The sequence below is a fragment of the Typopeltis vanoorti genome, chromosome 8 (genome assembly GCF_054136105.1).
Source record: "Typopeltis vanoorti isolate ZY-2024b chromosome 8, IOZ_Tvanoo_1.0, whole genome shotgun sequence".
Taxonomy (NCBI): domain Eukaryota; kingdom Metazoa; phylum Arthropoda; class Arachnida; order Uropygi; family Thelyphonidae; genus Typopeltis; species Typopeltis vanoorti.
In genome coordinates, this window is record NC_143556.1 from 112,947,822 (window position 1) to 113,236,179 (window position 288,358).

The window sequence follows — 288,358 nt, forward strand, 5'->3', positions numbered from 1 at the left end:
TTTAATAGTGTTGCTCGATAAAACACAAAAATTATTTCCTCACTCCGAGCACCGCACAAACGGCAATTGATAATCGATCTCTTCCACTTATCAAGTCATTATAAGAATATTGAAGGAGAATTCAATTTCCATTAGTGCCACCTAATGGCAATATAAAGAAGCATTAGCGTTATAATATTTTTCATAGTCTTTAGAAATTGATCTGCACATTAATTATAAAAGTATTGAATTTCTTCCTGCATATCAAATGACTAATGTTACAGTAGAATTTAAAAAAACGCAAAAGTGAATGTTTCTCTTTGATAAAATTTCAGTTATAAATGAAGAAACATTTCATAAAGTTTACGTTAACATTCAGTATTCAGTTTAAATTATTGCTTTTTGATAGTTTTTGTCTGATCGATGCAATAGGCAAATTAGGACAGAAATATCAGCATTGAGGGTAGTCATTCGTGTGAGAATTAAATATGGATATAAAGTCCAATTTAGGACCAAATATTTGTCCAGCTGGATAACTAAATGCACCAAACAAATATTGAATTATGCTGCGTACTGTACTTAATAATATAATTCTTACCTATAATCGAAACCTATAATTTAAAATACCTACTTTTCAAAACTTCTTATTTTTTAAAAATATTCAGTATTATAATTTTTCATTAGTTTAGAACACAGTAGCTTTTGCCAAATATTCTTCCTCCTAAATTATACCTAGAATGTCACGTAATATTTATTTTCCCTGAACCTTCGAATAAACCGATATGTTTACGTATCCAGTGAAGCATATACCGAAAGTTAAGAATATTCGTAGCTCAGCAGCAAAATTTACCTTTTGGTTGGAAAGACTTGGGTTGGAATCTTCTCGATGAAACGAGGAATCTTTACATAGTGCCATGAATGTGAGGTAGCTAGTCTTATACGGTGGTAGGATTTTTATTTCAGTGCGTGTGTTTTTTACACAAGCAAGCAAGGAAACTTTCCATGTGATCACACATAACTGCAGTCATAATACATTCTCTTTTAGTAGATGCAGCAGAGGAGTAACACGTGAGCTGCATTAAATTCCTGTAAATCCCTATCCAGGAAACTCAACCCTTCTTGTTTTACAGAAGAAGAAAAAGGAAGATAATCCAAGAGTCCTTACATATATTCCAGTCTACAAAATATTATATATGATTAGAAATTTGTGGAGAAATACGATCAGATCACATGAACTGGAGTTATATAAACTTCGGATGGTCCTCTCTCCTCATCATAAATGAATAACTCACCATATCTTGAAACAATAGGGAATACTATACCTAATTTCTTATACATATAGTTAAATGGCTAATAACCATTTTCCGATTGTAATATCTCCAAACATATTTAATATGTACAAATAAAGTACATCAAAATCTTTAAAATTCTCTTCTTGTAGACCAAAAACACATTTTTTTTTAATGTTAGCACAAGGAATAAAGTAATAAATTTTATTTACTACTTTATTCCTTGCGCAGTTTGTAAACTAATGTCCGTGTTTCATATAATCCTCTTCAAACGGTTGGGATTTTTCTTAGCTCAGGATGAGGGAAAGGTTGGAATAACCTAGGCCACACACTTTTTGAAGAAACGCTTTAAAAATCATATTCATCCGGTGCGTTGGTTGGCACTTCATTTTTTTCCCCCATACTTTTCATTTGAAAGTGAGGGAATGCAATTTATAACTATTATAAAGGCAGAATTGATCGCATCTGGGAATAGAAGAGGGAGAAAAAAAACATGCTATGAAAATTCAGATATTACACCAAAAAAAAAAAACTCTTCTTGACAGGCACGAAAAATGAATGCCAATTTAAAATAAAAATCAGTATAATATAAACCGGAGCGGGAGCTTCAAAAATTTTCAGCGGTTGCAGAAATTGAGTGAAGTATTTGATAGTAATTATTTTTTTCCAAAGCCATTCGTTTCTGTTATAAAACTACTGCTGCCTGGTTGTCTAAATCAAAAAAATCTACTAACGATATATTGTTTCAAAACGATATTTTTAAACAGATTAAATTTGTATTTTTTACGTCATGTTTTTATTGAATACATAAATTTAAGTTAATTACAATGAAGTAGTTTTAACAAAACTATTTCATGTATTAACCAGTCTGTGACTGCATATTTTTAACATGTACTCCGATTCGGTGTATTATTCGCTTAATTATATTTGCTGCTTTATAGTGTGGTGCTACTCCAACAAGCCCGCTCTCGAATGAAGCGTTTAATTATAAATTGGGTTCGTTAGATTGGAAGGAAATATGCTCATCATTTGAATGGTTTGCATTTATTGATTCTTCTTGTTCAGTCATATGACTGGTTGAGTCACTATGAAAAAAAAAAAAAAAAACGTTTCCTTCTGTCTTTCTATCTTTGAAAATTTCTGTCATCTCTCGATAATTAAACTCGATAATTGTGACATTTGCCTTCAAAGACTGTAAAGACTTTTTTTTTTTTTTTTGGTCTACCTCTTGATCGTCTTTCTCCAATGATTCTATTCAAGGCTATATTTGGTAATCTCTGAGAGGGCATTCTCTTGGGAGGTTTCCAAACTATCTTAATGTTGTTTACGAATTATATCTATGATATCTTCACTGTGGAAATATTGGCGTGTGACTTGCACATTTGAGGTTAAAATTCAATTTTATCAAGTTTATTCTGTCTCCTTAACTTTCTGCCCGTCAAGAGTATCCAATGTACTGTGAGTGGAATAATCATTCGTGAAAAGAATTACCTTGAAAAGAGGCACTTTATAAGAAAAGACTATTGTGTACTTTAAAATCTTTAGACAGAAGAGGAGTAACATAGAAGAACTTGATTTATAAGCTTAGCTTTTTGAAGAAATTGAAAATTTAAAGTATAACAATATTATACTTTAAATTTATCCTTTTTTTAAAATTATCATTTTTTCCTCAATAATTGCATACTCGTAAATATAGTTTAAAATTAATGAAGAGTCACCAGAAATATTATAAAGCTGGATATCTTGAACAAATCAAGAAGTCCCTGAATAAGAATTAAAAGGATGCTAATATAACTGGAAACATTTCTGCTTGAAAATGAATGGATGACGATTCTGCTTTTGTTTTGACACCACTGATGTATAAACTCTGCTTTCTTGTATATCGGATTGAATAATAGAAAGGATGAAAAACTTCGAAGTATAAAAGTCAGTGACTGCAGTTTTGATACGGACGAAATGCGTTAACATTCATCTCATCTCTCTCTCTCTCTCTCTCTCTCTCGAGAAAAAAAAATTAAATGTTTTATTATTACAAACCCATTATCATATTTTATGCAGTAAGCATCCTCCTTTATCGTGTCTAAGACTCCATTTTTTCTTCTGATTAAAAGTTTATTGCCTTAAAGATTATTATTATTATTTTTTTTTTTTACTTGACCCTATTAAAATTCTTTGGGCAGCTTTCCTGTCTCTCGAGTTGAATCGAATTCATTTCTTTGGCTGCCTTGAGATGAATGAAGTTATTCATTTGACCCTAGTACCACCTAAGTGCACACGCTTTAACTTCACTATCATGCAGAGGACAAGTGAAGTTGACCTAACACCCCGCCACATCAGTCATGTTTTGACATGGGTCCTAGCATGTCGCCCCAAAAGGCACGTCTTTAGTCATTAGTGACTCTTTTCATGTGTGCCGCTGTCTCTGTAGAAAGAGATCCACATGGCCCGTAACTGTTTTGTTTCAACACTCTGTCAGTGCCAGAGGTTCTCAGCATGGCCTCTAGAAGCCATTACCCCCGATGACGGAGTAAGAGGGAGAAGGGGTGAGAGTAATGAAGGTTTTGAAAAATTTATATGTTCCACTGCAGCAATTTAATGCTATTACAGAACAGAAATAATCCTTTTAGATGCACATAGTGTACTTACTTCGGCATAAGAACGTTTTAAGTTACTGTGCATGCGCAAATGTAGTTTCTAAAAGACTTCGTTTTTGCTGAAGATTTTTACATTTATAAATAGAAACGCTGAAATTTCGCAGTTTCGGTTAAATAAAAAATAAATATATCCATGAAAATTATAACTCTCTTGACTTAGATATCTCTCATTCAGTTGACTCGTTTTAAAGCAGAAAAATTTATTGGATATGTGTGTGTGTGTGTGTGTGAGAGAGAGAGAGAGAGAGAGAGAGAGAGAGAGAGAGAGAGAGAGAGAGAGAGAGAGAGAGAGAGAGATTGTAAACATGCAAATTATAAAACTACACACTCAATGATATTTACGGTTTGTCGTGGCACTTGATTTCATCGTCATTACTAACATCACCATGATTGGTGGAGACCAGCAGCAGCATAACTTTTTTTTTTGGTCCCCAGAGCAGGATTTTCAGTTTCCCCATTAAAGTACTAGTGTTTTCTTGGTCTTCAACCTTTAGTAGCAAGGTTGATATAATAATAATAATAATAATAATAATAATAATAATAATAATATATTAAAAGAATTATTAAAACTATCCTTAACATTTTAAAACATTGAAAAAAATCACAGAGGATATGAAATAAGCAGTGACCACTTCCTTGTTAAAATAAAATTAAGATTACTGCACCTAAATGGCTACAAGTAACAAGAACAGAAAGAAAAATTGAAACATTTGTTTATAAAACTAGACTATTGAATGACACAAATGTACAATAGCTATATGAACAAAGAATTAACCAGTATCTAGATAAAATAAAACAAAATGAAGAAATAGAAATACAATGGCTTAATATAAAAACGATACTAAATGCAGCAGCAAATGAAAGCTTAGGAAAGACCAAAAAATTCAATAAAAGAAAAAAACCTGAAGATATGGGATGATACAATCAAAGAAATAATCAAAAAGAAAAAAGAAGCCTATCACAAATGGTTAAGCAGTAAAAGATTAGAAGATGAAATAGAATATAAAAGAATAACAGCCATAGCTAAAAGAGAAGTCATTGGAATAAATTTGTTTCTAATTTAGAACATGATTTATATAAAATAAGACCCAATGTATATAAGATTTTGAAACACTAAAATGCAGATACCAAAGAAAACATAAAATTAAACACTGAATTGAAATTAGAAGAATTTCTAAATTACTACACAGAACTGTGGACAGACAAATATTTTAAAAAAGACAACTGGCAAACAATTAACGAAAATGAAAAGGAAATAACTGAAGAAGAATTAGAAATCAGCCTGAAAGAAACAAGAAACGGAAAATCACCTGGAGAAGATAAGCTAGGTTCAGAACTATATAAATACGCAGGAACAAGATTCAAAGGAAGACTCTTATTATTTTTAAATAAAATTTACTCAACTGGTATCCCCCCAATAGAATGGAAAAAAGCAATTCTGATTCCTATCTTTAAGAAAGGTAATAGAGATGACCCTAAAAATTATAGAGGTATCAGTATACTAAATTCCTGTTACAAAATATATAGCAGAATCTTAAATAACAAACTAATGAAATATTCCGAAAACTTTATTCTAGAGGTACAAAATGGATTTAGAAAAGGACGATCATGTATAGACCCAGCCTTCTGCCTAAAATTAATAATTGAGAAAAGAAGAGAATATAATTTAGAAACACATATTGCATTTATTGACTTTGAAAAAGCATTTGACAAAGTTAAAAGAAACATATTATTTAACATATTAAAAGAAAGACAAATACCAAATAATATCCTAAAAGCTGTCACAAGTATATATGAAAATAATCAAATACAAATAAGATTAAATCATGAGCTATCATATACAAGAGAGATAAACCAAGGGGTCCGACAGGGATGTCCCCTCAGCAACTCTTTTTAATATCTACTTAAATGAAATAATAATAAAATGGAGTAAAAATTTACATCAAGGAATTAAACTTTCACCTACAGTTAACTTAAACATTCTCCTCTTTGCAGACGACCATATAATAATTACAAATTCTGAAGATAACTTACAGAAAGCTATTTTAAATCTAAATGAGATATCCACAGATTATGATATGATAATATCAATGGAAAAATCAAAAACTATGGCCTTTAAAGGACAAGATCCAGCAAGAACTAAAATAGTATTAGATAACAAGATCTTAGAACAGGTGAATTCATTTAACTACCTAGGATGTATGACTTATGAAAATGAAAAATATATAAACATAAAAACTGCAAAATATTTAAAAATAACAGGAGTAATTAACTCTATATTTAAACCAAACCTAGTTCAAAAACAAACTAGGCTAAAAGTATACAATACATTAGCCCTACCGGTCTTAATGTATGGAAGCGAAATCTGGACAATAAAACAAAAAGACAAACAAAGATTAAGATATTATGAAAGAATTAAACCAAGAACCAGTAATTGAAAAAATTAAAAAATATAAACATAGATTGATGGAACACGTTCAAAGAATGAAAACAGAAAGATTACCAAAACAAGCCTTAAAGTACAAGCCATTAGGAAAAAGAAAACCAGGACGTCCTCTTAAACGATTCGACGATGACTTCTAAGGCCGGAACAGGCCATGCTAGGCCTAAATCCTTGATATGTATGATGATGATGAAAAAAAAAATAGACTTATAAAAGTACAAAATAACATTAATAAGTACAACTCAACGCCCAGATTTTTATTAACATGTACACAAAAGCTGACGTAACTCGGGCCCGCATATTCACATGTCAATATGGCAAGAGAAAAAGCATGAAGAAAGTACATGTTCTGCTGTTTCGTGAATCCAGATTTGCGGGCGCTTATTCAGAAAGAGCCTCGAAGGGAGCTTAATATAGAACCGTCATCTATACCAGCAATAGTAGTTCTCAACCAAATGGTTGAACATTAGAATACACCTGCGCATGAAATCGAACCCTTCCCATGAAACATCGTCAATCACACGTTTATTTAGTAGTCAATAGGCTATTCGTCAAATAATCCTGTTTTCCTGCTCAACAGACCAAACATAGTACTTTTCAAACCATTTCATATTTTCAAAAAAAATAAATAAATAATATAAATAAATAAATAAATAAATAAAATGGTGGTCTCACACCAGTCGATAAAAAACAAAAATTATCCATGCCAAAATAGGATTTGAACCTACACTCTTGTTGGTTCGAGGATTGAGACGCTAACCATTCTTTCCGGGAGCCAGGCCGCAATAGTGCCAATATTCATATTAAATTATCGCACACCAAAGTTAATAAATTTTAATAAGTGAAAAACTAATGAAGAAAATATATGTCTAACCGAGGAAAAAAAATCATAGTGATTCACGAATAGAAGATATCACTTTTTTCCATTTCATCTGCAGAACGACCGATACATCTGACATTAAATATATGTAAATCCAGCTTTGAAGGGATGTTTTTTAAACTTGTGTTGTTTTCAGTTCTTCAAGTCTGTTTTCTTTTTCTTAAAAAATGTTTCAGAAGATGATTATCAAAAATAAAATTAAGCAAAACTGCAAAAAAAAAAAAACTAATAAAATATCAGTAGATTTATTTGCATGTTCTCTCCCCTCCCCCTCAATACTATGTTGTTGTATCTCTCAGTATATTCTCTTTCTTCTTCTCTGTCAAGGTCAACTAAAAGGGTGTTGGTTCAGAAGATAAAAATATGGATGATACTCTGCTCCTTATACCTTATGAATTTTTGGTCGAACATTTAAAAACAATCAGCTATAGATGGAAAAGTGTATGTCGCCAAAGTAATTAATCATATCCTATTTTAAACAATAATAATAGTGTCTTCTCCTTATGACTCAGTGTGTTAATAGAAATGTTCAAATCAGCATTTTATTATTATTTTTTCTTTTAGTGATCAGCAGTGTAGTATGGTCGTTAGAGAAAAGTGCTAAAAAGGTTCGGACCACAAGGCCGTATATTTATGTGCAATGTCAGCACCCTACTGTGACGACCGCGGTGGAAGTGGCAAGTACGACACGAACTCTCCGTCAAAAGGTACTATAGTAGTCGTATTTTTCATCAACACAGCAAGGATGGTCTTCTTCTGTCATCACTGCACTGAAGCTAATCAGTAGAAGTTGAGCCGTAACTGCTGCACTTTTATAGCGTTGCTGACAGATGCAGAACACACAGTCTGTGTTTACCTTGGCTGTAGGTATCACCTCCCCCCCCCATTACCAGTACATTTCCAAATCTGCACTATCTTATCCAGTTTAACCTTGAGGGACAAAATACATTTCCTACCGGTAAGCGTCAGAATGAAATGATTCCTTCGAACGTTCCTTCCTTGATATTTCGCAATAGCAAGAAAGTGCAAAATACTTTTAGATATGTCAAGAGATACTGCTTATAAATGAACTACCGGCCACAAGTATTGTTGCACTTATTTGCAGGAAAATTAGCTACTTTTAGGTCTGAAGTGCATTACCAGTGAAAATATAACCTTTCTTTTACATTAAGAGTAATTACTCTTGTATGATAGTTGCATACCTCTTGTCCGATAACAATATCATTGTTGTGTGACAGAGGCATGCCTCTTGTCAGATAACTGCGTTATTGTTGTGAGCAGTCGCGTGTTTCTTTTGTAAACTTAAAATTATAACTGTTGCGTAATATAACCATTTGATTCTAAGTCAGTCCCATTGTTGACTGGAAATTGTATGCCATTTCCTTTTACACTACATGAATAGAATGAAAAGAAGACAAGTGAAATGAGGGAAAAAAAAAACCTGAAAAATTTTGTTTCTAATAGTCTAAAATTAGAAAAATATTTCAAATAAATTGTAAAATTGTCCTTCCCTTGGTAACAAACGCTTCTTCATAAGAGATTTATCTTTAGTCATATGATTATCAATAGATAGACTTAATAAATATAATTATATATATATAAACCAGTAGTCACCAAATATCTATCGTTTACGATCAAAGAAAAATATTTTACCATATCATTTGAAAAAAATCTCAAAGAAAATTAAAAAAAATAATAATCCCTCTAAAAGCATTTTTTCTAAACAAAGGGCAGTTTTCACTCTTCCTTCAAGTAGTCCTGTCTCGGAATTCATTTTCTGACCAAATAAGTAACTCCAGTATTATTTGGATTTCTCCAATATGAAGTATTTTCCAAATTCCCAAATAACAAGATTAGGTAAGTGCTTACATATAGTAGCGCGGCTACCTTACCGAAAAACAACCCAACATATCCTCGCAGTGAGAAAGGACACTGGGTCTGAAATAATAATATATAAAAAAAGCTGAATCTATGTAAACTGTAAAAAGTCCATATAAAGCTTTCCAGAGAACCCCTTGAGAATATTGCAGATTAAAAAAAAGAGCTCAATAATTAATTTCAATTTAATTATTGATATATTTATTTGGAAATTAATAATTAATAAAATGAATTAATTGTTTTTGTCTTGTTAACACTGGCATTATTTTCGGACGAATCATTTATGTTTTTCTATTTATAGAAGCACTCTACACAGAATGACGTATCCATATGGATTCCCAACGTCCATCTAGGCAGAAATTTGGTATCATCGAAATTCGTGCTCATTGTGCCCATACCATTTGTTGTAATGAATATCACATGAAGCATGAATATGACAGCATTTGGGCCAACCTCGGCTACTGAATAATTCTTTGTCTTAAATAAATATGGGTGTTGCCGAAGTAATGCATATTCTACAAAACCTTTAGTTTCCATTTTATTCTCTTCTTTTCGGAAACCGCCGACTTTTTTTCTTCTTCTGGATACAAATCCTTGTTCATATAGTCATAGCGTCCAGGTTAGACGTGAAGAACGTATAGATTTCATTCGTTCCGAAAACTTGAAATGGACAGAGACATGGCATAACCACTGACCATCGTGTCAAACTGGCAAGAAATGGGGTTATTTATTTCATTTATTTTAATTGAGAGATTATTCAAACGGTCCTGTTAGGACTAATGCACAAACCCAATCTGAGTACGAAAGAGGTTATTTATTTTTACGTGACTCCCCGCAAAATGTTGTTCACCTACCATACTTGAGTACGGCGAGCTGGCTAAGTTTTAATATCTTTTTTTTTTTTTTTTTTTACAAAATCCAGAAATCTTGTGTACAAAATCTTGAGACCAGACATGCAACTTTTCGAGCAACTAAGGTCCGTTCCATAGGTGGGGTTGTGGTTACATAAACCAGGCAAAAATTCACCTCTCACCTAAAAGACCGTCACACCCATCCAAGTCCATGGCGGGATTCGAACCAGCAGCATTGGAGAGCAAATACATTATTTATCCGCCAACTCGAGGGGTGAAGAGGGGTTGCTTTTCATTCCAACATAAATGTCATTTTAATATTCGTTTAAATGTTTCCTGCGGTCACTCTGACGATGTACGTGTTACACTACAGAAAGTGAGTTTTTATCCGTTTTTTTATTAATAAAAAAAATCGTAGTTTCACCCTTAATCGCTCATATTTATATGTGATAATCCTGACTTCGAAAGGTTGCAGACATAACAGTATATTAGTAAACATATAGTACGGATCCTATTCTAGGAACAACACATGGAAGTTTTTTAAAGACTTCAAATTCTACAAAAAGATTGTGGTTTTTCAAACGGTGGACGAAATCCACCTTCCACAATAAATGTGTCTGCTGGGTAAAAACAAGTAACTCCAAAACTTTAATCCTGTGGTACACATTCATAACCACTTCTACAGCAAACGATGATGTGACTCGTAATGTATATCGCTGTGTATGCGTGTGTTACATAAACGTATCTGGAAATAGTTACACCCAGGGAATAAAGAGTTGAATTAAGAAGTGGTCTGCATATTTAGTTAATTTTGAACCAGGAAAGAATTTTAATTTATGTTCGTTTAAAAAGAGATTTAATTTGCTATTGCTATTTTATGTGAATGACTAGTATAGGATAGCTAAATGGGTTTTGGTATTATCGTTGACCTGTTTTGACCGATTTCCATTAGAAATGATAAGCAGTTGGAAATACATTACTGTGATGATGGAGTAGATCACTTTTCGCGTTCACATTTATTCACTTATCATCAGAATCACGCGTTAATTCATCACTGACAAGCGGTAGTTTGACGTTTCGTTAACAGGGATGAACTGGTTTTCTGAGAAATTGCATTTTTTTATTTTTTTCATTTTACGCTGAACAGCAAATTTGAAGGGGAAAAAAAGATTTTAGCAGAGTTATCATTATCTATTTCTCTGTTTACAAGAAGTAAGTTTCAATTTTTTTTACTCAGTGGTTCAGAGGGGGGGGGGAGGGTTAGTCATCTCAGTAACAGAAACGGTGATCGAAAATATTTTGCAGGCCGATTAAAACCTTATACCCTTCGCTCCTACGTTCGTTAGGTCTCTCTCTTAATATAAGGATTTAACTAAATTATCAGAGGCAGGTAAAAACTACTACGTACTGTACGTAATATTGTCTTTCTAGGCACCGTAAAATCACTAAACATGAATATTTGGCAAATTTCAAAGTTCACCTTAAAATAACATGAATTTTCAATCCGCAACAATTTAAATATGAAATCCCTTAAATATACGTTATTAAGTGTAATGGTTTTCTGCTAGAAGCTTTTCGATTAAAAGGCTATTTTTTTTTTTTTTTTTTTTTTTTTTTTCTGAGCACCACGACTACTGGTGGGTCAGTGCCGTGTCGGAATCTATGCTTTGGTAGATCCATTACACACACACACACACACACACACACACACACACACACACACACACACACACACACACACACACACACACACACACACACACACACACCAGAATATATAGTGGAAAATATCTGTGGAAAAGATAATAATATATATTTTTTCTGCACATCTCATGATGACTGCTCAGTTCTTTAAAAGAATTATTGCCTTTTCTTTTTATCCATCTCTTCGTTTATGGAAAATATAATTCTCAGATTAATTTTTCCCCGATAAAACTTATTTCATGTGTGGATGGCAGCTACTCTCCTTCTTTGCCAAGATTCTGTTTACATGACACAGCGGTATATTTATGACTAATCACCAAGATGAAAAAAAAATTATCCACACTCCAAGTTAGAAGGGAAAAATCTTACTGTCTGTGATATTGGATAAAGTCAAAAGTGACACCAATCGTATGTGCACGCCATTATAATCGTTTTAGAGTGGCTCGAAGAAATCTTATTTACATATTAACACGCATTTGATACCTGCCTTCATAAAGAATTAAATTGCAACTGTCATTTTCTTTCTCATTTTCACATAAATTCATTGTTCCTTTGCCATTTACATTATTATAAATGATAATCACATGACAAATTGATACCATCCGTTCTTTAGAGATAATCTCTACTGTCGTGATCCTCCTTGTCTTCCGTAGCCATATATGTACGTCCACACCCTTATATTTTTTTCTCAGAAAATAAAAAAGTAAATATGTACTCCCCCCCCCCTCGTTTCTCTGTATCTCTCTTTTTACATGGCCATTAATTTTTCTTAAGCCTTCAGCATTACTTTAAGCGATTTATTCCTGTCAATCTTTCTTCCATTAAATAAATAATATGAAAACTTAGCCTCCCATCTATTGGGCATCGGGTTTTCTTAATCCTCTCGCCTATGGTACTCTGAATCTCATTATTACTTCCGATCTCCTGTTCTGCTTTTGCAAATTATCCGCTAATTAATCAGCCTGCTGTACTGACAAAAAGACATCCGCTTCGCTCTGCTTGAAGCGGATTATTTTACGCTTATGCAGAATTGCTATAAAAATATCGATCTGGTTTGTTGCTTGAATTTTTTTTTTTTAGAATTTTATTTAAAATAACCACAGACAGAATTTGCTGACAGAAAAACTATCCTAAATATATTCTTTCAATAACGATCAATTTAAACCCGATTAATTTTCTAACTTTGAAGAAGAAATTTTCTTCATTTTTTAGTTCATAAAATGTATTAATTCTCAAGGATGCCTTTAGACACACTTCTTGTATTATTCGCTTTCAACAAATAAATAAAGACAGGCGATCAACAATATTCTATTTCGTTTTATTCGAACTTAGAAATCTGCTGATCAAGAAATTATTAAGATTGTTCTCAGTAAAGATAAAAGTTTCTGCTTTTGTCTTTATATGAGATTTTTCAGTGCACACATAGCGTGCATATTGCTCTTAAATGTTATTCATCAAGCGTATATCGTGTTCTTCTAGACCCCGTGATTCACTTTAAATATGCTGAGAATATCTTTGTCAAAAGCAGAAACATTAGTGATTGCTCTGCTCAAGTAGAAAACCTTTATGTTACCATAAAAAAAACAGAATCATAAGTTGTCTAAATTGGCAACAAGATACAATTATTAGTAGTAATATTATTCAATAGGGCGACATATAACCCTATCGAATAAAAATAATTAAATATAAGTTTAAAAATATTATTTATAGTATATTTAAAAATTATTTATATTTACATATATTTTAAATTTTGTGAAAGTTTTGAAATATAATATATATTTTTTTTTTGGGGGGGGGGCAAGTTTCATAGTGTTTAAGGAAGATTTTAGCCCGCGGGCTGTCAATTGAGCATACCTGCTATAGACGGTACTTAAGGTTTCTAAACATTCTTCTAAACGCCTCAAGCTGAAATCTTGATATCTTTGTGAGACAGGTGCTCTATCAAAAATTTCAGCTGGTCAAGTGTGTTTTCTTTTTTCAAGTGGCTCCCACTTACGAAAGGTTTTTGAAAACTTTAGTACAACTAATACATTCGCACAGTGAAGCGGAAGGCCAATTAAATGCCAGACAATAAATTGCAAGGGAAAAAAACATCCTGTAAATTGTAATTTAGATGTTTATTTCCTTTGTTTAGGAAGTAGCGTAGCTAATGTTGCTTATCGGAACCTATCATGCACTATTTATAACTAAAACTTTGTATTTTCACAATGACTACGGTGACGTCACCAGAAGAAAGCCGTGGGAAGGATTCATGTACATTTATCAGGTTATCGTAACATGACTATCATAACAGTGATTTTATTACATATAAAGAGCGATGAATATATATTATTCTGTATATACTACGACTGAGTCAGCAAACTGTTCTATGTTATTATTGTTGTTATATGGTACCAACACTGAAATTAAAATTTTTCCTCATTCTCAAAGTCGTAGTAATTGTCATGCAGAAAATCCCTTTGATTTCTATGGTGAAAAGAATGTAGAAAAAATAATACTCTGGCTCAAAGGTCCTTTGGAAGTTTAATATGGGGGGAAGAGGGGAGTAAACAAATCATAGTTCGCTAATTTACTATGTATTTTACTATGAGAACATCCTTATTATACTATCGATATCGTACATCGCATGGAGTAATTTCTTTTAAGCTTGATCAACGGATTAAGAATAAAACGACAGCTCTTCGGATTTCTCTTCACCCCCGGAATTTCGGGTTCTAAGAAATTCTTGAATAATCTCTTAATTCTTTTCATCAAAGTAAGAATTATTCCGTCTATTTTCCTAGAATTTCTTCGTCAGCTTAACTCAAGTTTATTTAATATGGTATTTTATTTATTTCTGTATTTATTAAGAAACATTACAATAATATCTATTACACATACACATTAAAAGATTATTGTCATGTATCGTATTCTTTGCATGTTTTATAGTTTTTTTCAACACAAGTTGCATTTTTTCCCTTTAGACCTAAACGGGTGGCTTTTTCGTTTGCAAACGAAATATGTTGCGACCAACATACGAAATATGTTGTAACAACATTCTATAGGTGTGTGTGTGTGTTATACACTTAATTTACTTTTAATTAATGCATTTTTTTTTTAAATTGGAATTCTCCATAATGCCCAACGCCAGTACCGAAAATGCACTAAAGATTAAACCATATAATTCAGTAGAATCAGCGATGCATTTCCGTTACAGTGGATATAATTCTAATACTCTTTTGAAGGATGAACTAAGCATTTCCCAGAGGCGCAATTGGTTAGCAGATGGTATTTACGAGTTAAGCCGATGTTGTTGGCTTGATTCTAATCTGGGAAACTTTTTTTTAAAGTAAAAATTATTTTCATTGTAATAGAAACACTAACTCTTAACCAAAAGAAGAAACAGTTACAAGATTTTTTTATTCTTAAACACTATGCCCTTTTTCAACTTATGTGGAATGACTGTAATCAGGTGACTGATTTTTGCTTGTCTCTGGCCAGAGCTATGAATGGAATATTTCTTTGTGTTAATTGTGCATTCGTCTGAGCTGGTTTGTCTCCATTTTGCTGACGGAAGAAGTCTTCCATTTCGGGTGGCAAAGACTGATTAACGTCGCGATGCCTAAGAAAGATACTTCTGTCATTTTCTGTCTGAATGTGCTCATCCGTTACACATTTAAATAGTAATATTTATCATATTAGTTTATTCAGAAAGCTTATACAATCTGATATCGATAAGTCAATCTGCGAAAATATGTCGGAAATATATTTCATGTTCTTACAGAAAAATTAATCTCTTTTGGAGGGAGAATACTGTCATTCTGCTTAAATATCTGTATATCATGCACCTTTTATGTCGTAACTTACGTTACGACATAAAAGGTGCATGATTTACATCAAACGTCCTGAAAGTGTATAGATTTGATATTAGAATTGTTTCTGATATGTGTAAATTCTATTTAAATAAACAGAAAACACTATATCAACTAAAGCAACTTTAATAGTAGAACAAAAATTCAGTACTCGGATCTAGCCTGGTTTTAGTATATGTTAATGACCTTTGTAGATGTAACTTATTTAATAAAATGATGTCGTTTATTGAAGAGAACACTGAAGCTTTAGAAAATCGTTTTTAACCAATATAATATGATGAAACTAAATAACCGTTTTAATAATAATGGTATGAAAAACTAAATAGTATGCAACTCAACTATAGATAATATTGAGCTCAGTATATCAATGAAATTACTTGATACTAACTGCAGTGACCTGCAAAACTCAAAACTCAATCAAGTATTTGGGCATAGCATATCGCATTTCTGAAACTATTTCAGCATAGCATTCTTTTTTTTTTTCTTCTTCTTTTATTTAAGTTTTAAATATTTTGCAAATACGTAATAGTACGTATATTATGGAGGGAGTCCGAATTAGTTTCGGCAAAATGGTGTAAAAGTAATTTTTTGAAGAATCAATTGCAAGATTTTTGTTATAAAAATATTTACATAAGAGTTAAGTTTTTTCCATCATTTTTGAAAGGCTGAATATTTTAGTGCCTTAGCAAGAGAAACACTGAAACAACAATAACCCAAGCTTCAGAGTAACGTAATTTTCTGTGTGGCAATTTTCTGAATTCAGGGATTTTTTTTTTTTTTTGCATTTTTTTTGACTTCCACATTAATTCTAATTCTTTCGACGACGCTTGCTCCTAAACTGTTAGCTAAGATAAAGCCGAATATATAAAATAAGACTTTGTAATACGCCAGCCTGGTGGGCCGAGTGGTTAGCGTATCCCCTCTTCAGCTAAGAGGCTGCGGGTTCGAATCCCGCCTAGGCATGGATGTTTGTGATTGTCTTCTACATACATACATTCACTCATCCAAGTATATATATACACACACACTCTCCCAAGATGGATTGGGTCATCATGGGAGAAGTAGACCCAACATTCCCGCAATGCGAGAGGCCTTCACCCTCTAGTGCGAGAAAATCAGGCTGATCTTCATCTTATATAATACAAGTCACGAACATAGCAGAATTCTTTGGCAAAAAAAAAAAAAAAAAGTTTATTTAACCAAGTAGTCGAATCCTACTCCTCCAGCAGTCCATAATGATAAACTCCGAGATTGGCTAACCGAATGTAAAACGTATCCCCCCCCCCATTAAATGCCGCCATGGAGCATGGATGGTACGAAAGCCTTTAATTTTCAGCAGGCTATTGTAACAAAAATAATCATATTTACCCAATTGTCATCTCTGTTGAGTGCCCATTCATTGCTTTATTTCAATATTATGTATCCCCTATTTTTTTTTTTTTTTAATCTAGGATGCAAACTTTCGAAGACAATTAAAGATCATGGAGCGATCAATCGGCAAGTCGCAACATTTTCGCTGTTTCTAATCCTTGTTTTGTATTGGACTAAACTATAACCATGCAATGACGAAGATCCCTCGTAAAGAAATCCTATTTGTCTTATCGAGTCTCTTTCTCCATATATGCCATCCACAGTGCTAACTAGACGATTCTCTATGGACTCCGAAGAAAACAAACAAGCAGCACGAAAAAGAAAAAAAAATTGTTATCGAAGCGTAGGTCAGCAGTGAAAAATCATATCTCAACTAGAGTCTCTTAATCTGTTGTCTATTCTGAATTTAGCAACGATATATTGGTAAGAGGCAGGCAACGGAAATCACTTCCTAATGGTTCTAGAGAAGGGAGTCCCTGTCAACGATATGTCAACATGTCTGACAGCCTGCAGCGAAACCCTGGCCAGCGGCATCTTTGTGAAGCGCCTACCCAGTGATCGGACGGCTGACAGTGGATGGTTTATGAGAGACCCGTAGGATGTGACCTCCACGTCTAGAGTATAATATATAGGTCTACTTGTAATATAAGTCTGTCACTGCCTAGCGAGAGCTAAGCTCGTGTGGGAGTGGTGCGCTCGCACAGAACAGTTTCCAGAGATCGTGTCACTCATTGAAGTTGATAATTACTTTGTATGTATCTGCAGGCGAGGGAGGGAGGGTTGAAAACTGTCATTAGGTAAACACGAATACCTTCATGTTGCTAAACATGTGATGCCTAAGTCGTATTTGTTTACAGCTCGGTACAAACAACACATCAGTGATCGCAGTTGTATTATTTTAAACGAGAACATCGCACTGCAATAGATTTGCAAGCAAAGAAACAGATTTTAATTCAATTTCGAATATAAGACAGCATTTTCATGGGTTTATTAACGGATATAAGAGGAAAGAACTTTATTATTTGCAATGGTGCTGATAGATAAACTGTGCAATATTTCCGAAGCCTGACTTAAGAAAGATATTCGAAATTATACAAAAACGAGTAATTATTATTGAAAATTGCCTATTGAATGTATGAGAGGTTGGGAATACTAAGATCTAGTAGATGCGTTCACTTTCGAAACATTCTTCCCTCTCGCTCAGTAAACATTGAAACACCGCGATTCGTATTCTCAAGGATACAAGGAATTTTAAAGTGCTTTTCCACTAAAAGTGAAAATGTTATCCTCTTTCATAGGAGGATGATAGGGTTTCTCGCAACTTGGGCTCTTCCAAAAGTAAACTAGTTGGAAAACTCATTCAGTAAACAGGCGCAAAAGAATTAACTCTTGGAATTAGCTGTCTCTTTGCAATCTTAAACAACTCACCACCCAGTGTCTGCAGAGATGTTGGATTCAAAGCATGGCTGGTACAGTAGGTCATTTACTCTAAGTTCTTTCAAGCAACTCTGCAAAAGCTTGCTCTAAATAAATATCTTCAAAAGATTCGATATGAAATTTTTTCTGCCCCCCCCCCCCCACTCCGATAATAGCATTAGGGTGAGATGTAAGAAGCTTGCCAGCCTGGATTGGCCTAGTGGTATCGTACCGTGTCATCAATCCGTAGTCTTCAGATTTGAAGTCCCCGGTGGGTGTCTGTGATTGTATTTTAGTTTGAAGATAACGTTCATTGTCCAATGTAAGCTAACAGCTCAGCTTATTAAAAGCTATCTCGAAAAAATGTGCCATGTTTGGATCTAGAACAAGTTTTCCAGACATTTAAAAAAATACGTAATATGAATAAAATATTTTTTTTTGAAAATGATTAAAACTTCCTTAACCCGTCCACAGTACTGATGCACTATAGGTTTATAACGTTCGTGTACGAGTCACATTAAAAAAAAAAATTAAAAAAATATCAGAACAAGGAATGTAATTTCTTGGTAAGCGCCGTCCCATAAACGTTTCAAATTGCTTGATTATTTTTTTGTCATCAGTTTATTATGCGGAAACCTCTTCCAAATCTACGTAAATACTGTAGTGGTAATGAAATATTCTGCGGTTATCTGCAGAGCTACATTTTCAGGAATTTGGATTTGGTTAAAATAAAATCGAGGTGAAAAAATGTTATGAAGTGGTGGATGTCTGCTTGTTGTGTGAACCCTTCGGAAGTTTTTTTTTTTTGGGGGGGGGGGGGGAAGAGTGCGGGGCCGATCCACATTTCTGGAGAAACAACCCCGAGATTGGGATTTTTCGCCATATAAATAAGACATGTGTTAAGTCACTTTAATGCATCGATAAGTTACTATTGCTCCTGAAATCTGATAATAAATAAAAAAAACATGGTAAGATGTTTATTTCATAATAGAAGGCATCATATTCAGGTTTGTAGTCCTGAAAGTATAAAAAAGAAATATTCCATAAATATTACACTTTTATCATCCCGAAGATATTGAATAATCTTTCCTCAATCATAAAACATCCGCAGATTGCAACTTAATCAGAGAGTACGAGAAATACAATAAGAATACTGACAGTTTATTCAGAATGTATAGATCCTAAATCAGGCAATGGTTATTTATTGTGTCCCTGTTTGTATACATATCTTGCAGCGTTTTTTATGCATGGTGGACTGGTGTTTATCACTAATGCTATTTCTTGTTACTGTACCAGTTTGTTGTCTATGAATGTTTGTGTTGCCTTTTATAATCAGTTTTGTAACCTGGATGATGGCTAAATTAACTATTATAGTAAAAACAGCAATTCTTCGACAATTCTCAAACTTTTTCTAATAATTACGCGCTGCATCGCTTGTTACTGTTTGTCGTAATCGCGGAAACGAGGTGGCCTAATCTTGAAGTCCCACGATCTTGAAATAATCATCTTTCTCTTGAACTAGGGAATCGCACGTGCTGCCTCGACCCTATTTCATGCCAGAACCATCCAAAAGGGAATTCGTCTTTCCCTTCGTGAGCTACTTCTTTATCTAGTTAATGTATTTTTAACTTTCTCAACTTGCCTTACGCAACGTTTCTATTGCGTGCCAACAAAGGTCCCTTTTATTGCTTTTCTAGTAAGCATAACGGGCAAAGATTATTCTCGTAGAAGCACTTTCTGTTTATACCAGTTCCCTCCCCCTTTTCCCTGCAAGCCTTCTGACCTTAAGGCATAAGTGTGGGTAGTTGTGAAGTATTCTCGAATGCTGGGAAGACGTGTCAGATGAGAGCTATGCAGGTCAGTGTCTGTCTGCGTAGAGAGATTTGTTGCCACACAACTGTCATCTGCCCATTAAGTTTTTCTACGGCGCAGCCTTTGTATCACCTCCAGCAGACGGCTGCCGACGAGATACACATGTCTCCGGGTGGCTCCTTCAGCTATCAAGCCTGACTTAAAGAAGACGCCAAGCTACTGATGAGACTTACTGCTGTCCGTGTTGAATACTGCGATGTCTGCTTGCTTGCCATTTATCTCTGCATACAGGGACACATCTCCACTCATTACCGCCTACTCCCTTGGTACTGTGTAGGTGGAAGGAACAGTTAACATTGGTACTCTTATGATACTTCTGCATAACTGCTTGCCATTACTTTTTGGCTACTTTAATCTGCTCTTCAAAAGCACTCTCACCCTCCAGCTGTAATTCGGATTAATTCCTTGCTGGCATTAACAGTTTCCGCTGATTAGACTCAGTCTGCGTTATAGTAACTGCCATTAACATATATGGAAAATTAATTTTTGTTAGTTTATTTCTATTATTCCATTCATCTGAATATTAAATATATAACTGAGAGTGAAAATGAAAATTTAAATACTGTAATCCGATTCCTAACACCATTACATGTGACACCATTACCAGTATTTTATTATCAATAAATCAACTTTAAAAATAATGCATTGAAACTATCCTTAAATATCTCCGATCACATGACATTTTAGAGCAGTGACAAGTTTTATAAGTAACGGGATATTCAAAGGTCAAGCGATGACGTAAATGAGAAACTAAACATTATAATAAGTTTTTTTTTTTTTTTCAAAAAATGGCGAGTAGACATTTTGGAATCTCATGAAAGGCGAGTTTCATTTTTTTATTAGGGTTAAAGGATGAAAGACTGTTAAAAACAAACATTTATGTAGACTTCTGATTGCGAGTTTAGCGAAAGGCGCGCTCCATAGAAGAGGTCACAGGCTATGAATCAAGTAGTTAGAAAAGTCGTCAGATATAGGTTAGAACAGTTTGAAAGAATGGCTTCATTTGTTCGATGACCTATAAATTTACTGCAGAGGTGCATTTTTTACTATTTCATATTTCTAAGGTCAGTAATATGACCTTAGAACTCACAAGTCCACATAATGCGAAAAATGTAGTTTAGGGATCGAATCCCAACAATGGTAACGAAGTCATTGTACTCCAATAAATCCGTACAACTGCTCCAATTGTTTTTGGTATACAAAGTTCATTTCTAAAGTTCTGCATACCGCTGATCAGTGACTAGTAACGCTGTAATATTTTCACGGCAGCTAAAAGCCACACTATGAGTAAAATAAAAACGTCGTTCGCACGTTTTCTGTTTCTGGTATTCTCGTTCCGCCAAATAAGACTTCGAAACAGAGCGGGAATCTGACTCAAGTCAGACAACCAGCATTTTTCATGACAATACGAAATCCATGTGTTTCACATGAAATATCTGATCTTGTTGGAAATTATGGATAACAAGTGCTTTTCCCCCACTCCACCCGAACCCTCCAGACTTCGATCTGTTCCATAAGTTGAAAGAACCAGTCGTGAGCATTGCCTCATTACCCTGATGAGCGTTTCTGCTGAATGACCCGACATTGGGCAGTGATAAGTGAAAAGCAGAGCGAAGATTATATTGAAGGCCAGTTAATATATTTTATTTAAATAAATGCTTGGTTTAGCAACAGGAGTACAGAATGCAGAACCTATGAAGTTTAATACCACATAATTGCTTTCAAAGTAGCCATATAGTTCTTCGCCAGGAATCGCCATCAGGAAAACCAAAATAAAAACACAAAACTAATTCGGGGAGTTGCAAATTATTACCTGTTATTAAGAAAATTAAAGTATAACATTAAAATGTCAAAATGTTATTTTTCTTCATAATTAATAATTTTTCGTGATTACTTATATTTCATATAACTTATGTAATTATATAGTCGTATGATTATCTACTAATATACTTTTATAATTATAAATAATTACATAACTGTATAATTTTAATTAATAAACATTGAAATTTTATAAAAATTAATAATTTAAATTGGCTTTTACAATTTTTTTTTTCTTTACTTGAGCTCATGATACTTGAGCCAGGGAACCAGGGCGAACAGCGAAAAGTCAGCTACTGGAACAAATCTGAAAACAAACCCCAACTCAACATCACCAGAGTTAAAGATCGGTACTATCAACGTAAGAAGCCTGAATGGCAAAGAAATGGAGCTAGCTGAGGAATTAGATAAGTACCAGATCGACATAATAGGGGTGACTGAAACAAAAAAGACCAAAACTGGTGAGATCTTTCTGAGCAATAAATACAAAATGTTATATTCAGGCAATGACAAACAATGAAAAGGAGTAGCCATAGTATTCAACACAAAATACGAGGCTAATCTTCTTGAATGGCAGGCAGTCTCAAGTAGAGTGATGTGGGCAAATATCAGAATGGGGAACTGGACAATGAGACTTATTTGTGCCTATGGTCCCACAGAAGGTTCTACTAACGTAGAAGTGGAGGAATTTTTTGAGGCTTTAGAAAAAGCAACTGACACACAAAAAAAAAAAAATGAAAAGTTGGTCCTTGTTGGGGATCTAAATAGCAGAATAGGAAATGACTGTGAGACATACAAAAATATTTTGGGAAAATTTGGAGAAAAGAGCAAAGCTAATAATAATGGAAAATATCTGTTGGATTTCTGCTCAGGACATGGACTGGTTATTACTAACACCATGTTCCAACATAAAAATGTGCACAAATTCACATGGAGAGAAGAGGCTAGGAATAAGAAAAGTCTCGTTGACTATGTTATTGTTGATAGTGATGTTTTCTCCCTGGTGCAGGACACCAGAGTGTACAGAGGATTTGAAATTGGAAGTGATCACTATTTAGTCTTGAGCAGGATAAAATTAAATTTCACATTGAAAAGAATAACATGTAAGAAAGTTTTAAAGCGAATAAAAGTTGAGCAGCTCTCAGAGGTGAACTGTAGACTAAAATACACAAAGATTATTGAAGAAAAAATGAAAGAGTTTGAGAACAGGAATCAAACCTTGGAGATTCAGTGGCAAACTCTGAAGAAAACATTGATTGATTCTGCCAGAGAGGCATGTGGTGAGGTTTTCTGTAAGGATAAAAAAATCAGAACTCCCTGGTGGACAGAAGAAGTTAAAGAGGCAGTGAAGGAAAAGAAGAAAGCATATCAAAAGTTCCTGTCAAATAAGTCAGCTTGTGCTCTTAGAGAATATAGAGACAAATGCAAGAATGCTAAACACTGTGTAAAACTAGCTAAACAAAAGTCATGGGAGGACTTTGGCAAGAATATAGAAAATAAATATCAAGAAGGTGGCAAAATATTCTGGAGGTTGTTCAAGAAGCTTAAGAATGGAGGAAAGAGTGCTGTAAAAGGAATTAGAGATGATAAAGGTGACATGAAAACAGGAAAAAAAAGATATCCTTGAAGTATGGAGTAATTACTTTGAAAAACTGCTAAATGAAACAAGCAGTGATGACAGCACAGTGGTAAAAAACACTGACCAGGCATACAGTCAGGAATACATATCCATACTTGAAGTAGAAAAAGCCATCAAAGGCTTGAAATGTTGAAAGGCAGCAGGAGTAGATGATATTCGACCAGAAATGCTGAAGTATGGTGGTATAAGAGTCTTATAGTGGATGCACTGCATAGTTCAGAAAGCCTGGACAGAGGGACGAATTCCCGATGATTGGAGTAGAGCTCTCATAGTACCCATATATAAAAAGGGAAATAAAACTGCATGTGAGAATTACAGAGGTATTTCCCTACTGAGTGTTCCTGGCAAGATCAATGCAAGTATACTTGAGAAACGGTTGAGAAGAATTGTGGAAGAAAAAGCTTGGTGAAGAACAAGCTAGATTCAGGCCAAATAGAGGCTGTCAGGATCAAATCTTCACTTTACGACAAATAGTCCAGAAAGCATGGGAATATAACAAAGATCTGTATTTAAGTTTTGTCGATCTCGAAAAGGCATATGACAAGGTGCCAAGAGAGAAGCTATTCAATACGCTGCAGTTATATGGTGTCAATGGGGCATTATATCAAGCAATACTTAGTCTTTATTTGAGTTGTAAGTCAGCAGTTAGAATTGAAGGAAGTACAGGAAGATGGTTTAATGTTAAATCTGGTGTGAGACAAAGATGTACATTATCCCCTCTGTTATTCATTATCTATATGGATCACATTATGAAGGAAAGTGGTATTAAACTTGATATCAAAATTGGAGATCTTAATGTCAGCTCTTTGCTTTATGCGGATGATGTTATACTTCTAAATAAATCCGCTACAAGTCTGCAAGATTCCCTGACTAAATTGAATAACTGTTGTGATAGATATGGTATGAAGGTCAGCAATAAAAAGACAAAGACAATGAAAATAGGCAGAATCATTGAAAATGTCAACTGTGTTGTGAATGGAGAACCTGTGTAACAAGTAAAACATTTCAGCTATTTAGGCACGATTTTTACTGAAGATGGTAAATTAAATATAGAAATAGACAACAGAATCAGCAAAGCAGGTATGGTGGGAAGTCAATTGAATAAATTCATATGGAATAAGAGAGAAATTAATCGGAACACTAAATTAGCTGTATACAAGACAGTGTTCAAGCCAGTTTTAACTTATGGATCTGAGAGCTGGGTCAGAAATAAAACACTTGACCAAAGACTAGAGACCACAGATATGAGAGTCCTGAGAAAGATTATAGGCGTGAACAGATGGCATCAATGGCAATATCATATTAAAAACGAGGATATTAGGAAAGAACTTGACATTGTCAGCATCCAGGAATGCGTTAGCAGAGCTAATCTCAGGTGGTATGGTCACCTAAACAGAATGGGCGAGGAAAGATTAGCAAAACAAGTGTTCTCTGCCAGGTTGGCAGCAAAACGACCCAGAGGAAGACCAAGATATAGGTTGATTGATACGGTACAAAGTGCCTTAGACGATAGAAATATAAGATCTGATAATGTTGGAGTCTTGACAAGTAACAGACTGATTTGGAGGAAAATTGTAGATAGGAAATTAATAATGATGTAATTTTTTTTCATGTAGTACTATCATATCCTGTACACCCCTTGAGGGTACATGGCAGGAATTTGATGATGATGATGATGAGCTCATGATAAATAATTTCATGCATATTTGTCTGGAACTCAGCAGAAAAAAAAAAAATTGTGTATCTTATAGCGAGGGCAGGTTCTTAAATCCATTCAGTTTCTCAATGTTATCCTACTGTGCACAAAACAAGAGCTAAGGTGTCAGCACTGATTATACAATTGCAGAAAAATGCATTCAATGGACACTTTTGCAGCTTGGAAGAACTGATCAGAGAGTCAGTGTTCTCCGTAGGCTGATAAACGTCGCCAGTGCTATTCAGTTTTTCCTGCACTCGAAATACTTTTCCAAGTAGAATTTTTTTTAATGGACAAATCTCAGAATGGGAAGGTCCCGGATTGGATGCTTCCTTTTACATACAGAAATGAATGAAATACAGTATAAAAATACAGGGTTAGAAACCTAACGTTCAAAAGCAATTTAAACGAACAATTCGTTTCAGATTAGTTTGTATGGACATTTCATTAATTTCAATATTGAAATTCCGTTAACTTGTCCATGCAATTTATTTTATCATCTTCACCAGACTTTATTGTTACCTAAATGAAGTTGTAATTTTTATCCACCACCTCACTGGTACTTCATTAGCATGTAGTAAAATAACAGGTGCAAATTATAAGCTTTTTTTTTTTCTGATTTCGACAACCGTTTCCGTACGGGATCAGTTCGTCCAATGTCACCTTCCACTCATTAGCATGTAGTTAAATAACAGGTGCAAATTATAAGCTTTTTTTTTTTTTCTGATTTCGACAACCGTTTCCGTACGGGATCAGTTCGTCCAATATCACCTTCCACTCATAGCTGAATAATTATGTGAATTGTTCGGTGGACCAATTTCAGACGCAATATAAGTATTTCACAGGATGCATGGTCGAGTGGTCAGATTTTTCGTTAGATGTTTAGTGTAGCGTTCTGTGTTTATTTTTCTTTGTTGTTTTATAATTTAGTGCACATCATGTATAACACTATCAGAAATGAATATTTATCATTATTTGCGTATTAATATAAGTTAATATATGAGAGAAAATTTCAGTTTTTTTTAACTCTCCAGTTTTACTCCATATTTAAAATGAGCCTTTCAGACACTTCTAAAGTCTTAGGATACTTATTCCAAACTAAAAATTTCAGAAGAAAGCAATGCATCTATTCGAAACTACTTTCTCCCTTGTTCCTTTAGGTTTGTGAAACACGCCCAGTTCCTTATCTAAATGAAATAGAAGTTCTTATAAAATGCATAGCATGTTGTTGTTATCATATGGGAATGATAACCGTAATTTCGGTGTAGTAACTCTCCACTTCTTATGAGACCGGCTAATTCATTTAGTCAAAAAGACCTGCTAATGGTTCCTAGCCTTTGTTTACCCGATGAAGATGATTCAAACTCGGCCGAGCCAACGAATATCTACGTCTCAAGACAAAATCGTCACTTCCTAAGAAGACAATGAAGGATCTGTTATTACATCAACACTTCTACTTAAAAAATTTCTCTCCCGCAGGGAAAATTTCATGACTTTCAGCGAAATATCCATTTTAGTTCATGATGATGAAATAAAACGCTTGTTCTTTCGATCAAGCTTTCAATACGAATTCAGAATTTATATATAATTCGTAATCAGAATTTAGAATATATATATATAAAAGTGACTGATATCAATGATAATAAATCTAATCTACATCTAACATGTTTTTCTGTATAATGTATTTAGAAATGCGCTAATACTAAAAGATATTTTACAACATCGTCCAAATAAACATAAGAAAGGAAGGCAGAAACAAAAATACTGCAAATTCTATTAAAGACGCCTTCCTTTATTATTATATGGTGGTACACCACCATATATATATATGGTGGTGTACTCGCAAGGGCGCTGTTTTGCCCTTTCCTACATTCTGGAAATTCTTGCTTTCCTTCTGCATTTGTCCTATCAAGTTGGGGCTGCAGGGTTGTTCTGGAGAAGATCAAGGCAACTGAGGTTGTAATGCAAGGTTATGTCTGTTAGTGCAACTGTGCAGGTGTGTTTACTTTCAGGAGGCCACGTGATTCCAAAATTCGGAGACAAGAATTGCATTAATATTAAGCACACATCAGTGAATAAAACCGAAATGTAAATTAGTCCACGAAAACAATAAATGGGAATGCAATAGAATTAATTGACTCTTAGAAATATCAGAACAGTTAGTTACGTATTCTAAAATTCAACTCGTTCTGAAAGTCAGAACTATTACGCACAAGAAGCTAACTCAAGTAAAAACTTGAATGAGAGTGACTTTAGGAGAAATTCCGTCCTATTAAAATTATTAAAATACAGAACATCAAACCAATTTTGAATTTAGATATTCGAGATTTATAACTGTTTCTTTGGAAGCAATAATTAACAGCTGGAGCTTGGCTATCTTCCGCTAAACATCTAGATTGAGACCGTGTTAGAAAGATGTACTCGAGTGATGGCTCGGGGGGAGGGGGGTATAAAGCGAAATAAGAAAGAAAGAGACAGTGCGGAATAGAATAAAAGAGGATGGATGCTTCTGCACTGCATTCAGAGCAAACAGGAAAAATATAACTAAATACAATAAAGAACGAAAAAATAATAAAATACACTGTGTAAAACTAGCTAAACAAAAGTCATGGGAGGACTTTGGCAAGAATATAGAAAATAAATATCAAGAAGGTGGCAAAATATTCTGGAGGTTGTTCAAGAAGCTTAAGAATGGAGGAAAGAGTGCTGTAAAAGGAATTAGAGATGATAAAGGTGACATGAAAACAGGAAAAAAAAGATATCCTTGAAGTATGGAGTAATTACTTTGAAAAACTGCTAAATGAAACAAGCAGTGATGACAGCACAGTGGTAAAAAACACTGACCAGGCATACAGTCAGGAATACATATCCATACTTGAAGTAGAAAAAGCCATCAAAGGCTTGAAATGTTGAAAGGCAGCAGGAGTAGATGATATTCGACCAGAAATGCTGAAGTATGGTGGTATAAGAGTCTTATAGTGGATGCACTGCATAGTTCAGAAAGCCTGGACAGAGGGACGAATTCCCGATGATTGGAGTAGAGCTCTCATAGTACCCATATATAAAAAGGGAAATAAAACTGCATGTGAGAATTACAGAGGTATTTCCCTACTGAGTGTTCCTGGCAAGATCAATGCAAGTATACTTGAGAAACGGTTGAGAAGAATTGTGGAAGAAAAAGCTTGGTGAAGAACAAGCTAGATTCAGGCCAAATAGAGGCTGTCAGGATCAAATCTTCACTTTACGACAAATAGTCCAGAAAGCATGGGAATATAACAAAGATCTGTATTTAAGTTTTGTCGATCTCGAAAAGGCATATGACAAGGTGCCAAGAGAGAAGCTATTCAATACGCTGCAGTTATATGGTGTCAATGGGGCATTATATCAAGCAATACTTAGTCTTTATTTGAGTTGTAAGTCAGCAGTTAGAATTGAAGGAAGTACAGGAAGATGGTTTAATGTTAAATCTGGTGTGAGACAAAGATGTACATTATCCCCTCTGTTATTCATTATCTATATGGATCACATTATGAAGGAAAGTGGTATTAAACTTGATATCAAAATTGGAGATCTTAATGTCAGCTCTTTGCTTTATGCGGATGATGTTATACTTCTAAATAAATCCGCTACAAGTCTGCAAGATTCCCTGACTAAATTGAATAACTGTTGTGATAGATATGGTATGAAGGTCAGCAATAAAAAGACAAAGACAATGAAAATAGGCAGAATCATTGAAAATGTCAACTGTGTTGTGAATGGAGAACCTGTGTAACAAGTAAAACATTTCAGCTATTTAGGCACGATTTTTACTGAAGATGGTAAATTAAATATAGAAATAGACAACAGAATCAGCAAAGCAGGTATGGTGGGAAGTCAATTGAATAAATTCATATGGAATAAGAGAGAAATTAATCGGAACACTAAATTAGCTGTATACAAGACAGTGTTCAAGCCAGTTTTAACTTATGGATCTGAGAGCTGGGTCAGAAATAAAACACTTGACCAAAGACTAGAGACCACAGATATGAGAGTCCTGAGAAAGATTATAGGCGTGAACAGATGGCATCAATGGCAATATCATATTAAAAACGAGGATATTAGGAAAGAACTTGACATTGTCAGCATCCAGGAATGCGTTAGCAGAGCTAATCTCAGGTGGTATGGTCACCTAAACAGAATGGGCGAGGAAAGATTAGCAAAACAAGTGTTCTCTGCCAGGTTGGCAGCAAAACGACCCAGAGGAAGACCAAGATATAGGTTGATTGATACGGTACAAAGTGCCTTAGACGATAGAAATATAAGATCTGATAATGTTGGAGTCTTGACAAGTAACAGACTGATTTGGAGGAAAATTGTAGATAGGAAATTAATAATGATGTAATTTTTTTTCATGTAGTACTATCATATCCTGTACACCCCTTGAGGGTACATGGCAGGAATTTGATGATGATGATGATGAGCTCATGATAAATAATTTCATGCATATTTGTCTGGAACTCAGCAGAAAAAAAAAAAATTGTGTATCTTATAGCGAGGGCAGGTTCTTAAATCCATTCAGTTTCTCAATGTTATCCTACTGTGCACAAAACAAGAGCTAAGGTGTCAGCACTGATTATACAATTGCAGAAAAATGCATTCAATGGACACTTTTGCAGCTTGGAAGAACTGATCAGAGAGTCAGTGTTCTCCGTAGGCTGATAAACGTCGCCAGTGCTATTCAGTTTTTCCTGCACTCGAAATACTTTTCCAAGTAGAATTTTTTTTAATGGACAAATCTCAGAATGGGAAGGTCCCGGATTGGATGCTTCCTTTTACATACAGAAATGAATGAAATACAGTATAAAAATACAGGGTTAGAAACCTAACGTTCAAAAGCAATTTAAACGAACAATTCGTTTCAGATTAGTTTGTATGGACATTTCATTAATTTCAATATTGAAATTCCGTTAACTTGTCCATGCAATTTATTTTATCATCTTCACCAGACTTTATTGTTACCTAAATGAAGTTGTAATTTTTATCCACCACCTCACTGGTACTTCATTAGCATGTAGTAAAATAACAGGTGCAAATTATAAGCTTTTTTTTTTTCTGATTTCGACAACCGTTTCCGTACGGGATCAGTTCGTCCAATGTCACCTTCCACTCATTAGCATGTAGTTAAATAACAGGTGCAAATTATAAGCTTTTTTTTTTTTTCTGATTTCGACAACCGTTTCCGTACGGGATCAGTTCGTCCAATATCACCTTCCACTCATAGCTGAATAATTATGTGAATTGTTCGGTGGACCAATTTCAGACGCAATATAAGTATTTCACAGGATGCATGGTCGAGTGGTCAGATTTTTCGTTAGATGTTTAGTGTAGCGTTCTGTGTTTATTTTTCTTTGTTGTTTTATAATTTAGTGCACATCATGTATAACACTATCAGAAATGAATATTTATCATTATTTGCGTATTAATATAAGTTAATATATGAGAGAAAATTTCAGTTTTTTTTAACTCTCCAGTTTTACTCCATATTTAAAATGAGCCTTTCAGACACTTCTAAAGTCTTAGGATACTTATTCCAAACTAAAAATTTCAGAAGAAAGCAATGCATCTATTCGAAACTACTTTCTCCCTTGTTCCTTTAGGTTTGTGAAACACGCCCAGTTCCTTATCTAAATGAAATAGAAGTTCTTATAAAATGCATAGCATGTTGTTGTTATCATATGGGAATGATAACCGTAATTTCGGTGTAGTAACTCTCCACTTCTTATGAGACCGGCTAATTCATTTAGTCAAAAAGACCTGCTAATGGTTCCTAGCCTTTGTTTACCCGATGAAGATGATTCAAACTCGGCCGAGCCAACGAATATCTACGTCTCAAGACAAAATCGTCACTTCCTAAGAAGACAATGAAGGATCTGTTATTACATCAACACTTCTACTTAAAAAATTTCTCTCCCGCAGGGAAAATTTCATGACTTTCAGCGAAATATCCATTTTAGTTCATGATGATGAAATAAAACGCTTGTTCTTTCGATCAAGCTTTCAATACGAATTCAGAATTTATATATAATTCGTAATCAGAATTTAGAATATATATATATAAAAGTGACTGATATCAATGATAATAAATCTAATCTACATCTAACATGTTTTTCTGTATAATGTATTTAGAAATGCGCTAATACTAAAAGATATTTTACAACATCGTCCAAATAAACATAAGAAAGGAAGGCAGAAACAAAAATACTGCAAATTCTATTAAAGACGCCTTCCTTTATTATTATATGGTGGTACACCACCATATATATATATGGTGGTGTACTCGCAAGGGCGCTGTTTTGCCCTTTCCTACATTCTGGAAATTCTTGCTTTCCTTCTGCATTTGTCCTATCAAGTTGGGGCTGCAGGGTTGTTCTGGAGAAGATCAAGGCAACTGAGGTTGTAATGCAAGGTTATGTCTGTTAGTGCAACTGTGCAGGTGTGTTTACTTTCAGGAGGCCACGTGATTCCAAAATTCGGAGACAAGAATTGCATTAATATTAAGCACACATCAGTGAATAAAACCGAAATGTAAATTAGTCCACGAAAACAATAAATGGGAATGCAATAGAATTAATTGACTCTTAGAAATATCAGAACAGTTAGTTACGTATTCTAAAATTCAACTCGTTCTGAAAGTCAGAACTATTACGCACAAGAAGCTAACTCAAGTAAAAACTTGAATGAGAGTGACTTTAGGAGAAATTCCGTCCTATTAAAATTATTAAAATACAGAACATCAAACCAATTTTGAATTTAGATATTCGAGATTTATAACTGTTTCTTTGGAAGCAATAATTAACAGCTGGAGCTTGGCTATCTTCCGCTAAACATCTAGATTGAGACCGTGTTAGAAAGATGTACTCGAGTGATGGCTCGGGGGGAGGGGGGTATAAAGCGAAATAAGAAAGAAAGAGACAGTGCGGAATAGAATAAAAGAGGATGGATGCTTCTGCACTGCATTCAGAGCAAACAGGAAAAATATAACTAAATACAATAAAGAACGAAAAAATAATAAAATAGTTGTTTTTAAAGGACAGATGAAGTCATCTTGTGACTACGATAAACAAGTTCAAACTGCTACGATCCGTTTTCATTTTACGAAATGACGAAGTGGTTCGGTGCACAATTACGTAGTTCTTTGCAATAAATCTCCACAGTCGGACATATCGAATATATTATGTTATCACTTGAAATTGTCCGGATTTTAGTTCTTATTTCTTTCCTCCGCAAAAGAAGCACGGACGAGGAAAACGAACTCAATAACAACCGAGTAACCAATTTTCTTTCCATTTTTACGCTCAACTTACAACTGATAGCTCCAGATGTTCGACGGTGTTTTTCTCGTATCCTTCCAGATTGCAGAGCGATAACAAGTAATACCAGTTTGTCGAAAGTTGTTTTTTCTATCACTCTAAAGATCAAACACGCATTTTCGCTTCTCATGTGGACTACCTACAATACCAGAAATTAATGATCGCCAACAAACGACCCGCCTATTTCCTTTTTTTTTCTTTTTTTCTTCACCGTCGACGTTAAGTAAGTACGTATTTATTGTGGTCCACGGGAGGAAGAAGCGGAGCGTACTGCTCCCATTGTAACATAAACAGACCGTCAAATCGCTGCGGGATACGATACATTGCGTAAGGACAATTGAGGTCGGCAAGGAATCAAGACGGAAGCCGTGTTTTACAATATAGCGGCGAGGCGATGCGTTTGGAGCAGGGGTCGCCGTCAAAGGAGTTGCGGCCAGCCACCCACAGCACCGAGGACAAAGCGTGGCTTTACGGTGCGTTGCCGCAGACTTGTGGAACTGACAGGCCATCAGCACAAATGACATGTCTGGCTGACATCTGGTCAATGGTAGAGTGACAGGGCGGCAAACTACAGACAGCCCGAAAGAAAGGCGGCTGTGAAAAATGAATGTTGGACCATGGATGCTTCAGTCGTTGGTCAACAGGGAACATTTGAATGGGGGCGCCGATGTGTCAGTCACCCGCAGAGGCATTTTCACTGGGCGGACGGATTCCATCGGGGATGACGGCAGATGACGGAGGAAATGGTGCATTGGCGTGATGACGTCTGAAGAAAGGAGACACCCTTGGGGCACGACGATTTATGAAGTAAAATGTGTTCTTTCTCCTCGGTTTTAATCATCGGGTGTTTCCTGGTGAAACAGAGAGAGAGAGAAAGCGACAGGAGGCATTTTCATTGCAGTTATGGAAGCACTCCAGAACAGTGCGAAATACATAATCTCAATGAAATACAACCCTCTTTGTATATTTATCCAGATATCGCCTATTAAACAGATATGACTGCAGCCAAGCATTGTATGACAGCGTCGTACAATATTAGCTTATGTATTAGATTAAAATGAATTAGTATTTGTGAAAGAAACTTTAAAAAACAAATTATTCCGAAATTATCCATGTAATAATGTTACATATAAGACTAGACATTGATCATATTTTAATCCCTAGTGGAGTGAAAATCATTTAGCTCCGACAATTAATGTGCCTTTTCATAAGATTTTCGAGTTTATTGCATTACTCGGTAATCTTTACCGTATTCACATATGACAACGTTCAATTACATTAACAGACAGCAGACAACAATTATCATAGTTTGTGAGAGAATAACTGCTAATCTGCATATCTGGGGAAAAAAAAAAATTCACAAATGAAATATACTTAGAGCAAAAGAGACCAGCCTTTCATTTTTAAATATATTTCTTCTCATGAAATATTGATTCATGAAGGATAATTTTCGGGAGAATTCTGAAGAAAAACGCCACAAAAGTTATAATGAGAACATGCAGAGTCTTTCAAGTGTAGCTTTCAAATAGCAATTCCAAGCAACTTATCTCGTAGGTCCTAAGATTCATAAACTGTGATATGCCAACACAGTTGCTAAAAATGGATTTATAAAAAGCAATATTCAATATTGGTCATTACTACTTTGTTTTTCTTTCTTTTTATGATGCCAATCCCACACACTAATTGTTGTGAATATATTGGATATTAGTGCTATGGGTTAGCCGAGGTCACAAACCGGTTTCCTGAATTGTAGACGGAACTTTTCAAGCAACTTCAGCTTCAAATAAGCAATTCCTTTAGTAGCCTCACTCCCCGTGACGAAAATCGTTTATTACCTGAAAATGAACTTTTATTTTAGCGTTCAGGTAATAGCAAAATCACTGGCGGCCGGTGAAAATTTTAATACAAGCAGCGGTAAGTAAGTGGGGGGGGGGGGGGGGTGCTGCATATACAAAATAAAAAATAAATAAAAAATAAACAAATAAAAATTGTTTTTTCCTAATCAGTAACGAATTTATTAATAAATAAATTTACATATTAAAAATTGCTTTATTAAAAATATTTCATCCTCACTACGAACAAACACCAATAATAAATGTTTCGCAACTCACAGAAATAACGCGCGCAAGCATACGATACACTGCCCAAACGAGCAGTGTCAGAATCACTGGTAACGTGCAATGAGAAGCGCAAACGAATATCGGCGAGACCAGCTGTAATTGGCCTAACGTGATAATTCTGACACTGCGTTAGATCGCAGTACAATCTAAAGCGTTAATCTAACAATTCCAATTATTAAATATTCGTGTTCCTGGTAAGATTTATGCCAGTATACTTGAGAAACGGTTGAGAAGGATTTTGGAAGAGAAGTTTGGTGCTGGTTTCAGGCCAAATAGAGGCTGTCAGGATCAGATTTTCACTTTACGACAAATAGTTGAAAAGTCATGGGAATATAACAAAGATCTGTATTTAAGTTTTGTCGATTTGGAAAAGGCATATGACACGGTGCCAAGAGAGAAGCTATTCAAAACGCTACAGTTGTATAGTGTCAGTGGATCATTATATCAAGCAATATTTAGTCTTTATTTGAGTTGTAAGTCAGCAGTTAGAATTGAAGGAAGTACAGGAAGATGGTTTAATGTTAAATCTGGTGTGAGACAAGGATGTACATTATCCCCTCTGTTATTCATTATCTATATGGATCACATTATGAAGGAAAGTGGCATTAAACATGATATCAGAATTGGAGATGTTAATGTCAGCTCCTTGCTTTACGCGGATGATGTTATACTTCCAAATAAATCCGCTACAAGTTTGCAAGATTCCCTGACTAAATTGAATAACTGTTGTGATAGATATGGTATGAAGGTCAGCAATAACAAGACAAAGATAATGAAAATGGGCAGAAGCATTGAAAATATCAGCTGCATTGTGAATGGAGAACCTATAGAACAAGTAAACATTTTAGCTACTTTGGCACGATTTTTAATGAAGATGGTAAATTAAATATGGAAATAGACAACAGAATCAACAAAACTGGTATGGTAGGAAGTCAACTGAATAAATTTATATGGAATAAAAGATATGAGATATGAGAGTCCTGAGAAAGATTAGAGGCGTGAACAGATGGCATCAATGGCAATATCATATTAAAAACGAGGATATTAGGAAAGAACTTGACATTATCAGCATCCAGGAATGCGTTAGCAGAGCTAATCTCAGGTGGTATGGTCACTTAAACAGAATGGGCAAGGAAAGATTAGCTAAACAAGTGTTCTCTGCCAGGTTGGCAGGAAAACGATCCAGAGGAAGACCAAGATATAGGTGGATTGATACGGTAAAAGTGCCTTAGAAGATAGATATATAAATATAAGATCTGACAATGTTGTAGCTTTGACAGGTAACAGATTGATTTGGCAGAAAATTGTAGGTAGGAAGTTAGTAATGATGTAAATTTTTCATGCAGTACTATCATATCCTGTACACCTCTTGAGAGTAAATGTCAGGAATTTGATGATGATGATGAACTATTCAATCAATGTCAAAACTTAAGCTGTAACCTTTAACATATTGTATTGCATTTATATAATGTTAGAAGCATTGTTATTATTTATAAAAACAAACAAAATTTAATTTTTTCATTTTTTCCTTGGGGGTGCTGCAGTGTCGCAGTGCTTATGTACGAGCCGCCACTGAACAAAATACTGTATTATAGTAGAATATTATATTCCTCCCAATTTCGTATTTTTATGTGCATAGTACTTCATTTTCTCCATTACTGCATTTAGAATATCGAAGTATTCTCTTAAAAATCGAGACGTAAGAGAAAGAATTCATCATAAAATATTATTATTGGACTGCATCCAATAGTGCATATAATATCACGTGCTTTCAATAGAACTGTTGTTTTCTTTTTTTGTGTTTTCCTATAATTGTATTGACAATGGCTATGAAAATGAAATTTGGCCGAAAATTTTACAATTAAGGACATTTAAATTAAACGTGATTCCGATAATAATATTTTATGAATATGGAAGTCTATTTTTTTATCAGCATTCTTTTCAAAATAAATATTAATCTATATGTTTAACTTATTTGATTCATGAAAAGTTGGTTGGGGATTGGATGGTTACATTGAAGCTGCTTTATTTCCAGTAAACTTCCGTTATAGATTTAACATCAGTTTTAGGAAATTACACCAAACTTAGTTTCAGAAATCGATCTTCACCATTATTTTATTAAGTCCAATATAATAAAATAAAACGGATAATTTCACTGCACGTTAGAAGAAGAGTCGTAGTTACGCCAGAAAGCTACTAATACAAAAAAATAAATAAAATAAATAAATAAAGCGGCCAATGGAAGTGCAGATATTTAATGAGACAATGGATAAGCGGATATGTTGATAAGGAGGGGGAGGGGATTAACTCTTCTTTTTTTTCATATCTTTACTGCTGTGTAAATAATAAAGAAATTATATTTCTGTTTAAAATCATATTGGTAGTTATACAGCGAGCATCAAATATCAAACAAAACAAAGATTGTACAGTTCTAAACTCGGAACGAAAGAGAGAGAGAGAGAGGGAAAAAAAAAAGGAATTAGAACACTAAAAGGATGATTACGGGTACTTAGCTGACAAGGTTGTGACAAGTGGGCGGCTTTGCATTTTTGATTAATGATCCCTACAAATACCCGGAAGTTGATATACGAGTAAGTAAAAATAGTCTAAAGCTGTGGGATAGGTTAAAGATAATTTACTGAAGTACGTCAAAAATATGTTGTTGGCAAGTTGTAATGGGTAATTAAATCTTAAAAAAAAAGGAATTTGAGATTATTTTGATAACGTTAGTGCTACATTTATGATAACCAAAAATCAAACTGATTCTTAGAGAAGAAAGAAAGGCGTGATGGAATGAAAGTTTGCAGAGAAAATATGCTAAGAATTGAAACGTGGCATTGTGTTGCAAAAGAATTCTATATTATAATTCATAGAAGGAAGAGCTATCTGTTCGTCCGTTAATCCAGTTATTAGGTATGTCCTTCTGAAAAATCAGGAATTACTTTAAAAAAAATTAAATTATTTTTGATACTGCAAAATTCTTGCATTTAAATTATTATTTAACAAAATGTCTTTTTTTTTTTTTTTTTTTTTTCGAGATAATGGATTTAAACAGAAGAAAAGTTAGAAGTTCAGAAGGCATGGGAACATTATTCTAACTTAGCATCTTTTCGCCAAATTTGCATATTTGGCGAAAAAGACGCACGCAGTATCGTAAATCGAAAGAAAAATTGACAATAGAAAAGAGAAAGCATTTCAATCGAAATGCGAAAATGAGTGCAAAAAGAAGCGGATGAAATCGATGATCATAGAAAAGAGACAGTTCGCCAAATGCAGTGTCGAAATATTCGGTAACTTCTAATCGAGGAAAAATAACAGCCCTTCGATTAGCATATAATCGGGGAGAAACTGGCGAAACCAAAGAAAGAACCGTGAAAGTAAGTTATTTCTTTAATGAATAATTCTCTAAAATAGTGTGGGTCGCAGATGTTTGTAAATTAATTTTTGCATCGAATTGTCGCGGTTGGCTCGGGTCGACTGATAAAATAATTCTGATTATTTCTTTTTTCAAAACACACGAAGGAAGAAAGAAACCGGAGATTTGTAATATGGTGCCGGTATATTTTAGGTTCAAGAAAATCTTCTGATGTAAAAAAATATATTACACAATTAATTCGCATCTAATCCTGGGACTAAGTCCATAGTCCAAAATGCATCGTTTAATTCGTATCTGTGGTTCTTGAAAAATGTCCGAATAAAAAAACCGAACGTTTTATATTCTCAGTCGGAATGTGAACATATTCGAGACGGAGGTATTTAACACCTGTCTCGGAAAATGCGAGCGTTGACTTAGTCTTCCCCCCCCCCCCCCTCATTCTCTCACGAGAATGAGTGTGTGTGTGGGGGGGGGGAGAATGATTTCGCTACAACGATAATAGAGGTCTTTAAAACATGAGTGTAGCAGGAAGGATTGAGATGTCTTATAACAAACACCAGGTCATGCCAGCTTGCCAAATTCCTCCTTATATAATAACACTCCAGTCTCAAAAGCGTCATCGCTATCACTTTGTGTGGAAGGTTCCAGTTAAGTCTCCGAACCACGTACATACTCCAGTCACGAACTGCTAGAACCTTGTCACTGGAGTAGAAAACACGCTGTCATTACTGAGAATCGTTTCAAGATATTTTGTCTGTCGATCTTAGAGAGCGCCTTACATGCTACATCAAACTAGTAAAGATGAGGTGACCATTTCTTTGTTCTCTCTCTCTCTCTCTCTCTTTTTCTCTGAGATGGTCAATCTCCATTAGACTGTATAAAAAAAAAAGGCACGAAGACAAATTAATTTTTATCGGAAATAAGTGAATTAAAAATAGATCTTTCCTGAAATAGTACGCATGAAAGTGGTGATTCTCCTTTATGAAAATAATAATTGAATGCAAATTCTTTTTCGAGTTTCTGAAAATGTTTGGTTTGCAAGTAAGGAGGAAAAAATCCTTACTTCTTTGACAAATGCAGCAGGATAAAATCGATTTTTTATGATTATGAATGTAAAAGCTTGAACTGTAAAATGTACAAACTTTTTTTTCTCCTCCCGACGTAGTTAGTTCTCTTGCTTTTCAGAATACTTGGTAATCGGTCCACAAGCTTCTTAATTCATTCTGAAAAGATTTTCTGTTATATTTATGCAGCTAAATATGCACTACTTTAACTTTTATCTTGCAAAAATGCTTGTTTGTAGAGAACCAAAAAACGTAATCACCACTTAGAGACGAGGTGCCAGTTGTAGATTTAAAAAAAAAAAAAAAAGGTGAATAATTTCGAATTGAAGTTATTGTTTTAACAACTGCATTGGCTGAATGAGGTTTTGCATCATTATTCCTGATGCAAAAAACACATCTTTGAACATAATCCTCTGCATTTATTGTAGAAAAGTTTCAGTTGAATCTTTCATTCATGTTGTACACTTTTTTGCTTATAAATGTGCCATATTATGCTAACATTACCTGTAAACATCGTTTACAGGTAAATTTATAAACTATGCTTGGTGATGATAGAATGTTAAGATTAACATGATGTATTTTTCTTATACGCAAACTGTTTCTACTTTATTTTTTAATTTTCCTTGGCAGATATTTTCATCCATGTCACATATTTTGAAGATACATTATATTATAGCTAATGTATTACTGAAATCAGTCTTTAAAATAAGTTGCAAACGTGTGCTATATTAGAATAACCTGTATCTAGTGGAACTTCCTTAGCAACCTTAACATGCATTGAAACATTCCAATACTCTGTTTTCTAACTTAATTTCGAGTTCGGGTTTTTCCATTGAAACAATTATCCGATGATGAATGACACAAACAGGTGTGTAGTTAATCTGTCCGCTTTGATCGATTGGTCCTGTGGAAGCCGTAAAATACCTGTAATGGCTACTCACACTTCGGTCTGTGCAAAGTAATGGACAGAACTGCTAATTAGTAGCACATGAGCTATTATATTACCGACTTTTCCCAGCTTTCTTTCTTATCGCTGTATTTGCAATCACAGGGTTGTCAAATATCTTCGTATCTTATAGCGATTCATGATATCTTCAGGAGATCATTAGACACTAATTATAGCACTGGATTGATACGTGCTGTCATATCCCGTAGAGAGTAATTACACAACTGCTGAGACTTATTACTTATAAGCCGAAAAGCAAAAAGTTTATTTTGAACTTTACGGTGGTGTCGCGATTTGTTATGCTGTTTTCCTAGTTCCACTCCCAGTCCCATCAATGCCAGTACGGGGAACAAAGGTGGAAGTTAACATTTAGGTTGGCATGAATTTCATTACTTGCAATTAAGTTGCAAAAGGCGTAGACTAACGGAAAAATTAGACGACGTGACCAATCAAAGTCATGCCCACAGATTGCTATTATTTTGATAGCCATGAGAAAGCTTTGCTTGATATGTGAGGGATTGCTTTTCAAATTAAAGAAGTGTAACAAATACTAGGTGATAGATATATATTGCCTTGAGCAATACGAATAAGAGATTCTGTGAAAAGGAAGTAAATGAGAGGCTTTCCTTTCTGTTCTATAATCGATTTAACTCTCCCTGTAGTCCATGCATATATTTTTATCATTGCATGCATGATGAAGCACAGATAATTTCAAGAGATGTCGCGTTTTTAATAATTTCATTTTCAAAAATAACATATTGACATAAAAACAGTAAAACACGTACAAAAAGTACCTTGTCGAGTTTGCGTTCTGAGCAGGAACTTGGCAAGTTTTGAAATAGGCTAGATTAAAACCTTGCAAACTGGCTTTGTCCTGAATCGTCTGAACAGAAGGACATTAATTCTTGTCTGTGGATCCTTGGCTAATTTTAGATAGACCCTCAAAATCATTAGATGAAAAATTAATTTAAAAACATTGAATCTTTGTTCTTTTATAATTACGGTTCTCATTAAATTTTGAATATTTTCGTTAAATAAATGTCAAATAGCCGAATTAGCTTTCTACATTGAAACAGTGAATTCTGATAAAAACGTGATGTCAAATATTATTTCTTTGTATCCCTAATCACGCATATCATTAGCGATTAAATTTATTCTACTGCGATTCTATATGAAATCACTTAGGTCAGTCACTTAATTTATAGTCACATTTTGCAAATAATGAAAATTAATAAGCTGTTTCTGCAAAAATACAAAAGTCACAAATGAGTAAGGATTCATGAGGCGGTCTTATGATGATGATTGTATTATCATTATGTGATACAATGTGTTTACCGAAGGTGGATGTACAAAATGATATTTTCTTTGATTTAAAAGTAAATTTAAAGATTGACAATATCTGAAAATAGCCATTAGACAATTTGCAACAATGTGCATTTTTGCAACATTGCTGCATTTTCTTAATAACATTTTTTCTCTGATTTCCTAATCGTAATTAAGACACCGAGCTTGATATAAATAATAATCTTAATATAAAGAAATAAAATAATCCTGGCAACAAGCAGAAATTAGGAAAAGAGCCAAAGTTAGCAAACTCACATATCTAGTACTTTTAATATCATTTACTTCAAAATAAGACGACAACGCAGAACACAAAATGAATAATTTAGAAAAGTAAATAGTATTAATTTTCGTTAGTACTATTTATTTATATTTTATATTTATTTATTTATATATAAATATATTAATAAATATATTAAATATTTATTTATATTATTCATATTTAAACGAAATTAAGTATACTTTGGTTTAGATATAAATTTTGAAGAACATTTTCCTATGTAATAGTCTGATATTTCTTAATGCGGGTATTCTTTGGTCGGTTTATTGGTTTTGTAGGAAGAAAAACTCGAGAAAAATATCTCGTCTCTGTTTGAGACAGGCAACTCACTTGAAATGAACGCTGTTATAAATGTTCCTTGCGTTCTAGAGGTTCGAATTCAGATTTTTCCAACTAAAGAACATTGAGAGTTACAGAGGCGTCTCAACTGTCTTTGGGATGGAAAGATCTAGAATCGAATCCCATCTGGGATAAGAATAACTTTCATAAGATGGTTTCAACTGAAGATGAGTAAATCGCTTTCATACAGATCTCACAGCGATTTTTATCCATCAAAGAGGACAAAATAACACACGCAGTTAATGGTTTTAATACAGTTGCCTCGCAACCTTATGTTCTTCAGACTATTATTCAAAAACAACAGCATAAGTCGTGGGTGCAAAGTAAACGTTAATATCATAATAGTCCGGAAAATGTGCGATAATGATCGAATCAGACTACAACTACATCACTGCTTATAGTAATTGCAATTTTTATCGACCACAAAAATGCCGAAGATCCACTTTTGATCAATGACTAATTTGGCCGGTGAAGTGATTTCCTGCAACCTGGGAATTGCAGTTTTTTATTTTGCATAAGAGAAAAATAAATTTTTAAAAACTGTCATCACAATAATCAAGACCAATCATCAGTTGAACTATCTGTGAACTAATTACCTGCCTATCAAATTTCAATATCTGTAACTTTTCACAAAAAACTGTTGGTACTCTTTCTTGTGTATGGAAGGAAATTGTTGATAATCTTCTCAATAATAGCCTTCATCCACCATTTAACTGCATTTATTGTGGATAAATATAATAGTCCGATGTAAAATCACTACTCCGCTTACTGGAGGCCCGAAATGGCTTCAAAACGTTCCATGTTCGGTCTCTAAGGAGAAGGAGGGATCTGGATTATTTAATCGTCAACACTACGGTGACAATATTACTTATGTACTAGAGGTTTACAACGTTTTTCAGGTGGGATTCACATTAAAAAAAAAAAAAAGCTATGTGAACACATCTTGTGTGTGTAGTAACATTTCTTCCCTTCCCAAGTCTTAGTGATCAAAGAAAAGTGGAAGTGTTCGAAGACAATAAGAGAAAAGTGCATCTATTCAAACATGAGATTCTGTTTATGTGCAAACTGAGAGCCATTATTTCTGTACACAAGTGAACGTAATCTGGTTTATACCTATTTAATTAACAGAAAAATATTCAGCCTCATGACTTAAATTTATTTCATAAATTCATTCAGCCACAGCCAATCTAAGCATAAGTATAGAGAAAGCTTGATTTGATTTTTCTTATATGGTAATCCAATTCGCAGATAGTCGCGAACTTGTACAGACCAAACATCGAACTTCTGTAAGTTACTTTATCTCCAAAAAGTAGGGTGATGGCTCACATAAGACGATAAAAATCATCTACCACATATATAATTTCTGGTTTTTTCATGAATTATAAGTTACTAGGGGGGGTATTCAACTTGACAACAGGCCAGAATTTGATTACATTATAAATCAAGTGGTCAGTTTCCATTGTGCTCTCAGAGCAGCTTCATCTGAAGAGTACCAACTTTGCAACGTTCCGGAAACACTCATCGAGTATCTCTGCATCAAGCACACACGATGAATTCCTAACGAGGTTTCATAAAACTTTCAGTTCATCACCAAAATGTCTAATTCCACTACATCCAAAAGATGTTCAGTGGGACTGAGATCCAGTGATTAATGAAAAAATTCATTACGCTACAATCATGTTGCCCCTTAATATGACACATTATCCTGCTGGAAGTATCCGTCACAATCATGGTAAATGTGCAACACAAATAGAAGTACTTCATTGGTAACGACGGTCATGTAATTCGCGGCATTCACTCCGTACTGCTAGTATCAAGAGGCATTAGAACTGCTTGGAAGACATCCGTAAACTGTGACTCCCCCTGTCACTTCTTTATGTTGTCGTAACCAAACATGTAGTCCTGTCCTTATGAAATAACAAGAAATTATTCTACATTGTGATATTTTTACAGTTTTTGGCGTATAATGCTGATGTTGCTTCTTGCAACTTGCTGTAGCTGCTTATTTTTGTTAAACGGGGTTGAAGCTTCAATGGTAGCCTACTGTTCAGTCTCACTCAGGAATACACTTTTTCAAAGTCATTTGACTAACTGTATCATGCTTATTGGACGTTATGATCGTCTCAGTTCTTGATCTCTCTCTCTCTCTCTCTCGTAAGCAACTGTTTCCGGCAATTTCCATTGCTGACTTGGCGTGCTTTGTTTATTATATCATTATCGATAGTACTGCACATGGCTATCGTAGGATGTCAACGATTTCAGAGATACTTTTACTATCCCGTCTAGCTTCCATCATCAATCACTGTCTGAAGTCATTGATATCACGAACTTCGTGTATTATTACAATCTTGAACATAGATACGACCTCCCACAGAAAATTTCCTGCCTACTTATAGTCATTGGCCTTTCGCATTCTGTAAGTCGAGTATTCCTGGTGGATTTCATTTGGCATAGAGGTTGTCTCTAATATTTTGGAGGCTGAATATATATATATATATATATATATATATGACACTTTTTTTTATAGAATGGGAAAAGAGGGGGAACTAATGTTTACAAATTCACAAAAAAAAAAATGATGCGATGTAATTTATTGATAATTTTATCATAATTCTGAGTTACCCCTTTTGAGAAATTCCTCTAAAAAAAGAGATATACGTAGAACTACAGGAAATGTTGCATTTTTTATATACATTTCAGTGTATACTATTTTTTATTGTTTAGATGAATAATAAACTCTTTAAGTGATAGCTCCAGTCTGATCTATTTCGTGGCTTAAAAAGCAGTAGTGTTATGAACAAGCTCCTTTAGAGATGCCAAAAAATAAATAATTTTGTTAGAACAAACTCTGCACAAATATGCACAAAAACATTCGGTCTGCAAGTACTGAATAATATTCACGGATATAAATTATTGATGTTTAGGACGGCCTACTGACCTCAACAATCCATTATAATAATATTGCACAAACCCTCTTTATCATCTATTATAAATGCTCCTATACTGCATTTTTTTATTAATAACTAATTAAAGTTAATGAGCGTCAAGTATTTTTAGACTCCCTTGACAACACAACACAAATTTCTAAGGTATATAAAGTTCATATACGTGGTTATTTCATTTATTCATCTCATCGAGGGGAAGGCATCTCAAATTGTTGAAATGAAATTCAGTAAACTTTCTAAACTCGTTTCTATGACCACAAACAACTTACATATCGTACTCAATGCAACACGTACACGACTTGCGTATACTACTAGTACTTTTAAAACCGTGCTGCACCAGGAATCACTAACCCACATAACAGCGATAGGCGGCGATTTTAGACGACGGATAAAAATACGATATTCGTTTTCTACATGGCTGCTGCCTCTTGTTTCCGTACACTAAAGCGAGTGACCAAGTGCACTATCCTGGTTTACAAACGTATACTTAAGGCCTATTTGAAAAGAAAGCACAGAGAAAGAACTAAAAACAGTGTTGTGGATAGTAACCGTATAAACTGTCCCTCACACTCCGGCAGACGCCGCCTCGGCGGCCTCCAGATTTATGACCCACGGAGCCAGTGCCAGATGAAAGGAAGCGGCGAACGAAGACCGCCTGATCCAAGTGCTGGCTTATATCGTGGTCCAGAAAACCCTCTCTACCTTCATCAAAGACGTCTTTGTCGGCGTGAAGACTCACACAGTTTAATGATCGCTGCCATACTACGAGACGACAGCTTAGCGCCCAGGAACTCAACTTTCCTGTGAATGTTTAGTGTCATTGTGGTTATGGCTTCTCCGCTGTAGACAGTAAAGTCAATTTACTCAACTTGACTGTCTAATAGCAGATCTTTTAGTGACTGTGAACGTGGATTTTCGCAATTTCTAACCCGTTTCTCCACGTGCGTGTCCTTCCTTGAAACTACGAAAACTATGTTACTTCTTGGCCTTAAGAGAACACTTCACCCTGCAGTACCAGCCAGACATATGTCAGCCAGAAAGATGTATGGTAGCAACTCTGCAATTAGCCTGTCAACCCTTATGGTAATGGATCATGGGATAATGATTAGCGTAACACATAGCAGACAGCTTCGGGACATTGTAGTTTTTATTTGTGATGTCCTTATTGATATGACTACCATACATTAGCCGACTAATATTTTCTTTTTAATATTTGCATGTCTAATGAAATTAATACTTCGCTTCAGCTACATTGCTTTTTTTTGTTTAATTTTTTGATAACCAGATTTTTTTATGCTACTTGTAAGTCGTGCCACGATACCAAATCATATGGTATAGTTAACGAAATCTCAATTGACAACAATAAATGTGGTCATTTAGTTACATATACAAAGGTGAAAAAAAATGAGGGGAAAAAAAGAAAAAAAGAGGAAAAAAATACTAATAATCAGTTAATTCTAACAATCAAGTTTTCCCAACGTTAAAAGAAACAAAACGAATCACGACTTTTCCTTGGGTGGGTACCAACCGAACCTTTGGAGCAACAAAACCATTCATTATCGCATTGCTTTTTTTTTTTTTTTTTTTTTTTTTTTAAAGGTAATACTGGACAGGTCGGAGAAATTTCTTAACAAACATTCCAGCGTCATGTATCCACCTTGTAATTGTTCTGTTTACAAGTAATTACAAAATTATCCAAACTTGTTTTAGAACGTTAGGAATCGGTGGTTCTACTTGACAAATATTAATGATGTTCTACGATCAAAGGTCAAACTTCTACAAGTTGTACTATAAGGTCCGCTTTCTTTTGGCATACTGTTGCGCGAATTAAATTATTTTCTGGAAACCAGTTATTGAAGCACTAAGAAAGTTGCTGCTGCGGTATATTTCTTTAAATCTTTCATAAGATCTAATGCAGACTCTTTTATTTAACTTACTCATTTGGGTTTACGAATTCAATGAATGCATGTAAACAAGGAAAAAAGAAGTCATTTAAATAGTTATTTTAAATTAATCAGATGTTTATATAGCTTTCTCAAGTTCTATATCATGAGTGACTGGTTAAGGAAGGGCCAAACCTGTCTCAAATTTGGCTTATGAACTACAAACAATAATATTAAACCATTTGTTTGTTTAAGCTAAAAAATAAAAATAAATAAAAATCTCCAAGTTAAACGGGGGCTTTCTCATTCTTGAACGGTTTCTAAAAGTTTATAGAATTTAGTAGTTCAGCAACACTGAGATTAAGTGTTTTCATAATCTCGCGATTCATTAGAAATAACGGTCTCATAGCTAAAAGTATCCTTAAAAAATAATATCAAATAAAATTAAAATAAAATAAAAACAAATTAAAATATAAATAAATAACTTTTCATTTGTGCTAGAGATGCATATTTACTATAATATCAAAACGTACATATTTACTTAAAAACAAACAAACAAAAAGAAAACCGAAGTATGAAAAATTCTGATCACAATACAGTTACTATTAATACAAAAATATACTTCGATTTATATAAGTTTCAATTCAAGTTGTTCCTTTCAAGTTTTAATAATATTAAGAAGCTTAGAATATTACGGTTTAATTAGGTACAATAAAAATCTATAATTCAATTCGCAGGACAGATATACTACACTATAACCAAGTTATACACCTTGGTTATAACTATTTTACTCATTCCCCAACTACCTGAGACATACTGGACTTATATGCGAATCCATAAGGACAGACTTATCCCATATTTGAATATGCTTTAATATCAACTCGTCTTGCCACAAAACCTGTAACACAACAGTGTCGTATTCAAAGAAAATATTAATTTCCCCGTAACCTTCCTTAAAATGACAAAATGATTTATTATCACAGCAACTTAAACTAGAGTTGTTTTTTGAATATGTACTCAAGAAAGTTTATTTATTAATTTTTAACAAATAATTTTGTACCATTGTGAATCGTTTTGCTTATTTTTTTTTTCGATAAATGTGGTCCTATTAAGACCAAAAATCAGAAAGAAAATCAAAAAAATTCTGAAGTGGACCGGATTAGCATTTCCGTGCTTCAATCAAAGCTGTGTTAGAATATATATGGTCTGGATGCTTTATGAATAATCTTTAGGTAGATGGTTTTTCCCTCGAGCAGTGTGTGGTAATCACAGGTATTTCTTCGATTCCTGACGTGGTTTGGAAGAGTTCCATGTTTGATCTCTGAGAAGGGATTCCCGGATAACGATTTTTTTTTTCTTTAGTTTACCCAGGGCACTAAATCTCTTATAAATGGTCCAATTGCAATCAAAACTGCGATGGCTCGATAACTTAATTAACAATCCTAAATTTCCACAAAATCCGTGTCCGAACAGAGTCAAGTTATTCACAGATTGATAAAGCAAATATGATTAATCATAAAACATAACATTTTATAATTATACAGAAATGCTTAGCAGCTATTATATTTCATTTATATAATGACCTACATGGAAAATCATGTAGGTCATTATATAAATATAATGAAACAAAAATAAACAATCTGATATACAGTATTTTATTAAATTATTAACAAAGACGTTTTTAGAGATATTTCTAGGAACATCGAGTGGTTGACCCTTTTACGTTCACTCTTTACCATAGGGACATCATTGCTGTTTCTGTTTGTTTTTTTCTGTCTAAAAACGATGACAGCGATGTTGAAAATGAAATCAGTGAATGTATAAAAACTAAATCATCGTAGAAAATTGAGGACTAACCCCCATCACGTGTAAAACAACTTTATTCTCGATAATTTACTTTTAAACCCCCCCAAAAAAACGTTCATAAATATTAAATGTATTGCTTGTGTACGGAAATATAACTCCTGCCATTAAGTTATCTCTTATCTTCACGAGTGTAGCTTTCACTGATGAGGTCGAAACCAATCTAGGAAGTCGTTCACCATAATGCGTTACATTATATACTCATAGAAGGGAGTGTACTCTGCGATACTAGAGCAACTTGATGCGAAGTCAACTGTCCTATATCCAACTAACGTAGTCATGAATGCATTTCACGCACAAACTTTTGTTTACTCAAGTTAGGGTAAAATCGGGATGAAAAATAAAAATATAATTTCTTGACCAGTATAATGTAGGTCCTTTCTCAGCTTAAAAACTTGCTATAATGTTAAAAAAATAGCATTTTCATCCTACACACGATAGTTTTTTTTTTAAAGTTAAATGACTTTGACAGCCTATTTTTCCCTCCAAAAAATAGTGTCTCACACCAAACGTTGTATGGCTTAGTACGATATTCTGGATGGAGGCAACATTCGTGGATTAATATGAATAAAACTTAGTTCAGCGAATTCCAAAGTTTCAGTTAAACTAACTATAGTATAATTAGTTTGAATGTGCAAACAGTGCCTGTATTTTAATAAATTCTGCAAAGAGTACGGAGCTGTAGACGAAAACATAATCCTAAATAGCAACTCATAACACAAACATGGTAGAAAATTTGTCCTGATATTTGTTACAACATTAAAAATACTCATTCTCTCTCTCTCTCACACACACATATACACACCGTGTGTTGCACCATTTCTGTCCTATTTTCCAAGTAATTCCCCCCCTCTCACTCGCCATTTTCATCGTAGCACAGATATATTACCTTAAAAAGACGAGTTTTGCATCTTCCATTGTAAGCACGCCTGCGTATCTATTCTAAGATACACGGAAACAAGGCAATGATTTATAGAAGGCTAACAGGAGGATTTATTGGCATTGTCGAACTTGTCGTCCATGTCACCTGTTACTGTTTGTAACCGAAAACTTACAACGTCTGTATATATTAAATTTCCTGCTCAAAAGAGAGGAGATAAATCTAAGTAATGCCACCATAAGGTACATCTCGCTTACTTTCCATTTTCTTCATTCTTTTATCCCACGGTGGGTCTCCAAACTTTACCGGATAACAGAAATATAACAATAAATTATTTTCATTGTGAAACGTTTAGAAATCCACTACGCGATATGAAAGTAGAAAAGTGTACCTCGTCGCTAATATGAAATGAAACAATTTCCCTTGACCGACTTAGGATCCCATTAAATAACAGTTGTTTTTATTATATCCTTCTGCAAGTTATCATTTTAATTAACTGCCGAAAGCAAGATTTTGAACATAAAACGCCATTCTTACATTATGTATACAGCAGAATACTCAACAAGAAGTCCAAATATACGGCTGGTGATTCTAAATGTTTCTTCATTTGAATTAAACGAAATATTAATGAAAAACCGCAATCATATGAATTCCTTTCAGAGATAAGACTGTAGTTGTAAACTAATTGAATATAGGATGACATGATAACGTCAACCTATATTCATTTAGCTTTTAAACTTATTGCAAAATAGACATAAACGTTTGAAATCTGACAAGCCGAACATCCTGAACGTTTACAAAATTTAGAATTCATTATAAGCACAGCACTATGTCAGAAGATTTTACGAACCCTGAATTCTTTCAAAATCTGCTAAGCAATGTCAGCATCACCCAATTGCTTTTTCAAGAAAGATGGATAAATGTTTAACTATAATTAATATTGATTATTATTTTAGTCTCACTTAATATTGTACGGATGATCTATTAATTATAGTGAAAAAAAAAGTAATACAGATAAAACATTTCTGAATGAGATGAATCAAATCCAAACAGATAAAAAAATTTTCTTTGTATTCATAGATAAAAAGGTCTTTGACTCTATAAATCACTCGCTTTTACTACAAAAGTTATATGCAAATAGTTCAAAAAAGTACCGATTTATTCTACAAAGCGATACCAAGCGATCTCTCCAGATCTCTGATCTGGAGAGAACTGCGGAGACGTTATCGTCCCCCTAATATCTGTGAAAGGGACACTTACAGTGGGGGCATCTTGTTAGGTGAACACACCCACCTGTATGTGCTTCCTAGTAAAACCACGAATGCTGCAACTTATGCAGACAGTTACTACAACATGGCTCGTCCTCATCGACCTAAGCTTGTGGTCCGATATCTTTAAGAAAAGACTGTCGTAAGTAGGACTGGCCAGCCAGGTCTCCTGACCTTAAATCCTATTTAGCATGTGTGGGATGCTCGGTAGACGTGTTGCTGCTCCCAACCCTCTCTCCAAAACCTTGAGGGACTTAGGAGAGCTTTGCAGGAGCAATGGTTGTTATTACCAATTGAGCTCCTGGGCATCATTATAAAGCAAGGGTGACCACAACGGCTAGCGATCCCCATGCGGCTTGCTTTCACGCATCACATGGCTCTTCACGATCTATCAGGAAAAAAATAAACAAACAGAAAAGAGGAGACAACAAAACAGAGGAACAAAATAAAAAAGAGAGAAGGAAAAAAAACAGGGTTAATGAGAATTACTGCAATAAAAGAATTTAATTCGAAACACAAGAATTTTAGTTACTTATTTACTAGTAGAGAGCTTGTATCCGTTTTCTTAGTAAACTCCTTAAAATTAGGTGTGTAATTAGTCAACGCAGTTCTTACAGGCTCGTTACAACCTCGCCATGCGCACACTAACTTAGTCCCGTACTATCGCATTGGTCAAAGGTGCCACTTTTCTATCTTACCGGAATTATTTTGGCTCCAAAAGGAAGCGTAGTTGGTCATCCCTGTTATAGACAGTATGAAACATCGTTATGAGCGCTGTATTGCTGTGAGGGGCGTCCACATTTCTTACTGAACCACTTTGACAATCTCACTTTGACGTCCCGCTTTTGACCATTGTCTTCATGTACCCATTTGTTACTGAATTGAACTATTTATTTAAAATTTTCGTGGGTGTTTCTTTCAGATCTCATACTGCTTTCAACAGAATTTAATAAAAACTCATCATACGGTTTTTTGTTTTTTAATTGGGATTTTTCTCTTTGTTCTTTGTGTTATGGAAAATAGCGTAATTTAACAATGAGGACCAGATATGCTTTGCACAGATTCTGTGATTTGAGACAAGCTATATCAAGTTAATTTATATTCATTTTACATTACTCGAGTCTTTATTGCAATATGGAATGTGCAGGTAGGGAAATGACTGCAAAATAAATACACAAATTAATTACTGACAAAAAAGATCAACCTTCAATGTTGACGTTCAAAGTTACTCAAGCACACTGTTTTTTTTTTTTCTTCAAACTAACTACTCTTACAACATGAAATAAGGATAGATACGCCAGCATAAAATACTGCTATCCCTTAATATAAGTAAATACAAACAGAGAACATTAATCTATAATATGTGAAAAGGAAACAGTTTGCTTAGTGTGCCGCCGCCACCATGTAAAATTGTCTCTTATTTAAAGAGACATTTCGCACAATTCATTCCCAAGATATGATACAACGTTGATTTCAGCATAGCACAGGAAAATAATCTTTCATGATTTAAGATTATGCTGAGGAAAGATGTAGGATCATTTTAGATTATAGGTAACATTTACTCGCTTGCTGCACGTTTCAAAGTAATGAAATACCCCCCCCCTACACACACACACACACACACACACACACACACACACACACACACACACACACAGAGGCGTGGTCATGAATTTATATCTGCCATCCTACCTTCAAATTTGGACATGAATAGCATTGGTTTGAACTAGAAATACAAAGAGATTTGTTTTCAAAGCTAATTGTATTCTGTTTGGTGTTGTACTGTGTTATGTTATTGTAGTTTGTTTCTTGTATTGTACTATCGTGTATGTGAAAAAGTTCGTGTAGCAATACGCTTGCGCATTTCCGTCTTTTATTTCTTTCTTTCTTTTTTTTTTTTCATGGAAGAAAATGTTCTTAAAACTTCTCCGTATTTATCTTGCTAGTATTTCAAATGGAGTGATCGCATCATTCCTGCACTGAGACTACAATTAATCATCACTCTCCTTCTTCTGTAGCCTCTTTCTATACGCTGATACAGACCACCCTTTATCTTTCCAGTTCTGTCTGTGTTTAGCCAATGTCCACCATCTCATGTCAAACCTTTGTAGATCCATCTTGTTCTTTAGCGACCATTTCTTCTCTTGGGTATCCACTCAGTGCTTAATTCTGTCCACCTTTCGCGGCCAGAATTAAGCTACTAATATGGCCAACTTATCTCCCTTTACATGCATTACAGCACTTCACAATATCTTCTGCTCCAGTAATCCCTCTAATTCTATTATCCCCCCCCCCCACTATTTTTGTGGAGCATTCTTCTTTCCAAGGCTTTAACCAGCCATCACTCTAACCCATATTAAATTTAAAGAATACCTAGAGGAAGGAAAATCATATTCCATATCAACCTATTCAGGAATTATAAAAAAACTTTACATGAGACCTATCCAAAAAAAAAAAAAAAAAGCGTTTGGTTTCACAAGCTATAAACAATATAACATTCAGAATTTCTGTTTCTTTCTTTTCTTTTTCTTTTTCAGCACATTAACAGCCGATCATTATAAATTATAAGCATATATAGGAATTCTTCCTCTTTGGGATTCCCGCTTCGTCACATCATTCCTTTACCCCCCCCCACCTTCATTTAACCCTGCCATTAAATCTGTGTGGTCTTTTATGTTTTTTTCCCCTTTTTTTGCTCCCAATCTCAAGAAACTAAATTAGAAAACCAAATTGTTGCAATTTTTGTGTGCAGTTTTAAAATTGCTGTATAGTTGAGATGTATAAACAAACTTTACTAAATACTGATGATGAGATCTGCGATTAAAATTGTGTTGCACAAACCTCTGGAAGTTTCAATCTTTAGTCTGATATTTCTCAACTCGCATTACATTTATGGACCGGTTATATGGATATATAATTTTAACGGATCCACGCACTGGCGGTCTTTGAATTTGTTAAATTATACACTGTAGACGTTGATGGTCGTCTAGAGAGCGGATCACTTTCGATTGGTGGGGGGAGGGGAAGAGTTCATCCCTATGTAAATTCCCTCTACCATGTTCTAGTAGCATTTTTATGTACTGTTTTATGTCATTCATGTGTTTTGTTAACAATTTAGTCAACGTTAAAACCGAATTTAACACAAACACGGTGCTCTACTCTTTCAGATAGGCATTACAAAAGGAGCTACAAAACAAAGCGCGTTTAACTGTACTGGCTCACCATAGCAGAATGAAGCTACAAAGCGACCAGCATTTATGACAATGTCTACCCAATGTTTTGTTCGCATAATATCGAAAGATTCTTTCTAAATAGATTTCGTCTCAGAAGAACCCCACGCCTTAGGTGGATTATAAACCCTTATCCCGGGGGATTTTATTCCACCTAAGGAATAGGATATATTTAATCAGTTCCATATGATTAATTATCAATAAACTGTCGAAGTATGCAAATCATTCACCTTTTAGTTGAGAGTTGTTAGAAATTTTGAACTTGCTTAAAGTTTTGTCGAACGAGTGATGTAACTAATGTGTGTGTTTCGCTATTAGTTGGTTCTATTTACAGACGACTGAATGTAGGATTATTTGTCTCATCTTAAAACAGGCCATCTGAATGCAAAGATTCCTGTTTTATCTGAAATTAAATATTTGGCATTCCATTAATAGTTTTAAGAAGCGGCTGAACCAAGGAATCGGTGTAATAGCCATCTGTCTAATGGCAGTCTTGAAGTGTACGGCAGTCCTCGGATCGCTTAAATTCCAAATAATCACAATTTCGATTAATAGTCCTCCTCGTCGAAAGAATCTCCAACTAGCTCTTTATTTTTGGAGCCGAGCTCTTTCCATAACTCGAAATTCCCCGGACGCTAATTAGGGAAGCAGTAAATCACTCTGCTGTTTGTTGCGCCTCGCTGTTTATTTGGCCTTAGGAGGTGTCTAATTTCTCAGTTCTGGAGTATGTGGCATTTGGGGTGAGAATGCAGTGCTCGAGTTGGCGCCTTAGAATCTCCTTAAAACACTGTCACAGCTGTGTGTCCAATTTGTGGGACAACTCCATAAATTTTGGAGGGTCGTCAACGTGAGCTGGTGTACTATGTACATTTGTCTGAGACAAAGCACACCATGGCGGCATCCGTCACTCAAACCGTCAGCACATGGTGCTGGATGGGCACGCGGTTGGTCGGACCCGACCGTACGAGCCCAGAAAACCACCAGGTCGACAACTAGGACCTAATGAAATATGCATAGTCGGCGAACGCTCTCTGCCGGCATGTCATAAGTTATGCACTGCAGGAGAGTTAATGGCTGCAACAAGCCACGGCACATTTGCTACCTTCCATTAAAGATGTCAAGGAGAAGACGGAACATACGGCGTTGACAGAAATACGACCACCTCACCGCTTCCTTTATAAAGGCCTGCATGTTGTAAATCTTTTAGCTGTTGCTTAGATGGAGACAGGCAGTTGTATTCTTTGTCACGATTTGTGGATGAGTTCGCCTGGAGACAACTGAGATTGTGTCCTCTCCCCCCCCCCCCCCCTGCCAGATCGTACGCACACAACGGACAACGAAGTAATGTATGGTCCCGTTGCCAAGCCGCAGTTGTGCTGAGCCAGGAAAGAAAGAAAAAAAACATCCATGTAAAGCACCGGTATAAATCACACCGACAGTGCGGGACGTTCACATGGCTTGCGCATTACACCTTCCCTGGCAAACATCACCTGGTACTTTTTTCTTTTTCTTAGCTTACAGTAAACGCTAAGAAATATACTCCTTAGCTTCCACGGTAGGCCTTTTATATCGCAGGACTAAGAAAATGCGCCTCTGAGGTTGTTTTAGTTACGAGGCTATATTTAGCACTTAGATATGAGGAAGATGCCTGGAATCTGGGTAAAGGATCAGCCATAGGAACACCACATGTCTCCTGCAAGCAGCGTTTACTTCCTTCCTCCTTTCGTTCATTCATGCGCTTTTACATGCATTAAGTCCTAAATCTAAAGAACATCCGCAGAGGCGTCAAAATAAACAGAGAACTGGCCGGCAGGCTTTAGTCGAAGGAGAAGCTTAGGAATATAAAATACTCTTCGTAGCCCATTTTAATTCACTCTGCTTTCAGTTTAGTGGCCAAACGTTTGCCAAAATCAGGTGTACAGACTTGTAGAAAGACGCTTTTAATGCTGTCCGTTTTTTTTTTTTTTAATTGGACTATTCTTTACACAAACTAGTCTTTCGTACCAACGGGAAAAAAAAAAAAAAAATATTAAGAGAAATATGGAATTTATCTGAAACGAAATAATCCCCTCCCTTCTTTAAAATAAATACGGAAACTACGATTAAAATTCAACTCTTTGTAACGTAAATAAAATGTCAACTTAATATTCGTATATGAACTAATCCCTTTATTTATTCTGCCAGTGACTCATAAAGGTGCCATTAAGTTGTTTTACGTCAACAGTGAGAAGGTCCTAAGACCCCCGTTCCCCCGTGATTGAATGCCATACGTCACTTCAAAAATATATTCGTAATAATGTGACTGCACAAAGAATATGAGACTCGGAGGATGTTTTTCCAAAGAAGACCTTCTTCAGCGAAATGCTAGATATGTTCAGTCACAGAAATGTGATGCTCAGATCTTTGGCTTAAATCGAATCTCATAAACATTTCAGCCGGGTTGGTGTAATATATGAAGACTGAGTGCTTTTTCAACAGACTTGGTATGCAATGGACTGCAAGCCTGCAGTCGTAAAAGTTTATCCCTTCCCTGCGAGGCATATCGTAATTTATTAATCATTCAGTAAATACAGCTTAAATGTTGGTCTCGAAAAACTTTCAAAAATAAAATGAAACAAATTATATGAAAAATGGTAAAGGAAAACAATGGCGATGATAAGAACAGATATTTATTATTGCTTTGCTAAACTGTTTATCTGCAGTTTTCAATAATATTCCTTCCATTCTTCTCTCTCTCTCACACACACGCACGCACGCACACACACACACACACACATGCATTCTTCCCGTCATTCTGCAGAAAAATGTTATGATCCGCGTTGTTCTGTAATAAAGAACTATTGATAAAATAGACTTAACTCCATTAATTGTCAAACGACAATTTTTTTTTCCCGTATAACGGTTTCTATTTTCTTTTCTTTTTTCGTGTGATTATTTAAGATGATTCTGTAATTTCCTCAATTTTGACACTTAGAGTTGTATATTATGAATATTGGAAAGACCAGCAGCATACATCACAGGTATTTCTAATTCATACATTCATTCTCTCAGAGTTTAAATTGTTCTATCTTTCTTGCATGGCCTTCTCCAAAATTTTGCTTGGACGAAACGACAAACGGAAACAATGGTATCATGTCCATAAAGAGAGAGGGTGTGTGTGTGTGTGTGTGTGTGTGTTCTACCTGGTTAATAGGATGAACAACCAGTTTCATGGAAGAAAACCTTGCCACCTCCATAGGCCAGCTCTTCTCTTTGTAAGACTTGCCTCTTTTAGAAAGAAAAACTTAGCCAGCAAGTGCAAAATTGTTTCGTTCTGATATTTATACAGCTAAATAAAAATTGTGTTAAAAGAAATGCCTGAATTAATTTCTCTCTAAAAATTCTAAATCATATGAATTAGGATTTCTAAACATGATGTTGTAAGTCTATTTAAGCATGTACAAAATACGGTATTAAAAACAAGCACGAGGTCTCTTAATAGAGTATTCCGATTCTAATCTCTTGTCGATGTCAACAACAGGGCCATTTTATGTCACTGAAGGTTGTAGGTATCTCAAACATGTAGGTGGATGATTGTAAACTTGCGTCAGACAATGAGACTTTTTTTAAAATAAATAAATAAATAAAATAATATATATTTGTTTGCTAATAGAATTCTTTGAATAAAAAAAGCAGTTCAACTATGTTAACATTATTTCGTTGTATTGGCAGGCAACTGTTCTGCAGAATAAAGGCCACGTTGTCAACATTCAGCAGTGGATTGCGCTGTAGTATATTAACTAAATATACAAGCATTAAATAGATACTGTAATTTTGGACTAGGGATGACATATCTTGTCATTAATTTTTGTTTACTCCTTAAAAATGGAAGAACTACGTACATCAAAGAGTGATACGCAATTTAAATGACAATAATAATAATAATAATAAAATAACAGGCTAAATTTCCCATTGGTCCATGTGATAGTTTTACTGCAGTTAATAATAATAATTACCTGGTTTCATTTATTATGTTATATGGAGTCTATTCTATCCGGGATGTTCAGTGATGGTAGTAATACTAATGTGTTCCCACTACATGGTAGTAATACATCGTGGTGGTCTAAGAATTCGATAATCGGGAAATGCATTTGGTCAAAACGGAATACAATAAGCGCAGCAGTTGCCATATTTGTCCGTTTTGGCTCCGTACGACACTGCTTCCTTCTGAAGCTCGAAACCATTTCAAAGTTCATCACAGATATTTCATAAAATTCGATAAAGAGACTTTTAGACATCTCTAAAATGGATTTCGATATATTTGTCCAACATTGCCACACGCAATTGGCCAAATGTTGCTCTAGAAAAGTACTTCGAAATGGTGTTTAAGATGTGGAGAATTATCATTGCTGTGTGTGAAACTAATCACCTAAATTCTAAAATAAAAAAGCGGCATGAAGTTTACAATCCTACCCGTGGCCAATAAGATTCACAAGAAATGAAAGCACAACAAAGAATAAATTCAGCATTATATTAAGTTTTTTTTTTTTTGGGGGGGGGGGTAAACTGCACGATATCAATATATCGTGCAATTTACATTCAGTGAAAAAGTTTTTAGATTGACGTAAAGAGCTCAACAAATACTGTGATATTGTATACTTGTTATTTAATACAATATTCCCATCTGGGGGTGCTACTGTCTCCGTACAGACTTTTAGCATGATTACAGCATGATTCTTTATTCTCTTCTGTTTTTACTATTCAACATTTCTCATCCATTTTCTTCTTTATAATAAAAAAAGATATACATTTTTATCTCTATGTTTTTTTTTCTTTAAAAGGCATAGTTGAAAGAAAAAAATTCTTTGGACGGCTGAAACAACTGGAAAAAGTAATATATTTGGTACCTAGAACACGGTTCAAAAACTGACTAACCTTTAATTCACTCGCAGCACTTACTATGTGTAACTTTCAGACTTAAAGTGAGTGTGACTGACTTGAAATAAAAAAAATAATAAAAATAAAAAAATAATAAAAAAAATATTTCATTACTCCGGTAATGAAAAAAACTTAATTATTGTAATATAACTACAATAAAAGGCCTTACACGTAAGATTTTTATAAAAAATAAGAAAGAAAAGAGTATTTGGAAAGGAATTGAGGTTAGAAAGGTTAATGTTCACAGAAGGAAAAAAGAAGGCGACCAATTTAACAACAGAAAATATTTTCTGTTGTTAAATTGGTCTATTTATTCGTTTATTTATGTGTGTATTTACGCATAAATAAACGTATTTGCACACAAATTTCAAGAAATCAGGAACATTTGTGAGGTTGTTATTAATTCCTATAACGTCCGGTTATATATGTCTTTCCCTACCTCAGTATATTTGACATGCAAGCAATAAAAAACACTCTTCTGACAACAGTTTCTAAAGATAGTTGTCTTGTATAGCAACGGGGAGTTGAGTTGAGACCAGCAACTTTTAACAGCTTGTAACCTCAAGCATTAAACCAACCCATGTATAAAAGAAGTGGTATCTCTTTATGGCATCTCACGATCATTACATTTATTTTATTATTAGTGTCATCTCGTTTAAACTGAAGCCAGCATTGAGTAAGAAAAACAAGTTTTCTAGTCCGTCGGCTGTTAGGTTTCTGTGAGGACTTGTGGCATTAGTCAACGTAGTGGACAAGAGGAAAATAAATCCCCATTTAACTGAATTCCTTATTCAAAATATCTTTATAAATCAACAGGGAGTATTCATTAATCCTGTAATGATACTTTTATGAAAACTTAATACGAAGGTAAAAGAAGGACCATAAATCCAAATGGTACGCCAGAATGAACACACACCGTAGGACAAAGGCAAAGAGCGTGTCATTGCGTGTTTCTTAGTCATAAATAAGTTGCAAGGAGCCCCGAATATTTTCCCCTATTTAAAAAAGCATCGTCCTTGTAGACATTAAAACAGGTGGCCATGATAAGCGTGACAGGGATTTCAGAACTGAAAAGTGCCTTCCTACAAGGTGCAATTCTTATCAGAGGTGATGAATTTTTAAGCGCCTTCGCCAGCGAACAGCACCTATTTAGTTTTCATGTCAGTCTGTCTGTCCATCCGTCCAACTGATCAACGAATTTTGATGAAATTTAATATTTAACACTTAGGGAACACGTTCGATGGTCTTATTTTCGTTAAATCCAGACAATTTTCCACACACTTCAAAATGCAAGTGTCATTGCGCAGTCGCACACATATTCGGTTCACTTTGAGTATCACTCTAGTAATACACTTTGACTAATCTTTTAGTCTTTTGGCTTATTAAATATAAATTAAGTAACGTCTTAATATCACGAACGCTACTATAACCATAGGGCGTATGTACATTTCCAGATTTGTCTTAACACCCCGCATAACCTCTTTGGTATCTCTTTAAGGAAGTTCAGCCGTAATTTAATTTATTTTTATTTTTTTATTTTTAATTATTGTTGTTAAACTAGATGAAGTTGTTAAAGAGAAATTGCTTTGAACTCCTAGTTGGGTTCTCGCAATTGGATTGCAATTTTTCGAAATTCCGTACACTAAGGCAATTAAAACCATAACTACAGTATATTCAGTTGCTGAATTGCATGTGGTGTTCTGCGTGTAAAATCCTAAGTTCCCGGAAAGAAATCCATCGGCAAATTCGCCTTCACGTGAAAAGTTGTTATAACATTTTCTTGTATCCCAGACAGGATTCAAAGTATTGTGTTCTGCCTTAAATTAAGGCGGAAGCGCATACTGCAAGTAAGACAGCTCATTTATTCAGGGTCAATGCTAATGTTGCTAAAATTTGGTTCATTTAACAGACATTACAATATTAGGTATTTTGATGGAATATTAAAGTATGCAAATCTGAACGTTGGGGGGGGGGGAATAGAATTGTTTACAAGGACAGAAAATATGACATTGTGACAAAACATTTCAAAATGAAAGCCATGCATACTAACACTTGCACAGGAATAACATAAAAAACTGTACAATCGAGTATCAAATATTTATCTGAAATGGTAGTGATTGTCGAAAGAATCAAGTTTCTTTTCAAGAATCTTATGGTCCTATAGTTGTTTCTTTCTTGTTGCAATTTCTTAACAAATTTATGGTGCTTTTACGTAATAGAGAACCATAACAGGATATGCATAGAAAAATGTAATTTGCTAAGAAGGAGGAATAAAACCAAATTAATATGTTACCTCTTGAATAACATTTTTTTGTTTCATAAAATGTTGGAACATATACACTTGTGTTTACACCCGCAAGAGAGCAAATCCTACTTCAGCAAGCTTGTGAATGATCTTAATAATAATATAAAATAACCTATTACTTTTAAAAATTGCCTTTGAGATGAGGACATTATAATTCATTTCGAATATTTTGCAGTTTATCTATTAGGGACCATTCCCAATTGTATGAATCGCTACTATCAGCTGGTCGGACCACTAACTGTAATCCGATTTAAAAGTTGTTTCGTTATGTATGCGCTGTGCCCGACTACCTAAATATCTGTGATCGTATGTTTATTATTTAGAACTGCAATGCTACAACTGTCTCATTTGTAGTTGCAGTATTAATCTTAATGCGATTTATTTTATTGAAACAAAAGTTGACTTCTAAAATCATTGTGAACAGAAAAGTTTTAATAATTGTAATTTATTTCAATAACAGATCTACTTAACATACCTGTTATATTCAGAACGGCAAGGCTCTGTAAATTTTGTCACGTGAATAAATAAACAATGGATCGCAAAAATTATTCACAGTACATATCAAAGCTGAAGCATAACTGAATATCAACCAGGACGACGCAAAAGGAAGTAGCATAAAGGAACGAAGCACAGCTGAAATATATTACGACATAATGTTCACATGTCCTAACAGTCGCTAAGTTTGTGATGTGAATATTAATATTTGAAATAATTAGAGATTAGTTATTTTATTTTATTTATTTATTTATTTTTGGTTAAGGATTCCATGAATACAGCTACGAATATTACAGTATATTTTCTGATATAATACTGTATACTAAAGATAATTATTATAAAATCGATGAAGCGGAAATGAGTTGAGATTTGCAGCAACTTTTAGTAATTTACACAGTCACTGTAATATCTGGAAATCATCCAAAAACAGAGTGATATTTTATTTCTTCAGTAAATTTCAAAATCGTAATTATGGACAGCATACAAAAAATACAATAATTAAGCAGCACAAGATGTATTTCTGTAGAGAGAAATAGTTTATTGATGAAGTAATACGGATGTTTGATACGATAAAAATATTACACCACAGTGCTACGCGAAACATCGAGTAGAGGAAAGAGTTGCAGACGGTATAACTGACGTTAACAGATGCAAATAAGATCTATCGTGCAGAACCTTTGGCTTTATCAGACATATATTATTCTTCAGGATATCCGATAGTTTAGTCAAGGGAGAAAAGGAAAAGGGGTGGGAATTGATATCATTTCCATAACGACTTTTATTTTTTATTTTGTGTGGGGTCCCCCCCCTTTCCTCAACCGTTCCCTAAGGACTGGTTGTGCCCTCCTAATGAAGGATTAAGCTTTTTTTTTTTTTTTTTAATGACGGTATTTCCGTGTATGTTCACGGGACGGTTTGAGTTCCAAAAGGACCAAGTAGTCGAATGTTATTATAAAATAAGTAAGTAGAACGCTGGTTTGCATCTGACGTGTGTTCTTAGGTGTGGAAGAAGCTGTGGATAATGAAATTGAATTCCTGAACAATATGTTAAGAAAAGTGATCAGATAAAGATTAATTATTGTATCATATAATAGCAGGAAAAAAAATCAGCCGATAACGATATCGTATTTCTTAAATTGCAATAATAGATAAATTACAATAATCCCTCTAAAATCAAATTATAAATATATCTTTGCTTGTATACATAATTTTATCATAATAAACAAGTATATGAATTACTGTTAACAATCCTTTACCAGCCATTCATCTTAAGAAAAAGGCATAAAAGTTCACACAATGAAGAGGTAGAACGTGACTCAAGGTCTACAATCAACCTTTTTTGTGTCCAAGCAACAGATTTTTTTAATCAATATTTTATTAAATTATTAATTTACAAAATTTTCTTTAATATGATAAATGTTTTGATTCGATTATAATTATAATTAAGGTCACTTTACAAAAAAAAGTTATATGTGTTAAGAAAGGAATTTTAAAATAATAATAATATGCAACTGAAATACTGTTACATCAATTAAATGCATCACTGGTATTATAATTAATACCACCAGCTGCAGTGGTATTCATTATAATCTGCACCGAACAATTTCACATATATATGTTGTTGTTGTCATGTTCCATCGAGTCGTTTTCGACTCCTGGTGACTCTATGAACATACGCTCTCTATTCAGATCTGTCCCTGGCCATATCTTTCAGAATTTCCAAGTGCATTCCAGTTGCTTCTTTAACTCCATCCACCCATCTAATTCTTGGTCTTCCTCTTCTCCTACTTCCATCAATTTTAGCAAGCATCATCATCTTCTCCAGACTGTCATTTGTTCACATAATATGTCCAAAGTCTGACAATTTTTGCTTGATGATCATAGCTTTGAGGGAGCAATCTGGCTTTATTCTTTGCAGTCCATGCATTCTTAGTAAGCGTCTCCAAACTCATAATTGAAATGCATCTATCGTCCTTCTTTCATTCTTTCTCAGGGTCCAACTTTCACATCCATACTGTACCACAGGGAATACCATTGCTTTCACGATTCTGATTTTTGTTGCGAGTCTAATATCTTTATATTTAAAGATCTTGCTAAAATTTGTCATTGCTTGCTTTCCGAATAATAATCTTCTTCTAACTTCTTCAGTACAATACCCATTTTTATCAATTCGGGATATCCTAGGAGCACAAAATTGTTAACTACTTCCGTTTTCTTCCCATCTACTTCAAAATCATTAAGATCACATGTTGCCATAACTTTTGAGGTTAAGTTTAATGCCACATTTAGCACTTTCTTCTTTAACTTTCATAATAAGTTCCTCCAAATCTTCTTTGCATTCTTCTATCAAGGTGGTATCATCTGCATACCTCAAATTATTAATATTTCTTCCACCAATTTTAATTCCAACTGAAGACTCCTCCAGCCCTGCCATTCTTAAAATGTATTCGCTGTACAAGTTAAACAGGCACGAAGATAAAATACATCCTTGTCGCACCCCTTTACCTATTGTGAAATACTCAGTTTCTGCAAGATCTGTTTGGACAGTAGCATCTTGTTCATAATAAAGATTCCTCAGAAGGATAATGAAATGCTCTGGGACTCCCATTGTATATATATATATATAGTTACGACTTAAAATCTTTCTTGGGTATAAAGAAGATTTTAAGTCGTAACTTAAATACTGACATTTATTTATTATTTTTGAACTACCCGGCATTTCTTGCTGCAGGTTAAAAAATGCAGTGCAAATTGTAACATGAACAATGTAATGGTTGATTCATATAAACGTAAATTTCACTGTAAATAATTGGTATAAGTATGTTTAATAATAATAATAATATATTGCTTATGATTTTAAATCAGTTAAATGAAATAAACTAGTTACAATGGCAACAATTGTAAATTCGACCTTTACCGCATAATAAAACATATTATTGTTTAAATTTTATGCATATAATTACTTGAATGCTAATAATAAACTGCTAAAATCATTATTGTTATTATTATTTATAAAAAACTCAATAAGAACTATTTTGGCAAAATAATGATAACAATAATGATTGCAGCTACTTTAATACTATGAACAATACATGGAATATGTGCACTATTATTTTCAAGAGAATTTTGATATGCCAAGCTTTGTCTATGATTAAGTTACACGCAAGTAAACTGAATATACGGATAAATTTGCATATCAACTCATTAGATTAGAAGGAATTATCGGTTAATATTTTCTTATCTGAAATGGGTTAAAAACATCTACGAGTATATTTATTAATTAACAAATCCCAAGCGCTGAAAGTACCTCAGGGACAGTCCACTTAGTGAAGTCTTTATTAATATGTGTTTTTCAATAATTTAATTATATTAAATTGATTGAACAGAATATCTTTACCTGTCCATTGGACTCGCTACGAAATATTGTCCAGAGACGCCACAGCACGAACAGATTTAACTGATTAATGGAGATAGGTTGGTGATCATGAATTAGCGACCTATTCAGAAAGAACATAACTTCCCTCACACCAATCCTTAAATAATAGTATGATCCTATTTAACAAAAATTTATCCCTCTCCAAGTACGGATTAGGGCATTTATTGTCCTTCAGGCAGGCATCAGTCAACAGACGTAGCTTAACTTTGAATACTATAATTGGCAGATAATTGTTTCTAATTCATTTCGAGTCATAAACAGTAAGTAATTTACATCTACATCATTAATTCAGGCTCTCGGAAAGGTAGGACCTACTACTTCACACTTTATATTTTTCTTTGATTTCAACTATGCATAGGTCCTTCACGAGCCAGTCTGACAGGACATGATGGCATTAATGGTCCAAGTTCATAGCTTGGGACCTTTGCACCATTCAAAACGTCGATGTTCAGCTAATGCAGTTAATGTTATAGCTGCTTACCCATAGCCTGAATAATGGAACTGTCGTGTACAGTTCAATAAGAACTCGTTTGTCTTGACCTGCATCACACTCTACACATACTTCAGTCGGTTTTTTTCCCTACATTTTCCAGTTCCCATGAGTTGTCTTTCGACCACTGTTAGTTATAAATACCGTGCTTTGGCTGGATAATTGCCATCCTGTCATCACTTGGTTACCGTTACTCTTGTCCCAAAGAATGGTTGCATTTAGAGCTATTGAAATCTTATTAATTGGACTTCAACTATTCTGATGTTTCTGAAAGGCGTCAGTAACTTTTTCATATAAAAGAAAGAATATTGGGATGAAGATTGGTGCCACATCAATGACATCTATGAACATATAAGTTTTGCACTGTATTTAACCGCTGAATAAGACTATTTCTTTCAGGCTCTTCAAGATGATTCTTTTATATTGAATTTTACACTCCTTGAAAGGTATTCAAGATACGTAAGCAACCGCTCCTAAATTATCTTTGACCGTGTTTATGCATTGTCATTAGTGAAGAGTTGAAAATCATTTGCTTCTTTCTTCAAGATATATTCAAGAGAATTAAGTCACCGATAAAGCGTTTTATTGCATTTTTTCTAATATTGTTTTTATACCATCCTATTTTCTTTTATACATTAGGATCCAATGAATTGTTAGAGGCAAATAACTTGGCTTTTTAGAAATCCAGTTTTTCTAACGAGGGCGTTATTCCTGTATAATAATAATAATAATAATAATAATAATAATAATAATAAGTCCGCCTACTCTGAATAAATAAGATAGCCAACTTACCTTCAGTATGAAGGTCTATATCTTCCTCACCACTCTCCAGAGAGGACTCCGCCTCAGTTATTTCCGCCAAAGAACCTTTGCTACTGGGAGTAGACTAATTTTTTTTATTTTTTTTTTATTTTAAATATTCTTTCTGTGTTATTCACTATCTTCGAATGAACTGTCGCAGCTTCAACACAATAATTTTCAAAGGAATCGAGCTATTGTGTATTCTAGGCTTTCTACTTACTTAATAAAAAAACTAATTAAACTTTATTCAACGTAGCGTAGGCTTCTTCATATTGTTTTAACAATCATGCAGCATGCGTCATTATTTTAATGGTGCGGGAAAATAAGAATTAAGTCGCATTTAAATTGGACTGTATGGACAATTTCAGAATCCTAGTACCATTCCCGCTTTCATCCCTCCCCCTTTACAAATTTGTGGCAAGGAAGGTCAGGTTTCTCGAGTCAGAAAAGGAAATGACTCTTTAATTGAACTTAATGATGTTTCGAGACATGTTAAACCACCATGCGAAAACATACGACGAAATGTGTTTGTCATCGCAAATGGATTGCTGCAGGGTAAGGATACACAGTCGTGCATTTGAAAATAACAGATATTTATTATGCTTGAAATAAAGCCATAAAGATATCCGTCACAATACCGATGGTCGCTAAACTTTATTGCCCATTGACATTTAACTCTAACTTGGGACGAACTGGTGTTGGAATGTAACTAATTCTTGGGTTCTTATGCTTGAGAAGATATATAAATCAAACCAATAATTTTGTGATGATAGTTCGGTTAATCCTAATCGGTTCGAGTATTCGTTAACGATTTCTCTGTTTCACGGGAAAAAAAAAATGTAAAAAAATTTTTTAAAAAATAATACACGCACACTCGTATAATAATCAAATACTAAATTGTAAACAAATCTAACATAGACGTCTCGTGTTTATCATGAAGCACAGCTGCAGCATTAGGATTTTCAATGTATAAAAATGATTACATGTAATTATTATTTTATAATAACGACTGATATCAGCAAAACGAAAATATGAATGCGTTCCTTTATATTTGCAGGCGATAGAATGCAAAAATCAAGTTTATAAAAGTGTTTTTTTTTTTTATTTGTACTTATCCGATTAATCTCTAATCAGCGTCTCCGATAAGAAAAAACTCGGAATATCCCAACTTCTCTTTTTTGCTAATTTATTCTTTAATTAAGGTTAACTGTGCGAGAGATAGCGCCAGGACCTCAAGTTTCCACCGTAATAACATTTCCTTTAGTTAATTTTGACTTCCAGGAGAGTGCTCCATAAGACAATCTAATGTTTAACTGTGAGCTCGCTGTATTTACACGAGCTGATCATTGAGGAGAAAGAGCCGAAATTATGCTCGAAGTGGGAGTCAGCAGCTGTTTGAAACGCTTCCTCCGTCTGCCTGATTTGCTTCTGCTTCGTCAGTGGGTCCTCCAGAGCCAGTGGTACGCCCCCTTGTCTCCTGAGAAGAGGTAGGATATTGGGATGGACTTCATCAGGCACAGAGTTCGTGTCAGGTTTTGCTTGCTTTGACAGTGTTACTCGCTCATCGATGTGCCTGACTTCCTTCCGAAGTAGACTGCTGTCAACAGAGAAAAGACAGCTCTCTCTCTCTCTCTCTCTCTCTCTCCAAAAGTAATTCTATCTCGGCTTGATTACGCAGGCTTCTGAAGCCTTGCCAGCACTTTGCAGTTAACCGAAAGAGTGTCGAAAGAAAACGAAAAGACACTCACACGGCTTCTTAATTTTTTCACAGTTGCGGTCTGCTTTTACTACCGCATGATTTGTTCGCTAACACGCCATCACGTCGACAAGATAGAAAGGATGTAATAATGACAGCTTTAGTATGGTTTCCTAGTTTCGTTCGTACAAATGACACCATAGCAACACGTCAGCTGACAGTAGATGATCATTGTTGGGTTTCCTTTTATATACTCTGTTATATATGCGTGTGTATATATCTCGTAGTTTGTATGAGAAGAAGGGAAAAGCCACCTACATAATCTGCAGTGAGATGTTACTTAGCGTTTGAAATAATGCTATTTTATCCTTCAGAATTGAATAACGCAACATAAACTTATAGCATTTTATAACACTGACATCTTACAAGACTAGAGTTAGCATAACAACTTTTAAAATAACAATGAATTTTAAAAAATATCTAAAAATATATAACAACAATATGAATTTCAGTAGACTGTTGCAATAATATGAAAGTGATTTAAATTTTGAAAAAATCAAAGCACGTAAAATAAACTGTATTTTTTATTGGAATTGTCTTTGTATACGTATGTTGTCCATGTGTATCTATAAAGAGAGTATGTCTCTGATGGAGAAATAGTGTTCCTTACAACAGGACGCAACTCTCTTAAATTCAAAATGTAGTGTGATGCGATCTGCAGCGAAGCAATAACAGTAAAATACAGTCTTCTGCCCTGAAGTCCATTAGTAGTTCATGCAGTGTGGTTATAATTATTATGATTACACATACAGATACAAGGAAGTATAAACCATTCCAAAGATTACAGATTATTAAAATGATTACCTGGAATTTTACTCTGAATACGATGTTAGCAAGTTCTGATTATAAGAGCTAAGGTTTTTATATCGACTGTTATTCTTGGAGTTAAGCAATGGTTTGCATATAAAGTATATTTACCGGTAAAGAACAGTTATTATTCTTCAGTTCGCAGTGCTGGTAAATGAGTAGCAACCAGTCCATCATTTACTAGCAGTCAAGAGGATTTTGAGACATTAACTTCTTTTTTTTTCTTTTTTTTTTTTTTTTAACTGTTCTATAATTTTCTCATTGAGTTTGAGAGCCCTGTTATACGGGCAAGTAGAAATAAGTGTCACACTTTCCTGGAGATACAAAGTATGACTATACTTCTAGTTATATTTTAACATGTTCATTGCCAATCACGCGATATCGCGCGATGCGAGTTCTCACCAAACAACCGATCACGCGTTATCGCGTTGACGTCGCTAACTAAATAAAAAAAAAAAAAAAAATTGGCCACCACACAAAATTCCAATTTTCAGCTTGGCAATGAACGATACGCGTGATGCGAGTTCTCACCAAACTGCCAATCACGCGTTATCGCGTGGATGTCGCTAACTAAATAGAAAAATAATAAATTTGGCCACCACGCGAAATTCCAATTTTCAGCTTGGCAATGAAAGTGTTAAAGACGGTTGTATGAGACATAAAATCCCAGTAACAGCAATTTTATCAGAATATCTATTGCGAGAAAGTTGAGAAAATTAATACTTCTTGTTTTATCTTTTGAATATTCGTTCCTTTAATATGAAAAAATGAAATAAAAGTATCCGCAATTTTTTTTTTTTTTTTAACTGCGTAAAAGTGATAAAATGGTCGTGGAAGGAAGAAGAAGAGGAACGTCCCAATAAGGATTTTCCCCGAATTCAACACCACACTGAAAATACATCGTTGGCTATTCTTTTGATCATCAGATGCGAACATCCAAGGTTAGACCAACAGCACGATTCTTAAGACACCAGTTGCGCCCCCAAGAGCTCTGTGTTCAGAATATAATTAAGGTTCGAATCTGGTCAATATCTTGTACAGCAGGTTTAACACTCTTTCAAGAGGTGGGTTTTTCAGTCTCAAGAGTTGCAATATTAGCGGCTGTGACTTAGTCGAAATTTTCTTCTGTGGCGCCGACTCGATTGTTTAGGGGTTGGCAGGAGGCGGCTTTTTTGTGTGGAGTATAGTGCAGACCCCTGGGTGACAGTTTGATTGCCGGTCTTCTTGAGGTTACACACGGTTTCCAACTAACGGTAATAAAACTAACGAGCCGGCGAGGCACTGCACTAAGTATGTTCTCGTAGGGCTTAACAACTGCTATCGGCTGAAGGAAGTCCCAGACCTAACATTTACAAATTACAGGGTAGCCCAGTGACAAGGGCACACAGGCGCCGTTTCCAGGAGGAGCCCTGCAGCCATGGACTCCCATTAGGTCGGCTGGTTTTGTCAGGCATGATTTGTCAACCAGCAAACTCTAGGGTGGCGTCGTGGGCTGCTTGAAATTGTAGTGAAGTCGGCGGAGGCGAGTCATAAATGTGTCTGTTGGCGTTGAAGTGCCAAAGTCCCATTCCCCACCCGCCCGGTTCAAAGATCAAGAGAACTAAACTCGGGCAATAGCAATCAGAGCTTCCATGGAGGTCCTCAGCAGAAGTAGGAGTCGGAGTGACAGCGTGAACAGGTAAATGCCATGTCTAACATCACCTAAGAGATAGTCCAACCGTTCAGGCGCCCCGTGTTCTACAACAGTGTTTCGTCATGTTCACAAGCAGAATACAGCTGTACTATTTGAAGAAGTTTCCCCACGTGGTGATTACCGAGGGTCTTAATTTACATCCTGAAACATTTCGGCGTTATCCAGCCGCTCTCTGCGTGAAGAGACAGACCAGTGACTACATATGTCACATTCTTTTCTGATGAAAAGGTATATGTGAATGAAATTACACTGAGAGTATCATTAAATTTGAAGGCGATTATATAAAAACTCATCTTCACGTTTTTATGGACAAAGCGTTTTCACAAAGCAAAAGTAATGTAATGAACGGGTCTCGATAATATTCAGGATGATAAAAAAAAATCCACAGCTTTGAACTAACTTGTGGTTGTTCAAAAATTTTTAAATCAGTACTTGAAATATTCATAAAGTAACAGATCACATACACTTATTGGTATAAAAATGCTAATAATCTTTTAAATAAACCGTATCAAAAGAAACGTGTCTACTCTAAAACCGTATGCTGATAAATAAATCTTGAGCGAACATGTCTGACACAAGCGTATGAAAAACATTGCGGCCATTCCAGCCATGACAGAGTCATTAAAGTACAGTAAAGAAACCTCCCTTCTCCCAATCCTAAAGTAAACTAATAAGTATCCTGAATTTTCTGCTCTGAAAGAAATAATATAATTTTGAGAGCAGACAAGATTTCTTCGTGGGCGCATTAATCTCGTTCTCCTCACAACTGTGATTTTCTTCTGTTCAGCATTTTTAACTTCCAAACTAACAATATAGAAACTTGATATTCAGCCATAAACACTTGAATGTAAGCGTATTATCTTAAATTAAAAAAGAATCATAAGTCACACTTTTAAAATTCAAAGTATCACAATGATATGAACGGTTGAAATCTGCATTTTCCAATTCAAACCGTACTGGAAAGTGCAAAATTAATAAATCGCAAAAGTATTACAAATCTTTTCAAATTTCATCACCAAAACAAAACCCAAATCTGCATTAAGAAGTTATAAATGTACTTTCTTAAGCATAATACATAAGCTTCATGTGCAATACCATGTAATTTATGATAAATAAATGAATGACTAGATGTATATATATGTAACACAGAAGAAGGTAATTGGCATGATTATTGCTCTTTTTTTCTCACTCACTAATATTTTTTTCTCCTTAGAATCAAAGACCACTCAATACGTAGAACTATATATATATATATATATATTTCCCATTCACGAAAGGCTACAAAAATATCGTACAATAGTATTAGTGTCGCGATCAGGTAACTTTTTTGAAAGCATTTAGCGATTAATTTATCACTTGAAGACATTCACACACCTGTGTCTGTGGTGGGATTCCAACCGGTAACTGTCCACTCGGTCAGTCAGGCCGGTGAAAGGATTTTTATAGTTAAGAAAGTATGTTAACATCTTGTTACAGAATAAGTTTGCAAATCGCCTTCGGAGGACTTGAGGCAACCACTGTCCGCGGAGTACCTTTTGAGAGAGATCGAATTTGAGGTATAATTCACCAGCCTAAACTGTCAAGAGTTAGTTTATAGGGTTTAGGAGATGATAAAGTTAATGCGATGTGCGGACAGATGAATATTTTCAGTAGACCTGTTTTAGTGAGAAGCACTGCTTTAATTTTAATGCATTGTGATTGTAATAACTCTAACCTCTGAAGATCTAATTCACAGTCTTCCTTTAACTTTTTCTTCTTACCTGAAAGGATAACTCTCAGGTTAGAACAAAAAAGATTTATTTTGCCTCATCATCTTTGTAATGACGTTTATTTTAAACCCAGATTTCATTTCATGTTTTTAGATAATCATATTACTTATTACAGTATTTAGTTCATAAATAGATATGTACAAGTATATAATATAACACCTTAATAAACAGTGGTGTTGTCTGCTTGTGCACTAATGCGCACAAGCAGACAACAACAACAAAATTGTAAGGAATTTTTGCTCATAAAAGAAATCGTCATACATGAACAGTTTACAGACAGACATATCCAGTTCGGAGCAACGCATGATAGAACTGAAGAAGAAGAAGAAGAAGAAGAAACGCTATTTGCTTGAAAGGCGATCTGAATTCGGATCCCCACTAAGAAGCAAGGAATCTGTGAAAGGAATCGTCAGTGCAGTGGTAGGTATTTCTCAAAATCGACTTGACGGAAAACATGCAACTGACAACCCTAATACCTGTGGTTTAGTTGTGTGCCTCAATATAGCAAATAAAAATATCCAGTCAGAGTAGTTTAAAAGCAATAATGATAATAATAATAAACTAACAGTACTATCCATTTCCTTACTGTAAAGATGTTTACGTGTTTAGAGAACTGTGACTGAATATTTTCGGATAAGGCAAGGCAAATAACTGCTTTATATCGAACTGCAAAAATCATTTTTTTTAGCTAATACCTTATTATTACACAAATTATAAACTGTATAAATTATCGAATACTTCATCGCTAAAACAAAAGGATTTATATAAAAACAGAAAAACGTGAGCCAGCGAACTATAACACTGCTACTTTATTTACATTTGTAAATAAAATAAAATAGCTGCTGTCTAATAATCCACACCAAGTTTAGATATTTTATTAAGTACGAAATATTTCAATTTACATATTTCACGAAATAAAAATTTCCAATAGCCACAGACCTTTCCGTTTTAATTATGAGCATAAAACTACATCTCGGTAATTTTAGAAGTGGCATCTTTTGCACAAAATTCAGGCTTTAATTCTGTAGTTTTATGAGAGCAATTAAATAGATCCTAAAATTTCCGAATTACAATCAATCTCTTTAAACTCTTTCTATTTGCGAAATACCCCATACGGACAGCGACTTGCTGCTAAGCTCTCGTAAAGCTCACTGCAGAGAAGTTGAGTAGCAATACCTAATAGAAATGAATTATCAAATTCACTGTGTCATTTAATACGCAATTCTTGGGTCGATAAGAGCCACCACAATCCAAGAATAATTTGCCGCGAATCGCCGTTTAATAGCTATCGCCAAACAGTATAAACACAGCGCCTACCAACGCCGACAAACAGGAAAATCCCTCACTAAATCTTACTTGCGGACAACCAGTTAATGATACTGATTCGCACAAAAGATAAATTTAAGTTCTTAGTTGAATTAAGAAATATCTTCTGGTAGGGGATTAGATTACTTAGGTAGGTGCATGTTTCTGGAACGCCACTTACTGGTAATCTAGCGAATAAACAAGCAAAAAAAAAAAAAAAACGAGCAAAATTGAGAAGTGACGAAACCTGCGCTATTATTTGTTAATACTGTTTTATCAGTCTGCTAATTGAAACCGATGAAATAAAATACGAGTATGAAGAAATGTTTTGGAAGAATTATTTGAAAAAGAGATCGTTCGAGTGATCCGCTACTCTGCTATTGGGTCATTTAAAACACATTCATGTGATTTTATTAAAATTTAAGTGACACTATTTAATTATACTTTTCAAATAATTAATCACTGATCAAGATGTTGAATCAAATCAACATTGGGCAACTGTCTGTTGTCACACACACACACACACACACACAGCTGTTACTTATTTTATAATTGTTCAACCTATAATGCCAACCTTGTTTGATGTTTAAAACTATGGATGTTACTTCATTCTTTTTATGGATTTTTTTTCATTTTTATCAATATGTTTTTGAATTTTTTTATTTATTTTACATAGTTCGGTAAAACCCTGCTTTGAAGACCAAACATTGAACTTTTTCAGGCCACGTTCATTCAAATTTCATTCTGGTTAAAGCAATTAGCAATTAAACTAACATATATCTCACCTCAACTGGAGAGAACAAGCATATTCAATCACTTATCATGGCCAAAAAAAAAAAAAAAAAGGACTTCGAACATCTAAGCGGAAAGTCCCCCACGAGCAGAATTCCAAGTATATGTTATCTTTTCTCTTAATAATTTTTCTTAGTTTTCTAATAACTAAGTTGTGTCAGTTGTAGATAAGTGAGATAAATGAGTTGTAAACAGAAATCAATTAAACGTAAATCTTGATAATAAGCAAAATCACAAAAAAAAAAAAAAATCAAATCATTTAGATGGGTGTGAAGCAATAGGATTCAGCCTACTTGAAGGTGGTAGATGTTTCTCATACGACAGAAGAGAAGTCTAAAATAATGATTTAAGTAAACTGTCTGTTTTGTAATAATAATAAGAAGAAAAAAAGCACTGTACATTGTCACCTAAATCAATTCCAATCGCCCACAGCAACAGACAGAGACGATAAAGACACTCTTTCTTTGGTTATCAGAGCTATTTAAGTAGTTGTTGTCAACAGGCGTTCACTTAGTCGCCGGGCTTTGCTCAACTCTGATCATTATGCAGGGCACATCTCGCAGTACAATTTTAACAACGCATCTGTCCTTCAGTTGTGACACCGCTAAACAGACGAGGCTGTTTTACGAATAACGTGATCATATTTTGAAACTGTTCTGTGCCACAAAGCAATTTAATATTCCAACTCGTTATTCAGTTCTGTAACCATTCTCTGGTGCGGAAGTGTTGTAAATAGGCTGAATACAAAACTTGACTTGCGCAATGCAAGATGACGAGATCTCAGGTCGTTCGCTGCCATTTTAAATCTCAAAACAGTACTGTTGCTTCGATTTAAGAGTTGAGCATTTCTGATGTACGTCGAAGTTGAATCTGACATAAATTGCCCCCCCCCTCACACACATGCGTGTGTGTGTATAACAGTGATGTTAATAGGCGACATATTTCAGCGCTATGTTAATATCTAGAAGAAAGCACCGATCCAAGGCTGATACAGTGATCAGATGCGAGTGATCCGCTACGTTTCTATTAGGTCATTTAAAAAAACACTCATATGATTATATTAAAATTTAAGAGACGACGAGAACACTGTTTAATTCTACTTTTCAATTAATTAATCACTGATCAACTTGGATTTATCTATATGCGGCTACTATTTTCCTAAAAGCCTGAAGTGGTATAAAAAAAAGTTTTTCATATTTGGTCTTTAGAGCTGAGTTTTCAGGTTAAGTAATCCTTAACATGCCCACACTACTGCACATAAATGAAAAGTGGCTTAGTCGCTCACATCTCTTTAGAACCAACTCTATTAGTATTGTGGAAAAATACGATATTTCGTGTTAATATATAACTTCTGGTTGGTTGGTCTTTCTAGTCAAGTTATCGTCCATACCGACTGACTTCTGAGACCGGCAGGTTTATTCAAATTCTAGAACAGGCCACGGCAGTCTTCTTTTGCTAAACACAAAGTCTGTTAAAAATAATATAAAAAAAAAGTAGATGGATAAGATTTATTCTTCAGTACCAACGGAGCCCATGTTATTATGGTGTTAAAAAGTAAGGACGTAGGACTTGTCTATACAGGGTTAGATTGCTGCTTGGAATGACTGCCGAAGCAGCTAAGACTATCATATCCACACTGCTATGTCTGTGAATTGTGTGTATTCTTCTGGTTGGTTGGCCTGTTTTGTGAGAATGAAAAAATTGATTTTCACGGAAGTCCTCCGGGCTTCGAACATTGGTCCTTCCAGCCAAGTTATCGTCCATACCGACTGACTTCTGAGACCGGCAGGTTTATTCAAATTCTAGAACAGACCACGGTAGTCTTCTCTGGTGAGCCAATAATGAATTACCGTGAACTTCGAGAAGAGACAAAGCTATCGCATTCTGCACAGTTCAGATCGAAATGGACGATCTACTGTGCGTGATACAGCAGGAGATGTTGGGATTTCCATAAGTCTGTCAAATTTACTTTTATTCAAAGCGACACAGTTCAGTAGGATTCATATTAAGTGGTGCACATTTTTAGAAAAAAAAATCAGGTCTCCGTATTCACTTCGTGAGATCATCCAATTTGCTATACCAAAAATGGATTACCGTAAATTCTCCCAACAGCAGCAGAAACAATTAGCAAATGTGCAGAACAGGCTGGGGACGCAATTTCTGAATACTGGTTTTTTTTTTTTTTTTTTCCTTTGCGATCACACCAGTAAAAATGATTATAACTTTAACCATATATTTAAATATTATTATAATTCATATAACATACTTGCTTGGATTTCTGTCGAAACTTACAGTTCTGACTCAGAGTGAAGCTGCTCTACACAGCTACATGTGTGATACGTTTCGCAATTTATAGTCCCAATAAAGGCCATAACTGTTGAGTCTAAAAATAACCTACACATCGGTGAATTGTGTTTCCAACAGGGGAAACCGGTCACTTCTGTCAGATCAGAAATTTTCTATCAATAATAATCCTATCGTGTGAGGGGATTATTACAACAGATGTTACTTTGATGTTGCTTAATACATTCGTATCATACTAGTAGCAACGCTTTTTTTAAAAATTAAAATGACTTAATTTGATAAATGGTCCTATTATTTCTTGTTTTTATTGATCTAAGCGGTAAATGTTGTGGTCCTTATATATTTTTGATTAAAATCAAAAAAGCTTTTTTCAAAATATTATTCTCGCTACATAGAATATTTGTCTCCCTTAATTATTTAAAACTTTATAACAAAGACAAGCCAACAAATAATTGTTTGTCTCCACGTGTAGTTTAAATGTCGTTAATAAAGTACGACCATTTGGACTCTGGAGAATATTTATAAACGCATGAATTTCATCGATTTCTTCTTACTGTGTCCGCACTAAAGCATTTTATAATCAGCGGTTAAACAATTTATGTAACTCAGACAGACCTTTCTAAGTTATTCCACTATAACTAGTTTAGAATTCAAATTGAACGTTTGATCCGTAGAATTTGCTTCGTTAAATGTAATCTACAACTGATTACATGAACAACCGTTGCAGTGTCCGAGATTACAATATGGTTTCCTGGCCAGATTCATGAACTCAGTACATGTGTTAAAGCGGAGAGACAGAATCTGCTATTAGGCTAGTTTTGTAACCGAAGCCGGGTACAACTGCCTCCATTAATTTGGCAATTAGCAGACAGTTTCGCTTCCATACAACATTAGCACACGTGATTTCGGTTGTAGCTTGCGATGGGAGCTTGCAGTGGCGTGATGTGCCATTCTCGCATTAATATTCTCATTTCTGTTCTTAGTTCCGTAGAAGAGTTACGATCCAGTTGTAATGCAAGGCGGTACAAGCACATAGAGACAGATACGAGAAATTTATTATGTACGATGCACAATAACGGAAGGAAGTGTTTAGCATAAGGTTATCGAATGATAATTCAATTTATTCACTCTTTCTCTCCTTTCTCACAGACGGGAAAAATAGACGTGTCACTTAAAATTGACTCCCCCCCTGCAGTTTTCACAATAGCGTAGAGGGGCAATTGTTTTATGCAGAAAATATGTTTGTGTAGAGAATCAGCTCTTCTTGGTGCAGTAACCTTTTTATCTTAATTATTTCATCATGCAAAAACATTTCTGCAGTCATTATTGATGTACCTGAACAGCTCTTGGTGAAATTTTTCATCTTTATGGTTTCACAATCGTTTTTATTATTGGCTAATCCATAGAAAGAAAACGTTTCTGTAGCATAATATTAATTCATTCGTCTCATTTTTCAATGGTCTTTGAAAAACAAAATTTGTTTCGTCATTGTTTTGCACATATCGTTTTCTGCATTCCTTTCCTCCCTCAATTATTCTAAATTTATTAGAATTTGTTCTTGCTATATCCCATTTTATGTCTTGTTCTAATATATTCCCTTTATACTGTATATATAATTTCTCCTTAAAACATTCATTTTTCATAAGCTTTCAGTATCATTTATTTCGGGTTCACCTTCTTAAATCATAATTACTTATTAATTAAATATTAATAAGTAATTATGATTATTTTCTTGTTGCGTTGACAATCACTGCGGATTACTGATTCATAACCGCGTCCTATTTTCTCTTCAATTGAAATATTTTTGCGTATTGCTGTTACGAAAAAAAAAAAAAATCCATTTATATGTAAATTAAAAATGTTTTCTCGTTTACCTTCTTTGTAGACCTCTGCTACAAGTGCGTACACAACAAACTTCCATAAATAAATTTCACACGCGTGAGAAAAGTAGCTCACGGAACAATATTTGTTAGCCGAGACCATCGAAATACTCAATAGAAATTCTATATCCGGAATGTTTACAGCATTATCGCGTCAAGATCAAATAAGAAAAGTTTATAGCTTAATACGAACACATCTCGATTTAACTTCTTTGATTTTTTTTTTTTTTTTGCTGTACTATGCACAGGAAATCATTGGCGAAGAATTGGATGGAGGTATGGCTAGAGTTCATAGTGGATACCGTAATCAGGAAATTATATTATCAAATCAAAATTATATTTATTATAAAATTACTTCAAGCATCAGATGCGATTCTCCTTTGTACTGACTACAGAGAATTAACCATAAAAATGCTTATAAACGCATTGCTTAAAATGTACACATATATGAACTTCTCTTTTCTTCCTCATTTACGCTTAAAATTTATTCTAATGACTCAAACTGATATAACACACTTTTGGACGTACCAGCTGGTAACGTTCTTTACTTTCGGTGACACGTTATGCAAGAAATATTTGCCATTACTGCCCGATGTTATTATTTTTGTATATTTAACTGAGAATTTAAAAAAAAAAAAAATGCATGCCTTCCTTCATCTCTTCACACACAACTAAGTTTCTTTTCCCATCTCTTTGAGTGTGTGTTGTGTGCGCAGAAAGCAAACGCGGCACTATGATATAAATTTTATATTGATCTAGGATTAATATATAGAAACACGCATTCATTGTCCAACAGGGACACCTTCCATTTTTGTCCTATGTTCATCATTTCCGGTACCAGAGAAGAAATGGATTTCACATCTTGTTCCATTAAATCTCTGCGTATTAGACTTAACAGCTTGTTATAGACAAATATAACTTGGCGTTTTCGGTACCTGACTCTTATTTCCTATCCGCTGTTGAATAATGACTGCGTCATTCTTAACCACGTCATTCACTTTCATTTGAAGACCAATTAAAGATTCGAATTTAGGTTTTTCTAACCAAGAGCGTCGTTGCTACCGAGTAGACCAGCGCTTCCCAAACTGTGGGCCGCGACCCCCTTGGGGGCCGTAGGTTTTGTTGAGGGGGCCGTGAAATAATGAAAACAAATTTAAAATGTTTTAAGACTAAGTAGATTTTTTTATTTTAAAAGAAACGTATTTAACTTTTATTATTCATTTTTTATTATTTTTTATATGTTAATGGAAAAATTCACACATTGGTGTTAGTTCACAAACTTTGCTTCCTGCGTATTTCGGCGCTTAATGAATATTAGTAAATATTGCTTATTCATATATTTCATTTCAAAGCAGTGGTTAATTGTATTTACTTTTTACTTCGAATGCTCTCCAGGGAAGCTCCAAATCTTCCTGTCCCTTTCATCACGCGTTCGTAATCAGGGACTGCTGATATTGACTTTATATACATATCAAAACTCGTTTTATATTATCACTCTCATCCGAGCTAGTTTTCTGCTACCAATAAAAGTTTCGCATATACTTCACACATGAAAAAAAGCTTAAACAAATTCATGTGGGGAGATAGTAACTCGCTTGCAGTGGTAAACAACACGCCCTCCCTCACAGCCACTATACAGCAGAGGCAATAAAAATAAGGTACTTTTCTTATGCCAGTGAATAAGGTATGAGGAGTCTGTAATATATTTCTCAACAAATAGTGCAATTAGAGACAACTGGGATAAAAACACACTAATTAATGAATCACATGTCCCCTCATACAGAAACTATGCTGTATAGACTGAAACAAAACCATATGTTGCATGGGCAAACACAGTATCTAACTAAAAACTATTGTTATTAATTAGATGTGTGTGAGTTCGATTTTCCAAGGCAACAATAAAATTCAACTGAACGTGTTAAAATTCGTAAAAGTGTTAAAACTAAGTAATATATATATATATATATATATATATATATATATATATATATATATATATATATATATATATATATATATATATATATATTATATATATAAATAAATATATATATATATATATATATATATAATGAATGTTATGGCAGTTTCACATATGGAATTCGGTTGAAGAGAGTTAGCATTTCAACTCAATTGTCAGCTATGCTTTTATCTTTCGGTTGCGCGATCTTTTGTTAATACCGCACCAATCATATGCACGTTTTAATAACCTTCCTTTGCTGTCTGTTTCGCGTTAGGCTTAATTACCTTAAAGGGAGAAAAGTCACAAAAGAGAAAAATGTTCCTGGTCCGGGGATTCCCTTATTCAGGTAATATTCACTAATTTCATGTTATCAGTCTGTGGTGTGCCAGTATCGGTAAGTGGTGATATTATTTGATCTATTCTACGTTAAAAAATTTAACCCTGAGATGGATAAGTGGCTGATAAAAAATAAAAAAAAATTCCCGCGAACAATCAGAAACAGACTCAAAAAAAAAAAAAAAAAAGAGGACAGTATTTCATATTTTACCAGAACAGTCTGCATTGTCTTCAGAACCAAACGGTAAGAGGGAAAAAATGTAATATATGCATTTGATTTTTGCAATATTCGCTGTGTATGTTTTGTACTGAATATAAATACAATAAATATTATAATATATTATAATAATATATCTCTCTATTACGATTTTTTTCGAGGGGGGGCCCTGAAATATTTTAATTTTTGCAAAGGGGGCCCTGACATCCAGAAGTTTGGGAAGCACTGGAGTAGACTACAGACAAGCTTATATATTTTATTGAGGCCTCGAATTCACTTTAAAGTGCACTCAAAACTTTTCAATGCCTTTCGAATGAAGTTGTTAGCAGGGAGGTGAAGGGACTCCCTCAAAATTGAAAAAATTAACAATATAACACGCATACAAATAACTTTAGTTGCTTCGGTGGTAAGTCGAGGGAAATTCTATATCTTTCCGAGGGAAAACTACACCTTATTTGCGATCTACTTTTGATTACAACTGTTCGTCGGAATGGAATATTTGTTTCAAGAATAAAAATGATTCTTGAAGTAAATGTTTTGTAACTTGCCATGTCTCATGATAAATTACAGCTTACGGTTCATTTATCAAGTACATGAGAAGCTGTCGTATGCGGAATTATTGTCTTGTGTACAACAATCGCGTGGCCAGCACAAGATCTTCTGATAATGAATTGGCTCACCATTACTGGATAGGTGCGTCATTTGTCCTAAGTATTGATTTTAAGATTAAAAACTTTGTATTTTCAAAAATTTAATTACAGACACACTCTCCCTCCCCACACACACCCTAAGACGAGTTATCTTGATGTTTACACTATCTCCACAACACATAGAAATAGAGTAATGTACGAGAGATGTGAGAAGAAATCTGAGAATCGAATGAAGGAGCAGCTCAAATGATTAAAGTTGGAGAAAATGAGGACGAATTATGAACATAAAATATGAAAACGAAATATAAACTTAAAACTAATTAAATCAATCATCCACAAGTCCGCTTGATAAATATTAAGCAAAACAAACTCAAAAATGCTGGATTTAATATCCACTTAATTTTTATAAAACAAACTCAATTTAAAACAGAGAGTTAGTGCAAAATCAGCAGACATGTAGTCCCATGAAATGAAAAGCAATCCTACTCCTTTCTTAGTATGTGAAAAAAAAAAAAGATCGTTTTTTTGTGAAATGTTGTCTATAAGGAATATTTTTCAGTGTAGCAGTTTTACTAATAATTCATATGTGCAAATGCATTAATTTCAAATTTGATTTTTTTCCCCTGCAAATAACTTTCATCCCCCTTAGTTTTTCTCGCAATGACTACCATGACGCCTTATCAAGTTCCAAAACTATCTAATCTAATATTAACTTTATTACTCGGCCCAAGGTAATTATAAGATGTTGCTGTATCATTAGAATTATCTACCTAAATTTATTAATCTTTCCTTAAATATTTTTGAAAAGCATGGAGAAACCTGGATCCAAGAGATGTCGATGCAAAATGAATACGGCAAAACCAAACACCAGTTTTATAACGTATTTACAAAAGTCCTACTCGTCAAACGAATCGATGATTTCTGAACGTACTAAATATTATCAGACAATATTTTAAGATTGTTATCGTGATGTTTGTAAATAAGCCAAATAAAAACAACTGGAATATTATGTTGAATATGCGATGATTTTCTTGTTATAAGTAAAATGAGTGTGGGTCTCAACTTCTGAGCTTCCGTGTATATTAATATTAATACAATTTTTTTAAAAGTAGATTGTGGTCATATATTTTATATGAAGAGAACCTTCACTTCCTTTACACCCAACGGAAATTTACATAAATTTCCAACACAATAGCATTTCTTATACCAACTATAAAAAATGTTCGCAAGTTCTCAGTTGATATTTGCCCCATAGTGACCCTGTAATTGTTTTCGCCGTTAGTTGGTTTCATTTCTTTACCAATTCTTCAGCAAGACAACCCATGTTTTTCCCTCTTGTAAAACATTTAAACCATTTTACAACCTACATGTGATGGCATCCGCACCATGGCAATCAATTGTAAAACATAAAGTCGCTTACTACACGTAGGCTAACGATGATTTTATACTTCTTTACAGTCGATTATGGATATTTTCCATAGAACTCTGTCATGACCATAATATTATATTCCGTGTCCAAAGGACAGATGTTAATATCTGAAAAAGAATGTCCTTAATCCGCCATAGCCTGAGAAGTTCCTTGCGAATCTGGATATAAAAAACAAACTTAAGTGGTAATACAATTTTGTTGTTAAGTCGCTTTTGCCGAACTAACCATGGATCACGAGATACTAACATCATTGTGAAGTATCATTGTGAAGTAACGGGTACTGATCGAAACGATACCATATTTGACATGACTTTGTTCTTGCTTATTTACCTAAATAATATTAAGTGTAGAAGGAAAGTCACTACTGGAGCTTCGCCTATTAATACTAAAAGATTATGCCTAAAGAAACCCAGGTATCTGAAACGATTTAATTATATCCACTTCATGCTAGATAATCGAAATGGTTACCCACCGCAAATTAATCTTTACTATTATTTTAGGTAGTGAATTTCATCGCCACTGCGCAGCTTATTGGAGGCGTGAAGTTTGGCTTGAAAATATTCCCGTTTGGTCTCGAGAGCAGGGTTTCCGAACTACATAAAAAATTATAAAACTGATTTAAAAAAATCCTTGGTCTACTGACAATACTTAAATAGCATAATTTCAAACGTTACCTTAATTTGAAACATTTCGAAAGACACCTCTTGAATTTTTGTTTAGAAGTCTCAGAGGAAGTCGTACTCAGCAGCATATTCTTAGGAAATTATCGCAATTCCATTTTAGCATTGTATAAAGTAGTTCTTAAGAATTTCAATCATAAAAATATTTATAATTAAAATTAGTTTTATGATCAAATTATGAAATTAAAGTATTAATAAATTTTGCGACTCTTAAATGGCGAGATCTGGAAAATTTACTCATCGGGATACAAATTAAAAGGATGTGGGAAACTGATATACATATATTTGTAATATCCTATAAAAAAACTGCTGAATTTCTTCATCTAGTTAATTTAATTAATTAGAGGAGTAGAAATCGCCTGCTTGCATTGCGGAAGGAAATAGTTGTCTATTCATTCCCGAATGAGGCAGCAGTTTTTTTTTTTTTTAATCCATTAGAAATTCAAGCAGCCACTATAGCTTCGATGAAGTGCAGCATATTCAAAGTATTTCGAATTTGGTCTTATAGAAAGGTAAATGTATATTAGTTGAAAGAATTTTAATAATATAATTAAATTACTAATAAAATGCTTTAGTAATATGTCCGCATAGGAATTAAATTATTTAGTACCGTTCTTAAATAAACTCCTTAATAGCTTAAAACAGTATGATTAATCAAACTATTTCCAAACATTTATAGTTCTGAATTTCGAGCAATACATTATAACAGCATATCACGTCCACTGTTAGATCATCTCATGCCTCATACTGTGTGTACATGCGCAGTTAATCAGTAACTCTTCATTAATGCCATATGTAAAGAAATAATTGCTTCTTCTCTCCCTTTGTTATGTTTTTACTTTTCTAGTGGTACTATACTACAAATAAAGAGCACAAACACCAATCAGTTGTTTTTAAAGAAACATTTATTTTTCAAGAACCAGTTTCCTTGGTTATTTTGATGACTAAGAGTAGCTAGTGCAGAGGAGATACAGGAAGAAAGCGATAATTATGTAAAGCAACAGAACGTAAAATTCATGCTATAATTATTATGATTGTCATTAATTTTTAAAGGAGATGTTGCTTAATTGAACATTTTCTTTTGAAGTCAAAGTGCTCCAAGCAGATACAAATAAACACTGATAAAGATCTGAAACGCGAGCAGATAGAGGTGGTCACTGTCTCTGTACAAAGGATATATGTACAAACATAGGTGACACAGGAAACTGTAATCACATAAATCTGTACAGAACTATGAACAATACACTATTTACATCGGGTCTGGACACCGTCGTCGGGTATCGTTTTGTCAGATATTGCGTTAGGCTAGTGGGAGACCTCGAGGTTCAACAACCTGTAAGATCGCTATACATAACATATATGACTCTTATATACACAAGGCTGGACGATAAAGTTAATATATTAAGGATGCACAGGTGGTCCTAACCTCTGTCCATAGATTCCGTAAGGAGAGTAATACACGCCAAGTCCAGGATGAGGCAATGGAGGAAGAGGAGCTCCTTGAAGTGTTGCCAAGGATGGTTTGTACGGATGATACCTGCTAGCAGCAGACAGAGAACTAACTGGACTGAGGCTTGTTGGGTAGCTTCGTCTGAGTCCAGGGGCTGTTAATGAAGGTGCTGAACTGTAGTGAAGATGACACGCCGAGCCTAGCCCGACAGCAGATGACAGACTCAAGCTAGGTGATATTAGTTGTAAAGAGGAGTCGTTGGCAGACAGATTAGTGTGTGTCCGAAGATGTTGCAGCAGTTCTTCAGATGTGGTGAACCGCTTGCCACAATAGGTATCGCCCACCATCCAGCTGCAGACATTAGGCCTGGCGAGCATTGACTGAGAGTACAGTTGGGAGTTCAGTCCCGATACGGCTGCATTTGCAGCAGCAGCCGCTGCAACGGCAGCCGCGGGCGAAGTAGACCCAGCAAGGTTGGGAACTAAAGGATTGAGTCCTGAAAGCGGAGCAGTGAGTCTTTCGTGAGTACATTGGGTGCAGCCACTGGGACAGGATGACAGCTGGGCACTCTGCATGCTTAATTGACAGTTAGTACAATAAGGATCGCGACAAACGGGCACCAGGGTCGTGCCACCATTGGCCGTTTTGACTCGTGCATATCCAACGTAGGGAGAGATTGCTGAACCAAGGGGATAACTTCCGGGCTTTAGGGCTCCGTTCTGTGCGGCGATACTCGGGGGGAAGGCGTGAACACTGGAGGCAGCGTCGACAGGAATATGACCAGCTACGGGGTTACATCCGGAACAGTTGGCCAATGGGTTAAGTCCATTGAGTCCAGCTTTATAAGCCCCTAAGCCTAAATGAGACAAGCTGGCGAGGCTATCTTTAACTGTAGTAGGATCAGCCCGACCAAGATCGAGTCCAAGAGAGGCGGAAGCACCATAACCCAATCCACTAAGCGTGCTCTGACTTCCGCAACTCCCATTAGATGTGGAAACACTTGAGGTCGCCGGGGTGGCCAAAAGCGATGAGCCTCCCGACTCGGATTTTGCCGCGGTACTTCCACTGTCCGATGCAGTCGGGGATGCCTTGCCGCATGATCCCGTGCTTCCTCCGACCGGTGAACTACGACTCATGGCTGGAGAACTTCCTTTCGAAGGCGGTGTCTTTTTGTCGTTATCAACGCACAGCTCTTCTTTCTTCACAGACTCGTAAGGTTTGAAGGCGGGTTTCTCGTCGCTTGACCTTTCTTTTTCCTTGTTCTTCTCGCTGTCTTTCGACTTTTCAAGAGGCGGAATTATTGGTTTGTTGTTCGGGTTGTCAGCTCCGATATTACTGCATGTCTGGGCTAACAGAGCAAGAGGACTTTTCTTAGCATCCAACTGAAAGAAAGACAATAAAGTTGAGTGCATTGTAATGGAAGGCCAGGCGTAATATGACACCTTAGAAAAGATTTTCTATTAATATCGATATCAGTGCGCTAAATAAAAGCAAAATTAACTAATAAAAATAACCGGGACTTTGGTATCAATCGTTGAGTGACATCAGTCCCAGCAATGTCCTAATCAGTACTTGGTTTTCCCCTTATTTAACAGACATTTCTTGTAGTGTTGTACGCTCGGTTATCAATGTATTCATATATTCTACTGGTATTTAAAAAAAAATAACAAATAAAAAACCATCTGTCGTAAATACTATATCGAGATATACAATAGAACGGTGTGATATCTTAAGTATTCAAAAATGGTTTATTAGCGCAAGTTTGAGATATGATTATATCTTGTGTATGAGAACATCCTTAACAGGTAGAATTAAAAAAAATAAAAAAATTAATGTTTCAAAAATAAACGCAGTCTCATTTTAAAAATAAGGAGAAAGTATATGACAAAATTGTTATATTGTGTAATAATGCGCATTTCTAACCACAGAAATGTGGTAATTTTTTTTTCTGTGAAGGTCGGTTCACAGATTACTGTATGAGTGTGCTATTAACACAAAAATATTATCAGTGTGTTTTGATGTACAGCATTTCGATAGAAGTGCTATACATCAAACTGTCATATTTCGTCTTGTATCTTATTAACATACTCCACAACATTTTCTTAAATAAATTTTTATTTTTCGTCCAGCAGAAAAGTCTGTCCAAAAGGGAACAGATGACTTTCACGGTAATCACTATACGTGATATTTGTTATATATAGACATGTATAACAAATGTCATTAAATGAATGTTATCGCAAGAAAAATACACCAGTGTAATGGACATTAAAGCGATTTAAAAATTTCCTTATATCAGTTAAGTCCGTGAGTTGTAATATAAATTCGATATTAAATATATAAGTGCTTTCAAATACGTGTCTAGTAAAAGCTATCGCATTATCAGTCTTCTACATACTATCGAATAAAAGTATTCAATTATAACGGTATTGCATATTTTTACTTTTCTCTTGATATCCAAGCAACCAGTACAAAACCGGCTACTTAATTACTGCCAAGCATGTGTAAGAGTATAACAATTTCGTTGTTTTCAAGCCAACAATCCAAATGCATACGTCACGGTATGTTATAGTAGCAACTGATTTTTAAGTCTATTTTTGACTGCGGAGAACAGCATGATAGGACAAACTATGGTGCCTTAGGAATGAGTAGTTTTTTTATTTGTTTGTTTTGTATTGCTCTTTATTGTTTTAAAAGTGGCATAGAGATAAGACACGGTAATGAATGCATTAGAAATAGCAAACTCATTCTTCACAATGCAATATGCAATTAAGTAAACCATTAATAAGCTAATTTAGTATTCAAATTGCGGCTCGATATCACAATGCGTATAATTTACTGACACAGCACAATGAATCTGCTGAATATTAAGGAAATAAAAAGGGAACAGACGTTTGCAATAAGTGAAACCTAAATGTTTCACTTACTGCAAACGTCATGTGAAACATCTGCGACACTTGACATGAGCAGTGAGATTTAAGACATCGAATTCTGAAATGTCAAGAAACACACGAATAATGAACAGGACTTAATTGTATATATGTTTGATGAGTAGGATGAAGTTATCAATAAACTCAATTGAGTTTAATAATAACGTTGTGTATGAAGAAAGACATGCGGTATAAAGTTTATATTCTATATACCAAGCAACATCATACAAGAGACAACAGATCCAATATTTAAGGAAAAAGTAAAAAATCATAAGCCTACTTGAGGTTTAACTTATCTGATTAAAACAAAAAAGATGAATTAAATTTGATCAAAATATTCTATAATTTACGCACATTTACCCAAATCACTTCAGTTTTTGCATGAAAATAATAATAATAATAATAAAACTAGAGTGCTTCCGTTAGAAAGACAGAAGAAGCCTAAAATACAGATGCCGCAAGAAAGTTTTTTAACACTAAACTAGGGAAATCTTACCTATGAAAAATAAATATAAAATTTATTAAACCAAAGCAGCTTTCATAGCTGCTTTGGTTTAATAAGTTTCATATTTCAAACAAGAAATAAAAATTGTCTTATTTTCTATCTGAAACTTACTCAACATCGCTTCTTTCAACATATATCACATTTCTAAGGCCATAAACTCGCATTTATAAGACCTATTTAATATGAAACGATTTCTACAGATAAGGATGCCCGTGTTAAGCCTAGATAGCCGTCTTTCCGATTTCGAACCACCTCATATTGCCTTAAATGAAACATAACACCCTCTGTCTAGACTGAATGATTGAATGTTTACAACCAGTCATAGAATGATCACATTAATCATGGCGAGGTTTACAATCCATCACTCACTCCAAGATTCCATGGCTCGAACTTGATAGCGCTATCTCACTCATTGCCTGTTAAACATCGACCGTGTCAAAGGATTTGTGGGAACCAAAATGACCGCTGACGATCGATACAGAAAGGTCATCCATTACATTACAATTCTGGAAGACCACGAATTATCTGAAATTCTACAGTAAAACAAGACAATTCAGGAATTGTTTGATGCTCCAACATTCTAGCTACGGTAGAGACAAATCATTCAGCCTCTTATATACTTAGAACGAAAACTAGAATCATTTAAAGGACCCCATCCGTCAGTTTTTGCATACTAAGGGGTATTTTCACGTATAGCACACAAAAAATTGCAGAGAAAAGAGCTTCTAAATTCATCCGATCCCGATAAGCCACAAGAATGCTTAATTTCGCCATCATAGGAGTGAATCCTATAATTCCAGGAACGCATCAGTTTTTAAGATTTCTGGGATCTGCGTAGACCCCGATTACTAAAATGAATATACATATACTCGTATCAGAAAATCTGATATCTGCAGATAGCTAGGTTCGGGAGGCAACCACATCTGCCTGCCAAGAGTTTCTTTCTTCATTTCAACACGACATCTTCAAGCTCCATATTCTCAGTTTTCAAGAAAACATTGAAATATATGTTTCCACCCATCAAGTTTCAGCAGGGTTTTATGAATCAACATTAGCGAACAGTGATTAATTGTTAATGTTAATAAATGATAATTTATTAACATTAACTTAATTTAATTTATTAACAAGATTAACTTTCGAATGCATAGGTTTTGTATATTCTCTAAAAACAAATTCATATTAGATCGGCAAATCTCACTCACTCGTCCCTTTTCTGATGTAAGAATTTTACACTATCTTCATTGGATTTCCGTGATATTCCACAGTGCAAATATGAAACTGATCTCACTTTCACCATTAGACATTATGAACAAACAAAAATTGCATTTACTCTATGATTTTTGTGGTCCGGTGTGGTGCTTGTGAGTGGTCAGAAGTGATTCGAAAACAGTTTGGTTCTGAGAGAATTCTATTACCTAGTCCTTAGTCTCACCCATGAAAAGATGCACATAATAGTGTTGGCATCAATTATCTAAGGTTTAGATTTAATTTGAAGCTCGCATTTAACTTTTCAGAAGTGAGTTTTCTAGTTCTAACTCATAGTTCTCGAGAGGTAAAAAAAAAAATAATAAATAAATATAAATAAAAAAGTAAAGCACTTTTTTCTCAGTTCTGAGTCAGTCAGTCATGATCGAGGCTTACCTCAGGAATTACTCTGATTTTCTTTCCTATTTCATAAAATAAGAATCGCAAGTGAATGCATTGTAAGTTTCGGACATAAGGTTGACAGGCGGGTTTATCAGAAATCAACTTCAGAAATATTCCACTTTTTTTTTGGTCGGGGAATGTTGCTCAAACATATATATGATTTTACGTGTACTTAAAGTAAATGTTTCCTCTTGACTATGCTCATAAAAATAATAACAAAAAAAAAATCTATCTTGGGGAATCCGATCCATTTCTTGGAGTTCCAACCTACACAGTGAAATCTTTTAAGCATTTGAACTGATTTCAACGCTTATATGCAATGCTTCTGAAATTCAACCTGCACAGAACAACAAACTGCCGCTGTACACCATGGTTGGTATCTAAGGGAACGACTATGTCGACGTAACTGGTGTAGAAGTACTATGCAGTCCAGTGACGGAAGTGTCATCCTGCAATGCAGGGAATACGGAGTTTAGGCGAAACCAGTTGCAATTAAAGTTTGATGGAAGGTAAACTAATAGTCCAGTATTTCTACATGAACAATACGCAATAGTTCGTGCATAGTTTCTTCAATCACAAAAAATCAGTCAATTTCCATCTTATTTTTGGACTTGAGAAAACCTTTCATTTGAAAAGAAAGGCAATTTAGGCTGCCTAAGTGCATTTTTTGAACATATCCATAACGGTTATATGATCATATGTCATTGTGGGGAGGAGTTTTATCGTGGAAGGGAGAAGTCTATTAACTGAGTGAGTCCTCTTTGCTAGTCGACTACACGTTGCTCCCTAATTAATTGAAATTGTGCATTTCTATCCGTTAGAAGGTCAAATTATCTCCCAAATTAAACCAGAATGCAACAATAAACTTTTAATATGTAAAGAACTCTTAAATACCTACTAAATTACTTGACTGTGCGCATAATTGGAAATTTGTTATTTATAAAATGTAAGAATACTATTGCAAGAAAAAGTGTCTTGATAACGAACAGAAAAAAAAAAAAAAAATTCCTTAAAAAAAAAAAAAAAAAAAAAACTGAAGAAATCAAATCAATTGATATCCTGAGACACATCAAGAATTGATACTTAACAGTATCAATTCTTGATGTGTCTCGGGATATCAATCATAGTTAAAAATGTTCAACTTAATTCGAGATTCTTCCTGCAATGAGGAATTCATATTTTTAGGAACATAATTAATGTAAACATATTAACCAGGTTAACTATTTTAGAGAGTGGTGTTTAAAGTCTACAATAAGAAAGCATTTTTTATATACTTAGATTAATGAATTTAATTAGGATTGTGAATATTGAAATTTTTTTTTTTTTGTAATATAATATAGGCAGATCTATAGCACGTAGGTTCATAGCAGTTAACAGATCAAAAAGAAGAAAAATTTTAATTAGCCTGTAGTACGTGTTAAACTGAAATTATATTGTCATAAAGCAAAATTTGCCAATTACGTTATGCGCAAACATTTAGCTATATATGAGAATCGTAATCACATGCTTTATTAAATATACCTTAACAGAAGCCAGTAATCACGTGCTTATATAAAAACTAGTTATACATATGTCAACAGTTTTAATACAAATTTATTAATATAATAGTTTCAAAATAATACAGCTATGCTATCACGCTAATCAACTGAAGTACTCGAACTGAATAGTTACATGGAAAGTAAGCTAGATCAACAACGCAATACTTCAGTCATTTACTTATGAATTTATCGGAATTACCTTTATTTCCAGAGAAAGAGAGCTTCGATGTTAATTCATATGATTCACTTTACCATCAAGAGAATGTTAACTTGCAGTTTTAACAGCGTGCAACGGCAATACGTTCTTCTCAGAAAGTGTTGTTATAGAGGGCAGCACATGCAAACCGTAAATATTACCAGATGGCAGCACAATACGAGTGCGAAGCAAATGCCACGCAGATTCCACTGGCTAATTTTAGCAGATTACGAAATATAATTTTATCTCTACAGCATACGTTATACACTCGAAAATTAATCAACTGTTTCAGAATAAAGAAAGAAATGCAAAAATATTAATTTATTAACAAAGATACAGAACTGAAATTTTGCGAAACTACATGACAAGACTATTCTGCTACAAGCCGCTTACAAATCCCAGCCAAGATATGTGTATAACGTGTGTGAAGCCATTTCTCTCTACTAACATTATGGAAAGAATGTTGCTGATGGATTATCTATCAAGCATTAAATTATAATTATTAGTATCACATTAATTCAACATATTACAAAAGAATAAGTGAACAAAATGACGACTTACTGTTGTGGGCAACGGAGATAGATATTCGGGTCTGAGATATTGACTACTTGACGTCAGCATGTTCATATTACACTTGCAGATTGTTGATTTCTATCGACAGTCAATCAGCTGTCTTTAGCAATGGCAAAGAGATCTCGTATTAATCCTTTCTTAAAGATTTCACGCTGTATCCAGCGTTGTCATACACGCGGAATGATTCCGCTGCACGGCACAGTCCAACATAAGAGACAGCACACCACTCCGACTACATCAGCGTCTGAACACAAACTGCGCTGCAGATTTCAGTGGCGAGCAAGTCTCGTACACACGGAACTCCAACCGGCGCATGACGACAGCCAACCACAAAATACTACTGGCGTTTCAGCTGTTCTCCATTGGCTCTCGCAGTTCGGTGACGTAAAGACTATTAATTTTGGCGGGGTGGCATTCTCGCAGTACCGCTACGTTAGCCAATGAGAGACGGTGAGGACTAATGACTTGGCAAGCCGCCAGCCGTCATGGTTTACAACGCTATCCATCATGAGGTTGTCAGAAGTGCCAATCACAGTTGATTTATGTCAGCTTTTGTTGTCAGAGCCCGCAGAGCTGCACGGATGAAAAATACTCCAAATTGAGAACGGGAGGGGAAACACACAGCTCGTCACGCTACTTCCTACATTCGCAACAAGCGCCACCATAAAACCCGAAAGTTTAAAAGTGTTTCTTTTTGCAGAGTGCTCGCGAAAACGACGGCAGTGCATGCGTGCAACAATACTCGAAATGCTCACACAGTTAGAAAAATAAAGTGCATTGAGGGGAAAAAAGGGTAAAGGCTTTCTTTAATTTTGAAAGACGTCATCTGGAAGTGAAAAGTCGAATGTTGTAAAAGATATAAAAATGTACTTGACATTTTGAGCTATTTAATTTACTGTTAGCACCCCTCTGTTGCGCACTCACGAAACAACTATATACAAAAATGTCCAACCATTTGTATATCAATAGATCACACTTACACAACAATAACTTTTTAACTCGTGACAAGCGACAGTTAATAGAGAAATAACACTAAGGCGTTCGTGATGTTTAGCTTTAAATACACAGAGAATAAACTTCAACCAACCGAAAGCAAGTTTAAGTTGGAATTTGTAGGCAATCTGCTTTAAATTTGTATAAAAAATTTCCGCAATATTGTGTTTATATTGGAATGTATACAGAACTGAACAGAATTCTTTCCTTCTTGTTTTTTTCTTTTTTTTTTCATTCGAATTTTGAGAGTGAATAAAACTCAAATAATATGGAAGTAACAATTTTTATAATTTTTCACTTTCATGCAAAAGAGTGAAATGCTAACCACATTAAATATGATCGCCTAACAGAAGCTAACGTAACTTTAAAAAAATTAAGAAAAAAAATCATATATGTTAAGCAGGAATGCTTGTGTTCCTGACTTGGATCTTTAATGACATTATGATTAGCAAATTTAAACAAAGAAGCCAATTAAAATGATTTCTAATTTGATAACCAAAGATTCCGTAAAGATTAATATTTTCCCACAAGAAAGAAAGGGGGGGGATAATTCGGAAATTGCCAAGTTTCCTGTTTCCGTCGTTTTTTTTTTTTTTTTTTTTTGTGGAGGGACTTTAAGCTGTGAAAGCCTTTCGTCACAGAAGTCGGCTCACTATAAAGGACATTTGTTTAGCACGTGCCTAATTTAGCTAAACACCATGACCTCATTAGCGAGCGAGTTCACTATAAGAGCAGTTGCGGACTCACTTTTCGTAATTAGATTATTCATGATTAACACCACCCCAGTAGAAACTTCGCTATACGAATGGAACATTACACTAGGGGAATATTTATATCTCGCAGGGAGGAAATACGGTTATAATATGTAGGCGCAATACTTTATAAGTCATGATATACAACATTCCGGCGTAACTTCATCTTCAACATATATAATGTACCCGACTGTTCATTACACAGTGCCAGACACATTACTTATGGCATTCACGTCCTATTATAGAAACGTCATGTCTATCTGCAGAACACGTTCCTTCATTTTTCGACATTTAGAAAACTCTAATGAGAAACTTCCTGTATACGTTAATGAAGGGGTTCTCAACCTTTTTATTTCTTAGGGCGTCTAAAGTCAACATCAGCGATCAAGCAGCAGTTCTCTCACTGTCTGTCTATGCGTCTACTTCTTGACTGTGAGCTGCGAATTAAAAAATAAAAAATAAATAAACACGACCGGAATGCTAAAGAATGCCATATTTCAGGATCATAATAGATAAAATAATTATTAGTGTAGAAGAATATAAAATTAAAAAATATATTATGAAATTAAGAATATTAATCAGTTATCTTTCGCAAAGGCAAAAATTTGAGAAAGGGCACAAGTCAATGCTAAAACTGCCGCGTATATATTGTGCTTGTCCGATTACGCTGCATTTTTGCGCACGATGATGTGACAGATTTATGACATGTGTTGAACAAACCTTCAATGCCTTATCATTCTACTGGTATTTTTCAACCAATCGGAATTTGGTAAGTGTACAAGATTTCAATTAGAGTGACGAGAACATTAAAGAAAAAAAAATCAAGTGTATATTCGATGGTTTAGTGGTCGTGGACTTTCAGCCAACATGTGTAAAGTATTATAAGAGGTTACAGCCGAATACACAGAAAGAGGGATAGAGAAAAATGGTGTTTAGGATTATCTTGAAGCCATGAAACATTACCATCTGACGTTTACGTTGCGTGTTCTCCAGCTAGTTTACTTTATTTACGAGTAGCCTTTACGCCTTTGCATAATTCACTAGCTAATTCACTTTAGTCGAAGGACTTTTATAGAATTCCTCGCGTCCCGGAATGAATTGGATTGCAGAGTTTTTTTATTTATTTAATTTATTTTTTATGTCGTTTCTCTAACAAAAAAAGGAAATTCTCTTTAATGTTAATGGAACATAAATGTTCGAAGTTTGGGATAATACAATATAATGGCTAATTAATAAACCAACAGTTTAATAAGTAAATTGTTGATTTATTAAGAAATAAGAAATAAAGATGTTTTATTATTTCAGCATGGGTTCATTAAAACGGTTCACTGCGTATAGAAAAACGCTCCTGTGATTTAAATGACTAGTGTTTTTCCTATTTCTTTTAATGATCGTCCAACAAAAACGGTGTGGAAAAAAATTAATATTAGATTTTAAATAGTTGCGAGCTGTAATTTTAAGGAAAAAAAAAAAAAACAGAAGAGGGAAAGATTATCCCAGAGAGTAAAAGTAGAACGTTTATTAATGGCCCGTAAATAGACAGCGGCTAATTACTTGAATACTTTCTTTTAGATAATGATAACTGAAAGTCAAATTGGCAACGATTCTGAACTTCTCTAAGAAAATTTGTGATAAGAACATCTCATCACAAACTCACTATTTGAATGTTCTCTAATAGAAAAATGGTAGATTAGTTTCTGTGACAAGAATCAAAATTATCCCTTTGTTCCCTTTTGAGCAAAAGAAGATTTATAAGTTCAACAGAATTTAGGGAAACAGTCCCGCAAAGAATACACTGGTTCTGAATTTCAGAAGCAGTGTATTCTATGATACACAAGATTTGAATTACGCTTATAGTAATCTAGAGAAAATTTTCACTTTAGACTATATACAAACACACATTACGTCGGCTCTTCCCGAATGCGTGATGTATCTCAGTGCATTTCGCTACTCAATATAAACAGACAGTTCAAACTTCATTGATGATTATGGTTGGATAGGAGAAAATAATTCGGTAATATATCCGCGATAATAATAATAATAATAAAAGTTATATAAATTAAGTGGATATTAAATCTAGCATTATTTCAAAGCTGAATGCAGAAACTATGAAGGTTTCGTACGAAATTTGACCAACGGTATTTACGAGTTGCCCTAGCGCGGACCTTATAGAAAACATGATCGCGTGCCCAAGCGTCCATATATTCGCCTTCTATTGTTCCATTTTTATAAAGTTTCACTGGCCTGACAGATGTTTCGAACTGGTTGGTTCTCCTCAGAGACCAGGCAGAAATCTTAAGAGAGCAAAAACTCTAGTTCAATACTAAGGAACTCGAAGTGTCGGAGAGGTGTATTTTTCGTAAGCGAACTCTGGATCAGTGCGTAAAATATTTACTAAAATAAAGAGCCAAAAGGCTTCATTTAATATATAATGCTGGACTTAATATCCACTTAATTTATATAATTTCGCATCGTCGAAATGGAACCTTTTTGGCTCTTTATTGGATTGTAACTGTACACAAAATTAAATGTGAAAAAGTTCTTCCCCCCCCCCATCCTTAGGAAATTCTTGTTTAGGTTACAGATTCATTTGGCTGCCATTCAAAATTAACCAGACTAACGATTTTTCTTCGTTTTTCCTGACAGAAAAGGAAGAAAATACTATATACTGAAGCCTGACCGCTAACTAAGAGCTCCCTCGACTGCTATGCAAACGTATATTTAGTTCTTAGTTTTGCTAGAAATAGTGTTAAATCACCTAAAATGTAAGACTGTAATATTCATTGCTTATAATATAGCCTCATATTTATTATTTATATTCAGACAATATTTAATTATTCATTAATTTCTAATAATTTGTATAACTTTTATTTCTAACTCAGAAATGAATACATATTATCATAAAGATACACGGTTCTCTACGTTGCAAAATAACGTAGAATGCACATCGGGTGTTTAAGTTGCAAATCTTAAGGTTTTAAAGTTATTTTCATAAAATTTGTCTCATTTAACTGCAAGGATCTAATGAATTTAACATTTATCTAACGACATAAAATCTTGATACTGCAGTACCGTATTTCAATGTTGCTGTCCATCTTGTCGCTGTTGGGCTATATAAAATGAGATGTACTTCCATGTTAAACGGCAGCGTACGGGGGAAAAGGTTGCCCCCCCCCCCCAAGTAAGACCAGTAAGTACCTTCATTAACTCTAGAAGGGAATGGTATTACGAGTATTGGCGTTTGAAATTATCATTCATGACTGCTGCATTAAAAAGGTGCCAAACTTACCAGGAAACAAACGACAATGTCTGCTACATCCAACCCGAAACATCTGCAGTCTTGATTGAGACTGATTTCTGGATGGCATTTTATTACAGGAAATGAAAAGGGGTTCCAAAGGAGGTACTCGTTCTCTCCTCGTTCCAAACGGTTCTGCCCGACTTCGCCACATGAAAGGTACACGGTATGCGTTCTCTGATGATGGCAAAAATAATTTTGACAAATTTTGTAGCTTTAGGAATGCCAATAGGAATAATATTCCATATTAAGTTACTGTAATTTGTGATGCTCTTGCTTCTTGACAATGCCTCGCTACACACATATTTTGTTTTTTCAACATTGCTTAGATTACTAAGCGTATAGGAGTCCATCATCCCCATGATAGTCCCTCCCCGAACTATTGCCATCTGGACGAATGAAGATGACCCTACTGGTCAGTATTTGACAAGCGATGAAGAGATGAGAATGAATAGTGAAAAACGTCTTCGTGAACTGCAAGTTAGTTCTGTAGGTATTACAAAAACGTTAGCAAAGAACTTTTTGATTCAACCTCAAATATGACTCAAGATTAAATTTAGGGGTTAAACCTCTCTGCTTAGAAAGAAATCTTAAATGCATGAAAAAAAAAAAAAAAACTAAACCAGTAATCTCCAAAATGTTATAATAATATATTTATTACTGAGATCCTAGATGTATTAGTTGTTTTGGTTTTTATTTATTTATTCATGTGGGGTACCCCCGTTCCTCGATCGCCCTTTAGGAGTGGTTGAGCCCTCCCAATGAGGGATTAAGTGTGTATTTTTTGACTGTAGCCTGTGTGTTCACGGGTGCGGTTTGCCTGCTTGCGGGATGAAAACCCCCAGATAAACTGGGGTAAAACTCTGCTGTCCACGCCCAAGACTCGCTAACTTGGCTATGGCTGAGAAAGATCTTTAAGCTCCTCACGTCGTCTATAGGAATCGAACTTAGGACACTCCTTCCCCAGGCATATGGTTGCTAAGTGCCAAGCCACTAGGCTAATCGCGCGGGCAGTTGTTTTGGTAAATTTAAATAATCTAATTAAAGACTTTCGGAGCCTCCGTAATTCAGTTGGTATCGACATGTCCTTTGCTTGACAAGACCAGGTTCAATCCCATCTATGAGGTGAGGAACTTTTTATCAGATTTTTCCATTCAAAAGTTAAGTCTGTCGGTGTCATACGGTGTTTTCTCTCTTCAGGAAATTGGGACTTTTCGTCTCTCAAACAAGCAAACAGGCCCCGTCTACAGGCATAAATAGTTGCCCTCAGCGGATGCAGAAAGGGGGAATAACGTACCAGCTACATTAATTCGCCGTGACCCCTAATTAGGGGTCTCACCCATCCTAAGGGAACGCATGGATTAAAGAAGAAGAAGAACGGCTTTTTAAGTTTTCTGGTCATTTCTTGTGAATTTATATTTGTATTTTGTATTTATTATTCATTTCTGTGAACAGAATATCGTGTGGATATCCTTTTGTGTATGTCATAATCTCGATCTAATTGCCTCATTTTTAGGACGGGAATTCAACAATTATTCTTCCCTGATAGTTATCTTCAAATGAAATGTTTTTCCGTTAACCGACCCACATACAAAACATACATTAGGCGTTTACATACATCCACTACAAAATGTGGAGTATGAGAATCTTTTGTAATTGTAAATTCTGCAGGTTCAAAATTTTCAAGGGTAATAAAATTATGGAAGGTCTATTCCAAAAAAAAGTCCTTACAAAATTGGACATATTATGTTATCTCTGTTTGCACTTATTGGTTTGAAAATATATTTCGGGTTGGGGGGGGGGGGCGTTCTTTTAAAAATGTCCTCCAAGAATTTTTTTTTTTTCTACTGTAAATGTTATCCTATACAGGAATTCGTTAGCTATTGTGTATTTAGCATAATAACATTTTACAAAGGATTTATAGGCATTTATGACGAAACTATAAAAGGCTAAATTTGAATATTTCCTTTTAGCTATAGTTGGTCTTGAACAACGACGAGGAGACTCCGAAAAATATCTGGAAACCCTGATCATTAGAATCGAATTATTAGAATCTCTTTACAACATAAGATTGTGCTATCCCCTAAGAAACAAACTACAAATATTCTCCATCACTGATCACTGGAATTTTTGTTCACTTTTACTCCCTCTGAAACATATGATTCACACATTAAAAACGTAACATATTAATGCAAATAGTATGAGCCTTCATAGTCGATGATACCCACTGGTTGGAAAAACCTAGGTGAGAATCCAGTTTAGAACGGGAAGAATCTTTCCAAGGTAAGATGAGTTAGTCGAAGTCACATGGAAGTAGTACAGTTTTTTTTTTCCAAAAAACAGGCAAACCGGACATAGAACAAAAATATATATGAGTAAATTAGTATAATGAGATTGTGACTCATTGATATACCAATGACTAGCTCGCTCATACCTCTATCCGACAAAATGTATAAAAAAAGTCAAGCATTTAAAAAAAAAACTGTTTTGCTGTTCATGATAAATTTTTAAGTATTTTATCATAAACGCCTGATGGTTTTTTTTCCCGTTAAAGCTCTTAAGGTATAACACCCAAATTAATTATCAATTAAAAAAAATGATGGTAACAAAAATTACTTTAAAGATTGCAGATAGATTACATTTATTAATTCCACACAGGAACACTCATAGGGCAATGTTTTTCATTTTATATTATTACTTACCTTATAGAATCTATGGCCCATGCACGTCACTTCTATATCTTTTCTTGACAGACTTTATTGCCACGTACTGCTATAAATCGACATTAGTACGAAACCACCTCGTGTTATCCAACAGACCCCTACCTTCCATGGGTCTAACATCGTGATGTCACGAGACGCTGTTTCTGCAGCGGGACCACTCGAAGGGAGGGCTGATTTTTGTCAGGGAAAAATGTTACCGGCAGTGACAGTAATAGGCCCCCAGGAAGAGGCCGGTGTACATCAAAGGCTGCTGACAAGGCAGGCCTCAGTTATCAATCACTGAACTAGAAATATGGTCGTTCACAAACAGATTGGGCCCGACATGGTAAAACTGTTGATGTCTCAATAGTGACAGAAAGGACAATGGTGCGGCACATCAAAGTGACAGCCCCTCACTCCTTATCACCCACCATAAACATTCCTGGCCCACGTGCAGTGATGTCGAGTGGGCCTGATAGCTTAGGTCGCCACTGGAGATGGGAGTGTTGAGTACCCGACCGGCGTCCGGTTGTCCTAAAATGAGGCCCAGCACTTGTCGGTAACCAGGAAACTTTAGACTAATGGTAGACGTAGAAGGGAAACTAATGATAAGTAAGTTCGTGTGGTGTGGTCTCTTACTGATACGCAGATAGCAGCTAGTAATTAGGCAACCAGTATATTTCTGGAAGTCTGCAATGATGATCTCTATGGTTCAAATAATCAGAACTTCAAGGAATGAAATTAGAGGGGGGAGGAAGTCCTCTTCCATAAATTACAAAACATGCCGGCTATGCACATTTGTTTATTTATATTAAAAGGGAATATATATTGACTTCGCCACAATAAACTATAGCTTTAAAATATAATAAGATTAAGGAAATGGATTTTTCTAACTTTTTTCTAATTCGTTTTGACTGTTACAGATGTTAAGTTACTGACTGTTACTGCGATTATTAGTTCGTCAGTGCAGCGGAATTAAAAATTGAAGACTGTTTTTTCTTTAAAGAGAAAAATTTTATTCTCATCACAATTGCATCGTCTGTATCAGATTTAACAAAAATGAAATTTTTTTATCATTACAAAGTTCACTTGTTTCATATCGTTTCCTTCACTCTGTTTAGAGTGTTTCCGCGAAATGAGAGTATGATTTCATTAAACTTTCCTCCCAAGCATAGCTAAGTTATACGTTCTCCATACTGATCTAGACTCAGTTTTTCCCCTAGAAATTCCAGTTTTGCCAGTTATACAAATAAAAATATATAAATCCGAAACTGGTAATGATAAATAATATAACGCTAAAATATATCACATAAGAGAGAAATATTGCTGAAAAAAAAAAGAAAGGCAATTACCGAAGAGAAGAAATAGTAAAAATTAAGAATTATGCGAATCTCTCTCTCACACACACACTCTTACATGTAGCATATATTTTTAAAGCATAAATAAAATTCTTGGGCTATTTATAATTCTCTTCTTAATATAAAACTGCTATGTATATGCTGGAAGACCAGATTAAGTGCGCTTTGCTAAAAAAATAAAGAGAATTTGCACCAGGATATGTGCAGTGGATCTTGCAGAAGTTCGCCAAAGAAAAATTCTTAGAATTATTTTCGGAAGTTAATAAATTAGCATTGATTTAAGTGCAAATAAGTTGTGTACATGACGATCTTTGATCGTTGTATGTGTGTGTGTGTGTGTGGGTGGGTGGGTGGGAGATGAATTTCATCGCTTGGTAGCATGAGACCGCTGTCGAGCCTTATTGATGCCTCGGAGTGACTTTAAAAAGTTCAACGTTTGGTCACTAGGCAGGGTTTCAGAATTGTAACCAGTGGTATTCATGTACTATCGGTTTAGAATCTGTTAAGAATGTGAATTAAAAAAAAAAATCATATAATATCCTGCAAGAGCGGGATCTCGAGATGAGAGTCCGAAGGATGCTACTGATGGTAAATGAAAAATTTGATCAAAAATGTGAAACTAAGTTTAAGTTATAGTTCAACATTTTCCGAGCAGACTATTTCTGCGCATTTATAATGAGTTCTCATTGATTCTTTATGAGAATCTTTTAAGAATACCTCCGGAAACACTTAATCTTCACTAATGCATTTTTCTGTTTTTCAGAATTACTTGGCCTATCACTTAGATGTATATATTTGATATATATCCTACTTATACTCAATGACTATCTTGGTAGATCCCAGCTGCTCAAATATATGTTTTGCAAATAAAAATTTCCTAACAGTAATCAGGTGATATTTTGAAAGACTGGGTATACAGTACATGGGAATCTCTTATATGGTTTATGGTTACAACACGTGGATTTGTGTTTAAAATTTCCATGTAAACGTACTTTTGTTTTTCTCCATTCGATAATTACAGATAAAAATATGTACATTCACTATACTTGAAATCATAAGATAAATCAGTATCTGAATATGACTTTACAACACCGATTGTTAAACATCTGTTGTAATATGATTTAGACAGGAATAAACGTCTTACTGCATTAAAAATAAAAAATGTGATAAGCAGATATACTATGAAAATAAATTACTAAATTGGATATTGGATGGAAGTTAAGATAAATAATTGTTTACTTTTTTCTTCGGTTAAGTGACTGTTATGCGCTCTCTCTCTCTCTCTCTCTCTCTGTCACTCACGTACATGCACAAAATCCAGAAGTATATTTTTTCCTTCACATTACCGTTTTACCGCTAGAGGGCGAGATGAAAACATATTCCATCGATAGAAAATGCATACTTTGTCGAATATCTAGTTATTTATAATAGTATTTCCACCAGAAGAAAATGGAAAAAAGCCCATCCCGAAAAAAAAACAAAAAAAAAAAACAAGTGTGCAATTTACAATTTCATGTTTGAGTAACAACGAGTCTTTTTCCCTTCCTTTCTAATTACATGCCTATGGCCTTTAAAACTGCAAAGTTTAATTATTTTGGATGTCATTTGCGACGAGCAAATACATCGTCTGGGCAACAACAAATTCTTATTCCTTCACAATTTCTTAGCATTCAGATTGTTCCCTTATATGCAGTGGTGCAGTTTCTTCACAAATGAATTCACCGAGGGAAAAACTTCATTTAGATTTAAATCAGTTCATATTCTGTATCACCTTCTTCTGATTGGCAATACGCTCTGACATCATAATTTCCTACACCTGCAATAATATTAACGGTTTCTCCCAAATTTCATCTTATAACCCTATTCGACTTTGCTATATATTTTTCTTTATTAATGTTTTAAGTTTCACGATGCTCTCTCGGAAATCTCATTGTTATTTACTGCACGCGCCACGTGCGATGATCGCATTTAATTTATTTCCATCAAGGCTTCCTAGTTCATTTTCGTTCTTCCCAGTTCCCACTTGTAACCAATGGCGCCCAATCAGCGCCCGTTCCTTATCATCCACTTGTTCCTTTTTTCTGATTTCTAATAGAGTTAGGTATGCTATGAGACTGTGGAGAGCTGAAACAAATGAAAGGGAAATAACAATCAAATAAAAAAGACCTCAGACTAGCAGTAAGAATTAAAAAAGTTGAGGTGAGGGAGAAAATGAACAAAGAGATAATCTAAAAATGTATACAAAAAAAAAAAAAGCATAAAATGCTAAAAATATAAAATATGCACGTTTGTAATTATTACTGCTAAAAACCAGCGCTTGAATTATTTACCTCTATCAAAAAGTTTAATGTATTTAGTGATGTACTGCTACATTGATCAAATACTAAGATAATTGATAATAAGCATGATGAACATCAGAAAGATGCATTATTGAGAAATAAATTATCCCACTGAAATAAATACTACAGCATGAAAACTGGCGCTAAATTTTATTATTATATAATTTCAAAGTACAAAATAAATACATGAATCCCTAACACATTTTGTTCCCAAAAGGGAGCATTTTTAACAGGCCATTTCGCCCTTATCCTTACCTGATAACTGACCCAAGGCTATCAGTGGTTTCAACTTCATAATAAAATCAATTATTGGTTATTGTTGAAGGATGCATAATGTTCCTGTGAAAAAAATTCTTTTTATAGCTGAACGGAGTATGCCCATTTGTCAGTATTTCGAGATTTTATGTAAAAAATTTAGAAATTAATGTAATTAATTATATTGATTTCTATGTTTAAATATATTCTTAACTGGCATGAGTATCTTGAATCGCATTCTACCTGGGACTGTTGTCCATTATGCGAACCTTAATACAACAAGTGTGCTATGACAGCGACAATGAAGTATGCCGTAATTGGTAGAAAAGTAACCGCCTACCCTCATTTTCTGCATATTCTTAGGCTGGAATGGCAGCAAAAATGGAGAATTCCAATTCAGATGAAATTGAAACCAGCAAAGCGCGTCAAGCTTGCCTGGTTCTCAAATTCTGATGCAGCCTTTAGGTGACCCCTCCTCCCTCGTTACAGCTGCTGTTTGCAACGCCTGCACACCTTCTACTACATGATTCATTTCACCATCATTGAAGAGCAAAAGCAAACTGACCTCATAGCAACAGTGACTCTCCGCAAAGTCCTACATTGAATACTAAGGACAGTATTCTTATCTAAGCCAAATACTTCACACTTAGTGCTTCTATATTCTGTTTAGAGAGAGAGAGAGAAACATTAGGGTTATTAAAAAAAATCTTCAGCATTTGAACGTGCTTCGGTTGTCCATGTATTCAAGAGTGTCCCCATGTCTTTTCAACTTTTAGCACTTCACTGTAACTATTTCCAATTCATTCCCCCTTCTCCCCTCCCAGAAAAAGGGGTGACAAATACATGCAATCACAACCTATTGTTCCCATCTCATTTTCGAAAAAGATGGAATTTTATTTTTATGTGACTCTCACTCACGAAGGGTTGTAAGCATATAAGATTTTAGGTGAGCGGCATAACAATTTTTTATTAATGTTTTTAATAATTTTTCTTATTTTTTCCAAGGTCCACATGCATCTAGAGACAAACAATAAACTTTTTCCAGCCACGTTAGTGAGCAGGGCGGTGGTCTCACTTGGAGATGAAATTCATCTCTCACCTAAAGACAATCCAACCGTCCATGCCGAAGAAAATAATACGCTATAGCCACTTCGCCAACAAGAATTGAGTAGCACTGTTCACACCAAATCTTGCCAATGTATACTAAGACTGCACTGACCACCAAGAAAACATGAACAAGAGGCAAAACGTAATGACACTAGCAATTAAAAATAAACTTTAAAGCTATAACTCTTGAATAAGGGATATAAAAGTTTTAGTTTCGGCTTGTAAAGTTATAAAAGCAGAGGATATTATAAATCCTTCATTATTTTATAAACCAAACCAGTTAAAATGAAACTTAAAAACAACCTTCTGACAAGTGATTGCGATGGTATTAAATAGAGGGTTCTTGCCACTTTTAAAGTTTCACTGTAGTCTTTGATGATACCCGACTGGTCGAAACAGCTGTCAGGTCAGTGAAACATTAATCAAAAGCACTAATAAAAGACGAATATATACCAATATCTGGGTAGAGTCATGCTTTTTAAGTAGTGCAAGCCAAGATAAATCCGATTATTGTGCTCTCTATCAGTTTTGAGACTAAACTGCTTTTCAGTTTATTTGGTTATAAAAGCATGTACGATTTATGCTATCCTCTACTTTCAGGACACCAAGGCTAATAAATAGCATCTTAAATGGTAAAATTATTAATACTATTTCTGCATATGTAAGTGCATGTTCTCTGCTCGTTATCTTGTTAACGTGAAGAGGAAACCAGAGTTTCCCCTTAGGAAAAACCCTGCCAACTAGCTTGCATTCTGTTGAAAATACCTCATGATTACCTAATCTTATGGAGGCTCGTTAACATATAAACATCGCATCACAGTAGGAAGAAAAACTGCGTGTAATATTGAGAATCATCCCATATTGCATCTATGATTAGTGATTTAGAAAGATGAGTTTATATAAAAACGAAGTTTTTGCTGTGTAATTAAAGTAGTGTTTTTGAGAGTTACGTTTTACCGAATTTGTTTATACTGTATAAATGGAAGTTTGTGTCCTAGTTATGGCGAGAACAAATGTCTTTAAGAGGAAGGGGCATTTCGATTAATATGTGGTCTTTAATTATTCTAATATTGTCTAGTCAGCATGAATCATCTCTCAATAATATCAACTGAAATTAACTTTAATAAAGGATTCATACATAGGACCACGTCGAAAAGTTGCCAAAAGTTGTTCCACAAGCTGTGCTTTTAATCTTAAATATTCTGAATGATGAAGAATGCAATGAGTTCTTCATAAAACCACCGCCACCAAACTAACTGTAAGATTTATTTAATGAATTTATTTAATAAGTTTCAGGTTTAGAGAAATATCAGTTTTCCACGTTTGATGTCTAAATTTCGAATCCTACAGGTTTCTGAATTTGGTTTAAAAATATAAACATATATTCCGAATGTAATTCACATTTTTATATGGATTAAAATAAAAACAACCAGCAGTAGTACAACTCAAACAACTAGAAAAGGAAATTCCTGATTGGGGTAGTTATTCAAGCATTATGATAATACTGCTTTCCTTCCTCTTGTTTTGCAATATTTTCTTATCCTTAAGTCTTTAAAGTAAGTTTATAAATTTTCGTCACAGTTGCCAAAGTTACGAAATCCGAAGAGAATTTAGAAAATTCATGAAATAAAAGTCAAACGGCATAATCACTAATTTCCTATATTATTACTAATTTAATTATATTATTTAATTGCCTTCCTCCACAACTAAAATTATTATTAGAAGTTTTATTATCGGATGAATTACCCGCTAGTGCAATCCTATTGTTACACTGACTAAACTTACATTTCTCGAAGAGGAGTAAATACTTCGTTTACATTAAAAGATAAAATGATCATTCCTCTTCGGTTTCATAATCTGACTCGTACTGACTGTAATTAGCATGTGATATTTTGTTTCCCGCGAATTCATTTCAGCAATATCACTGGATTTCAGAATAACACGGCACAGCCTCATGGAAGTTTATATCCATAGCTAGGACTATATCACCATCATCATAACGCTAATTACGAATATTGACCATATTGGTTGTTCCGATCTCATTAGCCATCTAATATCCTTTTTTGAGGTCTACACGGCCTTCTCTTTCCAATTGTATTCTATTTTATTATTTATTTAGGATATCGGTGTTGGCCATTCGGTTTACATGTTGCATCCATTTTTGTTTATAATTGTTTAGTTTTTCTTCTATTGCTTTTGTTTTAGCTCTTTTAAAATATATTTGTTCCCTTTGTTCCTTATTTGGTCTAATAATGTATATTTTGCAGTTCTTCTCAAGAATCCGGTTTCAGTTATTTTTATTCTTTGTTTATCTTGTTTATTTATTGCCCAAATTTCACTGCCATATAATAATGTGGGCACTGCTAAAGTATTGTATGTTCGCAATCGTGCTTCTTTTTGTAATATATTTGGATTGAGTGGTCTATTCATCAGGCCTATAATCTGTAAAGATTTTGAAGTTTTTAATTTTATCTCTTTTTTTCCTTCATATGATATTTCACATCCAAGATAATTGAAAGTATTTATATGTTCTATTATTTTATTATTAATAACTATTTTACTTCTAACTGGAGTTTGACCATAAAATGCCATCATTTTAGTTTTATCTATGGAAATTTTCATTCCAAACTGTTCTACTATAACGTTTAAATTATATATTGCTCTTTGTAAATTGTCTTCCTTATCTGATATTATTACCTGATCATCTGCAAATAATAGAGTATTTATTTTGTTATTCCGGCAAATTTCTATGCCTTGATTGTTTAAGGTGTTCCGTTGTATTAATATTTCATTAAAATAAATATTGGAGACTGTTAGAGACAGAGGACATCCCTGTCTTGCTCCTTGGTTTATAGATTGTTTTTCGGACATTTTTTCATTTATTTTTATTTTTATTTCATTATCTTTGTATATATTCAATATTGCATGTAGTAAAATATTAGGTATATTTATTCTTTGTAATATATCAAACAGTATATATCTTTTTACTTTGTCAAATGCTTTATCATAATCTATAAACAAAAGATGAGCTTCCAAATTAAATTCTCTTCTTTTTTCTATAAGTAGTTTTAAACAAAAAGCTGCATCCATTGTAGAGCGTCCTTTTCTAAATCCATTTTGACATTCTAATAATATTTTTTCACTGTATATTTATAGTTTTTCATTAAGTATTCTATTATATATTTTGTAGCATGTATTCAATAAACTAATACCTCTGTAGTTACCAGGTTTTGTTTTATCCCTTTTTTAAATATAGATATTACTATACTTGAATTCCATTCTATTGGTATTTGTCCATTTGTATATATTTCATTTAAGAATTTTAATATCTGATGACATTTTTTTCCAGTAAATTTATACAGTTCGGAGTTTATCCCATCTTCTCCTACTGATTTGCTTTTTTTTTTTTTATTTTATTTTACTTAGGTTGTTCTTTAATTCTTTCATTGTTATTATATCATTTAAAGCGTTTTGTAAGTTATTGGTGTATTTATTTATTATTATTATTATTTTATTTATTTATTTTATTTATTTTTTTGATGTTAGTATTACCTGGGAGTACATTATATATTGTAAACATGAAACTGGTAAATTTAGTGTTTGAATCCTTAGTACTAAAAAGTCACTCATTTCAAAATAAAGCCAAAAAAAAATTTTTTTTAATGCAAAAAACAAAAAATTATGAAAGTGTTGCTTACCTTTTAGAGAACTGACTGATGCACGAGGTTCATGAGGTTAATTAAGACTTCAAGAGACTTACCAGATGAATAATCAGAAACAAATAGGTGTCCTGTAAAGCAGGATTATTTATTAAAAACGAAGATGTTAGCTGTTCCTAATCATGATTCAAATGAAAAGGCTCGCAATCAGCTCTTTTAAACACAATAAATAAATAAAACTCCCTCAATGAAAATATGATTTATGCATGCGACGCACACAAATCACCCTTTTAGGAGTGAATATTTCGGATCAAGTAGTACCGCAAGCTATAAAAGTCATCCTTATCCCTAGCAAGCAGATATGATTCACGGACTGATTTCTTGCGCTGTTTAATTCTAGCACAACCCGGACCTGAAACTGCACCTGAGTATGAACTAGAGTTTAAAAAGCATGACTGGAAGTGCCATTTCGATAGATTGTTTCTGTGAATGTAGTACAAAAACGTCAGATAGCCGAGTGAAGTTCCGGAACAGTTGTCTTCCCACGTATAGATTTTGATGTTAACCTAGTTTTCCTCCTGTCGAGCTACTTATTAATGATGAATAACTGGAATTTATTGAAACGTATTTCTCAACAGTTCAGATGGCCTAGACAGTGTGGTGTGATAGATAGTTTGCTTCTATAAAGCTTCTCTCACTAAACAAAATCCCACGTTCGATAACATTGCCCTGATCAGGACCAGCAAGCCACTGAACAAGAAAACAGTAATAGTTTCTTCCGACGTTCAAAATATTGGATTGTTACAGTTGGCAAACAAGAGTTGTGGCGGTCGGTTGGCGTCTGTGGTCGGTACCAGGCTGCCCAACGCGGCAGAATGATAAATGGTCAGCGCCACGTGGAACTAGCTCGTGCAGGCCTGAGTGCAGGGGTCTATAGATGGTGTACGTGTGTGCGTGTGTGCGTGTGTGAGATCCAGCCAGTTGGCGTGTGCTACTGCGGCACGCAAAGTGCCGATCTAGAAAGGAAGGCACGGTTAGGGCGTTCGCCTGCTGGTACGGCCTCATTGAGAGTTGGCTGCCAAGTCGTTCTGCTGCCCTCATCGCACCATTCACGGCAATAAATCTTGGAACCGAAGGCTCAGACGCACCTGACTCTGGCCCTTTTTTTTTTCTTTTTTTTTTTTTTTTTTTTTTTTTTTGAAAGAGAGAGAGAAGCCGCGGAAACTGTGACGGTACGCTGCGCATCACATGTTTTACACACACTCTGTAAACGGGGTCGTAAAGTCGGTGCGAAGTGGCGTCAGAAAACTTCAAGCGGCCGACACTCTCGAGAAAAGCGTTAGCGTACCCTGAGAGACAAACTTTTTTTTTATTATTTTATTTTATTTTTTTTTTTTTTAGACAGCCACGCAGATTGGCCTGTCAGATAGATTTGCACCGCGAATAACGATTAGGGTGAAAGTGCGGCAAAAAGGGAGTGTTCTGTAGCGCGCGTTTGCCACCAACTCTGTTTATTTGTCTTGTTGTTATCAGCGGTTGTCACGACTGGAAGAGTCCGACTGTAAATCATCCCACTGAAACCAGCCGCCTAGACAAGTGAAACCTGTCAAACTACAGAGGTGAATTGGTGTCCTGGGGCTCTGGAAGGGTGCCTCGTCTGAAGGATGGATGTAATGAGCGCGTACAAGGACAGAGATGAAATTTATCGCCGTGACAAGAGGTGAAAGCACTTATTTCACGTGTTTACTTCTATTTTAATCCGGTGCGTATGGCTTTTACGAATTGCCTTTTAATGTCTCTTTAGTTTTTAAACTTATGGTTTATCGTACGGATTAGCGCCATTTTAAAGCACTTCGACTGTTTCGAAGGTCTCGTTCTAAATCGGTATCGGAAATGAAACTCATAAATATTAATGTTGTAGTATTTTCTCAATAGTGCTCACTTCCGGGAAATGCTAGTCAAGTTAAATGTCAGTTGAGAGAAATGATCGATTTGTGGCCTCCTTTAAAATGGAACAATCCAATCCATATGCATTTTCAGTCTCCTGTTTTTTGTTTGTTTGTTGTTGAAAGAAACAACCAGTCGAATAGCGAATTTCAAGATGTCAGGACAGAGCGATCAAATCTGAAGCCCGTGTAGAGAGAGAGATTGAATCAATGAATGGCTTATTGTATAATACTAAAGGATAGACGTTTATGTGATATTTTTAGTATATAATTTACTAAACTCGGGCAAATTTTCGAATGCAAGATATTTCATGTTTGTTCACTGAACAGCTGGCTACATTGCCTGTAAGCCGAGTGCGTCTTTAAAATTGCAAATATTCATGTGAACATGGTTTTTAACCATTATTATTCTTCGTGACACTATTCGTGAAATAATTTTTTTCAAGAATAAATGCATTTTATTCTTTAATTCGTGGAAATGACATTAGTAATCAATAATATAAACATAAATGGGCCTATCTTTTCTCTGCTGTCTGAATTCTATAGGAAGTTACGCACTACCCACTGTTTAATACTCCATCATAGTCAAACAATACGACCGGTGTCAGCTGTCTAGCATTTCCTGTATTTCTTCACAGATTTCGATGAAAGTGGTCTCTCCGGAAAAGTATTTCTCCGTTAATCCGTCAGCTAGTCTCTTTCCTCTTAATTTTTAATTTAAATTGGTGGTTAAGTATTCGATTAACACTGACTCTTCCTTCTCGCGATTGTTTCAGGTTTTTTTCTTGCCTTGTTCTGGTTGTTTTAGTTTAGGTGTTCAAGTCTTTTTTTAGTTAATTTCTGTTTTATCACAATTTTCAATTTTTCCTTCAAGTTTAAAAAAATACCAAAAACGAAAATAATTTGGGATAAAATTATATTGTCCATCAAAATAGCTAAGTTTAATTTTTTTTTAAAAAAAAAGAAGTAAATTCATGCCTCAAGTAAAACGTTGTTATGAGTAATTTTAATTTTATTTCTGATGCCACTTTAGTTTTTCTTGGTTTTCTTAATTTCTGATTTTTAATATTGTTGGTGTTTTATGTCTTAATTACTATTTATGCCTATCTATTAATTTGTTTTAAGAACGTACCGAAACTGTTACCGTTTTATGAACTCATGAGCAACATGACAGTTTATTTATTAATCGCAATAAAATCGATCACTTAAGTTTTGAAATTCTATATTAATCCTGATTTCTATTTGATAAAAAGAGAAATAGACAGTGGACTTCTAGATATAACATACGTTTAGTCTAAATCTAAGAAGCTTTAAAAATGTGTGTGTGTGTGTGTGTGTGTGTGTGTGTGTGTGTGTGTGTGTGTGTGTGTGTGTGTGTGTGTGTGTGTGCGCGCGCGCGCTGGAAATTTAATGCGAGCAATGCCTTTCTCATGAAACTGAATATCAGCGGGACTTGTCTTAGAGATTTGCAAAGGTGAGGTCACAAGTGGCCCACTTCAAGTGTTGACTTTGAGCAAATCAGACGATCCCATACAGCTGTCATTCAGTTGGTGAGAGTACTCGAGACGGGCACGTTTATCTCCCACTTCTGCCACATAGTCTATGTGACAGTGACTCCGTTGGCAGTGGGTAAACATGGCGGTCACTTTGCGAAGTACATCAGACGCCCGCGGTACTGTTTCCCCATTGTCGTCATCTGAAATATTGCAACGACCCTTTAGAGAAGTCAGCAGGTTTGACGTAGGTGCGTCACAAATAAACGCCATGTAAACACGAATGGGCACGGAAACCTGACAACGCTGACAGATTGTGGTGGGAGAAGCGATGTTTGAATGATCACGATTAGACATACGGCGGTTATCAAAGCTGTCAGTTTAGGTGATGGGGATGCATGAAGTCGTACTTTTAGCACGGAGGAATCGTACAGAGTTTGAAGGATGGATAAAAAGAAGCATTATTTACATATTCAAGGTGAAAGTATGAACACCAGTACAGATTCGTATTTCATTGTCTAAACCAAACCAAAACAGCCGAACTCTCCAACAGCAGCAATTAATGGCACCACATCGTTAAGGGAGGGAGGAAAATACATATTTCAGGAGTTTGTAACGCTTAATTTATTAGTCAAGGCTTGTTAGTTGTCGTCTGCGTAAAAGCCAGCCCATAATTCTTTCAGTCATGCCAGGAGTACCATGCTTCCCCATTGTCGAAAACAGGAATGTCACACTGAAGAACTGGAAATGTGCAAGACATGCATAACGTTTTCAAGAAATGAATATCAGCGAGAGCTAATAAGTTGTATCCATTTAGCAGTTATGTCTTTTTAAAGAGTAACGCTTTTTCTATTAAAATATCTTCAAAACAGCAAAATATAATATCATGCCATAAGGATGCCAATTATTTTATTACTTATTCTATATAAAATTGGAAAAACTTTAACTCCGTGTTATTCCTACGCCTAAAAAAAAAAACATCTTAACTGTTTCGATTTTGGGATACTTGCTTTTTTTATTTATTTAATGGGAATTACTCTTCAGTTCCGTTAAATCCTTAAAATAAGCTATCAGAGTACAAAATTTCATAGCTCCAGAACAACCAATATGTTGCTATCATATCGCATCTTTTCAATCAATTACTCAATTTTTAAACTGCTTAGTCTGGCAATAGACTGAGGTAGTTCTTCAGTGTATACACGGTTTATTATGTACAGTTTCATAGGGCGATATCATCTCAGTAACTGGCTGTTGGATCTTTTCAATTCTCTTCTCATTTCCTCTGAACCCTGGTGACCACATGTTAGCAGAGTGGCTTACATGTGGTCACCTGAAATGACTTCCTTACGCCTTCAAATTAGTGTCTTTATCAACGGGGTAGTTATCTGATATGACGACATACTACCTATCAGGGTGGCTCCTAAATAATCTACCATCATCCCCAAGTCTCTAGCTGCATTGATCATATACAGCAGATTAATATAATAATCTGCCCGCAATGTCATCGATACAAAATACATATTTCAGCGCTCGAGACCAACCATAGTATTCTTAGTATACAAATTAAATAACAATGTAGTACAGAATCCTGCGGTTACCCTATTTCTCTAAGATTGTACCGCCATATATTACTCTTTAATACCTGTGAATCGGACATCTCTGTCAAAAGCCAATTTTAGATAATCATCGTTTGAGTTTGTATAACGACTTCAAATGTGGAATCCTGTCTAATGTCTAGAAAAAATCCAAAAATGTTGCAGCTTGTCTGTTCTCTTTATCCAAGTGTTTAGTTAGTCACTGTTATAAAACATGAGCAAATGCTAAAGCTAAACATCGTTAACAAAGACATGTTCTCCTCTATACAGGATCAAGATGCGATGTGTTCACATGCAGATGTGGATCCAGTTAACTTCTCCAACACCTTAATGATTAGGCATACTAATTTGTTGTTTTTGTGTTACTTCTAACTTTATGTAACGGAATTATCTTGGTTTCTTTCCAGTTATCAGAAACTGTACTTACAAGGGTGTGCTGAAAAGTTCTCGTAATTCTCGAATTTCTTCAAGACCTCTAACATGTCTTCTTATATATTCCCAATGAAGTGGCAAATCCAACTCCTGAAATAACCAATCAAATATAATCTACTATAACTAACTACCTACTTCCTATCATCTATCTTGATCCTTTCATCTAGTACCACCTCAGTATACAGATAGTTAATTGGTGTCTGCCATATACCTCGCTAAAGTGATCGCTTAACAATTCTGCTATTTCTAAGACATCTGACACTTTTCTACATTCTGTTTTCATTGAAGTAATTCTTCCTTTCATTTGCTACATAGCGCAGTAATCGTCTGTCTCTCTCTCTCTCTCTCTCTCTCTCTCTCTCTCTCTGACCTTCCTTTGGCTATGAAGTTGGCAGAATCTCTGTAGCTTAGTTTGTTTCTTCGGTTGGAAAGAAGCTGGGTCCGAATCCTATCCAGGGCACGAAGAACCTTTATTTGTGTTTCTCAACTGAAGACGAGTTATCCAGTCTAATGGCAGAATAGCAGGGCTTTTCTTATGGATATTCGGGTTTTTAATCCTACAACTAGTTACATTGAGCAGGAGAACGCACGCAATTTACAAAGTACGCGAAAAATATATATTCAGACAAAAGCGTAACCACCTTATTCTAAATAATTGTTACGAAAACCACTATGGTTATGTTCAGAGCATTAAGAGCCTCTAAGTGTCACGATTATTATTTATTATTACCTTTTCCCCCCTTTTATATATATATATATAAAACAACATGTGCCGGTAATCATTCTTTGATAGCAGGAAAAATTGGATATTTCAAGGACATGAAAAGGAAAGTAAAAAGTATTTACCTATATTTTTACTTGACTGCGTGATAATGTTTTCCTTTATCATCTACTTTCGCCAAAATGGACAACTTCATCGTTTTCTCATTCCTTAGAAATCTTCATACCCATTTTCTTTTCCACTCCAAAAGTTCTTTCCAATAGTTTACATAATGAACATCCAAAGAGGATTGTTGTAACCCACTAACTAAGGCAATGCTTATTAGCTGTCTTGTGTGTGTGGGGGGGGAAATCCGGCAAAATTACATTTCAAATTTCATTAGTTTTTTTTTTCCTTAAAATTTTTTTTCATTAAAATTGTCATTCAATTTTTTATTAAAAAAAACACATTTTAAAAAAATATATATTTTCTCTTTACTTAGGGGCTGCATATACCTTAATAACAGTCCTGCATCAGAGTCTCTCAGTCATACTTCGCACAGAAGTAATTTTTTTTTTTTAATCAACAGTCCAGTAACTTGACCTTTACCAGTCAGTTAATGTCAGTCATTCCTTGTTGTTTTTTCACTTGCTGTTTAATTTTTTAACTTTAGGAAGGGAAAAGAAAGTAGTAATCCTTTTTCGTTTTCCACTTTATGGTTCACGAATTATTATTATTATTATTATTATTATTATTATTATTATTATTATTATTACTTGTATTACTTTTTAGATGAGCAGAACATCTGCAAAAGTCGAACAAAACCTATTAAAATTATTTACTTTACACTTTGGCGAGGGGAAGAGACAAATCGACTCATGTTGTACTTGACCTTCACGCAAAACACCAGGATTTGGCGAATTCACATCCGTATATATTTGGTAGTTTAGTAGTAGAAAATGATCCTATATTGTGAAAACATCTTTCTCTTCTGCACAGATGCAAGCAAAACAAAGAAAATTTTTATAGTAGCACAAAAAGCAACACACAGAGGCAGTCAATTTATACTGCATTTAGTGAAAATAGAGTAATTAAAGTATTTAGTGTAATTAGAAACAACTGGGATGAACACCATACCGCATAGTTGCAAACCAAACAAATTAAAAATTTTATTGCAGCACTAAAATACAGTCCTGCTTAAGGCACAACCCGCGCGAGATGCATTAATATATAAATATGAAAGTCATTTAAAATTCTAAAAAATCTTAATAGGTGTAGCAATAATGCAAAGTTCATAAAATTTCTAAGCTTATTTGAATAGTAGATAAACGTGTAAAAACATTACTGAATATCACAAATGTCTAAATGTATGCCATCAAACAACGACGTACGTCAGACGTCAGTTTGATAGAGGTGTTGGAACGCCTTTTTTGTTGCATACCCCCCCCCCCCCCCCAAAAAAAAGCACTGATTATCTGCTATCTGCTTTTCGTAGTCCAATTTCTCTTCCTTCACTATGGTGTCCAATCTTCTACGCTGATTGTTATACCCTTCTCTATATCGGATATGCAACATCTCTTACTTCATAGTTAACTCGCACGATTTATTCTCCTAACCCTAGAACAGTCAGATATAACGTCTCTTTCATCATTCTTTGGCTACTTTTCAAGTATATTGCATATTCCTTTACCATCTACAAATTACTTTATCTTCTCGTCATAATCATCTCCTTATAGTTCCGTATATGGTCCTTTTAATTCCAAGCTCTCACATAATTTACCACCTCCCATGATCTCTCTTTCTCTTGCTCCAAGAAGAAACAAAACCGCTATCTTATTTATATACAGATTCCCATATACTGTAACTACGTCCAATATTCTCGCTCCATGCGACTCTTACATCAAGGACAGCATAAGACAGTCTTCCCTCGATAAATTCATAAATTATTTTTTCTACTGTTTTTCATATTTTCTCTTCTTTTTTTTTTTTCAGCCTATATCTCCATAGTTAAAATAATCGATAATGATAGTCCTACTTGCATCCTTATTGATAAAAGTAGGACTCTCATCAGGAATCTTTGACTGAATTCATACATGAACGGGAATTAAGCAGGAATCTTTCAAATAGTGCTAAAACTGGTTGTTGATATATCATCATTACAGTCCAGGATAATCTGTGTATGCAGTTCACAGTTCTCTTCAGATGATCCTGACCATCTTGTCTATGTATCTTGTCTTGTTAACTTCTACTCACACCAATACAGCCTCGAATGCATCCATCACCATTTAAGAATTGTTCTCTGGTTGGGTTTAATTCCTCTGCAAATCATTAGTGATATTTCCCATCTCCAAAAATACAAATCGTCAAAGTAACCAACTTCTGAGCTACTATAAAAGATTGTTGCGTGAAATAAAGCAATTAGATTTTAGAAGGTTGAAGTTCACTCGGTTATTTTTTTTAACATTGGTAAAGAGTGTGGAGCCCTGCATTTGAGGAATGGAGGGCTCCACAGAAAATTACTTCATTTTTGAAAAGTTGCACTGCAGATGTCAGAGGAGGGCAGTAAGTTCACGATGGCAAACTCTGATATGTTATATCACTTCCGACAAACTCCGAGCTCACATTGGGCGTTCAACTTTTCTAAAGTTTTCACGAAGGAAAGCTGAATGGAGGAGAAAAGGAATAGAGACCTTTTCTAGAACAGATGAGGAGAATGAATTTCGCTGCAACTATAATGGCGAAATCAATTTCCTACTGAAGTTCATTGATTAATGGACACTTCCTATTCGCCGCGTTTGTAATTTTGGAGAAATGATGATCTGATAGTGGAAGAGGATACTGAGCACGAGAAAATGAGCGTTTTACGCGCTCTATATAAAGAAGACACCAAAAACTAAGAAGACGTGACTTTGATAGTTCCTTCAGCTAGATGAAAGAGGATTCACCAGCTCTTACTCGAACGAGTAACGAAAACGTTAGGTTCAGTCTGGAACAATATCTGATAACTGACATTCTGAGCGATTTTTGTTTCTGTTAGATCCTAATTCTATTCCATTTATCCTTGCGGAAAGGAATAGAATTAGGTCAATGGGAGTCCATTCCTTTCTTCTTAAGTAGCTTCTCCAATCTGGAAGTCTAGCGAACCACGGTACGCTAGAGTGTCCGTGTGTCTGACCCCTTATAATGAAACATTTTGGTTAGTATTGTAACTGGGTGCAAGAACAAGTTAGTTTTACAATTAAGGTGGGACAAAATAGTATTCTATATCTGTAAATATGTGTGTGTTCATGGGTGTGTTCTGTAGATGTGTTTTAATGTTTTAAGAGCCTTTCAGAATTTCCAAGAGAAAAAACCTACATCCACTGTATGGGACCGGTAAAATCATCTTTGACTGAAGAGTCCTTATAAAGATTACTCAAATTATAGATGGGATTCGAACCGTTTCGCGTCCTAATCCCTTTTGTAGTAGTAGACTTGAAAATTAAAAAAGTGGCAGACTTGAAAATTAAAAAAGAAAAGATTAAAAAGTACAAAAAAAGAAACAAAAAAAAGAAGACCACTGCACTGTGACTTCATGGAGGATTTGCCCAAAACACAACACCAGGCTTTCACGAGGCGATGTGGTGATGTTAAGTTAGGGGATGAAACTCATCTACCACCTACAGTAGATGGTCTCGTCGGCATTTCCTTCAACCAAAGAGAAATCTCTCTTTTTTTTTTTTTGTCCCTCTTCTATGCATTTTTTTTCACTTCCATTTCTTTTACAATTTTTGCTCCTCTTCTATTCCTTTATTGAACAAAATTAACTCTTCTTCATGAAAACTTTCTCTATCTAGACAGTCCTTGAAAGGTAGATAAATCTTTTTTTACCCAACCTAATCTTATTGAGTTTGCTTCATTTCTTTTAGACTAATGGTTTAGAAATTCTGTTAACAGTATTCCTTTCACGCTACCCTGAAAGTTTTTTGCGTTAATGCCTGCAATATGATTTCCATCATAAGGACTGATTTTTCTTGTCTACGTCACAGTTAGAAATTTTTGGACAAGTGCCATGAGGCATTTGTCCAAAACTTTCTTCGAACTTTTCTGAAAAAGTTAGTAGAAATTCACGAATTTGCTTTTGACATTTCGAAAAGTGGGATTAGCATAACATTACAAGGGTACTCATCTAATGATCAGTGTTTCTGTCGTGATTCAGAATAGAAATATAGGGACAAGAAGCAAACCTTATTGCCTCTTACATTCCTTCCTATGATCGTTTATGACATATGACCAGATTATCACGATGTGATTTATATTTGTCTCTCTCGGTTTAATTACACCGCAAAATTAATGGCTGCACGATCATATTAGCATCGGTGGTAATTCTGCTATTTTAAAGATATTTCTGTATAGTAAAAACAAAAAAAGTTTTTTTTTTCACTGTCTATTTTTCACTGTCCCACGCACACATACCTATGTATTACACTTGCAGTTTTTTTTTTTTTTTCCCCTAAACACTAATCGGTATGTTTTGCTGAGAAAATATCCGAGTTTCCAAAAACCTTATCACAGTCTGGTTAACTCAGTTCCTTTTAAGTAACGGCTAAAAAAATATTTCCTCCCTTTGATGTGACTCGAAGTTAGCTTCAACTAAAAGGAATACACACACATACACACACTGGATAACTCCACTGAGCAGTAGAAGTTGGAAAGATTTCAGTGCTGAAAGGAAGTCCATGAAAACTATATGACTTAGTTTTAAAATAATATGCATTTTGAAGTATGAATTAAAACTGCGTCGTTATATCTTTTAAATAGAAAAAACAGCCTTTAGTAGCTATAAAAATATATCACTAAGTGATTTCTCAGTAATTCATGGTGAAAAATGTTGTGATTACACACATGATTTGTAATTCGTCTTAATCCACTTTAACTAATTTGGTAAAATGATCGAATCTTTAACGCATCAAAATCAAAATTCATTGTGCATTTGTAATATTTGGAAATAAATATAGCATGTTCATTTATTAAACAAACGTTTGCAAACACTAATCATGTAAATGCTACATGATTACTTGAATAAATGGCGAATTTTCATACATATTATTATTATTTTATTATTAGAAAACGTTCCTTTAGTCGACGACTAGAGGAACGACGCTCTTTCTTCGGACTGTTTATTGCAAACACCACTTCCACTAATCTACACAGACTCATCTTTACACACATTTCTACTCATCTACACGGGCATATTGTATGAAAATAAAATAAAATATAGCTAAAACAATAGTAAAAAAAAACTGGCATAGATTTACTTAGAACATAAACATGGAAGATTAGAAATATTAAAATATTAAACCACACAAATTATTATAACACAAGAGAAACAAAGAATTTATGGTATGAACCAAATATGTTAAAAGTAAATAATACTTGTAAAAATATTTGAAAAAAATGCTATAAAATAGAACGGATTAGATCGGATGAAACTAAAAGAAGCTAAACATTGAAAAAAAAAAAAAATCTACTGATTAGATGGCATAAATACAGAATTTTGGATGTACAGCATTGTCGAGAATATATATATATTTTCCATACACGAAAGGTAGAAGAGCCTGTATCAAACAGATGCGGAGTTAGGACATGGTCAGGAATAGGATAATTTAGGAAGATACTTAAAGTTAAAAAATAACTGTTGCAGAAAGTAAAAACCTGATATGAAAGTTCCAAGTGATTGGTTAAAAGCTAAAGCTATATTTACGAAAGGAGACTGATATGTCTATAGAAATTACGAAGGAATGACTTATTAAATGCAGGCTAGAAAGCGTACACAGTTTAAATAAAGATGCAAAAATAATGTTTCAATTAGGTAATAAATTAAGAAGAGAGTGAAATCAATGTATAGGATAAGGATGTGGTTTGGCTCCAACTCATCTTTTCAGTATATTAATCAAATTATAAAATACGGTAAACAATAAAACAAAAGTATTCAGTTATGGCAGTGTTGTTAATACAATGCTGCATGCAGATGATTAGATTATAATGAAGATGACTTTCAAAATCAGCTTTTCAATTAAATAAAATAATTCAACAATATACAATATAAACGGGTGAAAATGTTGTGGCATTTAAAAGCATAAGATCAAAAATCGTGATAGAAGATATAATAAAACTGTATGGCTCAGAAATATGGATTATTAAAAAGAATAATCAACGTAAAATACAGTCAGAAGAAATGATATTTTTAAGAACAATTAAGGGACCCACAAAATTAGACCATGAAAAAAAATTATGACATTGGAAGAGATAGACATTTATCGAGTATCAAAAGAAGTAGATAAACGTAGATCGAATGATAAAAGAGAAGACGACGAGTTTCAAGATGGAAAAACCAGTAGAACTGGAACAGGCACGGGTCAAATTCTTGACGAGATCTTAAAAAAATTCATTTTCAACTTTCCTAATATTTGTATTCAAATCTGGAGCCTAACATGTGTGTGTGTTCGTCTTCCATTGCCGCATTTCTTTGTATATATCTCTGTGATTTCAAATTTTGCACAGCTACTGCCCCTCGAGATTTAGATTAATAAAACTTTTTGTTATTTCTCCATAAATAATTAGCAGCTTTGAATGTCTAAGTTTATTTATTTTTCACTTACAAGTTTACTTCATATTGTTAAGATTATTTTTAGAACGGCACTGCATTTCTTCAGAATTTTTGTTTTTACCTTTCTTCAGCGTTGCATGGCCTCCTTTTCCCAAATTTAACATTTGAGTTTCAATGTGTTCATTTATCTAGAGACACAGAGAGAAAGAGATGGATAAGTTCTTTATTTTTATTTATTTATTTATTTATTATTTTTTTTTTTTTTTGGTAGGGGGAATATCTTATTTTGACAATACTGTAGGGTGAAATGAGTTGATTCACAGCCGAAAACGATTATAAGCTCTTTGCATTTGTTTCTAATCAGAACTAAATCTTGTGATTTTCTAAGCTTAATTTATACGCTTAATAAAATCATTCTGGTTCTTAAGAACTCTAGTAGTTCTCTTAACTACGTAAAGTTAAGAGAACTACAAAAATCATGGTAGATTAGTAGTTTGGTCATAATTTTTGTTAACAATAAAAGGAATGGCAGTTAGACATTTAAGTGCAATGATTATACTACTTTAAGATAAATAGTAGCCAATGTTTCAAAAAGCATTAAATTGGGCTTAAAAAAGGAGGAAAGAAGCGAAAAAGGAGTATTACTTGAGATTGGTAGTTCATGATGTCTAAAGAAAAGAAGGAACTAAGTATGGAGTGATCATACATCAACATGAAGGAGGAATTTGAGGGATGGGGAGAGGTATGACAAAAATGAAGGAGAGGTTATGTGCTAAGCATTGAGTAATAATCAGTTTCACTACATCCTTTCACTTTTAAATCTTCAGACATGGGGATGAATAGAAAAGCAATAGCATGTAATTTAGTAATCTACCATTTTGAAAATTGGGCTTAAAACTGACACAGCAAATGTTCCTATGGGGAGTAAAATATAGTGCCACCTGTCATTCATGGATTTAGAATATTTCCTTCAGTTAGAGATTTCATGCGGAATTATGTGACCAGGATGTATCAATAGACCTACAAATATACTACATCTTCAAAACAACAGAATGCCAATCCACATTAATATCTCGTTTTTCTCCCTGCAGCCTGCGTCCTTCCCACTCTCTCTCTCTCTCTCTCTCTCTCTCTCTCTCTCTCTCTCTCTCTCTGAGTGGCCAAGTTGTAGGGAATTTTCGAGTTATTCCCTTCTTCCATTCCATTTATGTTGAGATCTGAAAAAAGAAAAAAAAAGTCACAAAACGAAAGGATGCAGAATCTCCTTACTAATCCTTATCCTTTATTTTTATCTATGTTCCACCCTCTCCCCATCCCTTCACTTTCTATCCTCAGTTAACCCATTCCCTTCTTCTGTTAAACAAATTTACCCAATGTCATGTAAAATGCTTTTTTTCCTCTTTTCTCCTTTATTACTGGTGTAGTGATAAGCCTTTACATTCTGGCACAATAGCCGTTTCAAACTTCAAATAAAAGGAATAGAACATGTTGAGAATAATTATCAACGTATACACTATCTTCAAAAGAAAGTTAGGAAATGTAGCTTTGTTTCTACTAAGTGAAATATAATGGGAAATCATTCACTTGTGGATCACAAAAATATTTCCTAAACGAATCACTTTGAGAGAAAACTCTAATATCAGAAGACCAACACTGAAACCTCTAGAACTGGCGTTATATTTATTCCGTGAGGCTTTCGGTAAATTTTGCGTATCCTCAGAATACAGACAGGCATTTTAAGTGTTAAATGCTTTAAAATAAATTATAAATTCGATGAACGTTGCACTTTGTTTCGGGTAAATAATATTCATTTGATAGCTTTATATAATACAATAATTATTTAAAGGAAGAATTCAAAAACGTCTATCATTAAAATGAGGAGGGGGGGGGGGAAGAGAAATTAAGCAAATAAGGAAATCAATTATACAGATAATAACAAAATTCATTGTGTTAGTAACAGAGGCAGTTTAAAAGAAATCAATAAGGAAAGTTTTGGTTTTCGAGCCGCGGAAAACAAAAGAGAAGTCCCTGGAATATTTCATATGACAAAAAAAGTGTCTCGCAGTCTTAAATTTTTGCATTTAATATTCTTGAAGAGCTGTTGATATACTGCTTCAAGCATATACTTCAAGTATAATGGTCACAGTAAAATGGTCACGTGAAGCTAGTTTACTTCGGTCCAAATTATGTCTAATATGCAATATTAACACATATTTTGTTTCCTTCTCTTCATCGTAAGGATATATACTTTTTCCATTTATGTTATACCTTGGTTTGTTTATATTTACTGCTTTCATTACATAATTCGACTACAATTATATTAAAGACAAAAAATAATCACGATAATTGAAAGTTGTTTAATGCGAGATTTATAGATTAAGCTATAACATTTATCAGCAGTAACATCCTACAACTATTAGATCTTTCCATGTTTACAATTTTGGATCTATTTAATTTGTTTTATTTAGATAGTAGCATATTGATTTTGTTGTTTAATATATAAGCCATTAGCCATTCCATTTTCCCCCCTTTCATATTATACTTTTACTAATTCTAAAAATTTTCTTAGAAGCATATTAAATATTCATGAATTTTTTTATTTCTTTTGTTTCTTTGGTAGTTTTTAATGAGTAAAACAGCATGGAATTCAATATAATGCCTACTCTAATATCAATAAAACAGCAGTACATCCCCCCCCCCCCGCCTTTCTCTCTAAATTATGCAGGCTTCTTGGGCTTAATGTGCAAGAAATTGTGAGACATTTATCGGTTATTCGACATCGAAACTTGTTTTGATTAAGGCTATTTTCATAAAAGTTAATTCACATTATACACAACAGAATAATTATTTCTGTGAAGCAGTCATAATCATACCGGGAACGACACAAATTTCATGAGCGACGTGAATAATCGCAACTTCACTTAATTGACTCATTTGAAGTGATATTCAGTTTTATGATTAAAAATAATACTGTAATTGAATTAATTATTCCTTACCTGTACTTAAAAGGAGGGTTGTATCCTTTCACTTGGTAGTTGTCAGACCTAGGGTATAAATCGAAGTACAGTGTCAATCATGATTAAAATAATTAATAAAATCTTTTAAAATAATAAAGCGAATTAAAGTTAAACTTCATTTTATGGAGATTGCGTAGACAAATCCTCTGCGGTCGAAAAATATTTCACAGCTTCAGCGGCTATCCGTCATTTGGAGATCCTCTCCTGATGAATTAAGTATTTCATCTAAAATACCTTTGCATATATGGACCACAAAACCCTTGCATATAACTTTGTATTAACCTTAAATTAATTGGTGAGAATTTTGTGAACTAACTCAGGACAAAATTTTGTTGGCTGTACTTAGTACACAAAGTTGTTTTCTGGCCTGCTATTTTCCTGAAGTTTATATAAACTGCAATATTTATTTTCAGCAATTTTCAAGAATCTTTTCAGTATACTTCATGTCGAATGTACGTTTCATTCAAGTAATTGGGATCTGCTTCTGATATACACTCAAAATTATATGCATACTTAAAATATGATAAATCAACTGCTCTCCCCCTCTTTTTATGCTCGGTTAAAATTGTTGTATGTAAGTTATACAAACTGTTTTCATTCAAACTTCTTTCCTAATCCTACATGCGTACATTAAATGACTTTGCACCAGAGCTAATAGACACATACATGTATTTTATAAATATTATAAAATGCATGCCTATTAACATGACATACAAATTCCTTCTATTACTACACGGTTGGTTACTCTGCAATGAGCTGTTTTGTTGTACGCTCTATACGTAACCAAGACAACCCACAACTGAAATATTATTAGTATTTCATTAAGTAGATAATCTGGCATGTTGGTAAATATTTATACCTGCATAAGAATGATTTTTTTTTTTTTGTAATTGTTATCAAATGAAAAGACACGATATAAATGATATGATGGAATATTAAATACTAAATAGAGAGAGAACTAGATACAATGGTATCTGGTTGTCGCTCTCTACTACGAATGTGCTGTTTAGAGTGTTTCATGTGCATTATCTTTCCTTCTTTTTTTGGTTTATTATGCATAATAACGGTTTTGTAAATATTCATAATATGTAATTTTAAGATTTGTTAGAATTTTCATATAAAAATGAACGAAAATGGGACTAGCTGGGACTTAATGATATTTTAAGTATAGATACGAACATAATAGGTACAATAATCTTGCTTAAATAACAACACGTATACAGTATTACGTATATAGACTGCAGGTTTACTCTACAATCATGCAACAAGAAGGTAGTTTCTTATTGATCTTATATGAAGAGTTATAGCAGTGTTAAATCCAGTAACAACTCTTAGTACAAGAATCATTAGGTCAAAATTCTAATTCCATTTCTGTCAAATAAACTGAACAGAATTTTCAACAAAACAGTCTGAAAAATCGTTCAATCTATTTAATGCAAAAATATAGTAGCGTTTGGAAACAGCAAAACACACCACCACCGAAACCCCTCATTTCTCTTTTTCGTATCTTTACCTCTTCCTCAGCAGACACCTTTATAGGTCTCAGTGTTCTTGTATTTTTGAACAAGGTTGGAATACAGTTGTTTCTTATGTTTGGTGAAGGTTATATGGGAAATTCAGCTGAGTAGAACTAAAATGGAGGAGGGGAGTGGTGGCGGATCGCTTTCCCCCAGAACACACGTACATTGTTATACGTGTGTTCGAAAAAGGTGAAATATTGTTGTTGAATGTTTTTAGCTCCTCCTGACAGGAGGAGCTAAAAACATTCAACAAAAAGAGCTAAAAACAAACATTCAGGTTTCACACACTGAACCAAAATGGAGAGAGAAAGAAGGATAACCGGAGACTGTGTTAGATCTAATAATTTCTCAACCGTTTTAACTGTCTCGTCTAAATAAGTAATATTTCAAAAAGCATCGCGTATATAAAAAAGCGAGCCAACTACTAAGAATAGAGGAGACTGGCTAAAACTTAGAATCAATAACACTACTGATGTTATTACTTTAATTGTTGAAAATTTAGCTCTGAAATTCGAGTAATAAGTAATATCATAAGAGCAACAAGTGTGTGTGTGTGTGTGTGTGTGTGTGTGTGTGTGTGTGTGTGTGTGTGTGAAAACAAGTTTTCTCTGAGCTCCGCAATGTTTGATTGTTTGCATGTTACGGAAGTGTTTCTACTGCCATGCAGAAGGATTAATTTTGGTGAAGTTTAGCTGTCAAGTGTTTTAAGTCGTAGAGTATTATATTAGGATTAGTCTGTAATTTGTTTTCCTTGGCATAGTTGGGATGCCTGCGTAAAGACAAAATTCAGGGAGTTAATTCTGTGAAAATAGAATTTAGTCGAGAAAATCCGATGTGATAATTATTGTACATGAGAAGTTATGTTGACCGATGAAGGAAAATACAGGAGATAGAAAGTCTCGAATATGGCGGTGAACTAACTGAACACTTGGGGGAAGGGAGGGGGATGTGAAAGAGCCACTGAAGGCTAGTAGAGGGTGATTAGATAGAGGATAAATATTCGGTATTGAAGGGACAAATCGGAGATTGATAATACTAGACAATTCGTGAATGAAAACAGTTGGCTTTTAATGCATGAACTTAAGTTTAAAACCAAAAGAATAAGAAAAAGAAAAAAAAAACACGAAGAAGCTGACTTTTAGGGGATGACTTGATGTGAGAGGAGGAGGAATTTTAATGACTTAGATCCCTTTCTTCGCTATGTGTTAGATAGATTCCTTTTTCATTCCGTCATTAATTAAAACCTATGGATATTCCAAAGCAAGAGATGTAGGGATTATGGGTTAGACCACAAGATTATTATGTCGACTAATTGAAACGTTCGATAAAGAACCAAGAGGCTATTTTTCCGGCGACATAAATTAAGTTAAGGGGATAATAAATCCCATATTATTTTACAGCCGGGTACGAAACTCGGAGATCGAAATCCATCGAAATCTAAGAGTTTCATGCCGAAGAACTATCGGCGAGTCCAAGCGTAAGTCATCACTTGGGTAGTACAACACTATGGCATCCCGTGTCAAAGGTGGAGCAAGCTCCGTCACTATCCTTAATATTTTCTCATAATGTAAAACGCAGCTCCTAGGAGATGTATTACTGTTTTACATTATGAGGAGAGGTCACTACCCAGACCGGTTTCGACCTTTGTATAGGTGAAGCGGGCTCTAAAAATAAGACGATCCGGAAAGATCGTCCAAATCAGCGTTGTTCCACTTAGTGACAGGCTCAGCCGAGAAGAACTTCTCAGCATTGGCTCTACCCAGTGGCAGGCTCACCCCACCACCAAGCAGAGACTTTAATCTCAGCGGTGGCCCCACTCAGAGACAAGCAAAAACCTATCCCAAAGCAGAGCCTCTCAGAACCCAAGCCTAACCCGCACCGGTTTCAACCCTTTGGGGTCTCATCAGTGAGTAGGTAGACCTGGAATATCAAGGTTTAATTGAACCGAACTTACATATACCCCTACTAACGAATTGCCAGACCGGTGGTGTACCCATATATTATTATTACTAAGATAAAGAGCCAATAGGCTATTTTTCCGGCGACATAAATTAAGTTAAGGGGATAATAAATCTCGTATGATTTACAGCCGGGTACGAAAGTTGGAGATGTAATGTAAAAGAGTAATACATCTCCTAGGAGCTGCGTTTTACATTATGAGAAAATATTAAGGATAGTGACGGATCTTGCTCCACCTTTGACATGAATTGCCATAGTGTTGTACTACCCAAGTGATGACTTACTCTTGGACTCGTCGATAGTTCTTCAGCATTAAACTCTTAGATTTCGATCTCCGAGTTTTGTACCCGGCTGTAAAATAATACGGGATTTATTATCCCCTTAACTTAATTGAAACGTTATTAGACAAAATTAATAACAAGTAATAGAACGGAACACTAACATTAAAAATTTTACTTAAGTTTTCACTCATGCATCAAGGACTTCTTCAGTATGAATTCCAAATTAAGCGAGGCATAAGTAATATGACGAAGACTCAACAATGAGAACATGTCATACACACGCGAATAAAGTAGTGTATTCACAAGTCTTTAACGAAAATTTTCGTATGTTATTATTATTATTAACTCTGGAGGGCCGTGTGAAGAAGAACAGTTTAACAATTTCCCATAAGGGAACGTAAGTCCCTCAAATCCATTCGGATTGTGCGATGTAGCCAGATCTCAAGGCTATCTTTATATAACAGCTCCATAAGAAAACTTTAGAAGAAGACTAACGTTCTACACAAAAGAATCTTATGTTTGGAGGAAATGACATCTTCAGGAAGACCAGATTATTGGATCTCACGAGCAGGAATATAATCTAGATGTTTGTCACGACGAACAGTTCCGGTCCTGTCGACTTGGCCGAAGTATGATAAACCGCAGGTGCAGAGAATTTGATAGTTATCAGAACAGCCGCGGGGGAAGGTCTTTGTACAGCTTACAAAGGAGAAAGTTTATTAAGGCATAGCAATAGATTTTAGTAATTTTGTGATTATTTCAAATACACCTTTGACGTGTGGAATAACAATATTTATTCATCACCAGTCTCCCAGTAACTACTTGGGAGACTGGTGATGAATAAATGTAAATGACTTTGTTTGCAAAAGAATCAGTGAAATCATTAGACCGAAAGGTGGTTTTGATAAAATGTATTTCTGTTAGTAATGCCTCAGTAGAGTAGAGCAAGCTAGCTCAAAGAAAAAAAAAAAATAATGGTGCCTAATTTTTTGAATAGGATGGTAGCATGACCGAGCATGGATATAATGTATGGCGTGCATTTTCTTTCTTAAGACAGAAAGACTTTCTTTCTTTCTAGAGCCATAGCAAATGATTTAAATAAAGTATTACTTAAGGAAAATAAATTTTAAAAGATTACGGGATGACACACATTAACCTCTTAAGAATAAAAACATTTATTTTATTAATGTAGTGTCTATATCTATTAGCAAGGAATCTATGTATATTCGTAATACACACGCGTATCTGCAAATAGATACTACTCAGAGTTAATATCCAGCATCCCGTGACATGCTGGAGATGCCGTTTTATTCTTGCTTATAAAGACAGAATACGAGGCTGTCTCTTCTTGGCTACTCGAATGAATGCCTCGTGCTTCTAATTGTTCTCATATAGTAGTTTAAGACAAAATGTGGGAATAGCAAAAGGCTATTAATCTTGTTTCTCTTAAGAAAAACTTTTCGGCCATCAGAGGATACTCTGTCATTATACAAAATGACAAACTTGAAGCGAATTCCACTACACTATTTATACTAATTTATCCCAGAGATAATTTCTTATAGTCATCCCACCTCGGAAAGGTTATAAACGAATTGTACATTACTCGAATTAGCACCGAGGTTGGACTCAGCAAATGCCGCTGTTTTTAAGTCACATCAAGTTCTCTCCCCACCCCCCACCAATTAAACAGTCTTTAACGTCCTGCAACAGATTCACTTTGACGCGATCGCTGGCATGTGTTCCAGTTTACCACATTTCAACTTGCAAAATGGGATACTTACACTGGTTTTAGAACATTAGTTATTGCTATTGAATAAGTTTTTGAATATAATAATAGGTTTTCAAAAATATCGAAAAATCGATTGTTATGACATTCAAGATGTACATAAACAGCGGAAATACTAGTACACTTGAGCAGCCGTTTTAAATATTCATTTGGCAGATGCTTATTTTGTGTACTGATTCACAACTATGGGGTGTGAATACTAAAATGTTTGCTGACAATGATTCATCCATTTTGATTGGAATGAGACTGATGAGTTGACGTTTGTATCTGGTTATGGCGTAATTAAAACACAGTAATACTGGGAGAAGCCATGGAGAGATGGGGATTAAATAATTGCTATTTTGTGCTAGAAGTAAAATGCCTATTTAAACCATCTGTTTAGTTATTTAAAATAGCATATTATATTATATACTTGTTTATAATATAATATGCTATTTAATTACATATTATAATATAATATGTAATATCAGAAAATTCATAACAAAATATCAGTATATGAGGTTTTTATGTTAGTGTAAATGTCTCTCCCTATTCCTCAAAGAAGCATTCGGACTTTCAGATAAATTCACCAAGAAAAATAGAACACGTGGAATACTTCACATTGAAGTGATTTAGTTTTCTTCCATTATAAAAGAAAGCATTCTTCATTACTTCATACTGTCAAGCAGATTTCTGTTCTGTAAATATTATTTTTAATATAATTTTGGTAGTGAAAACTGATAATCAGATAAATGTATGATTACTTAATGTGTATTTTAATTTGTCATCTAATCTTCCCCTCCCCCCCTCACCTCTCCTCCTATTTGGTTAAAAAGCAGCTTTGGTTTTGAAAATTAATCTCATACGAAATTACAATTTTATTTTTCGTCATATATTCATTTTTAAAAACGAGAAACAGAACTCGCTCTTCCAACTGCCTATTAAAACGTATGAATCTGTTACTCAGTATCCATTCAATTCATTCTCAAACTATCAACTTCGCTTTTAAGTCTTCCATTCCTCTGGATACAAAACTGTCTTCCTTAGAATGTCCCCAATGACCATAACCTCCTCTTATTCAAGAAAAATACCAGTAGTTTCTTTTGCTTAACCACTTGTTGAACAACTTATAGCTCATCAATATCACTATTGATGAGCTATAAGTTGTTCAACATCAGTATTGTGTGGATAATTAATATAGAAAAAAAAAAGAAAATAATAATAATAATGAAAATATTTTAAGACTGTCTGTCGTGCAGGAACATATACTTATCCTATCATGTTCAAAAACAGCAGAAAGTCCCTCTGTTACTTTGAATTTTTCAAGTTAGCTGTGATTAGATTTGACATCGTGTTTTGTCTCAACAATCGCCACAGTGGAATTGATAGCCCAGCAAAATGTTTTGTTATGGATATTAAAATTATTCAATATTACTAACATCAATATAGATAAATCTTTCGTTCCGACAAATTAGAAGGGTGAATTTTATAATTGTTATTTGCATAATTAATAAAAGAACACCAATGTTTAAGCTATGTGTTAGCATATCAATTCAATGCAAAGTCTAGTACCTAAATTTCTCGAATGAAAAGGTAACATTTCTAAAGTTAAAATCATGCTAATTGTGATATTTTAAATAATGCTACTGTTGTTTAAGGTATATTAAAGTGCACACAGTTCACATTAAAGTCTGTTTCCTTGATTATGCAGAAAAAAGTATTTAAAAAGCGATTAAATAATTAATTTTAAATCGCCGATTACACATAATTTCATATCCATTTTAGGCTTAATAATTATCATCCAGAACATTCTTTATTCACAACAAATTCTACGTAGCTTATCCAAATACGGACATCTGAAGCAACAGATGCACGATGTATTGGCTTTGAATAATTCTATTTTCCGAGCTCCGCAGTCGGCATGCTTCATTATAACGATTCATACTGCGTGCAGAAACATGAAATATATCGAATATATTCCAAGAGTCATTAATCAGGATCAAGATATTTATTTTCTTCATACACATATCTTACCTATCATTTATCGTTGTTTGCAAATGACTATACTTGTACCCTCTACTTTCAGTAGCATACCAACTAACCGTTATATATTTCGGGGGAAAAAACTGGGAAATGTTTTTATTGATTTCATACAAAAGAATGGGTTTCAGAGTGCTTCCCTCTGAAAGCAACAGAAAGTCGATAGAGTCAAAACAACTTCTGAGTTCCCATTTACATTTCGATCATTCCTGTGTGTTGTGTAGTAGTTACCAATAAAGAGGCAGTCGCTTATTTTGTTCGGATACATTTGTCAGCTTAGTTTTATGTTAACTATACTTTGTAAAGAAAATATATAAAATATAAAGATACCAACATTACAGTAGTAAGTGCTCGATGCAGATATAGAAAGTTTTTTTAACTTGGTAAAAAAAAACTTTCTACATCTATCTCTCATCCTGAGATTTTTATTTAATAAGGTCAAAGCACCTTTTGGTAACTTGTTTTGGTAAAATATTTATAAGCTCTGTATTACTTAAACCTTGGTATTTCTAAGCCTAGCTCCCACTGATGAGACCTCAATAAAGGTCGAAACCGGTCTGGGTAGTGCCCCCTTGCCTTTAATGCATAGCATCATACATCTCCTCAAGGAGATGTGCTTTGCACTAAGGGTAAATACTAAGAATAGTGATCAGAGCTTATTCCACCTTTACCACGAGTTGCCTAAGACTTGCACTACTTGCAGGCGGAAACTTGACTTACTTGGAAAATGGATTAAAACCAAGTTTATATATATATATATAATAGCTTGGTATCTTTGCTCGATGCAGATTTTTAAAAACATTTTTAAAACATATAAAGAAACAACAAAAAGTTTGCTATGAAACCCGTTTGCCCAAATATCTGCCGGCTTTATCTGGAAATAATCTGAGAGTGACTTGGAAGCAATTTTTGTCATTGGCGCTCTCAGTTATGTGAGGGCGCTAGTTTTGTGGGAAGAAAATCCTACCACTTCCATATGAAACCGACTAACTCCTTCATTTCATAAGCCCTTATAAAGGTTCTTTCAGTCTGAGACGAGATTCATTTATAGGAACATAGGAAGCAATATATACACATTCTTTCTATGACCTGCCGATTGTGCTACTTCAGAACAAAAAGGTACGAAGAGTGGTAGAGGAATATATATAATCAAATATGGGGTGTGCATGGGTTCATCGGTTTAGTCGTAGGGCATGATGTAATGAGCAAGTTACATAACTGACAACTACATGCTAATCGACAGAGCACAATGATGCGTAAAGAACGTTCTGGCGTACGTAGAGCGTTGGAAATCTGTGTTATGGAAATCTAAATCGCGTTTCATCGTTTTTAGATCGGATGTGCGAGTGGCAGCCGAGTAAGCGCCTTGTGACAAGTGCATCTTCCCAATCATCCTTTCTTCCTACATCAGCGTTTCTCAACCTTTTTAAGCCCAAGGATCGGTAAAATGCCTAAAACAATTCTACGGACTAAGACTAAGTTATGTAATTTTTTAAAAAACCTATGTGGGAATTACCAACATTCGGGAAAAACTGTGCCATTTATAACAAACTAAATCTAAAAATATGTTTTGAATACATATGGAAACAGAATAAATTAAATTGGAAGGAAAGAATTAAAAGTGTATCACCATTGAAAAAGTTTTAATTTTCATTAAACAAATAAATAATCTGATATAATTATGTTACCACTTACTTTTAATGAGATGGCTGAGCTGGCCCTTGCAGAGTTGCTGGATATCTGGCTCAATATTGGTCGACTTCAGTCGAAGATCGGCACACAAACCAAGACGATTTCTGTATTTTGTTTTTATTTGAAGGAGGAAAATTCTTTCTCATAAAGATAGGTTGTAGAAAACTGCATGACGATTTTCAATGCTTCTTCAGATTATTCGGAAAATTCACTTCTCACTGAAGGCGAGATCCAGAATCGAGCCAAACCAAGATCACGGAAATGCATTTTAAACCCATTGTCACTTGAAAGACAATTGACTGATCGTTTTTCGATAACGAAAGGTCGTTCTCATGACTGTAAGCTTCAAATGGAACTGTAAGCCTAAAAGTTATTCGGAAAATATGTATCAAAATTCTGTTTCAGAGTTTTGAGGTAGTCACAAACCCTTTCCAGAACCTCAGAACCGACAAAAATATCTTCCACTAAAAAGGATTCCAATGTTGGAAAATGTGCAAATTGTCCATCTTTCACATAACTCATCCATAGCACCAGTTTTTTTTTCGAATGCTTTCATTTTGTCGTAGGCATCAAGAACAGTTAAAAATTTTCCCTCAAAGGAGAAATTCAGTTCATTTAATTTCGAAAAAATGTCTGAAAGATAGAATAGTGCTGACAGCCATGCTTCGTCAACAAGGAGTGATGCAAAATCAGAATTACGTTCATTTACAAACAATAAAACTTCGTGCCTTAATTGAAATAACCTTGTTAGTACTTTGCTCCTGGAAAGCCAGCGAATTTCAGACAAGCAAAAGTTGTATATATTCACTGCCATTTCACTGCAGAGTATGAAAATATCTTGTTATTTATCGGTCGAGCCTTAATAAAATTAACTAGCTTTACAGCATTGTATAACACAATTTTAAATTCTGGTGGCATTCCTTTGGAGGCTAACGCTTCCCTATGTATGAAACAATGTACCCAATTCATATCCGGAACTACTTCCTTGACCATAGAAACAACCCCACTATGCAAGGGCGCGAGCTCCATCCGAACAGAAGCCCATAAATTTTTCCAATTTGATCCCTTTGTGTATTATGCAATTATTGATAGTGTTAAATATTTCTTCTCCAGTTGTTCGGGATGACAAAGTTCTTATCATGTGCATATCTTATATAGCATATTAACTGTGCATCATTTGTAACATCAATAGTCTCGTCTATTTGTAACGCATAATAAGGGCTCTATTTAACTCTTTCAATTAACTGAGATTCTACGTCACATGCTATATCATAAATTCTGCAACCGACAGCGTTATTTGAAAGAGGAATCAAATCAACATCTTTTAGTAACTTGTTGCCAAGCAGTTTTTATCACATCTTTTATAGCTGGAAGTAGGAAATTTTTCCATAGAATGAGGTTTCCCTGTTTTCGCTATGCGCAAATTTAAGAAATAGGATGCTTCCAGTGCCTTGCTGTTAATCGAACCCATGGCTGAAACTATATCTTTCCCATGATTTGATGTCCCTAAGCGTCGCTGAAAAAATTCGATTGGCTTATTTTTTACATCACAATGTTAAGTTTCTAAATGTCGTCGGAATATCGCAGGTTTCATGCATTCCTTGAATGCATGAAACACTTCGACAACACTTCATAACACAAAACACATTGAGATTTCTGTTCACTTTCATCTCCACACCAAGTAATTCCAAATATGAACTGTTATATTTCCTACTGTATTTTTTCTTTGAATTGCTTGTTTCTCCTACTTTAATAGTATCAGATTTACTCGCCGTTACAACACGTGTATCACAATTAGGTTTAGCATCACCTGTTTCATTTGCTTTTCTTTTCAAAGTCCTAGTTCTAAGCCACTTTTCCATTATTAAAAAAAAAAAACGTTCCGAAAAATATATAAATACTGGGGTTAACTCACGACATACTTTGTCCAAGTATCGCTTAACACTTCTGAAGATATACTGAGCCTCAGAAGGAAATCTTCAATAATAAAAATCAATAAACAACAAGCAATTGGTTGAAATGTGGATAACTCATGTTTACTTCAAATCTGACAAAACAGCAAGGGAAGGCGAAAGGAATAAAACCATATTGTTGTTCACTTCAGCCCTCTTTTATTACTGGTCATTCTGCCCATGCAAATTACTGTAGTGGCAGAATGTCATTGGAATGAACATTCTGCAGCTATTTGTTAGTTTTTTAAGTATCCATTTTATTTCAATAATTTTTACTTACTTATTCAATTTTAATTTGTTTTGTTTGGATAATTAAAAAAAAATAATTTAATTTAAGTCTGCCTGCGGACCATCTGTCCCATCGTCGCGGAACACCTGTGGACCACGGTCCACAGGTTGAGAAACACTGACCTAGATGAACGGATATCGTACTTGAAGAATGAAAAATGATGGCCAATTCTCTACTCACAATACAGTCCGATCTCTTAAGAGTTGAAGTATCGATATTCTGTTGTCTCGAGAACTACCACGATGTCTGCAGCAACTTTACACCCTTCGAACAACTCAATTGACTTTTATAAAAATTCGACAAGTGTGTCAAAAATTAGAGTGCGCATATAATACTTTTTTTTTTTTTGTTAGTTTGGCTTATTTTTTCAAGAAATATAATTTTTTTTCGAATAATTTTTTACTACATTTAGTTCGATTGAAACAAAAATTTTAATAGAGATCCTAAGCCATTTTTGTTTATCCATCTAGCCGTTGTCGAATTATCAAAACTTCGAATCGTTTTGATAGAAATTATCAGATTGAAATAAAAATTAAATCGCGTAGTTGTTTATCTTCATTCTAACTATTAAAATTTATTCAATTTCATTCAGCCAGACCGACATGATTGCAATATATAATTTCCGTTTCGCCCCATTCCATCCTTGCAAATGACGGATAGAGAAACCAAAAGTGAATGACTGCGCAGATTTTTTCATCAATTCCAAGTCTGAAAAAAAAAAAAGTCTAATGAATAACTGCAATACGGACGGACAAAATATTACTAGGCTTTGTGCATCTTGCGAAACGTACCAAAACTTCACAAGCATTTAATACTCAAGCTCCTTAATATTAGTCACTTGACGATTTCGTGAACTTTCTTGTTTAGAATTACGGCCGAAGCAACTAAATCTATGAGGCCAGTGTATCGTGTCAGTTAAATTGCATGTGTTCTCCTGTTAGTTTGCTTGCTTTCACAGCATTCAAATATTATCTTATCAGTCGACGAATGTTCACTGACAATATAAACTACGAATGTTCTGAAAACGTGTGATTTTAGCAAAAAGAAGTTAGTTCATTAAAACACAAGCTAATTTTGTTTTTCTGATGTAAGAAATTTAAGGTATAATTCTTGTTTCTTTTTTGCCAATAATCATTATAATTTACTTATTTTATTTATTATTTTAAGGTATGACTTGAAATGCTTCGAGAAAATGTCCCATAAATATTCCAAACAGCGCTAAAATATTCATTTTAGCGTTGTTTGGAATATTTATGGGACTTACTTAGTTTAGCTATCATTTTTTAAATAAAATAAAATGATCTTAATAGGACGGTCGATAATATTATCCTGAATCAAATAGCAAAACGTTTTCGCTGTTTGTTTTTTTTTTAATTTAATTTATTTTTTTAAAGGCACGGTATTACATTTCAATTCAGTGTTAAATCGGTAAAAGCTAGTTTAGGCCATTTCTGGCAACGTTCTTTACCGGTACAACCAACGTGATGAGTTGTTTGTGATGTTGGCCGTTCGTGACATTGACAAAAGAATGCAAATATTACGAACGGTTAGTCTACTTACAACATTCTATAATAACATCTCTTTCAAAGTCTATAGGCTCTTGTTCCCATCATCCATAAATGTGCAGCCAACTTTAGGGTATATCTGCTTGCCTTGTAGTGCTGCATATGGGAAAAAGAAAACAAGAATAGACTTGTCAGTATGTTTCATTCTTCTGAACTAGAGGATTTTGAAAGAAGGCCTAAGACATTTCAAAAGCGTATAGAACCATTGTTTATGTTTCTTCTATTTAACTTGACGATGCAGAACGACCTTATTGCGAGGTTAGGTTAAAATTTTGTATCTTCGAAATCCAATTGTCTTAGAAAAGCTGATGTATATTTTCACAAAGTTGTTAAGCAGTTCATACTTTTTCTGTTCTTGAAGATATCTGAAAATATCACGGTTCAGTAACCCCAATGTGTAGGGAATAAATGTCCAGTATGATAGATGTGAAATTTCTTAATATTCTTTTCACATTTGAAGGCTGTCACTTAAACTTGCAGTATCACAGTGAGCTGCACCACACCATAATTTTCTGCAGTAATTTATGACCATCACGAGTTTTCCTTAAGTACAAAGTAAGTGTCTGGAATGTTAATCAAATTATTTAAAGCACATGCAGGATGATTTTCAAAAATAGCTGCTTCGTTTAATAAGTCGAATTCTTTCAGCAAACCGGAAGACATTACAAATAAAATATTTAACCAAATTTCATAAGAACTAATGAGAGACTTTCGGTATTTCTTAATCAAAGTTTTTGATATTTCCATCGTTATTTTCGCTCAGAATTATGTATTGTACCGAAAAGCTTGACAGTTTGGAAAGTTGCGCTACCGAGGAATATTTCACAACGTCTTCGTGTGCGGAGTGAATTGTAGCTTCATTGAGCACCAAAGTAAACCATATGGCGTGCTGGTAATGTAAATTTCATACTGTGTACGTTAGTGATTGCTTCGTCTGTTGGACGGAAGCTGAATGTCCTAATTAACACACTATTTCTGTTCCTGAAAGTGTAATTGGGCCTATTTGCGAAACACTTTCAGGAAGTTAAACCCGTTTATCTGACATCTTGACTTCCGTAGCTGAACTAAGCGGATTTACTCATTTAGAGCAGGTAAATAAATATTTATGAAAATGTGCAGATACCTTTTAGAAACGGCCAAGAAACGCTTGACAGTAAAATGTTAGGGCGCTGTCTTCAGCGGAGAACGTACTGACTTAAGGGTTCGTTACTAATGATCTCATCAGTTTGTCTTCTTTAAATGTGAATAATAAATAACGTGTCTTAAAATAAAGGTTGTTGCATTTATCGTGTAGATAATTTTATGGTTTTACAACCTAATTGGTGCATCTTTCTCACGAACTTCACTATTATACGTTCAAGCAGAAGTTAGTTTTGGTTTAGAATTCGCAGAATTCTGCTATCAAACCATAACCAACCCATCATCGATTTCCGTACAGTAAGGTACTTGCATGTTCCAGCTGGATTGGAAGAAACTTCTTTTACTTGGCAGATTTTCATCAAATTGGAATGTTTACTAAACTTCATCGGCCAAATTCAGTTTGCTTCGTATCAATCAAAACGAATTACGACTGCCGATTGAACCTCATTGTATCAACTTTAAAACAGACACTTATTGTTGCCATTGTACTTTACTGCCAGCTGACACGAGAAACTTGTTATGACATGCGCATATAGATGAGCAACTGAAAACAGATGACAAGAGCAGTTAATCATTTTAATTTATAGTCTCAAAATTTAATTTGCATTAACTCAAAAGTTAATAATTTTTTTAGCATATGCAAAATATTAATGTACTGTTCTGTTTCAATTTTAGATAGTGGCTTGTATAGGAAATAAATAATAATAAATAAATCAGTATGCTTTTATTGTATATGTTATTGACATTGGACTGTTTTACATTCGCATGTTACAAAAACTGAAAAATATGCTTTTTTTTTTGTATTAATCAAAGGCTGTCACTGGCCATAAACCAAGTGCAGATAGCAATCAACATATTAGAGAATTGGAAAAGCAAATAGCGTATCTTATGTGTAATCATAGTTTGCGCACACTTTTGCCAAATGATAGGTGACATTTTACAATGATTCCGATGCTATAAATAGCAGATCTATATTATTATTATTATTATTATTATTATTATTATTATTATTATTATTATTATTAAAAGGCAAACCGTATAGATTCAAAAGTATACGAATTGGACAAACTTATGCAGCTTGCCTAGCTTTTGTAAAAGCTGAACTTTTACAAACATCTATGTAATTACGTGGAATTTAAATCCGTTGCGGTAACTCAGCAATGCTTTTTATTATTTACAGAGGTTTATTTTCATTACGCTTTTTTTTTTTGGTACTTTCATTTGGAATTAAATTCTGAACTAGACGAATAAATGACTGAAGTTTTATTGTGTTGATATCGTATACTGTATGCACTTCTGCTGGAGCATATAAACACATTAATTTTCGTGTCTAAAAATGTGTAAATAAGAAGAAAAAAGTGGCACAGTCAGGGCCGGATTTATGCTTAAGCTAGACAAGCTACAACTCCGTCATTGTCGGTCCCAAGCATGGATGAGAAAGGAGGAGGGTTGTACTTATGGCTAGCCACCATAATATGGAAAAAACATATTGGTACAGAAACCTCAACCATTGTTGGAATTACTGGGAAAATGAAGCAAGCCAGTGAAAGCCCCCATTAGGGAAGTTGACAGGCGGAAAACTCCAAGAAAAAACTTCTTTAGCCCAAAACTTTTAACCAAAATTGGATGCTGGAATATTAGGACTTTGTACGAAAGTGGAAAAGCTAACTTACTAACCAGAGAAATGTACAGATACAAAATAGAAATACTAGATCTAAACGAGGCAAGATGGAATAGTAGCGGAGAAATCCAACTAACAACAAACAAATACATTTTATATTCTGTAAACTAGAATGAAGATGACACACACATAGCAAAAGTGTAGTTTTCATGCTAAAAACAGATGCTAGAAGAGTACTAATTGAATGGAAACCAGTTTCTGAAAGAATCATCAAAGCTAGATTCAAAACTAAATACAGAAATGTGACTGTAATAAACATATATGAACCAACAAACAATGCAAAAACAGAAGAGAAAGAAGACTTCTATGACATGCTGCAATGAAGTGAAAAGTAAAGATTTGCTTTTAATTATAGGTGACATGAATGCAAAAGTAGGAGATAGTAACGTGGGATATTAACGAATAATGGGAAAAGAAGGTTTAGGAAACTGTAATGAAAATGGGGAAATCCTTAAAGAACTTTTGCATTTTCAATGATATGATCATAGGAGTAAATGTATTTAAACATAACAACATCCATAAACAGACTAGGATATCACCTGATAAGAAATCCAAAAACCAAATAGACCATATTTTAATAAGCAGACCTTGGAGAACCTCTGATGGATGCGAGAGTTTGGAGAGGTGCAGATGCCTTTATAGACCACTTATTATTGATTGCAAAAATAAAAATGAAACTAAGAAAAATATTTAAAGACAAGAACCAAAGAATTAAATACTATATATTCAAACTGAAAAACAAGGATACAAAAGACAAATATAAAGTAACATTAAGGAATAAATATGGAAGTCTTGTAGAACAACATAAGGAAATAAACATTGAAGAGAACTGGGAAAAAATAAAGAATATATTTAATAGTACCGCTGAAGAAGTTCTGGGAAGGCAGAGTAGGAATCACAATGGATCGCTGAAGAAACCATTAAATTATGTGAAGAAACGAAAGCTTTATGGAATACACTTCTGCAAAGTACAGAAGAAAACAAAAGAAATAGGATAAATGAAAGATACAGGCTTAAAAACGGACAGGTAAAAAAGGTGCAAGGAAAAATAGAAGAGTTTTCTTGAAGGAAATGTATAAAGAGGCTGAAGAAGCGGCAAGTAAATTTGACCCAAAGAGGTTGTTTGAGATAACAAGAAAGTTAGCTGGGAAGAGTTTTAAAAGAGAAGGGCCTGTAAAAAATAAACAAGGAAAGTTACTCACAAATGAAGCAGACATAGAAAAAAGATGGGTAGAACATTTTCAAGAAATTTTAAATGGAGAAATAGAAAACCTAGAACAAGAAATACCAGAAACACCAGAAGAAGAAATACTTAAAATAAATACAGGAACTATAACTAAACTAGAAATAACTCAGGCAGTAAAGAAAACAAAAAACAATAAAGCAGCTGGGAGTGACAATATACAGGCTGAATTACTTAAAGAGATATAAACACTACTGTTGAAATGCTACACCCGCTATTTAATCAACTGTGGAAAACGGAGGGATGACCAGATGACTGGAATACAGGACTCCTGGTGAAACTGCCAAAAAAGGGAGATATAACACTTTATAAAAATTGGAGAGGGATTTCACTTCTAAATGTTGTAAGTAAAGTATTTACTAGAATTTTGCTAGAAAGAATGAAACAAGAAATTGAAACTAAACTGAGGAAAGAACAGGCTGGGTTCAGGCCAAATAGATCTTGTATTGATCAGATAATAACATTAAGAATAATTGTTGAACAGTCAATAGAGTGACAGAGTAGCCTATATTTGGGATTCATCGACTTTGAACGCGCATTTGATAGCATAGACAGAAAGACTATATGGAAGTTAATGAAGCACTACGGGATTCCTCTTTTTCGTCTTCAATTCACTGAGCATCTACAGATGCCGTATGGTCACTCCGATGCTCGGGGATGTGCCACACCAGGTCTCCCCATGTAGTCCTGTTGTTTGCTTTTCTGGCTGCCTCAACTCTCTGAAGATCAGTCACTCCACACACGCCATCCATCCATCTCGTTGATGGTCTACCCCTGCCTATTTTTCCAGGAACTTTACCTTCTATTACTGTTCTGAGAAGTCCCCCTTTCATCCTTTCTATGTGTCCAAAATATTTTAACTTTCTTCTGTCAATATCCTTAAGAAGAATTAAAGTTCTGCTGATCTTTTCTAACACCCATTCATTTGTACGCCTTTCAGTATATGATATCCTCAACAGCCTTCTGTAACACCACATCTCAAAAGCAGATATCCGTTTCTTATTTGACTTCTTTAGGTTCCAAGTCTCACATCCATAAGTCGCTGTTGGAAAAACAACTGCATCCAAAATCCTCAACTTTGTTTCAGTGGAGATAGATCTATCCTTCCAGATTTTAGACAGGTCTCTGACTGTTGTTTTAGCCATTCCTAACCTTTTTCTGAACAGCAATTCTTCACATTAATAATGAATCCCAGGTACTCAAACTTGCTGACTTCCACAATTCTTTCTCCATTAAGGTGCACTTGTTTCTCAAGAGCTTCTCTGTTTGTATTTCCTATGAGAACCATAATCTTTGTCTTGCTAGGATTGAGTCGAAGTACTCTGTTATTAATGATCTTGTTAACTTTGTCAAGAATTAGTCCTAGTTATTCCATGTCATTACAAAGGGGTACTGTATGATCAGCATACCTCAGATTACTGATCAATCTACCGCCTATCTTAATTCCTGTTCTTACCGTGGCTTGTTGCTCCTTATATAAGTTGGCTATCAATATAGTGTGTTGAGGAAAACCCATTCTTTTCATTACTTCCCACAGTTTCACATATACATACCGGGATTCCTCAGAAAATCATAAATATAACAAAGAAAACTCATGAAAAATACAAAATCCAAATAATAATAATGGCAAACTATCAGAACCATTTGCAACAAACACAGGAGTAAGACAAGGATGTATACTCTCCCCGACCATCTTTCTGATTGTTATTGATTGGGTGATGAGGAAAACATCTGAAGAAAATATTGGCATTCAATGAGGATGGTCAAATAAAATCAGTGACCTGGATTTTGCAGACGATATATGCCTTTTGGCACAAAAACATCAATACCTACGAAAGAAAATAGATAATTTAAACCAGGAAGCAAATAAATGTGGATTGAAAATAAATCATACCAAGACTAAAGTAATGAAGATAAACCCCAAACAAGAATTAGTCTTCGAAATACTAGGGAAAACATTGGAACAGGTAGATAACTTTATCTACCTGGGATCAGTGATCAGCACACACAAGGAGGAACCAAACAGGACATACAAAATAGAATCCAGAAAGCACAGATTGCATTCAGTATGATGAAGAAAATTTGGGGGTCCAAAGAAATAAAATTAAAAACCAAAATTAGGCTCTTCAACACTAATGTTAAACCAGTTTTACTATATGGAGCTGAGACATGGTCACTAACGAAGGAAAACATGAATAAAATACAGGTCTACATAAACAAATGCTTGAGGAAGATACTAGGAATATACTGGCCAAATTAAATAACAAACATAGAACGTTTGGAGAGAACAAGTCAAACCAGCATCAGAAATGAAATCACTAAAAGAAAATGGAACTGGATAGGTCACACAATCGGGAACTCAGATAAAGAAATAGCAAAACCTGCATTAGAATGGAATCCCCAAGGTAAGAGGAAAACAGGATAACATGAAGAAGAGAACTAAAAATAGAGGCAAGACGGCTGGGATGTTCCTGGAAAGAGATAAAAAAACAAGCTTTGAATAGAGTTAGATGGAAGTCAATGGTTGAGGCCCTCTCTTCGTCTCTTATCTTACCTATCCTCTTCTCTCCGCAGGGAGAGAAAAGGATAGGTAAGGTAAGAAGCTACAGCTAGGACCTTACATTACAAGGAGCTTTTGTATCAGTATGGATAACCTAAAATTTACCCAATAGAGAAGGGGGGGAACCTTTTCAATGTTATAACTTAGGACAGTGATGGCGAACCTATTAGGCTCGGCATGTCAAAAGAAAAATAATCCTTTAGATGTTCATTTATTTAAAAAAAAATACATTCAATTATGTGTGGTGTTATGCATTATATATTAAAACATCAAATAATTACAGAAATGATATACGAGTAAAACAAACTCAGACACGTGTAAAATAATAATAATAATGAAAAACCAGCGGATTTACAATAGAGAAAACGACGTAAACACTGATTATTGGGCTTAAAATAGTGCACTAAAAATTATAATTTTTCAATAATCATTTTGAATTAAAATTAAAAAAAAAATGGAACCCATTACATTTGATTTGATTAACATCAATTAATGACTTTTTTTTTTGTTGCTGAGTCTTAATGAATAAATCTACTTTATGCACTTCAAGCCCAAGCAAGCAGCACTAAATTCATTAGCCGGTTTCTTCTGTCCATTTTAATGTTGTTTGATGCCGAGAATAAGGTCGCGCAAGAGTATGTAGAGAGAAAAATTGTGAGAAAAGCCATTGCTCGATTTTTAAGGGCGCTAAAAGTTTCTGGTATGCGGTTCCAAGCATTTAAAATTTCTTGTTTGTAGTGACCTTCTTCGTTCTACAGGCAATTTCTATCCAGATCCTCAAGTTGAGACCTCATATCAACAAACACTTGAGTTCAGATGCTGGCCTGGAACTCTGCTAACTGCAGCTCTAATGCTTCAATTTGTAGCCATTGGAAACCATTTAATTCCATAGTAGTGTATACTACTACATCCGGATACTTAATTATTTTAATTTTCTGTTCTAAACTCTTACTTAGACTGATTAAACATTTCGCCAAACTTATCACTTATTGAGTTTAAAATGTATGCAAGGGCTTCATTTCACTTCGAACATCCGCAGAATTTCTTACCTCTATAGCAGTGTTGTTGAACTGGCACAAACAAATTCAACGCACTTCTTGTTTACGTGACGCGTGTCATAGGTTCTCCAATACTGGCTTAGGAGACAACAACCTTGAATCCGGTCCTGGGCACAGTTAATCTAAGAAAGCATGTATGCCTTGTTATTTTACATATTAATTTCATTATACTACCACTGTAGAACTAGAATTATGTGATAAGGAGCAATTAAAGTATGTCTAACTTTGGACCGCAACAATCAGGTAAGATTTTGCAAGACATGCATTTTATCAAACACCTTTTATGTCATTTGCAGCCTTGTTGGCCGAGTAGATTGCGTATCCACTATCATACAACAGATTATCGGCACGGATGGTGAATGTTTTTAGGCGGAAGATGAATTTCATCGCGTGGTGTGAGACTACCATCTGAAGCAGACTGAAAATTTTCATGTTTGAACTCTAGAGCAGGGTTCTGGATTAGGCTAAAATAATTAAAATGCAAAGAAATGTATTAAAACAGAGAAGAAACAATATCTTACCCAGAGTATTAATGCACCATATGTGTATTACGTTTCTTTAGCGGGAGACAACTAAAAAAATAAATAAAACATTTATTACTGCTTTATTTTTTTATTATTTAATAATTTATTTAATACAGTTTAATTAAATTAATTCATTAAATAAATTCTTGATTTTAAAAAACTTTGAAAGCTGTCTTACTTTTTAGCAGAGTTATTACTTTTTTGTTGTTGGTGTTGTTACCATTCCGGGACAAGTCTTTCGTGATCACAAGAATAAAAGATTTGCAACATTTGAAAATCAGATTGAAATTATTACACATATACTAGTGTTCTACTCTTATGTCGAGTAATAACAGATTTAGAAACTCAATTCAATAAGGAAATTCAAGATGCATCACTATTGATATGTTGATAATGTATTATAATTTAGTAAATTAAGTACATTATATTATATTAAGAATTTCTCAGCTCGCAGGGAAATCAGATCCTTAAATTTGGAGACCACTTTCAGCATTATGTGTTTCGTATATTTTTAATTATGATCCTCGTTGCATTAAATTATTTTTACTAATTTTATGATTTTTATAAAAATTAAAACCATCATCCAGAACCATTAAGTCGTTATCCTTTAATTTCATAGTTATTTCAAGTCATTGATGATACCCCTCCCACGCCCCCACACACAGAAAACTACGAAAGACTAGTATTGAGAATATTCACCATTCGTTAGAAAACGAAACTTATTATTATTGATATGTCGCACTATGAGATATTTCTATTAATAATGACTGTCAATACATTATAAATCTACTTTTTATAGGATAAAATATGCCAAGGAAATAACGGATTTTTATATACGAATATGGACAGAATTGGATGGACATATTAGAAAGACTGTCAACGTAACTGAAGTTTCACTAAGGCCGAGAAGTGAGGAAAACTCACTCTTCCTTTTAAAAAAGATGGACGTTAGGAAGCAAATAGCAAGTTATGATCAATATAATTTATGATGCATCGTGGCGAACCAGTGCACTTATTTCTCAACTGTCCACTATAGACTGTCTGCAGATGAAAACTCTCTTTAGGTTTTTTAATGTTTATTTTTTCCCTCCTCGATTGTTAACAACTGATGATAAACTCAGGATTGGTTTCTGCCTCAGAGAAGTCTGATAAATGAGAGCAGTTTAGTAATAATGAGTACTGTTCTTCGGAGTATCCTCCTATGATTGGCAACGATATAATCTTCTGCTAATGCCGTGATAAAGGTATCATATAAGTGCAAATTGAACGGGATGTTTGAAGAAGTACTTATTATCATGAAGTTCAGTCCAGTTCAGTACAACAACAGTCCAGTGATCATTCTGTTTCCCACTCCGAGCTTCTTTGGGAGCACGTACATTTTGTTCTGATTATGGCCCTTGGAAGGCTTCGATGGCTCTTATTCTCATCCCTCTGTATTCCGCTCTTGGAAGTTGGTAGTTAGGCCACTGCAGAGTTTGTAGAGTACCGATAATTCGAACATCAAGAAATGTTCGAATTATCGGTCAAATTCCACTCTTTAGTTCCTTCTCTCTCTCCCTCTCCCACCCCTTTCCTAGTGAGTTTATCCGCCACTATAATTATTTATAAGCTATAGTACAAATTCATGTGGATAAGAATTGCAGCATTCTTGCAGTTTTCTGGTTGAATAATAGCCTTTAACTTTCCCTTAAATTTACCTTATGCCATTACATAAAATCTCTGGATGTACATAAAAATATCTTAAATCAGAAAGCATTCGGTCTCTCAATATAATTATTAACACTGGGCTGGCATTGTTTCAAGCAGTTCTTTTCGCTTTAAACTTGTTGCGTCAGCATTTCAAAGTAGACCGTCTGTCTTTTATATATCTGCTGTTTGGTCGGTTTTGTTTGTAATTTCTTACTAATATTTTTGAGTCTATTCTATTAATGTTTTTATTCCATTCTGATCTTCGCTTCTTTATCCATTCATTAATTGGATATAATCGACATTCTCCATAAATCTTTTCGATTTTTTTTTTATTCTATCAAATCTTGTTTAACTTTTTTTTTTTTTTTTTTTAGGTTAGTGCTTGTTGGCATTTCACACGTATTTACCTGTGCATTTTTGCTTTTATTTTTATTTCAAGTGATATGTATAAATTGCTCTCACTACTCAGATTTTGTTTTGTTAGCTGTTTATGTTAGCATATATTGTTGAGTTTAAAACCTTATTTTAAATAGCCTTCAGGAATTATTCTTTTAATTCAGTCTTCGTTTCGTTTTTATTATTATTATGTTTGATTATTAATTTATTTTTAGGTGCTGTATTTAAGTTTCGTTACTTGTTTCAATTTTTTTTTTCTGTTTAGTTTTATGCTCTTTTGCAAGTACCATATTTTTTGTTCTCTGTGGAAACTTTAATCTTTCTTTAAATTTCTTTAACCTTCCCAAGATTTTTAATTTGTAAATCTTCATTTGTTTGATTTATTTTTTCCATATTTGACAATATTAGTCCTATCTTGTAAATGTTTATTAAATTCTTTCTTTAAAAAAAAAATCGGCTTTTATTTATTTAGTATACTAGGTAACTAGGGTGTCTATTTTGTTTTACATTTTCGAGTTTGTTTTCAACTAAAACGTCACATGACACGCATGTGTGCGTGTATGACGCTGTTTACTCTTTTTTGGAAAGTCTTCTTGTAAATTCCACTTTAAATTTATTTCCTCACTTCACTTTATTTATAAATGCGTTATATTTATCAAGTAGAATTTATGGAGAGATTCAGTAAATATATTGGGAAAAAAAAAATCATTCTTCGAATATTGTGCTACTGAAGTACTCAAGGAATCATTAAAAAGAATGTATACCTGTCTACCGAAAGATCATGACTTCAAAAAGAAGAATTATTAGTTATTGAATGCCAGCACAGAAAATCAGTGCATCTCCTTAGGAAATTCCAGAGTATATGATTAACACACAGAAGTCATAATGTCTAGCGACTATAAAATATTTTAGATTTCTGAATTGTTTCATGTGTTCTAAACTAATACCTGAATGGATAGATAATTTCATACTGTTATGATTCTTTTGTCTAATTTTGGTCCAAAAAGTGGTTCAAATCAAAACTGAGTTTGATTTATAAATTTCAGCACATTTCATAAAAATCCGTTCAGTGGCTTTGGTCAGACAACGAAGCGAATGCAATAGACATGTTAGGCACTGTTGTGAAACACAGCTAAAAAGCTAATCTAATACATTGTTTCTAATTTATATAATTATTTATTTTTGTAAAAAAATTTCGATTATTCCCGTTTTCTCTCATGTGGCATTCAATTTCAGAAGTATACATAAATGCACATTAAGTTCTTACTCACACGATAATGGCTAATAGCTTCCTACTCGTAACAAAACTAGATTTCCATAAACTGAACGCTATGGAGAATACCTTGATCTTACTAGTTCAATATCACAAAAATGCACATCCCTATTATGGGTAAGTGTAATCCAGAGAGCTGCGATCGACTATCTGTACATCAGGTGCAACTCAGTCATGCAAACAATCATGTGATTGTGTGTGTGTGAGAGAGAGAGAGAGAGAGAGAGAGAGAGAGAGAGAGAGAGAGAGATTGCTCTCTAAGTTTACCTGAGTAATGTGTGCATGCGCAATATAACCCAGAGGAGAGGGAGAAATGTTCATACCTTCCGTAAACATCACACCACTTCCCTTATTTAGTAGGAAACCATATAATGGAAGGCAGCCGTCAATAACACGATGCGACCGTAGTGTGCCCAGCCATTTCCTTATTTTCGTCTATCTGTCACTTGTATGCCAAGTCTGGTTTAATGGGGTCACTTAGGAATGTTGTGTTGCGCCCGTAAATCAGGCAAAAGATGTGGATAACGAAACTGTTGCAAAGATAGAACGAATGTTATAGCATGAACATCGGACATTGGCATCAGTCATCCTGAGATAAGAGCTACATTTTTACAAGGGTGAGGAGGACCTTTATGGCGCCTGGATCCGCACAGGATTGCGAATAGCGGAGATGGAGTGAACTGGCGATAGGGCCGATAGTCACCACTCCCCCAAGGCTTGTAAAACACGAGCTCCAAGTGATAAGGTTTATGGCTACCATGTCCCCGCGCAACTTCTCCAGCAAACTGCGACGGGCACAGTAATCACCCAAAGGCGTTCGATACAAACAAAATACTCAAACCACCCAATTCAGTGGCGCTGCGATCGTTCTAGGCTTAGAGTAGGAGGGGGGGGGACTAACAGCGCTAGCGGCATCCCTTAAAGGCGAGCTGTTCCATTATTAGCGGGCTGGTCATTAAACAGGGCGGTAGGGCAACTATCGGCCATGTACCATTAGTAACGCCTGGTGTTCTCGGGGTGCTTTATCTTGCCTGCTGCCACCACCACCACGCCACACAAACTGGCGCCGAACCCCACGTCTCTTTTGACAGCTCGGGGCAGCCATGACATTACAGTTGAAAGAATAATTAGTCACACTAGCAAAACACGTAAGTAACATGTGATTCGGCAAAAGTAACAGCTTCAATTTCCGTACTACGACCACGTGTGTGTAAGGTTACATGGTTTAAAAGCCACTCAACACAACAGTGACGCTTTGACATTGGTTATTTCTATTGGTTAACACATAATGCCCAACATATGGATATTTAACTAAATGACGTGTTAATTTCTATATCGCTAGTGAAGGGGAAAACAATAAAAAAAATGACGTTTCCTATACTACATGTTCATATTACAATCGTTGATATTCAAGGGTATAATTGGACTAGAAAGTTATAATAATGATCTCACATGACAGATTCTTTTAACCTGTCAAAGATACCTTTGTATTCCACTAACTACGCGAACTGGGAAGGATTTATGTATCTGTGGTTATGTAATATTTCTACAATAAATAACATCGGTATTGCGTCGCTAATTCGTAAATGCGGCTATACGCACTTACGGAGTAGCGATGATAAGAGAAGGAACCCGAGCAGTCGAGCCATACTCACTTTATATACGCATGAGATACTCAACTCAAATACTTGAACCACTGGGTATGTAAGGTACGGTTTGTTAATATAAGTAGTCTCCTAAATTTATACTAGCGATATTTTTTGGAGACATATGTGATGCACATATTAATATTATCTTTTTTCATATAATAAGATGAGGTGCATTGATTAACAATAGTTTCACAAAGACGAAATTCCTATTTCCCTGATTCAGTCAAGTTCAAAACTGAATTCGACAAATCATTCGTACTAAGTTGTGCAGCAATGACCATCCATCAGTACTAAATGAGACATTTCTAAAGATGAAATATGATCTAATACAGAAATAAATCTCCATTACAAAATAAACCTTCAAAGCTGTAAATTGAAGAGTACCGTATTTATCATTGTATTATAATAAATATAATTATCTTTCAGGATTTGAGAAAGATAAAAGGAATTTGCACTCTGAAACAATAAGGGAGTAAAAAAGGCATGCCTCTAACAGGATACCAAAGAATTTGACACTTTATTGTCAATGTTGAATTACCGTTTATGTAATTTTAAAAGAGAAAGGAGCTTATGGAAAGACGAGTCAAAACCACTGCAGTGATTTTCGAGTCAAAAGTACCGTAATTTTCCTCATTTCACAGAGAAATGAGGAAAATTACGGTCATCCATTGCTGTTTAACAAAACCAATAAAGCAGAAATAATTTTCTATGTGATGCTGAAGATCTAAATAGTTGTAATTACAAATGCTATCTTTTTAAAATGCGTCTAATTTCGCACCTATTATTTATATTCCTTAAATAAAGAAACATTTGAAAATTTAAAAAAATACTATAATAACTTAATAAAATAGGCATAAACAAGTGAGCCATCTTTTAAAACGGAAATCACATAAACATTTCTTTCCTAAAATGAAAACCATCCGAGATCACAACAATGCATTCTAATAGTGAGATAAGAGAGAGACATGGATATTAACACGTCAATAAAACTATCGTTGAAAGAATTCCTAATCACGATTTGCTGTCAGTTAATTACAAATTGGTAACCATTTGGGATGTCGAAAGCATTCTTTGCACTCAAACAGTTAACACTTGATATTATAAATGTTCATTATCCAAGCACACAACCAACCGTAGACATTTTGAAACCCCAACAAGGAAAATTCAGCAATGTTAAATGTTCCAACAAACGTTCATTAGTTTGTTTCGTATTCTACTCTTAAAGGCTTAACTGCGCCCTTTCGTGCCTTCCAATAATTAATAAATATATGAAATCATCTCATCCTCATATAATACATTAGTTTCCATCTGAACCACTCAAATTAAGCGTAGACGACTAGTTTACGACTTTCTACCTATCCTAATACACGGTCGTCTAATTTATCCAATTCAAGTTCGTGCCTACTCAGTACTGCACATAACATTACTTACATTAATAAATAGCTGCTTTAAATTTATAAGTCACACGTACCCCAAAATACAGGAGTTCATCTAAATGATCTAATCAATTGACGTAACCTACACTCTTCTAAAGTCTAGAAATGTTTTCGTTTACTATTTTCAGATTAGTATGAGAAGTTAAAGTCTTAAGGACTGCAAATTGAATTCCTTATTGCTTAGGATTAGAATGAAACTGAAAAGCGTATATAAGTTATTCGTCTAACACGGAATTCGGACCCAGACCTTTAAAACCAAGGCGCGTTGGCTGCGCAAATGAAAAGGGATTAAGTTGGGGTGTTCAGAATTACAGCCGACGTAAGTACTTTTATATTTCGTTGTGTTTATATCTATTAATTCTTGTGCGTCTTCTTAAGGAAAACGTCTGTGCTAGCAAATATATGCTAGACATTTCCCATGTTAAGCAGAAGACATCAATAATACATGATTAAAGAACACATAGTAGGTGAATAAATGATAAAATTACTATAAAATGCAATAGTTGCTTCTTAGAGACAATACTTGTTGAAATATGTGATAATGTACCAAAGTGATTGGAACAAGAGATAACAGTAGAGACCACATGAGTTAGTAAGAGCTTCTCTTAGTCAATTACTCTGCTGAGCTAATCGCGAGTAACGGTATCTCGGATATACCGAAAATGTTGGGATTAAAAAATATCCATTCAATGTCAGTACGTTGCCAGAAACAGACTGAACAGCAAATTGAATGTGAAAAGCAGAGAAGGATCGTAAAAGTCAATAGAAATGATGCAAGTAGTCAAGTAATTGCACAATGCAATCACTTGACTACTTATGCTAGCTAGCTGATTCATCTGATGGACTTGCCCTGACTGAAACGATGAGCACTGTTATTTATTTATTTTTTATTATCAGAGGTAATGAAAATAAAATGACAGACGCCTATTTAAGCCAGATAATATAGAAACATAAAAAAAAAAAAAAAAAAAAAAAAAAAAAAAAAAACTTCGGCATAGTAATTACATAGTACTGACCAGTGACGCACTTAGAATTTAATCTTGGGGGGGGGGGGTTGAGTACACGATTTCAAAATGCCCACTACGTATCGCATACGACCTATGACTAAGCATCTGCAATGATGCTCAGTCATAGGTCGTATGCGTATGACTGAGCATACGACCTATGCTCTGTCATACGACAGAGCATAGGTCGTATGCTCTAATTTTCTTAATTAAAATTTCCTGAATTTTAATTAAGAAAATATTTTTGGAAAATTTTCTAGTGTTTTTTTTTTCTTTCCTTTTTCTTTGGGGGGGGGGGGTGGCACTAGAACTGGCACTACTTAAAACATGAACTCTACACAGAAGTCCACATAGTCGCCTTATACTCGTACTTTGAGGTTTCGCTGCCTGATAGCTGCTTCTAACTGTTGATTTTCATTAAAGACCAGGCGAAACCTTAAAGAGGGGGAATAACCCTCCATTCCTAAATTCAAACTCCCTGTATGGACTCCTGGGGAAAGTCTGTGTTTTCGGTAGTTTGCCCAGCTAATCCTTCTGTAGTAACTTAAATAAATTACTTTGTCCTCAGCACTAATGAACACTGAGGTGTGCTTCTGTTCAGTGGCGCACCCAGGATTTAATCTTGGAGGGGGGGGGACCGAGTTGAGCAGATAAAAATATTTTTAATACAATAAATTTGCATTAAAAATATTTTTTATCCGTTCAACTAAAATTCGTTAAATTTCATTCATTCAATAAAATTCATTAGGTGATTATAAAAATTTATTTAAAGAATAAAATCCAGTTTTCTTTTCTTTATACAAAGCTCTTGAATTATTTCAGTCGTGGTTACATTAATCTCTCTCTGTGTGTATATATATAGCAAAGCCAGTCCGTTCAATCGTGATTGTGTCATGGTAGATCTTAAATAGCTTTTTAAAAGGCGTAAGTTAAAAATGACCTTTCACTGACGCATGTTACCGGAAGTGTTGCAAATATTTTTAATAAGTTCTAGATGTTAGGATATATCATTTTGTCACACTTTGAAACTGTATCAACGGCATTTTTGCATGGCGCTATTTCAAACGGTTTTTCAAATTTCTTATACCACAACTTGAATTCGGTGTTCAAAATTGTTGGATTTGTATAAGGCAAATCGCCGGCATAAAATTCACACAACTGACGAAAATCTTCCATTGCACTTACTGTTGGCGCATCTTTTCCATTTGGTAGAAGAGAAAAAAATATATTTCAAAATGTTGCGGGTGCCGAGTGAAACGTTCATGAAGTTTAGTCAATATTTGGTCAATAAATGGAATGAAATAGTTCTCTTGAAATACACTTCTACAGAATCAGCTGGAACATTGGACTTAATGTTTGTTTTGATGAGGTCCTTTAAATGAAGAATCTGGTGTTTCACGAACGGTATTTAATTGAGCCACAACATCATCAACAAAATTTAGGGCAATTAAGAGGTCACTGTCAGATTTTTGCATTATTTTAGACAATGGTAAGGTGCACGCAAATATTTTTTGCAAGCTAAATAAAGATATTATAAATCTTAAAAGATATTAATATTATAAACAACAAGGACGTCCTGTCTTTTAGGGGTATTGAAGAAATTGTGTACCTTTTCAATTATGCCAATGCAATTTCTTATTTGTCACAGATATAGCATTTCCAAGTGCCAAATTCAAACTATGTGATGCACAATGAACATATAAAGCTTGTCGATATTATTATTACATGACACCTCCAGTAATTCAAAGACATATCGAGGAAGGGCACCTACTCTACAACTCTCCGTCTTCACCAGCCACAACTACAATCATCATCATCATCATCTATACCACGCTGTCTACCGCCGACCACTACCACTAGTATTTTCACAGACAATCACAAACATCCCGAACTCGCAACCTTTTGGCTAGAGAGTCGGCCAACCAGGCCGGATATATAGATAAAAAATTAAATTTTGTGGATAAAAATTAAAACAAAGTTTTAATTTTTATTAAACAAATAAATAAAATTATATAATTATGTTACTATTTACTTTTAATGAGATGGATGAGCTTCTCGACCTTGCAGAGTTGCTGGATATCTGTGACTAATTTTAATCTTAATTTAATTACACATGATAATTGTTTTTTTGAATAATAAATAGGCGCAAACAAATATCAAATAAGAAAACTGGCTAATCATCTGTCCTACAGAAGATGTAGTTACATTTATTAAAAAAAAAAATTTTTTTTTTCTAAATATCCTTGCTTTTTTTTTTTTTTAAAGAAAGAAGAAAAAAAAAAGAAAAAAATTCGCGTTCTTCCTGTTTATTAACAGGAAGAACTAGCGAATGCCTAAATATAATAATGACATTAGTTAAATAGTTATTGTTTAAAAGTAAGTTTGATCAAATAAAGATAATGCAACGTACTTTATCTCGCTAACATTCGAGTTTCCAACCACTGAGCAATGTTTGTTGGCGTGACTCGCGCAGGAAACAAGTCTGTCCAAGACCCGACCTTGTACACATATCAACCTTGGACTAAAGATATTTTTTAGCGTTTAAATAAGTTGCTAACTTCGCTTCAGACGCCCTCCCATATGATTAATTCCCCAATTATGTATTCTAAAGACAACTCTAACGTGTCTAATATGCATTCGTATATCAACATTAACTTGCACGTGGATACATTGTTTCTCTCCCACAGATCCTGAAGAGATTTCATGAGCTATAACAACGCCTAGGAAAAGCTAAATACAAATTTGATAATTTTATTTTTCTATTATAATTTTTCCCAATTAGTAAGCAGAATTATTAATTACACTTATAAAATTTTTATTTATGTGTATTTTTTCAAAGTAAGCTATTTCTTCACGTATACCTAAGAAAACTCAAATTATCATTATCATCACTATTATCATTATTATTAAAAAAAAAAAATCTTGTCGAAACAATGATAGCGGCCTTCCCATCATACCGGATATGCGAAATAATTAACTTTTGAAACCGATTACCAAGTCATTCTTGACTTTCTTTCAGGCAGCCCGTGGAGTAAATGTAAGGTTCCAGACCACAAGAGGCACTGGAAAAGAGAGAGAGGAGGCACTGTTTATATTTATTATTATTTATTTAAAAAAAAAAAAACACTAATGAAAATGCTAAATACTTCAGAGGGCAGTATGTTTCCCAGCCTTGTCGTTCCCGAAAATTTCGAAGTGAGGTCTGAGTAAAATTTAAAAATAGAACTCATCCATGCCCACAATGTTGTGTAAATGACTTTTCTATTGAGTTATCGAATTTCGAACTTGAAAGTAAGATTGCAGTGCAGAATTCTGTAACAAGTATTTAATTATTATAAAATTATTAATTATCTCAAATAAATAAATAATAAAAAAAACTAGCTATTTGTTAGTAAACTCCCAGTAGAGTCAAGTCTTCCTTCCTCCCCAGCTTAATTATACTGATATTGGCTTTTTTATTTCGAAGGAGAGAAGAAAAAAAAAAAGCCGTTTTCTTTGTGTTCTTCCTCGTAGAGAAGTAGGTGAAGTAGGTAGAGATTAATAATATCTTCTACTGGTGGTAAAGGAAAGTAGAAAAAAGTTATTATCCAAGTTGTTGCAGTGAATTCAGTATTGGCACAAACTCTCCACTTAGCACATTTTTAATAGCAATGATAAATTAAATATGATCATAAATTACTCGGTCAATTTGGCGGACTGATTAACATACTCGTTGTCCAACCAACAGACTGCGAACTGGAATTCCGCTAAAGGCACGGATGTCTGTGGTCCTCACACGGGAAATGAATTTGATCGACCATTGTGACACCACCATCCCGTATATTGAAGGCCTGAAGTGACTTGAGAAAAATTCAACGTTTGATCTCTAGATAAGAGTTTTTGGATTATATAAAATATTAAAAAATAATTAAATTAAAAATAATGATAAAAATACTTAGCCCGCACATTCTAATGTACTCTAAGATTATGATGTTTTGGGAGAAGGAACAACTACATAAAAAAGATAGTTAATTCAACTTGTATGGAACATTAGAAAAATCACCCGATATGTGGCCATGAGAGTTGGGTTAGAAATAAAAAAAATAGTACAGCAAAATAGTACAGAGTAACTTTTTTTTGAAAAATCAAAGCTGATTAAATCAGAGGCTTGTCGAATAATAAGCCAATTTAAAACACAATTACTGACAGAAAAACTAATAAGTTACGATTACTTGTAACAAACAATATTAATTGCGTGGAGATCTCATTAGTATCGAGTAATCTCTTTGCAGGTACGCACCACAAAACTTAGATAGGGTTTCTCCAAACTATTTTTACCAAGAATAACCGATGGAAATTTCTGAATACTTTAAAAACGCCAACTGTCAATGACGCCCAATGCATGGGTTTTCCAGGGGAGAAAAAAAGTTGGACATGTTACTTAAAGTGAGGTCTGATTCATGCACATAAGTGATATCGACTGTAATGGTACTAAGGGATGGGTGGCCGAAGTACCTGTATAATTTACTGCTGGTATGAAGGCGCCCATGGAATAAAGACAATCTCGTCTTGCACCCTGGGGCCATTAGTCGGTCACAAATCCTCGGAAATGAATCGTTACAAATGGCGGTCTGTCAAAATCGGCGAATCCAACAGTGCGTGTTAAAAGATTTAGTAGGCTATTTCATAGCCAAGGGGCTTTGGAGCTGCGAGGTGGTTTACGGGGGTTTTACTGAATGGGGGAAAGATAAAAGTGTGGTCAAGATCGGTGGAAAGGGCTGGGCTAGGCACTTCCTGAATGTGGCGAGTTTTCGCATTAACGTCTTTGTACCTCCCTAAATCTGAGCGTCAATCTCTGACGCCCTGTCTGCTGTGTCACGATCGCTACGGGAGGCTATACATCGCGAGAAACAGACTTGTCGGAAGGCTGGCAGAGCACAGCAGGTGGGTTTGGGTTTTCATTGCCGCCATGCCAACCATTTCTACTACAATAAGGGTCATGGGGTGTGCAGTAAATTAGCGTTCGTTTAGGTTGCCCAGTTAGACAATAAGGCTTTCGTCCGATCGTACAATGTTTCATTAGCGGACTTCAAGATATGAATCTTAGTACTGGTGTGCGGTAGGCAGTCGAATTTTTTTTTTTTTTTTTTTTTTTTTTTTTTTTTCGTGAAGATCAGAATAAAGAAATTCTCATTATATAAGCGATGGTAGATGATATCAAGAAAAAATCAAATCGCATATAACTTTATAAGAAGATGTAAAAGCCATAGGTTATAAGGTAAGAATTTCATACCTCCAAATCCAAAACACTCGTTTATCAATCCGGTTTCCTGTTTTATGAAGGTATGTCATGAGAAAGAAGTACTTCTTCTCCATGGATGTATCAGTACTTCGTAATGGCGAACAAACCAGCTCAACAAAATATGTTAATTTTTTTTTTCATTTGTTTCTAAATCCCATATTCCATTACAGTAGCCTATTTATTATGAAAATAATCGAGAAGTTTTAAAAAAATTCGGCTCACTCTTAATTCTTAACTTGTCATGAAATGTTTCGTAGATCACACAAAGTATGAGCAAAAAAAAAAAAGCAATGTATTCATCGAAAAATTTTGTACGGTTAGTTTTCAGATTTTTAGATTCCCGTCCCATAATGCCGCAAAAAGGATTCCTATACATCACATTTACGAAATTTACAAAACAAAAGAAGTAAAGTACCTAATTAATACTATATTTTACCTGTGATACGGTAACGAATCATCGTTTATCATATGAAAAACGATTCGTTACTGATGACAGTAATCGAAGTTCAAATTCCCTCATCTGGTTCCTTGCAAAAATTCAGAAACCTCCGCTGTTTATGTCAAGAAAAGAAAGATTCTTCTTTAAACACAGTCTGCCACATTCACCAGCGGGCCACACTAGCATATAGGGAGAAGCCAGTTTCTATTCTGTTACTAATGAGTTCAATAAATACGTACTTCAATCAGATTTAAAAGTGACGGTTATATGTAATAATCAGTTTTCAACAACAGTGTTAAGTACTTACTTGCGAACCACTCTCTCAATAATATACATTCTAATATGAAGTAGGTGTGCTGCTTTACGGTTCATAACAGGTAATTTTCTCAAAACGAGACCATGCTTCGAATAAGACCGAATCACTGCTAACACACACACACACACTCTCTCTCTCTCTCTCTCTCTTTATTGATATCGGTAACTTTTTTTTTTCAAATGAGAATTTGCTAAATAACTATAATATCATGTTGAGTAATTTCTATCACTCAAGATTCAGACGCTTTCGACAACAAGAAACATGCTTATAAAAATATATAAAAACTCGAGGAACTAAAAACCGATATTTTGATGATACTTATTACTGAGAAGGAAGGAAAACGAGCAATTTCTGTTAAGATCATTTAATAAACTACTACCTTAATAAATCCCAAAATGTTTCACTGTGCTAGGAGTGGCAATAAATACTTTGCTCAGAGTCAAGCTGGCAGTGTGACCCTTTGGGAATTGCTGATTTTCATCGCTGGATTAAATTCTCGCAATTTACATCTGTCCGGAATCACGGTCAGTGAATCTAATCTCACACTAATCATCTTATCTTTTCTTTATTAAGAAAGATGTCATAATATCACTAATATTAATACATTTCAGAGCTAAACTGATCATACATTTCTTAACTCGTTTTAAGAAGGGGGGGGGGATAACTTTCAGTATATCCAGCCTTCGCAAGGATATACCGAAAGCAATCCTCAGTGCATATACAGTCATATGCACTGGACAATAATTATTTATATAATTGGGATAATACAACTACGTAACACAAATTGGTGAGTTTAAAAAAGCCATGCATGTTGGTGATTGTTTGGAATGATGCAAATAGTGAGTGTATTATGTTTTAAATTGGATGTGCTGGTTCATGAAAAAAAAAAAAGACTTGCTACCTCCTTATGAGATGCAGCATTTAGATTTTATTATTATTATTTTTTTTTTTAGAAATATCTAATATTGCCTGTCTAGTTGGATGAGTGGTTCATTTGTGAATAACTATGCATAAGATGAATTTCATCATGTGACCACCCTTTCTTCCAATAAGAAGCCTGAAGTGAATTGAAATATTCCATGTCTCTAGACAAGCTTTCTGGATTATTTAACCCTTAGCCCCAGACACTAATACTAAGGTACTACAGGCTAACAGCCTTTCACTGATTGGATTCATATTAAAATAAATTACATCTCATTTAATTATCAAGTCATTATTTCATCGAAGTCCATATTCAGCAAATGGTACAGAACGGTGAACAATGGTACTAGAAATTCTATTTTTAAGTAAAATATACTAGATCTAAATGAATGTGAATATGGAAAGAAAGATAAAACTAAATAAAACAAATGATAATTTGGGTGCCATAAAACATTAGGTGAATCCATATAGCTTCTGAATTCAAGTACTTGCACGCATCTAGCGAACTCATCCTTTAAATAATCAGAGTTAATGTTATACATACGAGAGGAGGGGCTGAAAAGTTCTGATAAACACCTGGAACAAAAATGATATTTAAGCAACTGATGTAACCACAAGAAAGAACATATGTTAAATTTCATCAAATTGTAATAGTTTGTGCGGAATATGCAGAATAATGTGTGAGTTACATGGTTCTACCTCAATTCCTTCACGGTGATTATCATAACTTTGAAGCACACTCTCGGGTGTGTGTACGTATGCACACACACGATTAGTTGTGGATGCTTTTTAAGTAAACATTCAAAATAATATCTGCTAAATAAACTTCTTAATGCCCGAACTTTAAGCCAGTGGTAGGATTTCACAAAGGTACTCCACTTAACTGATTCTCAAATTGCACTGCACAAAATAAAGAAACCCTTTATTAAGAAATTTGAAATAAATTAATATTATCAACTCTATACAGGAACTTGAGTCAATCAATGCGAATTACTAAACACCACACATAAACTACAGAGCGGGTTTTAGGACATGGCGAACAAGGTACCTTGGGTCCCTTCTTCTTCAGGGACCTAACCGATTTAAACTAAGTATGCAACCATCCCCCCCCCCCCAAAAAAAAAACTTTTGCCGTGAGGTTAGGGTTTATCAAATATCGTTTGTTAAATGAGGGTATTCTGCTCCCGGTCTCGCTGTTTAGATCGATGTAAAGCCCTACCATCCCCGTAGGAGACCGGCTAACTCCCCTTCAGTTGAAAACTCCTTAAAACTCCTCATAAAGATTCCTCTCTATGCTAAGCTGATGATGTAAATTACTTGGTCTTCGGAGTAATTACCAAAAAATGATAGACGTGGAGAAATGGAGGAAGTCGAAATGTTTCCGCCATTTCTTTTTAAGTTGACATATTGTAGTGTTAAGAACAGTTTAAATATACAAATGAAACATGAACCCTTACTACACTCTGCATATTTTCCTCCAGGTGGCGACAATACACCAATCGCTTTGACACTGCCGATCTGTTTGTCACAGTGGATCCCAAGGAGGGATTCGAAGCAGGTTGGTATAGATAGTGGTGATTGTCTTTAGGTGGGATATGAATTTCAATCCGCGATGTGAAGGTACTACTTGGATTATTGGAGGCCTGAAATGGTTTTCAAACCTTCAGAAACATGGAAGAGGCAACTAACCATATCTTTTAATAGTTAACGATGGGAAGATATGATTAGTTGAAAAAGAAATTTCACTCTATAACACTGTCTTGAATTCTGTCATTCAGTGTAACAGAATTGTGAATATGAGGCTCATTAGTGATGGCGTTAGTTTAGTAGCGAAGAGACTTACGATATTATCCTCTTAATGCTGTCTACATTACAATAAGGTGAGAGGAAAAAAAAAATCACCGACTACTCTAGATGACTAGAAAAATCATATGTGGAATCTACAATAATTAGGCAGTAACACTAACTGCTTAAAAAAAAAAAAATAAGGATTCATTTTTCATTTGTAAATAATGGTGTGTTTATAATATTACAATAAGTCAAATGAGAAAAAAAATCAGTACAAACTTTCCGATTTATGCCTTTTTTCCTCCTCCTGTGCTGTAGATGTGCTTTATTACATCGCAACCAACCTGTGTTCAGCATATCATTATACATAATGAAATAGCAGATGGATACTTCTATAAATCGCTCTTCACCATTCTTGGACCAAAATTTTAAGTTTATATCCCACCTATGACAGTTAACAGCCCGACCTGTTGCATAGTTATTCGAAGATGTTTCACGACTACCCTAAACATGGTTGGCTAGGAATTAGATAACCCGGAACTTGAGCTCCGGACACCAAACGGATTTTTTTTTTTTTTTTTTTTTTTTTGCGAATTCTATGTTTGGTGTTTTCAGGCATTTATCAGTAGCATGGTGGTTTCACAATGGATAATTAAAATCATCTACCTCCTAAAGACTTTCACAGTTCCACCCATGTTGAATCCCTTCTATGAAGCGACGAATCTTTATAAGCGTTTTCGTGCGAAAATGAGTTATCCCAAGTCATCTAGTGATAAGGATTTTTTCCTATGAAAAACGAACGAGGTAGCCAGATCACATGCAGTTAATATAATAATATAACATACCAATCTCATATAATAGTAGAAACTGCCCCCCCCCAAAAAAAACTGCCCATTTTGGAAAATCTTAATAGTAAGATTTTCCACAATGCAGTCAAGTTATCGTGAACATCATACACTACAGGACACAGGATACACAGGGGCATAGGGCTGACCACCTTATCCTGTGAACGGCTTGAGGTCCCATGATTAATAAGCCCTCGACACCGCAAGGTAAAAGAGAGAAAAAGGAAGATGAGATGAGAAGTTAATTTTAATGACGACAGTGCAGAGTTTTTCAAAGTCTGGTATGATGGACGTAACTTGCAGCATCGTATCATTTTCTGCATTTATCCTGTTTCTATATTTAATTTTAGTAGCTAATATAATGAGAACATCTTTTCATATGTTGTTGGATAACGTATTAAAAACTTCAAAGCTTGAACAGCAATTTCTGAGTTTTTCTCATATAAGTGAATCCCAAATGTTTTGCGGAGTCCTAAAATTTCAGTTATGGAGACTTAGGACTCCACGGAGCCCGCTTTGGGAAACCCTGTGATAGGATATACTGCATGATGGTAAGTTAATTAAACTGGGGCAAGTGGGATGAGTATGAAGCTGGTGATTTGGGTAAGACGGTCATTGAAAGACAGAAAAAAGAGAATTAAATCTCTGTTTCGTTTTCCGTACATATATACATTTATCAGCTTGTTGTCTGGACTATGATGTGCATGCCCCGACCCTCCCCCTTTTTATTTAGCTTGGCAAAGTGGAAATGATTTCGAAGCATGCATTAACGTAGCTGCTTGAGAGCCTTCATCCTAGACAGAATCGATCCAAAAATTACTGTGACCACCTCGATAAAACAAAACAGGACGAATCAATACGGAAGGGTCAAATTAGAATTCTACCTAAACTAGTTTCAGTGAACTTCCTATCTCCCGAAGCAAACTGCATGGTCTTTGTCAGTGTTATTTCTCTCTTCGCGATTCACTTGAATCAATGACTTCAGATTTCGTGAGGAATCCTTCAGATTTGGAAACAGAAGTTCTCATGACTTTTTTCTGTCTGCCAGTTGAAAAGTCCTTAAGAATTGCCGAAAGCGATTTTCAATTTGATCTGGAATAATCTCCCGAATCAATTATCGTGACATTCGATATTCCTAAAATTTTCTGTTAAAATTCTCTGATAGACAAGGCCGACGAAAAGAGATTCGGGAAGAAAAAAAATCCCTAAGGCGGACCAGTTAATAACGATGCTACCTAGGAAACAAAACATATGCAATGTAGTCAGGCCTCCGTCTCCAGATAATTTGTGCTGATTCCTCCCTCTCTTGGCTGGCTCTGCAGACCAGTGCACACTACATCCAATGTTAAAATGTTTTGCTAACATCTGTATCATGAGCATTTAGTCTAGTCGACGAAGTTTAAACCATCAGTTTGACCTTACCGAAGATTGTATTTAACTTCTCTGTCAACTTAAAATCTTTACGGAATCTCCGTAAACACTGTTGCCTGACGACTGTTGTTACATCAAACGCTCTTTAAGATATTCCTTGTCTCCGCTCTTGATTTTGCCAAGTTTCCCACAGGATCTTGAAACACATGCAGCACTAAACAAAGTAGACAAAACACCGTCAAAGTACGACTGAATGAAGATAACGCATCTTGGTTGCGTCCGTCTCAATTTAGCACAAATAGCACAAAGAACTTTTGGATCACATCTAGTACAATACACGGCTAAAGTGTGGCTGGTACTTATGATGACATTACCACAGAGTAGGTCACATTCAAAATATTTATTTATTTAATATTTATTTTTGAAAAGGATCTACAGAAAGTTCAACAGAAATAGTTAAATGCAGTGTTTGTTACACAACCCTGTACTTAGGATCTCCGGCATTTGTTCAATAATACCAATATCACGTGGAGGCTATGTATTTAAGTGCGATGATAGTCGAAGAGCCCTGTAGCTGGAACTTAATAAGTATCGTAGACTTTCGACCTTGGATTAATTTAGCTGTCATGGAGAACCATAAAGTAACCTACGAGAAAGCATATTTCAAGAAATCGAGGTGTGGCTGGTATTGCAGTTCACTGTAGTTAGTTTTATGACAGGAAGTGCCTATCCAGCGAGCCTTTCCTCTCGACTTAACCACTCTTTAACTCCTCCCTTTTGCAAAACCCCACGTAAACCACCCGCAGCGACTAAAGCCCCTTGGCTATAAAATAAGTTAGTAAATCTTTTAACACACTGTTGGTTCCCGCATTTTGACAGATCGCCATTTGTAACGATTCATTTCCGAGGATTTGTGACCGCACTAATGGCCTCAGGAGGAAGACTACGCCGTCTTTATTTTGAGAGTTCTTACACCCACGTTAAATTATAAACCCACTACAGATATCCAACTGCTAAGATTGAGTTGTACACCCCTCCTTCGGATAGGAAAATCAAAAGGGTAAAAATTTTTGAATAAAATTCTATATAAATTAATAGGAGTATTTATATCCATCGTCAAGTACCGCAAAATGAGTGAAGTCTGCCATGTCTTACTTCTATGCATAATAACAACTTCCGTATTATTCAAGAAGCTCTAGCTAGATTGATCTCAAAATGGACCAATCATTTGTTGCCGAGTCTTCAGTTTATAGCTATGGAGAATTATCAGACAATAATATGGCATAGCACATTAGTTAAATATCCTGTGGTTTAAGATTCATCAGTACAATTAATAAATATATTGTATATAAACAATATATATATAATGTTAAAGATAATACCAAGCTAAACCTGGTTTTGCATTCTTATCCTTCGCATCAAAGCCTCGCGCGTTATACGAGTGACAACGCAAAACCTATTTGGGAGCCTGTTTAAAGAGTAATTACAACATTAAAATAATTTTAGTTACTTATAATTAAAAATTTTTGTAAATTAGCATTTTAAGCATTGAAATGAACATTTAAAGCAATAACAATAAATTCCAAATAAAATATTAAATTTATTTGGAAATTATTATTATTATTATTATTATTATTATTATTATTATTATCATTATTATTATTATTATTATTGATTTAAAATAAATGCGAAAAAACCATTGTTGCTTAAATGACCTTATATATGATATATATATATATCATATACAAAATTTTACCTTATATTTTATTTGGGATTACTATTATTTAGGGCTCTCATAAGAAATTTGAAGCCCTTGAATATGCAGTTATTTATTAATATGACATTTATTTATAAAATGTTTTAAAATAATTCCTAGATAAATTAACTTCTATAAGTAACTGATATTCATTTTTGAAATCCCCCCCCCCAAAAAAAATGGAGATCTGAATGAACAATTTACATTCATATCATCCCTGTTTTTGTTCTTATCTGGCTCTAGACGAAATGAAGATTTTTAAAATCATTCATAAAATAATTTTACTACCCGTATTAAAATGCATTCTTAAAATTTTCCTTATTTTCTGTCTATTTACAGAATAATAAGAACGATAACTATAAATGGAACATTAAAATGAAGCCTTCTGGGGAATTGACGGTTATACTTCCTGCCAGCTTGCAGTTACCGCAAGTACAGCTACTCTTCTACTCATACACTTTCTTCCTCGATTGCTATTCGACGAAAAAAAAAAAAAAAAATAGACAGCTGCTTTAGATGACAAATACGGGTTCCAGTTAAGGGGAAATAAATAACCGGATTTTTGCCACTAGCTTTACGGTAGGTATGAAGTGATAAGAAAAAAAGGTAAGGCTTAGATATGGACATTTCGATAAACACCCTTCCGTCTGCTTTTAAACATAACGTGTCCATCTCGCCTGTTCGATTGGCAGATCGAACAGTTAAGATGAACATTCGAAATATCTACAGATCTTTCGTCATTTCGGATCTGATGTATATGAATGATATCTAAGACCTCCTTTAGCCAAAAAATAAATCATATCAGAATATCAATTTTATCAGACGAAACTGTATTGTCATTGCTTTCGTTATTGTTTATGTCAATGAATCACATAACACTTTACTAAGCAAATCTGGTTTCTAGATTTTTTAATTATTATTATTTTAAATTAAATTCCTCTCGTTACGCTTTGGTTGACTGATCGATGATATTATTAAAAACTGATCGAAGTATTTAATTTCTGTTTTCCTTTGAACTTTCAAAATACAAGGTGAGCCAACAGTCCTTGAATTCTTAAATAAACTAGGCATGCTCACCAACATAGGATTTATGTTATGTCGCTGCATAGGCAGACTTATGAATTTTATGACATACGCTTTAGCATATTTTCATGTAAGCACCGCTTGTTACACAAATCACATCCAGTGGGAAAACTATGGACGTGATGGGGAAGATCAGTGTAGGCCAAATTGCATACCTGGTGGGTTGTCTTGGAGGACCTCATTCATGTTTCGGATGGACTGAATTCTATGAGTGCGGTTTTTTCCTTTAATTTCTACGTCTCCACATTCGAACTGATCGTGGTGCCTCCCCTTCACTGTAAGTCAATTACCACTCTCTCCTTCGCACCTAGCTATAGTAACTATGTATCTATGCCTATCAAAGATTGGAGACGATTGACTATCAGAATCCATACACAGTCAGGGACAGAAAGACAAAAGTATACATTTGCTTTCTGTCTCATTAAATAATATAAATTTGGAAGTATAACTCCAGGTGAATGATGATAGTACCTAAAGTTAATGCTCCTTTCTCAAATACTTTATTTTTAAGACAGTAGTGAACGAATATTGCACTCATTCTGTTGCTGTTCCTGGTTGTTCCAGGAACACTACCTACTGTATTTATATAGCGTCTGCAGTTTGTTGTTAGTCGTGTTCTTCGTGGTTTCCATTTAGCATAACGAAGTCTCTAATATTTTGGTCACTGAGTGTATAATACTGCATTAATGTTTGAAGTTCCACAATGTATAGAATGTGTGGCTGATTACATATATCCCTCTATATATAAACCGTTTCCTTTCATTCAGTAGAGAATGATTTATTTCAATTTCTCACTTTATACATTTCATAGCGTTGGACTTGTGTTGGTGTTAGATAGCATTCGCGCCAAAGCTAATTTTAAAGACTGGCACAAGCAGCCACGACAGACCAACAAAAGAAGTCTTCAGATCTATTTATTCAAACCCCGGAGGAATAGAAAGCTGAAACCATTACATTCATAGCTGTCTGTGGATGTGTCTACAGCTTGAACGAATGTGTTCTTACCCGGCAGCTGATGATGTTTAGAGGGAGGGAGAAGGAAGAAAGAAAGAAAGAAAAAAAAAAAACCCGGTACTTCTGTTATGATCCGTCATTACAAAAGGGGGGAGGTAGAAAGTGCACGTAGTTTTCCAGACCAAAGCCAGCCCTGCGACCTGTCATGGACGTATGCGTGGAGCGCCATTGTCAAAGACGAGGTTGGTTACCGCAGTGTGTCGTGTTTGGCCTCCGTCCTTTATCACGAACACTTTGATGTTTCCTCATCTGCCGTCGTCTCGTGATTAATGACTGTCTGTAGTGTTAAAGCCGTACGTGTCGTGACGAAAATGATGATGGATTTCCTGTGCGGTCTGTACACAAGCAACTGATGAAACTGAATTTTACACACACACAGCTATCAGCAGTTGGCAATGGCATAATCCAGCATGCTGTTACAGAAAAGGCATTGCAGTCTTAGGTGTATTGTTTTGTAAATCTCTGAACAGGCGTGGAGATATGACATCTATGGAAGCAGCCATGCAGCTGTTGTTCTATTGTCACATAATCACCAGTCTCTTTGTTGCAGGTAATGTGGAGATGGGTTTCTATACAAGAACCTCACCTCATTACCTTGTTTTGTGTTTGTGTCTTGCAACAATAGAGGTGCTCATTGGGCGGTTTAACTGACTACTTACCTTTATCGTTATCCACCTGCACTGTGTTCGGAAACACTAACCTCTGAATATGCACACCTCCTTTCCCCCCATGTGTCTAAAGGGATTAGCGCAATGACTCGATAAATCCTGTATTTACTAGCTTGAATAATTGAACCACATCTCACAGAAATATTTGTTTCTATAATCCAAGGACTGCGCTATGAACAACATACATTTATTCCATCCACGCCTCTGGAATAAGAGGCGTGGAGTAATGGATTTATAGCTTTTCCTTCAAAAGATACTTAATCTAATTTTTTTTCATGAATCAAACAGTCAGATTTTCATTCATTGTACCTTATTGAGTTTAAGTGACTCGGCAGTGAACAAGAAAGCAACGCTGTCAAAATACTTATTTCTTCTCTTGCATCTAGTACACTAAAAATTAACAAAATTCCTTCTTATACCAAGTATGTCATGAAATGGAGGTTTATGTTAAGCATTTTGATTTTTAGAACTCCCCCCGCACGATACATGTAAAATCTGGCAACCTATTGACGAATTATTTGATTCAAAATGAAATCACAGTCAACCTTCTAGGTCTGCATTCCAATCCCATAGTCGAAGGAACTGTTCTGAACGTAGCCCTGCTATACCTTGGATTATAAAGAATTCTGTGGGCAACAAATAACACTTTTAGGTGGTTGAGTAGCGGTTTTCAATGTCCTAAATGAAGTATTGAAAACTTCATTTGGGATATAATTGGTCATTATTTGTGATTCGACATGCCGCAATCATAATGAGTCATTTTTTGTAAAAACATTCGTTTGTTTAAAAATGCATCTAAAAATATATTACAAAACAGTTGTTTTAAATTAAATTTAATAAAAAACGATTTTAACTAATTTTTTATTTATAAAGAAAAACCACAATCACTGATTACCTTAATTCAAATACATAAATGATTTGCAGATAACATTCAGAAATTGCCAGCTGAAGAGCTAACCAGGGTTTAATGAAATGTTATGTCAATCTAAGGGAAATCCCCACCCAAGATCTGATCCTTCCTGTAACATAAAATGACAGTAGTGGTATGCTCTGTACTGGTATGCTGGTACATAGCATACATCTAAAGACATTCGCAAACAATTAACTAATCACTAAATTCGAATCCACAACGTACTTGTAAACCGAACTTATACAGTTGATTAACTTATAGTCTGACGCCATTATAACTTATGACTATTGTTACTTACAGATAAATCATATTTCAAAAAATAAATATCACGAATTCTGTTTTACGAGATAGAAATTTAAAAATTTAGTATTATAAATTTTTAATGGGAAATAAAATTTGTGGATTCGTGGCGCCATCTATTATACTCGTAGTGAACTAAATTCGAACAAAATAAAAGTACACTATGAAGTACTTCTTTGTAGATTGGCATTTCCTGTTATTACTCCATTGAGAGAACTCATCCAATCTAATTTAGGCCAGAATAGGTCCACTTATTTTTATGGACATATATATATATATAAATGAAAGCTGTGTAGAAAGAAATTTTATACTTGTTTAAACGATATGAACAAATGAAGTGCTAATGTTTCATTCATTTTATTTCATTCATTGCTTTCTTAAAAAACAAAACGAGCTACTTAGTCAACTATAAAGTTTTTATTTAGTATTGGCAATATTCAGTACTCGTTTATGTTAAACTGATTCTTGTTAAACAGAAACTTCATAACTAGGCAAAATTTATCAAAAACATTAAAAAAGAAGACAAAAAGACTATACATGTACTGTATTTTTAAAACTTTTGTGTAGTATTTGTATTCTAACTAAAAATCTCTTTCTACGAGTGTCCGATATTTGTAATCGTTGCAAATTTGCTGGATTAAATTTAAATTATGCGGCGCATACTTCTTAGTTTAAGTCGATTTTATTTTGCAATTTTCAGATTAAAATTGTTGGCAGTAAGTTAAGCATACATGTGTGTGTGTTTTCAACCCCCACCCACCACCACCCATTTTTTTTTTTTTAATTTGAAATCAGCCCAAACTACGACTGAGATAATTAAGGTGATTTTATCAACTTTCTTAGGAGTTGACGGAACACAATTTAAAAATATTTTCGTTAACGAACTAGAACAAAACACTTTTTTTGAAATTGCGGCTGTCCAAAATAAATTTTTTATTCAATATTTAAGTTGAAATCAAAGTTTGCTCTAAATAAAATAAATAACTTTTCCAAATACTACAAACTTTCATGAGGATTATACAAATTTTCTTATAAATTATATTTGCAACTTTAATATTTATTAAAAATTTAATAGTTTTATATAAAATTTTAAAATATTTAAGATTAATTTCAAAAATTATTTCATACACCTTTTATATTTTATTACAAAAGTGTAATATATATATAATTAGATGAACTATATGACGGGAGTGAATCAATCGACCGTGAGATGCGGTGATTGATTCATTCAATCCAATACCCTTGGAGGGTAAGGGATGGCAATTCTGTAGCCAATGAAGTTCTAACTGAGGCTCGGCTATTGCTGTTACCCTCCTGCCATGATCAGAGCCTTAATAATAATAATAATATAATTAATGACAGGTGATCCCGCTTGATTCGTTAATCGAGCAAGCTCTCGGATAGGAACCACCTATCTGAGAGAAATATTGTTCTTAAAGATCAGGTAGATATCATGCAAGACATACCCACACTACTGCACTTACTAATATCCGATTCGATGGCAATTACTAATATCCGAAAAAAATAACCTCCAATTGATTTATTTAATTATAAAACAAAAGAATTCATTTATTTTAATGTAAAATATGATTTTGTTTTGTGGGTAAAGACCACCAATTTTTAGTTTTTGTTCACTTACTGTTGCGTTTTTTCTTGATCGCTGAAATTTAACTACTACCATTATTAAACACAAGCCAAAAGTTTTTTGAATTTTTTAAAATTCTTTGAAGACACCATAACACCAGCAAGTTTGCAAGTATTTACATTAGATAGACCATAATTGGAGACAGTCACTTAATAAATATACAATAAGCTATTTTATCCTGTCCATGATTTCTGTCCGAAAACCATGTGATAGGAAACTCAATGACACTCATAGAAGGATAAAACTATTATTCTTCTTAAACTATTATTAGAAGGATATAAATTGGAATATATTTTCTAACCATTCCTGCTAAACTATGTTCAGCGCAATTTGCAGCTCAATGAGTGCTTCAAACGTTCTTTCCTATTCAAAGAATCCTTTCTTCCTAATGCAGGAATGAAGAATTCATTCAAGTGCGTCAAAGTTGCGCAGGATTACAAAATAAACTTCAATTCAATATATTATTATTGAAGCATTTCACGAAACAAATATGCCTATCTGAAATACCTGGCATTAATTAACGCCAAGTCGTTGCTATCTCAGCAGACATTAACTCTTCTAGTTTAAGTGCTTGCAAATGCTATACACATGAATTACTATTAAAAAGCAATTCATATGTATAAAAATGACATTCAATTTACAAGAAAAAGGAGAACGTGGAAACTATGAAGTAAGACTGGCAGTTGACTGCAATTCGCAGTAAAGACAGAAGTAAGATGCCTGAGGTAAGGATAATCTTAATCTTAGTGCCCAGAATAATAATAATAATAATAAAAAGCTTCAGTATTATGATCAATAGAACAGAACAGCTATACGAAGCAAGAAGGCATAGACGATGGAGATTCAAAGGGAAAACAATCCCCACGATTGGCTGAGTTTTATTCATTAGGGAAAAGGAAAATCAACAACTGGGAGATTTGAGAAATACTGGATCTTTCACGGATCGAAGTGCAGATGAAGACAGTTAGGTCAGGGGGAAAAAAAGCGGTTTCCACAGAAGTTAAGACTTCGATGTGTTTCCTTTTGTTCGTCATCTGAATCAGGAGACTTACTCGCTCGAATCCCTTTTTTTAAATAAAAGATCTACTCTAAAGAGCACCACTTATCGAGCGATACTGTACCATCTGGGGTCAACCAGAATGAGGCTTCAATCTGGATCCTTTAAGGAATGAAAAGAAGGCAAATATTAAGAAAATTTTGCAAGTAAGAATTTTCGTGACATAAATGGTGTGTATTATAAGAGCGAACCACTTTCTCTAAAATATTGGTCCAAGACTTTTTTTTTTTTTTAGTAGATGTCAGCTGCGTTAGTTTTGTTCATATCAAGGTGAAGACCAGTGGAAAGGGATCAAAGGCTAGGCAATGAAGTTGCGGCATATGATGCAAGCAGACTGATATGTAATTATCTGCTTTTAATTGCAAAGAAATATATAGAGAGAATGAAGAACCTTATTAAAAATGGGAGGGGGGGTTCTTTTGTAATAATATCTGTATATTAATCGGCATGCATGTCTGTATATGTAAGTCCATTCCCTATGTTAATATTTCCGCTTGGGGGCGCAGTGTCTATGAAATACTGCTCCGAATTATGCAATCTTTTTTTACTAGTTAACTGTTTCAGAAAATGTTTTATATCAATCTCGAAATGCAGCTTGTCTTATACAAAACATTTTTAAGCATTAAACAAAACAGACGACTTACCTTCTATCTTTGCTGGCGGAGCAAGATATTAAGCAACGCAGAATTAACAATGCTGAACTAGAAAACACAGATTTTGAACTGCGTGAGAATTAAAAAAATTCATTACATAGTGGTGACCTGAATCAAGAGGAGAAAAATTCAAACTTTAAAATTGTTGGTGTTAAACCGGAACATATATGTAAAGAAATCAATATTCCAATATATTCTTCCAATCCAAGTAATTCGGAAAAAAAAAATGATCCAAGATGCTAAGCTTTAGCGGGGAGGGTCACCTCATAATGTCAGGGAATCTACTGAATGACACTATCAGTCGGTGCTGGTTAAACTGTAGAGTTAAGAAACGTTAATGAGTTCAAAAAGAATGTGTAAAGTCCAGTTCATAATTCAGTTGGATACCTAATTTGCGCAGCTTCCTTTGCTCAAACTCTTCCGTGGAAATTTTTAAACTAAAACAAATAAAATGACAATTAAAACCTAAAAATAGGTTTTAATTGTACACGTATTATGATATCTTTTCTCCATATTTTTTTTATCCATATTTATTTTTGTGTTTTATTTATCTAAAGTTCATAGGCAAAGGCAGTTTGCCCTTAATCATTTTTCCATATTGGAATTGAGTTTTAATAGAGCATTAACAACTTATCTGGCAGTGGGTCGTGTGCAAGATAATAAGGCTATCTGTTATTAGTTCATAACGAATTCTATTATCAGGTGATACTTCCAAGGAGTCCAAAGACTCATTACGGGCTGCCACTCCACTCAACCCACCGCCTCGAATATTGTAGCGAACGCATTGTCCGGATTTGCTGTTTCTAGAACTGAAACATAACTGATGGCAGAGAGGAAGGCGGGGGGGGGGGGAGTTGGAGATGCACTTTGCTTCTTCAAAATATGCGAGGAAACGTTCTTGTAAACTAATCGCTCCTTCTCGGGGAAAAAAAAAACAATGAGTACTTTAAATTAAGGGGATATAAAATCCACATTGTTTCAAAACCGAATAAGAAACTCAAAGATTGGAATCAGAGAGTTTCATGCCGAATATAGTAAACTATAAAGTGTCGGCGATCACTAGCGTGAGCTAATGCAAGTGACCCTAGTACGTAGTACAATACCGGGCAACTCGTTGCAAAGGTGGGGAAAGTTCAGATCGTTATTCTTAGGTATTTTCCATAATGTAAAAACACATTTCCTAGGAAACGTATGCTGTTATTACACTCACTGATAAAGCCTGAAAAAAGGCTGAAACCGGTCTGGGTAGTGACCTCCCACCATAATGTAATAACAGCATACATTTCCTAGGAAATGTGTTTTTACATTATGGAAAATACCTAAGAATAGCGATCTGAACTTTCCCTACCTTTGCAACGAGTTGTCCGGTATTGTACTACGTACTAGGGTCACTCACATTAGCTCACGCTAGTGATCGCCGACACTTTATAGTTTACTATATTCGGCATGAAACTCTCTGATTCCAATCTTTGAGTTTCTCATTCGGTTTTAAAACAATGTGGATTTTATATCCCCTTAATTTAAAATATTGTTTATATCGCCAAAATGAAGCTTATTAGCTCTTTATATTTAAGTAACAATGAGTAAGGTTATGAAGGCTCTGATACAGTCTCAGCTCGTATATCAACATGCATTATCAGGCCACTCTCATTCTAGTGTGCTTCATGACAGTCCATTGTGATATTTCCTCGTTGTAGAAGACGCAACATACCAACACATAGGCATTTAATAATAATTCTGTTATGATATCGCACTTCCAACGGTGTATCGTAACCCTTGACCATGTGAGTCGTTCCGTTATCCTCTTCAGCGTGAAGTAGAACTCCGTCGCGTGATTTTTCAATAAGCACGTCGAACTTGTCAGGGGAAAAACAACAACGAGATTCGCCGTAATCTGTGAAGTTTTGTTTGGAATTACAACAGAAGCAACTCTGAACCCAGTTCATTATGATGTTGAAATCTAAGATGGAAATAATTTGTGGGCCCTTTCCCCAACTTTTATTATGCAGGGGCAAGTTTTTTTTTTTTTTTTTAATCCTACTGATACTGACTCATTTCACTAAATAACAGAAACCAAGGATTAACTACTGATGGTTAAACTTTAGCGAAGTTAATCCCATCAATTTCTTTAAAAGTTCTCTTGTCATCTTCCACCGTTAATTTTTTTTTTTGAACTTTGACATGATCTCAAAGAAGCGAATAGGATAGGCTTGTTTTGAATTACGGCATAAACAAATAAGGCTGCGAGGTCAGTGTATTGTCTGTTAGTTGCGTGTGTTCTTCTGTCTGGTTTCCCTGTATTGGGAGGTGAAAAACCTTGTCAGCTCTGTACGGGCTTGTCACGGCCAGCGTGGAGGATCGTTTATATGGCTTACAAATGCCATTGCAATACAAATATTTTCAAAATAAATATAAACACACACACACAGAGAGAGAGAGAGAGAGAGAGAGAGAAAGAGGGGGGGATGTACTCTCGAAGCAGAAAGAGTAAAACTGCCACGCTATTCTATCACAAGGTCTTTTAAACTTCTAGCAGCGAAATGGTAAATACATCAGTCCTGTTTAGGAAGCTCGCAAATTCTATTAGTTAGGATTAATTTAACAAATCGTTCGCCGTGCAGTATAATACAGATATCAGTAGTTTGTATTCGGTCACATCATACTCAGCTGGTTAGTAACGGTGATAAATGGATGGGCTGTAGGAGCTCATCCAACCCGCTTTCCCCAAATACCACTGACAGAATGAAAGCCATAAGTGGACGTGGACACATAGCTTAGTTGTTTGTGTTCAGTTACACAAATCACCTCACTAAACATTAATGGGATGTTTGCCATCATGGCATATTCCTGAAGAGCCTTTACATAACTGGCGAAGCATTCCGACCAGTTGAAAATATAATGAAAATTCTCTGATATTTATTTGTAGTGAGATTTGATCTATGAACTAGATGGTAAGTCCCTATTTTATTTAGGAATAGAGAATGCATGCAAAAACGTTGTTGAAAAAAAAAAAAATAAAAAAAAAAAAAAAAATATATATATATATATATATATACACAATTCAATACACTTTTCGCAAAAATAATCATCTTCATTTTCTTCGTTTAACCACGATTGAAATCGACTTAATATACAGGACGCAGGACATATATGGCGCAGAGGGTGAAGCTTGACGCTTTTCATATTCCCTGTTGTCTGTTTCGGGAGCAGTGATGGGAGAGATTTGTGAGCTATTTTAGCTCGCCTTGAGTGGGCAGAAGTAGTTATTCGTCGTTGAGTGTTAGGATGGTTTTCGGTCTTTTATGTTTCCAGTGGACATTACCGTCATAGTTTCCGGCTTGCTGTATTAGTTGGTTTGGATGCGTAGATGTCCTCATAAAGAATTTTTCTGCTAGGGAGCGTAGTCGTGGAGAGATGTAGGGGATATTTATGTCCCGGTGGATCTGGGCGTTCCTGATGAACCACGGGGCGTCCAGTATCATTCGCAGGTACTTGTTCTGTAGTATTTGTAGCTTGCGGATGTTTGTCTTGGAGGTATGGCTCCAGGCTGGGAAGGCGTATATAACTGTGGGATGGATCACTGTCTTGTACAGTAGAATTTTGTTTCTTGAGCTTAGTTTGCTGTGTCTGTTGATCAAGGGTATAAGCTGGGCCATAACTTTTGAAACTTTGGTGTTTGTGCTCTTGATGTTGAAGCATAATCGCTTATCGAGAATAATATAATATATATATACTTAATAGTCCTTATAAGGACTGGCTTAAAGGGGCGAATGCTTTTCATCTTCCCAGTTATCTGTAGGGATAAGGTGTTATTGAGCTATTAAAGCTCTGATCATCGCATGAAGGTAACAGCAATAGCCGAGCCTCAGTTAGAACTTCATTGGTACAGCATTGCCATCCATTATCCTCCAAGGGCATGGTGGATTTTCCTGGTATCAGTCCACCGGAATATTCAAATTTTTCAATATATATATATATATTTCAATTGACAATTGACATTTATTCTTTAAGGGTGAAGCAAAATGCTTTTCATATTCCCCGCTATCTGTCGTGGTTACAGTGAGGGTAAAATTTACGAGCAGTTTGCTCGCCCTGAATGGGCATGGAGATTATGTATCGCTATAGGAGGCTAATATAGTTTTTGGTCTTCTATATTTGAATATGTCCGTTGGCTCGTATGCTGCAGCTTGTTGAACCAAATCGTTGGGATGTGTGGACGTCTTTAGAAAAAATTTGGAAGCTAAGGATTGTAGATAAGAGAGAATATAGGGAATATTTGTGTCTCTGTGGAGTTGGCTGTTTCTAACATACCACGGGGCGTTCAAAATCATTCTCAAGCACTTGTTCTGCACTCGCTGTATCTTAATAATGTTAGTATTAGAGGTGTGGCTCCAGGCTGGAGAGGCATAGGTGATTATAGGACGAATCGTCATCTGGTATAGCTGCAATTTGATTCTGTTGCTGAGTTTGCTATTTCTATTAATTAGCGGGTAGATCTGAGCTATGGCTTTAGATGCTTTTGCACATGCAGACTTGATATGTTGGTTGAAAGATAGCTTTTTGTCGAGAATCACACCCAGGTAATTTGTTTCTTTCTGCCAGGGAATTTTAGTATTGAATAGTAACACATCTCCTGCAGGAGACATTGGCCTTTTTGAGAAAATAACCGCTGAGCTTTTCAGGGGGTTGACTTCCAATTTCCACTTGGAGAACCAACCCTCCAGCTGTAGAACATTTTCTTGAAGCTTTCTGGTAACGAAGTGGGGTCTGAGAGATCTGGTTAGTATTGCCGTATCGTCCGCATACAGTGCTAAAATGGAAGTCATCGGATTGTGTGGGATGCCTGACATATATACAGAAAACAGCAATTTAAGTATAATGAAAATGGTGTCTATAGTAAATTATAATTTTAAATTAAAACTTATTTTCTGAACAGTATATGTGTTTATAATATTTTTAATAATTTCACTTCACATAGTATTCTTTATATTAAATATTCTTTTCTGCATATTAAGCTTAGTTTATTGTAGTTTCTGTTAGGTACATACTGCGTTAGTAGTGGCACATGGATGATAATCCTCTACTATACAATACAATTGGAATAACACATTTTTGCCAACTCGTGCACTTTACGATGTAAAAAGACTCCCACAATGTCACAGTTAAATAATTGCAGAAGTTTAAAGCATTTCATTAAGTCAGTTGTATCTTGAACAAGTCAATTGGTGCCCCATATTATTCCACTCTTTTCCCTGGAACAAGTTCAGATGCGGGTAATTAGAAGGAAGTACTGACACACTAACGCTGTTCTCGGCTATTTTCTCTTAAAGTTAATCAAAGCGCTAACTGTTAGTTTCTCCTGAAAGAAGAATGGAAAGATTTCGGATCTAGCACAGCCAGGAATTAATCTCCCAGTTTGTTAAATATCTCTGAAGAACCCACATTGAAAAAAAGCACACAAAATCCGGGCAGGATTTCGAGCAAAAAATACCAGCAGATGGGCGAATGAAACAGTCTCAAACAAACAGTTTAAAAGGATATAAACCTCTAATAGACTATTTTTTCTTTTTTTCTCCAGTGATGCCTTTGCTTCTCCTGATTGTAAAGATTGTCTTTTATTCTCCGTCAATATATTTATTTCTATTGGCTCGTGTTCTGAAACTTTGGTAGGAAAAATAATTGTGATTCACAGACAGCCGGAAGAATTTCATTTTCATTTTTGTCGTAGGACAAAAAGCTTAACTTCCTTACTGCTCTATTTTTTTTTATCTCAAAGGAATCACCAACATCATCAGAAGATGTACTTATGAGAAAGTACTGCATATCAAGAATATCACTCCACAGAATCGAAGCATTTTTAAAACAAAATTTTGAAGTTCAAATGAAAGAGTTTTAATCTTATGGAATCCAAATTACAGATTAATTAATTAATCCAATTAATTTAGCTTATTACACGATATACTAAACTGCTGGTTATGTAATTATTGAAATTATAAAAAGTAAATAAATAAAAATAAATAGAGAGAAAATGTATAGGCAAACATTATAATTAGAAACTCATTCCAAAGATCCCTCCCTCCCAATGTATTTAAATTTTTCAAATTTCTGACGCAGTATGAAAAAGCACGGTTTGAAGTTCTGTGACGGGCAGGAAGGGATAGAATCAACAGTCGGAAGAAGGGTCACATCCTCTAAGAATGACTGAAAAGTTTATGCTTTTTTTTTTTTAATTAAGCGAGAAATTCCTGTATGGTTAGAGTTGGTAGAGTTTCAAGAGTTTCTGTTCTCCAACCTAGGTTGACCTTTCTCTCTCCTCCCCTTCACGAGGTATATGTGATTGTGGATAGATTTAGGTAGCAGACGAGTTTCATCGCCCGCTGTGAGACAACCACTCTGCTTCTCGCAGAAAAATGCTATTTCGAGTTTGGTTTCCAGAATAACTAATATTAGCCCACCACAGTAAGAATATAAATGATTATTACATTAAGCTTTTACATCTACGAAATATGGGGAGAATGTCGAAACTTCAAAAATTTTATAACTTTTTATGGTCACTAATGTAAAAAAAAAAAAAAAAAAATACAATAACATAGTAGTAGTTCAAATTAAAAAAAAAAAAATCTCTTCTGACGAGTTTGTTTACTTGTTTATTTATTTTTGTTGAATTCAATGTTACAAATAGAATAATTGACAGAATTTAAACTATTAATTTCTTTAAACGTTTTTGTTGTATTTCATAAACTGACCACATAGTCGGAATCCTAGATTTTGCATTTGAATTTAATGATTAAGGTTTCGGATTATGAATTATTTGTATTTTTTATCTAATGTTTTTATCTTTAACCTGAGCTCCATTTTTCCAGCACTGTCAAGCTCATATGAGGAAGAGAAGGATTCATTTTATTTATCCTTCCTACTGTTGTCTCAAGATAATTTAACTGAACAATGAAGCAATTTTCTACGTGCACACATTGGAGAAGATTAGGCTGTCCCAAACGCTGGTAGGCTCTGCTTCGCATTTATTATCAAGGCTCGTGATACAGGAATTTCTTCAGCTAGGAAATGTTTGAAAATTAAGGAAAGTGTCATTGAAAAAATAATCTACTCTGTTTTTCAACACTTTTGAAGATCAGATCAGTTTTGTTTGCCTGGTTCATTATTTCTCATGATAGAAAAGCAATTTTTATTTTAAAAAAGTTTCAATTCTGCGTTAGTAGTATACTACTACTACTAACGCTTTATGTACCTAACAGAAGTAACTAGAATAAACTAACTTCATTTGCAGAAAAGAATATTTAATATAAAGAATATTATATTAAGTGAAATTATTAAAAAGATTATAAACAAATATACCGTTTATACAATAAGCTTTAATTTAAAATTATAATTTACTAAAGACACCATTTTAGAATTTATGGAATATTGCTTTCCTTATAAATCTTATAACAGCATTCTTGTACTGTGCGGTCATTTATTACGACAGCAAGTAATATTTGAATGGTTTGCAAGGAAGAATTGATCGAATGCCATAAAGCATATTTCATAACTTTCATTCTTATGTCTATTGTGCAGCGATTAACTTTCAAAATTTCTACGAATAACTAAATGATATTTTTCCTTTTAAAATTAATTTTTAAAATAAAAACTTTTCTTTCAAAAACTAATTTGAAAGTGGTTTGGAAGAATAATGTAAACAGGAAATATGTGAATAAAAGCTATTGTCTGAGGTGTTTTTCCAATGAGATTCTTTAGGTTTTTCAGAGAGGGGCGACTTTCATTTCTCGTACGGATTAAATACACTGAAGAAATATTATTCAATGAACATCAAATCACATCAAACAATCCAGGAAAGTTCAAATCAAAGATTTTCTTCTGAAGAACACGAAGAAAGAAATTAGTAAAAAAACAAAACAAAACATCTCATTCAAAAAGAAACAAGAAGTGTAAATCTCGTTGATTTCTGAAAAAAAAAAATCATGTTTTATATACATACAACGCATATTTATAAGGAATAATGAGAGAGCGAAAGAGAGAGAGAGAGAAAGAGAGATTTAAATGAAATGAGTTATTATTATTATTATTACGATTTCATTTATAAAAATGTGTTAAACTGTGGTATGTTAGTTGATGGAAACTCAGCTCCGGAGATTTAAACACGTGCTTTTTATGTCATTTTCAGGATTTCAATAAACCAGCTAATAACGAATCGAGCCAAACTAAAAATTATAATTTAAGAAATTATAGTTAGCAGATAATTTGGAGTAATTTGCTTTTATCTAACGCAGTTGATGAAAGGAGTATATATATAAAAAAAAGTAACTAAAAAGCGTAGATCAAGAACATAGTTCCAATCTGGATGGCCAAATGGATACCTCTTTCTCTCTATTGCTTGTCTCGCAACTTACTACCCCCCCCCCCCCGAAAAAAATGCACTCTTCCACTTAAATCTCAAATTCTTAAAAAGTGAATGTTATTTTGGTAACTTGGTTTGAGAATATGAAACAAAATATGTTACTTTATTTAATACTAAATTTATAATTAATTTCGCTATTAAAATAGTTATTTTATATATTATAATATAATATCAGTAATTTATCATTACAATTCTGTTGTCGATGGGTCCACAGTGACTGCTAAATTGTCATCCTAAAGCACTGAAATACATACTGAAAAGTAACAGACTCATCTAGGCTGCATATTTTCTTGCTGATGCCTTTTTACTTCTGTTTTGCATCGAACACAGTAACCACCATAATTTCATTATCTCTTCTTGCAGAGATATGTGGACTTACGTGATCATTGAGCAGTAAAGGAGTAGAGGGAATGAATTAAGACCTACTTATTTCATATCTTTTTTGAAGTTTTAATTAATTCGCAAGAATTTATTTCTGCCTAATTTAAGCGTCTATTTCTTTCTTTCTTTTTTTATTTCCTCTATGTTAAACTTATATTCTAGTTTATCAGTGTACCCTCTTTTAGATTAAAAAGTTGCTTTTACCAGAATCGTCTATAAGATAAGGATTATGAAAATCTATACTTGAATGTAACTAACTAACCTGCAGTTGATGTGAAGAGTCAAAGTAAACACCGAACAATAAGCACCATTCATAGAATACTGCTTCCTATTCAATATCATATTGCTTCCTACTTGCCCCTGCGCTGAATTCACGCATTCATAAGTTTATTTAATACATGTAAAAGATATTTTTTCATAAAGCGAACTCTTTTATATGTCTTATTATTCGACTGTCCCTCCCGCATTCTCTCTCTTCTACTCCCACAAAACCGTAATCATTTCTCTCCCACCTAGAGAGGTTTAGTACGTCATTTACGAATCCCGAGAAAACTATTCCCCCAGCGAGGAAAAAAAATAAAAATAAATAAATAAAATAGAATTCGGGGAGAAGCATCCAACGCAGAGGTGTTGGTTGGCTTTTATTTATTTTATTTTTTTTAATCATCTTACTAGGTTCCACTAGATTATACAAACAATTCTGGATTCTACTGTTAGAAGAGGAAAACTTTTTAAGATATTATCTCATGTTAATTATATCCCATTGGAGAATAATTAATTTTTTCGATTCTCGTAATTTATTTTTTTTTTCTTCTTTTCGGTCAGATTTGTCTGGGTTCATAGGAAATTTATAGACGGAATTATGGACAAACTCACTTATTCAATGCAACCACCATAAGAATAAATAACTGAATATATGTTCCTAATATAAGCACTGTCATCCGACGCTTATCATTGAACCCCGATTTCAGTTAGTGAAGAAAGCACCTCTTAAAAAAATTAAATATTTCAACAATATTTAATTCTAAACTGCTTCTGTACTGCAGTCGATAAACTACAAGGCCATATTGTAGCTGATTTCACATTTATTTCATTTTACAGGCTTTTTTTAATATCTGGATCGATCAAAATAGTTATTTGATTAAAAAAATACGACTATTATTGACTTCTTTCGTTATTACCAGGGAACAAAGAGGTATTATTTAATAATTTATCATTATTCATTTATTTTGCTCCATCTCATGTACTGTGCTGACCTTTTGTCGCCCGGAGTGGTTCCTGAGTTTGCCGCCCCTCTCAATACACACCAAAAATACTACAAAAAAGTCAAAACGGCTTTTTAGATTAGATAGGGAAATGATTTTAGATAGGGAAATAGGGACTTTTTAGATTGGGAAATAAATTGAAACAATATGTTTATTTTTGTAGTAAAACTTTAATTTCAACATTCTAAAATGCTATTTTTCTTGCTTTTCTGTTAGCAAAATCGTCGATGGCATTGGCGAAGTCTGTTTCATAGTAATGTAGGTAATTCTTAATCAGTTTTATTTAGAAAAACTCCTCTCACAACTAGCAACACTTACAGCAATCGTGAGGAAAATTCGCAGTAGCATTACAATGACTGGAAATGAGTTCTCGAGACTGTATTTTAGAATTAACTGCAAAAGTTCAAAAGGATTCAAAGTGCCGCCAGAGGCGGATCTCCCCCCCCCCCCGCCCCCTTAGTTACGCCTCTGACTGGCAAATAATTGCAGATCTATCTGAAGAATGATTTTTTTCAGGTGAACTATTCTTCATATATTTGCATAGTACCCTCTTTTTACCATAGATGGCAGCAGGAGATAGGCCTTGTATCAACTTACTTTTTTCTTACAGTCTTATCAAATGAATTTAGTGGTATATTATCATTAGACCTCAATGGAATTAAAAAGACTCATTGTGGCATTATTATTCTTATTAAACATAAAACTTGAAATATCAATGATTTTTTTTCTAAAAAAACTGAGCGAATTAAACATTGAGTTTAAGGAATGTTCTGCTTCACACACCTTTGTTTCTCGTCTGAATACATAAAATGCTCTGACACTTCGTATTAAAATGATTGATTTGAAAGAAATTGGATTCTTATTAATGCAAAAACAAATTTGCAAAATATTTGATTCTCTCTGTTTTTTCTTCTTTTTTTCAGTCGAAATATCCAGTGCGCGCGCACACACACACACACACACGCACGCAGCTGGAAACAGCCAACCTACCAACCAGGTTAGTTGGTTGGTTGGTGTATTGGCGCGAGAATAGCAAAGGTCACACTGCCACAGCAAACGTTATAGCAATACATAAAATAGTCAAAGATAATTTTTGTACATACATACATACATACATATTATTTACTAATTTAAGTTAAGCATTGCAGTATCTACATATAAAATAAAATTACAGCGAAGGTCAATTGAATATCGCGTTCCAACCGCATGGTTTTAATTTTTACTTTAAAAGTTATAATTCGAACTAAGCGGTCAGAACTTTCAGCTAACTTTCTGAAGCCTTCAAACCTTTAATTGAAACTGCCCTGAGTGATTGTTTCACTAATCGTAATTGCAAGTGTACATTTTTGATCGTATTTCTGTTAAGTTGTGACGGATGTAAAGGTTATACGCACGCGGACAATACCGTACTTTCTTTTTTTTTTCTTTTTTTTAAGTAGTTTCGTTATTGGTTATTAATCAATCTTGAAGCGGAATCTATGGTAATATTAAAATTTCATTAATATTAATAGCTCTCTTTTACATTTCTTCAAGCCTGATGTGAATCACTGGTTAAAATCGGGATGTTTGAACCAGTCTATGCACACTGGCTAGCGATCGATCTCTGCTGCAAATAACTAGCGCCATCTCGTGTCTCATTTTTACTTCTAGCAAGTATTACCGAATTATTCTGTAATAAAGTCAATGGTTAATTTTTCCTCAGTTGTAGATACAAGTCCAAGATTTTTGTGAGAGAACTAAGGCCCTCTGAACAGTTTTTTGATACCCCCACCTTAGCACGATTTATTAGCGTAGTTTTTTTTTTTACCTATTTCGAAATATAAAAATTATACAATATCACATAATATTTACCTAGCTTTATTATTTATTATTATAATATAAATTAGCATGTATTTAAAACTGTTTAAGCGTATGAAACTAATTTTGATAATAATGTTTAGAAACAACGTGATAATTAAAATTAAGAATTTCACACATTTCATGGATTCTCACTGTAGGCTCCTGCGTTCTTGGACATTGCAAAAACAGTGCAGTACTATACATTATCTTAATAAATTTAGCGTTCCATCAATAGATGGCAGCACATCACTGCCGTCTCAAAAGCCATAAACTATTTTTTTTTTTTTTCTGAAACCATCGAGTCTGCACAAAGTCTGAAACCGCACAAAGAAACTGCTGTGTACTGCGTAACGGGTGATTCCCCTCAAGAATATTCGGGATGCAGATTCTAATTAATTTTTCCATTAAGCCGTTTATAACAAGAATAACTGTTCTGTAAAATTCTTCACTGAATTTGAATATCCCTAGAAAATTTTCAATCAGAAGTACGGAATAAAATTTCCTAGGAATATTTCCTGTCTCGTAATAATAATTTATTATTGTAATACATAATGAATGAATTAATTTTTTTTAAATATGTTTAATAATATACTATAATAAACGTTTTTATAAAGAAATGTAATAAACATTGCTTGTTTTGTGAATGAAGAGAAGGGTGATTAGCTAAAAATTTCCTCGGCCAAGGTTATGATTGTGAAAAGGGTGCATTACCCTTTTCACAGTTAAAGCACTGGTTTCGGCGCCTACCTCATTCACTTCAATAAAAGCCTCATGAATATCTTGAAAAAATCAGGGTGGGAAGCGATACCTTGAAAGCTAGCATTATGTTTTCAAGGTATCACACTTTTCATACCCACAGCTTTAAGTAGTTCAGACATTTCCTTCGTGTGTTCCAATATGAATTTTACATGATATGACGTCATTACTCTCTCTCTCTCTCTATGTGTTGCCAGTCGTGAAGTTACTTCACGATAAAATTTTGCTTACACTTGGATAAAGGATTAAACCAAGAATATTATTTCTTGGCATCTTTAATTCATAGTATGTGGAAAAACTTTCAACATTTATCTCTGATACAGAGTATTTTAGTAATAAGATGTGCTACTTTTCATTACTTGATCTTTCATAGGCGAATCCTGATATCTCACACTTGTTCACTGTGAGATGAACGGATGAATCGTTCTGCGTTTCTTGATGTTGTGTTGTTCATACAAACTATGATGATGCATGCTAATGTGCAATTCACTAGAAACCAACAGTATGCAACTGTTTACTTATTGTCTGTATTAAGACACTGCAGAACTTCTCGAGTCTATTTAACCTGGTTGGATCATTTCGACATGGAACTGTTGATATTTCCATAAAACTCTTTGGTCCGTCGGTCTTTACTGAGTGTGTTTTGTCTAAGATGGAGCACGCTCTGAAAGCATTTCGCACAGTTCATTTTAGATGATTCTGGTCCTTCAGCACTGAACGAAAAGACATTGCGAATGCGGCATCCTAGGCTGTCCAATCAAAATTTTATGTCCCCGGTCTAATTTTTAAGTGCTCGGCCCATAATTGCTACCATAATTGCAGCATCTCTGCATGGATTGACAACTCAAAATTGACAGTTAAGAGTCCATTCAATAGTTCATCGTTACTTTCCCTCAGAGCTGTTAGGGATGGAATATTCAAATGCCACGTCACTCGCTTTGGATCCAGGAAATTCCAGAGATGTTCTATGGCATTCATATCTGAAGAATTCTGTGACAATGATCTCAAGGTCACTCCTAATCTGACCAACCCCAATACGTATGTGTTTTGTAATTTTAACGTGCACTTATTAGAGCTTCATGAGATTCTTAGGAAAACATTCCTCAAACCATAAATCTTCTGGCTCCATAACGTGTTTGTATTTGGTATAAACTGGAGGAATATGATACTCCACAGTCAGTACACTGCGTAAGAGTGAAGTGGCTGCAAGAAGGTAAAACTGCCACTGTTTGAAAGATGCATTGTGATAGGAGGTTATATTGTAAATCTATGTGTTCGGTAAATTGTTGGAAACATTTGCCATCCCAGGACAACAATCAGTGCTACCATACTGAGATGGAAGCGCAGGGGATCAACTGAATGTACTACTCGTAGTGGATGACCTATCACACTCATCAATCTGACCACAGGATGCTACGAAGGATAATATGTAAAAACCGATTTGGGGGTATGGTCTTGTAAAAAATAAATGGTTGGCTGTTGCAGTAATGCTTGTGTAAAGTATGGCCCGTAAGGTTGTTGCAGTAATCGCAGCGAAAGGAGGTCCTAAATCTTACTAAGGTGGGCGCCATTGTTGGTTGATATTTCTAGAGAACTCTTTGGTACGTGGATCTGAATGGTGTCGTTGACTTCTTTCCAAGCACTGCACGTTTATAATTGCTGGTTCATTGCGCTTTTTTGTTCACGACCGGTATGAACTCAGATCTGTTCATCGGGATATAGCAGGTCACGTTTATTAAGAGCGGGAAGTTCGTTCTGTCTCTCCCAGTAATTGTGGCCAAAGTGGTGACACAAGACAGTTTTCTTGGGGTCAAAGTTGCCGAAAGATTTCTAGACGATGTAGAAAATAAACGGTTGGCTGTTGGAGTAGTTTTTGATTTATGGTCGAAGCAAGTAAGGTTATGAGATCAGTGAATCATGTTAATCGTGTGTTTTTCTTGACGCTTGCCTCTTTTGCGAGATGCACACCGTCTTATCCAACTGAATGTACTAATGTACCATTGGCTTCGACGTATTTGCAGTGGAAGTCGCATAAAATAATTCATGGGGGGGATGGTAGAAGACTTCAATCCAATCTCCTGTTACTGGTGTTCTTTAAGTTATGCAGAGTACAAAATCCAAGTGTCAGGCCTTTCTCAGGTACGAAATCCAAAGTTGAATACAATTCTCTAAATGAAAAACCTAACCATTACTTCGCAAGGAACGATCCAAGTTTGTAAATAAGATGGTACAGTATCGAACATCTTAATAAAATTCCGTTATGTGATGTCGAAATTATATTCTGCGCCTTAGAACGGTGTCATGACCGATAAACAGAACCCGGCCATAACAAATCAGTTTTGTGATTCGCTTTTAAGTTTCTTGCAGTCAGATCTTTAAAAGCGCACTCCATTATTTTAACCACAACGGATGTTAAGCGGATGAACCCGTGGTTTCGCTTATCACGTTTTGCTCGTCCTTAATGGATTGTGATAACGACCCCCTTGTTCAATCAACTCAACTTATTTTGTCAAATTCTATCAACTACTGGACTCAAGTCCGATGCACCCAATACAAGACATCACCACTTTAAGAAAGTAGTCACTGTTAAAAGAGACTTATCCAAAAGTATTACTCCGAATTAGTTAATTTGCCAATAAGATCAATATCCAAGCGTTAAAATGTCGTACAGACTGCTCATAATGCCAGGATTCGTATAATGCAAATTACATATAAAATAACTGTTATATTTAGCAAAACACGTTGTTTTTGGTGAACTGTGAAATTTCTTTGAAGAGAAGAGCTTAATGCAATCACTATGCCGAGTTTAAATTAATACTGTCTCAATAGAATATGTTAATGTGCTCGTGGATGTCCTTCCATGATAGATAGATTTAAGTGATTTGTAGAGAATGCTCGTGCTGGTCACTTCTTGCTCTTCATTTCGATAATAAATTCACCAGATGGGGCTGAGGTTTTCAGTAAGTTACAAAGGACCACCTTATTCGAAATTAAAGCTATTTTATAGATAAGAGATACCGATTGAATACATATGCAGTTTGCTCTAAAAATATTCACATTTCTTATCCCAAATATTTCTCTTGCTAAATGCCTATGCATAGCATCATAGATATCCTCTTCAAAAAAATATTAAATATTTCGCATATTTGTATTGATTCCTCTATTGGAAACTCAAAATATCCCTACTGAAACAGGAAAATATCAACCGTTAACATATGAAATTAACAGCAAAATGAAACAGCGAAACGTTTCTTTCAACACTAAACATCATTCTTATGCTTAAAAATTAATGATTTTATACGTAAAAAGGATATTTTTTCTTTATAAACGGTTTACTGATCATTGATAAAATATATTTAAAAAAATTAGATATGCACAACATTTCGAAATAAAACATCGTATTCTAAAGAAATTCACACAGTTACGAGTACCTCATTCTAAATTTTTTGTATTGAAACATTTTCTTCCATCGATTCATAACTACTATGAGAGATCCGGGGATTCAGTTTTTATAGTCAAAAAATGTAATTCCTGAAACATTCTATGAAAAAAAAAATCGTAATTAGAAAATCATGTGGGTAATTCTCTGTATTGTGTAAATAATAAAAAAATGATATCTTACAGAAAAGAATGGAGTTACCTTGCATTTCTTGTTATCATGATTCAATCCTTAAATAATTTTATGTATTTTGTGGTTTGACTTAATCTAAATTATGCATTACGCATACATTATGCACAGTAGTGATATCCACACGTTCCAACTGCAAATATCTGTCATGTTTGGAATTGAAAATTTGTCTAATGGAATATTTATTGTAGTAAAGTTAAATTTTAAGCAATAAGAAACGCAATTTGCTTGAAAGATACTGGCAATTAAAGATATTAATTTATTTTCTTTCATATAACATAATAGTTATATCAGTAAGTTATATTAATACTTATATAAGATAAGGGTCATAGAATTACTTAGGTAATTTTCATGACTTATCACCAAGGTTACCTATTAATATTCTTTGTTGGAGAAAAATCTTTCGGTTACGCAGTAGAATAGATACGTGCTGCCATCTGTTAATGAATATAAGAACTGTGTTTCAGGCATTATGATTTAGGAATATTACGGGGAAAACCGCCTGGTTAAACCTATTCGCTCTTACAACTTAGAGTACTAATCTCGCCAGAGATAGGGATGTTTGTGATTGTCCTCCTCACTCTTTATGGAAAGGGCATCTGCGATATTACCACTTCATGTAGAAGGCTTCACTCCTAAAAGCCAATGAGGTGTGAGATACGGAGTCAAAGTGGTGTCAAATGTGGATAAATATCGGGAATGCAATGAAATAATACAGTTCCTATTGGAAAGAATTTATATTCTTTTATATGCAAGAATTCAGTGAAGTATAAATAAAATATATAAATACACTAAGGTTCATGTTAGTATAAATGATAATAAATGTTGACCATTTTAAGCGCACTTTTATAATAAGTGCCTTTTTTTTTTTTTTTTTTTTTTTTCGAGGAGAAAAAAAAAGAGAGAGAGAATTAAGGAAATTCAAGTCAGCGATAAATTGAAATTTCATTTGATCAGCAGTTTATAGTAAACAAACAGGGAAATATTTAGGAAGAATTAAACCTAATGGTAGCTATCAGAAAGGTGATTCAGTTTGACACCGCTTAAGTAATCTTTCGAGTTTTATTTTATTTATTTTTGAATAACTCAATTTATTTTTGTAATAAAAACACTTTTCAGTACTGGAATATCCGAAAAGTTAATATGCTACCTTTACTGATTAACATAAAATGCAAAGAGGATTTGCTTATAATGCAAAATTTATATATATATATAATTAGTTAAAAATATAAATGAAAATCGCTGCTAGTACTATATTTGTTATTTCGACTACTTTTCGTCGAAACTAGTTTGTTAGGATTATTGCGGTCAGCAGTACTATAAAATCTGATAATTATAAAATCCTACTCTGCGCGAGATCAAAAACCCAATTCATATTAAGGGTTCTATTTAAGGGAATAACTATTAGGGAATTATATATATATATATATATATATATTTTTTTTTTTTTTTTTTTTTTTCCACATTGTACAAGAATCGACTTCTTAAACTTGAATCTCGAGATTCAACACCTCGCCTTGCTAAGCCCTGCACGGAACTTATTCACTGAAGGCAAAATATTTAAAACGACATTTTTCCCTACCAGATCATCAGTTCCTTTAACGTAATGCTAATTGCTCCTCAGTTATTTTACTAAAAATATCCTCAGACGCTTATTCAGGTGTCTGTGTGTGTCAGTTCTTATTACCCTCAACACGCGTAACCTTATAGATGAGGAGTAGACAACTGAATCCCATGGCGATCATGCAAAATGCTATTCGATCTTTTGATCGCTATCAACATGTCAGAGCTGCCATCGTCATGGGGATTTAACTCGTGCTTGGGACACAGCTTAAAATTATCGACGTTATCAATTTACTTAGCATCATTATAACGTATTGAATACAGAGGCCCATTGCTGGCAGCAAAAAACATGACACTCGTTGAAGGTCGTCAGAAGGTTAGTATAAGAAAGAGTCTGTACACGTAAGGCACAACATCTAATTTCATTCACTATTCACTGATATTGAGTCCTTGCTGAGTGACAAAATAATTCGGGAAGGAGAATTCTAACACCATGGAGAATAAACTTACACAAATCGTATTTTAAAATCCTATTTTTAAAACAATTAATTAGAAACTCGGTCTGCAAAAGCAGGATTATTAATTAGAATACAAATTGCCAACTCTTTGATTGACGTTGCCATTTGGAGTCTTGTGGTTTATTTTTAGTTGAGAGAACCACCACTTGGCGTCTTCTACCAATGCACTTTCAATGAGTCGACACATCTTCAGATGTTGGCGTGGACAGTTTTGCTATTGTCTACTATTTACCGAAAGCTTGAGAGATTTCTCGAAAATGTTGTATACCTCCCAAGAATTAAATGATCCCGATGAAAAATTCATTGGAAATTCCTAGCAATTGCGCGGATTATTCTTTCAGTCATTCTTTGTATTAATTCCATTGGAATGCACAAAAGCATATATTTTTGAAATAATCATATCAGGCATTTCCGGAAGTCTCTGGCAACAAAATTTACCGAATTACTAAACACTGGGTTGATGTATAATAATATGTAAAATAATCATACGAGATTTAGATGGGATTTGAATAAAATGATTTTAGTCTTTATTTATAATTTTATAAATTACATTAAATTGCTATAACTTATGCAACATAATTACTGTAATAATTTAAAATGTTAAATCATAAAGTATGGATATAACATTAATGGTCCTTTAACATATTAGCTCAAAATTAGTTTAATAGTTTTATTTTTTTTAAGAAGCAAAGAAAGATTTAAAAAAAATCTTCATATAGCTATGTTAGTAAATTGCCTTTTTCTTTCTTTTTTTTAGTACACTACTCTTCCTCATTTAATGCTATTTTACATTCAGCAACAGCAGCGTAATTTGGTTTTAATATTGTTCTACAGCTGACTAACCTATTTTATTCTAACAAAGGATAGACCGATTAGGTAACTAAGTCTTGTGTACTTTCTAAATCACAAACTAATTTAAACACAAGAAAAAGTTTTAAATATGCAACAGAAAAACAAACCATGCTGGAAGCTTCATTAAAAGTCAATGTAGGCTGGTTTCAGTAACTTTCCACCACTCTGTCCCTGTTACATTTTTTGCGTGCTCTCTTGTTTCCTAAGTACTGTCATTATTTGCATTTTTGCATAATAATGAGGATTTTAGACAAGTTTTGTTAGAGAAAATAATAAATAAAATTGTAGAATAAAGTGATGATAAAAGTGAAGAAAATAAAGTAGAAATACAATTAACAAGCAAAGGGATAAATGAGTAGCAAGATTAAAGGGAAGCGTTTTTTGGATCGCCTTTCTTGAGTTCTGTTATGGGAGTTCTAGGATATTAAAATCCTTTCGGATTAGTAACATAATACGGGTTCTTTTCATGAACATTTGGCGCTAGTAATTCTAGCTGTAGTTTTAGATAGTTTTTAATTGAGATTCTCGAACTTCTTTTACTATCTTCTGTTGTTTTATGTTGCTTTTGGTCGGTTATAACGTTTCTAATTTTCCATATGTGGTATTTAATTTCCATTAGTAGGTTCATGCTTCCTTTTCTAGGTACGTCTTGTAGATATAGTGCTTGTTGCTTCCAGAGTGTGGGGATGTTGAAGTTGTTGCTGATGTGAGCCCATATTTGTGTTTCCACTGTGCATTGATAAAATAGATGTTATTGTGTTGATTGTAGGGTGCAGAAGGCACAATTTGCAGTTTCAAGTGTTCTCCATTTTCGTTGTTTGGTTTTTACTGGAAGGATGTTGTGCAGTAGTATCCTCAGTTGAAATTGTGTCTTGAGGAGTACCTGAGGTAACAATTTTTCCATTTTCCCTTTTCTTGTCGGAGTGTGATATGTTGGATTGTTTCTATGTGCTTTCATTGTGCCTTCTTTTTAAGTTCTTGGAGGTGTTGTTTATTCTTCTTGGTGACGATAATTCTTGCCTGTCTGGATATGGTTCTGTAGTATTCTGATGAGATGTTTGCTTTTTCACCGCTGTGGTTTTTGGCCTATGAAGATTATGTACTTTATGCCACTGAACACATTTAATGGGAGGGGTATACAATTTGGGAGATCTTAATTACCTGAAGAATTTTCTGTACTGAAAGCATTTCAGTAAGCCTTGGGATGTTCAGACCCCCTCTTGTTCTTTTTTTTGGGGCTAATTTGTCTTCACTGACCTTTGCTTTTTATTATTCCAGAAGAAGCTGTATATAATGTCTTCCAGTCTTATAATTTGTAATTTGCTGATAGCAAATGAAGTTGCATAATATTTAATCAAGGGGATCATTAACTGTCTAATAATTTGTGCTTTTCTAGTGACAGGTATACAGGTTGCCAGGTTAGTAGTATGGGATGTGCTTTAAACAAGCTCAAGATAAGATAAGGAATCGTGACGTGAATGGTTGATGACGTCATTGTGTGTGACGTCATGGGTGTGGAATGTTAGGAATTTCCCTGGGGGTATATGTGTCAATGGCTTCAGTTCTTGTGTTTTGGTTCGCGTATGGCATTATGGGTGATGGTAGAGATAAGGATTCGTGTTGTGATTGGTGGGACACTTTGAACCAGATGAAGTTCAAGATAAGATAAGGAATCGTGACGTGGGTGTGTGTTATGAGATGTAGATAGGTGACGTCATTTGTTAGTTGTAAATAAGTGACGTTATTGTTTTGAATGGAAAGGAAGATATATTAGAGATAAGGAAACGTGTCGTGATTGGTGGGACACTTTAAACAAGATCAAGATCGAGATAAGATAAGGAATCGTGACGTGCATGTTTGTAGTTATGAGATGTAGATAAGTGAAGTCATTTGTTCGTTGTATATAAGTGACGTTATTGTTTTGAATGGAAAAGGGAGATATGTTAGTGTATAAGGAATCATGTCGTGATTGGTGGGACACTAGTGACAAGAGCAAGATCAAGATAAGATAAGGAATCGTGACGCGAATGTTTGTTGTTGTTATTCAGTTTGGAATGATAATTTAATTTATTTATATGCTGTGTCACTCAAACATAGTTTTTTTTTCTTCTATAGATGGTTGTACTAATTTTCCAATACATTTTGGGGTAATTCTTTACTGTTAAAGGTGGGAATTGTAAGAGTATGTCGTGATGAGGGGTGTGATTAGGTTTTTTGAATAATTTAATTATATATACTAATGTAACACAAACACACTTTTTTTCCCCATAATTCATTAGTATTTTCTTCTATATTCATATTCTAATCAAGTTCATATTTTATTCATAATTCATCCGAATATTTTGATTTGTCTAAAGTACGATCTTAAAGTTCAATAAATAATTTTTTTCTTCTATAGATGGTTGTACTAATTTTCCAATACATTTTGGGTATTTCTTTCCTGATAAAGTGTGGGAATTCTTAGAGAAAGTCGTGATGGCTGTCGTGTTTCGAGTTTTTCTGAATAATTAATTATGTACTGGTGTCCCTTAACACACACACATACACATTAGACATAAAAAATCGCTAATGTATCCATGTTGATACTCTAATATATACCCTATGATTATTCTTATGGAAAAAAAACTATTCAATATTACAATTACACTTACCAAAAATATACAAGTAGTTGTTATGTTTAAGTTAAAAAAGTACTTACAGCTTTCCAGATGACTCTTCTAAATACGAATATTCCAAAATAGTTAAATTTTATATCCACAACACAACACAAACACAAAAACAACAAAGAATGAAATTTCTGTAAATACTGTAATAACCTGAACTAGTTAATTACTTCATCCTTTAGATTACAGACCATAGATGCTGTGGTTTCGTCATTTGTTGTACGTAGGTGAGAAATCGTGTGTTTTGGTTCGAACTCTTGGTTTCCGTTGGGAAATTACCAATATAACTATTAATTTTACCTTCGATTCCTTGTGCTTTTAACCTATTACTGTAAGTGGAATTTATTTATTTTTTTCTTTAGCATTAGTAAATTTTAAGAAACTGATATGAGATAAACAAGGTTGTGAACTCTCCGCAGCGTTTTTCTACAGCAATCTTTTTAAGAGTTTTTGTAACGTGTTGTTGGTTTTAAATATCTAATGGCTCTGTAAAATAACCAAACACCAACAGTATTGTGACTTTTCAGGTGAAATCTTCACCACTAAAATTCTAGCTATTAATTTAATACCCGATTATTCCTTTTGCTTCCAAGATTTGTCAGTTTCTTGAAATATTTGAGGGCTTGCATGAACAAATAAGACTTTTAATTCAATGAATCAAAAAAAAATTCTCTGGTTACTTTGTAACATGAAATTTCACAAGGAAAAAAATGTTATCCTCCTTCTTAAAGTTGTATATAACACATCAACGACACCCAAGTGTTCATTTAAATTTACACATTGTATTTGAATAAAATATTTTTTACAAATTGTATTAACTGAATCTAACAATACATCAAAGGTTCTTCCATGTTTGTGGAATTGCCATCATATGGATTTGACAATGTGACTCTCATCTTCTTCTTCTTCTTCTGCAGCTTCTCCCACTTAAGTGGGGTCACTGTTTGTTATGAGTCTCCTCCACACCTTCCTGTCTTGGGCTGTCACCACATCCAAGTTCTTCATCTTCAAGTCCTCTTCTACCAGCTCCCTTCATCTCTTCTTTGGCTGCCCACGCTTCCGCCTTTCTTGCACATCCATCTGCATGACCCTTCTTCTCACATATTCGTCCTCCCTCCTCATCACATGACCAAACCATCTCAACCTTGCCTCCTGTATTTTCGCTCCTAAGTTCGTAACTTTCACTGTTCCCCTGACATAGTCATTTCTCAGATGATCCTTTCTGGTCACACCGCACATCCACCTAAGCATTCTCATCTCTGCTACTTCCATTCTGCTGATGTTATTTTTCCTCAGGGCCACAGTTTCTATAGCATATGTCATAGCTGGCCTCACTACTGTCCTATAAATTTTGCCTTTCAGATTGATCGGCACCCTCTTATCGCATAACACTCCAGCCATCTCCCTCCAGTTCCTCCAACCTGCTTGTATCCTGCATCCCACTTCCTTCTCAGCTCCTCCATCTTCTTCCACTGTTGAACCTAAGTATCTAAAGTCTCTCACCTTCCTGATGACATTTCCTTCCATCTCCAGATCTGTCTCTTTGCCACTGCCCGTTGCGCAACACATATACTCTGTCTTACTTCTGCTCAGTCTCATACCTCTCACTTCCAATACTTTTCTTCATCTTTCCAGTTTAGTTTCCGCTTCTTCTCTTGAATCTACACACAGCAAGATGTCATCTGCATACAACATTGTCCAAGGTGCATCTTCTCTCACTTCCTCTGTTACCACCTCCATCACAATATTAAACAGAAACGGACTTAATGCTGACCCTTGATGCAAGCCAACTGTTACTTGAAAACTTTCTGTCTGTCCCAAACAGGTTCAACACTTGTCTTCGCATTTCTGTACATTTCCCGCATTAACCTGACATATTTCTCCGGCAACTTCTTCTCCCTCAGACACCTCCAGACTTCTTGCCTTGGCACTCTATCGTATGCTTTCTCCAGATCAATAAATACCAGATGTAGCTCCCTTTGTTTCTCTCGATATTTTTCCATCATCTGTCGTAACCCAAAGATAGCATCTGTTGTTGATCTACCAGGCATGAAGCCAAATTGTTCCTTTGCAAACTCCACCTCCTCTCTCAATCTGCCATCAAGAATCCTTTCTAGGATCTTAATTGAGTGGGACATTAACTTTATTCCTCTGTAATTTTTACAGTCTTGTGCATCCCCTTTACCCTTGTAGATGGGAACAAGAGTACTCTCCCTCCATTCCTCGGGTATATTTTCCTGTTGGCAAACTTTCATGAACAGGTCCCACAGCAGGTCAATTCCCTCTTCCCCAGTGCCTTCCATGCCTCCACTGGAATTCTGTCGGGGCCCACCGCTTTTCCATTCCTCATCCTCTTCATGGCCTCCGTCACTTCCATTCTACTGATGTTCTGCACCATCCCCTCAGAAGGCTGCCCATCTCCTCTGTGAGTCCTTGCATTTTCCTCACTCAAAAGTCCCTGAAAGTATATTTTCCATCTGTTTCTTATGTCCACATCCCTCCATAATACTCTTCCTTCAGCATCTTTGATCTGCCTCACATGTAAGATGTCTTTAGCTGCTTTATTTCTACATTTCGCTAGTTGGTAAATTTTTCTCTGTCCTTCCTTTGTTTCTAATTGATCATACAGATCTTGATATGACATGGTCTTTGCCTGTGCCACAACTCTTGGCTTCTTGCTTTCTCTCTTTGTACACCTCTGTCCTCTTCCACTCTTGACTCATTCCACTTCTGCTTTGCCTTCCTCTTAGCCGTCACTGCCACTTGTACATCATTATTCCACCACCAACTCTCCTTCTGCTCTCTAATATTTCCAGATGTCTCACCAAGCACCTCGATTGCACAGCTCAGGATTACTTTTGAATTATGTTTCCACCAATCTTGTACACTTTCCAGTCCATCCGAAATCCTCTCTAACACTCTCTCCCTAAAACGATTCCTCACACTCTCCTCTTTTAAGCGAAACCACCTAATTGTCTTCATCCCATGGCAACCAGAAGTTCTTATCTTCGATCTTATGTTAAAGTCTGCACACAGCAGTCGGTGTTGTTGTGCTACTTGAACTGTTGGAATTACTTTACAATTTGTCACACCTTAAGATGTTTTCTTCTAGTCAAAATGTAGTCAATTTGTGAGCTGTTGTTACCACTTCTAAATGTTATCAAATGTTCTTCCCTCTTGAAGAAAAACAAGTTACAATTGCCAGATCAAACGCTACTGCAAAGTCCACAACCCTCTCAAATTCCTGGTTCATCATTCCCACTCCGTAGCCACCATGCACCCTTTCACAGTCTCTATTCTGTCTTCCTATGTGCCCGTTCAAGTCTCCTCCGACAATCACCATATCATTTTCTTCCAATTCCCTCATTTCTTCATCTAACATGTTCCAGAACTCATCTTTTTCCTCTGCTGTACAACCAACTTGTGGGGCATATACACATAATACGACCATCCGCTCTTCTTCAAGACCCAATTTCATTCGCATGATCCTGTCATTCCTTCTACCCACGTCCAGTACTTCACCCTTCATTCTGCCACAGTGACTCTCATCTGAAAGTTAATTTTTCATTTGGTGACCGTTGGGAATTTATTACTGTAGTAAAATTAACAGTTGCATATTTATATTTTCGAATCCAATACATATACTTCTGAGAATTATTAAAAGCACAGAATCTTTCGTTATGTTTCCAAAAGCATTTAAATGTACACGTTACGTTTTCACGTTTCGGGCATCCAATTTCATTTAAATCAAGAACAGGCCTCCCTATTAATATTGTTCATGTTTTTGATTTTTCTCTTCCTTTGGCAAGTAATATATGATATTTGCATGTTGATTCTATCATCCAATTTCTTAGTTTGTTCAAAGATAGTGAACCAATTTCCCACTTCAGCTGATGGTTGTATTTTATTAACCAAGAATTCTGTTTTTTAACTCTTTCAGGTAATTCTTTCCAACTACAAGGTGATTTTGTCACTGCATATCTTACACTAATTCCATCAGAAATACAAATTTCTTTAGGAAACAAATTTGAACTCTTATTCAAAAGAAATTGGCAGTCAATTATCCCAATGATAACTGAAAATTCGTATTTTTCACCCAATGTCGATTTTTCATAATCGTTTTCCTTCATTCTTCTTCTTCTTCGATTACTTCATATGGCACCACAAATAAATAGTTATTTATTATTATTTCACTGATTATTAGCTCTGATCGTATACTTTATGGTAACTTTTGTTTACAAAATTCCAAAACAATTAGAACTTTTCACAAAGAAACTTTCAAAGAATTTGTGGCTCACCCATTATTTTTACATTACCAAACACAAATCACAAAACAGCAGCTGCAGTGGATGAACGATTACCTTAAGTCCAAAGTCACTCAACTCTATGGTATTTTCTTATAGTACTGTTTACCCTTACCATGCCCTACAATGACCGTTCCTTCAAAAATGAACCTTTTGCACATCTGACTCCACGACATGTTTTCACATGCTGTTGGATATACAGGGTGTTCGGGATAAATTTGACAGTTTCGTAAGGAAAAAGAAAATCTTCTTTGTATCTATTAAATTTAATGAATTGACAAAAAAACATTACAGGCAGAGTTAATTACAATACTATCAACAAGATTTACTCAAAATAACCACCATTAGCATCGATCACAGCTTCAATTCTGCTTCGGAACCTCGAACAAGCTGATGCTACAGTCTCCCTGGGAAGGGCCGCAAAAACTGTTTTAATTTTATCCATTAACTGGGCTTTTGTATTACTGGAAGTGCGATTGGTGTCTTTTTCAACTGCGCCCCATACAAAATAATCCATGGGGTTAAGGTCTGGGGAGTTTGGAGGCCAAACATTTGGACTGGTGAAGTCGTAGAAATTTTCAGACAACCATTTTTGACTTTTCCCAGAGGTGTGGCAAGGGGCGGAATCCTGCTGCCATACATACGGCCTACCATTGCCTACCCTTGTTATCCAGGGCTTGACTACAGTTAGCAACTCCACGAACAAAGCCCGAATTCCAATGCCAGGGTTCTTCAACACCTGTTCCTGCAGATTTGCGAGGAATTCTGCTGTACGAACGCAATCAGATCGTCTGCTAGGGATCTTTCTTCTTGCTACATCCTCGTAGTCACCATTGCAAGTCTCTAGTTCATGCCTGATTGTTTTTACTGTATTCAGGGAGCATTGGGCAGCAGTCGTAATATCCTTATTTTGATGGCGGGCACGAATCATCATGATACAAGTTATTCTCTTCCATGATTCAGGTGGGTTCCAGCTATCCATCCTTTCTGACATCTTGTATATGAATGAAGAAGGGTCCAAACTTTTAAATGAAGAGAAGTGTGTGTTAATACATGTAACTTACGGAAAAATATAATTAATTATAAATATGTCAAATTTATCCCGAACACCCTGTACTGTTGGTGTGTTTTTATGTTACTTTGTGTAGGGAAAGGTAAAATTTGTATATGTGTTATCTGGAGAGTACAAACATTTTTTCTATACCAAACTTTAAAGAAGAGTTAAAGTCACGTTTTGAGTTAATTAGGTGGTTCTCTCTCTCTCTCTCTCTCTCTCTCTGTAAAATAACCAAATTCTAACAGTTCGGATTTTCGATTATGTGAACGAATTGTTTTCAGATAACTCAAATAATGTCAATAGGTAGCATTAGACAATTTCTAAAATAATCAAGACATGGATATTAGTTTTCAACACTTTTTGTTGAAAACAAATGTCCCATCCTGGCATTAATTTCACAGTTGTGATTTTTTTTAAAATAATTAAACAGAATTGCATTAAGATATAAAGTTGTGGATTTAAATATCAACTTCTAATCAGAATAACTGAGTAAAAATTCACTGTGGAAAAACATAACAACAAAAGCACACATCTTTGTTCATTTAAGTTTACAAATGCATATTTTTATTTTGCTGAAATACTATTTACAAGTATATTCAATGAGAAAAATTCGAAACATGTAATTACCTAAAAAAATATTTCACAATATTTAGTTTAGACTCTTAACATTTTCCAAAGAGTTCAATGAATAAAATTTTCGTTACTCACTATTTCTTGGTTACATTACATCAAAATAGTTGGTCACTCAAAAGAATTTTTAAATCAGATACCATGGTAACCACACTTCCAAACATTTGATATTGTGTCAGTCTGGAAATGACACCATGCCTCCCTAAACATTCTGTGTATTCTTTTGTCAGCAAATATATACAAACAGTTTTTGTAAAATGTTTGTAAATGTCCCAAAATAAAAATCGTTATCGAATTGGATAAAATCTTGAAAGTCTAATTTTACCAGTGATGAATTTAAATGATTAGCGATAATTTTCCCCATGATACGGACAGATGGTAATTCAGTTTCCAAAAATAGTAAATGATTATCGATGTCGTAGATTTTTGGTGAAAATCTCTCAGCTTCTTCAAAAGTAATAGAAAAAACTTTACCTCCATCAGCTCCTGTATCATCAAGTATTAGTTCCCCATCTTGGCTTTTCAGAATATAACATTCACCGAGGTCCATTTCATAGTCAACTCTTCTTTGCAAGTAGCCGAGGATATCAGACCACTTCCTGCATAATTTTTCCCAAGTGGTCCTGGATAAATACATCACAATGTACATGTCTTCTAAAATAATAATCTGTTTCCATCCTTTTAGAGCTAAGTGAAGAGTTTTGTCTCGTGCTATTTTCCTGAAGAAAGAAAATTTCAATGGCTTTTGTGGCTCACCCATTATTTTACTTTACTTTCCTGGATACCAATCACCACAACACAATATGATAAATTCACAGGATGAACGAATTGTCGTAACTGCAAAGACACTTGACTCGTTTATTTTTCCTTATAGTACTGTTTACCTGACCCTTAACCCTGACCATTCCTTCCAAAATGAAACTTTTGCACAGATGATTCATGGACATTTTTCTACAAGCTGTTGGATAAAACATGATGACAATGACGGATGTGTGTGTTACCCTGGGAAAATTCCAAGATATCTTATCTCAAAAAGATCACCCACAATTTCATAGCCAAACAAAACATGACAACAATGACGTTATGTGTTTGGAAATTTGTGGGGAACATATATCCCTCTTTCTTTTTTTTTTTTGGAAAAAAAATAAAAAATCGCGTTTTTTATTTTTTTCCAAAAAAGTTATCATAAGAAACGTGTTTTTATTCCTAAAAAGTTATCATAAAAAATCCGTTTTTTAAATTTTTTTTCTCAAAAAAGTTATCAGTATTAGTTGGAGGTGACATCACTAAAAGATATCCACAAAAGATGAGCTCACTCATCTCCACTAGGCTGAGCAGACATCTTCTGGAGGAGAAGGGAGAGACTAGGGTGATGTGGTTAGGTGGGGGAGCATTGCAGGGAAGACATCTGTCACCCTCTGTGATATCACAGAAAGAGAGACATATGTTCCCCAGAAATTTCCAAACACATAACGTCATTGTTGTCATGTTTTGTTTGGCTATGGAATTGAGGGTGATCTTTTTCAGATAAGATATCTTGGAATTTTCCCAGGGTGATACAAATCTGTAATTGTCGTCATGTTTTATCCAACAGCATGTAGAAACAGGTCTGTGAATCATCTGCGCAAAAGTTTCATTTTGGAAGGAACGGTCAAGGTTAAGAGTCAGGTAAACTGTACTATAAGGAAAAATAAACGAGTCAAGTGTCTTTGCAGTTATGACAATTCATTCATCCTGTGAAGTTATCATATTGTGTTGTGGTGAATGGTATCCAGGAAAGTAAAGTAAAATAATGGGTGAGCCACAAAAGTCATTGAATTTTTCTTTCTTCAGGAAAATAGCACGAGACAAAACTCTTCACCTAGCTCTAAAAGGATGGAAACCGATTATTATTTTAGAAGACAGGTACATTGTGATGTATTTATCCAGGATCACTTGGGAAAAATTATGCAGGAAGTGGTCTGATATCCTTGGCTACTTGCAAAGAAGAGTTGACTATGAAATGGACCTCGGTGAGTGTAATATTCTGAAAAGCCAAGATGGGGAACTAATACTTGATGATACAGGAGCTGATGGAGGTAAAGTATTTTCTATTAGTTGTGAAGAAGCAGAGAGATTTTCACCAAAAATGTATGACATTGATAATCATTTACTATTTTTGGAAACTGAATTTCCATCTGTCCGTATCATGGGGAAAATTATTGCAAATCATTTAAATTTATTAATGGTAAAATTAGACTTTCAAGATTTTATCCAATTTGATAACGATTCTTTATTTTGGGACATTTACGAACATTTTACAAAAACTGTTTGTATATATTTGCTGACAAAAGAATACACAGAATGTTTAGGGAGGCATGGTGTCATTCCAGACTGACACAATATCAAATGTATGGAAGTGTGGTTACCATGGTACTGATTTAAAAATTGTTTTGCGTAACCAACTATTTTGATGTAATGTAACCAAGAAACAGTGAGTAACAAAATTTTATTCATTGAACTCTTTGGAAAATGTGAAGAGTCTAAACTAAATATTGTGAAATATTTTTTTAGGTAATTACATGTTTTTCGAATTTTTCTCAGTGAATATATTTGTAAATAGTATTTCAGCAAAATAAAAATATGCATTTGTAAACTTAAATCAACAAACATGTGTGCTTTTTTGTTGTTATGTTTTTCCACAGTGAATTTTTTACTCAGTTATTCTGATTAGAAGTTGATATTTAAATCCACAACTTTATATCTTAATGAAATTCTGTTTAATTATTTAAAAAAAAATCACAACTGTGAAATTAATGCCAGGATGGGACATCAGTTTTCAACAAAAAGTGTTGAAAACTAATACCCATGTCTTGATTATTTTAAAATTGTCTAATGCTGCCTATTGACATTATTTATGTTATCTGAAAACAATTCGTTCACATAATCGAAAATCCGAACTGTCCAAATTTGGTTATTTTACAGAGAGAGAGAGAGAGAGAGAGAACCACCTAATTAACCCAAAACGTGACTTTAACTCTTCTTTAAAGTTTGGTATAGAAAAAATGTTTGTACTCTCCAGATAACACATATACAAATTTTACCTTTCCCTACACAAAGTAAGATAAAAACACACCAACAGTATATCCAACAGCATGTGAAAACATGTCATTGAGTCAGCTGCACAAAAGGTTCATTTTTGAAGGAACGGTTATGGTATGGCATGGTAAGTGTAAACAGTACTATAAGAAAATACCATAGAGTCGAATTAGATTTAAGGTAATCGTTCATCCACTGCAGCTGCTATTTTGTGATTTGTGTTTGGTAATGTAAAAATAATGGTTGAGCCACAAATTCTTTGAAAGTTTCTTTGTGAAAAGTTCTAATTGTTTAGAATTTTGTAAACAAAAGTTACCATAAAGTATATGATCAGAGCTAATAATCAGTGAAATAATAATAAATAACTATTTATTTGTGGTGCCATATGAAGTAATCAAAGAAGAAGAAGAATTAAGGAAAACGATAATGAAAAATTGACAGTGGGTGAAAAATACGAATTTTCAGTTATCATTGGGATAATTGACTGCCAATTTCTTTTGAATAAGAGTTCAAATTTATTTCCTAAATAAATTTGTATTTCTGATGGAATTAGTGTAAGATATGCATTGACAAAATCACCTTGTAGTTGGAAAGAATTACCTGAAAGAGTTAAAAAAACAGAATTCTTGGTTAATAAAATATAACCATCAGCTGAAGTGGGAAATTGGTTCACTATCTCTGGACAAACTAAGAAATTGGATGATAGAATCAACATGCAAATATCATATATTACTTGCCAAAGGAAGAGAATAATCAAAAACATTAACGATGTTAATAGGGCGGCCTGTTCTTGATTTAAATGAAATTGGAGGCCCGAAACGTGAAAACATAACGTGTACTTTTAAATGCTTTTGGAAACATAACGAAAGATTCTGTGCTTTTAATAATTCTCAGAAGTATATGTATTGGATTCGAAAATATAAATATGCAACCGTTAATTTTACTACAGTAATAAATTCCCAACGGTCACCAAATGAAAAATTAACTTTCAGATGAGAGTCACATTGTCAAAACCATATGATGGCAATTCCACAAACATGGAAGAACCTTTGATGTATTGTTAGATTCAGTTAATACAATTTGTAAAAAATATTTTTCAAATACAATGTGTAAATTTAAATGAATACTTGGGTGTCATTGATGTGTTATATACAACTTTAAGAAGGAGGATAACTTTTTTTTTCCTTGTGAAATTTCATGCCACAAAGTAACCACAGAATTTTTTTTTGATTCATTGAATTAAAAGTCTTATTTGTTCATGCAAGACCTCAAATATTTTAAGAAACTGACAAATCTTGGAAGCAAAATTCGGATATTAATTTAATATCCGAATAATCGGATATTAAATTAATAGCTAGAATTTTAGTGTTGAAGATTTCACCTGAAAAGTCAAAATACTGTTAGTGTTTGGTTATTTTACAGAGCAATTAGATATTTAAAACCAACGCCATGTTACAAAAACTCTTAAAAAGATTGCTGTAGAAAAACGCTACCGAGAGTTCAAAACCTTGTTTGTCTCATATCAATTATTAAAATTTACTAATGCTAAAGAAAAAACTAAATAAACTAAATAAATTCCAGTTACAGAAATAGGTTAAAAGCACAAGGAATCAAAGGTAAAATTAATAGTTATATTGGTAATTTCCCAATGGAAACCAAGAGTTCGAACCAAAACACACGATTTCTCACCTACATACAACAAATGGTGACCGGATAAGAGAGATATGTTTAAGATAAGACTTAATGAGAAATATAGTGTTGGAAAATAAATTCACATACACTTTATATATTTATTAATTCTGCTCAGTTATTCTCTTAGAATATGACCTTTAAAAGTAAAATACAGAAAATAACCAATCAATTTGAAAAAAAAAAAAAAATAATAATAATTTCACTTGTCAGAATTTCATACTCTAACAGCAATCGGAATTCGAAACTGGAAATAACACTTACCCTAAACAAAATGGCGCATAGACTTTCCCACCAAGCTTGGGCAACAGTGGGAAAGAATTAATACAGAGAACCAATCGGATAGTAATCTAAATTAAAATTAAATGTAAGCATTAATTTACTACACCAATAAATGCCAACGGTAACGAAGAATGAATAATTTAGGATGTGTGTCATCCAAACATGTGAATACTAATCCCTTAGTCATATGTAAGTATTTGAGAAATATCCAAACTTGAGGAAATGCTACCTTTTGAACAATACCACAATTTAGGATGTGACTCATGTCATCTTCATGAAAGACCCCTTTGAAGAAAACCGCTCACTGACGAACTACGGTCTGTAATCTAAAGGACGAAGTACGTAACTAGTTCAGGTTACAGTATTTACAAAAATTTCATTCTTTGTGGTTTTTGTGTTTGTGTTGTGTTGTGGATATAAAAGTCAACTATTTTGGAATATTCGTATTTAGGAGAATCATCTGGAAAGCTGTAAGTACTTTTTTAACTTAAACATAACAACTGCTTGTATGTTTTTAGTAAGTGTAATTGTAATACTGAATAGTTTTTTTTTCGATAAGAATAATGATAGGGTATATATTAGAGTATCAACATGGATATAAATTAGCGATTTTTTTATGTCTAATGTGTATGTGTGTGTTTAAAGGGACACCAATACATAATTAATTATTCAGAAAAACTCGAAACACGACAGCCATCATGACTTTCTCTAAGAATTTCCACACTTTAACAGGAAAGAAATACCCAAATTGTATTGGAAAATTAGTACAACCATCTATAGAAGAAAAAAATTATTTATTGAACTTTAAGATCGTTCTTTAGACAAATCAAAATATTCAGATGAATTATGAATAAAATATGAACTTGATTAGAATATGAATATAGAAGAAAATACGGATGAACTATGGGAAAAAAAGTGTGTTTGAGTTACATTAGTATATATAATTAAATTATTCAGAAAAACTCAATCACACCTGTCATCACGACATACTCTAAGAATTCCCACCTTTAACAGTAAAGAGTTACCCCAGTACAACCATCTATAGAAGGAAAAAAAAAACTATATTTAAGTGACATTGCATATAATTAAATTAAATTATCATTCCAAACTCAATAACAACAACAAACATTCGCGTCACGATTCCTTATCTTATCTCGATCTTGTCACTAGTGTCCCACTAATCACGAGACGATTCCTTATGCACTAATATATCTCCCTTTTCCATTCAAAACAATAACGTCACTTATTTACAACTAACAAATGACGTCACTTATCTACATCTCATAATTAAAACACGCACGTCACGATTTCTTATCTTATCTTGATCTTGTTTAAAGTGTCTCACCAATCACGACACGTTTCCTTATCTCTAATATATCTTCCTTTCCATTCAAAACAATAACGTCACTTATTTACAACTAACAAATGACGTCACCTATCTACATCTCATAACAACACACACCCACGTCACGATTCCTTATCTTATCTTGATCTTCATCTGGTTCAAAGTGTCCCACCAATCACAACACGAATCCTTATCTCTACCATCACCCATAATGCCATACGCGAACCAAAACACAAGAACTGAAGCCATTGACACATATACCCCCAGGGAAATTCCAAACATACCAGATCCATGACGTCACACACAATGACGTAATCAACCAATCACGTCACGATTCCTTATCTTATCTTGATCTTGTTTACAGCGCATCCCATACTACTGAGGTTTCAATTATACAGGTGATTTTCTTGATGATTTCTTCTTAATTTTCTAATTGGCCTAGGTGGTTGAAAGGAATTCCTAGTATTCGCACTGAATGGGAACTAAAATGTCGGATCAGTCATCCAGAATACATGAATACAAGTTAGAAACATACCTTGAGTATGTTTCTAACTTCACACAGGAAACTAAGCTACAGATAGCATTGAAGATTATTGTAACGAAGCTTTCGCGGATTTCACATCAACGTTATTATGAGAAAACCAAAAAGTCACAAGCTATGAATGAACGAACAGTTAATACAAGAGAATATGCGTGTTGAGTCTGTACATGAAAATCAATGTGGTCATCCGTTACCGACAAGTACTTTGTTTAATGCTGAAACAGATGTCATTACGTTAAAAGTAAGTCTTACGATGTAGATAAGTTCATATATTTCTTATTACGACGTATTCAAATTGCAATCGCAATAAACTTATCACTGTTATAATATACCGAATGCTTTGAGCAAAATGAAATAAAGACAACGAACCATCAGCAACTTTTATCCTTCTGTAGAGAATCTAGAAGCACTAAGTCCAGCTGAAAGTACGAAAACGTAAAAATTACCGTCGATATAATTCAAAAATATGCTTTCTGAATTTTTTAAGAAGTTTAATTTTCATTTTTTTCTGTTAAAACCATAATATCCGGTATCTGTAGGAACTCTTAAGAAAACATCAAGTTTCACACGCCAGGCGACTAAATCATAGAGAACAGAAAATGACTTTTCTGCCATCTTCGAAGCAGCAAACATTTCCTTTCCTAAAGATCTTGGCAACCCTTTTTATTTAAAGAAATAATCCTGTCAAACTATGGTTGATGTCTTTCCATAGAGATTTTGAAAATATATAATGGAAGTGAATCATTACAAACAACGAAAAAATTTGATCGTTGAGCTTAGCGCCAGAGCCTTTCTAGAACAAGTTATTCAAAATTTCGCCACTGTGAGATTAGCAGGTAATTCTTAGCGTGCGCTATTTTTATGTGCTGCTGCTTTAGAATATCACGAACACCTGTAATGTGAAAAACGGAAATTAGTTGCAGCTTGACTTACTTTGATACGCACGATGGATTCCCAAAAATGTGTGCTCCCCTTATATTAATTTATTGATGTGCTGCGTATACAGATAATCTTCGTTAACTTTGCGTATGAGTTTATTTTTATCCTCTCAACACAAACACGTTTAGCAAAAAAAAAAAAAAAAAAGGCGCTCATTAGAATTACCTTGTATAAAAAGTAAGCCACTTTATTCCTTCTTGTACGAATTGCTATTTATTTATGAATAAATCGTAAACCTTGGGATGGTTCTATTTAATTTTAAAGCGTAATATGAAATATTAAAAGGCTCTTAAGTATTCTTCCTTGAGAATTCCAATTTTGGACATCATTTTTTTTTATTCCCCGCGTGTTAGGTAATATATCACTTCTTTAATTAAATAAAATGACAAAATTCGATTGAGATAAATTAATTACTCTGATTAAGAATTCCTGAAAAAAGAAACGTAATTAATGATTCAGTAGTATCATTCATTACTATGATCGCCAAATCGATTCGTATAAGAAATCAAACAGTGCGAGAATGAATTAGCTAATTTACAGGGAAAGCGAAAATAAATACTTTTACTTCTAGATGGCAGCACAAGCATTCTTCAAAAGATTCTCATACTTGACTGCTTTTCTTTTTATTTTATTTATTTTTGATGTAATTACTCTTTTTAAATAGGAAAAATGAGAACTAAACAGTATTATCAGTAATAGCAAAACTACTGGAAAGCTACTCTCCAATTGTAAATGGCATATCTCGTCATTATTAAATAGACCAGCAGCGGATTTAAGGTCGGGCGATGCAATCTGGTGACGCCAAGACTCAGATTATCTTCATCACAATTGTTTACATTCTAGAATATTTTCAAATGACTTATTAATCATTACGGAGTAAAAACGTATCTGGCTGAAATGAGGAAATTAAAGTATGTTTTGGAGGCCTAAAGGTGTATAGTCTTGAGAGAGGCAGTAAGTGAAATAGTTTGTCAACGTCCAAGTTTCTTTCTTAGGGAGACATTAGACATAGTTCTTGCCCTGAGCACCCCCTTCGATTGCTTGCCACTTCCAAATTATGTACAGCGTTATAATCAAAATAAAAAAAATCAAATGACCAAAACTCGTGTCTGAGATAACTGCTAGAAAATAGTGATTTAGTATTGAGATGTGTGTGCTGGATTGTTATATTTCACAGCAGAATTTACCGTCAATGCTATGTATACATACGTGTATGTATGTGTGTATGTGTACATACATATTTACATATTATTTTTTACTTTATGTAATTGGGTAGTATTAGCGATATATGCGGTTTATATTTAACTTATTTCGGTAGCAGTTATCCATTATTTATTTGATGCTTAATAATGAATCTTCAAAAATAAAATAAGATTTATTTTTTTGTGATGATCATAACATGAGTTAAAAATAATACTTGTAAAGCTGCAATAGTGAAGTGTTAGATAAGCTGAAAATCTTTGTTATTGAACTTGTAATGCATGGATTTAAATCACACTTCAGACCTACATTAAGCAAGCGAGTCGTTTAATCCTATGTGGCGTTGCTATTTATAATTTTAAAATGGGGTTGAGGGTGCAAATGGGTTATTAGTATATAATATTATAATACCACGCACCTTAAGGATCACCTGCAACATGAAAATATTTTTTAATCAAAAATAATCTGTTACACAGCAGTGTAACACCATGCTTTTCCGAAAAGTAAGTCAGTCATGCTGCTGAAATCAATTGAATAGTGAATGCAGCACTTAACTTTGAAAAGATTCTAATTACAGCTGAAATAACCAAGGACCACTAAGATAATGTATTACGTCTGTAAATTGCTTGTGTGCTTCTGGCGAGATGGAAATTGTCATATTTCCATATGACACGGGCTGACTCATCTTAAGTTCAAAAGCTATACTTCACTTCCCACATGGGATTCAAACCAAGGTCTATCCAAATTAATACGTTCTCTCTGGTTTTAATATTGGCGAAAGAGTTGTTGCGAGAGCATTTTTCCATTTGAAGATTTTTCGTATATTACTGATTTCGTTATTTATTTCGTATACATTAATGCTGAATCTCTCTCTCTCTCTCTCTCTCTCTCTCTCAGAATCAGTGTCTGATCCAAATTCAGTTTTGATTGGGATCAAAATAATTATGAAATATGTGTCGGAATTTTAGGAGTTATTTTATTAATAAAAATATATATCCAACATATTTATTTCGCCATTTCTTATTTATCTGATATGATTATAATTTATTATTTATCTGAAAATGCACAATATTATTGATCGGAGTTTTGAGGAAAAGGACGATTGGCTCTCCCTTCGATTTTTTTTTTTTTTTTTGTTTTTTGTTTTCTATACATAAAATCGTGCTCATTCGATACACCAATGACTTCATTTGTGTCATTATTTGGTTATGATATGACACTTAAATATGATATGATACTTAAAATACAGATAGATAGATAGACATACTTACAGATATGGTACTTAAATAAATCGAAAATTAAAAACAAATCTCCTGTTTACTGTATTTAAAACAAAGTTTTTTTAAAAAATGTTTTGTTTAAAGTAGGCTACACTAAACATCATGTGCAGTTAAACAAGCCCAAATTATGAAATTACTTAGCAGAAAATTGCAGTCTTGAAATGAAGTATTTCAGAAAAATGATTGATCATAAACAAATCTTTAACAAGCATGATGTCATTTTGCCTTCGATAAAACGACTTGGGGAGGGGGGGGGAGATACTCTGCACACACTATTTCAATGATGTGTGGAGGGATGACTAATGATTGCACAGCGCATTCCATTTTCCAAGAATTTTAGCGAACGTTTATTTAGCATACTGCAGCAGTTTATATGTAATATAAACTGCTGTAATGTTGTAAAAAAATGTTGTAAGTGTTTAAAAGGATACTTCTTATCCTTTGATTGTTCGATGACAATCTCAACCAGGAAAGGTTGAAAACTTGTTCATCAGTCCCAGGAACCGATAATTGTTAACAATTCAGGAACTCCACTCTGGAGAGCAAATATCAAACTTTTTCAAGCCACTTAGAGCGTCTAATCAAAATGAGTCTCACACAGTGTAATCGAAAAGCAACTACTGACTACTAATTACTGACTTATCTGCTCTTCAACCAACGGCCTGCGGGTGAGACTCTGCCCTGAATATGGATATCTGTCTTTACGTGGAAGACAAATTTTCATTGCCTGGTATGAGACTAGCTGTTCATTGAAAGAATTTCGAATTTTATATATATATATATATATATATATATATATATATATATATATATATGTTAAAAGTATTAAATGATTAAAGACCGAGATTAACACAAAAGGTTTTAATCGCATAACTAGTTTCGTCTTATATAGACTTCTTCAAATTCCAAAAAATATCAGAAAACGGTATTAAAAAAACGCAGCAAAAACACGGTAGAAGCTACAGCCTAGATGAGTTTGAAAAGAAGAACAATCTCCAAGTGTATTATTAGGCACATGCCTGTGTCCACGATCTCGCGCACGCCAATATCGAATGGCAGAGCTGTGGCAGTCTGATAAGTTGTAGCTTAACAATGTTTAGGATTATTTATTTTGACTCGAAAATTTTTCTTTCTATCTCATCATAACAATGGTAAAGATTTTTAGACTTTTCCCAGAGTACTGGATGTGGGAGGCCCTCCTCGTTCGAATTTGATGAAAACAGGACATGACTGGATAAGGCGATGGCTCGAGTTCTCTTGTAGTTGAAATCTCTTTGGTGTTCTTCGATACGAAGTTCGATTGATTTTTCCGTCTGTCCAAAGTAAGGTTTGCCACAATTGCAGAAAATTTGATAAACGCCGGGATATTTGAGACCGTCATAATTACTCTTTGGCCGACTGAGAAGGGAACGTAGTTTAGGCAGTGTTGTGAAACTAACATATTAGTTTCAATTTTTATAAGGTAAAAGGCCTTGGACTACGTGCGGTAGTAAAGCACTACTACGGTTTGACAAACGTTTATAAGTAGATGTCACATAAAAATTATAATAAACATCCATAATACAATCAAGATTCGAAACCTGTGACGTATTAGTTGGAATACGCAGACTTTCCGTTGTTTAGTGCGTTACTAACCTTAATGAGTTTCTAAATGACAATGCGGATCTGTAAGCCCTGCCTCTCAGAATCCATAAGGCTGAAGATGAATATCTATCTTTATGTTGCAAATTGAAACATTCATTCTTATTTAATATTTATATCACGTGCTATCATAATCGAAAATAACTTATTTGTATAAATGTCTTTAATTTATTACAAGCTCCTTTAGCAATCCAAGTTGTTGCCAATGTTATGCTTGGCGACAGCTGTTCGTGTCTAAAGTGCAACTTGCACGTGCTAAACGACTTTGTTACTAAACTCAGGATTTAAGTTTGCTTAAGCTGCAAGCAAATTGCCGTATTTCTGAGTTGCGTAATGAGTCATTCTTTTGAGGGGATAATTTTATGTCAAGAACTTAATTACCCTTAGCATAATTGTGCAATAATTCATTAACCAAGGGCGAACGAAGGATTCTTTCAATGAATCTCAGATGCTCGAAAAGTAATTGGTTCACTTTCCCTTATCCCTCTGCAGCAATTCCCTTCGATAATTATGGATACGTTGAGACAGCAGAAATGTAAAATTAATTGTGGTTTTAGTAAGAGTTTTCTTCGGAAAGCAGAAAGAAATAGTAGACATTTCTCCTGAATTGCATTGATAATTAAATTGTTCATGGCATCATGGATTGCTGCACATGGACTCCTTTGGAATTATAAAGGCGAGGAGGAACTCGAGGCTAGTTGCAAGTCTCAGTGCCTTATTCCTGCTTTCATTCATTTCAAGTCTAAAGTTGACAGTTGTTCATTCTGTTTCAAATGCAGCGAAGTTTCTTTCTATTGTTAAAAAATGTTGATTTTACGCTCAAGCGTAGACATGCACTTTTATCGTATAGGCATTCGAAACCGAAATCCTACGGAAGAGGATGGTTACGCCTTATTCCAGGAGTGCCTCATGTCTGCAGATGTGTGTTCACGGAGCTGGTTTGCCTGTTATGAGAGGAAAAAAACTCGAGTTTCCAAGTGAAAAACCCTCCACCTCCGTATGAGACCGGCTAACTTACCTTTAGACAAAAGAGATAATATAAAGGTTCCTCACCTCATGGACGGGCATCGAACCCAGGTCTTTCCGGCGAAAGGGCTTCGTCTATACCGACTGAGCTACGGAGGCTGCAGTTAACAATTGCAGTTAAAATATAAATGACACAATGAAAAGCTACAAATGCATCAACGTCTGTCATAAGATGGGACATTGCAGTATCTTAATACTGCATGCGTGCTCGCAATAATATATGCGTGCAGGAAAATTGATTATGTAGGAAAACAGTATTAAACTTCGAGCACCGATTGATTTTATAACTCCTACCCACCAAGCATTGTAAACCTATTTTAGGTTTACAATCTTTTCTGTGTAGGAGTTTAACCTGTATTAAAGCTATTTTACTACATGGGTGGGTTAAGGATTTTTTTTTCCTGTTTTTATGATTTTCTTTTTTTTTTATTATTCATTTTTACCTAGTCCGGAAACCTTGCTCTAGAGACCAAATATGGAACTTTTTCAAGCCACTTCAGGCCTCCAATAAGAGATCGTTCTCACACCGGACGATGAAATTCATCTACCACCTAAAGATAATCATATACACCTCGAGATTCGAAACTGCACCTCCTAAATCTGTTGGTTGATATTTTGAATTTTACAGACCAAACTCGATGAAAAATATTTCAAGTTTCATAGACATAGAAAAGGTCCTGTTTGCTTACTTTGTTAGAAAATTAAATGTTATGTACTTATTAATCACTTATCCAGGTGGAACCAATCTTTTTAAGTTTGTCAAATCTAGAATATGATCAATGGCAAAATTAAACAATCTGGACACAGTGCTCTAGAAACACTAAAATAATCACGAACGTTCATTTTCATGGTGGAATTCCAACCCATATCTTAGAGATTAGAATGTAGTTATTTTAACCTCTTGGCAAATTAGGCCAGAAAGTTTCAAGCTTGTCTCTAACTTCGAAAGTGTTGCTTGTTTTTATTTCTTTTGTTTTTGTTCCTCGAAATAAAACTTCATTTTCTTAGAGGATCAAATTATCAAATTCTTAGCGTTTTTATATTTTTAAACTGCTGAGACGGCGAGACTGGGTGAGCAAACATTCTGGATTCACCCAGCACCTAGCGGCTGTGATTGGTTATTGTGTCAACCATCCAATTGAATATTATCACTTGTCATGAGCTGAGCGCTTTCTGTGTCCGATGGCTGTATTACAAACAGCTGTTACACATGTCTTCTGGAACTGAAAATTTGAAAGTGGATGTTAGGAGAAAAAAACCTAACTGTTTCTCTTGCTATGCAGTATAGCATCTGTTGAGATTTCAAAGTTTTTTAACGGTCTAGAGACATTTTTATTCTAGTCTTCGGAAATAACAGACAGTAAAAATATATCTACTCCTGAATAAATATGAATATTTTGTGTATTATAAGATGTTGATCTACAACAAAATACCAGCATATGTGAGATAAGACAGAAGAACTGCTGATACTAAAAAAACAAAACAAAAACTGATGAATGTAGGATTCTCGAAAGTGGGGATAATTCCTATAATGATCGGATGTTATGTATACTGAGTCTCAGTAAACAAAAGAAATTTCTTTGAAAACGGAGCGAAATATACACAAACCAGAGAAATACACATGACATGGGTAACACGTTTTAAGAGATGATTTGCTGCTCTATCAAACGATATTTATTCCTGCCATTCTCTGTCTCCTCGGAAGTTTTTTTTTTAATCATACAATCATAAATTCATTCATTCATGTCTAGACTTTATAGGAGCATGCTATTCGCTCTACCCAGCAACTTATAGGACACATAAATCATAAATATTAATTATGTATTAATAATTAACATTTGTGCTAAAACTGTATTAATTCAGAATAATTTTTTCCCCCAAGAATTAAAGATCATTAAAATAGGTGTAAAATGAAAATAATGTACTGTATTTATAGTTTACATCGATAAATAATTACATAAAAAATGCTAAAAGACGGGTGTATTATTTAATTAAATCAATAATTATAAAAATTTAATGATGTAATTATTTTTCTCCAAGCTTTGCCCCCCCCCCCCCATGGAAAATTTTCTGCAGACGCACGTCATGCTTACGGTCAAATTGACGTGAAATTTGTAGCATGTTGCATAACCCACATGGCACACCCAACCGAAATGGGCACGCGAAGCCACTTATGCTAACATCTGAGATTTCAATAGCTTATGTAAAGGGAGATGGTGTAGTGAGCTGCAGCAATGTCTTGCAGTTGTGAATCATTAAATATAATCAAAGAAGTATCTGCTTTCATCCTGCCACTTCTTTCAGAATGAAAGAAGAATCTAACTCGGATATCGTGCAGTGACAGATCATGTATTATATATATATATATATATATATATATATACACAGGATTTTAAATGTATTTTGTTAAATAAATATTTGATTTATTAACAGCAATGGAAAACTTAGAGCCCTAGATTAGTCGAGGATGCTAAACAGCTCTTTTCACAATGCCCTCACAGCCTTATTTGTTTCTGCCGTAATTCCAAATACCCCAACAGTTATCATGATTACCGAGAAACCCAAATCTCAGCATAAATTGATGAATTTTCCATAAGACATGTCATCAGATTATACGCAATCATTATAATAAACACTAGAGTGAATCAAACATTACTTTGTGCACAAAATATCCCAGTGGCAAAGGGAGTTCTTCAGCACTGTATAGTTGTATATCTTTTAGCGTGTCTTGATAGATACTTTTGTATCTATTAAGACTCGTCCGACACCATATAGTCTGTAATGTCATTTTCTACGCCTTTCAGCCGACGTTAATTTAACCGGTCTCAGACAGCGGAGCAACTTTTTTTTTCTGTATAGTCTGGTTTTTCGACTCACCATTTTTCAATAGCATATTGCCATATATAAGGAGGTAGAAATGAAATGATTAACACCTAGAACAACAATGATATTAAAACAACTGATATAAACACAAGAAAGAACATATCTTAAAACCCGTTGACCCCATGTTTCATCAAATTGTAATAATTTGTTGTTTTTCTTTTAGGATATATAAGAAGACATGTCAGAGGTTTGACGAAATTAGAAGACACAGAGGTAGAGGCCATCAACATTTTTTGTGCTGCAAGAAAAGTCCCCAATTGAGATTCACCAAACTTTGTGTGAATGTTTAGGGGTCTGTGCTCCAGCATATCCAACAGTTGATAGATGCGTGGTCTAGTTTAAAACTGGGCATCCTGAGACAACAAAAGTCACCTTTCAGGAAGACCTTCCACAGCGATCACACCTGAAAACATCGATGCAATGCATGTCCTGATCCTTGATGATAGAGGAATACCAGTCAAATATATGCCGAAGACTGGGGATATCCAGGGACCGAGTCAGGGGGTCATCATCTACCGACATCTGGATATGCAGAAGTTCTCAACGAATTGAGTTCCAAATGTTTGAATGCCGACCAAAAGAGAGAACGTGTGCTGTCATCTCAAGGGTCATTTTTTCCCACTGGAGTGGAAATGTCTTTTGGGATATGGCTGGTGTAATCCTTACCAAGTACCTCAAAAAAGGTGAACCTGTTGCAGCAGCAGCAGTTTATTCGACAGTACTGAAGGAAAAACGCAGCAAGAAATTGAGCATAGGCGTGTTGCAGGACAACGTACCTGTTCACACTGCTCATGGAACCCAACAAATAATGCACAACTTGAACTTTCAATGTCGGCTTCGCCATACCCGGCCTCATCTGACTATTTCCTATTCAAAAATTTAAAGAAACACTTAAAGGAACAAAATTTACTATAGATGATGAAATCACATCTGCAGCTGAGGACCGTTTTGTGCAACAAGGGAAAGACGTTTCTCAGAGGACTGCAAATAATGCAGCAGCGTTGTAACAAGTGTGTAACACTTCGTGGGGAATATGTAGAATAATGAATGTGTAATTTACTTGGTTCTACCTCAATTCCTTCATGGCGATTATCACTACTTTTCAGCACACACTCTCGCAATGTATTATTAATTATCTCAATAAAGCGTTGTTGCGTGAAATTAGGCAACTGTTCTTCATAAATTAATAATCGTAATTAATAACTTCATATATGTGACGGTTCACTACGTTTTCGTGTAGTATTCGTAGAATTTCTTTAATTGCGTTTCGGCTCCTAAGTTGTCCTAAATTAATTTCATTTCCTCTCGCACTTATTCGAAATTTGGTTTCTGAAATTTGGCTCATTTCAATACGAAGTCAAGCAACTTTTGGACCCAACTTGCGAAACATTATGACATGAAACTATTGTTAATTACATCAGAAAGTTGTGAAAAGTTCAGCTTTCACGGAATTTGAATAATGAATGATGTCACTGAAAGAGGATATTGCAATTATTTGTCAATGGAATGGTTGTGAAATTATTAAAGTCTCATAGAAATTAGTTTTTAAATTTTTATTCAAGAGTTTCGATTTTTTGCATTATTCACGCTGTAAAATATGACAGTTTGCTAACATGAAATATCTCTGTGCTGCCAGCTTCTATTAATTACAAACAGATTTTCATTCCAGCATTCTTCACTTTGACCTGTACAAAAAAACAAATGTGGTAAGCGCTCCTCTTAATTCTTTTCATTCCAGTTCTGTTCTATCATTTAAATCCTATTTTTTGTGTATTGGGGACATTATTAGTAGTTGATATCAATATGAGTACTTCAGACAGTATATACTCTGAAGAAATACCTACTCTCACAGCACTATTAAAGTATGACCTTTACTTTGGTTCTGATCATATTTTCTACGCATATTCCACCAGCTTGTGATAAACAATTGTGCATTTCGGACCATTCTTCCTGTTTCCCCCCCCCCACCACCACCTCTACTGTTCTGCACTACAGTCAATTTAAGTAATCTTACCTGTATGGCATGGTGCGTTTAGTGTTGAAAGCGACAAGTTTTTCATAAAATTGCCACAGTATAGTAAGCATGGAATTATCCCATAAGTGCTATACCTGTCGGAGTTCATCCTTTCAGAGGTAAAGTTAATTTATCTAAGTACTTCATGTGGTATCTGTAATATTGAACTATTAGACATTCATCACTAGATTTCGTAGCTGGAATGGCAAATTACGGCATAAAGCTTTCCCCGGGTATCCCCAACATCACTCGCCCATCAAACAGGAAAAGGATGTGATGCAATTATAGCTACATATCACTGACTTTTAACGCCTTATGAATCACGTCTTTACACCAATATACTCTATTATATACTGATTATCGCAATTAATATTTGGCTTATGTGCAGCTTTCCATCCTTTGGACCCAATGCTGTGCACTTAGCTCGTTACTTTCCTACTACTAAAGCAGACTATTCATTTACGCATCGGACGACCGATATTTCTGTACCACCCATCTTATTTGTCATTAATTCTTAGTCTTCCTGTGTGCTTCCAGTCTGCTGATGTCGCATCTTAAGGTAACTTGTTTATATCCAAGAGATATCTGTTGGCCAGTATGCTTCATTCTAAACAGGAGGATTTCGAAATAACTAATTTCAGCACAGTGCATTCCCACTCACGTTAAGAAAAGTAAACTTCTAAAATGAAATCGAAGAGAAGGAATTGAATGAAATTGAAAAGATTTCTTTTCAATTTCATTTAAAAGTAAATAAAATGAATATTTTACCTTTCTATGTCAATTGTTATTTATTTCCTCTCATCGGAATTGTTATAAAGAGCTTCGAAGACAACGAAAGTCAGATCTTACAACAGAAATATTTTTCTTTGATGCACTCAAAACAAAACTATAAAAATAATGACTTGAACAAATCATGCCCCGCTACGCTCGTTGACAGAAATAGTGCAGAATCTAGGACACATTCTGCCGCAATTGTTAGAGAAACCGAGTTTCATGTTTTGGCAGCAAATCTGCGGCGGAGCACGCAAGACGCCGAATGAAGTTTAATGAAAATATATCGAATTTCATTACAAAAGGAAACAGTAGGCTGAGGTAGAAAAATTGATAGACAAGAAGTTAAATCCCGAGATTTGAAGATTTTCTTTTTAATCAGGAAAAAAAAAATCTTCCTATAAATTTATTCCGAGAAGGAATTTTTTTTTTTATCTTGTCAACTTTTAAGTAAAGCTATTTTAATGTCTAGTGTATTTTGAACTTGGCTGAATAAAATTACACATAACGCAATATCTGTTCTTTTGTTATTGATCTAGAAAAATCATTTTTCATATTCTTGAACGAGATCATACGCATTTCGAACTTATCCGATATTTGTTTTTTTATGTACACTCCAGCGAAAATTCTAACAAATACTACGATAATAATTGAACGAGAAGAGTTCAAAAATTATTGAAGAGAACGTATTCAGAAGTGTTACTGATTATGAATAGTGGCTGCTTTGAAAATGTTTATTTGTTTAAGCCTTTGTTTTGCTGAAATTCGCAGAGGAGTGTGAATGAGAGAGAGAGAGAGAATTATTTAGCACATTGATACAATGAATAGTCTAAGGATTAGGTAATATGACTTTCCTGTTCTAGAAAAATACACTGAACTTATACAATCATTCATGACCACATCTGGAAAAAGACAGGTTTTTTTTTTATTATTTTAGTTTACTTCCTTCATTATTTGAAATGTATGTTATGTTTCTAAAAGAGGATGTCATCATTTAGAACGTCTCAGAAGCACCGCAGTCGATAACAATTCCTTTAGTTTGAATTACCCGTGTTCTATTCCCCTTTAACACAATATTGGATCAGCAAAAAGTTATTTGCCAGTCTCATAGCAAAACGGGATATTTTCTCTAAAAATCCCGTTTATTTCATTCCTCCAAATTTGCACAGAAAACATGAGATTCCCAACTATAATTAGCCTCATTCATTTAACGTAATGTACATAACTACCAGTTAACAAATGGGGAAAAACATTAAAGGGTTGCCATGAAAAGTTGAATCCACTGATTTGAAGAAAGGGTACTGCTATAATTAATCGCTTTTTATGAAGAATAACATTTGTAGACCCTTTTTGGTCTACATTTCAATATAGACCAAATATACACAAGTCAATATTTCAAAGCCACTAACGTCTCTTTATAACGGCTTTGAAATATTGACTTAAAACACGACGACAGCAAAGGTCAAGGGAAAGTATATTATGTTTGTCCGTTGCGTATGTTTTCAATATTCGTTATCAATTTGTCTGTTTTGTAGGGGAGGGGTTCTACCTCTTTCTGATACCGAAAACCTGGATGTTGAAAATCATGATAAAACATTCCAAACAACCCAGTCTCTCCACATTGTATCTGGATGAACGGAAAAAAAAACCGTAAGTAGCGAAAAAAATAATTCGAACACTAACATTTTAAAGAAAAATGTTAATTTCGCAAGAAAATTGTACAAAAATTAAACTCCAAATTTACCTAATAATTTACAGGTACTGCTCTGTTCTTAATAATTTCATTAATTCGCTTAGGCATGGACTTTACCAACTTAAAACACATTTATCGCAAAACCATACTTTTATAATGGATTGAATTAAGTTATCCTTTGTATCTCAGTTTAATTTTCCAAATCTCTTTTTCACTATGGCCCGAAAAATTTCTTTTGGATTAATGCCTGGAGAATTACTTAGCCACTGAAACAATTGGATATTGTGATTTTTGAGGAACACTTTCAGTTTTTTTTTTTTTTTTTTTTTTTTTTTGAAATGTGGCATGGAACGAGATCCTGGAAGATGAGTTCTTTGTCTTTCTGAATCTGTGGGACCAGTCTTTTTCCAATATTTTTATGTACTGGTCACTTTCATCATACCGTCAACAGGTACAAGTGATCCTGGACTACCGAGTGTGAACCAATCCCAGAACAACTTTTTAGCTGTTTTTAAGAGCTTGTTGAAGGTAGGCAGGTATAGTCTTCTCAGTCGCTAATATGCGAACATAGGGTACTCGTTCTCCTTAGACAAAGAAATGGCTGTCATCTGAGAATATGACCTTCTTACACTTCTCAGCAGTCCAATCTTTGTGCACTTTTGCCACACTGGAGCTTCTTTTTCTGCATAGCCTTCGTCAAGAGTTGTTTCTTTTTCGGTCGGTAGGCAGTCCTCCCTGCTTCCAACAATCTTCCAAGGATTGCCATTTCAGAAACATTCATCCCAGTAGCTGCCCAGTCTCTATTTAAGTCTACAGCAGACAATCTTGGATTGATTTTGCTTTTCCTAACTAGTAAACGATGTTGAGTAAGAGTAGTTTTCCTTTTTTTTTCATGTACCTGTTTTCCTAAACCCTTCCCCCCACCTCATTATAACAACTAATAAAAGATACTATTTCACCCGCAAACTTCTGATTACTTATTGCCAGAGTAAAATGAAAACGAACAGTCGCAAGCAAAATATATTTTTTTTTATTCGACAAGCAGCATTAGACAATAAGAAGGAATATTTTCTTTTCAGCAATGCAAGCTAGTCTTGAATGAGACTCGAATGGGTTTGTCGCCCTGTTTTTGTTTTTACCACGCATAAAACATACGAAGCCTACTTGGGGAGAGAGAGAATGTCTTAGATTTTTGTCTACCTTTAGGTTAATTTAATAAAAATTACCGACTAATTCACATTTTCTAAAGAAAGATAGGCGCAAATATAAAATTTTTCATAGATGGCTATGAAAAATATGACATATATTTTTGCATTATTCGCGATGTCTAAACGTAGTTTGCATTTTGATTGTGGGTTTCAATAATCTCAAAAATGCAAAATGCTTAGGCATTGCAGAATCAACGCTTAAAAATACAGAGTTTTGGTAGATAAGTTACTTTGTATTCTAAAGCAATTTCAAATTACATTTTCCTTATTACTCCCCCCCCCTTATCAGGTATGTTGGATAATAAATGGTTTGCAATTAACCGTAGCCCGATGGGATGCAAAGAAATAAAATTTTTAATGCATCCACAACTTAACCGAACCACTTTTTTTTTTCTCATATAACGGTAACTTGAACGAATTCTGCTTTATTTCGATTTTTTTATATAAAAGTCCCTTAAAGCTTTGTATATCATTCTTCGCCTACCCCTCCTCCTAACAAGAACTTAAACAGACCACTCATCAACTTTTCATAGGGACAAAAAATGATAATGGCGACCAAGTAAATGAAAAGAAATCTTAGAAGAATCGATACTCTGGTTTAGCATCAAGCCAGAGTAAACAACTAACAAAATGAAGCCCCTCTTGGAAGAGTGCCAAACAACTAAAGAACCGCACTTTCGTAGCCGACAGCAAAGATACGCAGAGAAAGAATATTACCATGTTTGATCTAATGAGGGAATTAGTCTCGAGACGAGATCAAACGAATTTTCCTGTTATACACAATGCTTCTCGTATAAGCCAATCACGACTGAAGAAACCCGTTACAGAACTATTGCGAAAAAATTTAAATAATCATTGATAAATTGCAATTATTTAAATATGGTGCTGTTTTATCACTATTTTCATCTTTTAAGTCATGAATATTTACAATCGGAGAACAATTTACTTCTTAATAGTAAAAAGTGACTAAATAGTTGAAGTCTTTCCAAATGTCGCTTTCTTAATATCCCTAAAGATTACAAGTAACGTTTTGGAAAATAAAGTGGAAAAACATGAAGAATCGACTTTAAGGGAACATCACTGACAAAATAAGGCAGTCGTGGGTAAATACTGGCTGTTAATTTCCCATGAAACTTGATAGAGCTAAGAGTGGTAAACAAACTGGAAAGTTTGTTTACCACATAAACTAATGCTGTAGCACAAGCAGATCTACATTATCTTCTCCTTCTTCTTGGCTTCTCGTATTAGGCAATTTTTTGCCTGTAACGTTTTCAAGGGTTTAAAAAGTCTCGTGCTCATCTCCTCCTGCAAACTAGTCATCCACAACAAAGTAATAGAACAAGTGAGCAAATTTAAATATCTAGGAAATTACATAAGCCCCAATGGAGAAATCGACATTGCATATAAAAAGCAAACATTCCAAGTGGTCACTGGAACTTTGAATCGACACTTCAAACCAATTCTGAAATACGGCAATGAAACATGAACTTGGGGAGAACGAGACAAGATAAGAAATGAAGAAATAAGAAAAAAGTTATTCAAAATTAACATAACAGAAGTGATCAAAAACTAGAAAGAACTGGAAAAACCACATAGAAGGATCTACATTATTAAAATGCAATATTTAGATCGTTCTATTAATTTTGCAAAATGGCATATACACACGTTAACAACAGTTAACTCTTCCTCTAGAAAAGTTGTTATTGAAAATTAACTTGACTGAAACGTTGTCCCAGAGTAATCGACATAACAATATTATGCTTAGAATATTCATGGGTATTTTATGATTTTCAATAAAATCATATCTTGATTGGTTACCATCCCCTGGTAACCAATAAATTAATAGATAAAAATATCAGCGAATATGGACAGCTACATTTAGTAATTGAATTTCACAACACGTAACTACCAAAACATTCCACCTTTGTATCACGAGGAACATTTATAAGACACTTTTCAATTAAAGATGGATTATCCAGTCTCATATCGAGATCTTGAGGCCTTTTTCTACAGAAATTTCAAGTTTTCATCCCCATATTATGTAGACACTAACGCAAACACATAATACGCCCTTCTCATAACTTTAGTTGCTTTGGCATAATCTAAAATGACTATGCCAAAGCAACAAGGTTATGAAAAGCGGTATTAGGTCAAAATTAAGTGTCTACATAATATGGGAATGAAACAAAAAACCCATATTATGGGCTTTTTCACCTCAGATATTTAAATGTTTGGGGGGAAAGCTACAGTGTATCCCTTTAGTGTAATTTGCTACGAGTACATTTATGGATGTTTAATAGATTTACTTTGATATATGACAAAAAAAAAGCAACCGATGCATTTAGCTTGATAAAAAGCACAGAAGAACACTCTTTCTTGAGTATCTGCAAAACGGTCTTTTAACTCTAATATAAACAAGATCTGTCCGATACTCAGTAAACAATGCAGAATGCAAATAAAAACTAAAAATTGAGTGGAACCAACGCTGAGATATGGACGGTCTTTCAGCCACTATGGAGTGGTCTAGGGATCGTCCGAATTTTTAGAGTTCGCCTTTACTTAAACATCGGTGATTAATGTCCTTGGAGGGTAATGGATGGCAATACTGTAGCCAAAGAAGTTCTGAGGCTCGGCTATTGCTGTTACCCTCCTGCCATGATCAGAGCTTTAATAGCTCAGTAACACCTTATCTCTACACTGTCCTTTACAGATAACGGGGAAGATGAAAAGCATTCTTGCTTTGCCCCTTTAAGCCAGTCCTTATAAGGACTATAAGGTAAGCAGCATTTCGAAATGAATTCGTTTCTTTCATTTATTTTTTCTTGAAGTATGGAAACACATTAGAAACACGATTCGCTTGTTTGTAATCTTCACTAATTCGCTTCTATGATTATAAATTCTCAAAATCTCTTAGAAATGAAGTCAACTATAGATTGACAGGATTCTTTCTTTAAATGGAAAGGATTGCCAAGATCTTTAGGAAAGAAAAAGGTTTGCTATTTTGTTTCTTTGAAGATGGCAGAAAATAGATTTTCTGTTCTCTGCATGAATTAGTCGCCTGGTGTATGAAACCTCAATGTTTACTTATGAGTTTATTCAGATAATGGACATTATGGTTTTACCAGAAAATATAAAATAAAGATTAAACTTTGTTTTTAACAAAATCGGAATTTTGAATTATCGACGGTAATTCGTAAATTTTCGTACTTCGAGCAGAACTTATTGCAAGCTGGATTCTAGACCAGAAGCATAAAGGTTGCTGATGGTTCGTTGTCTTCATTTCATTTTGCTCAAAGCATTTGCCATATTTTAATAGTAATAAATTCGTTGCAGTTTGGATACACTTTAATAAGAATTATATGAACTTATAATAAAAATTGTTTTTCTCCCAATAACGTTGGTTTGAAATCCGTGAAAGCTTCATTACAATAATCTTCAATGCTATCTGTAGTAGTTTCCTGTGTGAAATTACAAACATACTCAGGATGAGGCATTCGACGTATTCTAGATCAGTGCTTCCCAAACTTCTTGATGTTAGGGCCTCCTTTTCAAAAATTAAAATATTTCACGGCCCCCCTCGAAAAAAAAAATCGTAATAGAGAGATTTATTATATTTATGGCTATTTGCCTACTTCTGTTTAGGAGTGCCCCAGTTTAAATGCCATTGGCTCTTTTCTCACGGATTCTTAGGGCATTGTAGATGTATATTTATCAATAAATATATGTTGCATAGAGGACGAGAAATTTGCACATACCTTTTTCTGGGTGTTGTGGCTCTTCTTCTTTCGCGTTGTCCAAACTACTGTGTGTGTGTGTGTGGTTGTGGAGGGATTTTGGAGAATTGAAATAACAAATGGAAAAAACCTTATAATATATTTTTTATATTTATATGACGTGGGAAAGGGTGAAAGGGGTTGAAAACAGCAACTGATTTTTAGAGGAGGGGAAGGGGATTGACGAGGTGCGGTCCGTTTCGACTATTCTTGGTCGTCGTCTGAACACATAGAGAGAGAGATATTAGAGTAATAGAGAGATATATTATTATAATATTTATTGTATTTATATTCAATACAAAACATACACAGCGAATATTGCAAAAATCAAATGCATGTATTACATTTTTTGCCTTTTGCCGTTAACTAATAACATGAAATTAGTGAATATTACCTGATTAAGGGAATCCCTGGACCAGGAACATTTTTCTCTTTTGTGACTTTCCTCCCTTTAAGGTAATTAAGCCTAACGTGAAACAGACAGCAAAAGCAGGTTATTAAAACGTGCATATGATTGGTGCGGTATTAACAAAAGATCGCGCAACCGAAAGATAAAATCATAGCTGACAATTAAGTTGAAGTGATAACTCTCTTCAACCGAATTCCATATGTGAAATTGTCATAACATTCATTATATATATATATTACTTAGTTTTAATACTTTTACGAATTTTAACACGTTCGGTTGAATTTTATTGCTGCTTTGGGAAATCGAACTCACACACATCTAATTAATAACAATAGTTTTTAGTTGGATACTGTGTTTGTCCATGCAACATATGGTTTTGTTTCAGTCTATACAGCATAGTTTCTTATTAGGGGACATGTGATTCATTAATTAGTGTGTTTTTATCCCAGTTGTCTCTAATTGCACTATTTGTTGAGAAATATATTACACAGACTCCTCATACCTTATTCACTGGCATAATAAAAGTACCTTATTTTTATTGCCTCTGCAGTATAGTGGCTGTTAGGGAGGGCATGTTGTTTACCACTGCAAGGGCGTTACTATCTCCCCCACATGAACTTGTTTAAGCTTTTTTTTTCATGTGTAAAGTATATGCGAAACTTTTATTGGTAACAGAAAACTAGCTCGGATGACAGTGATAATATAAAACGAGTTTTGATATGTATATAAAGTCAATATCAACAGTCCCTGATTACAAACGCGTGATGAAAGGGTCAGGAAGATTTGGAGCTTCCCTGGAGAGCATTCGAAGTAAATACAATTAACCACTGCTTTGAAATGAAACATATGAATAAGCAATATTTACTAATATTCATTAAGCGCCGAAATACGCAGGAAGCAAAGTTTGTGAACTAACACCAATGTGTGAATTTTTCCATTAAAATATAAAAAATAACAAAAAAGAAATAATAATAATAAAAGTTAAATACATTTCTTTTAAAATAAAAAAATCTACTTAGTCTTGAAACATTTTAAATTTGTTTTCATTATTTCACGGACCCCCTCAACAAAACCTATCGCCCCCAAGGGGACCTCGGCCCACAGTTTGGGAAGCACTGTTCTAGATGACTGATCCAACAGTTTGGTTCTCCTTAGTGCGAAGTTGTTAATGAACTTATTGATTGATAGTGACACTGCTGTGGAATGAACATATATTAATCCATCAGGTGCAAGTCCAAACTGTATAAAGTCTAAACTGCATTAGAAAATTTTGTTACACAATTTACTAACACGATGCGATATATATATATGTAGGACTTCACTCAATAACTTAATTTTACCATTGTTTCATTTTTATTACTTTTTTATTTTTTGCCAGTGATAATGCCTTTAATCTCTTCTCATTTCTTTAAGAAGTAAAAAAAAAAGTTAATTTTCCTTATCCGTTTAATGATTTTCATATACTAATTAATTAATTTTTAAACCGTCAAGTACCACTTCTTTCAAATTGAAACTTTTTCATATACGTAGATAAGTATACATTTATTATTATTATTATCATTATCATCATTAAAAGAGACCTCCATGGAGTCAGAGACTCATCGAGGGAGGCCACATACTACATACACCAGCTATCATACTTATTCTTCAATTCATTCACACTGCTTGCACTCCCAACATCCAAGGGCAATCCATTCCAATCACGCACCACCCTCTGAGAGAAAAATATAGCCCTCACAGCCTTCTTGGCGGTCTTCATTCTCAGCTTCCAAGAATGCCCTCTCGTCATTTCCTCACCCTCCATAAAATGAAAAATTCCATCAATTGAAATCCTGTATGAACCTTTCAGAAGTAAAAGTTTGTAAGTCTCAATCATATCACCCCCTCTTTCTCCTGTTTGCTAGTGTTTGCAGTCTACAAAAAATTTACTCCCTCCCTATCATTTTTTTTATTTCTTTTACGTTCAGTACAATTATTCTTTGATCAGCTGAAAAACACACTTCTTTATGGTTGAACATTACGGATCGCGAATAACTTCATTACCATCAAAAATGATGTCGTTACCAAGGCAACGACTTTTGTGAGGTATCAGTGAACATCAGGTAACATTCTTCACTAGTCCTTTAGCTACAGCAGCGTGTGATTCATTTAATTAATTCACTGAATTCATTAAGCTTACTTCCTAACACCGCAAACTGTACTCGGTTTTGTTAAAAACTTTCTAAATAGTCTTCTCATTTTCTTTTATCTTCTGTCTCTCTCGGTTCCCTCCCAGCTGAAGCTTGCAGTACGGTTTGTTTTTTCTGTTGCATATTTAAAAGCTTTTTCTTGTGTTTAAATTAGTTTGTGATGAAAGTATATACGATTTAGTTACCTAATCGGTCTATCCTTTAATAGAATAAAATAGGCTTTTCAGCTGTAGAACAATATCAAAACCAAATTACGCTGCTGTTGCTGAATGTAAAATAGCATTAAATGAGGAAGAGTAGTGTACTAAAAAAAAATGAAAGAAAAAAGCAATTTACTAACATGGCTATCTGAAGATTTTTTTAAAATCTTTCTTTGCTTCTTAAAAAAAATAAAATAAAACTATTAAACTAATTTTGAGCTAATATGTTAAAGGACCATTATATTATATCCATACTTTATGATTTAACATTTTAAATTATTACAGTAATTATGTTGCATAAGTTATAGCAATTTAATGTAATTTATAAAATTATAAATAAAGACTAAAATCATTTTATTGAAATTCCATCTATGATTATTCTACATATTATTATACATCAACCCAGTGTTTAGTAATTCGGTAAATTTTGTTGCCAGAGACTTCCGGAAATGCCTGATACGATTATTTCAAAAATATATGATTTTGTGCATTCCAATGGAATTAATACGAAGAATAACTGAAAGAATAATCCGCGCAATTGCTAGGAATTTCCAATGAATTTTTCATCGGGATCATTTAATTCTTGGGAGGTATACAATATTTTCGAGAAATCTCTCAAGCTTTCGGTAAATAGTAGACAATAGCAAAACTGTCCACGCCAACATCTGAAGATGTGTCGACTTTCAATGAGTCGACACGACTCATTGAAAGTGCATTGGTAGAAGACGCCAAGTGGTGGTTCTCTCAACTAAAAATAAACCACAAGACTCCAAATGGCAACGTCAATCAAAGAGTTGGCAATTTGTATTCTAATTAATAATCCTGCTTTTGCAGACCGAGTTTCTAATTAACTGTTTTTAAAATAGGATTTTAAAATACGATTAAATGATTTGTGTAAGCTTATTCTCTGTGGGTTACAATTCTCCTTCCCGAATTATTTTTTCACTCAGCAAGGACTCAATATCAGTGAATAGTGAATGAAATTAGATGTTGTGCCTTACGTGTACAGACTCTTTCTTATACTACCTTTCTGACGACCTTCCAAACGAATTTCATGATTTTTGATGCCAGCCATGGGCCTCTGTATTAGGGAATATATATATATATATATATATATATATATATTCCCTAATAGTTATTCCTTACATAGAACCCTTAATATGAATTCGGGTTTTGATACCGAGCAGAGTAGGATTTTAAAATTTTCAGATTTTATAGTACTGCTGACAGCAGTAATCCTAACAAACCACCGAAAACGTAGTTTTCGGTGGTTTGTTAGGATTACGTAGGATTACAAAGTAGAGATATCAAACATAGCACTAGCAGCGACTTTCATTTGTAATTTTAACTAATTATTTTTATATTTTTTAATTTTACATTTTAAGCATATCCTCTTTCGTTTTATGTTAATCAGTAAAGTTAGTAGACTAACTTTTCAATATTCCAGTAGTGAACACTAAAATATTTTTATTACAAGAATAAATGGAATTATTTAAAAATAAATAAAATAAAACCCGAAAGATTAATTAACCGGTTGTCAAACTGAATCACCTTTCTGTTAACTACCATTAGGTTCAATTCTTACTAAATATTTCGCCTGTTCGTTTACTGGAAACTGTTGATGAAATGAAATATCAATTTATCGCTGACTTGAATTTCCTTAATTCTCTTTTTTCTTCTTTTTCGAGGAGAAAAAAAAAGGCACTTTTTTGGCTAGCTCACCTCATTCAACATTATTATAAAAAGTGCTGCTTAAAAAGTTCAACATTTATTATCATTTATAATAATATAAACATTATTATATTTATACCTCACTAAATTCTTACATATAAAAGAATATAAATTCTTTCCAATAGGAACTGTATATTTCATTGCTTAAATATATTTTCCCCGATATTTATCCACATTTGACACCACTTTGACTCCCTATGGTCATTCCTCAGTGGCTTATAGGAGCGAGGCCTTCTACTGAATGTGGTAGGATCGAAGATCGCCTTTTCCAGAAAAAGTTAAGACAATCACAAACATCCTTACCGCTGGTGGGATTACAACTCAGCTGTAAAATGGATATTTAACCACTCAGACAACCAGGCGGGTTTTTCTCATAATGTTCCTAAATCAATTTGCCTGAAACACAGTTCTTATATTAATTAACAGATGGCAGCACGTATCTAGCGTTCAGTATTCGTGTCGCCACAAACAGAGATCCTAGGACAATCCATGAAAAACAAGACCATACCCTCAAATTGGTTTTTACATATTAACCTTCGTAGCACCCTATGGTCAGGTTGGTGAGTGTGATAGGTCAACCACTGCGGGTAATACTTGCAGCTGACCCCCTGCGCTTCCATCTCAGTATGATAGCACACTGATTGTTGACCTGGGATGGAAACTGTTTCAACAATTTGCCGAACACACATGTTTATAATATAATATCCTGTCATACCGCCTCTTTCAAACTCTGGCAGTTCCCTTCTTGAAGCCACTTCACTCTTACACAGTGCACGGACTGCGGAGCATCATATTCCTTCAATCTATACACCGCTACAAACAAGTGACTCGTAACATGGCATGATCATTTTGCCCTTTGACTTTCCATTCGATGTGGGTGTGTGTGTGTGTGTGTAAAAATAGGAGTTTGGCGAAAATGAGAAGAATAGACATCTGTCTCATACTGCACTGCAAAAAGAGGAAGGAGCCAAGATTTATGGTTTGAGGAAACTTTTACTAAGAATCTCTGGAATCTATAATAAGTGAATGTTAAAACTACGAGTACAAAGCACCTGTCTATTGTGGCTAATCAGATTAGGATTATTGTTAATTCTATTAACTTCTTCCTGTTGTCTTCTGTATTATTTTGTTTTAATTGTTCGTTGATAATATCTCTTTCAGTGATCATAGCACTGATATTGCGATCTTTCCAAAATGGAACTCAATTGTTTTTCCTGTGACCTCTGGTATTTGAATTTTTTTCAGCTTTCTGTATGTTGTTAGTTAGCTCTAGTAGTTGCTGATCGAGTTCTTTACTAGTGTGTGCCAGTGCAATATGTTTCTAATAGTTGTGTGTATTTAGGCCAATTTTCTTTTCTGAAGTTCCAAGATCTTTGTCTGTGGTTTTTGGTCTAACTGCAAATTAATGGTTGTGATAATAGGTCTATGATCGCTGATGGCATTCTTTAGTAATTTCAACTGGGTAAGACTCGCAGTTTCATAATCTACTGCTGTGATGTCTAATGCTGATTCTGTGCCTGTTGTTTTTGACAACTATATATTTTGCCTGTTGTTTATGATCTCAAGGTTTAGATAGCAGTTTTGTCTTCTATTTTTGTGCTCCTTTTCGTTCTAGTTGTGCGGTGCCCCAAGTTGGACTTTTGTCATTTAGATCTCCTAAATGGATATTTGTGTCCGACGTTGTTTGACTTAGTTTGAAGTAAGTCTGTATTTATATCCGTATTTATATCCGGGTGATATGCATTGACTATTGTAATAATGCGTTTTGGTAGAAATATCTTGACTGCTTGAGCCTCTGTGTTACTATCTATACTGCTGTTTGTAGTTGACACGATTTCTTTTTATTTGATGTGTTTGGTCCGTAGGAGTATACCTAGACCTCCGCCAGAACGATCCGGTCTGTCTTTCCTTAATGTTCAATAGCTTTTGATTTGAAGCTTCAGATTTTGATTAGTTTCGTTTCTTGTAAACATGCAATGTGGATGTTATTTTTGTATAAAATGTTCTTAAGTTCTTCCATCTTTTTTTTGAGTGCCGTTGATGTTTAGCTGAAATATGTTGAGAGTCTTCGTAGCATATTTCTCATTGAGATCCCGGACTGCAGTTCTCGACTCGTCGGCTACCTCGGACTCAGTAGTAAGTTTGTGATCAAAACAGACGCTGTTATTATTCTTAGATTGATAATGCTAATATCAATTATAATAATTGATTGATAACATTATAATAAATGCTAATATCTGACATGTTCATGTAACATAATGAAGTAAATGAAAAAGGTAGTTTACCTTTATTAATAAAAGGTCTCTTTTTTAACATTTCTCTTAGAACAACTAAAACTTATGGCATTTAGAAAATGAAGAAAAGTTTCAAGCGAGAGAAGGAAATGCATTACACTAGTAGTGTGTTGGAAAAAAGTTGACTAATGACCACACAGATATTCACTGGATCTTGCTGAACTTTTCTTTAATGGCTTTACATTATATCCTAGGCGGCCATTACGAAGAGGATGTTATGGTGGTCGAAATAGTGAAAAGCCAGTAACAGCTGGTTATGTCTGCATAAATGCACAGCATCGAAGTCGTTAGATTCCAATAATCGTTTCCAGTAGTAATTTATTTTAATCAGGAAATGCTTTAGAAAAAACTCATTGAGAATGACTTGCAAATGGGCCTAAGAATACTGGAAATTCTGATTTTTTTGTTTGACAATTCACAGAAAAAGAAGTCTGACAGAGGTTTGTTTATTGCAATATAAATGAAGTACGAATGACGTCATGCTGGTTGCTGCTAAGATATTTGGCTTATGATTCGTACTATATATCTGAAAAAATTTTAGCACATTTTCGTCGAACGCTTATGGGTATGTTTCAGAAATCATATTATGATAGTATTATGATTATTACTACGTAACAACTACTCCAGGGAGTCCAAGGACTCATCGAGGAAGGGAACTATATTCTATCTCGCTAAATACATCTCTCTCTCTCTCTCTCTCCACTACTACTTAATAATCCTACTACGACACTATCATTACCGCCATCTACTGCCCATCAACACAGTATTTTTTTGTCTGTAAATTGCGTGTGTTCTGAAGGCCGATTTGTTTGTACGCGGGATGAAAAACCCTAGTTTCCGGGAGAAAAAACCCTGCTACCACCGTATGAGATCGGCTAACTCACCTTCAAATGAAAAAGTTCATAAGAATTTCCCTCGTCACGACGAGAATCAAACCCAGGTTTTTTCCATTCGAAGGGTGTAACTTCAAATACACACACACACACACGCGTGTGTGTGTGTGTGTGTGTGTGTGTAAGTTTGATCTATAATACTCTCAGGTGAGTTTTAGAATGTCCAAGATTTCTTGTAAAAAAAGTAACGAGCCCGACTTAATAGTGAACGAGTCAATCTCATTGTACACTGAGCATAAAGATTCAGTAAATGAATTTCCCAATTTCTATGGTAGAAAGTGGAACGTCCCGTTAAACAAATCTCTCCTTGGAGCTAATAAGCTGAATCACCAAAGACCTTCAAGAAAGATTATGTCGATCGATTGGAGGTTAATAACATAGTCGCGTGACAAACTCTGCTGCTGCTTCTATCTTTCTTTATATATTTTGTTAAAGCTATCTTCTTTGTTCACGTACTCAAACTGAACAATGGTGTTGCGTAACGGAATAAATAGATGAATAGAATTCTAATTGTCGACCACTCTCCACGACGCTATTGCTGTAGATATCAGCAGCAGACAGATTATGATTAATTGAATCTTTTTTCATGAAACAGTAAACTCACCTTCGATAAGGGATTCAATTTCGAAGAATGGAGAAAGTTCTGTTGGGAGAGATGCTCTGATAATAACAACAGCCTTCTCGAAATACGGTAGCGTGCGTTCAGAGCAATGCATTTTGTTAGCAGGCATGATGACATGAGATCCCATTTAGCACAAAAGAATTAATGTTTACAACCAGTGAATATATAGCTAGAAAGAAAAAAATCCTTGTTAACAGCTGAGTTATCAACGTTAGCACAACAAGATTTCATTAGTGAAGCGAGATGATAAATTAGTCCAAGCGCAATAGACAAGATTAGAGGAGGAATGCCCTTAACAAATTACTTATTTTAAGAAGTATACCAGGTTACTTTACGCGAAAACAACCCACGAAGGAGTGTAGACCTATTGCATTAGTTCCGTGGGTGAAGTGAGATGTTTTAAATATTTTTATTAATTATCATTATATATATATATATATATATATATATATATATATATATATTTTTTTTTTTTCTTCAAATCTAGAAACCTTCATCTAGGGATAAGACATCGAATTTTTTCGAGCGAATTCAGGCCTTCAATAAGCGATGTCACACTGGTCGATGAAATTTATCACAAACATCCATATCCAAGACGGAATTCGAAACTCGAGCCTGTTGGCTGGACAGCGAATACGATGATCACTCTGCCACTGAGCCTTCAACGTTACTTCATTTAAACAATTCGACTTGAGCCAGCAAAAATTTCCCCGTCTTATTTGCAATATCAAATTATACGAAGAAGAAACCTGAATCTTCCGGGTATGTGACTGAGACATTTTAGCACTTTTGAGAAAATTACGAGCTTTAAGATATAAACCATATTTATTTTCAATTGGAAATGAAATTTTAGTTTCTGTAGGAGTCGACAAAAATTTCTCTTAAGTTAAGATATCTATTTTCATCTTGCTATTTCTAAAAAAAATCGAATAAACAAAAGCAAATAAAATGAAACAATAAAAACAAATAATTTATTGAAATTAGTGTTACCAAACATGCATAACGTAGCTCATTAAAATGAAACAAGAGTGGAGCCACCTTATCAAAAGAGGAATTTTACTAAAAGAGAAAACCGATGTAAAATCTCCACTGTACATGATACAGGAACAGTCATTTCTAGTTTATTCTAACTATTGTGATTTTTATTTATCATTATCATTTGACACCTCCAGGGAGTCCAAAGACTCATCGAGGGAGGGCACCTACTCTACAACTATCCGTCTCCACCCAATCCACCAAAACGAACCGAACTACCATCAACATCTACAGCAAAATTTCGATGTTCAATTATGCGAGCACATTTTATTTCACTTCATAATTTTACACATACCATTAGCAATCAGGATAAAACAACTGGCAATATAATTAGTTCTGTAACTGACACGGAAGTGTCACTTTCAATCTCCATAGTACGAATGGGAATTTTTTGTTCCCGTTTAATAATTCTTACAATTCTCCAAAGGGTTATTTCAATGATTAAACCATTTCTATCACAAATTGACGACATTTGCAGTTTTTATATTCCCTTGCAATGAAATTTTAATCATATCAGTTCATACCAGACGAATTTTTAATATTAAATTTCCCATTTGCATAGGTTTTCCTTTACTAGTATATGTTCATTGTAAATTGAGTTATTACATGATGAATTATTTAACAATACTAATATTTTGATAAGATATTGATTTACAAGTACATAATTTAACTTGCAATAATTTACGCGTCGAAACATTTTTCAAGAAAATTAATTTGAAACAGTCGTAAAATTTTCAACTCATTCTCGCGTATTAAGTTAAGGAATTATTCTAGACATTGTAGAAGATGAAAGATGCAAACTCTGTGGAAAGTGAAGCAAAATAATAGACAACTTTCAACGGAATTAAAATTCTTAACTTTTTTTATTGATAACATTCTGAAGAAAATCACTTCATGCAGTACGAAATAATACAGGACAATAAAAATACAAGAACGCGCTTTAAAATAAATGTTTTCAGGAAATGGGCTAATGAAGAAACAGGGAAAACTCGTTCAGATGTCCTAGGAACTTTGGTGTGAGGTCATATTCTGCCACAAGAGATCAGAATTATAACAAATAAAAATGGCGCTTTAAGGAACGCATGTCAATAAAGATCCAGGGGCGTTACTTCAGTTTCCGATCGTAAAACATAATTTTGTACAATTGTGTATGTCATTATCTCAAAGGTTGGCTAGTACAGGAGAAGATTACAATTCCCAATTCATATGTGCTTCCATTGCCATTCGCTTTGAAATATAACTTGGAAATCTTCAAATAACTCTGACATACAGGGACTCGAAGAGATCCTGACATGCACAGCATGGCTTTCACTGTCTGCAGCCACCAACTGTACAATTCAAACTTACTATTATTAATGTGAACCCTACCTCTAAAGGTAAAATTTTAATACAGGCGTATCTACAGTACTAAGCTTAATGTACTAAAAGCTAACGGTTGCATAATTTGAAAACGTTTATGCACCAAACATGGATCTTTTTTCAAGCTACTTCAGGTCTCCAATAAGCAGGATGGTAGGTTTATACCAACCAATGAAATTCAGCTGCCAGCTAATGATACTCACAAATATTCGTGTCGACGGTGCGATTCGAACACAAATCTTGTTGATTGAAGAACGGGTGCGCTATCCACTACGTTTGCATATCTGACTTCGCGATATACGATTTCTATTATGCTCAAGAAGCATTCGACAGGACAGCAAATGATGAAATCAGTACAGCATGCAAAGATGATGTGGTTCACTTTACAAGATAATTAGTTCTTTGTCATCATCGCATAGTCCGCAAAAGGAATGTAAAGAAAAAATAGGAAATGTTCCTTAGATAAATCTTCCCCTCAATCCTTGATCAACACTTTGCTTTTAGCTCTGTAAGTGAAGTACTCTCAAACTTTTTATATTGTCTATCTAGCTTATTCTAGGTCTGCGTCTTTTTTACAGTTCCTGGAATAAGTCCTTCAAGAACTTGCATTCGTAGACTATTTGATCTACTGATATGGTCAAGCCTTATCGTGTTATCGTGTGGAATATTAACAGAAAGACACTTGAGTGAATAGCTCTACTTTTTATATAAAGCAGTCGTATCCATTTAAAGAGTTAATTTGTGAAATATTGAATCTTTGCAGTGTCACAAATAGCTTTACGTAGTCTCAGTTGTGCAGCTTATTAGAGTGATGTGAATCTTGTTATCAGGATTACAAAGAATATCTTATTTTGCTAGGTAGTTGGCACTGCTGATGACATTGTCATTTTAACAAATCCGCTTGTTAAACGTATTAAATGTTTAGAAGAAGATATTACGTAATCTACTCTGGGTGAAATCTAATGATTCAATCTGAGTAATTAAATCGATAATATTTACAAATGTTTATTTTTTTTAAGAGTCATAATCAAAGTCACAACACATAGCAATTCTAATGTTCCATGAAATAAATCAGTAATTTAAAAATGGAATTTGAAATTAAATTTAAAATTATATTCGACTTTCCGAAAATACGACCTATTTTATAACGAGAAGAGAAGATAAATAAATGGCTTCAGGCCATCTTTTGGTCTTGTAACCTTCGGAATTATTTCAAACGCTTATAAGGCAGCATTGTAGAACGAACAGTTCAGTTCTTTGTGCTTTTATTCCAGTAAAATGTGCGAAATGTTTTGTGGCTAAAACTAAATTTAGAAGATAAATCAAGCTACCATCATTGACTAGTTATGATAACCGAAGGGATGTCCGAAATGCAGAAATAAATGAAGGAAGCTGATTAAGAAATATAAGCATGATGTCAAAGACGATAGTGCACGGTCTGCTGAAACATTCATAAATGCAGGTGAGATGTGTAGAAGATTCCCAAGAATGAGCTGAATTCTACATTGTCACGTATTCTTTACAAAGGATGCACAAAACTCCATAGAAGAGAAATCTTTGCTGAGTAGAAAATCAATACGTTTTAGTTGAGCAAAGAGAAAAAATCTTTTATGCTCTGACTATCCAACAGAAAGGAGAGCATGAAAGGATAACAAAAAGTTTAAGAAAACCAGGTCCAAGAAACTTAGTTTTTCGAATAAAATTCTTTTGTCATAATGAAATGACATTAACCGGAACATTTTTTTCCCCGGGGTTAATAAACAAAACACTTTTATAAGTTCATCAAGGCGGAGTTTCTCTTTGAATAAATTTTCATTTTTTTTGCGATAAATAAGAATAAAGTACAAAGATCACTTCATTATGAAACCAATTATAATGAATCACAATGTTCGTCAATGCATTTCTATTTACTTTAAAATAATATTTTTTTATGAATCAGTTTTTTTTGTTGTTGTTGGTTAGATTTTTGTCTATTCGTTTAATTATTCAAATCATCCATGATGTACTAATCGAAAACCCATTCCTAAGCGAGAACAAAATCTAGAAAAAAAAACTACTGAAATACTAATCAATTATTAATTTGATTAAACAACTTCAATACATTATGTTGAGAATTATGTGAATTGCAGTATTTTTCCAAAGATGTATTGTACTGTCTAAAATTAATTTGTTAATGCAAATTCTTTATGTTCTATTTATAAGCAATTATGGAAATTACGTATAAACACATTTCGTTGCAAAATCTCTCTGAATAAAATTTGCATTACAGTCAGACACTGAAGACTAGATCTACATATAAGTTGTGCCTCGTGAGTTTGTTAGGTAAGTGGATCAATAGTTTTATTTATAGCGTATTAATTGTTTGGAGATGAGATTTTGGACACACTTTCTTAACCTTTAAGAATTCATGGCTATATTCTAAGAAGCACTTGTATTTTTTTTCCCACTCACATCCATGAAAACCTGTAGGCCTCTATTTTTTGGTACTGTGGGTGAGTGAAGTTATTTTTTTTTTTTTTTTACATAATCCGAAAACTCTCTGCTGGAGACATACATGGAACTTTTCCAAGCCACTTCAGACCTTTAGTAAGCGGGGCAGTAGTCTCATACCAGCCATGAAGTTCATCCCTAAATACATTCACAAACATTCATATCCAGGGCAGAATTCACACCCTATTCCTGTTGTTTCGAAAACAAGTGCTCTAACTACCCCGCCAACCAGGCCTTTATAAATTTGTCTTATACGTTGACATTCAGATTAAGACGACGTAATAACAAAGCTATAAGACGAGTGTTGTCTAGTTTGCGTATTGTCCAGCAAAATTTTCAATTCTACGTAAGTTACGTAGAACTGAAAACACCGATGAGACTAGCTACCTCGCTTTTAGTGTAGTTAGTCAGTTCCATAAATGTTATTTTCATATTACAACAGTATCGAATCTTTGTCATATTAATCGATGGACGTCTTTGCTACCGGCTGCGCAGTAGTGCGCTGGAGAATCGGATAACAGGCTTGCTAAACAGAAATGAAATGCGATGTTTTTTGCCAATAAAAATGGGATCGGTGAGCTACTAGTAATGAACTCGACTCCCAGTTGAGTAGATTGTAATATATCATTAACACAGTCAGTCGATAGGAGAGGGGAGAGACTGCAGGTTTAAAATGCCGCTTTACTAGAACATGTAGATCAGATTCACAGTTTGAGAAGTAATATTTATACATTAAGGGCTCTACTTTGTTGTTTATACAAAATAAATTTAAATAAAATACCAGCATTGTGACAATGTACACTACATCAGTTATTTTTAAGGTAGGTTAAGGGAAAATGTATTATAACACTTCTTAAATTCTTTCATTCATGAGCTTAAATTAATTTATTCGTTAAAAAAAAATAAAAAAAATGGAGCTGTGCACATCCCAATAATTCGCTGGACGAGGTACGTATGTAACATTAGCAAAAGTATGCAATAGTCAATATTATTTCAAATTAAGAAAAATGACAATTGGCGATATATTGCTGATAATATCCATACATATACAAATTATTATTTTTTATGAAGTATTGAGTGTGTGGAAAAAAATTAATCTATGAATAGTGCTAGTTGAAATCAGGACTGCAGTTTCAAATAAACAGCAGAATGGCTTCTGGATATTATCTATATCGGTTAATTAAAAACAGTATGGGATGGGAGATGATTCTGAAAATCTTAGGCATTCTGATGATAAATGTTAAGAGAAGATAATTATAATCCTTTGTTATTTGTTTAAATAATAAAGTTTAATATTTTGCTATTGAAGCAAGTCATTTGGTAGTAAAGAATCGGAGATTAATTACAAGAGCTGGAGTGTGCTTATATGTTTACCTAAACTCAGTTTAATTAAATTTTAATAGAAAAGAAATTGTGTTTGAGTGGTCAAGTCCTTATGGTAGCTGCTACTGATGTTATAGAGAAAGTGAACGAAGAAAAGAACAAATGGAGACTTTATGACGATCTCACGTACAAGAGGTTTTAACCCTAGAACATTTTGAATTGATTAGATATATTCATTTCTAGTGTGCTGTATCGAGCGCCCAAGCACTTCCATTACACGCCAGAACAAAAGCTGAGAACAGCGAAACACTGTGGAAACGGACTTGCAATTTGCTTTAGTTCTGTCGGATTTGTTTGCGGTGGATTTCGATAATGAAAATCTCTATAAATTAAAGATACCAAGAAATTATATACATACTTGGTTTAATCCTTTATCGAAGTGTAAGCAAACAAGTTTGCGGCTGAACTATTTTCTAGACTGTTGCAACTCGTATATTGAAGCTTATGACTTCAATCACTTGCCTTAGTATCCCACAATGTAAAGCACATATCCTTACGGGTATGTGTAATGCTATATATTATGGGAAGGGTCACTACCCAGACCGGTTTTGACCTTTATTGAGGTCTCTTCAGTGGGTACATATATAAGCTTCCATATACTAGTTGCCCAAGTCCTGAAAATAATTCAGACTCAAACCGGTTTGCTTACACTTCGATAAAGAATTAAACCAAATATATAATTTCTTGGTATCTTTAACTTAGAGTATAACCAAGTGGAAAAACTTACAACAATGAATCTCGTTTCACAACATTCCAAATATGCTTAGAACTGAAATCCTGTGATTAAGTCACTATCATTTTCCGGTAACTGTTCCCAGACTGCAAGTACCCTAATAAGACAGGGCCGTTAGAAGTGTCCATTACACATTAAAAACAAAATATTTGCACTTTCCCTTCCTGTACTAGTGTCGAGACCCATAAAGATTCGAAAATATGACGAGAATACCATTATTGTCGTCGTCTTGTCTTCTTACTTCGTTAAGCACAACACACTCCTCTTTTCTGATTTAGCAAGATGGGTAGCATCGCCTCCAGTAGTCGCAATCTTTTTACTTCCATCTGCATGAAATAACTTTGGTTTGAACTGTGGTCGAGGCAATGAAGGTTATAAAGCCTACACATTACATTTTGTTAACTGCCCGTGTTCTTTTAGCAGTCTTCGCCTATTTAGAGAGATGAACAAATTTACCGCATGTGTTACGAGACTGGCTAACAAACATTCTGCTAAAAATCTATTATGAATAATCCATACATCGTAGATGGGATTATCCTAAGCTTTTCCAACGGAAGGGCAATTATTGCGGCTTGTTGGCAAATGAGCTAAGGAGAGGCCTTCACGAAAAACAGGAGCTGGGATGCAACTCCATGCGCCATTCACTTCCTTTCGCCAGTCGTCTAGTATTCCATGCAGATGTTCCTTCTTCATTCTTAGCCGCAGCTGCTTTTGGGTGACAGTGGTCGTCTGTTGCTAAACCTCATTCGGAGTGTACACCAAATGAAATATTACATTTGATAAACCGTGTGTATAAATGCAGTCCCTCGTATCGCTTAATCATTTGAGTAACTATGATGCTGTCAATTCATTTCGCATCGATCAGCTGTTTCCAGCCACATTCCCAGCTTTGACTTTATTTCTTCTATTACATAATTCTCTATAGATTCGAGTCGGTGAGATACTGTGATATCCTAAAAGCAAAATTTCTAACATACAGTTAGTATTTTACTACTGATGGCGATCACTATAATAACGAAGTTTAGTAATTATCGCGCACGCACACACCCACCCCTGAATGAGTCCACCCTGAAGCAATTTGCAGTCTAATTTTATAGAAGGGGGTTTACTACTGATGCTTATTTTCATTTTACTAGTGGATTCACTTCAGCATGTACATGCCGCTTCCTGGGCAAAATATTACATGTTTTCATGCTTATTACGTTATCGAAAAAATGGAAAACAGAGGGTTGAATAGTATTCGGTAGTTCGCTAGGCAAAACGACGTTTATGGGACGTAATGATCATGAAGAAATTTTTCCTTTCACTGACCAATAGCCTCAAGGTTATTTTAATCCCAAAAGAGAAAATGTAAATAGATTGGACATACCATCAGAAATCCTGATAAAGACATAGTTAGGACAGCCATTGAATGGAACCCACAGGGGAAAAGGGGTCGCCCCAAGATGACCTGGAGGAGACAGACCGAAATGGAGATCAAGCAGATGGGGAGATCCTGGAGCGAACTCAAGAGAAAGGCAGCGAGCGAACAGAGCCCGATGGAAAGCATTGATTGAGGGCCTATGCTTCGCAGGGAGTGAAGAGGATAAGTAAGTATTTTAATCCCAAGATGACCCCCTGAACACTCACTTATCTTCTAAGTCCTTCCAGTGTAGCATGGCTAACAACAAATCTGCATTGCAGTTCATTGTCCCAAAGTTGATCTTCATCACAAACTGAAATAAGCTATAAAATATAGATCTCTGAATTCCTTGAAATAGTTGAGTATCTTTAAATGATCTACTTTAAGTGGCCACATGTTAGTGTATTTCTGATAAAAGGAAAGAATAACAATTTTTGAAGATGAATATTAGAACCATAATGTTCGGAACTCCTATAACGGGACCAAAAAGGTGTTCAAAATTAACGAAGTGTTCGCCATAAACAACTGCAATTTATGCAAACTGCTCATCAGTGATCTCTAACTCTTCAAATGATTTCCTATCCAACAAACACTGAAAATGTTAGTAATAATATTTGAAGTTATATACTCTTACTTCCATGAAAAAAAAAGAGGAGACAGAATGGTATCGTGTTGTGCAAGCAGTTCAATAAGCATAAAAATTGCGCCATTCTCCATTTTTACCATATTAGCTTAAAAATATGGTAAAAATAAATATAAGAAGGTGGAATAAATCTATGGCTAACGTTGAAAGTCTCATAACGTAAAAAAACTTGCGTTGTGTATAATATTAAAAAGCACATGAATGTTTTTTATGGATAAATGCAGAGAACTTAAGTTATTCTGAGACTTGTCATGCAATATGAGCTGTTATTTTTTAAGCTCTACTCGTATATCCAGATGTGATTTATAAATAGGTGTGTTTTGTGACGCAGTTTCGAAATACACTTGATAACGGCATGGGAAGAATTATCATAAATTTTAAATATTTTAAATTAGCATCTTGAATTATCATTATATTCTGCATACTCTACATATTTTGTAGGACTGGCAGTACAAAAACGAATTAACGAAGGCACTGAATTTGTAAGTAAAGCGATGGTTCTGAATATTCAAAACGTATTTTTGAAAAGTTACTTTCCCATATCCCCCCCCCTTTGCTTATTCAGTAGGATTTGTTGGCTGCGTTGTAAGGTAAATCCAATTAAATTTCAGACGATTTTTCATTATCGGGCCACGCCGCATACAAATTATTACGCCTCGTTTTGCAATTTCCTTCACAATACTTCATTACATCATTTCAGATGAAAAAAAACAAAAAAAAAACACGATGACGCAGAATCCTTTGTTATCAGGTTTTTCATAAACGTAACTAATAGAGATTTCTCAGAAAAAAAAAGAACTCGCATGATCTAACGCGAACCATTAAAAATTTACATCAGTATTATTCTTAAATTAACTAAAGAAAGCGATACTGGGAACACATCGTTCATTCCTCTTCCTCTTGGGAACAGAATGTTGCATATATTGTATTTGTTCAAAATGCATGTTTGATTAGTTTTATTAGTTCATTACGAGCTGTTTGTTTATTCACTTCTGTTATTGGACCTACCAGCTAAAGTGTTCAACTTTATAATATTACCCAAAATCCTTTTTTGAACGGCACTTAAACTTCCGCTTATTGATGAGTTCCGCTTGTTGACATCACGAAGAACGTTTGCATTCATAAAATTACTAAGTAAATTAAAAATCACTGTTCTGATAGTATATGTAACGCAGTATATGTAAACAGAATCTAAACCTGGTTTCAAGATTTAGGATTTTGGATAAACAACAGGAATAAATTTTCGAAAATATTCTCAGGGATGAAGCATTGCCATCAGATTCATCTGAATTCTTCCGATCGCAGGTAGAATTAGAATAAGGAATTTGTGCTGTGGGCGATTTAGATAATGTGGTTCCGAATTTTCCAGGAAAGGAGAAAACTACACTTTGATGCATAAATAGTTCGAATAATATTATTCAAATCAGCTTAACTGATTACTGAAATCCAATACTTTCGTTTTTTCCCTTCTAATTATATTAAAGACTGTTTAAATAAAATCAATTTTCTGTTCGAAATAAGTTTAAAATAAAAATATGACAATGTTTTGGTATCTTGCGACTTGATTTATTTATGACCGCCTTCTCGGCGGCAGGATTATCCACAATACTTAAAGTTTAGCAGTGTTCTTCATTCCACAAAAACAGTCAATAAACAAAGTGATGGTGTTATATCTGCAATAAGTATTATCCATCACCCGAAGACTTTCGCCAACATTTATGCTGGAGTAGTAAAGAGAACTCGCCACGTGAATACACAAACTAGTTTCTACATTTCGTATTGTAATTTTTTTCTTGTTAAAAAGGTTCTGTGGTCAGTGATTATATTTACACAGGAGATGGCAGTTTCCTGTCTCCTACTTGAAAGAAAATCTACGATATCCTCGTAATTATCGAAGAATCAATTGAAACTATATATTTTGATTTTTTTTCGGTTTCAATTGAACTGTTCATTTTTCCAGCTTGACCACTATTATAACCAACTTCTAAATCTATTTAGAAAAGAGACGTTTTTGAAATGATATTGTTCTGAATAAAATTCAGAGGGCTATATCTAATGCATACCCAAAAGTTGACGAATAATAGTGCTGAAAGATGTGCATTATTCATAAATAAAAAATTCAAGATATACTTGATTGTAATTGTTGGTATTGTGATTTTGCCTTTTAGTTTAGTACATTAACGGTTTTGTTATCTAATGGATTGCTTCAAGTCTTTTCGGCTTTTCATTAGCTTACTTCTGTTGACAGACGTTAATCCACTAATAAATCAGTTTCAAACAGAATCCATGTAAATCAGATAAATGGGTTGTGTCCAATGAAATAACGAACGGAGAATATTCATCTAAGAAAAGAAATAGCTATTCGAATTATAGTTCTAAATTAGTACAAAACGTATCCAGTGATTCGCCGCATCACAAGCCATAAAAATTTCTATGTAGCTCTAAAGAATTGCAATCCCAAGAGCGAGTAACTTAATTGTAGAGTAACTTCTTCAAAGTTACTCTACAATTAAGGAAATTCATTGAAAAGTAAAACTTTTTCAGTGTAAAAGCACTCTGTGAATTTGAAAATATTCAGAAATTGAAGGAGGCATTTAAATTCCCATTGAAGGAGAATTAAAATCACACAGACAAAAGAACGGCGTAGTAAGAGCGTGTTCAGATATTCTGACATGCAAGTAGAGAATACTTTCGCAGGAAGTGACGACTACAATCTATTCGGGGAAGTTGTCACTTCATTAATATAAAATTAATCACTGTGAAAAAGCAAAAATATTCTTGAGCATCGAGGAGTCATGTCAGATATACAGTATAGGTTGACATTATATTCATAATTGTTTCATTGCCGGTTCTACAATATCAAGACGAAAAAATAAATTTTTCTGTGCACCGTGATAACTACAGGCTGGTATGTGAATAAATTTCTTCTATGTTTGTAAAAATTCATTCCAGTAGTGAGGTATACAGCAAAAACGTTTTCATAGACTGAGTCTGAACTCACTGCAGTGAAATTATATCCTGTCTCACGGTAATTGTCAGTTACATAAAATTTATGTATTTAAGCATTAATAGGCATCCCTATTTGCTGCACAATGACAGAAAGAGAAAGGCAACACTAGACGGGAGGATTTTTGTTTTTTTCGTATGATAATTATAACATGTTCTAGCCTCGAATATCGATTCATTATACTTCAGCATGAGCAAAACCTTACTCTACTATTAATTCCAGTCAAGATGGCAATAACAATTAATCTATTATATAACTTTATATCAACTGTACAACAAATTATAAGTTAATAATACACAACATTTGTCTGGTACTTTACCTCCATTAAGAGATGTGAAGTATTCTGCGCTTCTAGATCTGGTTTTATTCAGCAGTTTTTTCCCCACCTCTTGAAAAGAGAACATTGTCTATTTAATGTCCGACGAATCTAAGATATTGTCGATACATTAAACTTAACCTTGTGAACCATTCAACGACATTAAACATTTAGTATCGTATCACTTGTACACTGAATGAATTTTGTGGAAAGAAGCGACCGTCATTTTTCATTGGGTGTTATATTCCGAAGTTACGAACTCTGGACGAAATGTTTAAACGCACGGCGGATCTCAAAATTGGGGAATACGTTCACGTGAACTCAAAGCACTGCACTGCACTGCTTTATTCGCAAGTTAAATAATTGTTGGATTTCTTTATCCTAGGCAGCCTTAAAAAGCAGCATGAAGTATAAAAGGAGAGACGTATTTAACACTGAGAGAAGGAAACTATGCTTTTCCACTTTTCTTTTTTCTTTTCTTTTTCCCCACTGAGTGAGCTATGCTATAAATTATATTTCTTCTTGTGAAGAAAATGTACCGAGGGGAGGTGTTTCAACCAGCGCATACTACCGACGCTATGTGAGAAACAACTGGCATGCGACAAAAGAATTGGATTCTATACCTTGCTTATTTTTGGCATAAAGTTGATTTCATTAGTGTGGCCATTCTTTCTTTTTAATCCTTTTTATTCTGAGAATTTATTGTGATTCAAACCAGGTCCTCCTAAGTGAGGAAATGGTTTGAACACTACTTTGAATATTACTGGTTTAATATTAATGCACAATGTTACTAATCAAGAGTGGGTCCGACTGACTTCCCTAGAGGGACATTAAATTTCACCAAATAACAAATTATAGCAAATGTGCGAATGATAAATGAGCGAGGTTATGTGAACGGATAGGTCTATTTAAATATGTTTGGAGCAAACTAAATCTCGTACCTTACCTCTGGAATAGGGTATTGGATTATGGCGTAGGCTACCAGGATAGACGTATAAATAATATGATATCCGATTAGAAATAAAGGAACAAGATTTGTTGGAAGGGATGTGAATGAAGCATATATGGTTGAAGTACTCTTCAATGGTAAGAGATAAAAGAGGTGGGGGCCGCTAGATGAAATTCGGATTGATTGGAATAAGGCTCTGAGACCAATGTATTATGCTAGTTAATTGTGTGTTCTTCTGGGAAGGTTATATTTTTATTATATTATTTTGATTTTTTAACCCTTTCTGCCCTAGTGATTCCAATCGGAATCACTAACTTTCTTGGCCTTCATAGCCCATATTACGTGGCGAAAGATTCTGAAATGATTCACTGAAAATGAATGATTGAAAAAAAAATACATTTTCATTTTCTGAAAAATGAAAATGTATTTTTCAGAAAAATACTTGATATCCTTGCTTTTTTAGACCTAAAGACAAAATAAATAGAAAGAAAAATTTTTTTCACTTGTAAAAAAAAAATTCAGGTCAGAAAGGGTTAAACAGTGTGAGTGTCTTCGAAAAGGACTAAGAAATGAGCAACTATATTAGAGTGGGCCTTCAAACATGACGGACTGGCTGCGTTACTTTGTGATCTAATGGCGGACCTGACAATCATCTCTTGCAAGGACGTCCATAAGGAATGGATTGAAATAGGAATGAATAGGAATAAAAGTACGTTTGATTTCTGGGTAATTTACTTATAAAGCAGGGCGAGAAACTGGAAATTTCTGAAGGAAAGCACTATCACTTCTCTATTTATTTATTTTATTTATTCGTATTTCCTCCCTTTTCTCTCCCATCCCAAATAGAATGATTTGGGCCTTCTAGTGGCGGGATTGAGTATTTATGGCTGTTGATCTCTGTGTGTTCACGGAGATCTACAGGCATAAATCTCTGTGTGTCCACGAAAAACTCGAGTTTCCGGGTGAAAAACCCCTACCTCCCTATGAGACCTTCTAACTCACCTTTAGTCAAAAGAGAGCAGATAAAGGTTCCTCACGTCATGGACGGTAATCGAACTCAGGTATTTCCGACCAAAGGGCTTCGTCTATACCGACTGAGCTACGGAGGCGCTACCACTTCTCTATGAGACTGATTAACTCATCTTTAGTTATAAAAAAACCTCTTCTCTTTTACCATGAAAGAAATCGAACGTAGGTGTTACCAACTACGCTATATACAGATTAAACATCAATCTCTATTTATTATTATATTTTAAAAATAACTTTTCATATAAGGGAAGATTGCATAGCACTGTGTGCCACCATGCCAGAGGAATAATAAGTGTTATCTGAATTTTCTATTCCTAGAATGTCATACTAAAAGGCATCTATCATCAGTAGATAACATCTATAAATAGAAGACGCTTTGGGTTGCACAAAATCACGGTATGCAACTCACTGCGTGTCATGAAACTCTTATGGGATTGCGTGTTACTGATCGCATCACCAAATACAGAATATGTATTAGGATATGACGGCAACATTGGGTAACCAGCACATCATAGGTTCGGTATGATGTGCTATGGACTTCCGTTTTTTTAGAACGTCAAATGTGGAATTAGAAGTGCTTCTCAGTAGCACGTACAGACAATTCCCGCAATGAGCGTACGTGCTACTGTGAAATACACCTTTGAAATGCTGTTAACTTTTTCTTGTGGTCATCGTTTCGAATACAAGATCGATATCATTTTCGTGCGAACTGCTGATTTCCTTTCTAAACCACAAAGTTTGCATATTTTATAATCGCATCAATTTTTCTACAATCGGAGTATGCTCTCTTTTGATACGATAATATATGTATACACGTTTGTTGGCCAGTTTATTAGATTAAGGTAACTAACTACCTTAATATTTTTCTGGACACCACTAGCCTTCAGAACAGCTCTCATGTGCTGGGTAATCAAATCGACGAGGTTCTGGAAACACTACTGGGATATATTATCTTAGAAGGGCATGAAAATTCCAGCAGTTTCATTACTCTTGTGAGAGATTCATCCTACTACTACATCCTTAAATACTCAATAGGATTGAGTATTTATTATATATAGAATTGAGTGAACCAGGAAAATAAATTTAAATTAAAAAAGCACTTTAATATTGATCATATTCCTAAAATTATTTTTGGAAATGTTTCCTATGCATCGCAAATAAACCCGTGGAAGAGCATTAACTTATATTAATGTACTAAGGTGTCAAAGAAGGAGCCTTTTAAGGTTTCTAATAAAATCTTTCGTAGACGATAATTCCACTGACTTCCGTTATTATGATCATGTACGACGTGCCCATAGTTCTGATATCTCATCGGCTACATGAAATCATAGGAATAGGAATTTATCACTTCATGTAATGTAACCTTACTCCAGTCTCCTAATATCTGATATTGATGTTTCTTTTCTCACTTTAACCATCTTCCCTTATACAGCTGGTTTGGACAACAGAGCCATTCCGCTGATTTTAACACGTCTGTTGGACTTCATGATCTTACCAATTCTTCGTATACTGATCGCAACGATCAGTTATTTTTTCTGGTTACATGTTCAACACTGACTGGATTCCTCTTTACCACATTCTCCGTATACCCGAGCCAGTTTGAACGTAGGAAGGCAACTGCTTCTGACAATCATCCGGCTGATCCCCCCCCATTGCACCAGATTGACGTTAATAGTCAAGACCTAGCCCATTATCACACGGGATTGAACATACATCTCATTCCCAGAGGCAACTCCTGAATATTTACAGTAAGTGCTTGCAAGATTACTCTTATGTTGATGGGTATTTAGCTGTGACTGAAGGATTCCATTTTTCACTGGAATTTACATGTAGTGCAATAGCTGGTCCAAAACAATCTCGAAGTAAGGATCAGCGATCATAATATGTTTAGTGGAGATGAGAGATGAATCTAAAACCACTCCTTCGCAGTTCAAATCCAAACTCACAGAGCAAAGTTTTCTTCCTCTTCATTAATGTCTTCTTTTGCTGCCTTCTGCAAGAGTTCTCCCCTTTCATGTATTTATAACGAATACACTCAAGTCCAATGTTAACCAGTTTCCTTGTTTTACATTTTAGGTAAACTCTTTGTCCATCCACTGTACAAGTATATTACATAGTTGGATAACCTCTCATGCAACCGGATTGCCATAAAAATGCATCACATAGAGAAGTCCTAGTTATTATTTTTCATTTTCAATCATTTATTGTTTCGGTTATGTCTTCAAACAAGTAGTCTTCAAACTTGTTTGAAGACTACTTGTTTATTACAATGAAATATATGACTTTATATATTTTAAAGTGAAACATGTGGACAAAAATCAAGTGATAAACATATCTGGATATCTTTTGATTTTAAATATTCCCAAAAAGCTGGAATGAGGAAAATACTGAAAATCTCACATGCCGAAATGAAAGTGCTGAATATTTAATTGTTCAAAAGAAAGAGGGCAGTGCAATCAATCTAGAGCCGGACTATCGACACCAGAATAATTGACAGCAATATCGATTGTTTTGATACTAGTTTCTATTAATACGGAAAGAAAGAAGCAATTTGATATTCACTTGAAACTCCAGTAAGATGCAGTTCCAAGAGACAAACGCAGAGTATTCTTAGCAGTAATTTTATAAGAATTTTCTTACGACCAATATTTAAACATTTCACCTATAAAGATAATTGTGATATATGAGGAGCGTTTTATTCTTTGAAACTAGAAAAAATTTACATAAACCAGAATAATTAAGACATAGCTGTACATTTCTCCTAAGGATCTCTTTATGCAATAAAATGCGATTATTTCAGTTTTCAAAAGAAACGAATGTCATTTTACATTCGCAGTAGAAATGGTCCATTGGGGTAAAATTAAGTTCAACCTTGTAGTTCAGATGATTAAAAACCAACTGATTATTTACCCCTAAGGGTGTAAATTTAATAAGGCTCGATTTAGAGTTTTGTTATTCTTAAGAAATAAGTCCCATTCTTTTATTTTTTTAAAATAAAATAATGAATTTTGTTAGAAGGTGCTCTGCAAATGCCAGCCTGGTTGTCAAGTGACAGTGTACTCGCTCTTTAACCAACGCTGTGGTTCCAATCCTGCTGCAGGCATAAATATCTTTAAGTGGTAAAATATTTTTTTCGCACTCCGCGAGGCAATTACCCTGCTCAAGTGGCTTGAACTCTCTACCTAGTCTTCAGGATTATCTCAGTCCCCTCATAGTATTAATAATAAATTTCAATAGGTTTATAACCTTTTATAGGTGGAATGCGCATAATTTGTTTCAGTGATATTAACGGTAATATAGTTCAAAAAGTATTCTATAGATAATCAGTTAATTGTTGTCAACGCCATATCAGATGTAACGTTTATCAACACCAGCATCGGAAACAGCAATGGAGTATACTGTTCTGGAAGCATTTATGGCTGCAACGATTAATGTCTTAATGAGTTGCAGTGCAGTTTGGATGATTTTGAACAATTGCCGAATAACTAATGATAGACAATATATTTATTTGTTGAGTGTGTATGTTCTTCTTGCAGATTTGCTTGTATTGAGGAATGAAAACTTTTCGACAACCTTTTTATGAGACCTGCTAACTCACTTTCGGATGAAAAAAATTTAATAAATGTTTTTCCTCCTATACAGGATTCGAACACAGGCCTTTTCACCTAAAGATCTCTTCCTTTTTCTCATAGAAGAGGAAGACTTCACCGGGATTCTGAAAAGGATACAAAAAAGTTCAGGTACAAATTCAAAAAGTACAGAAAATAACTAAACTTGTGAAGCAGGTGTATTGCATGTGCTAACTGTCTGTTTTCTTCCTGCTTGTGTGTTTACGGAAGGAAAAAAAAACCTTTCTAATGCCTTCTTCTCCTACGGATTCGAAAACAAATTTTTTCTGTCAGAAAGCATTTGCCACCAACTGAGATACGAACGACCTTATGGGGTATTTAATGCTCTATTTGAAATTTATTTATTTTATTTTCTGACGCTTTCATTACCGTGACAACTTTTTATGAAACACCAAATAAGGCAATTTTTTCTCTTCTGATGAAAGAGACATAAATCATATCTCTCGTGCGCCGAAGGGTATGACAGAAATAAATTGCGTAGAATGTGCTCTTGAGAGAAATCCCAGAAGGTGATCACTATATCAAACCTCTTAGCCTAAAATGTCAGGAAATGTACGTGCGTGCAAATTGATAATGCAGGCGAGATGGAATTGTTCGTGGCATTTTAATACGATGTACAATAGGAAAAGGTTCATAAACTGTTTTTTTTATTGTTTTGATAATAATTAAAAACAAACGAAGTTGTAAAAATAGATGAACCAGTGAAGGTGATCTGATAGGACAAGAGAGAGAGAGAGAGAGAGAGAGAGAGAGAGAGAGAGAGAGAGAGAGAGAGAGAGAGAGAGAGACTGAATTAGACGCGATAAAGAAAATCTTAATTAAAAACAAGTCAAGAATAACATCTACAAAAAAGTCTAAGTGACCAAAAATACCTTTTATACATTTCATAAATATGCAAAAACTGAATCAGACTGCTATATAATAAACAAAAGGCAAGAAGATTAGTGCGATAAGATAGGCAAGAGGATCATCTTCGTCTGATGTGATAAATATCGGTTTAGTTTGTAATTACAGTCAATAAAGATATGAAGAATATTATGTCCGTATTATACGTGAGATTTTATAGTATAAAATCGAGCTTACAACAGTGCAATTTATACATATGTTAGCTAACTTGAAAAGCGGGTGTGCAATTACTGTAATAGTTAGCCACGTGGACTCATCACGCAGCCCAAATCTCACTTTTTGTCTTAAATATTGTGCCTATCATCACTTATAAATCGTTCGTCGTGGTAGTTGTACAGATGTTACGAGTGAGCATGCTTAACATCATGTTATTTTAATTTTAATAAAATGACTTCTCGACCGCAATGTTATAAAATAAAGTCGGCATTTGCCAAGTATGTTGAAGCTCACGGCAACCAGGCGGACATTTCGGCTGTATGAAGGAGGCTAATATCGTCGATATACATTCTCGGTCTGCGGACATGTCATTCAACATACATTCAACGACGTTAGTGTGGATACCGTTGGCATGGGATCATCAAGACCAAGCTATCATTTGCAGCTTTCTCCAGTGTTTCTCACGACGGAATTCGAATCAGGCGCTTTGAAGAAGATCAATATCACATTGTTCTTGGAGTTGCTCTGCGGAAATGATGAATTAATTTCTCGAAGGAGTGATGGGAACTTTGGCGCAGAATAACTATACTACTTGCGTCACTTACGTCCATTTTTCCATATATTTGTTACTCAGTGGCAAATATATGGAAAACAATGAGAACAGCAGTGGCACTCTAAACGTAAAGAAATTTAGAAGTTTAATGGGACTTGGTGCAAAATTAATTACACCGCTATGGAAGTCCAAATGTATACTAAAGTCAACTATATACGAGGTGTTAAACGGTTTCATGAACAGGAGTGCTTCTTTAGCATCTCAGATTTCTTTGTCATCATCTTTGTAACACTAAATACGGGTATAGACCATATTGGTCTGTTCCGGTCTCATTAGCCATCTAATATCCTTTTTTGAGCTCTACCCTGCCTTCTCTTTCCAATTGGCTTATATTTTAGTATTTGTTTAAGATATCGGGTGTTGGACATTCAGTTTACATGTTCAATCGATTATTGTTTATAATTGTTTAGTTTTTCTTCCATTGATTTTGTTTTTAGTTCTTTTAAAATGTCTTCGTTCCTTTTTTGATCTAATAATGTGTATTTTGCAGTTCTTCTCATAAATCTCATTTCACTTGTTTTTATTCTTTAGTTATCTTGTTTGTTTATTGCCCAGATTTCACTGCCATATAATAATGTGGGCACTGCTAAAGTATTGTATATTTTCAAGCGTGTTTCTTTTTGTACTGTATTTGGGTTGAGTGTTCTATTTATCAGGCCAATAATCTGTAAAAAGTTTGAAGTTTTTAATTTTGTCTTTTTCTCCTTCATATGATATTTCACATCCAAGATAACTGAAAGTATTTATCTGTTGTATTATTTTATTATTAATAACTATTTTGCTTCTAACTAGAGTTTGTCCACGAAATGCCATTGTTTTAATTTTATCTCAGGGGCTCACATTGGTGAGTACGGGCATGGCAAATCCGAGATATACAAGCTAGACCTGATCTTACTTCGTACAATATACACTTGGTATATCATATCTGGAGACTGGTCTTCTACTCTTCTTTACCTCTACTCTCTCTTACTTCTTACTCCTTCCCCCCAGTGCTATTAGAGCAATTCGATGGCGAGGGGGTGACTCTTTCCTCTCAAACTATAGTTTCCACCATCTACTAAAAAAAGGCAAGCCTAATTGTCTTAAGGTGGCAGCCCAACCACTAGTATGACAATAGGATACCTATCGTCATGCTAGTCACTTAACATGGGGAAACACATATTACTTTCAAGTCTCAACGAAATCCAAACCGGACAGAAAACATGGGAAACGACCGCAAATTAGAAAAGGTTAAGAAACTTTGGAAAAAGAACAACGTAGTGAAATATGCTACATGGAACATTAGAAGCATAGCACATAAAGAAGAATTAGATAAAATTTTAAATGACGAAAATATAGAAATTGCAGTTCTTACAGAAACAAAAAAGAAACTTAAAGGAACAAAAGAAACAGCTAACTACAATATCATATATAGTGGAGTGGAGAAACAAATACACGAAAAAGCTGGTGTAGTGATTTGGATCCATAAATCAATTAAAGCAAAAATAACTCATTATACATACTGGAATGAGAGGATATTAGAAGTGCGATTAAAATTAAATAAAGAAAATTTAACAGTTATTGGAGAGTATGCCCCTGAAAAAGGAAAAGAAGAAGAAAATGATTAATTTTACAAAGAGTTACAAGGAATACATGAAAAATTAAATAAAGCAGCCGGACCATATAATTATAGCCGGAGATCTTAATGCCAGAATAGGAATGAAAAAATTAACAATAATATACAAAAATTTGGAGAACCAACAGTAAACAAAAATGGAAAGCGACTCGTTGATTATACAATATATAATAATTTTTAAAAATAATGAATACATTTTACAAACATAAAAATATACATAAATATACGTGGTGTGCAAGAGGACAAAAATCAGTAATAGACTACTTTATAGCAAATGAAAAAGCAGCAAATCTTTTTCTAGAAGTTAAAGTTAGAAGAGGGCTAGAAATTGACACAGCTCACTATTACAAAGTAAGCATTTCGGTCTAAAACTCTTAAACCTCCTTAAATCCCCATCCTTTCTGCTAAAGTTTCATCTTAGGGAAACAAAATAAGGTGTATTCTTAGCATGATTAAAATGCTCGTTAATACGTCAAAGTAAAATAAAAATGAAAAGTAAAAGGTAACTAACTATTATTTGCTAAGTATACATGAAAATCCAATGTTTGGATTGTCATATATACATTATCCAATCCAAACATTGGATTGCATATTTGCGATAATTTTTATAGTGGTGATTCTAAAGATTATACGAAAAATCGCAATAATAGATTTGGATTTATTTGGTCTTATATGAGAAAGATTTGCGAGCAAACTTAATGCGACAATAGCAGGAACAATTCGACAGTTGGTAGAAGCATGTGTGCTTTAAATAATTACAATTCATGGCTTGTGGATGTTTGAAATGAATGTGTGCGTGCTTTACATAAATAAAGGTTTCTTTAACTGATTTTTCAATATAGTCTCGAGGACCAAATGAAAATCGTTGGATGACTGAGTAGGTCATGATCCGATATCTAGCGGAAGCACGTTTTATGTTTTATGCGTCTCATACGTCCAATTAAGAAACTGTTTCATTTGTCATTGCACTCTGCCTGTGTGTGTGTGTGCGCGCACACACACACATAATTATTTCCCTTTTTTGTCCGTTTGGCATAATACAACATGTTAGGGACTGCTGCGATATACGATGCCGAAGTGAGGGTTTACACTGAAATGATGAAGTTGGAAGTTGTGTAATATGCTCTGCAAATTATACATTGAGCACTTTTTCTTGGTCAAATGGTTGCGTAAACTCTAGAGCCGATATTAGTTTACATTACGTGGCATATACGTTTCAGATTGGATTAACCTGAACTCATTTCACAAAAATAAGAGCATTTAATATGCTCCCATTAATTTCTCTAAGCGCGAAACAGCATTGTTGCTTGCTCGCAGTGTTTTATTAATAATTAGGTTGACGTTTTAGTTTCATCGTTCCGCTTTTGTGTCATTGAATCAGAAGAGCGGAAAATTAATGAACTCATTGTTATCGAACGTGAACTTAATATCTACAGGAAAACCAAGCGACAATGCGGGTAACCTGCAACATATCAGGTGACTGATACTCGAAATTGATATTCACCGTTCCTCGCGAAGCTCTTTCGGTTACGTTTATATAAGAACATACGTTAATAATAATGCCGTGATAATCATACACCATGTTACACAGGCTTATCTTAAAATTAACTATTATTCAATTTCTAACAAAGTTTTAAATAACTTGAAAGTTATATTCCGATAATTAAATTAAATAATTATGACAAAAGTTATGAAAATATTATCATTTCGAGGCCAGTTTTTCTGATTTCAATATTTCTTCAAAGTGAATGCAGGCAGCTGATTTGATCAGTGTTAAAGAAAATCATGCTACGAAATTATTTATTTTTTTTTTATTTTTCAAATTTAAGGTAGTTAGTAGTTCATGAATTTCCTGTGTGAGATTTGGTTTTACATTTTTAATGCCTCAAGTGCAGATTTTGAGTCACAGTAGATGGTTATTCCTTCTGTAATGTTTATTACTGGGTTTGAGAGATAGAATTTGAGAGCTGTTTGTATGGCTGTTAATTCAGAAGTGAAGTTTGAAGCTATTTTGCCAGATTTGGTTTTGATTTGCATTTCCTCGTATCCAGGGAGAGTTAGAAAAACACCTGAACTTCCTTGGTTGAGTGTCTCATCAGATGATCCATCAATGTAGGCAATTACACGGTTCGATTGTTTAAGTGGTGCATAGTGTCAAGTCCTTTTCTTTTATTTTCTTGCTGTGAATCCTTTTTTCAACAAGGATCGAGGGGATTTAAGTTTATCATTGCGTTTTTTGGTAGAATAGTGGAAAAGAATGGCTCTTTGCTTATTTCAATCGATAGATGCTCAAAGTCAATCTGTTTTCTAATTTCATGATCATATTGTAACGTAGATGATCTCTTTAGTCTAGACTTTCCAGGCATCGAAAGTCCTGTGTGAGATGTGATCCTGTTGGTGGCTCCTGATTCTGTTAGTGAATTTAACTGTGGAGTGTTTTCTTCTGTCTTCTAATATATGAAGCCCACACTCTTGTTGAGCTTTTAAATTATTTGTGGATGACTGCACCGACGATAATTTTTGCTGCTTTTGATTGTACTCTATCAAGTTTTTCTTTTGAGCTAGTAGAAGCTGGAGCCCAGATTGGCGAAGCATATTCCATAGTGGGTCGTATGAGTGCTGTATATATAGTTTTGAGTGTCTTCGGTTTTGCACTCCACTTTGTTTCACAAAGCCCTTTGATGATATTAATTTTTTTAAGAGCTTTATTGGATATATTTGTAATATGAGTTGTAAATCTCAGTTCAGTATCTAGGTTCAGGCCTAAATATTTTGGAGACTCTGGTTTTGTCTATTTTGGTATTATATATTTTGATTTGGGGGTTATAATTGTGTCTATTTTTTTCTATCATGGGAGAAGATGCTCAGTTTTCGTTTTCTGGGTTTATCTGTAGTTTAAGTTCCTTTGCCCATTTTTCTAATCCATTTATTGAATTATTTAGGACTTTTTCAGATTGTTGAGGATTACTGTTTATGTTCCAGATTGCTATATCATCTGCATAGCATGCTATTTTTGTGTCATTTATTATGTGAGGATGAATATTGTTCATATAGATGAGAAATAAGAGTGGGCTTAAAACAGAACCTTGTGAGACTCCAGCCCAAGTTCGATGCATGTTGGAATAAATTCCATTAACTTTTACTTTAATTTTTCTTCCTTTCATGAAAACCGAAATCCAAATTAATGGATTCCCCTTTATTCCAGTATCGTATGCAATTTTTATTAACTTTTGTCTCCAGACGCGATCGTTGGCAGCTGTGAGATCCAAGAATATTGCTGTCTTCTTTGGTGGTTTTTTCTTGAAAGCCATCTATGACTGATTGGCAAAGATAAAATAATCGATCTTCTGTTCTGTGTTGAGACCTGTATGCAGTTTTGTAGAAGTTGTTCTTGTTGTTTTCTAAGAGTCAATTCATAAGTCTGATATGTATTATTCTTTCGTTTAGTTTACAGAGAGTGCTAGTCAAAGCTGTTGGTCTGTAGCTGTTACAGTCACTAGGGTTTTAGTAAGGGTATAATGACTAATGTTTTCCAGCATTTTGTTAGTTTACCTGCATTCCAAGGGGTGTTAAATATCTTCAGAAGGCAGTTTTTGGCAATTTTTCCCGTTTTTATTCATATGTCCAAAGATGCGATTAATTGCCGGTGATTTGTATGGGTCAATTTGACTAATTGCTGTTTCTAATTCTGTCATTGTGAGGTCCTGAGTAAAGATGTCTTCAGAAGGATAGGTTCTCGATTGTATTAGCAGCTGTTTTGCAATTTTCCTGCACTTTTTGTCTTCTTTTTTGTATTGCAGCTTGCTTGCATTGGAGTAATATTTGGCTCGTAAATATGCCATCTGTTTGTTTGTTACTGATCTATTGGTTCCTGAGGAGACTGTGTTTGAAGAGTGATCAGTATCCGGAAGTGTTGCGTTGTTTAATAATCTGATGATGTTTCAGTGTTGCGAGTCTTTTCTTGGATCTAGTCTATTGCAGAACTTTCCTACTTTTTTTTTGCTTGCAGTTAGAAATTTCATCTTATATGTTTTGAGTTAATTTTAATAACTTCTTCCTGTTGTATTCTGTATTATTTTGTTTTAACTGTTTGTTGATAATATCTCTTTCGGTGATCATAGCATTAATATTATGATCTTTCCAAAATGGAACCCAATTGTTTTTCCTGAGTCCTCTGGGAATTGAATTTTTTGCAGCTTTTTGTTTTGTATGTTGTTAGTTAGTTCTAGCAGTTGCTGATCAAGTTTTTTACCAGTGGGTCTGCTAGTGCAATATTGTTCTAATAGTTGTGTGCATTTAGGTCACGTTGCTTTTCTGAAGTTCCAAGATCTCTTTGTCTGTGGTTTTTCGTCTAACTGCAAATTAATGGTTGAGGTAATAGGTCTATGATCGCTGAGGGCATTCTTTAGTATTTTCCACTGGGTAAGACAAGCAGTTTCATAATCTACTGCTGTGATGTCTAATGCTGATTCTGTGCCTGTCGTTTTTGATAACTATGTATTTTACCTGTTGTTTATGATATCAAGGTTTAGATCATCAATTATGTCTTCTATTTGTTCTCCTTTCTATCTAGCTGTAAGGAGCCCCAATCTGGGCTTTTGGTATTTAGACCTACTAACGAGATTTTGGCATAATGGTGGATAGAATTTCGAAGTTCAAATGTCACATAGCAAAAGTTGCAAATACAACTCAGAGGATAATTGCGATGCTGAAGCGAACCATGTCATGTAAGGATAAGGAAGTCATTTTGCCTCTTTATAACGCCTTGATAATACCACACTTGGATTATTATACGCAGATTTCCTCTCCCGGGTTCCAAGGAGATAAAGAAGCTGTGGAAAGGGTGCAAAGAAGAGTTACAAAGATTATATCGGGATTATGGGATTTAGATTATGAGGACAGATTGGGAGTATGTGGATTATAGACTCTGGTTAACAGGAGAAAGAGAGGGGTGATATGATTGGTAGAGGTCTCTAGACTTTTGAATGGGTGTTATGGGATATTGTCTGGTGAAAGATTTCGTTATATGGAAGGTGGGGAGAAAACACGTGGGCATCCATGGCAGTTAAGTTTGTTCACAGTCAAGAAAGGGTAAAAGTTAGGTTTTTGTTTTTCTCTCAGAGAGCAGTGAGTGAGTGGAATACCTTTAGGGGCAGTGAGTGCATCTAGTGTGAATGAATTTAAGGGAAGGTATGACAGCTGGTTTGGGTGATTTATAGCCTCCCTCAATGAGTTCTTGACTCCCTGGAAGTCTCAGATGATGATAATAATAATAATGATAATAGTGCCTAGAACAAATAATTGTCCATCCATTTTCTAACATGGCATATACTAGAGTACTTTAAGGTCCAATGAAAAATGAACGAATAATGTGACAATTCCATACGTGAATTTTGAAGAATTAGTAGAGAGAAAATAAAGATTTCGTATATCTCTACGAATTCTTCAAAATTCATTCATGTATGGAATTGTTACATTATTCGTTCATTATTTTTTTAAAAAATTAGAAAATAAAGATTTCGTATATAATTTTGTTTTTAAATAATGTCTGAATAAAAAGAGAAAAAAGCACATAAAGATAACATATTGAACAAGGCTTATTCAATGGAAGATGAATGCATTCATAATAAAACCCAAACAAATGGCTGAAATATATCGAAGGTCACCACTTGGGTTTCTTTAAACGTTTCCAGGTTGTCTTTCCTGTAGATCTAACAGTGGTCGGAATCCATGCTGGCGATTATTTATTCCCGAGAGGTTTCCTGTGGTACACATTTGTTTCTCTTATTAGGTATTAGGTTGAATGTGGGAGAAATTGTCAGATTGAGAATAATTACTAGTAAAATAGGAGAGTGTGAAAAATCGAGAAAATCGACATTTTTCTTAGTTAATTCTTGATTGACTTTTCTCTTTCTCTAAGTAATCTTCAGTAGAATCATCTGAATGTATAACAAGTGTTAAACATGACTAATGGCTTAATGCAACTATGACTATCGTTGGATATAATGGTCCAAATTTCCTACATTTATTCTTTTGTAGTAAGTTGCTGATAATCCAGTTAAGAAAATGAACACCTGAAATTAAAATTATTGATTATTCTATTTGGTATTCTTAAAAGGCGAGGTAGTACTAGATCGAGAGATTGCTTTACGGTAGATATCAACACAAAGTTATCTGAACTGTTGGGAATGTAACGCTCTCTTTTCTCGTAGCCACCTCGACAGGTCAACCTTTCCATTTATTGCTACGTATTATCGTTATTTCTTTTGTTTGCTTAAAGTCTCCTTAGAATGAAATACAAACAAGCCAAAACGGAGAGGGATATTGTATTCTCTTTCTTTCTTTTTTTTATTTTTTTTTATTACTCCATCTACAATATATTGCAAATCTAAAGGAACTTCAGGTAATACGAAGTACATTTTACACACAAAATGGTATTTCGTTTTTACCCGAAGTTCCTCTACAGCATGTTAATAGTAACACTCTGGTGGGCAAAGCGTTAGATAATCTAGTACTATTTTACAGACAAATATGGACCTTTCACAAGCTGCTCCAGGCCTCTTGCGTGCTGTAGATCAAGTAGTACCACATATTCCCCACCCCCACCCCTTTGCTTCATTATATTAATTACTTCAGTGGTGATTCCATTCTGAAGCAAACATAAACCATATTTCGATTTCCTTGCTCCTGCACTATGGAGATTCCTATAGAGAAGAGTATATATATATATATACACACACACACACATATATATATATATATATATATATATATATATATATATATATATACACACAGTTAAAAAAGTCATGTGTTTTTTTTTAAATAAAAAAGTATTGTAGCTTAAATTATGAATAAATAGAAAGTAACTTCATAAATTCCGCATACAATGCCCACAACAAAATATGAATATGCAGTTTTAAGTAGATGCAACTTTTTTCCCATAGCTGGCAGCAGTGCGGTATCCATTACAACTCTTGAACAACAAAATTGAGAGAGAGAGAGACTATTATAAAAACTGAAGATAACATAAATAACAAAAGAAAGAGCTTTATTAGCATATGCTGTTATGGTAACGATATCAAAAGAAAATAGCCATTACATTTTGAGCGACTTTTTCAAGACATCAAAGCGTAGAGAGAAGGCACGAATCTCACTATTTGGTGAAAACAAATACTGTTATCATGTCTAAGTAGAGTGATGTAAGCAGGTATAGTGCAAATGTAATCTACAGAGTAGATTTGCACAATATGTAGAGATAGAGTATCAAAGAACGAGGAATGAACTGTATTTAAATGCTCTTATCATCGAAGAAAAAATATTAAATAGAAAATTCTAACATGAGCTAAAAATATATATAATGACGTTATTGTAGCATACTAAACATTATGTAGAACTTGCAACTGGGACCGCAAAAAGAAGGAAGGAAAAAGTAGGAAGAGGAGAAGGAGAAATACTCACAAAATGATAGCGTAGAGCTTAGCTACACTTAGGACGCTAGGATGATCTGATGCAGCTTTTATCGAAGTTTATTAGTAATAAACTAAGGTAGGATTTACAGAAAAATCAGGACTTGGAATGACAAAAGACAAAGGAAAGGGAGCATATCAAAGTTGGTTATCTAGGGAGGGAAATGGAAACATAAAAATAAGTACAAAACCTTAACTGAAAAAAGTTGAATAGTAAAAAGAAAATAAATTATAATAAAGGAAATATATAAAAATCAGAAAGCTGCTGACAAAACAGTCAAAAGAAGTGTTAAAGAAAAAAGTGCACTGATTAATGTTATACATAATCTTACATTCTTTCTGATATTATCATACTATAACTAGTACATCATAGGAGGATAATTTCTTATAAAAATTAAATATGTTCTACTTTCTCTAATACTTGGATTGATTTTTTTTTCTTTCTTCAAGGCATTCGCTAATAGATTGCAAATGTATTTGGGAATGCTTTGAAGATTTTAGGGTTTTAATGAACTCTGCCATCTAGTCTGTAATATTCCCCCTCCCCATCTCATAGTTGATTTAAATAGAGAAATACATGTATGTTACAAATTACAATACCACACTACAAAACAAAAACAACATACTGCATTACCTAAACTAAAAACGGATCTAAATTCATTTGCTGTGGCAGTCAAGGAAGCACCTTACAAAAATGATTAAGAGAAACGCAAGATTTTATGATTGTCGCAAATTTCCACAATACTCTTAACATGGCTGAACATGCCTTAAAATAGCTAGAAAATTGCGTTATTGTTATATTATTACATTTTTCTTGCTTGTTATACTTGAATACTTGTATTCTGTGTAGAGTACTTAAACTGCGTTTTATAAAACTTGGTTTTGCTTTTCTCACAAAACCCAAACAGGTTTTATGAGATGCATTTTATAAATTTTATAAATTACAAACCAAATTTAACTTACTCAGTACTGAGTGAGTTAAAGTATTGATTTTTTTAAATTAAACTGGATTTACTTCCTATGGAAATTAACCTTTTTATATCAATCTTACAAAAGAAAGAGCCCAAAACCTATAGTACAAGAATGTTATGTGTATAGACAAGTAGACCGTAAGGAAAATAGAGTGAAGGAATTGTTTTAAAGAAACAGAAGGTTGAGAAATTGGTTTTGCAACTTTGAAACTGATATTTGCATGGCTGTTTAACAGCGGCTGCTTACGTTTTTACGGCTTAAAAGAAACTAGAAATATTATGGTGGCCTGTTCGTTGGAACAGAGCCCGTGGAAATAAGCATATGCCAGCAACAAAACATTTAGGAGAAAGTGAGTCTCTCAGAGAGTGGATGTGATCATTTAAGCAAAGTATCCTCTTCTGGATATCATCAAGCATTTTTGGGAAGATTTTGATGTATCCAAACGCGATAACAGTATTTCAGTTTAGAAGAATATGGGATTTATATAGTATAGTTGCACAGAGATTTTGCGTACAGTAGGGATCTAGTTCCTCATTCCAGCAAAGATTATTTTATTACAGAAGGGTTCTGGATCAGTAGAACAAAAAACAGTTATCACACTATGGGAAAAAAAGGCTTCGAAATTATGGATGCCATTCCATTTGAAGTACCAAACAAGCTGAAATTGGCAGGGGTGAAGGTTAATCTGTAGTAAAGGGATACGTAGAGCTTCCGTACTCAGTCTGAATTGACGAAGCCATTTGGTCGGAAAGACCTTGGTTCAATTCCCGTCCATGATGACATGAGGAACCTTTATCTGGTCACTTTCGACGAAAGGTGAGTTAGCCGTCTCATATGGAAGTAGATGGTTTTTTCCATCCTAAAACTCGGGTTTTTTGTCCTTCACAACAGACAAACCGTCCCCGTGAACAAACACGGATTTACAGCCATGAATACTTACGAAATATGTGGAAGAGATAGGGTTACGCCTACTCTTCATGTCGTTGCGCCCATACTTAATCATGAGTCATCATGGCAGTCAACCTCCTGGATAGGAGGCACCACATGAATGGGGGAAAGGGAAACGTGCAGTTTTATTATAATTCTATTGTTTTGGTTTGTGCTTTTGTGATTTTTATGGAAGATTTGTTTCTATGCGGTGTTTAATGTTTCATGATGTCTTTCGTATCTGGTGATGTTGGAAGTTACTTAGAAGTTACTTACTGCCATGTAAGTAACTTCCAGTTAGTTACTGAGGGAACAATATTTGATTTTTTTTAGTTTAGATTCGACGATAAAAGGATGTTAGAGCTAAACAAATAAGAAGTTAATAAAAATATTTAATGCAAGGAGATCAAAGGAGAATTCTTAAATGCAAGCGATGCTTAGAGATATCTTAAATATAAGAAAGTGTGTTTTTTTTTAAGGAAAAAAGAAAACATACAAATCCGAAAGGAAACAGATTTAAAAATAATTTGTCGAAAATAATTACCTCCAGTGTAGCACAAATTTAAATAGAAAACAATCTAAACGAAGAAGGAAAAAAAACCTTTACTGCTTTGATTTGAGGGAAAATATATGAAATAATATTGCAAATGTCGAATGTTGCAAATTGTTAAAAATAAAAATAAAAAAGTGAATGTGAGCTAATGTAGACATTTAAACTAGAGAGGAATTTATATATTAATTAATAATTTATATATTAGAGAGGCATTTATACTAGATATCAACACAGGTTTGACGACCTGCATGACACCACATGTAGAGTGAAAACCCCAGTTTCCGTTCGGAAATTCCGGTTTTTACTCTCACAAAGCAGACCTCTGATCCAACCGATGAAATGAGTTAATTCATCTTCATTTGAAGAGGCTTATAAGTGTCCCTCTCGCCTTGGGTAGGAGATGATTCGACGCTAGGGTTTCCTAGCGTCGAATCGTTATTCTTTCGTTAGGTATCGTTATTCTGAAGATACACAACAGAAATATCAGTTCCGAGAAAGAAAACTAATTGTGGTAGAAAAACTAAACTTTTAAGAACAAGTATACGTGGAAATCGACATTCCGGTGTAAAAAAAAGCAATTATACATGAATAATGTCTCAATAATAAAAGTGACAAAACATATTCGTGTGTACTAATGGAAACAGAATGAGAGAAATCACCTTTGTTTAAGAGAGATTTCGACTAAATTATCAAAAGGGCCCTTGAATCGATAAATAAGTTTCATCTAAAAAGTACGCTTCAAAGTTCCAAATCAGCCGAAGAAATATGCAGACCGAGCTCAATAAATACAGATGTATTACACTTATCGATAATTTTTTCTTTATGATAAGGTTTGGAGCATGCCAAGAAGAGAGTATTATGTCAATTGAGGAACAAGTAGCTTATATAAGATGTAATAAAAAAATGTCTGATGGTCTTAGATGTATTCTCTCTCTCTCTCTCTCTCACACACACACACACAGATCGCCGAAATAATAGCATATCAGGTTCAAAGAACAAAGTATTAATTCTCCGATTTAATATTTTAAACGAAAAAAGTTACAATAAATGTAAGAAATAGAGGAAGAGGAAGGTACCAGTGCCTCAGTATACGAAAATAGTTTACTTCATCTTTTTCTAACCATATTTGATGAAATGGAACTATAGAACAGCAAGAAAGTTCGGGAAATATATGTTTTCTGCATATTTTTACATTGTAATTCTAGCATTTCGAGTGTTATTTTTATGGTAATATTAGAATGTGTTAACTATAACAATAGCGATGAAGATATCTTTCATATTTCTACACCTAAAGCTATTTGGAGATCCACATAACGCTTCGCTGTGTAAACTTTAAGATGTTGCAATTTCCATTACTCATATTTTGATTTATTTCTTTTTTGATGTAGTGATTATTTGAATTTCTTTGTTGTAAGATGCGAGCAGTTTGTCGCTGCACAATTGGACAGAGACATCTTATTCCTAAAGCAGCAGCAGCATTGAATTTAAGAAAAATAAAATAAAGCAATCTGCAGCTGACACACTTTCAAAGAGCAAAATCTAAATTTGTCTTTTCCTTAGTAACGTAAAACAGTACTGACGCCCACCTCTTCTTGTACTCCCAGCATTCATACGATTTTCATTGTTACCGTTTTTCACACAAGAGTGGAAAGCGAAAGTCTCTCTCTCTCTCTCTCTCTCTTTCCCTGTTTATTCATTTTATTTGAATAAGAATAACACATCCAGTTGTTTTCTTGTAAAGTTTGAAGTATGTCAAAAGTAGTTGAAAAAGAAATCACTCAAGTGTGAAATACGGGATCTTCTACTGCTCTGAGATGTCGGGCACAGTCAATGTATCAGAGCTGTAAGCGAATCAATTTGCAAAAATAATCGGAAAAGAGAAAAGCTTCTTTGCAGAAACTTTTTGGAATAGAGTAGAATCTTACGGAAAGCAAACGCATTCTCTACAATATAAAAACTAAAAATGTAAGCTAATTTTAATCATAATTGTCTTTTATTTAAGATAGGTGAAATAGAAATCCAGATATTCAATAATTTAAAGAGTTTAGTTCGGATAATGTATATTTTCCCCTAACATGAAAACAGTTCACTTTATTTCGTTAAAAGAAATGTTGGTAGTGTATGTATCTTTAAATCTAATAAGAAAAGAAGCTGCAATTTCTCGAACTGAAACTAGTTCAAACAAGTACGGAAAGAGCTCAAGACAATCACAAAAGGTGCTTCTCTCAATATTATTTTTCTACACTGACGTCATTAATTATTGTACACAACAACCAGCTCAAAAGGTATTCATGGCTTTATCAAAATTAATATATTTGTATTTGTAAAATAGTTTCGTATAGCTACGATAAAAAAACAACGACAACTAATATCGACAATTAATTACAGCCTACATCTGAGGAAACAAACATTTACCTACTCTGGAGCCAAAGAGAAACTGCAATTAATAAAGCCTCAGGTAAACAAATCATTCACAAGTACTCAAGGTGAAAAGATAAGGTTCTCACCAAAAACATTGAATAACTATTAACGAAATGACATATACCGGCCAATGAATTAGAAACCTTCATGCAGACATACGTAAACATCATTTACGCAGCGTATATGCAAAATACTTAGTTACGTGCACCACGTGTTCTAGGCAACTCTTTAAGAATGCTACTAGTCCGTAATCGTCACTAGTGTTGATCACAATGGATATTTCGGAGTTCGATAACGGGATTATTGTGGATGCCCGCTAGCTGGAACCACGATTTTGAAATCAGCAGATCTAACTGGTTTCTCAAAAGGGGAGATATCCCTAGTGTTTAATCAATGGAAAATAACCTACATTGCTTGTTTAAGAAGCAATAATTGTGGTCCTAAGATAATCTGTCAGGAACGAGAATGCCGTCATCTGAGAAAGCTTGTATGAAAAAACAGAACTTCCTGTTAGCAGCAATTGACTGAAGAATTTAATGAAGGATGCTCCCGACCAATGTCCCATCGAACTATGTGCAGGCAATTAAAGAGGATCGCTATTGGCAGCCGATTCCCTAAACTTTCTAATTCATTGTCTGGTATGTATAGATTTTATTATTCAACAGTAGGAAAGATTAACCAAAAAATAAAATCTAATATACCGAGCTCTTAAAAAGAGAGTTCAGAAAGGACATGAGGAATTATAACACTGAGTTAGTAAGTGATGCCTTGGAATATAATGCTGCAATAAAATGGCAGGAAAAGGGGATGAATCAAACGAAAAGGAGAACTCGCAAACAGACAAGAAATAGCAAGTGATTTTGTGCCTGCACAGAAGATTTCCACCATCCCTGCTTTGCGAATGAACATGCAGTCTAAAGAAACTGTGCCTGAGATCCGCAGCAGGGAAATCGAGAATGTCATGCATGAGATGAAACGTAGAAATCTCCTGGCGAAACTGTTCAAATTTGGTCTAGAAGAATTGATATGAATATCTGATTAAACTGTGCAATAAATATAATGATCAGTAAATTCATCCCAGGCCAGTGACTAAAATTAACGATTATACAAAAAATGAAAAACAGATATAAGCACTTGTAGATCAATCACATGTATTCTCCATCACTATAAGCTATTCGTCGAGATGTTCAAAACAGAATCTCTGGCCAAATCAGATGTAAACAAGCTATGTGAGCTACCAGGAATTAGGAAACCTTTCTACAAGAGATCACCTGCATACAGAAAATCAAACTATCGCAAAAAATAACGACCATAACAAACCTCTATGCATCACTTTTCTCGACTATAACAAAATAGTTGACTTTACAGCCAAATGCTCTTTCAGATGCTTTAGTGGAACAAGATATGAATTCAAATTATAACAAACAATTTAAGCTATATGTGGACTCTCCTCTCCTTCTCGTGTTAGATAAATTCGTCAGATTACAGCTAATCCGCCGATTCTCATAACTATCACGATGCATTCAGTTCTACTTCTCTGGATAACATCGATTTCCTTTATTCACCATCGTGACTAAAGTTGAGAGCATGTTCATATATTGGTCTGACTACATACATAACGGGATCTTAACATCTAAGAGCCTAGTCTTCTATGAAATAAGCCTGCCGTCTGCTATATTAGATGAAATAAGCCTGCGTCGTTTTGGAGTTGTTTGGAATTACGGCTGAAGCAACTATATTTATATGATTGAATTATCTATGATCTTTGGCCGGTTTGCCTGTTTTGCGAATGAAAAAATCCTGGTTTTGAAATATCCAGAGAATTACTAGTTGTATTAGCAATATGATTGCTGAAGTTAAATTTCCTCTGAAGCAAAATACTTACGGTATTTCTTGCATTCATTTATCGTTTTTCTAAAACCTGTTCATCCCAAGTATATCCATGTCATGTCTTCCTATTGAATCGCATATAATTACACGCATTCATGTTAAAGTACAACACCTTACTTCCTCTTTTCTCTTCCAAACGTTTAAGATCATTCTGTAAAGCATTTGGTTATCCAAACCAATGAGAAATCTACCGAACTTTGCAAAATCAACAAAGAAGAAATTTGACTCAATATTTGAACCTCCGGAACATTCATCAACATTATATGTTAAGCAACAATAGACGTAACACCGAATCCTAAAGGTACCTCGCTGCTGAATGGCTCTTTGAAGACTGTCTTCCAAAAGCAAGCTCTAAGCACTGTCGTCTATCGACCAATTTCCTGCTCATCTCTCTTTCTAGGAGATTATCAATAACTATTTGGCACTTCAACAGGTTGTTTCAAAAGTTGCTAAAATCCAAACCATTTTTTTTTTTATTATTATTATTTTGTCATAGTTCAGAAATCTCCACAATAGGGAGTTACTTTATCGACATTAATAATTTAAACCATGAGCTTATCATTCAAGCCTCCTGCTTTAGTATATTAGTAAGGGATATCATTCGAAGAATAGTTTAATATCGATCCCCCGCTGTTATGCGAATACCTTCTTTTATTATTTAGAATACCTTTCACACCCTATTCAACTGTCAGAAATTTCCTTTTAGTGTCGTTTCTAATTTTTTTTTTTTAAACAACAAAAAACGTTATTACGGATTTTATGACCCTTCACAACCTATTTGAATCGCGCAGTATTTATATCGATATCATCGCCATTCAATTATTTCCGATTACAATATTAGAAACCCGATACGATAAATTTGTAAAATAACAATTATATACAGTCATAGCCTACTTAGACTCAAATTAGCTGCTATTACTCTGATAATGAATTCCTCGCTAAAAATCAGTTAGTCTATTAATAAAATTAGCCTTCTAATTCTTGGTTTAGCAGTAAAATGAGTGCCAAAAATCCTCCTTTAGTCTTTTAAATAACCTCAGCTTTAAGTCATTTGTTCTCAGTGAAATAAACTCCTCAAGTTTTTGTCATATGTATAACTTTATTTACGAGTAAATCACGTACCTTAGAGCCAGACAAACATACTTGAACAAGATTCTTGCAATCTAACCTAAATAAATTATTCTCTAGGTGTCCTACCCCAGAAACACCGAAGATTTTAATGCCAATATTGAAGAATTTCTGTCGATCACACAGCCAAGCAAGGGATTTTGTTTATATAAACCCTCCCCAGCATTAGACTTGACCAATAAATGCCAACTGTTTTCTCCTGAATTATCAGTTATGTTACTTCTTCCCGATTTGTCGCATTCAGTGACTCTCCCCCCCTTTCCATAAAGTGTGCAATTAATATTTTGCACTCTTCCACACATCACTCCCTGCATTATTTGCTTTAATTCTTCCATTCTAAGCAGTGCTTACAAACAAACCTAATATTATTATTAGGTTTATTTCCTTCATGCGACAATTATCGCAAGCAGCCTTGCGAGAACTGCCGAATTCAGAGTTAATTATTGAAGAAAAGTTAAAAACTCTAACTTAAAAAAAAAGATATCGCAATAAGATTTTTAGATATCCGTACAAATTTCTCTCTCTCTCTCTCCGGAATATATACTTCAGAGTGCCTGGTATCTTCGACCGTTTGTTTTTACTTCTCTGAATATGATCCTTTTCAGTTTATTATAATCCTTATTTCCTGATATTGTTATTTTAAATAAAACATCACAAATCTGAAAATTTTAATCCATTTAAAAATATGCACTGAAGTATGTACTAAGCAGTGTTCCTTCATAGAAATATTTAAAGATAAGTATTCCATACGTGATGGAAATTTGAAGACCATTTTTGAAATTTATTCCATCTTTATAAGTAATTCAACAATTTTATTCAACCTTGCTAATGTAATGCAATACAATACGTAAACACTGAAAAATTAAGGAACTCAGAACTTAATTTTAGTGTGGAATGATGTACAGTTTTCACTAATGTATCATTAGACATTGGTGAAAAGCTGACTGAAGTTCATTCCAAAGTACAGGGTGATCAAAATTAAAGTATCCCTGTTTAAGGCCTTGTGAAACTCCACCCAGTGATCGAAATGCTGTGGAACTTTGCGGGAATACATTGCACATCGTGCGGAAGTGATATCTTGGGGGTGGTGAGAGAGTAGTTTCAAAATTCCCTAGCAGGTATGGCGTGGATGTATCGAATGTAGATGTAGTAATTTTTCTGTTTGTGTGTATAAAAAGGAGAAAAACGACACCAGCATAAATAACACATTTTTATTCACTTTCATTAGGCATTCACGAACTGTACTGTTCAGTGTGCTTCCTTTCGATATATCATAAACTGTCTTGATACAGCACGTGCACTGCAGGAATCAACGATGTTATTCATGGCTGATAACACAACAGTAGCAACTTCATTCATTTGTTGTCTGATTGGTTTACAACCTCTGCCAGGTCTAAATCCCAACGATCCCGTTTCTTCAAAAGGACAAATCATTCGTCGCAGAATACATGAAGATAGTGAATCTCGTCGACGTTTGTTCAGGAGACGAAATTCGCAGAGTGAGCAAAAGCATTGCGATTGTTTAGGTACTACAGATTCAAGAGCAAAGCACGTTGGGGAAAGGTTAGTGTCATCATTGTAGACGGTATTAACTATTAGAATGCAAAAAAAAAAAATCCCTTGTCCATCTTTTTGAACCCTTCTGACAACTTCCGAATTGCGTGCTATGTAAATTCCATGCATTTGGTGTTTACAAAGCACTTAGTGTTGAATTTTGGAAACATCCCACCCCCTCTCAAATATCGTTTCCGCATGACGAATAATGTATTCCTGCAAAGTTTCGCAGCATTTAGATAACCAGATTGTGCTCCAAGGCTACTTTAATATAAAGGATACTTTAATTTTGATTACCTTGTATAGTTTCTATGATGTTGTTACTGTGAAAAAATTTCTGCTGAAATTTTCTAAAAAAATCTTAGAGATTTTTAAAAACATTACATTCATACAAGTTGAAAATGTATATCGGAGCAAATTTATTTGTAGATGTGTGATTTTTACGTTTCTCAAGGGGAGCTTCTTGTAAAGTACGCTGATTTTCATTTCAATTATAACTGATTGTTACTGGGTTTTTGAGGTTGACCTTTCATTTAAACTGGCTTTCGATGTGAATGTGTATATATCCAGAGTTAAGTAGGAGGTTATGGAGATTGCAGCGATTCCTTTTTGCAAACTCAGCCTTTCAAAAATTTATTTCCCCATTCTCTGTGAAAAATTGCATCGTAAGACTACCTCGATGGAAACAATCTGCAAGAGACGCCTTGTCGATTTAGTTTCCTGAAGAGGAAGGACTGCTTCTGTAGCTTTATAAAATATTACTAACGACAAACGCAAAGGCTAAGAACTCCATAAAATGTCCAGAAACTTCAATCTGAAGAGAATATATGAGGCAACTATCAAAAAAGTTTAATCAAAAGCAAATATCTTGTTAAAACTTCCGCCGCACATAAAGTTATCGTATGCTGAAATCTAATAATCAGTAATATATGATGCATGTGTATTTCTAAGTAAATCATATTTTTACAGTTTTATTCCATGTTATGGTCTTATATCCGGTTTTTAAACTTTACTTTTATAAGTATTGAAATGATTGTTATTTAATAACTCAAGTGGGTTGTACAGCAGTGAAATTTGGTAGACTGAGTCTATTCCAAGCTCTTTCAATATCTGTGGTGTTGGTCTTCGTAGGCTAAACAGACTAAAATGCTTCTGTAGTAAAGTACGCTATTATTGACATGTCTGTTGCCAAGGCTTCTGCGTGCTCTCTCTCTCTCACACACGGCGATAACATTCATATTCCATATAAGTACATCAACAAAATACCTAGGTACCCAGTAGGATTTGTACCGCAGCCTGTTTGTTGGATAGCCAGTATGTTATCCATTTCGCCAAACAGATCAGGAATGATCAGCGTTTAAATATACTCGATGTGCTGTATTATTAGATCCAAGCCATCAGCAACAGCGCTCATGAGAAAATTAGTTCTTGTAACCGACTCCATAATGTTTTATGGATGTTAATAAATGATAATTTCATTAATATTGTTAAAGAAACAGTTGGTACCGACTTAAATTTACTGACATGTATGATACATTCTGTGTAACACTGAGTTTGATTCTCTTTGTTTGAAAAGCAAATCTGTAATCAATATAACTATTTCGAGATAATACTCCAGTTACAAAGATATAAATTCTCTGTGCGTTATGCTATGCGTGTGTAAATAGATCGGTATAATTATATAAAAAAAAAGTATTTATTCTCCTAGTTCCTTACGCTCATGGTGTAGGAAAACAGTATATTTCTTATTAATTATATGACGAGCCAAAGGCTTCAATTCGGCGACATGAACTTATTTAAGTTAAGAGATATTATATCCCATATTGTTTCTTAGCCGAATAAGAAACTCAGAGTTTCATGCCGAATATAGAAACTATATAAAGTTCGGCGATTCCAAGCGGAAGCAAATACCTGGATAGTACAGCACCTGATCCATTGAGGTAGTGCAAACTGAGGCAACTCATAGAAAGGGTGAAGCAAGTTCCGATCACTATTCTTGGTATTTACCCACAATGTGAACTTAGCTCCTGGGAGCTGTATTATTGTTCAACATTATGAGAGAAGGTCACTACCAGACCTGTTTCGACCTTTTTTTGAGATCTCATCAGTGAGTAGGTAGACCTAGTTAATACCAAGTTTGTAGCGAACAGAACTTACTCTTTGAAGAATAGGAACTCTTTGAGTTTCTTATTCAGCTAAGAAACAATATGGGATATAATATCCCTTAACTTAAATAAAGTTCATGTCGCCGAATTGAAGCCTTTGGCTCTTCATATAATTAGTAATTTATTAGGACACCTTCCTGGCAATCCTCATAAAAGGGATGTAAGTTCTGTTCGCTACAAACTTGTATTAACTAGGTCTACCTACTCACTGATGAGACCTCAAAAAATGTCGAAACCGGTCTGGGTAGTGACCCTCTCTCATAATGTTGAACAATAATACAGCTCCTAGGAGCTAAGTTCACATTATGGGTAAATACCAAGAATAGTGATCGGAACTTGCTTCACCCTTTCTATGAGTTGCCTCAGTTTGCACTACCTTAATGGATCAGGTGCTGCACTATCCAGGTATTTGCTTACGCTTGGAATTGCCAAACTTTATATAGTTTCTATATTCGGCATGAAACTCTTTGAGTTTCTTATTCGACTAAGAAACAATATGGGATATAATATCCCTTAACTTAAATAAGTATATTTCTTAATCTAAAAACATACAAAACACACAGTATCAGAATGGTGATTTCTAACGGTACATGAACTTGGGCAAAAAATGTTATATACACCCAGTTATTTTTATTTATTTATTTATTTTTATTTATTTTTGACAGGCGAATGAGGTTGTTTGAGTAACCTGAACATCATGGAGATTTTTTTTTGATTGGTGGGAAAGCAATTATGAGTTCGTGCTGTTTCAAAATTTAGAGACTTTTAGAAGTTGATCCCGCTTGTGTATGCATAATGAAACGAAAGACTGGATCAAGAGGCTTTACCACTGGCACAAAAAATTAAAGAAACAAATGGCATCGAAAAAACTACGTTGTCTCCAGGATCTATGTTTACCCAAAACCCATAAGGAAGATATCCTGTTATGACCAAATTATCTGATAAATAAAATAATTGGCAAAACTAACTCCTCATATCAATAAAGCAACTTATCATATCAAAAGATTTCACCAGAAATGTAAAAGACACTATTTTGGATTCCACATCATTGCTATTAGAAAGCTGTCTTTTCAGGCACTGTCTAGACATTGCGTCCTTTGAATTCAAAAATAATTACTGTTAACAAAAAGGAAGGACTGCTAATATGCAGAATCTTTTGAAAAGGAGATTGATATTTTGCTATATTTACTGTTTGGCCTACGAAGAAGCACGCTCAACTTTTTCAGCAGTTTTCAGAGAGCTTAAACCCTAAAACCTGTTTTTCCAGGAGATAGTGAAAAAAAGCAGATAACTTTCATTCCTTTTGTACTCATCTCTGTCAACGAACAAAGCAGATTAACCATTTTAATAGTAAGGAATAAACTCAACGCTGGTTGGTATTTGCATTGTACTTCTTTTGTTATGTGGTGATAACAACAAAAACGAACACAAAATTATTATCTTCAAGTTCTAATAAAAACGACTAAAATCTGAAAATTGTTAATAACATCCTTAAAAGATCACTAAATGACTCCATAAATATAGAAGAAATAATAATTAACGAATAATGCAAGACAGCAATAAATTAAAGATAGATCACTTTCAGTAGATCAATAACACCACAGACAAAATAACTGCTGTATTGAAGCAGTACGATCTCACACTTGTCTTTACACATACATCTAATGAAAAGAATCCTTGCGATGCTCTGGTTACCTAACGAACTTAATTTTCCTCCTGGAAAGCCAGTAATATTTTTTGCACATGTGGCATATGTTACTGTCGGATAAAGAAGACATATGGGAGAGATTTGCATGAAAGGATATATTAAGGATGTTGAGCAGACGCTGTCTTCTGACGTTTCTAAGGAAAAAAACAAGGGGTAATCTTGGAACCAACAAGAGTACCGTATATTGAATTTAATAGACTTTAAAGCAGCCTCTAAAATTCCCCAATGTCCAACGTGAAATAAAAACGTCTTATTCTTATCGTAAAAATCAAGGTCTTATCCGAAACGAGCTTTGGTCGCCTTAACATACTTGAAATTTCCTCACATTTTCGGTTTTGATAAATTTTGTGCCGAAGTTGTTTGCATAGTACATAATAAAGCATGCGCGTGACATCTCGACACGATATGAGCTATATCATTTGTGATATATTTTTAAACTGAAAAGTAACTATTTCTCATAAAGTACGCCACAGAGCTTAAACTAGTGAATACATATCACCATCAACACGTGTTCAGAGTGGACAGATGTTTCTAATATAATGAAAACACAGATTACTCCAAAATGAATTCCCTGGATTGGCAGAATATTCTTATTTCTACTGAGTTTAAGCTTCTTAGGACATACGAGAGGGGAGCTGAAAATTTCTGATAAACATCTAGAAAAAAACTATATTAAAGCAACTGGTATAACCCAAGAAAAAGCATATCTTAAAACCCTTTAATCCCCATATTTAATCAAATTGTAATAATTTGTTCTTTTTTCTTTAAGGATATATAAGAAGACATGTCAGAAGTTTTGAATAAATTCGAGAATTAGAGAACGTTTCAGCACATCCTTGTATTCGCGGAATGAATCCTTTCACAAAAGGAATCAAATTATGCTAAGCAATTTACTTATTTGTAACTATATAAATACAAGAAATATAAAAGAAGTCGTTAAGTGTGAGTGTCTTCAGCAAAAAAGAAACAAAAACAAACAAGTATAATCATTGCATATTTTCAGTTCACATTTTTTATCTAAAAGCAAGGCGGTTGGAATGCATATCTAACAAGAGAAAACTGAACCAGACTCCCTCTTAGCTTAACGATATGCACATTATTGAATAAATAAAACTTCTAAAATCTTGATTAGGAATAAGTATGGAAAATCCTTAAAGAAAAAAGTTTACATTCGGAAAATACTTTTGTGTTTGAAGTAAAACGGTCAGCTTTGTGTAAACCTGAATATAGGATACCATTTAATTTGATCGAAAGAAGCAAACGTTATACAGCATTGAGGTCAGACCATGACAGGCTGAAATTTTTGAAAAAGTTGTTTACTAGCGAATTCGAAATAAATATGCACCTCAGTGGAGAAGTAACAATATTCCCTCGTTTGAGGAAATGATAGTCACAAATTTGTGGTTTATCCTAGCTTTTTTTAATCTAAGTTTTCACTTTTCTCCTGAACCCAGGATGATCATTTTTATTATATCATTATTCCTGTTTTATATTTGATATTTTTCATGAATTTTAAATATTAATATACGAGAGTATGTGAAACAACACTTATACAATTATAATGACACAATTGTCACTTCTACTACCATCGCTTTGAGATGAAAACAGTGATAAATAATTTGACGCTATTTTTTTTTTTTTTTTTGTATCTGTACTCCTACCAAGAACTCTACAGAAGGTCCTACTTCTTTATATTCCAAAGTTAAAACATAAGTTTCTCTCCCAATTTTCTCCACGCTTCTCTATCACTAGCTCTCAGTTTCCATTTGCTTCCGCATTTCGTATGTTCTCTTCTCTTCATACGAAATAGCATATGATAGGCATTTTTTTTCTCTTCTCGTTTTTTCCCCAAAATATTTTTTTTTGTATGCTCTAAGTCTGTTCGTTTCTTCTTTTTTTTTGGCATTTATATACGAATCTTAACACTCAGTTTTTGTTTTTGGCCTTCTCTCTGAAGATAGGGAAATTTATAATTAAATTTTTATAGTTGCTTTTGAGAAAAGGTTTGACTTAAATATCAACATTGCTTTCTTATCTTTCCTTGGGTTTGGAGCTTAGTGACAATACTTGGTAATGTCTGTTAAAAAGTGACATCTCATAACCATGTGCATCATGAAGTTGTTTCGTGATATTTGTTTCAAAGTTTCGCAGAAAAAAGGAAACGAAATCAAATTTAGTAATAATTTACCGAAACGTTCATGCTGCAGAACATTTCCTTTGCTTAGCCAAAGCATTTGTAATTCCTTACCATCGTGCCTTTTCTGGAGAGTTCAACACAATTTACTTAATTACTAAAAAGCGTTCGATCAAAGATGATAATTTTTAATCAGGGCTACGACGTTGTTTATTCCTGTAAAAGCTAGGGAAATTTATAATAAAAGCTGAAATTCCATCCATTGTCAGGTGCTTTCCAGTTTTTAAATAAACGCTTTCAGAAATAATACATTGCCGAAATCTAAGTACATATCATCACCTTGTGCACGTACCTTGTATAACATTCCTTTCAACTTATGTATACAGAATTTCAACACCTTTTTTCTGGAGCAGAAGTCTTGTGCTAAAGACGTGACACCATCCTGTAGTCAGTAAGACCATATTTGGTAGATTTCTTCCTCTATAGCAACATATACGAAAAGGATTGTAAGTATACCGAATGAAAATGCGGACTTCTTGGCATCCGTTTTTAACTCCAACTCCTGCTTGGAGGACCAAAGCAAACCACCCGTACTTCAACAATCTGCCCACTGTATGCCATCTCAGAATTCTTTCGCCAAACTGTCGTAAGAAAATTCCCTATTATTGATACTAATAAGGCTCCTGGTTCAGATGGTATTCCTCCGGTTGTGCACCAGAATTGATACCAATTCTGTGTCGTCTATATAAATATTCATATTTTACTGGCATCTAGTCAACAACGTAGAAGCAGGCCCGTAGCCAAAATCGAAGACCACATTCAGACATCGAACTATGGTCCCATTGCTCTCACTTCAATATACATTCAAAAGTGATGGAGAAGGTTATCAACAGCCAGCTTCTTCATTACTTGGAGACTCATCAGTTAATTAGCGATCATCAATATGAATTCCACCATTCGATTTCTACATTCAACCTCCTAGGTAATGGCACCTAGCTTTGAACTCAGGTCATGGAAACATTTGGAGAAACTCAAGTTACCGCTCTCAATATTTCTGAAACATTCAATCGTGTCTGGCACCGAGGCCTCCTGAACAAACTGCTGTCTTATGACCTTTCTTATACCCTCTGTGATAGTATTGCTAGTTTCCTCATTGGTCGCTCATTGTGTGTCTACTTTTCATCAGATGTCCCCATCAATGCTCGAGTGCCTCAGTGTTCTGTGCTTTAAACTCCACTCTTCCTCCTTTTCATCAATGACCTTCTTTCACTGACTTCAAATCCTATTCACAGCTTCTCCGATGACAGTAATCTTTATCATTCGATAAATCCTGCAGTACCTTAATGTTAGATGCCTCAAGATTTTTCATAACCAGTGACTTGAACGCTAATCCCTTCAACATCCCGAAATGGGGTAAAGAAACTTCGTAAATTTCCATGCCAAAAAAACTGAAATCTGCCTTATTACCCTCAAAGAAACATCCTACCTCATTCCCTCTCGTTTTTGATAATGTTTCACCTTTCTCTTCTTGGAATGACTGTCACATCCAGTTTATCCTGGCACAAGCAATTATTCACATAGCCTCCTCAGCCTCTAACAACTTGGCGTTCTTTTCCGTTCTAAACATTACTTTTCTTCCTTTCAACTCCTAACTCTATAAGTTTCAGATCTTTAACAGTACTCCAACCTCGGAGTATTGTTCTCACATTTGGGAATGACATCCAGAATCGAGCAATCCGCTTAAAAGGCAACTCTACTCTCACATACTCCCTTCAGTCACTTTATCACAGTTGCTCTGTGCCTTTTCTATAGGTAATTTTATGGGCATTGCTCATCTGAATCGGAGCAATGCCCATGAAGAATGAGCTGTTACAATTCCTCCACTTTCTTCTAACCATAGAAGAACTAAGAGCAGCAACTGTAAACGCCCATACCCTGTCCAGCTTCGAACACGCCGAACTAACTTCTTCAGCTTACTTCATTCCATCCACCTCTATTCTTTGGAACTCTATACTTATACTTTGTACTTATACTTTGGAACTCTATATCTCCATTATACTGTTTTTTTCCACTGAGTACAACCTCCCAGTCTTCAAGAAGCACGATCAGGTCATATTTCCTCCTTAATCACTTACCCGCACATGGCACTGTAGTGTTATAGGTCTTGTGACCTTTCAGAAAAAGTGTCATACGAAGTTCTAACCAAATCGGTAGTTGTTGAATCTCCTTGCTGTTGCTGTACAGGTTTTGCAGATGGACGCAATAGTTTTTTTTTTTTTTCGTGTGCTTTTCGCACAGAAGTTCGCAAAATAAGTAATTTAGTAAGCTGCTACTCCGAGAAACAAAAACATCACCTAACCAGGGAGTTCCACTAACTCAATGGAAGTGATGTTTGCACTCCTTAACGCTAAACCGACCACAGAAAGAGTGTCGCAAGTTCGATTGTAGTCGCCGAATAAATGAACTTTTTCTAACTGTACACCCCTTGACGGTACATGTCAAGAATTTGAAAATGATGATGAATCAAGGAGTCATCTTCATGGGATTTTTTTCCCGACCGCACAGAAGATACAAAAGACGTGATTGTGACTGATTCTATTTACGTGTTTTGTATCAACTGAGTGCTGATATTTCTGATTATTTTTAATTCGATTGTTTGACTTTGGATATCATTAGACAATTATTGGATTTTAGTAGGATGCAGAATTCAGCTGCTTTCATAATGCTGAATTTGAGTGTTGAACAATACAAAAAAATACTAGTCTCATTTTGAATATAAATGGCATGCATTTTTTTAAGTTGCACTCAGTGCACACTGCAAAGGCAACTATGGCGACTACAAATCACCAGTTTCACACTTGTTATAAAATAAATACAAAAAAAAAAACTGGCGTACAGATTAGTGATAATAAAGACTAATGCAGAAAAAAAATTGAAAAAACCTTGACGGATCCTTGTAAAATGTGAAAGTGATTACACTTAATTAGAAGTGATAATAATTAGCATTTTTCTGTTGTAGATTGAAGGTAGCTAGGGAAAGAAAAAAAAGCTCTCAAACGTAACGAGGTTCTGTACAGCAGCTAAGGTCATTCGCATTATCATCATTCCTTTCGACTTCTCTGACTCAGTTCACAATACACTAATTTGGTATTTCACTCCTTGTTCTTCGTTTATGTGACTTAGATCAGAAGCCTTGCTATCGTAGTTAGCGGTGATAGCGAATAACCTTTTCTCCCCGTAACTTCATTACCAAATCGATGTGTCGCTTCCTGAACGTAGTTTGGGAAACTTCGTAACGCTCGTGCATTACCTCATTATAGCACGTCGATCACATGTCAGGGGGACTGAAATGTTAGACGCTGATGTTTAAAACAGGCAGAACTTTGTTGATATAACGAGCTGAAGCGGTAAATGACTGTTTATTCAAAAGTGCCGCATTAAGTGATGAGAGACCTCTCATATCTGATGATATCATTTATCACGCAACAGCAGACGTTTCCGTTATCTGTTGAAAAAAAAATGAAGTGATGCGCTCATTTTCTTCTTCTGACAAGCTGATAGAGAATTTGAAATTACGGTTATATATGGAAAAGTTAAAATATGCTAGCTGGTACGAGAAACACTTTTCCACGCCTTTCTAAGTAAGACTAATTTATCAGATCTCAGGATAATGAGTTATTCCCCCTCCCCCCCAAAAAAAACATTTTGAATATTTATGTTGTTATTTTGCAAGCAGAAGAACCTTCGTTTGTTATCTACGGCTTATTTAAATTATAAATAAGATGCATATTAAAGATTAAAACTCGCAGATGATATATGTTTTGTATATCATTTCATATTTCATTCAAAGAATAACTCAATTTTTGCTTTGATTGGAATTACTGCCGAAGAAACTGTGAGGCCAGTGTATCGTGTCAGTTAAATGCGTACAATCTCGAGCTGGCTTGCCCGTTTTAGTGATGTAAAGTCCGTGCCATCTTCGTAGAAAACTGATTACACATCTTTACTTAAAAAGACCTTATAAAAGGTTCTCGCATGCTTGATGGAATTCGTACCCTAAAGTCTTTCCAATTAACTGATGAAAAATTATCGCGTCGTTCTCACAATTTTGCAACGGAAGCTCTGCAACTAAATGAATAAGAAAAAATTCATTTTTTTATTTAACAATTCATTCGCTTATGATAAATCTTACTTTTCCTAAACAAGACAAACTGATCAAGTTCTTTAAGCATTTCAGAGGGGTGAAATCGAGACTCCTCTTTAATCACATGAATTAAAACGTCCATCTTTGCTGCACGTTTCCTTTCAGAACATTCAAATTTATTCCACTAGCGGTTTACAAAGACTGTCTTATCAAAATGTCAAATGTGATAGTGAAGGAGATATTTAAGCCCTTTTTTGCATCACACAAAAGCGCGATTATGAAGTGGACACCGTCTGTTGCTTCGTCACAGATGAAGGAAAGCTTCATCTGTGAAGATGATTTCCTTTCTGGAATTTGAGATGAAGTATTTCCGTATTTGTTTCCTTTCTGGAATCTGAGAACCTTTTGTGATGTATAAAATAATTTCTTTTGTTAATATCTTGAAACTTATTTTTTCCTATTAAACGAGGAGAGTTTCGTAAGAAATCTGTGGCAACACCGTATTAATTTGATCACTGAGTAGCTACCTTTTCGCTTCATGTCTTAATTAAATCTTTCATCCCGTTACCTGAAGCAGTAAGTTTGCTGCTTCAGTGAACTTTTTTTGCAGTCACTGATTGCGCTTCCGAAATAGCGATTACTTTTAAGAGAAGCCTGACCGGCTGAAATCGCAAATATAGACTCATGATTACTTAGTTTTAATTTACTAAGCTGGGGGGGGATATCAATGCTATGACAAAATCCAAATGTTATGCCATTCGAGAAGGCTTCATATTTGTATGGGTTAAAATTCAAAATTATTTCGAAAACGAAGGTTTTTTTCTTAGTTTTTCTTAACTTTGGAAAATTTTCATACAATGAAACTTTGATATAACTAGCAGTGCCTTTAAGAGAAATCCATATTTACGAGTTATTTTTGTTAAGGTTCATGTTAAATATAGGAATATTTATAGGAAGAATAATGTGGGAACTATTTAATGATTATAAATAATATAATCGGCCACCTAACGGCTAAGAAAGAAATTTACTAATGTGCTTACCAATCAAGTTTGGTGCCAACTGCAACATAAATTGTTGACTGACAATTACTGAAAAGGCAATTTGAAATAGTGAACTGTATTAATTCTATCCGACAGCATTCCCTTGGTCACTCTCGGGACCAATAACGTTCAGAAAATTACCTCATGTGTATATTTTCAACTATTGTTCCAGTTTTATTCTCGGCGTTTGGTCATTCTACGCTATCGCATGAATGTTCGATAGAAAATACGGAGGGAATAAAAAATGACAAGTACGTTCGTTATAACAGCATATTTTCCGTTCGTTGTGAAATTTCGTTTTAACAGACTTCCACCACATTTCAAACGTCTGTAGAGGTGTTATTTATAAGATTAAAATAAATAAGAAAATAAACATGATCTTAATCGTGAATCTAAACTAAATGTGGGAACCAGTAACCAGAACAAAAGCATACTAATAACACATTTATTAGATCTCATTATCATTATACTAACTACACGTGTGAATAACAGTAAAAGTACTGGTGTTGGTAGCTAGCTATGGTTTATGTATTTATTTTTATGATCCTTGATCTCTGTCTTTTTTGAACCATGTTTTACTTAAGTGAATGAAATAAAATAATTTTCTCTGAGGAATGAAATTTTAACTCAAGTATATATAATGAAAATCCTGTATGTGTTAGTGTATTTATCTTTAACTATGCTTAGCATTGATCTAAAATAGGTGAAAATATTAATAAATGATGCTAGATAATACAAGTATTGGTAGTTACAAAATATAATTTCATTAGCTTTGGAGCACCCCGCCGATATCAGTAATTTTAAATATTCATGAAAATGGATTCGTAAAAATCTTATGAAAACAACTTGTTTCGCCATTGACTCAGAAGTCGGAGACAAGTTTGGTAATTTCATAAATTACAAAATCGTTTCCGTATTGATTTTCCTGCGGGAGACAGACCAGAAAAGAATTATAAATAAATATATAATGAAAACAATTAGCTAGTCCATCACATTTCTTTACAAGTTTATCGAAATTAGGAAAAAGAAATCAACTTAAAATGAACAATGGATGATGAAAAACGTTTTTTTATATTACATCTTTATTGAGATAAAGGAGGTGATAAATGAACTAATTTATATTCAAGCGAAACGAATGGTTTTAATAGCTAATATTTTACAATGCAAAACAGGTACAAATTGCATACTGAAAGATTACATTTTGTTCTAATATGGATTTCCATTGCTTATCTGTATAAACATGTATCAAGGTGACAGAAAGCCGATTACTCTGAATTATCTGGAAGGGATGCCCGATATAACTAGAGCAAGTATACGCGACAGTTTTATGAAGCACGCTTTTCAATACAGTTTGGTAACGATTTTTGTGATAAATTCTGCCCCTGTAGCAGTAAAGGTCAAGTGATTTCTAAAAGTTGCTGCAGAATATATATTTTATTTATTTTGTTTGATAATCCCAGATTAATCAGTTACGTGTTTTAAACATTACAAAACAATTGAAGAACATTTTTGGGTGTCTAAAGGTGAAAAGTGTCATGAATTAAGAAAGAAATCGAGATCAAGCTTATGCTCATAACAGCTCTGTGAGGGTCGTTACAGTATCTGTTTATTTTCATCTCAGCTGGTATTACAAACACTAATCAGAGGATTCTCTGGGATGACACTAAATCCTTACCCAGATGTTCTCGCACCTGCATACAAGAAATGATTCCATTCTCCATGTACTTTCACTGTTACCCAGTGGCGCACTCAAGATTTAATCTTGGAGGGGGCCGAGTGCTCAGGATTTAACCTTTGGGGGGGCCGAGTTGAGTAGACGGTTTGCGAATACACACTACACATCGCATACGACCTATAACTGAGCATCTGCAGTGATCGCTAATTCATAAGTAGCACACAACATAAATAAAAAAAAAATTATTTTAATTAGGAAAAGATTTTTGGAAATTTTTCTAGTGTTTTTTCCTTTTCTTTGGGGGTGCCCGGGTCCCTTGGCCCCCCCTTTGGGTGCGCCACTGCTGTTACCTAATATTTCAATTCCTACTTATAATATACGTTTTGCGAATACACACTACACATCGCATACGACCTATAACTGAGCATCTGCAGTGATCGATAATTCATAAGTAGCACACAACATAAATAAAAAAAATTAATTTTAATTAGGAAAAGATTTTTGGAAATTTTTCTAGTGTTTTTTCCTTTTCTTTGGGGGTGTCCGGGTCCCTTGGCCCCCCCTCTGGGTGCGCCACTGCTGTTACCTAATATTTCAATTCCCACTTATGATATACTACACTGAAGACAGTTCATGATACATCTGCCGAAATATCTATACAATAAATAACTTTAGTTAATTAAATAATCAATTATGATTAACATCTTACCTTAATTCAGAGTAATGGAATGCAGTCAGGAATCTAAACAACACGACTAATTCCGATGCTACTACTTAATACCTGACAGTTTATTAACCATAATATACAAGTGTTGCGTAAATTTTGATAAGTCGATGGATTAATATCTTGTCAAATCAGTTCTTCAGTTATATAAGCTCTCACACACACGAGGATAAATTTCATCAATGTGTTTATTTATCTGCAGTCATTTGTAACTCCTTTTCTCTCAGTACTGTACTGAAATACACACGTTTTTAGTTTAGGTAATTCTCTGTAATATATACTTCTGCAGATAATCGCACAAGTTATGTTGAGATATAAACGTGCAACTTAGCTAATAAAAGTCAATTATAACTGGTTATTGCCATAGATATGATTCTGCTGTCCAGAATAAACTGCTATTCTGTAGTTCTTTGAGTTGTAGCATTATATTTCGGAAGAAAAAAAATCCGTGAAATCCATCCTTTTCCTGTTCAAATAGTTGAAATTACAGCCAAAGATTATTGTATACTAACTGCGTGTGGTTAGTATAAATAATTGGTCGATTTGTCTTTGTTTTCCATGAGGAAAAATCTCAAACCCTCCGAATGAGAGTTGAACAGCAGTAAGTCTTTCTGCATAAGTATTTCAAGGAAACATTACTGCTATAAAGTTAAATTTTTATTTTCATGTGATAAAAATCGTACGCGCAAGTTTTCTTGAGCTTGCTCAGTATATTTTAGTAAGCCTAGTTTGATTCAGCCATGAGACTAGTTGTCGGAGTTCTCGAGTACATTTCTCATGAACTGGTTCGTTTGTGATGAAAATACCTAAGGAAGGAAATACTGCTTAAGAAGGTCTAAGCATCGCAATCCCCTACTTAGTGATGTATGCTTAAATATTCCTAACATATATAGAATCATTCCCAAAAGGCAACCCAACCATGTATTACATCATCG

The 288,358-nt window shown here is 34.4% G+C and overlaps 1 protein-coding gene and 1 long non-coding RNA gene across 3 annotated transcripts; one reads left to right on the forward strand and one right to left on the reverse strand.

Moving 5' to 3' along the window:
* Nucleotides 1-85,133: 85,133 nt before the first annotated feature.
* Nucleotides 85,134-101,327, reverse strand: LOC150104291 (zinc finger protein Noc-like). Of its 2 annotated transcripts, none has more exons than XM_090396279.1 (2): nucleotides 100,832-101,327; nucleotides 85,134-87,082 (listed from the first exon to the last, which is right to left on the reverse strand). In XM_090396279.1, the coding sequence occupies exons 1-2, from the start codon at nucleotides 100,850-100,852 to the stop codon at nucleotides 85,652-85,654; spliced, it is 1,452 nt and encodes a 483-aa protein (XP_090252405.1). In that variant the 5' UTR covers nucleotides 100,853-101,327; the 3' UTR covers nucleotides 85,134-85,651. The 2 variants fall into 2 exon arrangements, with proteins under 2 accessions (XP_090252405.1, XP_090252403.1); XM_090396277.1 differs by lacking the exon at nucleotides 100,832-101,327 and adding an exon at nucleotides 93,075-93,505.
* A 9,666-nt stretch (nucleotides 101,328-110,993) lies between these two features.
* LOC150104292 (uncharacterized) lies at nucleotides 110,994-236,544 on the forward strand. The gene is made up of 3 exons (XR_016548700.1): nucleotides 110,994-111,311; nucleotides 167,094-167,333; nucleotides 236,142-236,544. It is a non-coding gene; the product is annotated as an uncharacterized LOC150104292 (long non-coding RNA).
* Nucleotides 236,545-288,358: the final 51,814 nt, after the last annotated feature.

What these genes read in the sequence shown, in the direction of transcription:
- LOC150104291 (XM_090396277.1), bottom strand. Translation starts at nt 93,140, where the DNA reads ATGAACATGCTGACGTCAAGTAGTCAATATCTCAGACCCGAATATCTA. An exon ending in TATCTCCGTTGCCCACAACA is followed by an intron (nt 87,083 to 93,074) that starts GTAAGTCGTCAT and finishes TCTTTCTTTCAG; the next exon opens with TTGGATGCTAAGAAAAGTCC.